Source organism: Epinephelus lanceolatus, chromosome 14 (assembly GCF_041903045.1).
Source record: "Epinephelus lanceolatus isolate andai-2023 chromosome 14, ASM4190304v1, whole genome shotgun sequence".
Classification (NCBI taxonomy): Eukaryota; Metazoa; Chordata; class Actinopteri; order Perciformes; family Serranidae; genus Epinephelus; species Epinephelus lanceolatus.
In genome coordinates, this window is record NC_135747.1 from 8,284,104 (window position 1) to 8,528,436 (window position 244,333).

At 39.6% G+C, this 244,333-nt stretch overlaps 12 protein-coding genes across 22 annotated transcripts; 7 read left to right on the plus strand and 5 right to left on the minus strand.

Moving 5' to 3' along the window:
* The first annotated feature begins 6,553 nt into the window (after positions 1-6,553).
* Positions 6,554-12,955, plus strand: slc40a1 (solute carrier family 40 member 1). The gene is made up of 8 exons (XM_033617633.2): positions 6,554-6,730; positions 6,867-6,934; positions 7,336-7,495; positions 7,861-7,976; positions 10,457-10,583; positions 10,981-11,226; positions 11,387-12,025; positions 12,490-12,955. The coding sequence occupies exons 1-8, from the start codon at positions 6,697-6,699 to the stop codon at positions 12,804-12,806; spliced, it is 1,707 nt and encodes a 568-aa protein (XP_033473524.1). The 5' UTR covers positions 6,554-6,696; the 3' UTR covers positions 12,807-12,955.
* Positions 12,956-22,046: 9,091 nt separating this feature from the next.
* Positions 22,047-47,883, minus strand: wdr75 (WD repeat domain 75). Of its 2 annotated transcripts, none has more exons than XM_033617727.2 (21): positions 47,758-47,883; positions 47,331-47,460; positions 45,390-45,455; positions 45,102-45,201; positions 44,174-44,298; positions 43,530-43,600; positions 43,107-43,223; positions 42,699-42,787; positions 41,664-41,822; positions 41,314-41,373; positions 39,810-39,925; positions 39,354-39,529; positions 38,999-39,156; positions 37,923-38,103; positions 30,793-30,887; positions 30,568-30,663; positions 27,543-27,712; positions 24,212-24,271; positions 23,552-23,692; positions 23,297-23,388; positions 22,047-22,963 (listed from the first exon to the last, which is right to left on the minus strand). In XM_033617727.2, the coding sequence occupies exons 1-21, from the start codon at positions 47,841-47,843 to the stop codon at positions 22,753-22,755; spliced, it is 2,499 nt and encodes an 832-aa protein (XP_033473618.2). In that variant the 5' UTR covers positions 47,844-47,883; the 3' UTR covers positions 22,047-22,752. The 2 variants fall into 2 exon arrangements, with proteins under 2 accessions (XP_033473618.2, XP_033473617.2); XM_033617726.2 differs by having other exon boundaries at positions 37,923-38,106.
* A 5,738-nt stretch (positions 47,884-53,621) lies between these two features.
* Positions 53,622-76,232, plus strand: stat4 (signal transducer and activator of transcription 4). Of its 2 annotated transcripts, none has more exons than XM_078174306.1 (24): positions 53,622-53,769; positions 53,957-54,090; positions 55,995-56,130; positions 60,039-60,137; positions 61,810-61,902; positions 62,005-62,083; positions 62,270-62,361; positions 62,524-62,675; positions 65,699-65,857; positions 67,401-67,493; positions 67,608-67,667; positions 67,854-67,874; positions 68,560-68,653; positions 70,118-70,162; positions 70,511-70,594; positions 70,681-70,779; positions 71,084-71,219; positions 71,374-71,426; positions 71,657-71,751; positions 73,056-73,192; positions 73,296-73,487; positions 74,067-74,112; positions 74,348-74,453; positions 74,849-76,232. In XM_078174306.1, the coding sequence occupies exons 2-24, from the start codon at positions 53,963-53,965 to the stop codon at positions 74,870-74,872; spliced, it is 2,223 nt and encodes a 740-aa protein (XP_078030432.1). In that variant the 5' UTR covers positions 53,622-53,769; positions 53,957-53,962; the 3' UTR covers positions 74,873-76,232. The 2 variants fall into 2 exon arrangements, with proteins under 2 accessions (XP_078030432.1, XP_078030433.1); XM_078174307.1 differs by having other exon boundaries at positions 68,563-68,653.
* A 2,702-nt stretch (positions 76,233-78,934) lies between these two features.
* Positions 78,935-99,882, plus strand: LOC117249488 (signal transducer and activator of transcription 1-alpha/beta-like). 2 transcript variants are annotated; one of them, XM_033615198.2, is made up of 25 exons: positions 78,935-79,089; positions 79,438-79,571; positions 81,920-82,064; positions 82,207-82,302; positions 82,800-82,877; positions 82,987-83,065; positions 83,156-83,244; positions 84,788-84,939; positions 85,047-85,199; positions 85,290-85,382; positions 86,337-86,396; positions 86,515-86,544; positions 86,659-86,749; positions 86,902-86,943; positions 87,541-87,636; positions 87,994-88,074; positions 88,242-88,343; positions 88,581-88,716; positions 94,411-94,451; positions 94,589-94,665; positions 94,874-95,013; positions 96,959-97,138; positions 97,300-97,363; positions 97,530-97,596; positions 99,334-99,882. In XM_033615198.2, the coding sequence occupies exons 2-25, from the start codon at positions 79,441-79,443 to the stop codon at positions 99,457-99,459; spliced, it is 2,349 nt and encodes a 782-aa protein (XP_033471089.1). In that variant the 5' UTR covers positions 78,935-79,089; positions 79,438-79,440; the 3' UTR covers positions 99,460-99,882. The 2 variants fall into 2 exon arrangements, with proteins under 2 accessions (XP_033471089.1, XP_033471097.1); XM_033615206.2 differs by lacking the exon at positions 87,541-87,636.
* A 2,184-nt stretch (positions 99,883-102,066) lies between these two features.
* On the minus strand, positions 102,067-158,614 carry glsb (glutaminase b). 4 transcript variants are annotated; one of them, XM_033615227.2, is made up of 18 exons: positions 158,202-158,614; positions 141,123-141,219; positions 140,851-140,972; positions 139,777-139,906; positions 136,131-136,210; positions 135,140-135,303; positions 133,316-133,374; positions 127,656-127,688; positions 126,512-126,570; positions 124,700-124,766; positions 124,257-124,307; positions 123,531-123,707; positions 120,616-120,747; positions 118,605-118,697; positions 107,858-107,919; positions 106,013-106,089; positions 105,451-105,514; positions 102,067-103,860 (listed from the first exon to the last, which is right to left on the minus strand). In XM_033615227.2, exons 1-18 carry the CDS (start codon positions 158,507-158,509, stop codon positions 103,713-103,715), a joined length of 1,923 nt encoding a protein of 640 aa, XP_033471118.1. In that variant the 5' UTR covers positions 158,510-158,614; the 3' UTR covers positions 102,067-103,712. The 4 variants fall into 4 exon arrangements, with proteins under 4 accessions (XP_033471118.1, XP_033471143.1, XP_033471134.1 ...); XM_033615243.2 differs by lacking the exons at positions 102,067-103,860; positions 105,451-105,514; positions 106,013-106,089; positions 107,858-107,919 and adding an exon at positions 111,987-117,888; XM_033615236.2 differs by lacking the exons at positions 102,067-103,860; positions 105,451-105,514; positions 106,013-106,089; positions 107,858-107,919 and adding an exon at positions 111,987-117,891.
* Positions 158,615-160,123: 1,509 nt separating this feature from the next.
* Positions 160,124-167,114, plus strand: fkbp7 (FKBP prolyl isomerase 7). The gene is made up of 4 exons (XM_033613948.2): positions 160,124-160,386; positions 161,981-162,132; positions 163,700-163,827; positions 164,794-167,114. The coding sequence occupies exons 1-4, from the start codon at positions 160,169-160,171 to the stop codon at positions 164,953-164,955; spliced, it is 660 nt and encodes a 219-aa protein (XP_033469839.1). The 5' UTR covers positions 160,124-160,168; the 3' UTR covers positions 164,956-167,114.
* A 2,788-nt stretch (positions 167,115-169,902) lies between these two features.
* On the minus strand, positions 169,903-173,904 carry osgepl1 (O-sialoglycoprotein endopeptidase-like 1). The gene is made up of 7 exons (XM_033617119.2): positions 173,476-173,904; positions 172,998-173,385; positions 172,696-172,900; positions 172,083-172,231; positions 170,470-170,600; positions 170,282-170,353; positions 169,903-170,192 (listed from the first exon to the last, which is right to left on the minus strand). The coding sequence occupies exons 1-7, from the start codon at positions 173,679-173,681 to the stop codon at positions 170,108-170,110; spliced, it is 1,236 nt and encodes a 411-aa protein (XP_033473010.2). The 5' UTR covers positions 173,682-173,904; the 3' UTR covers positions 169,903-170,107.
* A 148-nt stretch (positions 173,905-174,052) lies between these two features.
* Positions 174,053-183,381, plus strand: adat3 (adenosine deaminase tRNA specific 3). 2 transcript variants are annotated; one of them, XM_033617770.2, is made up of 3 exons: positions 174,134-174,188; positions 179,158-179,242; positions 181,079-183,378. In XM_033617770.2, exon 3 carries the CDS (start codon positions 181,094-181,096, stop codon positions 182,144-182,146), a length of 1,053 nt encoding a protein of 350 aa, XP_033473661.1. In that variant the 5' UTR covers positions 174,134-174,188; positions 179,158-179,242; positions 181,079-181,093; the 3' UTR covers positions 182,147-183,378. The 2 variants fall into 2 exon arrangements, with proteins under 2 accessions (XP_033473662.1, XP_033473661.1); XM_033617771.2 differs by lacking the exon at positions 179,158-179,242 and having other exon boundaries at positions 174,053-174,188; positions 181,079-183,381.
* alkbh6 (alkB homolog 6) lies at positions 174,104-179,765 on the plus strand. Its single transcript, XM_033617772.2, has 2 exons — positions 174,104-174,188; positions 177,864-179,765. Exons 1-2 carry the CDS (start codon positions 174,176-174,178, stop codon positions 178,571-178,573), a joined length of 723 nt encoding a protein of 240 aa, XP_033473663.2. The 5' UTR covers positions 174,104-174,175; the 3' UTR covers positions 178,574-179,765.
* Positions 183,382-183,475: 94 nt separating the features above from the next.
* On the minus strand, positions 183,476-188,999 carry ormdl1 (ORMDL sphingolipid biosynthesis regulator 1). Of its 2 annotated transcripts, none has more exons than XM_033617773.2 (4): positions 188,860-188,999; positions 187,502-187,681; positions 185,621-185,772; positions 183,476-184,427 (listed from the first exon to the last, which is right to left on the minus strand). In XM_033617773.2, the coding sequence occupies exons 2-4, from the start codon at positions 187,673-187,675 to the stop codon at positions 184,292-184,294; spliced, it is 462 nt and encodes a 153-aa protein (XP_033473664.1). In that variant the 5' UTR covers positions 187,676-187,681; positions 188,860-188,999; the 3' UTR covers positions 183,476-184,291. The 2 variants fall into 2 exon arrangements, with proteins under 2 accessions (XP_033473664.1, XP_033473665.1); XM_033617774.2 differs by lacking the exon at positions 188,860-188,999 and adding an exon at positions 188,685-188,838.
* Positions 189,000-190,382: 1,383 nt separating this feature from the next.
* Positions 190,383-214,304, plus strand: pms1 (PMS1 homolog 1, mismatch repair system component). Of its 3 annotated transcripts, none has more exons than XM_033618066.2 (13): positions 190,383-190,469; positions 191,482-191,625; positions 192,176-192,358; positions 192,578-192,680; positions 194,982-195,145; positions 201,627-201,743; positions 203,889-204,011; positions 204,128-204,274; positions 204,871-205,709; positions 211,282-211,749; positions 211,954-212,084; positions 213,690-213,850; positions 213,930-214,304. In XM_033618066.2, exons 2-13 carry the CDS (start codon positions 191,494-191,496, stop codon positions 214,128-214,130), a joined length of 2,769 nt encoding a protein of 922 aa, XP_033473957.2. In that variant the 5' UTR covers positions 190,383-190,469; positions 191,482-191,493; the 3' UTR covers positions 214,131-214,304. The 3 variants fall into 3 exon arrangements, with proteins under 3 accessions (XP_033473957.2, XP_033473960.2, XP_033473959.2); XM_033618068.2 differs by having other exon boundaries at positions 190,450-190,543; XM_033618069.2 differs by lacking the exons at positions 211,954-212,084; positions 213,690-213,850; positions 213,930-214,304 and adding an exon at positions 208,873-208,957 and having other exon boundaries at positions 211,282-211,419.
* A 20,163-nt stretch (positions 214,305-234,467) lies between these two features.
* Positions 234,468-238,236, minus strand: mstnb (myostatin b). Its single transcript, XM_033614507.2, has 3 exons — positions 237,770-238,236; positions 237,040-237,410; positions 234,468-236,242 (listed from the first exon to the last, which is right to left on the minus strand). Exons 1-3 carry the CDS (start codon positions 238,146-238,148, stop codon positions 235,862-235,864), a joined length of 1,131 nt encoding a protein of 376 aa, XP_033470398.1. The 5' UTR covers positions 238,149-238,236; the 3' UTR covers positions 234,468-235,861.
* Between the last annotated feature and the right edge of the window lie 6,097 nt (positions 238,237-244,333).

The following is a 244,333-nucleotide window of genomic DNA, read 5'->3' on the forward strand; positions in this document are numbered from 1 at the left end:
GAATTTTAACCCAGAAACTACCTAAAAGTAAAAATAACAATAAATGGTCTTATTAAATCTTCTCTTTCTTTCAAGAAAAAAAAAACCTAAGTTTATTTTTATTTGATTTTTTTAAATTGTTAACTCACATCAATAAATATTGCTTTAAAACACATCGCTCATGCATTCAGATCTACCATCCATTAACTACAGTGGATGGATATTTTTGAAAAAAAAATAAATACATTTTGAGTAAAAGCTATAAATCTTTCACACTAATTTTTGACCTAATATGACATCTCGTGTTTACTTAGACACCATTTAAACACAAATTATGTACTTTAACAATATGATAAATGGACTGAAATGTGCCCAACACTTCCTCCCTGCCTCATGGTCGGCCATGTTTGTTAAAAAAGGGGGCGTGTCTTTACTGCAGTCCACTTTACATGATGTGGAACACTGTGACTGGCTTAAAGACATCCCATCAAATAATTAAGTGCTCTTGGGTGGATTCAGATGACAGTTATTATAGATCCAAGCATCCTAGAAAGGCTATATCACTTGGAATGGATGGGGGATCTGAACTGATACAGCAAAATATCAATAGGTTAATAATGTTTGTGTTCTGCAAAGTTCAGCATCACCATACATCTACAGTCTACAGTCGTGTGGCTAAATATTCATATTGTTCTCCTGTCTTCTTCCGTTTTATGTAACTGTCCCTTTTCCTTTACAATCTTTCTGAAACTTGCATCGCAGTGTCATTAATCTTTTAGAGCATTTTAAAGGTCGTCCACGTTTGCTATAAGTCAATCAAAACAAACTGCACGCTCAATGAAAGACCAACATTTCCCCATACCTGCATGTCATTGGGCTGAGGCAGAAACAAACACAGTCACATTGAGAACATGCAAACTCTCAGGACTTTTCTACTGTGAGGCAATCGCAGTAGCCACGCGTGACCATGCTGCCATTCGTCAAGACCTTGGTAAATAAAACTTGGCTTGTGTCAGTCAGTCCCAGTCATATGAATTTAGTCCCCGTGTTACTGTTTCCACCAAGGTGGAAAAGTGACTCAGATGATGAGAGAGGAAGGAAATCAACCGTGTTGTTGTGACAGGAGTATCACAAGAGTGTGTAGGAACAAAAATTCTGGAATGAACTGCAGTGATCACTGATGTAAGTTCAAAAATTAATACACAAAGGTATATTTTAGCAAGTCTATAGACATGCTAGCCGGTTTTGAGGTTTTATTTAAACACAGCATCATTTTGAGTTAAATGCTAACATCAGCATGTCAACATGTTCACAATGATAATGTTAGCATGCTGATGCTAAGCAGATATAATGCTCACCATCTTACATAGTTTAGCGTGTGTTAGCCCACTGCCATTTGCTAATTAGTGCGAAACACAAAGCTGAGGCTGATGGGAATGCCGTCAGTTTTACAAATATTTCTTCATCAACCAAAGTGTTGGCCCAAATCTTTACCTGTTGGTGGCGCAAGAGAAAAAGTCAGAGGATCACCAAAGTCAGTAGGGACTATGATTGTCTGTTCAAAAATGTCACGCCAATTCATCCAATATTTGCTGAGTCTAAGTAGTGGACTGACCGACTGAGCGACATGGCCATCCCTAGAGCCTCACTAATAGTGAGGGGAGAGCATTAGTCATTCACTTGGCATGCAGGGATTGAAACCAGCATCCTTCCATTCACATGTGGTACAAACAGAGATATTTTTGAGGACCTGAGCTTCGCTGGCCTGGCAGCGGTCAATAACCAGCAAAGAGAAATTACCCTGGATGACACAAATGTTGATCTTTCTCCAGCTGTGGGTCAAGCACCCTTCAAACACACCTGTCTGAGGTCTCACGTTGGTTTGCTGCCCACTGTGCTGCAATGTTGTATCGATCTAAAACAGCTGTCAGCTGTTTACCACTTCATTCCCTGGAAACAAGGGCTGTCACTTTTGGTTAGGTGTCCAGGTCATCGCAGTCAGACAGTGACCTTTGATGTTTATTGTTCTTCAGTGGCGCTGTCAGGCATACATCAAAGTTTTAGGCCCTGTGCAGCGGTGGATATCCATAGAAACAATAAGACCACAACACTGTTATGTTCCAAATATGGGTTATGGTGATAATTATAATCACTGTGTCTGGTGTTCGTTGGTCACTGACATGGTTGGTAATCTTACTGTGTCCATTGTTAGGAGATTTTGGGAGACCTCAAAAGCCCAGTCCCAGTCATTCCAGCTAAATATCAATGAAGTTGCTGAACCAAGAGGGCTGTACTGTAATACCTCTTAGCTGTACTGCAACAAAGTCGAAGAGCTCAGCAGAAAAAAAGAACAGAATCCCTGCATGAAGAATAGATGAATAATCTGATCTAGCCTGACATACACCATCCTTCAGGTGAGATTTCACATCCTCCCTCCACCTCTATCCCTTCTTTAGCTGTGGCTTGTGAGTGTCAGACAACGTAAGGCCGCAGGAGGCAAGTCATTCTCATATTTTTGTCCTGAAAGTATAAATATAGCTGACGTAAACACAGCTTGTTGTTCCGCAGCTGGGCTGAAAAAGGATCCCATCAGGGGCAGACACATTGCAGGTCACATGGCCACAAAATGACACAGCAGCCGTCTGACCACTGATGACAGGTAACTGAGCCTGGCTGACACACTGGCCCACTAATAGTGTGGTAATCTGTTTGTACCAGCTCAATGTGTGCAGACTTTCAAACGACTGAGAGCTCTCTGTGATCCTTGAATAGATCACAAAGGGATAGAAGTGCCTATTGTCATCACTTGCCTCAAAATATGTGCTTATGTTCCTTGTTAGTGTCAATTTAGTTCCCTCACAGGATGAGATGGCACATAGTAGGTCTACGTGTTGCTGTGGGCCAAAGAGAAACTAGTGCTTTTCATATTTTTTTAACATCTACATGTACAAAAATAATAATAAGTAGATTTTAGTAGCCCAGCACATATATTTATAGTACTACATGCTAAAATATTGTGATTATATGTAGACCATGACTACATAACCACCTCGAGAGCTAGTAGGCTGGAAAAGGGTCACATATTAAAGGCTACATGCAGGGCCTGGTTAACTCTATTAGGGGCCCATTGGTGAAAATGAGCTGCAGGCCCCTACTGACACCTCATTTCTCCCACTCTCTGTGCATTGTGGGTGTATAAGTTCGTAATTACTAAGTAGTTTTTGCTAACGTAATTAAACTTAAATAGAAAAGGCCTTAAAGCAGTAATCTTAATTTTGGCAAAGGCTTAAGGTTCTGTATGTGACATTTACAGTACTGATATAGCAGAAAACAACTATTTGCTATGTAAGGGCCCATTCATTGTTTTCACATCTGCCAATCCATTTTGGTCTGTGTGATGTAAATGTCATCATTCATTTGTGTCCGCAGGGACTTAATTTTCTGTGATGGCACGGACTGTATTCATAGTAGGCACACTGACTCTGCATTTTCCAATCTCTTGTTCCACACCCCGGTCCAGTCCAAAACACTGCGGTCAAGCCAGCTGCAGACATTCACTCCAGATGTTGGCAGTAGGAGGAAGGTAAGCTTACCTCCCAGCCCTCCCGTTTACTGCCAGGGCTGACACAGACCCTCAGTTGTATTATGAATCGAACAGCGTGCACATCTGCCTGACTGTAGCTGTCCTTGGAACTATGTGTGAGCCTTAAAGATATAGTGGAGTAATGGCATCCTGTGTGTGTGTGTGTGTTGTAATCTAAGCTTCTCTGTTCTTTGTTATGGTAGACAGCGGTCCGGCAGCATATGCATGTTAGTGCATGCGAGCCCCGAGTGTATGTATCCCAGTGGCTAAGTAGTCGCTGCCAATGCACTGCGCACATATGCTGCTGATAAAGCAGTCCCAACCCACTGTGGCAGGATGCGTCTTTGTGGAAGCATAACACCCATTCTAAAATTCCCCATGTTTTAAAATCACAGTTGTTTTACCATTTGTTTTTGTGCTGATTAAAGAAATACAATATAACATGTTAATTAGTGAGCTTTAGAGGAGCTGGTAGGTGGATTTTGTTACTTTTGAGCAGAATGAGGTTAGCTTTTTCCCAGTTTCCTTTCTGTCCAGTTCAGTCTAATGAAATCCCGAAATACATCACTTGAGAATAGACAGGAGGTTTCTGTGGTGACACATGGGGGTCCCATTCAGCTGATAAAAGCCTTTTAAAGTCCACTGTGCATCCAGGTTTAGTGTACAGTTAAAAGAAACATACTAGTGTTTATGACTTTTTATGGATACAGGCCAAGGAGCCCTCATGCAAACAGCCTGTAATTATAACTGTGATACTGCTCTGTTGACAAAGGTGGACAAATGCAAGTCATCCAAATGTGTGATATGTACACATTTTGTCTGTGTTCACTGCCAAGCTCTATTGCAAAAGCCTTCTTGGTCAACAGGTCAAGGCAGTCTCTGTTATTGAAATGTTCAAAACTTTTAATTTGTGTTGTGTGGCAGCAAAAGCACAGGCAAGTTCAGTTAATTTTTAACTTCTGCAATCTCTTTGCTCTTTTGTTGTTTACTTTTACTTTTTTTTTTTTTTTTTTTACCATTTTAGTATTTCTCACTGTGAAAACACCTAAAACATTTTCTCCATTTAACTGCTTAATTGCTCTGAATTAATGAATAGAATCTCTCCTGACATTGGCCATAGTTTAATTAGTGACACAGTTGTGGCGTAAATCTGAATGTAGCCTGCATCCCACTGACTTGGAAGGACCATATCTTATAACTGGCAACATCTGTAGCCTGTACTCTGCTACAGTCAGTCTGTGATGGAAAGTCACTAAGTATAGACTACTTAGGCTACTTAAGTTCTGTATCTAAGTACAAATTTGTGCTGCTTGTACTTTACTGAGTATGCCCATTATATGCCACGTCACTTGAACTATTATTATTAGAACTATTACTCCACAACATTTCAGGGGCAAATATTGTACTTTTCACTTCACTACATATATCTAACAATTAATTAATTTAATTTTCACATTAAGATTTCACGTATAAATCATTTGATAGGTTTATAAGATGTGATCACCATTAAAGTACCTAACAGCATATAAAGTAGTTACTGTTCACTCTACCTTGACCAACTACAGCAGTAAAATGCTATGCTATCCATCCTATTAATATCAGTTTAAGTGTATACTCTATTGAGACCTTAATGTCAGACAGCAATATCCAACAGCAAAATTAAGCTGTTATAGCACTCTCTTCATATCCAGACTACATTGAGAAAAAAACTGTAGTTTACCACAGCTGAACACAGGAGTGGCTGTTCTACCGCTGCCTCGATCTGTCAGTTTGTTTGTGTAATTGTGTGACTTTGGCACTTTGGCAAGGGTTAGTTAGCGTTCACCAAAGTCACACAATAACACAAACTAACTGATTGATCAAAGCAGTGGTAGACTAGCAGCTCCCATGTTCAGCGAGCTAAAGTTACTGTTTTTGTCAGTGGAGTCTGGTGGCTTTGAAGAGAGCATGGATGGGGAACTGAAGCCATTAAAGGGTTCTCCGTCTAAATGGGCTGTCTGATGGCAAGGTAAAGCAGTGAAAATACTCTCAATATAGCGTACACTTAAACTGATATTGATTTTTTTCAGGTGGGAATTTTTGTAGGTAGCTGAAATGCCTTATGTTGCAGACCCCATCCACAGCAATACATTGCTTAGCTTCCGTGATGGACTCCAGCCTTCTTCTCCAAACTGGGACCATGCTTACTGACATCTAATGTACATAATACACTGACTGTGTACAAGTACTCCATAAAACCCCACTTCAAAAAATCCAAACTAACCCTTTACTGTATAAGTAATAATATTCAAATTACAAAATATATAAGACTCTGTTGCCAGTTTGTCTGCATAACAAGTAGTTGGTAGTCTCGTTGGTAGTGCACTTTCCCATCAAAACTTGTGTATTTCTGCAGTTAGCTTTTGAATGGACTTGTAATAGAGTATTTTTACATTGTGGATTTGCTTCAGAAAATGTGGATAGGGCGGACAATGTGTTGTGATAAAGTGATAGATTACATTTGTAGAGCACATCTTCGGTCAGGTGTTGATTGGAGTCAAACTGCTGCTCATGATTTCTGCTTAAAGAAACTCGCCACCACACCACACGCGAACAAAAGCTCACCTACCACTGTGTAAAGAGGGCGAGGTGGTTTATTGATGATCAACAATGACACTTTTTTTTGTGCAGATGTGATACAGTTTTTTTTTTTTTGGGGGGGGGGGGGGGGGGGGGGGGGGGGGGAACTTGTGGTAGGAGGACCACACTTGTTTTTGACACAGTGTAAATAATGGTACGTCACGTGACACCGTGAGTATATTCGAGGCGGGACGTAAACACAGAGCAGCAGAACAGAGCAGACCGTCAGGCGGAGCGGTGCTGGAGACGGCTCTAAGCTTTCTTTTCTTGCAACCAACCGGCCTTTCGGGCTATCAAATAATTTCTTTCCAACTTCAGCTACAGTGATAGCTAAGTTTGGAAAGGAGAAAGAGGGAGAAACGCCGTGTCTTTTGTTGTTTTTTAGTCGTTGTCGACAGTAGGATGCAGTGGTAGCCGGGGGTTGACCTCCTTTACAACATCACAAAAGAGGAGACAGCGTAAAGCAAAAAAGCAACATTCACTCTGTTATTTTTTGCCATTTGGACAGCTTTAAAATGGATAACTCTGAACCTAAGAGGACATGCTGCGGTAGGTTATTTTACATTGCATACGACATCACAAAATATTCCCCAAACGGAGCCTTCACATGAATGGAGGGGGACGCGAATGGACCACCAGCTGTATCGTCTTAATTTAATCTGACCATTAAATGTTTTCTTTACAGAATCAGTCCGAGACTTCTTCACTTCAGCCAAATTCCTTATTTACATGGGACATGCTCTGTCAACATGGGTAAGTGAGACTCTGACACTATTACACATTATTGTCTATTTTAATGACATTCCATCATATACTTGGACATGTCCATCATGATGATAGGCTACATATGTGGTTTCCCAGTGTCAAATTTAATGTAATAAAGCATTAATTTGTTATTGTTACTTTATGTGCTATTATAACTGTCATTACAATACAAAATGACATGTTTTCTCTGTGTAGCTCACCACAGAATACTGGTATTTACAGATAGCTCTAAAGGATAGATTAAACTGAAGAGGGTATTAGTTTTTTCGTCTATGAAAACAGAGAGGGCACTTATTATTTATGCATGGCACAGTTCCTCTCTGCCCTAACCTGAATGTCCTGAATCAAGTGTCAGCCTTACCTTTGAATAATGAAGATCTGATTCCCAGGGTGACCGAATGTGGAACTTTGCTGTGGCTGTGTTCTTGGTGGAGCTGTATGGGAACAGCCTGCTGCTCACGGCCGTGTACGGCCTGGTGGTGGCCGGCTCCGTGCTGCTGCTGGGGGCTATCATTGGGGACTGGGTGGACAAAAATCCCAGACTCAAAGGTAAGCCAACACTAATCAAAGTATAACTGTTCTTGAGGGATTGTCATAACACAAGTTTGTCAGGAATAAATGGTCAAAACTTATACAAAAAAAAAAAAAAAAAATAGATATGGGGCACTGTCATTATAGTGTTGTATACGGTGTGCACATGTGCTACTTTCCCCCCTCATTTTCACAGTTAAATGCACCTCTTGTGAAATGTTTATTCTGAGGAATTTGGCAAAGATACTATTAGATTAGTTCAGGGAGCAGGGAATGTATTGCATCGTCTTGTGGAAGCCCTCTAATGAACTAGTTATCAGACAAGAGATCTGTTGTCTTTGATCAGATTTCTGTCCCTAATGTTGGTCATGGTGTTTCCACAGTGGCCCAGACTTCGCTGCTCGTCCAGAACAGTTGCGTCATCGTGTGTGGGATCCTCCTGATGGTTGTTTTCCAGTTCAAAGAACAGCTTGTGGAGCTTTACAATGGATGGATTCTGGTAAGATCCCCCCTGTGCTGTCTCTTATACACTCGCTGTTTCAACATGATCAGATGGGGATTGTCGCTGAAAGCATTTGTACCTCTTTTACTCAAGTATAACCCTCTGACCCAGGGATTGAAAGTTACTTACTTTTACTGATATGGACTCCGGTGGCAATATCATTTATGACCTCTTTTACAGTTGAGCCTAATCATGTAGTTCACTTACTGAAGACCTTTGACTGTTCCACTAACTTAAATTGACACAGTACTTTGGTCTATATTCAATTTTTTGTTGTTAAAGATTGGTATATCAAATGACTTTATTTTTATTTCATGATTCTCTTGCTATTTAACAATCAGTTATTAGCTTGCAATATATTTTGTAATCACAAGAAAACAATGCTTACTGTGTCACGATCACAATTTCCTATGGGGGGAAACAATACATGAGAGGTAATTACATACACACACACACACACACACACACACACAAACAAACACACCTGAGTAGTCCTCTGAAGGAAAATAAGGTTTGTGTCAGTGTTTTGTACAGGGCTTGTTTACACTTGTTGAGCTATGTGGCTTCATGAGAGCTCACCCACCACAAAGATTTGGAACTGATTCTGCAGCTTGCTGAGATGCAGAGCTGCAGATGACAGGTTTCCATCTGTCATGAGAAACTGGTTGGGGTGTCGGGTTGAAGCACAAATGGCTTTCTGTTGGGGAGAATGTCTTCAGCGTTGCCCTCTGCATTTGTAGGACGTCTTTCGGTTTCCAAAGAATGGGGGGATTTTCGCCATGTGAGAGTGTTTAGAGGGACGGCCGGTGTGAGAGCGTGTGGAGGTGGAGAGAGAGGACGGTGGAACAGGAGATTGAGTGTCTTGTTGAAGGCTATGTAGTCAGCAGGTTCTTCAAGGCCTGTCACATGACTTAGAGAGAAATGTGGCCTGGTCTGTTGAAGCATTTCTGTTGCTTTTCTGACCGGAGCAGCTGCGTTACAGTGTACACACAGATCAGCAAACAGAGAAGCTTGTCAGTGTCTTTCACAAATTAGCCATTCCATTTTCCTTTTTTTGTCATCCAGTGCTCCTTTATTACTGCTGCAGTTGAGGTCTCGTGTTGAGTGTTATACGAGCTGTTGTGCTCTTTCTTTAAAGCAGCTATTTTTCACAGGATGTTATCAGCTTTTTGTCCATAGGAAGTTATTGATTTCTTCAGTTTACATAAGATGACATGTGATAGCAGCCCTTTGGCTTTGCCTTTGGTTAACAAAGTATATTGTTATCAGTATCAGGTGAAACCTGCACTTCCAAACTGACAATTATAGGAACTTAGTCTCATTTTACACTTGGATTTTTGATGTCACAGAGTCAGATAGAATTTCAGCTAATGAAGTAGCTTGTCACTCTTGAATTTAATTAATTAAAATAACCAGAAAAGGAGGCCTTTTCACAGTATATTGAGAAAAAAGAATATATATATATATATATATATATATATATATATATATATATTTTAATTGTTTTTATTTTTTTTAATATACTTTATTAATCCCCGAGGGGAAATTCAATGTATACTAGATAACATTATTATTTGTATTTCCACAATTAAACGATATGGTTGATAATTTACTTTTTTTGTGTAAACAAATCACACAAAAATATCAAAGCAATTTGTTCATATTACTCTAAATATTTAAGTTCCTTTTATGTGGCACTCCAGGCCAGTTTCCTCCTGAAGATGTAAAGTTTAAAAACAGGTCACAAATATGGAGTTTCTTCTTCTTCTTTTTCTTCTTTTTTTCAAAGGCTCAGTAATTTCCTATAACAACCACAGCACTGTAGGTTACTCAACCGAGAGTGAATACTGTCTTTGTTGGGGACTAGATTTAGTAGTGGATTAATACACATTTGCTTCAGTGCAGTGTTTCCCAGCCTAGTGAGATACATCAGATGTGTCCCAAATGATTGAAGGGGGAAAAAAAGAGAAAAACTATAGATTTCTGTTATTGTGCTTTTTTTTTTTTTTACCTGTGAAATGGGTGGCTGGATACGTTCACCTCTTCAACCTTCTTCAAGTACCTTCGAATGTTGTTGTTGAACTTCTTATAATTCACATTGAGAGTAACAACTGTGAGATTGATTTTTTTGGGGGGAGTCAGGAACTACAGCTTTAATGAGTATTTCGTGCAACAGGATGGAGTATGTGTAATTGAGTCAACATAAACTACAGTGTGTATTAGTGGTAATGAAGGAACATGTCAGCCAGTGCAACAGTGTGGCTCATTGATGTGTTGGTAATAATTGTCGGAAAATGATGGAGGAGTAAGCTACATCAGGCTTTAGCTGTACAGACAATAGTTTTTAATTATATCAACCCTTTGTTGTTTTTAGACTTACCAGCCTAATCAGTGGATATTCATAAAAGTGTAACGAAAGATACAAATGTAAAAAAAAAAAAAAAAAAAAAAAAAAAATACCTTATCTTGTTTTTCAGACCACCTGCTACATTCTGGTGATCACCATTGCCAACATTGCCAACCTAGCCAGTACGGCTACATCTATCACAATCCAGAGGGACTGGGTGGTGGTTGTGGCAGGTCAGGACAGCAGCACTTTGGCAGGTCAGTGTTTCTTTACCAGCTGCAAGCATATCATTGAATATAGGTGTCACGGGACCTGTTATCAGATCTCTGTAGTGAGGCAGACTTTGAACTCTAGATGCTGACTCACTCTCATTTTTCACCTTTATGCCCCCACAGTTTCCCCCTGATTGTTATAAACTATTCAAAAGAATTGCTCACATGATGGAAAACTTTCATGAACTTGATGACCTTTGTCATTCTGCTGTGCTAGTACCATCATTTTTTATCAAAACCTGCTATATGCATGTAGACTTACCAAAATAAAAGGTCTACAAGGGGCCACTATTTGATCACATAATTTGTTTGTCAGTATTTAATAAGGTGTTATGAAACAGTTAATATTGACTTACACATCCTTCCACTCTGGTATGAACAGACATGAATGCCACAGTGCGGATTATCGACCAGCTGACCAACATCCTGGCTCCCATGCTGGTGGGCCAGATAATGGCCTTTGGCTCCCATTTCATTGGCTGTGGCTTCATCTCTGGCTGGAACCTGTGCTCTATGTGTCTGGAGTATGCACTGCTATGGAAGGTCTACCAGAAGACACCAGCATTGGCCGTGAAAGCTGGCCAGAAGGAGCAGCAACATGAGCTCAAACAGCTCAGCCCCCCAAAAGGTAGTTGCAAGAACTTTGTGTTTCACCTGTACCATCTGAGACCATCTGGTATTTTATTTTTGGTAATAAGCATCTTACTCACTGGATGAGTGTGGAGAGTTTTGGCCTTTGTGATGATTTGAACTGAACTAAATCTCTCCATGCTCCTTCCCTCTCTCAGATTTGGAGGATGGCCAGAGTCCTGAAGAGTCATCTCAGCCGCTGATGAATGATACCTCAGTTGTGGGCAAACCAGACTCTCCCAAGCATCACGGCTGTTGCTACCAGATGATGGAACCCCTGCGTACCTTGAAGGCCGGCTGGGTGGCCTACTACAACCAGAACATTTTCTTTGCCGGCATGTCCCTGGCTTTTCTCTACATGACCGTGCTTGGCTTTGACTGCATCACCACGGGCTATGCCTACACTCAGGGCCTCAATGGCTCAGTGCTCAGTCTGCTGATGGGGGCCTCGGCTGTTTCGGGCATCTGTGGTACCGTGGCCTTCACTTGGGTTCGCAAGAAATGTGGCCTGATCCGCACAGGCTTCATTTCAGGCATGGCCCAGCTGTCCTGCCTCATGCTGTGTGTTATCTCGGTCTTTGCTCCTGGTAGCCCCTTCGACCTCAGTGTCTCGCCCTTCCAGGATCTGTACACCCACCTGATCGGAGAGAAGACACTGCCTGAGGCTGACCACAGCCTCACCAGCGTTCTTACCGATGGAAACTCCACTACTGTTGCACCAGCTGAAGAGCTGCCACCGCTGCAGTCCTACATGTCTGTTAGTCTGCTGTTTGCTGGCGTCATTGCTGCTAGAGTTGGTGAGTAAAATAGTCCCCCTTCAATTTTTTGTGGTGGTTATCTAAATACCAGGATATTGTATTTGATATTATGTTGTTATGGAGCAAAGTAGAAGCTCCAAAGTGCAGTTGATTGCCATTGAAGTAAATGGTGCAGAGTCTGAGTTGGTTTGTTTTATTGTTTTATTTGAAAGGAAATTAGAGTTTCCACGTGTTGTTGGCAAGTTCACTTCCGTTCATAAGATTGTAAAAGACTGTTTTCTAAATTATGACTTCCTGAAGGTGACTCAGGCACATCCACACAGGTTTAACTTTTTCATAAGTAACCAGAATTTGTGCCGCATGTGTCAGAGCAATATTTGCAACCTTTGATTCCAATAATATTGCCTGATAATTACCGCTTACAGCTACTGATGTCTACTGAAGTGTTTATAATGTGGCTGTAAAAATACCATTAGGACTGACTGTTGATCTCTGTCTTGCAGGCCTGTGGTCTTTTGACCTGACAGTGACCCAGCTCATCCAGGAGAATGTGATTGAATCAGAACGAGGTGTGATCAACGGCGTCCAGAACTCCATGAATTACCTCTTAGACCTACTGCACTTCATCATGGTGATTCTGGCTCCAAACCCAGAGGCCTTTGGCCTGCTGGTCATCATCTCCGTGTCCTTCGTGGCCATGGGTCACATCATGTACTTTGGATTTGCCTTCAGGAGCCTGGGCAGCCGCCTTTTCCTCTGCTGCTCGCCAGAGCAGAAGATGGAGACGGTGGACAGCCCCTCACTACCTACCACTGTCTAACCCCACTAAAGAGACTCTGTCCTGGGTACATATTTCTCAAGCCTTACCCTAACCTCCATTTTATCTTTCTAATATCTTTGCTTGTAGCTGGCCTGGTAACCTAACATGCTATGCATACTGTAGCCATGAATACAGCATTAATCATAAGTAGAAGGAAATGGGTAGAAAGCTTACAGTCATAGGAATCTAATCCACAGTTAACACTTGAGATATGGCAGGGTTTCTCTAACTGTTTCAGTCTGGGAGTTAGAGGAGAACCTCTTGTCTGTGGGTCCATGCTCTTTGAAACAAACATACATGTACTGTCAAACAAGGATCCATCACCTCTAGGCTTGTGACCCCGACGTGGGTCCTGTTAAAAAAATCAGGGGATAAGGCACTGTAAAATATTCCCCTCTTAATAGCCTGGATGTAGCTGTAAAGAATTTTAAAAGGTGCTTCAGCTAACTAAAAGGCAACATGAGGGAGAAATCTTGCAGGGAAGCAGGCACTGAGGCTTGGATTAAGGGGGACGACTGTCTGAGACCACAAAAGAGAGAACGTCTCCCGTTTTCTGACACTTGACTCTCTTCATCGGTGCTGTAGCTGTGTCTGCTAGCTGTTCTCTGATAGCCTAGCTTACATATACATGTATGATGAGCATGTTGTGGATGTCTTCCTCCACAGGGAGGGAAGATGCTTTTTATTTAACCAAACACAACTGGGATCTAGTCTCTTTAATACGTAGGTTGAAGGTTTATGCAGTTAACTGTATTTATTCAGGAAATGCAGACGGTGGTTCTTGTATTAACTGTATCATCAGTATTGTGCTGCGCGCTCGCGGTTGTGCCATAAATGAGAAATCCTATGCACCCTTGTCATTCGCTCTCTCAGTTACCAAAGTCAAAGTCCACATGTGGCATAAAAGGAAGTGAGGGAAACCAGTTATCTGTCCGAAGCATTCCAAATATATATTTTTACATCAGGTGACAGTAGTTGTGTAGGTTTACTAATGCCTTCATACAGTATATTTCTAACTCACTCTGAGATTGTACTTAAATTTTGTTTTTCTGATAGTTTACATTCATAATGTCAGCTTTTGATTTTTATGTTCTCTTGAGTAATTTTTCAATCATGATTGTTGTTACACAGGCACTTTAAGTGATTGACGTCTGTCATTACACCCAACGCGTGATCAGGCATTTGATCAATATTTTTGCACAAAGTTGACTGACTCGCACATTAACCCCTGCACAATCTCATTTCAATCACTTATAGTCTCTCTGTCAGTGTATTCAGACGCTGTTGGGATCAGGGGCCGTTGTGGTTAATAAAGGCACATAGTGTGACACTCATGGGGAAAAACTGTACTAGCTCCTTTTAAAGAGTTTACCTCAGTTATCCCTGTTTCCTCAAAAGTCCGCCGGGGAGCTTAGTCAGCACCCTTTCCCCGATCTCAGTTTACCACTTCAGATTGCCAACAGACTCTGGATCTGGGCTGAGTCAGCTTTAGTTGTAATTGTTCCAAACTTTAACAGAGGTGGACACATTTTACTCAAGTCAAAGTTGTGACACTTCTGTTGACATCTTTGGCTTTGCAGTATTTGTCTAGAAAATTTATTTCAATAGTATCTCATTAAAGTACTTTTCCTGTTAAGTGATTGTGTAATTAAGAGTGTTTTTCAAAAACAGTTAAAAAACACAGAAATTTGTAAAGTAGCTTTGTTACAAAGTGAGGCTACTGTATGTAACTTTCTAAATAGTGGCCACCGTAGATACAAGTGATAATTACAGGGTATTGATAAACGCTAAAATATAGTTTAACAAAGAAGTGTCCTAATGATAGCAGTATCTATGTAAAGTTTTCTGACATTAGCCACCATGACCTACTTGGTCAAACCAGACCAGATGAGGCTGTAGCAGCAAAACCCTCGAGTGCCAAGGGCATAGGTTTTGTGTCAACATCTGAGGGGAACACATATAAAACAGGGGTGTTCCTTCCTGCATCCATCTATGGTGTAAATGTCTACTTTAAGGTTTTTATTGGGGAGCACAAATACATGCTCTAAATATTGAGGGCGACTTGTCCCTCATGTCCCTCCTGAAATCTACACTTATGCTGAGTGCACCGAACTGCATATGAATTCAGTGTTTCATTTGTAAGAGGAATTATGTCTTATTTTATCTGTCACAGATCTGCCCAAATGCAGCAACTAATGTAGCTCTAAGTAATTCCTTTCTTCTGACCTTTAGTGATTTCTGTTGCCTTATTGTTAATTAGCCTTGACAGCTGTTAAACGCACATGTGGCTGCATGAAGACGTTTACTAGCCACACCCTACCCATGAAGAATCTAGCCAGTCTAACCAGGATTTTGGTAATGGGGGAAGGGGAAGGGGAGGGGGGTATATTTAGGTTGGAAACAGAGGTAGCCACACCAGATGTAGGAGAACAGAAGGCCACTTTTTAGCTGCACATGCTGAGTCAGGACATCTGCAGGTGTGCCATGAGGTGCAGGCTGACTGGGAATGGAGCTTAACTTTGTTCCAGCTGGGATTAATGTAACCTCAAACTCAGTCTGGGCACGAGAACAAAACCAGCTCTTACAACGCTTGGTCTGCTGATTCAGGAATATCTCACAAGGCCATAACTCTGTATTTTTAATGTAAATAACTTTAGCAGTCAGTCAATATAAACCTAAATATACAATTAGAAAATGCTAAAAAAAAAAAAAATAAAATAAAAAAATAAAATTTATTGTGTATATTGCTTTCATGCTGTTTGTCTGGAAATGCTGACTTTTTTTTACATGTTTTTTTACACCTAGTGTTAACATTTTGTGTCAAATTGGGGTTTCTTAAAGATTTTGAAATTTGTGTATAATGTAATTATTGCATTTCATTTGAATACATTTGTATCATACTGCTTTAATCTGGCAATATATATTTCTTTCTGTATATAGTATATATCAGTGTTATTGTAGTTCAATAGACAAATGCATTCAATCATGAAGAAATCACTTTTATGTAATAATCGCACTCCACTGAATATAAGGACGTTGGTACTGCTTGTATTGCATGAGGTCTCCTAAATAAAGAAAACCTTCACAATTGCTTGTCTGTATGGTCTACTGTATGCGTGTGCACGGTGTATTATTTGGCAGAGTTTCTTGGGCTTGGCTGCTGCTGTGTGAGGTCACATACCACAGCAGAGTTAGCTGCTAATTTCCTCCCCAGAATCCCTTTGTGTCAGGCAGCCAGCATTAAACTGACTGACTTTAAGCCAAGCTGGATGACCTGGACTTGCATGCCTGCTGAAAAGACAAAGAGTGACCTGGTTTTTGCTCGACACAAGCGTCAAGGGCTCAGCCTGGGACATGTTAGTGGGCTATGACTCAGCATTTTGTGGTCATTTCAACACAATGCATTTCTATATATATTTAAACTGTTTAAACTGTTAGTTTCGTGACTACATCTTACACAGTTGAGGACAGACATATAAGTACCTGCTAAAGTACCCAAAGCGGCTTCTGTGATAGTTCCCACTATAGTAGGTGTCACATGGACCACATTTTGCTGTGACTACACAAACACACAGACTCACAAGATGGAAACAATACCAGCTATCTTGACATTGTCATGGTTATGTCATTTCATCTCTTGTTTTATTTGAATATGCAGTGATGTTATAAATGATTCAGACAATTTTGGCCATAAATATCAAGAATTCATATGCTAATTATGAAACAATTTCACACAAATGTCTAATAGAATAAAATAAGTGATGACATAGTATATTCAAAAGGTCAGAGGTGAACTTCACTGTGACATCATAACATTCTGCAAGAAACGCTTCTCTGGCCATTGCTCACTGTTGTATGTCAGGAGCAGAAGGGGAGACATATGGTCAGATACTGAATTGGTGACACTAATCTTGGGTGCCCACCTTGAAACTATGCTGATTGTATAGATCTTCTGTGCTGCCAGGAGGAAGGTGTGTGTGTGTAGTATCCATGTTTTCACCTACATGAATGTAAACTATAAGTACAACTTGACTGGTTGGTGGAGGCGTACAACCGCAAGGTGGTAATTCTAGTTTTAGTGTAAGTTAAAATGCAAATGCAAATTTAGGCCCCTCCTCATACTTAGAAGAACCACATACTTGAGAGGGAAAGGGCAGCTGACTGCAGCGAAAGTCCAATGTCTATAGACAGGAACTGGAATTCGAGATAAGTGCCCACACTGCAGATATCTTACAGTTTTTGTGCAAGAGAGAAAAAATTGTAATTTCAAAGGTCATTAGAAATAATATTTTACTGATAGCACTGCTGATGGGGAAGGTCAGGTGTTAGAAGCTCACATACTTTAACATGTACTGTTTATCAAATTTGTTTGCCACAAGCAAATTGTCTCTATTAACAGATATCTGCATATGTATACAGGATCAATAGGCGACAGGACAAGATTTTGGTATCGAAAGCGTTCTGGTTTCTGTTTGTAGTCTGAATAGCATTGACTAATCATTTTTGAACGGCAGATAAACAGTCCATGTAGAGAGGTGTAACGCATTGACCAAGGTGCAGTCTTGGAACTCACTGGGTATCGTCTGACAACAAGTCAGCTTTATATTAGTTTTTTTTTTAATCTGCATTTTATGCATTTGTCTGTTTATAGAGATTAGCCAAAATGACTGATGCAGGAAGAGGAAGTTCTTGGCTTGGATATCTGCTGGCTACACCAGATCAACCCAAAAAAATGGCCCTCGCCCCCTGAGGCTTTATCATCATCAGACAATAGCCAATGGGTTCTGAGACTGCAAGCACGAAAAACCCTCCACATCTTATTTGTCACATGGAATTATACAACATACAACTCCAGCGAAATGTGATCCCATCAGCTCTGTTAACTTGTGCACTATAATGTAGTCCTCTTTTGCATCTTCATTGTTGGCTGCTGCTTTTAACTGTCCATGTTTCTAGATGGTTCTTGTAATCCATGGTTTTTGGTTGTATAATGATTTAACTGTTCACACGTCCTAACCTCAACATGACGGACACATAGTTAGTCTTCACAAACAGCGTATAGCAGTGATCCACAGCAGGATCAGGACAGCACCTCACATTCCCACCGTCAAACCAGTAAAGCACACACTTCCCCCACCTCTCTCGCCAGTCCTCTGCTCTAAGATCGGAAAAGAGCCTCCTTGTTGTATGGCTTTGTCCCAGATTTAGCCAGGTTCACTTGTCATATTATACGAAAGTGACCTGACTAGACCTTGGTAGCTCACCGCTCATCATCTCCGCTTGAAATTAGCATCTCTAGAAGACAATATATGGCATCAGCATAAGAATGAAAAAGAGTACTTCTTTAAGATATAAATAACAGAGAAATTCTAGATTTTACTTCCTCCCCTCATGCACAGATTGATTTTCAAACTTACATCGTCTTAGTTGTACTGGTTTTGTTTAAATGAACACCAGAGAATCCCTCTGAGTTTTATATATTTTACCTTTATATACATTACAGTATATTTCTATAAAGTTGCTCATTGTGGTGCTTTGCTCAGGGGTAAATGTAAAGGTAGTGGACAGAGAAGATGGGAAGGGAAGTCAACCTGTTGTAAAGTTCCTGGGTTTAAACTAAATATTGAAGTGAATTACTGCCCCCCCCCCCCCCCCCCAAAAGTACAAGACAGGGATTGTTTCTTTTTTTATTATTTTTTTATTCACTTGGTCCGCTTTACAATCCCAGCTGAAATCAAGTCATAAAAGTGAAAGATAAACATGTGACTCGATAATTTTGATCAATAAAGCTCAATGTCTGTCAAGCGCAGGGATCATGGTGGGGTATGATGGATCTGTGCTCTGCGGTGGGAGGCCTTGGCTCAGAGCACCTGATCGAGAAAGGAACTGAAAAATGCTGAGATGAAAGTGCACAGTCTTATCCAAGCCTGGGAACAAAACGTGACCCTCTGTTTCTGAGACAGCTTACTCAGGAATTTGAGATGTGTTACTCAAGAGTCTGCTGATTCCGAACTGACTTTACAGCACCAATAATATGACTTTTCAAGGTCAAAAAATACCATGGGTTACATTTCCTCAAACAACATGTAATCATTATGTATTTTGTAATATTCATTTTGCCTCATTTCTTAATCCTAACACATTTTGAAGGCAACAGTCCAACGGTGTGTCATAGTTCACCTGCTTATACAACAATTTGAGAAACGTCATCTACATATATAACTCACTACTATACTGAATTACATCACACAATACTGACACTGTAAAAAAAAAAACCTGAGTTTGGACTCTGGAAGACCGTAAGTGCTATATTGTAGACGCACTGCTGTTGGGTAAAAAGGTGAGGGATGACTCAAAATCAGTCAGACAGAAGGCTGACTGATTCCCCTCTTGGATTTTTCCTGGTTTTAACACTGAATTACAGTGAGTCTTCCTTCTTAAAGGGCCAGTGTGTAATATTTGGCATGGTTTATTGTCAATCTGAATCTGAATCTGAATATTCTATCCATTAATATGTTTATACAAGTGTATAATCGCTATAAAATAAAATTCGTTTGGTTTTCATAGCCTTATAATTATGCTTTTATATATATATGTATATATATGTGTATATATATATATATATATATATATATATATATATATATATATGTGTATATATATATATATATATATATATATATATATATATATATATATATATATATATATATATATATATATATATATATGTGTGTGTATATATATATATATATGTGTGTGTATATATATATATATATGTGTGTGTATATATATATATATATATATATATATATATATATATATATATATATATATATATATACATATACATACATATATATATATATATATATATATATATATATATATATATATATATATATATATATACATACATATATACATATACATATATATATATATATATATATATATATATATATATATATATATATATATATATATATATATATATATATAGCAAGGGCCTTGCTTTAGAGAGGTCGCCATCTTGCGCCGCCATGTATGTACGGCAGACCGAGCGGACAATCCAGCCAGCCAGAGAACGCATTTTGCGTGTATAAATAAACCAATGAAGACAGCGGAAGGAAGGAAGAAGGAGGAAACAGCAGAGAGTGTTAGTAGGTCGTCAATAGAGAGTAGTGAAAAGTTTTTTTTAGTTATAAAGTTTGCGAATGGACCACATTTACCACGCAACAGGAGAGAATGAACCCGAACCGTCATCTGCGAGGAAAAGAAGACGCAACTTCACTCCTTGTGATGCACTCTCTGCGGCGCTTTTCCTCCTGATGATATATCTCCCCAACGATGGTAGCACCGAATCCCATTCTGTGCATTCAGCCTCTCTTCTCGCCCGCTCAGCATCAAACACATGGAGTTCCTCATCTGTATACTCCGGCTCAAACAGGTATGGCTCTGGGTCTGTGTCCGCTACAAGAAACTTTTCAAAATCGCGTTCAGAGTCGTCCATTGCAGCTACTATAGTCCGGAGATATTGCTAGGCTAAATAAACAGCTGAGCTCTGTTTACCGGCTAAGCTGTCAGTCAGTGTGCGGGCTGGAGGTTGGCGGAGCATAGAGGGGAGGGGGTCCCCACTCGGTATGGTAAACGAGTAGGTGTGTATGAACTGTGTCTGTTACGCTAGAAGAGTCAGAGTTTGGGACGGAGTCTTTTACCCCCTGGAGTGTTACCGGAGTTTCTGGAGTGCTCAAATAAACTGGCCTTTTTCCTGAACACTCCTCTGGTCTCCTGCTCGTGAGGGATTCATTACAATATTGTAACATGGTTTAGATTTCTAAATAAATATTCACCTCGTCGCTAGATAGACCTACTCCTGAAAAACTTGTGTGCAAGGCTTTTTGTCCCTATGAGGCCACCGTCATTTACCCGACGGGAGGGGTGAGAGAGTGAGCCCTGCAATCTAGAATTTGACCACTGATGTCACTGTTTTCAACCCATTTTACACACTTGCCCTTTAACACTTAAACTCTTATCAACTAAAACACTTTCATGTGCAAGTAAAAAAGTAACTATACAAAGACACCAAACTAAATGATTGCATAACTATTCAATCCATTTACTGTGACATACAAAAATCAACACTGGTGCAGCCACTTGTTTTAAGTGAAATGATGATTGTGTTTAATGAAGGCACAGCAGTTAAATAAAGCTTTATGTTGCAGATCCAGGTGTTTTTAATTTAATATTTTGTCAAAAAGTATGTCATGAAGACCAGATTCCCAACCAGGGAGGGACTGAGTAAATAGTTCACATAATGTGAAAACGATAATATAAATCTCTGAAAATAAAAAAGAGTATAACCTAAACATCAACGATTATGTCAAACTAGAGACAGTCTTGCGATGGGATCACTCCAGCTGCAACAAAGTGATCAGAGACTTAAAACAAATTTGAGCCAGGGGTACAAAGTGGGGGGTTCAATGGCCCCTTCCCTACTTCCAATCAATAATTTATTTGTCACACAAGATCATACGAGGTACAACTCCAATGAACGGTGATCCCACCTCTGCCCCCTTGCATGGACCACTCCCATCTTCAAACGCCTCCGTTATGATCTCAACTTCACATCTGTAAAGTCTTGTGACTGCATCTGGCACAACTGCAATGTTGTCGCGGTAACAAAATCTGTCCACGGCCGACAGAAAAAAATACTCAAAACAACTTCTGTGGTAATTCTGCTACAATAGCTGTTAGACCACAGTTAGACCACAGTTAGACCACAGTTAGACCACAGTTTGCAATTATGACACACACACAGATTCACAATATGACAACAGCCATCGTGTTATCGCGGCTGGTAAAAAGGTCGGGAACCACTAATGAAGACAAAGAAGGATTTCAGACAATTAACTGAAAAGGCAGAAGAATCATAAAATTTAACAAATATTTCACGGCCATACATGTCCGTGAAATATTTAACAAATATTTCACGGACATACATGTCCTCAGCTAGTTATCATTAGCAGGCATGTGACACTGAAATGAAATGAGAAGGTTCTCTGTCTTTTGATTCAGTAAGTGTGCTTTTTGATCATCATAGTAAACTTTATGTTAGATGTAAACCGAAGACCGTACATCAGCAAAAACACATCTTCCCTTGCACGAAGTCTGGTAGTGGCACCATTTTTTTCTGCAGCAGGAACTAAGAGCCTTGTAAAGTTAGTGAGTAACAGGGAGTCATTTTACAAACTTTATTTGCAAGCACTAAAGATTCCAAATTGCTAATAAATATGGAGCTCTTGCATGCTTATGTATGGATCACAAATAAAGTGATAGTCCAAAAAGTGTCAAAAGAAGATAATGGGGAAAGCTTGCATGTTGCAGACTTAGTGTAAGCAGCCCCAGAACTGCAGTGAAACACAAAAACCCTTGAGGAAAACTTGCTGCAGTCTGCAAGAGAACTGTGACTTAGGAAAGGATTTATTTTCAGACAAGACAACAACAAACATTAAGTCAAAACTACACAATGGGACTACACACTAATGTTAATATTCTGGTGTGTCAATTCAGAATCCAGATCTCAGTGCAGTCCAGAGTTTGGGGTAAGACTTATAAACTGCAGTTCACATATTATCCCAGTCAAACAGAGCTTCAGCAGTTTGAAAGAGGAATAGGGGAGATTTTTTTTGTTCAAATGTTGAAACTGATACAAACCACATTGACTCAAGGCTGTAACTGCTGCAAAAAGAGTGAATACTTATGCAATCAAATATTTCTGTTTTGTAACTGCTTAGAGATTTATTCACACTTTGACATTGTTTTTTTTTCTTCCAGAGGAAATCCATTCTGACTTAATGGCATAAAACAAAACAACAAACACTGTTGTGTTAAAAACTTTCTATAGGCACTGTATCTGTGCGAGTGTCTCTGTAAAGAGCCATGTTCAAGAGTTCAGGAGGCCCGAAAGCCAGCTGTGGTCAAGTTTCTTCACCCTCCTCAGTTCTCTAACCTGTGCTTTTGTTAGAGCGGGGGCTGTCGCCAGGCCTCCCAGAGACGCCTGCTCTGGTCCTTGAACGCTGGATTCCATTTCGCCATCTGAATCCTCTTCCTCTTTCTCGCTCTCCATTTCCTCCTCTGCATGTTTATTTTTCTCCCTGAGGACACGAGAACACAAATGGGGAAAAAAAGTTAACATGACTGCATATTTTCAGAGATAAATAAGAGAGTTCACATTTTTCCATGTGCGTTGTTTTAGCCAGAATCTTAAGTTTCTGAATCACATGACACCTGAATTCCAGAATAGAGCTGGATTTCTCCCAGTTAATAAATATTACGTATTAAAAAGGCACAAATAACCACTATGACTGTGCCAATTTTCCAGCTGTTACTGGCTTATTAATAAAATACATGGATATTTATTCAGAAAATGTCTTGAATTTTGAAAGCCTGACAAAAGGTTTTCAGACCAGCCTTAGTGGATCACTGACCTGGTGTCTGTAACGGAGATGAGCAGAGACTGTACAAACATTGAACAGAGGAAAGAGGTTGAGGGCAAGACATGAGCCGGGGTCTGCAGAAGCTGTCAAGAAAGAAAGAAAAAAAAAACCTTTAATGCACTATAAACTGATATTAAAAAATGTGAAGATCTGAAAGTCTTAAAGTCAATGTCACAAATTTAAGATGCACAAACACAAACATACAACTCAAAGTGAACATAATCCATGCAGGGCTGGATTACCGACCTCTCTGATAGCAGCAGAGCCCTGTGGCAGAGGTGTTCTCTCAGCAGACAGACTGCTCAGCATGTCTTCACTCTCCTGTTGCCTGTGTTTCCCCAGCAACAGGTGGAACGGTGTCATGGCAACACTGTCATCGATTACAAGCTTAAAGGGAGGGATCACAATGTTAGGGAAAACAGGCACTGTTTCACATTAATAAAAAAACAGGTCAACAATTTAAGGAGGTGAAGGAAGACCGTACAGATGAGCGAAACAGAGCAGGCATATCTGGATACTTCGTGTTCTCATTTAATTAGGGAGAGAGAACACAGACTTGTCAACAAAGGCTACACTGATCTGCAGATGGCTCATTTATTGGACCGCTGTGGTAATCTCTTGCCAGTTCTTGCAATTTTAGCCAAGATAATGAACTGGCTCTTCACCATTACCCTGTGTTCATTCCAGAGGACAACATATGAAACAACACTTGATACAGGCATCAGTCCAGCTCACAGTTTTCATTGTATTAGTTTTGTTATGTTTAGAGTGCCAAGCATGAGGAACTGAGTTCAGAAAACCTGCTCTGAACTTGCTTGGTAAGTGACATCCTGAGGTTTTGGGCAGCAGGCCAAAAATGAGTGAAACTCATTGCTGACCGTCGGTTGGTGCTCAGGTGTGCCGTACCTGTTTGCTGGATGCCATCAGTCTGTCCTCCTCCGCCTTAGTGGTGAATGTCATGAGATCCTGCAGAGGAGAATCCATATCAGTCAACAGTATGAACACAATAGCAGCACACAGAATATGCAAAAGGTAATTAGGGACTCTTTTTTACTGCAATGTTACTTTTCTCAACGGCACACTGTAACTAAAATGACAGGATACTTGCCATGAGAGTAAGGACACATGAGGATATCACTGAGAAGATACAGAACAGAACCTGAAGATGTGGCTTGTGGTCATTTGGTTTCACTGATGTTACCCATTTCATCATAACAGTTTCAATCACTAACAAATATGCCAGCTTATAAAAATCTGTGAGTGTAGCACCCCCTTTAGGACCAATCACTGTAATTTTTATTGTGTGTGTGCAAGATGTAATTACCATCTTACTTTGTACATCTCCACACACCAGTCAAGTTGCACTTACAGTTTACATTCATGTTCATGAAAACATGGATGCGTCCCACACATATTCCTCTTGACAACACAGATGATCTATACAATCATTAAGTTTCAAGGTGGGCACCAAAGATTAGAGTCACTAATTCAGTATCTGACCAAATGTCTTCCCTTCTGTTCCTGAGATATGACACAGTATAATGGCCAGAAAAGTATTTTTTCAGAACATTATGATGTCAGTGAGGCTGACTTTTGAATATACTATGTCATCACTTCATTATTTTATCCTATTAGATGTTTGTGTGAAATTATGTCATATTTAGCATATGAATTCTTGAGTTATGGCCAAAAACATGTTTATCAAGGTCACAGTGATCTTGACCTTTGAACTTTCACCACCAAATTCCAACCACTGAGTCTGTGTGAACATCTGTGCTAAATTCAAGGAAATCCCTCCAAATTCCATACTGGAACCAGTACCGGTATCAGTTCAGATGTAAACCGTACCAAATCCTACCATATACAGTATGCTTATTACAGAGAAAAAAAAAAATCAATTTACTGTGAATTGCTTAGCAGGTAAAAAGGCCAAAAGGTAAAGATGACACATTTCTTCAATATTTTAAGCAAGATTACTTTTTAATTTCTATCTTTTCACAGTTTTAAAATAACAAAAAAGGAAAAGAGCATGAAGCAAAAGTTTGGGCACCCTGCATGGTCAGCACTTAGTAAGGCCCCTTTTGACAAGTATAGCAGCTTCTTAACACGTTTTATAAACAGCTAAGAGTCTTTTAGTTCTTGTCTGGAGGATTTTCCCCCATTCTTCCTACAAAAGGCTTCTAGCTTTGTGAGATTCTTGGGCCTTTTAACATGAACTGCTCTTTTCAGGTCTATCCACAGATTTTCAGTGATGTTTAGGTCAGGGGACTGAAAGGACCATGGCAAAACCTTCAGCTTGTGCCTCTGAAAGTAGTCCATTGTGGATTTTGAGGTGTGTTTAGGATCACTGTTCTGTTGTAGAAGCCATCCTCTCTTCATCTTTACCATTTTTTTACAGATGGTGTGATGTTTGCTTTTATGGTGAGGACACAGAAAAGGTTTTGTTCTGATGACTCTTCCATGATGGTCATATTTGTGCAGGTGTCGCTGCACAGTAGAACAGTGCACCACCACTCCAGAGTCTGATAAATCTTCCTGCAGGTCTTCTGCGGTCAATCAAGAGCTTTGATTTGTCTTTCTAGCAATCCCACAAGCAGCTCTCTCAGAAAGTTTTCTTGGTCTTCCAGACCTCAACTTGACCTTCACAGTTCCTGGTAAAGCCCCTACAAGGAACTTTCATTTTGAGTTGATTTTGGCAACCCTGTGGACAAAAGCGGTAGTGTTTAGCTGGAATGAAGCCTACATTTCCCATGAGCTCTAGCGCGTATTGTCGTAAAGACGCTTACCTGGCTCACGCATGCGTTTGTTTTGGGGATGAATGAAACAACAAGACGGGAAAACTTTGCCCCCGCTCCTATCGGGGATCCCAGCTCACCTCTGCCGCGCCCCAGCTCCACCTCTCCGGCGTAAGCGCCACTGCCGCCGGGGTAAATGCAGCAGAAGGCCTGTTTGGCCAGCACTTCCACGGCTTCTTGGACTGAGTATGGAGCGGTGCCTCGCCTCTTTATTTCTCGGCACTTGCTGGACCCTGTCGACGTCTGGCTGGTACCTGTCGTCGGCCCGGATGAGGTGTTCCAGCCCCGCGGCCCCTGCTCTCCTAGTCCCCGCTGGCACGGGGTGAATCTGCGCAACCTACGGCCTCTATGTGTGGCTCCCCGGACAGCTGAAGCCGTGGACCCGCCGGCTCCTGCCAGGATTGGGCTGGTAAATGCTAGATCGCTAGCGAACAAAACGTTTATCCTGAAGGATTTCCTGACTTCCCGAGGATTGGATTTTGTCTGCGTGACTGAGACGTGGCTGACTGTTGGTGAGTCCAGTGCTTTCACAGAACTTTTACCCGATGATTGCTGCTATTTTAACTCTCCGTGGACGTCGGGTCGAGGAGGAGGAATAGCAACTATTTATAAGAGTCACTATAAATGTAAGCAGCTAGGTAAGATGACGTGTGCCATCTGAGTGCCGTAAATTGTTTCGTCCTGAAGCGACCTGGGGCGGACCCGGAGACAGTTTCCTAAAGGTATGGATATACACTATATAGAAATAGCTTATCTTCACACTGATGGTCTCATTTGCTGTTGTAGGTCACGCACAGACATCAGCAGAAACGAGAGACTTTTGCATATCCAGTTAAAAGTTCCTTGTAGCGGATTTAACTGCCATTTCTTAATAACATTACAAAATGAGGAAACAGCTACCTGAAATCATTTTGCTCTCCTGCTTTGTGGGCATCAGTTATTTTAGTTTTCAGAGTGTTAGGCAGCTGTTTAGAGGAGCCCATGGTTGCTGGTTTCATTAGAGTATTTATAAAGCTTTGAAATTTGCATCACCTGGCCTCTCCTAACGATGACTGTGAACAAGCCATAGTCCTAACAAGCTAATTATGGTCTGAGACCCTGGTAAAAGCTGTCAGAGCCCAAATGTCTTAGGGTGCCCAAACTTTTGCATGGTGCTTCTTTCCTTTTCTTCACTTTAAAATTGTACAAAACAAAAATAATACACTAATGTTGCTTAAAATGTTGAAAAGCATGTTTCATCTTTAACTTCACGTCTTTTGGAGATCAGTTCGTCTTCTACTCACTTAACTACTCCTAGTAAAAGAAATTCTGACCAGGCGTGCCCAAACTTTTGCATGTCACTGTATCTTCTCTTGATGAACATAAGAGTATATTTCTAATGTTCTAACCTTTGCTGTAAATTGAGCAGGAAATACTTTTAATTGAGTGTTTTTCTGGTTTACCATGTGCTGAGTGAGGAAGTAGAGTTGGGAGCGGTTGAGCCATTGGCTGCTCTCTTCACAGCTCTCCAGCATCTCCTCCCTCGGGGCAAAAACAGCGTGAGTCACCTTCTCCGAGCACACGGCCTTGTGGGAAAACAGTGGCCGAGGCTCACTGGGCTTAAACACGAACACTGAAAATATATAAAAAAAAGAAAAGCAGCAAAAAACATTACAATTATAACAGATTTCTACATCTCCTACAGAATGTGATAAACAGAAACATAAGAGTCAAAGCCCTAGCACACTGACAATACGTGACAAACTGACAATAGAAAAACTGATATTACAACACACGATGCCAAAGAGCACCCTGAGTTATGTTTCTGGGTTTTTTTGGATGCATTCAGCAGCTGTATCTTGGATCGAAAAGTACTTTGGGAGAGTTTTTAATGTCTTGGTACAAAGTGTAGTATTTTTAGATATGCTAGCTGATTGCTACTGCGCAGACTCTGGCTCCAAATGACATCACCACTGCAAGATGGCAGTGGACCTACTCCAGATATTTTGGCTTTATTTCTGTACAGTGGGAGGAAGTGCAGATGCATTGTCAAGCTTTCTGTACAGTGTTTACGTCCAACCTTAAATATCCCCACAACGACTGAATGGATTGCTGCCAAATTTGATACATTCACGGTACCCAGAGGATGAATCCTACTAATGTTTTCTCTCATGTCACAGGTCAACAAATACCGCTTTAAGTGATATGTCACCAAAGTTATTGGATGGATTGACAGAATAAACTAATATAACTCTGAAATTTTCTCTAGTGCAATACTCAGGTTAAAAGTTCAGTATACAGAATACTTTGGTGTATGACCTGCAAATGAGACATGTATCGTTGCAGCCAAATTCCATTTGAGGCCTACAACACACACCCTACAAACTGCGCTCACCACCAGTACAAGACAAACAGACTAATGCGACAGTTATTTGAACTCTGCTAAAACGCGACTTGTAATGACTAAATATGAGGCCACTTGATAGTTAGCCAAACGTTAACTTTGCATTTTCTTTATGGCTTACACTTCAGGACCAAGGAGTGAAAGGGGCTGATTGTGGACTGACAGGGGGTGAGTTACGTAGCTGGTTGGTGGGTCATATAGCTGCTCCAGCCGCAGTGATACCGACTTGTGCAAAACTAATGACATTCACATCATGCCATGTCACAAATGGTAAATGCTGCAAGGATGGTGGGAGACTCCTAATATTGTTAAAATATTTAGCTCTAAAATATTTATCAGACTTCTTGCATTTAACCCACAGCTCAAAGGAAGTGCCTTGTACAGTTGAAGCACTGAATTCATGAGGCTCTTTGTTCTTAGGAAGTCTGTAAAAGTCAAAATACACCATTCAACCAGTCCACTTCAAGGGGACTTCCTGCAGACTTCCAGAAAGTCTAAAAAAACAAAACTTATGAATGTGTAAAAAAGTTGTTGATAGTTATTAAAACACTACTTGAATTGTATAGGTCAGAAATAATATTCAACCACATACAGATATATGTAGAAGTTTATGCTATGGGAGGTAATGAAAATGCATTTTATTATTGCAGCCTGTGTGCGCAGTGTAGTGCCAAATATATAGGCTAGAAAATTGGCCGAAAAATAATAAAAGAAGGTTTTCTAAATGTAAGTACTGCCCAATTTATTCAGTCATAGACTGGTCCTTATTTCCAAACATGTCTATATCTGAATATGTGTAGCCTATATGGGATACAGAGATGTATGATTATCATTTTCTTTAGTCACAAAAAAAACTATTAATAGGATGAGTACCTTGTTATCTGCACGGATAGATGAGCAGACACTATCCATCAACTTGCATGAGGAATATGACAGATGTGATCACCTTGTGCATAACTGTAGTTGTCCCTCGAACGTTTCCATGGCAATGAGTGAAATGGATTGGAGGCCTGTTTATCAGTGGCTTGCAGTCTCCGCCTTCACAGACTTTACGTGATGCCAGTGAACACATAGCAGTACACACAACTGAAGTCCGCAAGGGCTCAGTCCACAAGTCCAGAGGGTGGATATTTGGATTCAGCTACAGACTGAACGTACATTTGACTCTCTTCTCAGAGCAGGGGTTGTATTCACAGAGCTTTCTTGTATAAAGAGTTTCTCCTGGTGACAAATTTCTAAGAAAACTCTATGATGCTTTCTAAGAATTTTCCCTTACAGTTAAGATTAAGTCCTGGTAAAGATGAAAGATATTCACAAAGCATCTTAGCCCTTAAGATAAGTTTTTAAGTCCTTAAAACTGTTAGGAGTAGGGAGGAAAACTTATAAGAGGCTTAATAAGAGGAGAAAAAAATGAGATTACATCGTGCAGGCATCATGTTTGTGGTAGATCTCATTAGAAATGCACTCACATTCCCCACCCAATACAATAACGATACAACGCCAGGAATTAAGGAGATCACAACACTGAGATATTTGGCAACTAGGAAAATGCAACAGAGCCGCATGACTTGGGTCTGTCTCAAGCAGAGTGATCACACTAACAAAGGGTCTGACAACACTTTCATAGTCTTATATTGTGATGCAGTTCATTTCATTTCTACCGGATGTTAACACCTTGCAGGCTCACAAAGTACATGTCTGTAACTACTGATCAAACCTTTTAAAATATTACATCATATCTAGCAACAGATCAACCACACCTCCTCACTAAGGTAGATGTTTCTGTCCATTCCTTGCTAAGAGCTGCTCTGAGAATTTTCCTAAATCACTCCTAAACTAAACTCCTTGCTAAAAACTTTCAGGCTGAATTAGGAGCTCTCCGAGAACGTGAATACAGCCCCTGACCTTTAGGACTACCTGCGACTCTATTACTTGCCTATCATGTCAGATTTGTGTTCTATGTTGTGTCATATATTCAGGTATCAATAACCTGTTGTGAAATAGTTGCTGTGGGATTTAAAAGGTTTCCATGTGCTTTCAGATTATAACTGTGAAATTTTTTGACCACTCAGTTTAAAGCTTACAGTCGGTGCATCCAGCCTGACAGCAGAAGGCAGCCATGTTCTCAGTGAGGGGGTCAGCCAACAGCAGGCTGATGTCCATTGAGGTGCTCCACTCCACTGCCAGAGAGGACAGAGAAAGAGAAAGAGGTAACAGCAAGATTTAATTAGAAATGAAAAAAATTAAATAAAAATAAATAAATACAATTTTTAGAATTTTTGATATGAGCTCTATATATGGAGCCTTACATGAGCAGGTGAGGAGGTTCCAGCAGCAGAGCAAGTTGTTGGCGGTAGTACCCAGGAGATACTTGGAACAGCTTAGTCGCCCAAAACAAAGATTCCTGGTGAAAAAAAAATGTCACCTTTTTTTCCATGTGACTATAAAGAATCCCAAGTGCACCCCACAACCAGCCAGCTCCTCACACCACACATATTTCACAGGATTAGCTTTTGAGGAGTTTTCTGCATTGGGGGCTTCAAATAGAAACACGCAAGCAGGGTCTGAACACCCACCAGGACCCAAACACCCAGAAGATTTGTGTCTGGCAGATAAAGCCATTCAGATTTTAAAATGATGCCTTCTACATATTTAAAGTAAATCTGTGATATTCACATGTAAAATATAAATTACTTTTCTTGATCGAAAAATGCTTTTGTCAGGTGAACTGTTTCTGTTTCAGCCCCTTTGCAAGAAAGCCAAAAATGTATTCATTTTTCAAGTTGCATCAGAAGACTCTCGAGTTGGTGATGTTGGAAGTCAAATTATTGACCCAGTTCTACACATCCATAGGTGGTAGTTATGTAAGGGGTACAGGGCAGCTGTCAAAACAGCTGCCGACCATTACCGTTTTTTCTGATTCCTTCCCTCCAACTTTAAAGTCCTATCATGAACTATTTCCCTTCCAGCTCCCAAATTAGACAGGAAATGTCTTATTTGAAGAGGCATTCCGAGTATGACTACTTAGAACAGCTCATTGTTATGCATCATTAGTTCAGACAAGTTTACATTTGTGTAAAAGAGAACAGAAATAAATGTCTGTCTTTTGTGATTGTTACTGTGATTCCTCTAATAGTTTTTAAAAGTTTCCTGACACTAAAAATTTTCTCTAAGCTGGTTCCTTATTCCAAACATAAAAGGCAAGTCATCTCTCTTTGTTTGTCTTGCAAATATGCTGAGTCAGTGTTCTGAGCTTATTTCATAAAAGTGGTAGAGAAACTAGCAACAGTAGTTCTGTGTCCTCAGTGACCTAGGGGCCGCCTGAGCGGGGTGGAAATGGGGGAGAACACATGCCAACATTTTTGAGACTCAAGCAACGTTGCGCAACTACAGCCTGTAACCATGTTCCTCTGGCTGACAGGCAGTACTTTTTTTTTTCCAGGGGGTCACATCCCCTGTCAGCTGTGAGAAACAACACTCTGGACTTCTGCCAGTGTTGTAAAAAGGTACTTTAACTGTTCAAAGACATCCAAAGCTGAGGAGCCTCCATAGCGAACAACCAAACTCTAAAACAGCTGGTTGCTTAGTGAATCTGTGTGTGTGCAGTGTCATTTGTATGCCCCATTTTTCTGAATGCAAGCTCCAGTGTGTCCAGTCTGCACTTACTTAGGATACACACATTTTACAGTACCGCAGGTCTACAGCCAATATTAATTTAGTGAAGCTAGCATACAGACAACAAATGTACTCTATGATCATTCTGAAGCAAAAGCTAGGATCCTCAGTAAGCACATTTTCTTGCAGCAGACTTTAGCTCAGTGCTGCTGAAGGCTATCTTGTGGCAACTGGCCCTCTTTGTTAAAGCAGTTACTTCTGTGTTTGGCATGTCTTTTTAGATTTTTTTTCCCAATTTACAGATTTAATGTCGAATTTGTAACTGATGAGCTGCCAATTACAGCATGGGCTTGGGCAGTATCTATATTTTCTTACCTTCATATCCTCCTGACATTTCAGCGGGGTATACAGTACAAGAGGGTATAGAGTGTGCCAGTAAACCCGGAACTCCGTTAGCGCTTTTAGCACTTCGGGTTCTCTCGTCTAAAAGTCAATACGTTTTTTGAATGGGATTTTGGTAAAATGCCTCAAATAAGGTCTGTGGTTAACAAAAGCTTAAGCGAGTTTCAGGTTTTGTTCTACGACATAAAACACGTCAGTAAATACCCTACTTGTGAATTTTGAAGCTTTTACGTGTCGTAAAAAAGGCGGTTGCTAACAAGTTGCTCAATACGACTACAAACCCTGTCGGGGACATTAAACGTCATCACCCCCGAACAGGCGAGAGTGCTGGCAATCCGCCATTACAGCTTCTTATTTAGCTTAAACAGTCCGATTTCCCCATTATACAATGTTTTTAAAATAAAGCGGCCGAAATCAGTTGAAAGCTTAGTGGCAGTGACGTCAAGAGTCATGCGACCGTGGAGTAGTCATGTAGTCCGTTAAAGCCTAACGTTAGCTTTTGACTTCTGGCGATCGCATTTAAGCTTCAAATGCGGTATGAAAGGTGTTCATATGTGAAGATTATCTCGCTGAACAAAACCTGTAAGTATCTTAAACTTGTGTTAGCCACAGAGCTTATTTTCTGACATAATCCAAAACGCAATGTAAAAATCACATTGCCTGCGTTCCAAATCGCATACTTCTACTATATATTTTTAGTATGTACTGCAGCTGCCCTTAAAAAGTATGTAGTGCAGTATGCAGTATGCATACTATTGGGACACACTACATCCGCTCCCTGAACTCTGACCCTCTTGCTCACTTCCGCCGCCGTCTGTAGCGCCACATTTGAATATTTTGTTTTGTTGTGCTTCGGAGATGCAGCAAATCTCCTCTCGTCGAGCTCGCCAGAGTCGTGCATACCGTTGGAGGTGCCGGAGAGCTCTGTTGCTGTTATGTCGTAATGTATGTTGTTGTTTCTAATAAACTGACGTGTTCACATAAACAGTCCCAAGCCTATTATTAGTGACCTGTCCATTGAACTAGTCACCAGTAGGCATATTAACCCCCTTCACACATAGCTCTCTGTTGCTGGCAGATGTTTGTTGTTAAATATATTTACAGCTATGCAGCTGCTGGCACTATATTCTGTCTGCACATGAAGCAGCCTTACATTCACATTACTTTTATTTGTAGTGTAACATACTTGCACATTCTTACTACATTACTTAATATGTATTTGACTTTTACTATTTATATATTTACTGGTCTATACTGCTCATACCTGGGCCCTAGTGTATTCATATTTAGTCATATTCATTCATTATTTATACCACACTTACACCACTGCCTATACTGGTAGAATCTTCTATATTGTAGTCATAGTTGAACCCTAACATTGATTATACTATAAGCACAATAAAGTTGAATGTTGTAACCGTGTTCTTGCAAAACTGTATGATATGTGACAGTATATAATCAGATCATTGCAGTCCTAATATGTAGTGTCTTAGTATCTCAAATTAAATAGACCATGTATGAAAGGAAGTGTGGGCGTTGGTTGTACACACAGCTCAGTCAGTGCGACGTAACTTCCGCTGCGCAAAGGATTGTGGGTCAGAATGGCCAAAGAAGCATGCTGACATGCATACTGCGAAATATGACCGGATGTAGTAGAACATCCTGGTACTTTTGGCGTACTGCATCTGACATACTATGTATTGGGACTAGGGTTGGGTACCGTTCATAATTGAACCGATTCGGTACCGGTACCAAACGGTACCTTATTTCGGTACTTTTTAACCCTATGGGCCCTAGGCCTTTTTGGGGTATTTTTACTGCCTTTACTTTTAAGCTCATATCACAGTCATTATAAAGGCTACATACACATGCTATATCTTGTTTTTTTCAGGACAATCATTTCATGTTCATTTCATGTGCCTGTATTTTATATTAATTTTTATATCAATGAAAAAAACAAATCTGTGTGCCTACATTCTTTTTTTTTTTTTTACATGTATCTCAGCATAGCAAGTTGGAAAAAGACATATTCTGTCATATATGAAGAGGGGAGACTCTCTGGAATCTGGCAATATAAGAACCATGATGCTGGGACATTGTGTCACTTCACAGCTGTCCAAAACATGTGGTTTGTGCCAGGCGGACATGTTTGCCAGTATTTTTTCATTATTGCAAGAAATTCCATTGACTCATTCACAAGTCAAAAATGTGTTTTATCTGAAAGAAACATGCAATATTTACATCTGAGATCATAGAAAAATAGTCAACCAAGTGCAATGATGTCCTCCAAGATAATATTTGTTTTTCAGTTTCAGTTATATATTGGGGAGACATTTTGGGCATTGGTGGGGGGGCACGTGTTCCCTTCAATGTATATGGTGACTACGGCCCTGTCAGCATGCATTAGGCTGCAGTTGTCTGGGTGCGCAAAGGTGAAGTGGCTTGTCTTGTCATACAAAGTTTGATGGAGTGTCAAGTGGACAATATGGAGATATTTGCATCTTGAAAGCTGGACTACAAATGTGGATAGACAGGGAGAAACACACACAAGCCTAAGACGTGGTAAGATACGATATTCCTCACTATATGAAGTGACTGATAACAAGATCTGTATAATGGATTGTAAAGAAATTCGTCAAGTTTTTATTTTGTAGACAACTGATCTGTATTTAGAGCGTGATGGGATGACAGCACAATGTGTGTGTGGTCCTGCGCTTTCATGTGATATGCGTGGCATTTCTGTGCGAGCCTGCGTTCGCGAGTAATCCATCCAAGAGTAATGTGTGTGCAAAGCTGTATGAAAGCTCTGTTACACATCATTTTATTGTAATTTTTCGCTGTGAAAACATTGGATTACCGACGAGTGCTTGGCCTTGTCGGAAAGCTACAATTCTGCTGTTCCCGCTGATATGCGTGGCTTCTCGCTATGACACACGGTCGCGGAGAAAATCCACAGAGAAGAACGGGTGTGAATTTGGACGCACTATGCGTCGTTCGGGCCCATAGTCTAAACTTCTCAGTTTCAACATTTTATTGAGAACATTTAGGAACAGTGCTGCACGTTAACTTTTGTCTGCACATTGATTTTGTCGCCATTGTTGCTGAGTCTGAGGTGCGAGTCATGCGCTCTCGCTCCGCCTCCACCTCAGGTACCGAAATTTGGCACCGTTTCATTTTAAATGAATCGGTACTCGGTAGTACCGACGTGAATCGGTGCCAAGTACAAAAAGTACCGAGTTTCGGTACCCAGCCCTAATTGGGACACACTAATTCTTTTTCTGGCATACTAAATAGTATGGTAGTATGGGTATTCACGGATTCACTTTGTCTTCCAGGAACCAGCGCAATGCTAAACTTCTGGGTTTTGACGTCAGCCCTGGCACACTCTATTGGAGTTACATGTATACAGAGTTATGAGCAGGGGGCTTTCCTCTTCTTCTTTTATAAATCTGTCAAGCACAGCAGATGAAAACTATTCATTTAACTAGCCCAACACCCTACATCTCGTAACACTCTGAGCCTAAAAGGATAAGGCTGGCAATATTCTAGGTTTTTCGTGTTTGTCAGCATATTACACGAAAAGACCAAAACCAACAATGAATTGATTTGACTTAATCCCACATATATCGTCCTGTGCTGTAAAAACCCACTAAAACACCAAAATTGTGTAAATCCACAGCTGTGAATAGTCCCCAACAAATGCACTATTTATCCATGCTAAAACTGCTTAAGGAAATTGTGGGGTCCTTTCTTTTTTAATTAAACTTTGTAATTGTGGCCCATTTTTAAACATCTGTTTTCAGCAGGAACCAACAGGCTTAAAGCTGAGAGCCAGTAAGAAAGTATTGAGAGAGAGATTGTATTGTAAGGTGACCAACCCCATTAGTGTTTTTCATACTGCACAGGCTAAATGAGCCTTTAGCCTGGGCCTGAGAAAGCTTTCAAACTCGTTCTTCTGCTGTGTCTGCTGACCTTCTTCACAGCAGACATTTCAAGATATCTTAGTAGGAAAAGCACAGCTGTATTTCATAACATTGATGATGCTGCATTCCACTTAGTGGAAGCGACGATATTGTGCATGTGGGTTACTTGAATAGCTTACTGGGAGACTTGCAACTCACATGGAACTGAGCCATTGTTGAGGTTATCAGTTTCACATGTGCTTTTCCTACTATGACTCGTCAAAATGTCTGCGGTCGAAAAGGCCCATTCAGGCATTTTTTTGGCTAATAAACCCATCTTTATCCTAGGGCTTGCTGGCCCTGCTCTGCAGCAGGGTTTGCCCCGAGATTGAGCAGTTATCCCCTGAAAATTGATTAAACACAGGGCTAAAATTCACCAGTGTGAAATGGAGCTAATGGAATTTCATTGCATTTTTGTTCTCCAATAACACAACTCAAGTCATCAGTATGCACATGCTTTATGTTTATGCTGTCACCATGGTAACTACTACTAACCAAAACCAGAGATACCTAGCAAGCTTGCGAACTTAAAACTGAAAAGATTTGACTTAAAGATAAAACAACAGGTGTCTTCTTTTTAAGTCTTTCAGTTCCCCCTGTTATCGCTCTTTGTGATGTTTCAGCAACGCTCTTAAACAAGTTTCAACAATTAACCCCAGGCCAGCAGAAGCGCAGCCTAAATCATGTAGCCGTTGGCCTAGGTTAAGCCTGGTTTAACAATGTGTATGTGAAAAAGGGCTATGTTAGCCCAGGGCTATTGAAAAGCTGTGTTCACACTACAAGCAACACAGCAATAGGCTACAAGTCATTTTCAGAAGAAGGCGCTGACATGAAGCTACAAACTGGCGCCAGACACTCTTTGTGGACAATTGTGATGCACTACAAATCAAACTTGAGCTGACGTCAGCTTTTGTCATTGCTCCAATGACACAGTGAAGCGTCAATAAATCATAGGTTTTTGTGTCTAGCTGTGATACTGTGTTATTTAGCTTAATTAGCTGATGCTATGATAGCTTTCTATGCATTGCAATGCACACAGAGATACAATGGGGCAAGAGAAATGTGAGGTTAAAATGCAGGTCAGATACTGATATAAACCAGATTTTTTTTTTTTAACTAAATACTAAGTTTAGTCGATATTCAATTGAGGTTCTTTGTGGCAAGTAGCAGACACACACAAACCTGTGACAAAATAACTACATTAACAAGTACTTGAGCAACACTTCACCAGCGACTTTGCGATAACATTAGGCAGTTACACTGTCGCTCATAGCGTAAACACTGCATTAGATCATTTCACTGGAATAACATTGCTAGGCAAAATATTAGGTCCATGTGTACTTCCTGTCAGCTAATGTCATTCACATACACTTCAAAACATTTCACGAGAAAATGTATTGAAGTCCAAAACCCAGCCCTGGTGAAAGTGTGGGTGTTTAAGTTCATGTTTATGCTCTGACCTGATGGCTTTTGGCGGCTGTGACAGAGTTGTCAGGAGCTCCCAGGAAGCTGGGCTCCACACAGTCACTACCTCCTGAAAGCTGACGGCCAGCAGGGAGCCATCGGCTGAGAAACAGCAGCACTCAGGCGCCAGGCTGTGATAGGCTCCGACGAAATCACAGGACCAGGAAGGACCTTCATCTACTGGCATGTTCAAGAGGACAGAGAGAGGGAGACAGACACAGAGAGTGTTGAATTAGTGAGAAATTAAGTCTAATTTGGCTCAAATCTAACATTTAACCTGATGTGTTGTAAAGCCACAAAAAAAATCTTGGTAGTACAAAGCACTTTGGATAAAAGCCTTGCCTGCATGCAACTGAAGGCAGGGTGGACATCATGATATGGAGTTTAGATGTTTTAGGAAGAATCTCAACTAAAATGTTACACATTTGTCTGTTTGGCCTGATAGTTACATATGATTAAAGGTAATATATATATATATCCCTCCTACAGTTCCTTGCTCAAGTATACTTTAAGGATGAATTATACATTGACCTTGTGATGTTCAGTCATCGAGATCAAAGAAAAGTGATTGACAGAGCTAGAAATACTAAAACAATACAGTTACAGCCTGTATTTTGCTGTGTGGGCCCAACAATTTACCCAAAAATGTGGGTCAACCTCACACAAAGTTCAACAAAAACAGAAACAATCGATTTTGTGTCCTCAATATTTTCTGAATGAGAGAAAATGAATCCTAAGGATGATGTTTTAGTGATGTTTTCATGTTTTGCCATTTTGGTGCAAGAGCCTGAACTTTTGTGGTTAAAGGCAGATTTTGAAAACAGCTTTGATTACAGGTTAACTACTATGAATACTGACAAATCACACAGAGCTATGCAGGCACTTAAGTGAGAATTGACTCCGTTTTTGAACAAAAACTTGTTGATGCACACCAAGAAGAAGTCAGAGCCTAGTACAATAGAAAAGAACAGCAAGTTAAAAGAGCATGGTAAATATTACCACACATGAACAGATCAGCCAAACTCTGCCTTTAGGAAAAATGCAAGGTCAGAAACTGAGCTAGACTGCGTACCCTCTGTGTGGGCTGGTGCAGCCAGCTGCCAGGCTTTGAAGTGTCCGTCCTTGCTGGTGGAGACCAGCATGGTGGTCTGGCTGTCGATGGCGTGGCAAAAGCACATGGCTGTAATCCGCGCCTCATGGGGGGCCGAGATAGTTGTGTTCAGCACAAAACTGCAGGTGATACCGTGTTTTAGTAAGACAAAAAAAACTTTGCTAGTGCACTAATAAAAACACTAGGGGATAGGACAATGATTCACAAATCTGGATGACAATCTTGAAAACATTTTTAGACCATTTTACTACTGAATTATGTCTGTGTTCATGACTGACTGAAAGCATATAGAAATATTATAAATAAACATATGTACCTCTGTGTTTGTTCATCAAATGCCCACAGTTTCAAGTTCAGCTCCAGCTCAGTGACCTTCTGTTTTCTTTCTTCGACTGTTGCCAGCCAGTTGCCAGAGGCATCAAAGGCCATTTTGACCACCTCAAACTGCTCCAGGCCCGACTCATGAATGTACTCCTGCTGCACTATATCCAGCTGTAGGAAACACAGAAGATGACAGACCTCAGGATTTAGTTACTGAAGATAATTCACACCAAGGTGTAGCTGACAGTATTATTAAGCGAGACTGAAGATCAGAACAGATTTGTGTTTGAACCTCTGTTTGTAATTGAAATAAGTTGTCTTCAAGTACTCATGAACTTATGCAATATCAGGTACTGAAATATTACACTATGTCCAAGAATACCTTTAAAAGTAATCCACAAACCAACCTGGTGTACTATCGCTGGTTCAGTTTATAAAGCAGAGTGCTTACATTGTACAGCAGTTTGTCTCTTTGGAGGGAGTAAAACTGCAGGTGGCCGGGTCTCCCATTCAGCACCAAGGACTTGCTGCGTGGGTCCATCATTAGGTCTGTCCTGACACTTTCTCCTGCACCAGGGACAAGAAAAAAAGAGTGAAAATGAATTCCTTCTTTTATGTGCACAGAGTAACCTTTTTAATAGTTTTTAAGGATACATAATTTATTTCTGCATGCTGATACAGAATAAACTAAAAAGATTTTTTTTCAAGTCAATCTGCTGTGGCATCATTATAATATACAAGATATGATACATGACAGGTACAGGTACAAGTACAGCATTTTTGGTTAAATATGTCAATAAAGACTTGCCGATGAGGTCGAGGTGAGTTGAACTTTGTTTATTTCAGGATGCGTGGGAACAGGGATGGATTGGCCATCGGGAGTACCGGGAGAATTCCCGGTGGGCCGCTCTAGTGTGGGCCGGTTGAGCTTTTTTTTCTCTTTTTATTAAACTTATTTTGGTTTTTGGCTGATCGGCCCACAGAGCAGAGAGATGATGGGCCCACTGTTTTGTCTCTCATCTGAACACTGGCCAATCACGGCCCACCCCCATCCTACTAGTCGTCCACCGAGGACGACTAGCAGGATCCCACCAAGGCAGAGGGACAGGATGGCAGGGAAGAGGAGGAGGCTCACAGTGTAGGAGAGGGAGGCACGCCAGGCGATGAAGGTGAAGTGGTAAGCAGCACTACAGGGAATGCAGCTATTTGAACTTGACACAATAAATAACACATGACAAATAACAAATGCTGTTTTTTTCTGCTAGCTAGCTTGTTAGCTGTCTGCAAACTGAACTCTAGCTGACTGCATTTTAAGAGTTTCTAGTTCCTTGAAGACTCTCAAACCTCTACACACCACTGTGATCTTTATAAGAAAGTAGGATGGTCCTCCCTCAGTGTAAGGAGGGCCTAACATCACATATTGTTTGTATATAAGTCTATCTGCACTCTACTCCAATACCACTCAGCTAAGCAGTGGTATTTGGCTGGTGTGTTCATGTATTGAAGGGGAGTACCAGGATGGGGGATGTCCAGCTGATTGTGGTGGGCTGGTCTGGGCAAAAGTCCAGTTATATATGTCAGTCCAGCCCTGTGTGGAAATGTTTGCTGGCTGCGACAGTGTCGCACTTGCTTTTGATTTCCTGAAGTCTTCTGTCAGTGTCTTTGAACACGGCACTGTTGCTACCTACAGTCAAAATTTGCCATTTGCAGTTGAGATATTTGTTTTTTTTTCTGCACCTACCCTATCAAAAACGTGGGTAAGTGGTTTATTGATTCAGATGAAAATATCAGTGGATTAAACCTTCTTCAATTACAGGCAAGATCTTTCTTAGAAGTGAGATTGTTCTCCAAGAGCTGTGAAGGTTATTTATGATAGATACATTTATCATTTATGAGCCCATACAGCATGTTTATGATCCATTTAAGTGCTGTTGCCACATATAGTCTGTACTCACCTTTGACCAGGCCCTGAATGACAGCTGACACTTTAACACAGCTCTGGATTATTGTGATCTCTGAAACAAGAAGAAACAGAAATCATTTACTACAGCCTTCCTTTCAAACTGAAACAACTCTATCTACAAATTTTACAGCTGCAGTCACTGGGGCAGGCTGTGTTGCCTTTCTCAACTCTATCAGTCTCTAAAGCTTACAGGGTTTAAACCAGGCAACCATAGTGCATTGATGCTGTAGTACCACTACAGGCCAGTAGATGCTGGCAACAACAGCATGTCCAATATTACAAATATTTCCGAACAGCTTGCTGTTTTTGTCTGAGTGTGTGATGCAGGTTACAGCCTCTTACTGTTGTCACTGTGTGAAGTACAGAACAGTGCTCCATCAGGTGAGACAGCGATGTGTGTGATGGCAGAACCCAGGCGGGGCAGGAAGTCCCGCTGGCTCTCTTGGTTGTATCGCCACTGGACAAGCACCGACTCCATGCCTCCACTCAACAGGTTAGTGCCTGGTAAAACAGAGCCAAAATGGATACAGAGGCAGGAACATAGAGGCAGGAATATATATACATATATATATATATATATATATATATATATATATATATATATATATATACACACATATATACACATACATATATATATCAATCAATTAATGCTATCATCAGTAGCTTATGTATTCAGATCCAAATATTCAAATTTTGATCAAAGTAAGTATGTTTTGGCGTCAAAATTTTCTGAAGCCTTTCTGAAAACATTTCCCCATGTAATCTGATCGCGTAGTTTTCTGCGTGATGACGTTGCTTCATATGAACCCCCTGACCCACCTAATGTGCTTCTTCATGACTAAGCCAAGCCTCCTTTAAGAATGTGCGTTATCGATCTTCCTCGATAGCTATATTCTTCTAACCCCCTTACTGGCAGGGAATGATCCAAAAGTCACTCAGTAACACAAACAAACTAACCAATTCTGGCAGGACTAGACCAGTAACTCCTTGTGTTCTGTGAGGCAAAATTACTGTTTTTGTCAGTGGAGTCTAGCTTTGAAGAGTGCAATATAATGGCTTCAGTTCTCTGGCGGAGAGGGCTGTCTGACAGCATGGTAAAGCAGTAGAAATATTAGACTGACTATGGATAAGTACCTCATACAACCCCACTTAAAAAAATTGTCTCTCTAATGTTTGTCAGTGCTTTTTTCTAACAGCTGAGTGGGCATTTCAATTTGAAAAACCTGCTGAAGAAGGCAGATAGACCCGCCCTTATAAGCAAAACAAATCCTGACCTGATTTTGTTATTCTAGCACAAATTTAAATTTTGAAACAGGTTTGAGTGAGATTAATAATCTTGTCTGCAAGAAAGAAATAAAACAGGTAATGACATACCTTCTGGGGTAAAGCACAGTGAGCTAACAGCACTGTGGTGCCAATGCAGGGTCGAGTATGTGTACTCCTTCTTGTGGTTGAAGTTTCTCCTGAAAGGACAAACAGTAATGGTACACTCATACACTTTATAAACACACACTGGCTACAGAGACCTAATAAGTGCCTTACTGGTAAAAAGGGATTAATTAAGCAAATATTGTGTCAGGTATATTTGTTGTAGAGGAGGGGACAAAATAATGCAGTCTGTTTCCAGCCATGCTAAGGGAGTTCAGTTCACTGGATCAGCTATCAGGAAAACACATGCAACATAAGTGAGCAGCAGATGTTTTGACTAAAGAATTGTTCAAAATCATCAAAACGCTGGATGTGACTGTAAATGTTTCAAGGCCATGTTGTTGCTACACTCACCACAGGCGAATCTTGCCGTCTTCATGCCCAGTAGCAATGCAGTCATCTTTTGGGTGACAGGCGACACACGTGAATGTGTTCTTGCCTCCCTTCTTGTTGTCTTCTTTGAGGGAAAACCTATTAACACATGAGAACAGACAGGAGGTGTTAGTGAACATCCTCATTGCTTTGTAGGCAAATGTGGGTTTGCGATCGTCGTGGATTTTATGATTCATGACCTTTGTCACAATTTCACTTTACATCATTGTGTGTCTTCAGATACAAAAATAAACTGTTTTGTGATATTTGCAATAAAAAGCTGTGAATGCTTTGTGCTTTTATTTGACAATTTGAAACAAAATGTGCAAAGTGATCATATTTAATTTATTTTCCCTCTTCAATAAAATACTCCACACAACTGAAGCATCTCACACCATGGCTCACCTGTATGACTTCTGCTTCTTGAAGAAGTACACCTCCAGTTGCAAACCTTTAGCTGAGGCAATATATTCCCCCTGTGAGGAAGATAACATTTGGTTTTAACACAAACATGAAGGAAGGCAGACCAAGGATCAGTATTTGAAACCGGTTCTTAAGTAAATGCTCATGTCAATCTAAAGCAGTTTACAACAGGGAAGTGTACTCCAAAAAGAGTGAATTATTAAAATGCTATATGTCCAATTAAGGAGAAAACAACAACAAAAAATCTGAAGCCCATTTAAAAGTGACTCATTTTATGCCTCCAGCGGGCTCCACTGAAGTTTTTGAAGACAGACACAATTTGAATTAAAGCTGTAGTTAGCTCTCATGGCCAAAAAATGTTGTCTCTTATGGAACTTTATTTTGTAAATGTTCTTAATTGTATTTTATATAATGTCTTTATTTTTGCACTGTGTTTAATGTTATGCACCAAATCGCCGAGTCAATTTCCTTTTAAATGCAAAATTACTTGGCAATAAAACATTTCTGATTCTGATAAGTCCTCTAAAAACAGCAAGCTCTGATACACTGGCAATACCACTGGAGTATCACTTTTGGGAAAATAACTGTCTCAGATGTGTTGGTGACAGTAGTGGTGGTGTATGTACCCCTCTGCCGAAGGCAGTGGCTGCTGGATTGGAGCTGACATCACTGAGCACAGCAGAAAGCTCTCGGGCCTCCACCAGCTGATCTCCACTCTGTGGAAGACGTACTGCAACCAGCTGGAACAACTCTGCACAAACAAACGCACACAGGCGCCCACACACACAGTGATAAACATCAGCCTGCTACACATTCTTCCCCAGTGACCTCTTACCCAAATCCCACTTCACCATCATTGTTGAAGCCCCCGTCAGAATAATTTGACATGTTCTGTGACTAGTAACTCCTAGTGGACTTCTTTTATAATATATTCATACATGCTGGAGTGGACTGCTGACAAAAAATTGTTTTGTTTAATATGCAATGACAAAGTATCTGATCTTTAATATCAACTGTAAAACACAGCAGTGCACGTAAATACCTATGTGCACATCTTTGATTTAACTAGCAGACAGATTGGAATTAATGGACTGAAAGGAACACACGGACTGCACCAATTTTCACCCAGACTGTTTCGTATTTCTACAGACAAAAAAAACTTCTGCTACAAACCCATAAATATTCTACACATAAAAGCTTTAACACATCTCAGCAAGGCAAATTCAGGTGAGATTTAATCAGAAGCTTTCATTTATGTAGCTTTACATTTGAATAATAGGGTGCTGTACACAAAGGTGTGAAGCTTTATAAAGAGAGCAAGCATTGAAGCTAGTGTGGTTCTGCAGTTTGGTTCCATTTCAGCTTTATTATTGATCGCTCTCCTCTTTTGTTCTCATATAGCTAAGTGACTACGTGCATGGCACTCCTAGGTGCTAAGGTCTAGAGTTTTGATTACAGTCACGTATACAAGAGCACACTAGTTGGCTAATGAATGCTGAGACAGCTTATGCATCAACCCAAGCATGACCACAGTTGGAAATTTGTCAGACCTACCAGATCTTTTGTCACTTAGCATGGGAGTAACGATAAAGATGACTCCTTCATGGTTTGCAGATGCATGGATGGAGTATACCGGGTATCCAATGACGTAAGTCTGGAAGAGATCACACACCTGTCAAACATGGCTGCCAAGGCTCTCTCTAAAACTGATTTCAGCCCAGTGTCACTGTGCATCAAGTCATATTCATAGCTATGGGGGGGCTCTCCAATATCAATGTAAGTGAGATGAGCCATACTGACTGCAAAGACCAGAGCAAAAGCAATATAAGAATCAAACTGTACCTTAATAAGGATGCCATCTGTGAAGTCCCAAAGTCTGACAGTGCCATCTGCTGAGCAAGAGTAAACCTGCAACAGTAACAAGAACACATCATCACAGAAGAAGTGAAACAGAACAATGAAATCCTTTTATAAACAGCAACTGCCTAACTACTATTCAGTAAGGTAATACATGAAGCAACTCATAACACGGCTCCTGAAATTTGCCAAGAGCAATTAATTATCGCATCTGAACAGACATTAATCATACGGTACAACTGCTAAAAATTACAAATTGTGAAACAGTTTCATACTTGCAACAACAGGGATAATGTCAAAGGAAAAACAAAAACATTTTTCAATGCTTTTAAAAATGTTTTATTGATGAAATTGTTAACTCCAAACTCAGACAAAGAATATGTAGCTGATCCCAATAAAAATGGATCTTAAGGGAGCTTTATTTGTGGCTTTAAGAGTGCAAAAACACTTGCAGATAAAAACCCTGACAGCTACTTCTTCATACAGCTAGCATCTTCAAAGCTGGCACTGCAAACAAAGGCTTCTCCACCAATTAATTAATTCATTTCAGTTATTGTGTTCAATACTTTTTCCTGTGTCATTCCCCTTTACACACAACTTTTTTTATGGATTGAAATGTTAAGATTTTTTTATCTGTATAGTTTTAGTGTGTCAATACCAAAATCTGGAGTAAATTTCATGTGAATAGCTGCACTGGTAATGTGTTTCCACAGTCGGTCAAGTTGTTCTACAGTAGCCCAAAACGGACAACTGGCACTGGCTCTAATTAGGGCCATTCGCATTTTCACATCGACCACTATAGCTCTCCTACACACTTAGCCCACTGAAAAAGTTTCAGTTCTGTAACCTCACCCCTAGATGCCACTGGACCTTTATGGCAAACTAAATTGGTTAGTTCTGAAAAGATTAGTCAATTAATCAATTAAATGATCACAAGAGAATACTTAATTCATAAAATCACCATTTGTAAATCTGGCCAGTCACACTGCGTTACCTTAAATTTGTAAAGAAAGGTTTCTTTTCTGACATGCCTCCACAGAAAACAGCAAACATATTTATTTATCGATTGATTGGGGACCAGCCCAACAACAGCAGCAAATGATATCAAAACATCCATTTATGAACTCTCACACAATATATTCATGCAGTATAATAATCCAAGTCTCATTTATCCAGCTGTGTGCTCAGTATCTGCCAAACACTCTAAATTGCATTACCACTAAAACATTACTTTTTGAAACTGAACTGAACGTGAAACTTATTTATGCTCTCTTCAAAGTCAGACTCATATACTAAGGCTTTTAGCAAAATTGCATGTGTTTTCGAAGTACTGAACATAAAATTGAGACCTGGATGATATTCCACAAGTTGTTGAGTTTGTAAACGAATGTTTTGACATAGTTTGCTGTTGTTAAACGTGGTCCCCAATCAATTAATTAATCAATATGTTGGTCATTATTCATGGATGCATGCAAAAACCCCAAAGTTTTCTTTCACTAACTCAATGTAACACAACATGACTACATATGAGTGACGTATTCCTTTAATAGACCTTAGGATTAATTGTAAAAATTAACAGAAACAATGGAACAACTTTTTTTTTCCAAAAATAATGTGCTTGTTTGGAAATCTTCACTTAAATAGAGAGGAACTGGGTGGTAAGTTGTTGGCCTATTTATATTGAAAAGACAAAATTCAGGTGACTACCCTGGTACTTGGAAATTAAGTTGATGAAAATAAACATATAAAATGCATTCATCACTGTAAGCAGCCTTTAAGGCAATTACTTTTGTGGGACTTGCACTTGAGTAGCTTTCAACCCAAGTGAGAAGAAGTCTTCTGCAGGACAAGTTAACAGTACTTCTATCTGAGGTAGAGCTGTACTCTTCTTCCCCGTTAACAAACTGTGTGGTGAAATGACTGTACCTGCAGATGGTTGGAGGGTTTGAGCAGCACACCTGTCACCAGGTCGGTGTGTCCCCGTAGGTCGTGAACACACTCCTCTGTGGATGTGCTGAACACCTTGACACACTCTCCTGAGGCGCACAGTAGGAACCTTCAGCAACACAGAAATAAACAGCGTTTACACAAGAACTTAGTCTACAGACCAAACACTGCAATGGTAATGATGGCACGTGAGTCATCTAAGTTATCTTTAGAAAAAGATGCCACAGTGTCGATAAGACAAGCTCGTGATACTTCGTAAACAGCAGTAACAATATCAACAGTTACCTAGCAGCTAATGCTAACGACTAGCACCGGCTTCATCTCTCTGGGTTACAAAAACTTGTAGAACCGGGAGAATCTCTGCCACCAAAAATTAAAAATCAGTGGACTGAAAACACACACTCACCTTGAATCATTGGTTATGACAGGCTCCCGAAAGTTTATTTTACTGCCACCTCGGTGAACCACGCGGATATCCCCATGTTCTACCATGTTTTTGCTACGTTCAACTTTCAACTCTGACCCCGGTCTCTTCTTTGTGTTTATTCACCGGCTGGTGAGCCAGTTTATATGCACTTCACTGCCACCTGCTGGACTGGAGTTGAGCGGAACTGTAAAAATACCTTGACGCAGTTTCATTACCTCTGCAAAACATGCTTATCTTGAGAAGGAGTGAGTGGCTCCATCAGGGTGGAGGAGTGCTTGGTCTAGTGAGATGGAAAGGAAATGATAGAGGTTGGAGGCATGACAGTAGAGACATGCACCATGCCAAATTTTCCTGTGTATTGCAAGGGCAAATATGAGATAAGAGGAAGGTAAAATTATGTAGCTACAAAATAAAATTAAAGAGATTTCAAAGTTTTAAAAATGACACAACTGTTTTCATGAATTTGGTATATGAATACATTCACTTTTACAACACTGTGCTACACTATAGTAGCTTTTGTTTTCATACTTTCAATTTGACATTATTATTGCTGTAAGGTGCATAACAGCATAAAAACACAGAGTGACAGGGACAGATATAAACAAGGGCTCCTCGAGTATTGGCAAATTGAACGGAACTTTGTTTGAATCAGAATGAATTGCAGTGCCATGTTGTAATCGTGCAACCTTGTGAACTTTCATTTGCTGGTCACATGCAATGTGATGTAGGTTACTGTTTTCCATCCACACACCCAGTGTGAGCAGACAAAAATGGCACTGCTTCACTGCATTATTCTGTGTCTCATAAAAGAACATTTTGATAATGTTATAATTTCAGCCTCAAGCATCAGCTGGTCTTTCTGTACATACGATACTCCTAGTAAAACACATTTACAAAAACAAATGATCACATCTCAATCACACACACAGTGTAGCAGTGAGTAGTCTAGTTTATTCAGTTTGCCATCAGTTAACCTGCTGTGATTCTGTCCATGAATTCTCAAGATTCTGCTCCTCCACATCAGTGTTGGTTTGCCAGCTGCCATGCAGGCTTTGGGTGCTACTTTTGATTACAAAATCTTTATCTCTATGAATATCCATTTCTAACAAGATCTTATTGTAATTATGAAGTAATAATATTAAGAGGCAAAAGTCATAATTTTGAGATTTTTTTTTTTTTTCCTTTTGTGAATGCACTGTGCTTCCCTAGAAACTTAAGTCACCTTTTGGAGTTTCAATTGTTCTGCCAACAACAACAACAACAACAACAACAAAAAATTATGGGTTTCTTTTTCTTTTTTTTTTGTTCTTCAGATGGTTTGCTTTTATCCCCTACATTTTTATCCCCTACTTACATTTCTTAGACTGTTGTCAAACAGTGAAAAAGTAAATTAATTATTGGGAAATTAATGTACACTGTAAATGCTCAGTTGCTAAGTTAACTGAATGAGACAATAATTAAGACATCTTCAGTAATCAATACCTGCTAGTTTTATTGACTTGAGTGCTTAGTTAGGTGTTAGTCTTCAATTCCATTTATGTTCGTTTCTGCACTACAGGCAGTTACAATCAGATCTATCATGGTTTTTATTTAATTTTATCTGTATCTGCTAATATCTTAAGTTTGAAATCTGTAATAGGCTACACACAGCTTCAAATGGCATTTCAAAAGAAAAAAAAAATGAACGAACGAAAGGTCTGAAAACTTTTTCCACCATTGCCAATAATCAGCACTGGAATATATCAGACAGAACTGTCATACTGTATCCCAGTTAGGAGTGTAGCTAAGCTGATCTAAAAGAGATAAAAAAAAATTTGAATCTTCCCATCTGATTGACCAAACAGAATTTCCTGAAATGTCAGACTATTCCCTTAAAAACTGGGTTTTATTTGGGCACAGACTTGTTCTGATATGAGTGAATGGAAACCAGAGTTGAAAATGTTTGATTCATTGTGATTTTCTCTGCCTAAACAGTTACAAAACAGATCATATTTGTCACAGAGGGAGAAAAAAAGATCTCTCTGTAGTTTCAGTTAGATTAGATTCAACTTTATTGTCAACAGAGTACAAGTACTGAGAGAACAAAGTGCAGTTTAGCCTGTAATCATAAGTGCCAAAAGCAGAACAGTGCAGATTTGTATTTATAAAGGTAATAATAAACAGCGAGGGATAGATATGAATATGCTTAAATACAGTATGAGTGCAGCAGATCTGCATGGCAACATGAATAATATTATGACATCTGATGTACACTTGTTGACTAATTATCATTAATAATTAATTTAATTTAATTATAGTATGCTATCTGTATCAAATCTGTTTCTGTATCATGAGTCACCTCTCTTTAGCTTTGCCAGAACAATCTCCCAAGAATAAACACACATATATATATATATATATATATACACACACACACACACACACACACACACACGTAATGAAGCAGACTGGCAGCAACAGCTTGAATGATATCATCATAGATAATACGATGAGCCATCAATCAGTGATCAATTCATTAAGTAGATTTATTAAAGAGAGTTACAGTTATCGCCCATAAAATTTCAATATCCTCTAGTAATAAAACTTGTGGTCTCACATGTTAGGCAACATGGGAGATCCACTTTAAAACCTCTAATAGGATATGTCAAACTGCCTGGTTGAAAGTTGCCATTAAAAAGAAGAAGAAGATATAACTGCATGTTTAGACCTGTTATTTAGCGTTGTTAAAGTTCAGCAATTAACAACTTATGCAATGAAATAAACAGGCCTCACGCAATCACAAAATGATTTAACTGAAATTTTAAAAGCCACATTATCCCTTTGTCTCATTAACTATTGATCTCAAGTTAGACTCATATACTGTTTGTGTGCCATTAAACAATCATCCACATAGTACCTGGCTAGTGATCCTAAATCTCTTAAACAAAGTGTACACATCATTTTGAGTAAACTCAATACAACACATGCCTTAAGTACTTTTATTCTGAGAGTGTCAGATTGGTTATTAGTGTTTCTCCCTTAATTGCTTTCTGAGCCCTAATGAGGAAAAGTACATTAAAGCCTAAAGAAATTAAGAATTACTTTATAAAACCTTCATATGCACTCAGGCTAAGCAAGTATAACTCAAGCATTAAATGTTAGATACAAAAAGCCAATAAAAGTCATAATAAGACATAAAAAAAAAGTCATCCTACTACTATAATTGGAGAGCAATTTGTGTGTGTGTGTGTGTGTGTGTGTCCATTTACTTCTAACTTGCCCCCTAAAAAAAGGTTCAGAGGGCCTGCCTTTGCATAGTTTGTTATCTGTGTATATTTTTTTATCTACAGTTTTACTTTCAAATCCTTTATTTTGAAATCTAGAAATACTGTCACCTGGAATCTATCGGAAATATAACAGTAAAAAGAAAATCGTTTTTAGAGAAACTTGTCTTATTGACACTGGCATTTTCTCTAAAGATGAATTAAATGACTCACATGCCATCAAAACCATTGCAGTGTTTGGTCTGTAGACTGTAAGTTCTTCTTTCTTCTAATTTTTCTTCTTAGTTTCCCACTGAACTACTCCTCCATCTGGCCATGACAAAACATAATTCATTATCAACTCTTGATAGCTTTCTTTGTCAGAAACTAAAGTATTTGCCACAGAAAAACTGAGTAATTCTAAATACATCTGGAAAACAATCCACCCCAAAACCTGAAAATTATGACATTACTCAATTAAATCAATTCTTTCCAAATTGCACAAGCCTCTGCAATTAGACATAAACTGAAACTAGTGATATGAAGTTAATATCTGCTAGAAGAGACCTCCAGTACCACTGTATAAACTCAGTGTTAATCAGGCTGAGGGTCTTAAGCTGATCCTGCTTGAGGAACTGGCAGGTGAAGCCAGTCTTGCCTATTTCATGGTTTATCTGGAGCCAGCGTTCCTGGGGGAAGATGGTGCTCAGATCTCTGAGGAAGCTCTCCATGCCCTACTGACCCTCCCTAAACTCCACAAGCCTAGCATGGACAGCTCCACCCCACTCTGGGCCTGCATCTTGGTGAAAAAGATGGAGGAGTGTGTTTAGGGAGGAGGAGAAACTAATTAAGTTAATTTAACTTTTGTACATTTATGAGGCAATTTTGGTTCGTGTTGTACGAATTAAAGGAAAAGACATGTCACCCCCAGCTATCCTCTTGGATAAGGAAAAATTGTTGCAACTTAGGAAACATGTTAAAAACAGGTTTTATTGTGCAGTGGATTTGTTAAACAACCAAGTATTTATCTTTTGGAAAATCTGTTGCTTGGCTTTGTGACTAAAATTTCTTATCAGTAGCCTACAGCCTCCAGCAGCTCTAATGAGCTGAGAAAGAGCAAGGGGAAAAAAAACAAGTCAGGTGACTTTTGACTATGCTGCACAGAATGGGCTGGCAGCTAGTGCTATTCAGTACTGATATTATTTTCCAAAAAAGCCATTAAAGACCAAAACCAATGACGTTTAAGTCATCTCTCGATACTTCCTGATTTTGCTACCCTGTCTGTGGCTCTCAGCTCAAAGCCCATTGGTCCCTATGAGACATAAATCTTTCATATATAAATATATAGTTTCATATATATATATATATATATATATATATATATCTATATATATATATATATATATATTTTCCCAGAGGTTCCAAGAGGTTTAGAGGAAATAAACTGAAAAAGGTCAAATTGTGTGCTATAACAAAAATGCTGGTATAAAGCTGATCCTCCTGGAAAAGAGCAATGGCTTCAGAGTGTCCAGTGAATTTAATTCCCCTATCTTTTGAAAGTCAAAGGAGGTATTTGATATTTGATATTGTTGATATCAACATGAAACAAGATGTCAAACAAGTGACTTGTCTGTTTAGATATTGAATAGCTGGAAATGAGAATGCCTGTACATATCTGAGTAACCTTTGAAAACAACTTATACTATTGTATGTTGTATTTGTGCTTAGTGGTAAAAAGTAACTGAGCACACTCAGTTTTGAGATACTTGCACTTAACTTGAGTATCTCCATTTTCTGCTATTCTATGCTTGTACTCCACTACATCTCAGAGGGACATATTGTTTCCACTATACTATTTGATAGCTTTAATTACGAGTTACATTGCAGATTCTTCTTAATAATACAAACATAATTAGCATACACTTAATTCTAATGTTTTTTAATAAAGACAGAATTGCTACTTCCCGACAGAGTATATGGTAAAAAACAAGCCCCACCTTTACCAGCTTTAACATTTAAGTAAAGTTCATATGCATCAGTAATTATAATCCATTACAGTATTCTAAAATAGAACATTTTGCAAAATTAGTATTTTTTTTTCCTGAAAACATACAGGACAATAGCTAAGGTATCTTATCATTTGAAAGAAACACAATTAATTTAAAGCTCTGAAATGTCTTTTCCCCTCCGATTTTGGTAAACAAACGCAAAAAAACTTGAAGTACATATAAAATGGAATTGTAACAAAATACTTATACCTTATTATTCATAAAGGATATTCCTGTTCAAAGAGGATTTTTTAAGGAATGAACAAAAGCAGACAGCATATTAAATGTCCTGATTTTTGTTTGGAGTTTCGTACAAACGGAACTAACGGGATTCAAGGGGGTTTACTTTCTTTGCCCTTAAAATATGGAGTTTCTAGCTTGATGTACAGTCTCACATTTCTTGTGACGTATGATCGTATTACCGGTAAAGGGTTATCTTATTCCTCTATCACCACACACAAAAATGGTGTGTGTGTGTGTGTGTGTGTGTGTGTGTGTGCGTGTGTGTGTGTGTGCGTGTGTGTGTGTGTGTGTGTGTTCGTGCGTGCAGTGATTGGGTGGGCGGGTTTCCTACCTACCTGTGTACTGCCCCTGACGGTAAATGATGTCGCTTCCTGAACATTAAAAAACGAAAGTCAAAGAGGGAAACAAGTGCACATGGTGAGCAACACTGACGGAGAAGCATCGCACAAACAGCACAGGTAACAAATATGAGAAAACTAGCACTGAACTACCAGACAAATTATTACAATAATATATGTGTCATAAATTCTAGAATAAAAGTAAAATAATTGACCTACTGTGTGTTTTTTTTTTTTTTTTTTTTTTACTTTAAGGGCATGTTGATAACGGGCTGATTTCTGTATGTATTGTGTTGTCTCTATGCAGGGCAGCATGAGCCAGTGGAAACAGATTCAGCAGTTGGAGATCAGACTCCTGGAACATGTGGATTATCTGTATGATGATAACTTCCCCATGGACATCCGACAAGGTCTGTCCAGCTGGATCGAGTCTCAAGATTGGTGAGTCCTGCTCTGTGTGAATGTGTGTGGGAGGTTGCCCTTTCTTCGTATTTTTAACACACAAAAGCAAGTACCGTTTAATCTGTAAAGACTTATCACCGAAATTACAGAAAAAACACATATTACATTTATTGCATTGGGGTTGAAGCAGGTAGCCCTATATCAGAGACAGACAGCTCACAAGATGAAAAAAAAAATGAGAATAAGTGAGAAACCTGACCCTTTAAATTACAACTTGTTTTTAGTATCTCTCAGCTTATTGTTTTGGTTTTGCAGGACTCAACTTTACTGTCATCAAGCTTGCTGCTCCTCTAAGTGACAAAAAACAGTGATAAAACACATTATACCTTACCTGCCTAACACAAATCATCAAATGCAGTTAACAAACTACTACTACTGCATTCAGAGAGAGCAAAACTGTGCCAAGGTCAACAACCCAGTCTTCTGTGATATGCAAATCTGCCTGTGCAACCACCGCAGCCACGTAACTGGAAATATTTCCAAAACTATAAAAATGATATTAAATTGTGGTTGTGCCTAACTGAAGCCCTGTCATCTCAGCTGTGTTTTTATTAGCCTATGTACTACTGAAATGTCAATATTTACTTTAAACATACATTTGCGAAAGCCAGAAAACATTTTGTTATCATGCAGGCTACATATGAAATAACGAATAAATGCTCAACGTAAAATAACAGCATGAACAGGGCAGCTTGTTATAAAAACAACAGCTGTTGTGAAAAACTGTAGCCTATGTATGTTCACAAAGAAGACATTTTTACTAGAGTCAAATTTAAATTAACATATAGTCAAAAAAACCTTTTTACACAAACCAGTATATAAAGGTTGCCTACCTCAGAAACACTGCCAGTGGAGCACCAATGAGGATCCTTTGTCGTGGTGGACACATGAATTCCTTGGTTCATTAACCACCGCACTCGAAACTCCATGTAGGGAGGAGGATGGCACTGTGTACAGCTCAAACAAACACCGGACTTTCAACTGGGAGACTGTGGTTTCTTTTATCTCAATGTTCTTACGTCCAGTATGTAGTTACATCACGTCACTTGGCGTACTTAGGTCACCTCATGACGTCTTTACATTCTATATATAACACACATAGATATTTTAACCTAAAACATGATCTTTTTTCAAACCTAACCAAGTAGTTTTGGTGCCTAAACCTAACTGTGCCACCACCATGTGATTCAGAGGTTGTGGTTATTTCGCATATTTCAAGAGGATCATGTTGCTAACTAAGTGTTGAAATCAGCACTTGCTAGAGAACAAAGCAAAGCTAAAAGAAACTGAATATTGGACTTACAGTCATTAGATCACATGACCACAAATGAATGCTAATGTCGTGTCTGCTGCTTATAAATTGATAATACACCCAATGATATGTTTTCAGTTGGTTTTGCTGCTCCAAGTGGTAAAAAAATCAATTAATGCAGCTTCAAAAGTTTTTCTGATTTTTGAGTACCAAATTGGTAAATGCAACATTGCTCTCTACATACTAACATTATGTATGCATGTATATTAACAGCTACCTATACGCAAGCTTCCATGCCAAACAGCCCGTTCACAGGCTCATAGAAACACTTAAGACTTCATTACAAATCAGAGTAACCAACTGGGTTCAGTTTACTATTACCAGCTTTCATGATCTCCATGATCTCTAGGTACTGAAGCTGTACATTTCTATAATTAACTTTGAAGCAGCTATGTTACCACTGATTGTTAAGTTTCACTTCAAAAGTTTAACTAAAAACTGATAGCACTCATACAGAATTACTTAATCAGAGTGTATTTTTTTAAAAAATGTTATTAATATTATCAGCTATCTTCTTATTCCAGGGTTTTACTGGGAATCTCCTAAACGTCACACACTGTCTGTTTTTCAGGGACACAGCAGCTAGCGACGAGTCAATGGCAGCGGTGCTGTTCACCAACCTGCTGGCCCAGTTGGATAGGGTGCGCTCACAGGAGCAGAACTTCCTACAGAGACACAACATGAAAATCATACAACAGCAACTACAGGTGTGCCACACTCCCTTCATCCTTCCATGTCCTAGTTATGTCATAATCACCATTTACTCCATTTTTGATATTCTAACCAACATTTTTAAAGTTGATGTCCTGCAGTAATACTTGAACAATGCAGTCCTTTGTTCCTAGTTTTTTACATCACATTGCAGTTTACTCTATACTCTTCTAACATCTGAAATTAATTTTGTAGTCTGACATACACATACAGTATTTCATATACAACTTTCACCATATGTGCAATATGAGAAAGCAATATATTCAGACAGACAGTAGCATCAACAAGTAAACACAGGAAGTGCTAGAGCACTTCCAAAGGTAGCATCAAAAGTCTGTGAAAAGATATGACTGTGCACTAGATCCTTTGACTTGGATGTTTTTGTTGACATACATCATTACAAAGAAAGTAAGAGGGAAGAACGTGTTACTGAACAACTGGTGGGACTTTGGCCCAACTGTTCAACGTGGGGTAGAGGGATCCAAATGGCTCAAGGCTAAAGGTGTGAGGTTACAAAATGGGAAGCAGGTCTCCAAAAGCAGGGAAAGGGAACATTCTTAATAGGATAGAAGACAGATTTCTGCAGATCCATGGTATTTGCAATACTTTGGGGAAGGAAAGGCAAAAGCTGTAGGGCAATATACTGTCCATCTAGTTTCTAGTCTTATCTGTATGTCCAAGTCTACTCGCAGCACTTTGCCCATATGCCTGTATAGAAATCTGATTTCATTACAGTACTCTTCAGGCTGGTCATTTTCTTCATCATCATAACAAGATGAGACACTTTCCTTCCTAGTGACTTGTTCACTTGTATGAAAAAAATCTTATGAAAATTGTTTGCTCCATAACTCCCCCTACACTATTATCACTCCCCGTAAACATAAAAGTTGCACGCTTCATTGTGGCATTAGTTCAACCATGATGTTGATCATTTGTAGCCGTCAAATTTTATGCATCTGTAAAAAGGAGAAGTAGATTTTTGGTCTATGGCGGATGTGTGCTGTAGGTGAATGGGAAGTCAAATGTGTTACTGGTTTCTATCTCTGTGTTGTTTTTCTGTGTTACCTGAGAGCGGCAGAGACTTTTTTACTGTTAAGAGACTCAAATGTCAAAGGAAGAGAGGAAAGGCTATGCAAGTACTGATATGATGTTTTGGCATTTCATGCAAATTTTAAGAAAATCTATTTTTTAACAAACATTGCATTCTGTTGTTGCTTGCTAAAATACTTGCACATAGTACAATAATGATGTGTTGAGGGAAAAAAGACTTCCACTGTCACTTTCTTTCATGTTATCATGTTTTGGTGGTATTCTCTCTGTGAGTTCATGAGCGTGCAGAGTGTGGTCCAGGGGCTTTACAGGATGTTGTGGTAAGAGCTCAAAAACGTCATGTGCCTCAGTACACATTTCATTCTGGAAAAGACACATACCTTTGCAGAACAAACCCATGAGGCTCATACCACTGTTTCCTGTGTGTTTGAACATGTGCTTGTATGTGTCAAAGTCAACACTTCTCTGAGGAAGTAGTTACTCCTGTGCGGTAGTCAAGGGCGCTTGAGGGTTGTTGTTGTTGTTGTCGACGACGAGTGAGTGGAGTTTGTTTTATTGATTCAAACTGTAGCAATTTGTTTGTTTGAATCTTTCTTCCATTTGATTTTCTTATCGGCCACATTCAAGCAGAATCTTCCTTAGGAAAACCCTTCTGCCACACATAAAAGGATGCATTTAACATTTTTGTTTGATCACTGATGTTTATCAGAAATGTAAGAAAATGCCAGCACACTGGTTTGACTGACAAGTGATCTCTAAGATGTTTCCATAATACTGTTTTGTTAAATAATGCTGGTCAACTAAAAAGAGAAGTGAGTTTGTGATTGCTAGAAACACTAAACCAAACTAATGTGCTGCTTTCCAATGCTAAATGTTATTGTTACTGTAATGAAAGTGAGTGTGTGGGTGTACAATGATGCTGATGCATGAAAACTTAGTCACACCAGGAGGCGAGAGAAAAAGTTCCCTCTTCCCACAGCAAAAATTTTCGTACTTTTCTAAGCGAGTTTTTGAAAAGGTTGATGAGCAAAACAACACCACACTCTTCATGTAAATCTCAAGCAAACCACTCGCCTGCACAGTGGGGAACATGCTGTCTGCCATCTGCCTGGTACAGTGTAAACCAGGATTTATCTGTTACAATGACAAGCTGCTGCCAGGTTAAGGCCCTATTGATGATGACAAGCATGCAGTTTTGCTCCCCTGCGATCGTTTCCCATGGTTTGTGCAGAAATTTGTTCGGGTGGCAGGTATCAGATGATCTTGCAGGTGATGCTGAATGTGGAGATCCTGAGCTGTGTGGTCACACGTGGTCTGTTGTTGTGAGGCCAGTTGAATGGACTGCCAAATTCATGTAAATGACAATGGAGACAGCTTATGGCAGTCTTTCCCACTGGACAAAAAACACTGACACCCACTAATATTTGGCTTTTGGGTTTAATGGGAATGGTAACAATTGGCATTCATTCCAGGTCACTGGTGCTTACCGGCCCCACCCCTTGAGGCGGTGATGGAAATACCACACCTGGGTGGATGTGCTCATTTTTGCCCATTTGCCACAGCCCATCTAGAATTTCCATTCATCTCCATCCTAGCAATACTCAGACATTGTTTAAAATTAGTCTGCACGGGTTTTGAAAGAGAGACTGAATAAGTAACATATATAAAAATGAAGTAACCGCTGTCACATTTTTACTGACCGCTGTGCTGCGTTCTACTCTTTACCAGTGTCTTTTATGGCCTGTCTATGATGTGAAACATGACACACCAGCACAAAAAAAAAAAAAAAAAAAATCAGAAAGACATACGCATCTGCTACAGAGCCATGTACACGGCTCTGGTCTACTGGCAATTGGAGAAGAGTCTATTGCCCATTTTAGTGGGGTTTCTCATGTTTAAAAAAACCTGCATGCATGTGCTAGTTTTGGCTATTTTGACTATGTTTTTTTTATGATTCTTTATGACTTTGTGACAGTCTCATGCAAGTCCCTTAACTTTATGGAAGTGCTATAGGAAGTTGCTGATGTAGCACTTAAAAATGATCTGCTCCATAATAAATAATCTTAACACTTTCATTGAAAAAAGGGCTTCAAGCTCTGATTAATTTCAAAGAAATTAGTCCTTGAAATTGTCTTGGTTATTAGGCTGATGTTTGGCTAATTACCAATCATTAACAAGGTACTGAACGCTCTTTAAAACAGTACTAGTTTACAAACACAACCAACACAAACAAGCACATATCAACAACACAATGTTAAACTCTATACGTGTTAGATGCTGAAAATCAAAAAATTAACAACTAATTCTTTCCAGGAATGATGTCTTTTAAAAGCATCTTTCTTAAATCTAATAGTTGCAAAGCACTCATTCCTGTTTTTGTTTACGCAGTTTGTTTCCGTTATAAATGAGGATCACACCCTCAAAATGTTCTCCCTGAGATTCTAATGAACGTTACGGTTAGAGGCTAGAACGCCCTCGGGAAAAAAACTGGTTGTACTCCAGGTATCTGTGCACACCTTTGGCTACATGCCTCCCATTTATACTTTCATTAATGACTGAAGTATGGTCTTTTGATTTCTTGAGTCAGGTTGAGCCTCATTCCTTTTCTGACGAAATACGTTAAAGTACTTCCAGTAAAAACCTCATGTGTATGAGACCAATGACGACAAATCAATGTGAAAACTAATCATCCTCCTCACGGGACTGGTTATTCTGGATGGAAAGATAAATAGATACTGTCGACTAACTAAGTCAAAAATATAAACTAATTATGCTGTTTTCTATGCTAACATTGATGAAATCCAAGCGCATGTGCTCTTTTGTAACCTGGAATATTCTGTGTGTGTGTCCACAGGTGAAATACACGACAACCCCAGTTGTCATGGCCAGGGTTATCTCTACCTGCCTCAGGGAAGAGCGTCGTATCCTCTCCAGTGCCTGCATGCAGGAACAGGTTTGTCTCATTGTCTTGCCCAAAGGGAAAGTCCCTCTGGTTCCTTAATAACAGCTGCTGCTGGTAAATCAGAGCTGCTACCAGGAAAACAGTGCTGTATTAATACACCCCCACAGTCCTAACCGCTTCACTTGATTCCCAAGAAATGGCATTAAATTTACATTGCTTATGTAATTATATTGCTGCAATAACCTAACAAAATGGACAATTAAAGATAATACATGATGATTTTAGGTAGAAAACAAAAAACATTCCTAAAAAATACTGGACTTGCAGAAATCAGACTTAGAAAACAGCAATAGTTACTGAAATTATAAATGTTTTGAAAAACCTTCAGTTAATACTTGTTGGTATGAAGCGAAACAGAAGGGTTAAGATACAATCTGTTTCTATAGGCAGTAATATTTTCTCATTGGTTTAGATCAAAGAACAACAGCATAATCCAGCCAGACAATCTCAGAGCGCATCGTTTATCTGTCTGACAGAGATAAAACGAGGGCCAATACTTCAGGCTGATCCGGGGAAGCCTGCAGATATCCAGGTCAAGACTTCCTCTTCCATGCACCAGTCATTTGATCTTATTTCTATATACAGATGTCTACATATAAATGCAGACAAATTAACAAAAAAAGCAAGTATAGCACTAACTCCTTGTCAGACAATAGCTGATGGGTTGTGGGACTGCATTTCAGCCAATGCGTTCTGTGCGGACTGTTTACCTGCCCCTCAAACCAGGTTGATCAACACTACTCAAACAAACTATACAGACAGACTACTAACAGAATTCAAAATGCTACCAATACCAAAATCTTATCCTGTCGCCCACAGAGCATATGCAGATACCTGTTTGTAGAGATTACTTGTCAGCTAACAGAGAATCTTTGAAGGCAAAGGTGGATCTCTGATATTAAAGATATAAATGAGAAAATAGAGCTGTGGAGAAGCGAGGGGTGGATCTTACTGAGAGCCTGAGGACACTATTGCCAGACAACCTTTCACTCAAAATGGCCATACCTTTAATTATGCATAACTTTAAGCCTTAATAAAATGTAAATGGTTGAGTTATATAAAAACAAGCTCTGTACAGTTGTTATGGATGTTACAATTATCTACAGAGGTCAAACCTTTTAGCTTTAGCTTTTGGCGAGCCTCAGAGGCTGCCACTTGAAAGAGACAGACTAGACTCAAGACTCTGTCCACTGGTGTTACTCAACCACTAACAATTTTCTGCCCCTAAGAAATGTTTTATGTGCCCCAGTCTTCTAAGTCGTGTAACTGTGGCACAGCATTAATGCACAAGGTGGATTTTGTTGACAGAAGTTTACTGGAAATTATCTGTTTTTAGCATTGCTGCCAATGCTGATCTAGGGATGGCGATGTTGGTTGGTCCATCACTTTGTTCTAGATAACTGTAAAGTTATTAGACGGATTGCCATGTACATTGTTACAGATATGGTCCCCAGAAGATGAATCCTTGTAACTTTGGTGATGGTACATCCTGGTGGCCTAGAGGTAAAGGTGTTGATCACGTACAGTGGTGAATACCTTTCCTCCTCTGTACAGCCTCACACAGCTCCTAGCATGGCTGTAGACTATTGTTTCATATTTTCGTATTTTTGCACAGTGGTTGAAGCACTCAGTGCAGACTTAAAGACAGAATATTTGCCCACAGGGTCCACTGGAGAAATCATTGCAGAACTCTGTGGCCTTTGAGAGGCAGAAGAACATGGATAACAGAGTTGGGATAATCAGGGGCAGTGTACAGGTACCTGAAGCACACAAACATTTCAGGGAAGATATAAAACAAAGAAATTACTGCATTTCATCTTATGAAATTAACTTAAAAACTATGTCTGTTTGTGTGTAGTTGATGGACCAGGCTGTAAAATACATCGAGGACATGCAGGATGACTTTGATTTCCGCTACAAGACGCTACAGTCTCGAGGTGGGTCCTGTTATACCATGTGCACACGAGTTGTGAAAAAAAGGGTGTTATTTCTTACTGCTGTGTAAAAAAAAAAAAATGCACAGCCTGCAACAAACAAGAATGTACCCAAAACTATTTCTGGTGTGCGTGTGTGTACGTGTGCATGTGTGTGTGTGTGTGTGTGTGTGTGTGTGTGTGTTTCAGAATCAACAGATACTCGACAGAAGTCTGAGATGATGAAACAGGAAGTAACAAGACTGCAAGAAATGCTGAACAGGCTCGACTTTAAAAGGAAGGTACGCATTCATGCAAAGGTCTAACATATGAGGGATGAGGGAAGGGATGAGGGAATCTCTCCAAAATGTCTCCAAATATAAAAATGCAGACACCTCGTCTGTTTAATAATGACAAGTTTGCAGTTCATAAACCAATGCAGCTGTTTTACCTATCTTTGTTAGGAGATCTTGTCAAAGATGGATGTTGTGATCAAAGAGATTGATGACCTCATGACCTCTCAGCTAAACCCTGAGCTGCAAGACTGGAAGCGCAGACAACAGATTGCTGCCATTGGTGGTCCGCTGCTCACTGGCCTGGACCAGCTGCAGAGTTGGTAATGAGCTTAATGTTCACTAAAATCATGACTCTTATGCCAGTGTTTACTTTAGTAAAGTTCCATGATTAACAACAACAACACACACTCGGGTGTGTGACAATCAGTGGAACTTTAATCTTAATCTATTGTAGATTGTAGGAACATTTCAGCCCTACATGATTGTAATATACTTTTGGCACAAGCTTTGAGAGTTTTACTGGATTGAATGGGCATTATGGGTAGTTATCATCCTCATAGACAGCCCCTTAAGGTTGTTGCAACATCGGGATCACAACAATTAACGCAAATGTAACCAATCCCAGTGAATTTTGTGTGAACTTGCAGTTGTCTCCAATCAATGTAATTTTTACACAAATTTGACCAATAACCACTGTTTCCTGTGACTTTCACCAATCATAGCAGTCCCCCATGTAACCTTACCAAACTCACTTCATTGTTTTTGGTTGTGAAGATGCAGACACATGCAACACAATGGCTCATATTTACTAAAAAATATTACTGCAAAAGACCATGCAAGGTAAATCTCTGACGTTCTTTATGAAAGCGGGGGTAAACTGTTTTGCATCACATGCAACGTTGAGGTGAAACACAAACAAAAGTCATCCCTTGACAGCAAAACACACCCGGAGAATGAAACACATTGACAACAGACAAGTCACCATGACCGAGGCTGTTGCCTCCATATTGTATGTGCTGAAAGATCAATGTGAGGTAGACTAAATATGCAGGTTAGTGGTAACTTTAGTGTAGTGTACATCACAGACTCAGAACGGTGTGGATTCATTCTCACTAAAACAAGTTACCTTTGATTTTTAATGAATTATACAAGAAGAATTTTGCAACTGTTTTTACAATTTTAAATTGCTCCTGTGATTTAATTGCAAAAAAACGTCTCAATGTGCATCACAACTACATGCATCACAATTTTTTAGTAAAAGCTGCTGTAAAATTGGCCATTTTAGACTGCAACAATCCCTAGCCTTGCAACAATCCCTAGCCTATCCTTCAGACCGACTGTGATGATATGTCTAGTTTTTTCATAGATATATTTCTAAAAAACCCTCCAAAAGACAGATGACACAGGGCAAATGCAGAATAAATGTGCAATTGTCTCTGACTCAGTCCCACAAAAAGTGCATTTATCATCCAAGTCTGTGAACCTGGAAATTGTGTTGTTACAAGGATAAATGTTGTGTAGTATTTTGAACTGAAGTTCTCTTATTTTATTTGAAATACAGAATTTAAAGGGGCACAACCATGTTTTACGCCAATTAATATCGAATAATTGTGAATTCCAGAAGAACTTTCCTCTGGGGGAGATCTTATTATAGCTATGAAGTGTATTCCTAACATGCTTATTGGTATATCAATCCCTCTAATTGTGAGAGAAGGTGTCTGAACCTCAATCTTTTGATAAGTTAAGTGACACTTCATTAACCCGAGCATATTCTGAGGAATGGTCTTTACAACAGAAGCAAATTCTTTGAATTTGACTGGAAAGGATTTTGTTTATACTATAAAGATTGCCATTATCTTCAAATAAATCCGCAACAAAAATTATACCCCTTTCAATCCAGCCTTCCTTATATAAAGTTTTGTTTTTGACGGGAGGGGCTGTTGATGACTTGTGGGAGAAGCTGTTGATGACGCAGCACGTGCCCACTGGCTGTGGACTGACAGGAAACAGCTGATAGCAGGAATGAGCAGCTAGTAGCAAGAGGGAAATGCAAACCTGAAAGACAATGTAAAGGTGAGCAACTGGGGAGACAAGGAACTGCGCACCCTCCTTGCCCTCACAAACGAAGAGGCCATTAACCGTCAAAAGATGGGAATGGTGAAGGATGGGCCAACTTATGAGAGAATCACCAAAGGACTGACCAGCCGCGGCTTCCCTCGGAGTACGTCACTGTTTACGTCACACGCTGAGCTCCACGTTTTGTTACTTCCTCACGCCCCCCATTGCCCTGAAAAAGGCACATTCTGTATGAACAAAAGTAGGCAGGCAGTATTTTGTTGCACTCCCCGGTTTTGTTTTTATACTGCCAATGCTGAACGAAGACTGATTGGGCTTTCCTGCAAATTTGCACAATTCCTATTCAAAAAGGGCTCCTGACTGCTATACATACCTGTTGGTGCAGACCTTTGGTGGTGGTAGTTATTATGACAGGAGCATGTCTGCTTTCCACCAGCTGGACTTGCAAGAGACCGGTGTTCCTGTCCCATACTGATGTGCATAAGGTCCTAACGTTATGTTAAGTTGAGTAACATAACTATCGCGCCTATTTTAACACAAACCATGACGTTTCTTCTGAACTTAACCACTTACTACTCGGGCCTAAAGCTAACAATACTGCTCCTGGCAATGGCAGATAATGGGCTGACAACAGCCTTCTGAACCTACTAGTAGGCCCCTTCTAACCTGTATCTGTTCAGCTGAGGCTGAGGAACTCTGCTTCAATTGTTGTTACGTCCATTTGTTTCCAGTGTTAATTCTCAACAACAATGGCTAAACCCAGATCAGCATAACATAATATTTGAAGGCCAGTGATGTAGAAAATATTGTACCCTTGGTCAATCTTCATTTAATAAACCCCATGAGCCACATTTATTCTTACTTGAATATATGTTTAAAAAATCTGATCAGAGAGGCTTTTGGCACAGCACATGTGCATGGACAGAGACATACAAAAAACATAGTCAAAGAACAATGATTCAGCCTTACAAAGTGTATTTCACACTTCACGCAGATGTGTCTAACATTGGAATCTAATGATCTAAAAGGTCTTAATCTTACAGTATCTTAACCTTCAGACACACTGGAGCCTCTTCACATGCCTGCATGTAGACACTGAATGACTCTGAGGCCTCCGAAAATACCTAACCATGACCACAGATGAATCAGACATTCATACAGTTAATATTAGTATACATGGTGACATTCAAATACTTTTATATTGCATAATTTGCCATGACAGTCATGTAAATGAATAAGCACTGTTCCTTACCCTCTCATTTTCCAGGTTTACTCTGACAGCCCAGAGTCTCTTCCAGATCAAGCGTCAGCTGGACAAACTGGGGGAACTGGTCCTGAAGGTCACCTATGAAAGTGATCCAATCCCCTTGCAGAAACCTCAGATGGAAGAGCGAGTCAAATACCTCATCTATCACCTCATCAAGAGGTACTCTAAACACCACACAACACAACATTAGACACAAACAAAAGTATTACAGGTTATTGAAAAACACAATACAGTGTAACATAATGCAGAAATAGTTACTCTCCATTTGTTTTCCTACACCTTTTTATAATTAATATAATTATATGCTTTGATGATGACACTGCACTCTGATATACAAAACTTTTATTTTGCATTTTGGTGAGGTGTCTCTGGTTTTACATGTTTCCATTTCCAAGACAACACAGATTAGAAACAGAGATCTGAATAGCAGCACCTGAGGGAAGTCAACTTTTAACGGTTCAGATCAGATCAGTGTGTAAGCATGATGGGAATTTTGGGGAATTAAAAAAAAATAGGTCATTAGTTTTAGTCGTAAGTGATTATTAATAACTTATTAATGACATCTTATAATCCCTGTATTTTGAATTGTTAAGTTCCACCAAAGTATATTTTAATTATACATTTATTACCTTACATTATTTTGAAACCAGTTTTCACAATTTATTCCTCTGGGCAAGCATCAGCCTTAGCCGTCTGTCCATCCATATATATGTACGTCCATCCATCTAATTCTTGTGAACATGAACGGTGAAAGGGAAATTTGGCACAAACATCCACCTGGATTCACCAATGGACTGATCAGACTTTAGTTGTCAAAGGTCAAGGTCATTATGACCTTGCTTGGTGTCATTCTTGTTAACGTGAAAACCTAAAGAACGCTGTGAGGGAATGTCTTTGAATTTGGCACAAACGTTCACTTGGAGTCCTGATCTGATAAGATTTTGGTGGTCAAAGGTCACTGTGGCCTTGCATCAGACTCATTCTTGTTAATGTGCTATATCAAGAACACTTAGAGGGAGTTTCCTTAAATTTGGCACAAACGTCCTCTTGGACTTAAGAATGAACTGATTAGAATTTGGAGGTCAATGTCAACGCCATTGTGACTTCACAAAATAGGTTTTGGGCCATAATGCAAGACTTTATTCATTCATGACAACATTTTACAATAATGTCTCACAGAACAAAATGGTATTTTATATTCAGAAGTTCAAAGGTCAGCTTCACTGTAATATCATAACATTCTGCAAAAACACCTTTCTAGCTATTACTCATAACAGCAGAGAAGACATTTGGTCAGATATTGAATTGGTGACACTAATCTTGAGTGTCCACCTTGAAACTGTGCTGATTGTATACATCTGCTGCGCTGCCAGGGGAAAGATGTGCGTAAAGCTTCAATGTTTTCACAGACATGGATGTAAACTGTAAGTGCAACAACAAGGTGCTAATTCTAGCCTTTAAAAGTTTAAAGTTTTCATGTCTGTCAACATATACAAACTGCACATGGAAGACTGAGAACTCTGACATGCATGAATGACTTCCTTCTGTAGTTGCAGCACTAACAACACATTGCACAATGTAGTAAGGTGCAAAATACAGAACCTAAACAACCAACTGGTGACTTGAATGCTCTACAGGCACAATCTCTCAAGTGAACATGGTGATAACAGTGTAAATCATATGAGGTGTGGTTTGTTTTCAGTTCATTTGTGGTGGAGAAGCAGCCATGCATGCCCACACACCCACAGAAACCCCTCATCATCAAGACCGGAGTACAATTCACCACCAAAGTCAGGTATTTATATATATATATATATATATATATATTTATATATTTACTTCAATAATAAGTAGTAATATTGGTTGGGAGTTTAATTAATTTTCTTTTTCTTTTCCCGATTTTTCCCAGACTCCTGGTTAAACTTCCAGAAGTGGATTATCAGCTGAAAGTGAAAACAACATTTGATAAGTGAGAAATTGTTTAATTTTTGCAACTGATTTTCACTTTTAGGTCAATAAAAATACTTAAATATACATAAGTGTAAATAACTATAAAGTATTCCATCTGTTTATCTGCACTGTAAAGTCATATTCTTCAGATGAATTTTCGTCTGAGTGCTAATCTTTATGTTTGTGTGTATGTGTGTGTCTCTAGGGACCTCCCCCCTGGCAGAGTGTGAGTACAAACATCCTTATAATAGGACATACTGCTGATGTTTGATTTTAACACAGATAACAGCGGTAGCAGCAAGTTAGAAGGTTTGAGGAGCCGTGGTTTTCATACTGCATTCAGTACTGCAAACATTATACAAATTCACTTTACTGCTTCAAGAAATGGTTTCATTCCTAAATGCCTCAGATCTGTTTGGAGAAAAGTGTTCATCTGAATTTTGTTGCCCACTTCAGAAGCAAGTATCAAAATAAATGTGTCTTTTTATATATGAATTTCTTTTGTTACCTGTGACATAAACATTACACAAAACCTCTCTTTCTTTCAGCTCATTTTTGTTACAGTTTCTTTCAAAATACTTAAAAACCCTGACTATTTTCTGCATTTACTGGCAGACAAAAGGTATTAAGATAGTTGTTCCAGTAATCTGAAAACAAGTTGTCCTTCATACTGTAGTTAAAGATGGTTCTGAGATTGGAGTTTTTATTTTGAAGCCATACACAAAACTCTGTTTTAAACCGCATGTATTCAGAAAACAAACTGTACATTTCAGCAGCTACAGCTGCATTCTTATAGTGGTAAGGGTTAAAGAGAATTGCAGAAAGGGAGTTATTAGGAGAGAATTACAAAAAAAAAGTAGAAATTGACAAATCCATGAGGCTTCTTTGTTTTACCTTCTTTTTCTCCTCAGAAGTCGTCAGTTTTTCATCCTCACCAACAACACTAAAGTTATGGACATTGAGGACTACTCAAATGGCTGCCTCTCAGTGGAGTTTAGACACCTGGTAAGACAAACTATTCACTGTCTGATATTGTTTATGCTAAAGTGCCATTTATTGTTAGTATTATCACTTTATGAAAAAGTCATTATGTAACCTCTCAGTGGCTATCATACAGTATTAGTCGACTTAATAAAGTTTCACCTGCACCTAGATTTGGAAGTCTGTGAACTGTAAAATCAGTAGTTTCTTTCTAAGCACATTCATGTTAGACAATACTTGTTGAGAGAAAAGACTGGGAACTGTGTCGCACTGAATTATGGAGTTAGATTGCGGAACTGTTTTTTAACCATTTTCATGTCCAGGAATTTTTGGGTGGGTCTTAAATCATAGCTCGATGACAAAATGCAACCATCCCTAATGTAACCCCTCACTCACTTAAGAAAAACTAGCTCGTAGCATCAGTGTGCTACATTTCTCAAGCGCTCTTAGCTTTTTCAGTCTAATACATGAATAAAAAGCTCTGTTAAATGCCACAATTATGTAAAAACACTTTCAGTACTTAAGCCTGAATCGGCTACCCAGCCCACCAGCAGTTATGGCTTACCACTGTGGTTGTGTGCTTTGTTAACATAAGCTACTGAACGAGAGACTGTTGCTGCACCACAGCTCTTTTGTTCTTCGGTTCAGGGTGTATCAAGGAGGATAAAAAGAGAAGTCAGGGAATCATATAACGTCATATCATTGGGGTACAACAAATTCGCAATGAAATCTGGTGTGCAGTTGCCACAAGGCTCAATAGCTTGTGTACTACCGTAGAACATGGGGGATGATTGATTCATTTCACTGAGGCATCTGTAGTCAGCCTTAGGTCAGAATATTTTTGTATGATAAATAAAGATAGCAGTGGGAATTACAATTCTGTAGTTGTTGGAAAAATTCAGTAATAAAAGGCCATAAACAAATGCCTGTTATATGCAAACATTCAGCTGCATATTGGCTGCCATCCAATTGTGTGTACCCAAAAGTTCTGTCAGGCTGTGCACACCCAAAGAGCACCTGAGTGGGCACTGTCCCTTTATTTCTAGCACCGTCTGATGTAACCCTCCAACATCGCAGCTATATTTTGCATGTCATACGCCATAGCTCCCATGGGGTCAAAGACTGTGTCCCAGCCTTTTTTGAGTGACCTTGGGGTGTGTGTGCTGTGCTATTGGGTTAGCTGCTAACGAGAGTCTGTCACTTCGCAGCAGCTCCCCCTTCAGCTCAGCTCCTTCAGCGGACACGCCTCCAGCATTTCAGAGCAGAGAATAGGCCTACTGCTTTTTCTTTCATGATTTTGAAACCAAATTTTATATACTTGCAAATTACTTTAAATATTCAAATTTGGCTCAGTGATTAATAATATATTTTTCTGTAATGTGACAAACTCTCTATTTATTTTTGCTATTTATTTGTCAAAGTGGAGAACTGTTGAATTTTTCAATCAGTTTTTGATCATTCTTTTGACATTAAGCTTGTGTCTTACAGCAGCTGAAAGAAAAGAAATATATCAATGGCACAAAGGGGAATGAGGTAAGAAATGCAGATGAGTTAATGACCTTGGCTTGGTAGTAGCACCTAACTATCAGCCTATAACGTCTGTATTTGACGACCTAGGAATGAGACTCAACAACCAACTATTGTTCTCCAGAGTTACATAAAGCACCTTTAATGTATGCTGAATACCTATGTTACTGTTACTGTGTATGTATGTTTGTGCATTGTATTCTGAATTAAATAAGCAATTTCAACTATGTCATTACTATTATTGTCTAAAGATACTAATATTTTTCTAAAATTGTTCCACTGAATTAATTTCAAGTTATAATGCAGTGCTAGAGGCATAGACTCTGAAACAGACGTGTTTTTTGTGTCTTACAGGGTCTCCTCTCTGTGACCGAGGAACTTCACTCTCTCAGTTTTGAGGCTTGCTTCACAATGCAGGGCCTTACCATTGATCTAGAGGTCAGAAATAGTCTAGATTTGTCTTGATGTGGGGCTCTCTGTTGTTGATGCTGCAGTTTGCTTATTCTGTATGTGAATTGTTTCAGACGTGTTCTCTGCCTCTGGTGGTCATTTCCAACGTGAGCCAGCTGCCTGGAGGCTGGGCGTCTGTCATGTGGTATAACCTTTTGACTGATGAGCCAAGGGTGAGTTAACACGCTGTGACAAAAGCATATATTGAAAAGTGCTACTTACACTAGCCAGTTTATTAGGTACACCTATCTTAAACCAGTGCAGTCTAATAAAACAGTCCTGCAATAATTTCTACCTTCATGAAGGTTTTACAGACAGCAGTTAATTAAATTTTACGGTCATTTTAGAGAGTGTAGTTTTTGTGGTGCAGTTTAATTGTATTGCATTATATTATTTTAAGAGATGTTTTCAGAAATTACTTCCATATACGCACTTCCCTTCTCTTACCCTTTTCCTCTTGTTTCCCATAATCCACAGAATTTGGCGTTCTTTGGGAACCCACCTCGGGCCACCTGGAGCCAGCTCTCTGAGGTCCTCAGTTGGCAGTTCTCCACCTTTGCAGGTCAAGGCCTCAACAAGGAGCAGCTCACCATGCTGGGAGAGAAGCTTCTCGGTATGTTTGCCCTCCATTTTTTAAAATCAAATCATCATAGTCGAGTTTTGGATGACTGAAACAAAAGAAAACTTGTATCTAGATCACATGGGTGTATGTTGGCATGATAGCTGATACTGGCCTTATTTATGTTATTTACTGTATATTATTGTAGGTCAGCATGCCTCCTGTAGTGACTATCAAGTGTCCTGGTCTAAGTTTTCAAAGGTAAGTGTTTATTAATAAGGTAAAATTACCACAAAGTACCATGTGGTCTCATGTTCAATCTACTTGTGCCATCTGGTGGTCAATAGGAAAGCACATTCTGTGCCCCATACTGTAATGTTTAGCCTGGACATATTTTGTAATTCCATTTCATGTCTATCTTAGATAATGTGATGTTTAAATGTCAGAAAACTACTCATTGTACCTCTTTTATGTGTCCTGCATTCTTCAAGGAGAATATTCCAGGAAAGCCATTCAGTTTCTGGATGTGGCTGGACTCCATCCTGGAGCTTATCAAGAAGCACTTGCTGCCAGTCTGGAATGAGAAGTAAACCACTGGCTAACTTGCTGTGTCTCACCCCACCTCACTGTCCCAATAAATCTCTGCTATGCATTAGGACTGCTTTTCTTATGATGTTTATATAATTCACTGGATAAGAATAGTCTATTGCATTTTAAGCCATTGTTATGCCTTCACATTGGTGATATCCGTGGCCGGAGACGATATGTTTTAGGGTTGTCTGTCCCTCTGTACGTCTGTCTGTCCATCCACTTGTCCCATTCTCATGAACGCAATATCACAAGAACACCTTTAGGGAGTGCTCAAAGACACATACTTGGACTCAACAATGAACTGATTAGATTTTGGTGGGCAAAGATTGAGATCACTGTGCCACAAGAAATATTTTTTGGCCATAGCTCAGGAACTCATACGCTAAGTATGACAAAATTTCACACAAATGTCTAATAGGATAAAATGATGAAGTGATGACATTTTATATTCAAAGGGTCAAAGGTCAGCTTCACTGTTACGTCATAACGTTCTGCAAAAACCTGTTTCCAGCCATTACTCAGTGTCATAAGTTAGGAGTTAAAGAGAAGACATTTGGTCAGATACAGAATTGGAGACACTAATCTTGGGTGTCCACCTTGAAACTGTGCTGATTGTATAGATCCTCTGTGCTGTAGGAGGGAAGATGTGTGTGAAGCATCATGATTTAACAGACATGGATGTAAACTGTAAGTGCAACTTGACAGGTTCTCAGAGGCATACAAGTAATTCTAGTTTCTGGTTAGGGTCAAACAAAGAAACTCAACCCGTAATACTTTTAATTAGTTCAACATTTATTGCACATTAGGTGTTGTAGTGACACAATTTTATATGTGAAGCTGCTTGCAAATGTTGTTCAGTTAGTGACTGACTTACAGGAAAAGAAAGTAGCAGCATGTCAGACCTGCAGTTTACAAGACAATTAATAAAAGCTAAATAATAATCAGAAACTACTAGTATCCAGTTCCTCTTTTTGCAAGTTTAAAATGGAAAAGCTCAAAACACAATCACGAAAAGCAGCTACTTAAAAAAAAATTGCTTTAACATTCTAAGGTAAAGGGGGTACAAGTTTTAAAACTGCAATAGTTGTAACATTTTTTGCCTTTTTCCCTACTTAATTTTCTTGTTATCTATATTTTATAAGCTTCAGTTGTATGAAATAGGTAGTACAAAAGACAAAGTTACACAACACAACTGATGAATGTCACTGTAAGAAATGGAAGTGCAATATTTAAAGTGTTAGAAGAAGCAGGAAAAAGTGATTGTTTTCTTTTTATCTTTTACCAACACCATCCATGCAGCTACATCATGGGCTTTGTGAGTAAAGAGATGGAGCGCACTCTGCTAAAGGACAGAGAGCCGGGCACATTCCTCTTACGCTTCAGTGAGAGCCATCTTGGAGGGATTACTTTCACCTGGGTGGACCACAGCGAAAATGGTGAGGAAAACCCTGTACATTTGGCTCATAAACTTGTATTTTTAGCCTATTGTCTTTACTTGATCTACTGCTCTGCTTTGCTAACACTGCCTTTTTACAACAGGAGAGGTGAAGTTCAACTCTGTTGAGCCATACACTAAAAACAGGCTTAGCGCTCTCCCATTTGCCGACATCATACGAGACTACAAAGTGATCTCAGACGGAGTTGTCCCAGAGAACCCACTCAAATTCCTCTACCCCGACATCCCCAAAGATGAGGCCTTTGGACGGCTGTACAACAGTCAGCCAAGCAAAGGCAAGAGTGCAAAACCATTTCTTCATTCATGCAGCATTTCAACTGCGTGGTATGGCACGGCTCTACTCAACTCGACTCATTCTTTTTTGTATAAGCTGTGGATAGTACCCACTGCATCCCCTTATTGGTCAAAGAGAATCATCACTAATCATCACTTGCATGACACGAGACATCCTGCAAAAATCTGCAAAAAAGAAGATTTCTAAATAGCCAAACTACCATCAATAGCAACCACAAGTTCGTATTTACTCGACCAAGATTTTAAAGAATGGTAGCCTGGAAAATTATGCAGATGTTCCTTTGTTTGGTTGCCAATGAAGGGTTCATCAAGTGTAGGGCAATCAGCTGAAATCCTGTCTACACCTAAGGGGCACTATCTGCAGTGGAAAATAAAATACAGAAAAGGACCTGGTAACAGGAGTGAGTTGAGTTGATCTGAGCCAAGCTGAGCCATGCAGTGTCAATTAGGCATCAGAGTTCATGTTTTTTAGGGCTTGTTTTGAATCTTTGCTGGCTGACTAGATTGCAGGCAACACTACAACAACACTAATCTCTCCCATATCTCTGTTAAAATTCCAGCCTATCCATACATACCATCTACCCTGATCCCCATCTCAGAACTGCGGTGAGTTCATTTTAAGACTACATGAGACCCCAAGTTACTTTGTACTGTAGTTAATTTTTTTGGAAAAATTTCATCATATATCTTACCCTGACACTGAATTATTGGACCAAAGTTGGTGAATAGATGTCGATTATTTTTTGTGCTGTCAATGCAACCTACAAATTATCCAGAAAATACTACATAACACAGATGCAGTCCCATCACTTGTATAATCTTCTTTGTGCTGTTACTACAGCTCTCAAGCAAGCACCACACCACCTCCTTGTCAGTCTCCTGAACCACCAATGACTCCTGGGGAGTTTGACATGCTCAGCGAGAGTCTATGCTTCAACATTGACACCGTAAGTTTGCATGCTTTGTCTTTTATAGGCTACCAATTCTGTTGTAAAAGAAAGACTGGCAATATTCTGTGTTCTTTCTTATTGTCAGTAAACTCACGAAAAGACCAAACCAACAGTGAATTGATTCTACAGGTACAAGTATTCTGTGTGTATCCAAAACCTGATGTATATTTTATTCCTCTGAGCTATGAGCTCCATTGTTGTCCAGAAACTGTTAAAAACAAATTAGTTGGCCACACTGTTGCAATGGGTGACATGCTCCTTCATTACCATGAACACCCACACTGTAGTTTCTTTTCACTTATTATTTTTACTTTGATTTTTTTTGTTTTTTTGTTTTTTTACATGAGTCCTCTATACATTCTGCTAATGTTGTTCTCATTTTTGTTTTACAGATGAGTTCTCCATATTCAGAGTAAAGTGAGGTGAAGCACTCCAATCTCCAATCAGTGTCTACATCTTTGTTATCATGAAGCATTTGCTGTGTTTAAACAGGTCTGTGTGGTTGAATGGGATTCATTGCTTGAGCTTTTTTTTCTTCAGTATTTTTGTTGAATATTAACTTAGCATTCACAAACACAAACATACAGAAACTTTAAACAAGGATGGTAAACCAAGTGGATATGTTGAAAAAGATCAAATGAAATTTTAGTTCAATAAGAGAGAAAATATATGAAGGCAATATATGACGGGACTCCACACTCCCCAAAAAAACCTATACTCATCCCACACCATATTAGTCATCTTTTCCACTGACTAATTTCTTGTCATTTCTTTTAAACTAACTATTAATACTTGGCACACTGTTGTTCTCCCATTGTAAAGCAGAGGATGTTTTACCTGTTAGATTCAAAAGTCTGTGAATGTATACTCTTTTCTTTTCAGTCAGGCATCTTGAGGTTATAAATGTGATTTAAATCATTGCTGGTAGAGATAAACTGATATTCTGGATTTCATCTGTCATACTGTTCACATATTCCTAAAATGTCTTTATGTGTTCACACTCCCATATGCAGTGGAATAGAATACCTTTTTGATGTTTTATTGAGTTTCACAAAAACAGAGTACCTTTAAACTCATTGCATTTCACACATCAGGAATATTTTCATTGTATTTTTGTAATGTAACTGGGGTTATATAATTGCACATTAAACACTCTTATTTGTAGGTAATGTTTCTAGAAATATTATCTGTCAAAACATTTTCCCAAAAGACATAAATGTATTGGTATTGTATAAATCTGCTTAGATCTTAATCCCTTCATCAACCCAAACTGGAAAAAGCTGCATCCAGTTGCCCTGGTGTAATCCCAGTATTGGCCCAGATGAGTCAACAACAACGTAAGGAGTTGGGGATATCTTAATATCTATTAACTTCAAACCATATATTTATCATATTCAAATATTATTATATAGAATTCTTTCTTCATTTAAGATGGCAATTATGAGATGAAAATGAAAACATAATGGTTCTTAGTTGGGCAGCCCAGTAATAGCACTGCCATTTAGGACATTGAAGTCCTCCATTATTGTTAAGCAGATACAAACATGTAAAATAATCATTTCAGAGGTGGCAAAGGAACATTTTGGACAGATATACAACTTTGAGCAATGAATTCATTTTAAAAAAATATGGCTTGAGGTGCTGTTTATTGTATTTATATATATTCATAATTGTTCTTAGATTAATTTGTTTTTATTCTTAGTCTGTGACGACTTGGTTTTGAATTATATTGACTGATTGTAAGGCCTCTATTGTATATAAAACAATTTAAACATGTTTATGTTGTCTGTAGTGTACCGTGCTGACGTTAACTAACGCACTCATCCACATCATCGTCACTTAAATTATTCAAGGTTTGTTCATCTGCCCCCCGCAGCCCTTGATGAGGCATTGCAAGGTCTACAGACATACAGCAGAAGTTTATGGAGCTTTTATTTTGGAATCCATCGGAAGTAAAGCGTCTGCGCCTGACTGCTTCTTGCTTGATACCTTGATACGTGCTTCTGCAGCATTTGTCGAGAACCACGTGATTCCCGGAGAGTGAAGAGTGGGTGGACATATTTATTTACTTTGAATAGGTCAACCGGATGAGGTGTGTGGGATGTGTAAGTCGATCCAGGACCAGGCATGCCTCACCGTTTGTCGTTATGTCATCGTGAGAGACCTGCACAGATTTAATATTTGCAAAGCAGCATAAAACTGATCTAGTTTATATTAGTCAGTTCCTTACTCTCATCAAGATACAGTGTCATAAAATCCAAACAACAGAATCCAAATGTACTCTACCGTTGTGAGAAACAAGTTCTAAATTATTATTAATTATTTATTAGTTGTAACAGGATAATTCGTTACTCTTTATACAGTATGTGAACCACTGCCTCCACCCAGAGTAGGCTATTGCATAAAGCCCCCTATTTTCATACATTTGGTAACAGTGTGCAGAACCTGACAATAAGATGCATTTCACAACCAGTGTTGGGTGAGTTACTTTTGAAATGTAATAGGTTACAAAAGTAGTTAGTTATGCTTTTGAAAATGTAATAAGCAATGTAACTATTTCAAGTAGTGTAACATAAGAAAATGAATTATGTTTTCATTACTTCACCAACAAATGTTTTGAAGCTGGAACACGTCCGCAAATAGTCTATGCCAAAAGAAGGTATTCCTGCATGGTTAAAAGATGCAAAGCAATAGAGTAAAGTATGTATTCTACATAACAATGTGTTGGGCAGAGAATGGGTCCTTATGAGAGAATGTCACTGTGGAAATATGCCTGTGTTACAAGATTAACTATAGAAGGAAATTCATCTTTATGCTTATGTACCTCCTTGGGATTCTGTTTGTGTATAGGTTTTTAGATAGATTTTAAACTTTAGACAAGGCCAGGCTTGCTGCCCCCAGTCTTTATGCTAAGCTAAAGTAACTGGCTCTAGCTTCAGCATATAGACATTAAAGTGACTGACCTTCTCATCTGACTTTCTGTGAAGAAAGTTCCCAAAACATTAATTTCTGTAAAAAGTAGTTAAAGTCAGGTATCAGTTCCATGGCACAAAATAAATGACTTAATTATATCCTTTCCATGTTTAGTTTGGAGTCTAGCTAGTAGCCTATGGGCCAGAGCTCTAATTTTCTATCATCATTTTAGGGCATCAGAACAAGCAGAAAAGACAACATTATCACAATCTTATAAAGTCATTGTTGTGAATGTGTTAACAAACACTTGGATCTTTACACATCCAGCAGACACAGAGCAACATTATCAGTCATTTGGAGACATAGTTCTTTCCCCCTGATAAATATATGTCAAATATTTACTGTACTTTAAACCTCTGTTTTGGTCTCCACCAACTCCTGAGGTTTTTATCTAAAAAGAAAAAAAACAAAACCAGCACTGTGCATGTTCCTTATCTGAATTTAGATCAGCACATTTCTTAGGTCATGTGGCTGGCTGCCCACATTTTTTTCCACAACAATTGCATACAAAGGAAAAAATGACTCATACCATTTTCAGGAGAGGGTTTATTGTTATGAAAACACACTTCATTTTACTAAAGCCAAAATAAATATGTTTATATTTGTTGTTTTAATGAGTAACAGGGCATATTTTGGTTCAAAATCAAATGTGGTTATCATATATTGAAGATAATTAGGATTAATGCTGGCCTCCATGCCCCCCACAGAGGCTGGGCCCCAGAAAGCTTATCCCTGTACCTGTCGTCTGGGTGGAGCAGACCACCAGACCAAAGCCATGAGCAAAAAGAAGCTAAAAATTTCAGTAGAGCTGAGACACTACAGAACTGGTTGTAATTTTCTGTGGGTTTGTGAGCTAATTTTTCATGTTAAATATTTCCTAAATATTGACTGGTGCTTTTTCAAAGCTCTATTGAGGACATTTTGACTTGTCACAACAGTAAAACAGTAAAAGCACAGATGTTGCTAATGATATTAAGATAAAAACTGGCTCTGTTGCATTCAGAAGTCCCAGTAAACCATGACGATGAGTCAGCATACAGGATATTAGAGCCCTGAAACTTAAACACTGCAATTAAATGCAGCCACCATTAATGCTATTATTACACCTGTGCTTTTCCTGGTTTGACAGATTAAAATGTTTCCAGACAGTGAAAAATGTCTATAGTTCAGCTCTCTGGTAATCTGGACCAATGACATACAGACAGTGAAAACGTGTGCCTTTTTTTTAAAAGGATAAACCTTTCGCTAAACTGTTTTTTGCCACTGAGTTTGGGTCTTAGAGTCATCCGTTGAAATATAATATCCAACACCACCCGGAGAGGAAGACGCTTAAACGAATGTAGCCCGCCCTGCAAGCTGTTGTTAAATCAAGGAAACTCCCCAGTGTATAGTGAAAAAAAAAAACTCTTAGAAGCGGAAGCTCAATCTGTGTTGATACTGGTTAACTTGACATCGCTCAGCGAGACCACTTTTTACCGAGAATCACATGGGGTGTGTGGGAGGGACCGGTGAATAAAAGCAACGCTTTATTCTTCCTGTTACTCATAAACTCATAACCGGACTATAATGTTACACTGTGTTTCTGCTCTAACACATTATCCTGCACACCATAGCGACAAACAACAGCAAGGACAAACAAGGACAGCTTCAAGGCAAGTCGGTAAGTCCCTGTAGGAATAAGCAGAAAATTGTTGCGGTATGTTTTATTAGGGCATAGTTTTAAATTGTAGGTTACAGGTAACAAGTTTAAAGGCTAAAGTTAAGCGGTAGGCTATTTAGGTAGTCGTGAGTTTGATGTCGTACTTTAGTATAAGCTATTATTTTTAACTTTCATCAGATAAATAACATAATTATACAGAATATACAGTGTGGCATAATAATAAAAAACGATATACCCTCAGCTGTGGGAAACTTACAATTAACAGAGAACCCAGTCGTGTACTTACTACAGTAGCATTACGTTGGTGACTTTTTCTTCACGCTGGTTACTGTTTTTGGCGACTAACAGCAGATGGCCCAGTGGCAGGATCTGCTGAGGCTGGACTCAGCCCTCCAGGGCCGGGTGAGCCAGCTGTACGATGAGAGGAAATTCCCCAGAGAGATCCGCCACTATCTGTGCGTCTTCATAGAGAGCCAGAACTGGTAAGAAACACTCTTTGAAAATATAGTTGCATGGCATTTGAGGGCCCTGAGCCTCCAGGTTCACAATGTAGCAGCTTGTGTGAAGTAATTTCAGTGCACATTTGTGCGCCAATAAAATATTTACAACATTACGACATTCTCAACTTTGACAGCTTCATTAAATTTTGTTTTCTGAAATTAGTTTTGAAATGTATTAACAGTCTAGCTCCAGAGCCTCTTTCAAGATGAATGGCAACTGTAAAATTCCATATTGTAAATCTAAATTTGGACAATGAGCTTTTTCCATAAAGGACTGTCAACTCTGGAACACATAACCAACTGAGATCCAAGTGATTTCAGATATGAAACCCTTCACAACAAAGGTCAAGTGCTGGCTAAAAGCAAATCAGAGCTGTGCCCACTCTTAGCTAATTGCACTCAACATTTCTAAGGGGTATCAGTGTAAGTGTAATGGTGTATTGTGGTATGTATATTTCAGTATATGTATTGTAGTATGTGCCTTGTAGTGTATGTTTTGTGGTACATGTTGTGATGTATGTATTGTAGTTAAGTAGAATTGTTATGTACTGTGGTGTGTGTATTGTCGTATGTGAATTTATTGTGGTAAAAGTATTCTATTGTGCCTTCCATGTTTATAGTGTCTTGTGGTTTTATAATATTTGAAACTGTATATTTTAATAACACTCTAGGCCTCCAGGTAAAAGCCCAACTAGGGACAAGAGTTGAAAATTAGCAATAGCTATAAACACAACACATCAGTTCTGGAACTATGTTGAACTGCATCGTCCCTATCAAATAAAGAATAAAATAAATAAATACAATTAATAATACTGTATATGCTGCAATTAAAATACTGTAATGAGAAAGGTCTCAAAGCAACACTTGCATTATTTACCATTTGATGCACTCTGTCATAGTGGGGCCCTAAATTAAAACCTAGTTTTGAGGTCTTGAATATGCCATTTGTTTATTGTCCCTACATATGTGTTTCACTAAGTGTTATTTTTCTTAATCTAGTTATTACAAACTAATCTGTACTCAGTGCTCAGAGTGGTGCCCCTTGCTGGGTTAACTGGCCCTTGTGCTTAATGATGGTATTTTTTTAAATCTTGTGCATGCCAGTTATTAACTTGTTAACCTTTTTTCATTACTTTGAGAAAACACACTAATCTATTACGATATAATGATAATGATGATGATGATAGGAGGAAGAAGAAGAAAGAAGACTGTGTTTTGTGACACAGACGGTTGCAAATACACTCAGTGTTGCCAGATCTTGTGAGACAAATAAGCAACCGGGCCTGTGAAAACAAGCCCAAAACAAGCGACTTTTTCTACAGAGCCCCCCTAGGTTCCGGTGAGAGAAAATTAAATAAACTGTCTGCACGGTTTTACAGTCCATGGGGACAGATTTTAAACTGTGGGTACAGATTGTCAATTTACATCCATGTGGACAGATAAGTAAACTGTGTGCAGTTTTGCAAAACTGTACCCACGGTACACAGTTTATTTATTTTTCTCCCCCCTGAGCTTCAGGACAATGACTACAAGAGGGAGTTAAACCACCTTTTAACATTATTTAACTTTAGAAAACAGATGGGATATCAAATATAGACTGATGTGCCAAGTACATTATATACACAGTAAACCTCTGATAATTAAAATTTGCGCACACACAAATAAATATCATCCTGAATTCACAAATTCTTTATTTATTATTGCTTTTTATGCCCTCAACTTCCTTTTTTCTTTTAGTTACAGGACTGACGTTCTCCTAACCAGAAAAAAACACATTACTCTGCTCTGCCTCTTTTTTTCTTTGATTGGCTAGTACTCCTTGCCATCAGGGTCAGAGCCAATTAGAAGCAGGATGCGGGTGGGGAAAAAACTCTGCTGTCTCCTGTGTGTAGGGGAAAGGGGAGGGACAGAGGGAACAGGCAAGACAAACTATCCTACGTTTAAATAACATATCGAAAATATCTGCTTGACAACTTATTATGGAGCTGGGAACAAGCCCAAATAAGCAACTACGCTTTAGAAACAAGCCCAAAAAAAAACGCGACCCACGACTACCAATATTTGTAAGCGACTTTACAGAAAAACAAGCCCAAAGTCGCTTATAATAAGCGGACTTGGCAACACTGAATACACTGACTTAAATGGGTAGTTCAGCTGTCCAAATGTGCATTTCTAATTGGCTGACTCAAAATGAAATTCATTTGAGGGAGTGGTTAGGTAGTACCTGTATTAACTATTGAGAGACGTCCCCACAAAGTATGCCCTCATTCAGCACATGTAGACAGACTTAATCCCTACATGACTGTAAATATTCTGTTGTTCTGTTGTAGGGATTTGGCAGCTGTGGATGAAAATACAGCAAGTACTTGTTTCTATGCACTCCTGCTGTGTTTGGATGAACAGTGGAACCGTTCTGTCCAGGAGAACAACATTTTGCAGGGACCTGATTTTCCAGGAATGAAAGACTACTTGCTGGTAGGACAGACATGCGTTTTTTTTTACGTTAAACATTTAACATTTCATTTAGATTCACCTCTGTTCTTTAAGCAGACTAGATAGGAACTCATTGCTTTTCTGCATATTTGCTTTTTTTTCTCCTTTTGTTCTTTTTACTTAGAAACACTTTGGAGGTGAGCCACTGAAACTGGCTGTAGTCCTCTCTGAATGTCTTAAAGAGGAAAAGAAAATTCTGGCTTCAGCCTCTGAAGCACAGGTAAGATGACTGATGATATCAGATGGATGAACAATACAGTGCAGTCCAGGCTGCAGAAACATGGTAAACGTAAAACTCAAAAAAAAAAAAAAAAGATCTAGGAACTAATTATGTGCCACAAGCTTATTCAAATTTGTCTTGTTTGTTTATACTTTTCTATTCCTGCTCTGAAGGGGTACATTTAAAATCTTTTTTTGGCACAATGAACTTCATATTTCAGTTTATTTAAGGGCTATGCAGACGAATATGATGGTTCTAGTTTCCACACATTTTTTTTCTCCAAGTGAAGTTTTTTTGTTCTATTCTGTCAAAAAAAGAGGAAGAGATCTGCATCATGCCTTTTCCTTTGTCACTTGTAATGATTCATTTTGTTTTGCAGTGCATCCTTTAATGTAACTAAGAGGCACACACTGTCAGCATGAGTATCTGTTTTGTAAGAATTACCACCATCTCCAATAACAGCAAATGAGTGAAACAGATGTGTTTGTTTTTGTCAGGGTTGGAACAGCCCAGCTGTGGATCAGAAATGGAGAGAGTTGGACAACAAAGTCAATGAACTGAAACAGAAGACTGCGGTATTGATTGATTACACACTTGTTCGCTGGTTTGTTTTCCAACTGACAGCCACCCTGTGAAAAAAATACTTTATCATTTCTAATTTTGGGAACTTTAACTCGATTGCAGGAGGTGAAGAAGGAAATGAAGTCACTGGAGTTCCTAAATGAAAACATAGACTTCATACAGAAGACGTGGCAAAGCCAAGGTATGGGGAGGGGGGGGGGGGGGCATAAAGAAACAGCTGATAGGTTTGGTGTGAGCTCATGCTTCATTGTGTCTCATTTTTCATTTTCAGTGGAGCAGAATATCGGATTGGCCCAGTCCCAAGCTGTTGTGGAAGGGGAATGTCTTAAGCGGACCAACCGTATCACACAAACAAAGCAGGTAGTGTAGATGCATCTCTGGTCAGTTGTTGTTGACACAGCATAAACTGATGAGCATTTTATGTTTGAAGCAGTTTAAAGGAAAATTCCTGCCCTGGAAACAGCGAACCAATGTGAAAGGGAAACTTGGACTCCCTTTTCCATATATTTGTGTCTAAGTGACTAATAGGGACAACATTTTTAAAAAATTGGTCCAGTATTGAGCAAGAGCGCTTCAGACGCGAAATGGGTTACAATCTAATCCTACAGGGCCATAGCAAGCCTTCACCGTACATCGACTAAAAGTGCTAGTTTTTGCCTCTGACAGGCTCAGATTGTTATTGTAAGTGTCAGTTTACAGAAAGGATCCATACAGACAAGTAAAAGGCTTTGTTTTCTCCATTAGTCACTTAGACACAAAAACTTGGAAAAATAGGCTCCAGGTTGAAAAATAGCAAAGGTTCCCTTTAAGACTCACATGAGAGACTCAAATCCGTTCTTTTTTTCATGTAGTTCAATGCAAAAAAAAAAAATCTCAAGAACACCTTGGGGAATTTCTTCAAATTTGGAACAACTGTCCACTTGGACTCCACAATGAACTGATTTTTGGTGGTCAAAAATCATCACCAAAAACCACCATTTGACCACCAAACCACCATTTAGGTGGTCAAAGGTCAAGGTCACTGTGACCTCGTCTGTCTTATTCCTGCGAAGGACTCTCAACACCTTGAAGGAATTTTTTCAGATTTGGTACAAACATCCACTTGGACTCAAGAATGAACTAATTAGAATTTGGTGGTTGCGGGTTAAAGATCAAGGTCACTGTGACCTCACAAATCACATTTTTTGCCATAACTCAAGAATTAATTTGCTAATAGACCTTATTTTCACAGCAGACGTTTTGAGATGTCATAGTAGTGAAAGGCTAAGCACAGGTGTATTCAATTACATTAATCATAACTGCATTCCATTTAGGGGAGCTTACTGGGACACTTAATGGAACTGAGCCATTGTTAATGTTATGAGTTTCACCTGTGCTTTTCCTACTGTGACCCAGTTCAACTGCTGTGAAAGAAGTCCATCAAAACAATTCACACAATGTGTAATAGGATAAAACGATAAAGTGATGACATTTTATATCCAAAGGTCAGCTCCACAGTGACCTCATAATGTTCTGCAAAAACACTCTATTGGCCATTACTCAACATTGTAACTCAGGAACAGAAGGGAAAACATTTGGTCAGATACTGAATTGGTGACACTAATCTTGAAACTGTGTGGATTGTATAGATCTTCTGTGCTGTTGGTTGAAGATGTATGTGAAGCATCCCTGTTTTTACAGACATGTATCTAAACTGTAAGTGCAACTTCACTTGTGTCTGGAGGCATACAGCCGCGAAGTGGTAATTCTAGTTTTACATTATGAATCAACCAATTTATTGTCACATGATATCATAATATACAGTTCCAGCTATTGTTAGTAAGGTTATTGTTTAAACAGGTTAATTAGACCTCCCCACATACTTAATGCTTGTTTTTTTTTCTTCTTCTTTTTTGTCTTGCAGATGGTGCTGCAGCAGATAGTGAACATTTTAAAATTGGCACAGGAGGTTGTGTTGACTCTCACTGATGTGGAGCTTCCTGAGTGGAAGCGCAGGCAGCAGATGGCCTGCATTGGAAGTCCAGTTGACACGTGTCTGGACCATCTCCAGAAGTGGTAAGACCAACCCATGCTTTTCATGTTTCCTTTTAAGGAAGGAACTTTGCATATTTGACAAAACTTGGTGTTATGTGTGTCTATGTTCACTCATGTTGTATGTGCAGGTTCACGACTGTGGCAGAGGTGCTGCTACAAGTACGTGAACAGCTGCAGAAACTGCAAGACCAGAACAAGAAGTACAACAGCACTGACGACTCTGGTCCAATGGCAGAAATTGAGAATTTCACCTTGTCCCTGTTCAAAAACCTTCTTCTAAAGTGAGAATTCAGGAGCTTTCTGTGTTAAATACACACAAAGTATTACACACTTATATTGTTGACATGTTTTCTTGTGGTTTTGTTTTGCAGCGCTCTAGTGGTTGAGAAACAACCGATCATGTCGAGTTTACCTCACCGACCTCTTATACTGAAGACGAGGGTGCGGTTCACAGTGTCAGTAAGGTGAGATTGCACCTATCACAGTGTTCTCTGCATGCATGTGATGCTAAAGTGCTTATTCCTTTGTTGAGGATGGCAGCTGCAGTCAGTCTATATTCACAACAATAACAACGGATGCCATTGGCTACACAGATTTATAGCAAACAAAACATTTTGAAAAGTAGCAATATACATTTTTAAGCTATTTGACCAGACATAGACATATCGTAATTAACTTAGTATTTTGTCTGTACGAATGAATTGCAAAATATGAGCCTCAAAGCTTTGAGGAGTTTAAGGGAAACACCACCTATATTAAAAATTCCAATGTGATATTTCAATGGTCTAGGAAAGTTTAATCAATATTTGTGAACATGAGATTCTCTCCCACAAAGCCAGAAATCAGCAAAGTAAGTCTCAAACTTGTGATGTCATTAAGTACTATAAAGTCTGGAGCTGCTCCTTAGACAATTAATGGGAACCTGATTTTGTAGAGCATCCTTTTTATTTTATGTTTTTTTATTCTATTGTGGTATTCTCAGTTGTGAAACACAAAATCTATCAATATACTCAGAACTCCCCCCTGTGCTCTCAGTGTCATCTAGAACATCTTTCAAAATGTGTTGTGTATGGAGCAGCTCAGGACGTGATACCCTATGACATCACAAATTTGTGTTTTAAGCACTCTAGTTTTTGGAATTGGGGGAGAGTTGTTCGTCTTCACTTATATGTGTTTTACCATCTTAGATCATGAGAATACATGTAGAATTTTGAAAATGGACATAGTTGCCCTTTAAGAGCATAGGAGACATAGGAGAACAATAAATAAACATTAATCTTAAGATAGTTTGGTTGGGTATTTTATGGAGAGATGACAAGACATGATGGGAAGGAGATGAAGGATTAGGGACATTCTGGTTTATTCTACTCTATGTATTTTTATGCTCATCCTCTAAGTATTTGTTTTTCACTTCTCAGGTTCTTAGCAAACCTCCCAGAGTTCAAGTGCCTGCTCAAAGTCAAACCTGTATTTGACATGTAAGTAAAACAAAAAACTTTGATCTGTGCCCATGATGTAGTACATTATTGATTTTATTTTTACTCTTTTACTTTTGTTTTTGTTTTTTTATAATTTTGTTTTTCCACTAAAAATAAGGGATGTTGAAGAGGCCAAGACAGTTAAAGGGTAAGTTAAACAATTTGAAAATCTGAAATGCAAAGTGATGTATTGTGTATATTGTCAAATTCTTGTAAATTACTGATATTCATAATAGACACACTCTGGTTGCTATCTTTGTAGGTTCCGTCACTTTGATTTCAACAGCGATGATGGTAAGGTGTTGGATGTGGACACGCCCCATGGAGGCTTGGTGGCAGAATTTGGTCACATGGTATGAAACTCCTCAAACTGCTGAACATGGATATTTAAGAAGCACTCAAACTTTGAAACGTGAACATGAGTTAAAGCTCTAAAGATATATAATAACTGTCATTTAAAGTATATATTGAGTGCATTTCCTTAAAACATTTTATTTTTTTTCAGTCACTCAAGGAAAGCAAAGCAAAAAGCAAAGGATCAAATGAGGTAAGATGAGACATTCAAATGAACTGCTATTTGTGGGTATAAGCACCACTTGATACTCTGTGTTGATTGTCACCTGCTGGCTGTGGACGTTTAACACCACTTACCGATCTAATGTCTCGTTTATTTGCATGAAAGTTGAGCCAGTTATCCAGCCAGATGTGTTATCAGCTTGTTGTGCTGCTCACAAGTGGCTAAACCAAACTGAGCCATGCACACACCTCTGAGACTATACTTTGGCACAGTGGTGCTTTGAGCTAAAAGCTAACATTGGAATCCTAACATGCTTACAATGGCAAAGCTATTTCGCTGATGTTTCGCCACAGACTGTACAAAATAATGGAAGTAGCCACCATGACATCACACATTAGTTTGTGGGCTACCCTTTTAAAACCTCAAGTTTCACATTTTGTCGACATTGCCATCTTGTTTATTTGCACTTACAGTTTTGTCCTGTCTTGTCTTGACAGTGACAATGAAACATACATTACATCATAGTTTTTAGCATCAAGATCTTTTTTTAAGCTCAACAACGTCGTTGTTGACGAACATTTTTCTTCATAGTTTTTGTCAACAAAATTAATTACTGTTTTCTTGAAGCCAGAAGTGACCATATTTGGACAGAAGGGTGGATTTGTGGAGGATATGCATTGCTACACCTCTATCTTGATGGACAGGTCACCTTGTAGCCACAAGGTAGCCACGCCCATAGCATACCCTGCTTTATCATCGATTTTACAGGTGCAAAACCTAGCAGTTTCGGCACCTTAGGCAAGCTTCACCTTTGGAAATCTCGTCAGGTGGAATTTAATAGTTCTTGAAGCTTTTCTTGTACAGCAAATTGATTTGGATTTGCATGTTGAATTTCAAGCCAATCTGACTTACAGTGTGAGGGATGGGGTCTTTCTAATATTAAATTTTTGGGCTGTAATTCTTGGGCAGCATTTGCGCACAACTTCTAGTCCTTGGTGAAATTTTCACTTGTCTATGAATACCATCTCACTGGAATTTGCATTTGTGTGAATGTAATCCCGCCCTTTCTTTCTTCATCAGAGTCTGACAGTCACTGAGGAACTCCACATCATTAAGTTTGTGACAGTGTTTCAGCATGCTGGACTGGAATTTGACATTGAGGTGAGTAAACAAACATGACATCAAATTAAAGTCAGAAGTCAGAGGCTTTTCAATCTCTTTGTGCTCTTTGCCACTGAATTGTAAGTATTATTGGTTGTTGGACAAAAAGGTCTTTTAGAGCAGAAACATTTATTGAATGGTCTCCTCCTCCTCCTTTGTTGGTCCAGGCCAGCTCTCTGCCTGTGGTTGTCATCTCCAGTACCAATCAGGTCGTCAGTGCCTGGGCCTCTGTCATGTGGTGCAACATGCTGTCCACCAGTGAACCAAGGGTAAAGCCATCACGCCTCCACACACAAAATAAACAATATTAGGATCTGTTCAGCTTCATGATAACTCACATCAAAACTACACCAAACAGTCATACACATGCATATTGGGTTGATGCTTTAATTTCTCATGTACAGATTGTGCTGTTTTCTTGTTGTGTTGCTCAAGTGCATATTTGTAAATGAAACCATCTAGTCTGACATCAAACTTTAACACTTTAACGTGATTTTGCTCTGTAGAACCTGTCGCTTTTCATCGACCCTCCTCCACTTGCCTGGCAGCAGCTGTCACAGGTTCTGAGCTGGCAGTTTTTGTCTGTTGGCCAACGGGAGCTTGACGAATACCAGCTCTCTATGCTCAGTGACAGAATTGTGGGTGAGTGTTTGACCGCTCCTTTCACAGAACTGAGACATGTCACTTTTTTCTTTTTTTTAAAGATATTTTTTGGGGCATTTTAGCCTTTAATCGATAGGACAGACAAGCGTGAAAGGGGGAGAGAGAGAGGGACACAGGCTAGAGTCAAACCTAGGCCGCTGCGGTAGCAGCCTTGTACATGGGCCGCCTGCTTGATCCACTAAGCCACTGATGCCCCAACATGTCACTTTCTGCAAAAAAGAAAACTTCCACATAGAATTTTTGTGAACTTCAGTGTGAAAATAATAGTTGTGCATTTTGGGAAATATGCTTATTCACTTCCTTGCTGAGAGCTAGATGAGAGGGTTGATACCACTCTCTTGTCTGTGTGATAAACATGAAACTACAGCTACGAGGTGGTTAACTTAGCTTAGTACAAAGACACTTCGTCTATCTCTCTCTGTGAAAAAATGAATGAGTAAAAACCACATGTGGTGTTAGCAACGTTTATGTATTGGACCAATTTTTCTTGGCTGGGCATACTGACTTTTTATTTGTACAAATTATACAAAGGAGATATAACATGTTAATTAGTGAGCTTCAGGGGTGTTGGTAAGTGGATTTTTTTTTACCTTTGGACATTGCCAGGCTAACAGTTTCCCTGTATTTCCAGTCTTTACGAAGCTAAGGTCAGCCTCTGTAGCTTCATACTGTACAGACACGAGAGTGGCATCGATCTTCTCTTCTACCTGAAGAAAGCCTAATTTGCAAAATTTCTGACTACTTTTTAACTACTACTGTTAGTGTCATCTCAAATGATAAAAGAGAAAAAAGCAAGTGTTTCCATTTTTGGGGGGAAACTGTCAATTTAAAAAAATATACACGTTAATGTACATCAGTAGGATTTAGGATTGTGTTTTTACTGCAGTCTATATAATATAAGCCTGATATCACTAAACTAAATCACAAATGTAAATAAGTCTGGAATCTCTCTCTCGCTCCTTACCAAAGAAATTGGTAATGTGACACAAAATATTGATTTAAAAATATTTTTTTTCCTTCTACCAGAATCTATTATCAGAACTGCCTCTATGGCGGTGGCCTGTTATTCAGAAATAAACAACTCCAAAATACCATAATTGACCAATCAGAATCAGGTATTCAACAAAGCTGTGTAATTACAACAGGTTAGTGCAGTAGTGACCAGGTCCACCCTGATAAATGGCCAGTCACAGCACAGTAGGGTGGGACTTGGCAAAAAGGAAAAAACTTAGTGCCTGAGTGATGGTTAAATGAAAACACTTTGCAGCATGCAGAGCTTAGCGGGTATATTATGAGTTGGTAACACTTTACAATAAGGTACACAAAATTAGAGTAGTTACTGAGGAACTAATGAGGAACTAATGAGTAGTTACTGAGGAACTAATGAGGAACTAACTATTAGTTAATGGTCAGTTCCTCAGTAACTCATGATCAAATTTCAGAGGAGTAGTTACTGAGGAACTTAAGAGGAACTATTGAGTAGTTACTGAGGAACTAAGGTACACAAAATTAGAGTAGTTACTGAGGAACGAATGAGGAACTAATGAGGAACGAATGAGGAACTAATGATGAACTATTAGTTAATGGTCAGTTCTTCATTAACTCATGATCAAATTTCATAGAGGGGCTAATCACGACTTAATAATTAGTGAACTAGTTACTTCATCAGTGCAGAATCATTACTCAATAACCCATCCATTAGTTAACCTTTTTATGTCCTAAAGTAAAGTGACACATTATGAGTAGTCTTTCGTTACATTATCATCATCTTTACAATTAGTTCATTAACAAAAATAATCAGACAGCAGGATTCTTGAGAAGAGTTTTATTCATTATTTTCAGACCACATACACATTAATATGACCATCCATGTTATTCTGTACGATGATGCCTTAGAAATAAATATGATAGTGTGTCACATTTTAGGTAGGCTAAGCTTAAAGAATTTATCATGGGGGATGCGTGTAAAGTACTGTATACTGATCACACCGTTGTTCACAGTACAGTTGTTTGAGGTGCACAAAATTTAAACTAGTTACTATGAAACAAATTTGGAACTAATGAGGAACTAACTATTAGTTAATGGTCAGTTCTTCAGTAACTCCTGATCAAATTTCAGTAGTTACTGAGGAACTAATGAGGAACTAACTATTACTTAATCATTACCTACCCTTTTTGTGTACCCTAAAGTAAAGTGAGACGGTAATGATAATGGTAATGATTACTGAATCATTACCTAATCATTAGTTACTCTTTTTGTGTACTCTAAAGTAAAGTGAGACATCAAAATGAGTAGGTAATGATTTAGTACTCATTACCTACTCATTAGTTACTCTTTTTGTGTACCCTAAAGTAAAGTGAGACATCAAAATGAGTAGGTAATGATTTAGTACTCATTACCTACTCATTTTGATGTCTCACTTTAAAATGAGTAGGTAATGAGTACTGAATCATTACCTACTCATTAGTTACTCTTTTTGTGTACCCTAAAGTAAAGTGAGACATCAAAATGAGTAGGTAATGAGTACTGAATCATTACCTACTCATTAGTTACTCTTTTTGTGTAGCCTACCCTAAAGTAAAGTGAGACATCAAAATGAGTAGGTAGTGATTCAGTACTCATTACCTACTCATTTTGATGTCTCACTTTACTTTAGGGTACACAAAAAAGGTAGGTAATGATTAAGTAACAGTTAGTTCCTCAATAGTTCCTCAGTAACTACTCCTCTGAAATTTGATCAGGACTTACTGAAGAACTGACCATTAACTAATAGTTAGTTCATCATTCATTCCAAATTTTCGGCTGATTGAGCACGTTCAGTCGGCGGCGGAGCTTGTCGATGAGAGAGATCCCTCTGACTGGCTGTTCAGGTGTTATATCCTCTTCCCTGTAGCAAGCGAATCTGCCTGTAGTGAAACCGGGGCTAACCGGTGCTTCCTCCTCAGGCTCCACTTCACTCAGCTGCCCGACAGATCCGCTGCTTCTTCCCACTTTAACCTCAATAACAAACCGGAGCTGGCTGGGAGCGGCTAGCGGAGCGTTAGCCGCAGCATGACCGGAGGGAAGCAGCCAGTTAGCCTCCGCTAGCTTCCCAGCTAACGTTAGCCCCGGCTCTCCGTTTGGATCCAACCGAGCCCTGGTTTGTTATTCAGGTTAAAGTGGGAAGAAGCAGCGGGTTTGTCGGGCAGCTGAGTGAAGTTGAGTGAAGTGGAGCCTGTGGAGGAAACACGGGGAGCGTCTGGATGTAATAGTCCGTGGAAGTGCTGCGGTGCTCGGCTGCACAGATAGGAAACCCCTCGGCTGACAAGATGTATTACTCTGTCACTCCACGCTACTTTGTTGATCTCATGCATTCAACGGACTTCCGGTTTCCCTTTTTGCGTTATTTCCTTTCACGCAGGCGCAGAACGTATGTGCTACTTGGCCGTCGGATGTAGTCTTCTTTTTTCCCCCCACAACTTTATTTAAGACAGGAAGTTTACAGAATGCAGATCTTCAACATTACACATATATGTCATATAACAGGGGCCAGGGGGGATAAGAGTTTACAAGAAAATATTAAAAATATAAAATGTTTTCTATGTGTAAACTTACATTTGTGAATGTGAAATCTTGCCAAAAGTAAGATGAGATTAATAATAAATCTTTCAGTGGGTTTTGCTGTATTTCTGTTAAAGTCAAAAAGTCCAAACAGCACATCCCTCCAAAACTGCTTAAATTATTTTTTAATATTGTCCGCAATAAAATTACAAATATCACTCCAGAGTCTTTTGACAATGGGGCAGTGCCAAAATAAATGAGTAACAGTTTCAAGCGTTGGGTGTAGTCTTTGTGGTGCGTTCAAATGCAACTGACACAGGGTGACGTGAGGCGACGTAGACGATGCAACAGTTGGCTTTCGTTGCCGCTAGTTCTTTGATGTGGGTTTGGTGTGTCAGCACCTTGTGCAGAATAACATGGATGGTCATATTAATGTGTATGTGGTCTGAAAATAATTAATTAAACTCTTCTCAAGAATCTTGCTGTCTGTGATTTTATTTGTTAATGAACTAATTGTAAAGATGATGATAATGTAATGAAAGACTACTTATTATGTGTCACTTTACTTTAGGCCATAAAAAGGTTAACTAATGGACGGGTTATTGAGTAATGATTCTGTACTGATGAAGTAACTAGTTCACTAATTATTAAGTCGTGATTAACCCCTCTGTGAAATTTGATCATGAGTTAATGAAGAATTGACCATTAACCAATAGTTAGTTCCTCATTAGTTCCTCAGTAGCTACTCCTCTGAAATTTGATCAGGGGTTACTGAAGAACTGACCATTAACTAATAGTTAGTTCCTCATTAACTACTCCTCTGAAATTTGATCATGAGTTAATGAAGAACTGACCATTAACTAATAGTTAGTTCATCATTCGTTCCTTATTCGTTCCTCAGTAACTACTCTTATTTTGTGTAGCTTAGTTCCTCAGTAACTACTCTTTCGTTCCTCATTAGTTCCTCATTCGTTCCTCATTAGTTTCCCAGTAACTACTCTAATTTTATGTAGCTTAGTTCCTCAGTAACTACTCATTTGTTCCTCATTAGTTCCTCATTAGTTACTCATTCGTTCCTCATTAGTTCCTCAATAGTTCATCAGTAACTACTCTAATTTTGTGTACCGTAGTTCCTCAGTAACTACTCATTAGTTCCTCATTAGTTCCTCATTAGTTCATCAGTAATTATTCTAATTTTGTGTACCGTAGTTCCTCAGTAACTACTCATTAGTTCCTCATTAGTTTCCCAGTAACTACTCTAATTTTGTGTAGCTTAGTTCCTCAGTAACTACTCATTTGTTCCTCATTAGTTCCTCATTAGTTACTCATTCGTTCCTCATTAGTTACTCATTAGTTCCTCATTAGTTCATCAGTAACTACTCTAATTTTGTGTACCGTAGTTCCTCAGTAACTACTTATTAGTTCCTCATTAGTTCCTCATTAGCTCCCCAGTAACTACTCTAATTTTGTGTAGCTTAGTTCCTCAGTAACTACTCATTTGTTCCTCATTAGTTCCTCATTAGTTACTCATTCGTTCCTCATTAGTTACTCATTAGTTCATCAGTAACTACTCTAATTTTATGTAGCTTAGTTCCTCAGTAACTACTCATTTGTTCCTCATTAGTTCCTCATTAGTTACTCATTCGTTCCTCAGTAACTACTTTAATTTTGTGTACCTTATTGTAAAGTGTTACCGAGTTTTTGAATAAAACTGTTTCCAAATCCTGTTGTGCACATTTTTCTTCTAAAAGCTTTAAATGCAGTTAACTGTTCTTCTTTTAGCGCAAATATACCATGTGGTTCGATCAATAGTGTCACAATTGGGGATTCAACAGTAAGCTTCACATCAGCTGCAGCCATCTTGGTTGTTTTCCAAGATGCCTCAATGGCACCCCTTTTTACGGTCTCTCTCTCTCAAACAGAAAAACTGTTTTGATTGACCCTGCAGATTTTAGACTGTTTGAAATATATCCAAAGCAAAGGGGGATCAGACATATCTCCAAAGTAAACTAAAAATGGCTCTTGAATTTAACCTTGCCATCATTGCTTGGATAAACCTGAGATGTAAAGGATGATGTAATTATTTCTCTACTTCAGAGTTAGTTATTTTCATGACATTGGCTTCTTTACAGATGATCCTGATGGTCTCGTTTACTGGAGCAAGTTCTCCAAGGTGAGTGTTTAGGACGATTTTTGTCATACTGTACAGTAGTTTACACAGTTGATACAATTTGTAGGACATCCGTGTGTGTGTGTGCGTGTGTGTGTGTGTGTGTTTATTTGTGGACTTTTGCTTCCATGTGTGAACAGAATGAAAATGCGTGGATTTGGATCGATGGAATCCTGGATTTGATCAAAAAACACCTGGTGGATCTTTGGCGGGATGGGTAAGATGCATCCTGAGCCATCTCAGCAGTGTTTTACTGTGTGGTTAATTGTATAATTCACAAAAAACAATCTTTTTAATTATGAGACAGCGGTCCACACACCAGTAACAGAGGAGACCAAAGAAACAATAACACAGCCATCAGAGAATTATTTCACTGTAATTCCGAGTTACCTTAACTCTTGTCATATTCTGTGTGTTGGTTTCAGGTTCATCATGGGGTTTGTGAGCAGGGAGAGAACACGGCTTCTATTGCAGGAAAAACAGGCCGGGACCTTTCTGCTGCGCTTTAGTGAGAGCAGCAAAGACGGAGCCATCACCTTCAGCTGGGTTGAGCACTCCAAGGGTGGTATGTTTCTGTCCATGTATGTGTGTTTGGACAATGTTCAAAACTTGTTTAGATTAGTCTGTCTGTGAGTGAGTGAGTGAGTAATGAAGGTAAACCATTGGTCAGAGGGAGTGATGAGATGAGTGTTGGTGTTTCCCTATTGGGAATTAGCAGCATCTAGCTGTGATGTTGCAGAACTGAAACTTTCCCCTTGGGCCAAGCATGTAGGAGAATTACGGTGGCCGATGCAAAAACAGTGTTTGATTTGTCCATTCTGGGCTACTATAAAACAACATGGCGGAATCTATAGAGGAGGACCTGCTCTGTGTGTAGATATAAACAGCTTATTCTAAGGTAATGAAAACACAACAATTGTTAGTTTCAGGTGATTATAAACTAATAAAAACATAGTTATGAATATTATATACCAGAAGATTGGACTCCAGTCATATGACTTGGACTCAAGTCACAAAGTTGATGACTCAACAAAATAAAAAATGAATTGCAACTTGACTTGGACTTAAAAACCAATGGCTTGTGACTTCATTTAGACTTCAGCCTTTTGACTTTTGACACCTGACCCCAAGCCCAAAGATAAAAATAATTATTTAAAAAGTGTGCCATGCTCCGCTGCTGCCAAATGATTGGTGCCGCTGCTACAGTCAAGAGCAGATCAAATGACACAAAACACGTGACACAGTTTCTCTTAACACTGTTAAAATAGCTTCAGTGGTCTGGTGGTTCTTAAAAACTGTAGCTTACACTGAACGTTAACTGTTACATTCATGGTAACTGCTAACCTGACGTCCAGCTAACCCTCCTGTGCCAAGTGCAGACCACCCCCTCTCCTCGCTCTCCTCACACACAGCTCAGTGAACGTTTCTTAAGAGGCTGCAACAAGCCAAAAAAAAAACTCAGTTGTTTGTAGTTTTACCCTCCAACAACTTTATCCTCCACTCCATTAATCCACCAGCAAACTGGGACTTGCCTCGGGACTTTCCTATCTTGACTTGGGACTTGACTCGGAACTTTGGTGCAAAGATTTGAGACTTACTTGTGACTTGCAAAACAATGACTTGGTCCCACCTCTGTCACACACCATTTGTGCAAGTAGATGCTCCAAAATCATATTCACTGGACCTTTAAAACATTTTCCACACACTCCTGTCACAGCATAGAAAAGCACATTCATAAGATAAATGACAACTTTGTTTGGTTCATTTTCTGTGACCACTGTAATAAAGCTTAATTAGCCTGATGGAATTAGCAAGTTAGCAAGCTAACAAGCCAGCCGTCGTCACTTAGTCAGTTTGTTTGAGGATCAGCAGTGTCTATTTGACGCAAGCCTTAAAATTTATGTTATTGAATATGACGTCACAATGTCGGAACAGGTGCCACCACCTTATTAACAACCAGTCATGTAAGCAGAAAGGATGTTTTACAAACTATAGTTATTGGCGGAAGTTAGCTCCAGTAGTGGCTAATGGCTGTACGGCCTCCACCAGTCATGTGGGGACATACATCACTGCCCGGAGCTGAAGATGTGAGGGCTGTGTCAAAAGATCAGTGTGTACAGCTCCGTAAAAAAGCAGGTCCTTTCTACTGGTTGAGTGTGTTGTGTATTGTTCTTCATTTTAAGATGTATTTACCTTAGTTTTTTGGCTGGACCACAAAAGTGTAGCCAGTTCTTTTTAGACTGATTATATCTATTTGGTGCTTTAGTGCTTATTTGGCCCTCGGAAACCCCTTTTGAATAATCAGTGAACCAAGTAACAACAACAGCCCAAACCAACCCTCATGAACTGAGAATACACAATGTCCAAATGTTAATTTCTTTTCTGTGCTTGTGCCACTGCTGCCTCCAGTCTTTTGTCCTGTCTTGAATGAAATTATTTCAACACCTGACTTTCAGATATTTGTCAGCTGTGCTTGCTCACTTTTCTCTCTGTATGTGGTTCCCCCGTAGACACCCATGTGCATGCAGTAGAGCCCTACACCAAGATGGAGCTGTTAAACATGTCTCTGCCAAACATTATTTACAACTACAGTCTGAGAGCCCAGAAGAGCATGCACAGTCCTCTGCTCTATCTTTACCCAGACATTCCCAAGGACACTGCCTTTGGACGCTACTACAACATCAATCATGGTATTGTCTCTTGTCCCCCTGAAAACAAAATTACTCTATTTACCAACAACAACAATAACTGAACAAGAATTTGTTTTATGATGTGATTGGTCTTTTTGTACCTCAGGACCTTAAATTCATAACTAATGAAATTAAAGATCTAATCATCTCTGTTCATGCAGAAACGTCGGCACCTAAAAAGGTCGTACATCCGTACGTTCACAGAACATTGGTGCCTGTCTCAGAGTAAGTAAGAGAATAATAATTACACAAAAAATACATCAGGATTGAACACTGCATCACATCATGATCACCATCTACGAATGTTTTATCATTAAGAAAATGGGGATGCTTTCAAAAATGCTAAATAACAATATAATACTTACCTTAAACTTTGATATTTTTTCTACAGAAATCCCACACCACCTCCATCTCCACCTGGGGAGATGGTCATCATGGACGTGGATGTAGATACGAGAGTGGGTTTGAAATTTTACAGCTCATTTCCTTACAGTGGCACTTATTTGTATTTTTGGCCACATGGGGGCAGTGGAACAAGCAGCTAGCATAACATTGACACATTGGGCTCTAGTTTCCCGGCACGGCGCAGGGTGGCGCAGGGTGGCAAACCCCGCGCAGAGCTAGTTTTGAGCAGCGCAACCCGAGGCACGCTCAGTTTGGTAGTTTGGCAGACTGAGGTGCGCTGAGATGGGTGTGGCGGCGCAGCAGGGGGAGATGTCGACAGATCCAGCTTGGCGCAGTGACAGTTTCGTGCCAAAAGGCTTCGCCGAAGGTGCGCTAAAAGCTTGCCAGCTGAAACCAGGTCTACTGTCAGCGCAGGTGGAGCACAGCTGGTGTAAGCCGAAGTTTGGCTGACCGGCGGACAGTGCACACACGTCACCAAAACCTCACAGGCAGGTTTCCAGAATGTCAGGCACATTAACGATGCAATAAATACCCAAAAAACCACTATTCAATGCAACTATCTGCAATCAGCACATAAATGTATCTCTATATCGACTGTCCCGTCATATCTGATGTCAGATCAAAGGGGATTGGCACCGTTTGGCACGCGTAACGGAAACCCAACCTGATTTGATTAACACAGCTGCAAACTAATGAGTTCACATCCCTCTCAGCCAACCACAAACAGCCAGCATCAGACAGGGAGTATATATTCAGCATCTGTCATCTTAACGCAACATTGATTTACAATTGTGGTGACCTCCTCCCAGGAAAGCTTTGCATCATCAGCCCGTGGAGGTCTGCTCACAGTTCCGTATATTCGGAAACTGCGAGCTTGGACCTCCCGGACCAAAACATCAGTTTCCTCCTGGGAGAAGTTTGGCTGTCTGCCACTGCTGCTCTCTTCTGCCATGGCGAATTGAGTAAACTCTCATTACGCCTTCACGCGGCGCATTTAAGGGCGAGGAGAGGGGCTCATTTGATTGGTGTGATGTGTGTAAAACCCACTCCACGCCTTCTCTCCTCCCTCTTTCCGACTTGTGCAGATAGGAGGGACGGAGGTGGGAAAGAGGAGTAGCTGCGCCAGCACACACGGTGTGCCAAACTTGCAAAATCTGCCTGGCCACACCCAGTTGCGCTTCGCCTCCGCCTCGCCCAGTCTGCGAAACTAGAGCCCATTATCACCCTTTATCTACACATCCAGCAGCACACATTTGGAGTCATGTTTGGTCACCTACAAATTTTGAGTCCAATATTCACTCTTCTTTCATGTCTGTTTTGGTCTGCACCAACCCCTAAAAGAAATATCTGTCTATTTAGCCACTAAATGCTCCACTATGTTCACCAGCTGTTTACTAACACACATCTGTTCGTGGTGGATGGATGGTGAGCATTTGGTTTATCTGAGCTTTTTAATGGAAACAGCTGCCTGTTGTTGCTGGAAGTGACATAGATGAGAGCAGTGAGACTAAATCAAAAAGAAGGGTTGCGAGCTATATAAAAAAACAAATAAATAAAACTTAATAGAGAGAGCTGAAAGGTACGGCAGAGTTGAGTGGTGATCCTCTGTGGATTCGACACCTCTCACATTAATGTTAAAATGAAAATATTAATTATTGCAGCTTTTACAATATCATAATTTCAGTAATTCCAGGTTTTTCTAAGATACATATAGTTTGATTTCCCTTCACTGTATGAAACACTTTTTGTCTGCAGTTATTTTAAAACAAACTCTTTTTGTTTCCTTGTAGCTGGAGGAGCATCATCAAGAACTCTTCTCTGATTTACTCAACTTACCTGAACTCCCCGACTTAATGACTTACCAAGATATGGCATCATCTCAGACCAACTTTGTTGATCTATATAACACCTTTTGAAAATGCTGGCTTATTGTGTCAGAACCAGAAAGTTATCAGAATGGGGACTCTCACTCACCAAGTACAGGGAATGTTTTCAGTACAAGTAATACAATGAAAAATAAGAAAACAGAACAAAGTCACTTACTGTAAAAATTAAGAATACCATAAAAACAATGATCAACATGTATGAGTATAATTGTTTAAGATTCTGCCATATGGATATATTGTGCAAAGATAAAAGCAATTTTAAGATAATTAGGTGATGTAAGAGGTGGTTCTAACAAATGTGCTTTTCTACTGTACTGTTTAAATGTATACTGAGGAAATTTCTATTTGCACATTACTTTTTCAATGAAAATGCCTGTGCTGTGTGTAAAAACACCATGATGTATTGTAGTTGTTCTTTAATTTTGTTTATTAAAATAAACATATCTGAATGCATTCCCGTGCTGAGAGAAATAACATTTGCTTTATCAAGTACTGAACCTTTAATAACAATTTCATTTATACAGAGAAAAGGACAAATACATTCAGGGTCCTCCTGTCTTCTTGACTCCTTGTTTTCAGTTTTTTTGTGGGGAATCTGCTCTGACCTCCACATCACCTGGTCAAAGCACAAACTTGTAGTTCTAAAAAAAAATACCAACCTTCAGAAATCAGTTCAACAGGAGGAAAGACATTTCATTAGAAAGTCTAAGAGCAGCACAGTATATTACACTTCCTAAAATTTTTATCCTTTTGCATTGTGTTATTGTAGTGACCAAATTTTCAGCACTTAAAACAGAGTCCCATAAGCAGCAAGTGTCACTAATGTGTTGCCTGGTGAGTCAAGTTATGCCAAGTATAACTGACTACATATATAACGTAAGAGTAAGTTGAATCATTTGAAATTCTTGTAAATATTGAACAGTTAATATTTTCCTCTAACTAAAAACAGTGGATGAAATGAGCTACTGGAGTAACCCCACCATCAGATTTTTTTGGAATGGAGCCTAAAATCACTGACACCTCATCTACACTTTAAGTTACTGTTTTCTGACATTATTACACGCTTGTTTCCGTCAAAACATAATGGATAAAATGAGTTAAACAAGCCTATACACTACATATGATTATATAAGAAGTTCATCTAAAACACAGTCTGTTTAACATATACGTTAACTTTGTTGTATTGTTTGTTGTTCTGGAAGGAGAACAGTGACATTGCCTCTGTTTCTTTTTCTGAAATATCTCAACTACTAATCAATGGTGTGCCATGAACTTTGCTAACATGAGGTTGTATTTAAGACCATATACCTGTATAACTGAGGACATTCCCATGATCCTCAGCTGTGCTTCATGTTTAGTGCTAATATGCATTTTCTACGGAAACCAAGAACAGATAAGTAGATAATTTATCACAGGAATACATACATACTTTCTTGAGATTACAGGATAATTCGGAGAACTCTAAAACAAAAGTTTATTTGATCACATTTGATACCAGCCTTTAACATCACTGAGAAAGAAACTGCAATGTCTGTCTGTGTTAGACTTTGACTGAAGTTCAGTCTCATGCTGATCAGTTATGGGAAGCTCTCTGCTTATTCTGACATACTTTAGCTTACAACAAAATCACAGTTGACAGGACACTATGCGGGCTGAGCCGGCACTCTTGATGTAAGAGGAAACAACCTTTGGTTTTCTTGTGATAATGAGTTAATTATCTTGTTATGTCAAGATAACAAAATTGGTTTTCTTGAGACAACAGAATAATTTACTGAAATAACTGCATTAACAAAATTGCAAGCACAACTTTTCTTGGCTTCCATAGTTTGCAAACACTACCATGCTAAGCTAAAATGGTGAACATGGAAAGTACATCAGCATGTTGTCATGTCATGGTCTAAACTAATTATGAGCTGCTAAGTGGGAAAAACTATTTTCTAAACGATATTTCCAACTTGGTGACACACAGACACACCACCGCTGTCAGTAAGGCCATCACAGCGAGAAGGGTGTTTATGGTCCAGGGCCACGATTTGTCTAGAGTGTGTGTGAGAAAGAATAAGCCCTCCATAGTTAATAACAGTGGGTGGTATTAATACACTTACATGCTACCAACCACCTGATTACAAGACAATGGCAAGGGTTATGGATGTATGAAGAGACCATTACTGCACATATAGAATGTTTCAGATACCAGCAAACCCTTCTCATGTCTGCAAATACACCAAATAAATAAATAATTTAACATCTACTAAGGGTAATAAAAACAGGAGGGACAGAGGTAGAACCATATATATAAATACATTTTCTACCTCATTGGAGTTCATGGATATAACTTTTACACACATTTACAGTAGTTTTAAAAATATAGACTACTTTTGACTCATCAGGTAGTTCATTATGGACATTTGTCACTTCTGGGGCTCCACAGTGTTTCCCAACCTGTATGGACTTTTTATCCGTCACTATTGTGAAATTTAAGCCATCAAGCAAATTTTAAATGAGATCAAATACTGTATGTGAAATATATAGCCTCTCTATAAAGACTTAAATTCCAGTGTTCAGGAAATGCAGCAACTACAGTCAGACCATGAGAAAAAAACTTACTTGTAATGTTACAACATAATTTGAATCCTGTGTGTTGACACAATTTGTTTAATTCAAGTCAAGGTCATTGCACAGTATGCATTATTCATATTTATATACTTTTTCAAAATAAATGTCATTGGGGAAAATCTGGTACATTCTTACAGTAAAGCCATAGACTTTGATTTGGATTAGATGTATGTGAAAGAGCATTTGGAAATAACTTTCTAGTGCATAGGTAATATGAGAATACTGAAGAGTTATTGCAAGAAGTCCATTCAGACTGATAGCTGTCAAAGTTTTAGAAATTGTCCTTGTGCTGATGAAATTGTTCTGTGCAGGAAAACCCAACAGCATGATGGTTAGAGCTGCAACAATTAACTGATTAGTCGATTGACAGAAAATTAATTGGCAACCATTGTGATTATTGAATAATAAATTTTTAAGCCAAAATGCCAATCATTTGCTGGTTTTCTGCTTCTTTGACACTTTTCTTTGCCATACATAATAATAAACTACATATCTTCTGATTTTTAGTCAGATAAAACATAACAGACATCACCAAGGGCAGTGGAAAATTACACAGGGCATGTTTCACTACTTCTGACATGTTATTGACATAATGATTAACTGATTAATCGAGGAAATAATTAGCATCATAATCTTTAGTCACAGCCCTGGTGCAGTCCAAGACGCCAATATAATGAAGCCAATTTGCAAAAATAGGTATTCTTCATCTAGATTCAGAGAATTTTAAAATTTGGGCAGGTCTTTGGTTGCTGGCATTGTTGACAGGAATGGGTGGAGGATGTGGGAGAAAAGCAGATAAACTGCCTTCTTATTAACATTATGTGTTTAAAAATGAGCAACATACACAGAAAAATGTAACTATGACTACAAAAATAAAGAACCAACTTCCCTTTATCTCAGATGCAACAAATTACACAATCTTACATCTTTAGATGAATTTTACTCTTTAAAAAGTCTCTCTGTGAAATAAATACATAGTGCTTCTATTGCAAATGTTGCCACTGAAAAAATACATTTGGAGTACAGTCTTTCAATGACCTCAAAGGAGACGAAGCTTCATAAAACCTGCTGATGACCTCCCAACAGTCAGGAGAACAATAGATGCAGCTATATGGAGATCAAACAGGCACATAACTGCAGAGTCAGCATGATGCCTGTGAGCAGTTACACATTTACACAATCATAGACACATTATAAAGTTTATATCATAACTTCCACACACCTCACTGACTCACAAAACTAATACAATCAGAGTATAACCCAAATATTTCCAGGTAGAGAGTAGTATAACATTAACTATACAGTAACTAAACTAATACACTTTAGTACCACAAATGTGATTTAGAGTACCGACACTTTACATGAGTAATATTCTGTAAACACTGCATTACAGATATCCAGATATTGTATCATTTGTTTAAACAGTATTGATGAAGTGCTCACTCACACATACAACACACATTGCATTATGATGGAGGTGAGGGAGAGATATGAAGAGCAGTGATGCACAGCCAGAAGCAAAGCAAACCAGATGAGACATAACAACGATAACTAATTCATAACACATTTCAAAAATATGGTCACTAATGTACAAAGTGATTCCAGGTAAGTACAATGCTTCACTGTGTGCATATAAACCTAAAGTATTGTAGATGTGTGCAGCAGGTCTACAGCAAGCTGTCCAGGCTCTTCTCTGCGCTCTCCTTGTCGTTAGCGCTGGCAGGCGGGCTGTATTTGTCCTGGTAGTTCTGCAAGATGGTGACCACATCGTGGTGGCCAAAATGCATAGCTTCTTCCAGTGGTGTGTTCCCCCACCTGTACATGGAAAATATTGGTGTATCAAAAAACACACTGGGACAAAAACATGGCATTTATGGAGGTGTAATTCTGAAAAAGAGTTTTCATGGGGGAAAAAAAGCTTGTTTTTCTGAATTAAATTTTTTCTTTTGCTCTTTGTTTCTTGAATTGACAAGATAATAATGCTATTCATTCTCAGTTTTCGGAATAAGCGAGATAATGTCATTATTTCTCATTTTTTAAATGAACAAAAGCATAATATGAGAGTTCTAAGAGAGTTTTTATGGGAAAAATATTTGCTTTCGTTTTTCTGAATTGACGGGATAATAATGTCATTGTGCCTCTGCGCTGGTGATAGCCGTGGCTGGAGACATTATGTTTTTGGGTTGTCTGCAGGTCAAAGGTCAAGGTCACTGTGAACTTGCCTGTGTCCTTTTCGTGAATGCAATATTCTAAGAAATTTGGCACAAAGGTTGACTTGGACTCAAGGATGAACTGATTAGATTAGAGTTTTGTGAATGCGGTATCTCAAGAACACCTTGAGGAAAATTTTAAATTTTGGATATTAAATGCCATCATTTCATCATTATAATATATATACATCTGTGTAAAAAGTTTTGTCAGAATTTGTGTATGAATTCCTGAGTTATGGCCAAAAACGTGTTGTTAGGTCACAGTGACCTTGACCTTTGACTACCAAATTCTAAACATTTCATTCTTGAGTCCACATAGATAATTTGTGCCAAATTTTAGGACATTCCCTATGGTCTTTTTGAGATATCGTTTCACAAAATGAGATGGGCACAAGGTCCCAGTGACCTTGACCTTTAACCACCAAATTCTAATCACTTCATCATTGCGTGACCAAACTGATACACTTATCACAACTGTTTTTTTATTTCTACAACAGAAGAAACCCTGCCCTGTGTTTAACTAATCAAGTCTTAATAATAGACATACATTTAGGTGACTAAATCCCTGTGATTAACCATTCAACCATTAATTAGGGTGGCTGTGGCTCAGGGGGTAGAGCAATTGTCTCCCAATTGGAAGGTTGGTGGTTCTCCCTGGGCAAGACAATGGGTCCCAAAAGCTCCCGGTGGGTGTGATATCAGTGTGTTAGTGTGTTAGTGTGTGCATGTGTGTGTGTGAATGTTTATTTGATGAGTAGGTGGCACCTTGTAAATGAGCCTCGGCCACCAGTGCATGAATATGTGTGTGAATAAGTGAATGGTGCCTGTAGTGTAAAGCATTTTAAGTGGTCGCTAACACTCATAAAGCACTACATAACTTTAGCCCATTTACCTTTTTCTTTTTTTTTTTCACATTTACCGAACCAAATCGAGTTAAAAAAAGATTTAGAATTATGTTGTTGCTATGCTGCTTTGGAAAAGATCAGCAGAAATATTTATGTAAGTGTTCACCCTGAATTGGACCCCAGAATGTACACAGGAGGAATACACAGCAAACAATCCTGCAGCTCATCATTTAAAGAGACAGCCCTGAGATGGAGAGGCTGACATAATGTTAAAGTTCTGCAACATAAAAAGAACAAATAGGTACAGATGGTGAGAAAGACCACAGTGATCATGAAGAGTCTGCTCTCACCTGTCTCTGGGCACTGGGTTCACCTTGCAAGCCTCCAGGAGGAAGCGCACCACCTCCGTGTGTCCTGAAAGCAGAGTACATGTTAGAAATACAAAGCATACATGTAACAGCTAAAAGTGTGAAGAGAGTGTGTGCTTGATTCTAATGTAATATTAAAGAAGTATGAGAACAGCCAATAATGACTTCCATGTGTGACAGCTGAACATCTCACTCTAAAACAATGAACATCACAGTAATGGACTGCTATCACAGCTTCTTCTCTTTGGGAAAGGCTTTGCCCATATGGGGGCATTTCATTTGTCACGTAAAAAAAGTAAGGGCCTCAAAATTGTTGCCACAAAGTTATAAAGTTAGAAGCACCTTATTGTCTAAAATATAAATATGAAAATGCCTTATGTTTGCATACAAGGCCCCAGACCAAAACAAAATATGTGGGCAGGCTTGAACGTGCTTTTGTATATTCTTATTATGCTCTTAATATCATCAGAATTCGATGCACACTGAATGTCCACAACTGCAAAGTCAATAAAGATAAACAGGTTGACTTTAAACTGCATATTACCTTCAGCTGCTGCCACATGGAGAGCCGTTCTAGAGTCGTAGTCCCTCTGCTCCATGTCTATGGATGACAGTGCAAACCTACACACACAAAGTACATTAACTAACATTGTAAGCACCTTCAGTTATACTACTCTTTACAGAAAACTCATGTCTTATCAGCAAATATAACAGTTTAGGGTTTAAAACTAATTACTTTGCTCCACAGACTGAAGCACTCAAGCGTTGCCCTTCCACAAAATATACGCTACTTTACAAAATTATATTATATAAAAAGCTGGACTCCCTAACTTTATTTCCTTCTACTCAAGGTTTCCAGTTGAGTTGAACAGCTGCTGTGGAGCTGTTTGTTTTATCTCTTGCACACTCAGGATGATGCGTGCATTTATTGCATGTAGCCTTTCCATGAGAAGTGAACGTGAAAAAATGCTTTTTTTAAAATAATTAAGGAAGTTCATGCATGACCTTGAGGATACACATGAGTTTTGTTCACAGCAATTGTTCACCTAACTTTTGTTTGTTTACAGTAGAACTCCACCTATCAGTTTGACCTCTTTCAGAGGTTCCTCTGCCACTTGAGGTCAACAAAGTGCAAAGCTGCCTCAAGCAACTATGACAGGAGACACAAAATGTCTTCTCTTAGGAGGACATTCCCCACGTCTTTGTGAGCATCAGTAAAAAAAAAAAATTACAAGGCAGATGCTATCTGCACCCAGAGGACTCTAGCCAACAAAGCTATTTATACACTGGTGTATGCAGAGAGCTCAAGGGATGATGTTTTTCTGTAGACCAACGTGGAAGTTGGTGTTGCCCTGCTTCCCTTGACTGAAAGCCTGTGGGATTTTTGCATTGGATTTTGGATTATTGCAGAAAATAACCTCTGTGGCAAAGAAACATTTATGATACTTGCATATTTTGTTTAGCAAGATAATGTTCACAAATGGACACCTCTTACATGATTTTTGAAGCCTAAACTCAATCGCCAAAAGTAAAAGGCTAACATTAAGCTATAGACGACCTACACCATGGTCACATGACTTTACATCCCTACCACAACATGGAGTATTTACTGACATATTTTGTGTCGTAGAACAAAACGTGAAAACCTCTCAAGCGTGTGTTAACCACAGAACTTATTTCAGGCATCTAACCAAAAACAAATCAAAAAACTCACTGACTTTGAGACAAGGGAACCGGGAGTGCTAATATGCTAACTTATTTCTGGGTTTTAGGACGCATTTCTGGAGCACTGGCGTCCAAGCCACGTTTAAATATGACGTTAACATAAAAAGGTCTATTTAGCTCATCAGCTGAAGTTTATGTTCACAGTATGCATTCAGCAGGTTTTTTCATCCTACAAACTGAAAATAATAAGTCAACTAAGACTAAAAATAATGAGCCAATACTGACTAACACAGGACTCAAACCCCAGTCTTCTGTATGGAAGTCTATGCTTAACTAATTCATCCACCACATACTTACTCCCTACATGGACTTTGTTGCTCTGTACTACGTCACCTGACTTTTTGGCAGTACATTAGTGAGTTTTTTCCTTATAATCTTATCACTTCAATCTCAGAGAATATCCCAGATAAATTGGTACTAGCCCTAACCATGACCTTTTTGCCCTTATCCTCAGAACTTCTGCCCTCAATGCATCAACATGAGTACTAGACAGTCATAGCATGCAGGGGAATCCACATTAACTCGCTGAAAGCGAAAGAATAACACACAGTTTATGTTTTAGGAAGGGATTCCACTAGGTGACAAAAGTGAAATAAGCCTAAACATTTCTTCTGTGGCTGATATTACAAATTAGTAAATAAAAAAAAGAGTGTGCGCTGTTCACCTCCTCAGTGCGGAGACATCTCCTGTGTAGGCAGCAAACAGCAGGTTGATGACAGACTTGACCTGTGGACAGAGACGGACAAAGAGAAAGAACATTTGCAGAAGGACCACAAACACATCCTATTTTTACTACTTCTACTCCAACTCCAGCAACTATAAAGAAATACTACCAAATGTTATCACTATTTTGCTGAGGAACTAGTGGGTATAAAACATTAATGGCTGCATATATGACTGGTGTCACACATTTAGTTTCTAAGCAGCACTGAGTGGAATTCAGTTTCAGTGTAATGTATTCCCATATTAAACGTAAAGCATGAGGTTGGTGTTATTCAATAGTTTAATAGTTTCTTGCTGTCAACAGATCCAATGAAAAAACCATAAACAACAATGTTGATGTCCATCCCCACCCTGTCTGTGGTACTCAGTCCTGAACACATTTGATCCTACTCAGGAGTAAAAGGGACTATTTTCAGCAGTGGATTAATACACATCTGGTATCGAGTGAGTAGTTGGGGAAGCAGGATGGTGTGTGTGTGGGATTGAGTTAAAATAATCTACAGTGTGTGTGTGTGCTCATGTTAAGGAACATGTCACTCAGTGAAACAGTGTGACTCACTGGTATGTTTTTAAAAGTTTCTGGACAACGGAGCTCTATGGATACACAGCCATTACTTGTTAGTAAGATCAATTCATTGATGATTCTGGTCTTTTCATGGGATTCAATCAGAAAAATGTATACTTCATCTTTAAGATGGATATTACTAACCAATGACAATCTCTAAGCTTTGAAAAGAATGATGGCTACTTATGAAAGAGAATTCACCTCAGTTGACTACTACTGCAGACAAAGCTACATCTACTCAAATATAACAACAACATACAGTACCATGGCTCTGACAGATCCCTGCATCAATTGAGACTTACCATCAAACAGGAATCAATCATTTCCTATAAACAAAACTTCAGGAGTTGAAACATATTAAGAAACATTGACAATGTGAATAAGAATACATAGTAGCCATACAGGCTAGTATCCAAACAAATAAATTACATTGTTACGGTGCGATGGTCTGAAAATTTGAGAATTTGTATTAAAAAGAGATTTCTATTCACTAAAATGGGATTTGTCAAAATTTTTATATATATACATACATATATATATATATTTAAGAAATGCAAGCAGGAGTAAGTGTTTTTTGTAACAACGGGTCAAAGGTTCAAGCTTCACCACCGCAAGGACCACAACACTAACAACACAGATAGCCAATATTTCAACTCATGCAGGAAATGTAACACCCAATAATGTATCCAGAATTCACCACTTACAACTCTCAAAAGCCAAGCTGAAACTAAAACAGCACAGTAGTTAAGAAAAGCACCTCAAATCTCACAGAAGATGATGACAAGCTTAAGCATGCATGAGAGACAGAGGGAACCACAGATATTGGGCCTCATTTCACTGCGATCCAGTAAGGCTCATGAAGACGCCCTCGCTGCTTTAGAAACAAATTCAGACAGTGAAAACATGTCAGGAAGCTTAAGAGACACAGACACACACAGCGTCAGAAGCATGAGACTTCATTCTCACATACCTCTATTTTAGAATTTTGGTTCAACTGAGGGTGAGGTTATAGTTAATTAATTGTGCCTGGTTTTTTCTCTATAAATAATTTTATAATTTTGCTCAGGAATGCACAAAAGCTTTGATTATGTCAGATTTAGGAAAGTTTTTTTGTCCTCTCCACAGAATGTTGGACCAAGACACTTATAAGGAAGTGGAGTGCTGACCTACTTTTTACCAGCCACGTTGCAACAGCTGGGCGCAGTTTGTCATCATGGCAAAATGTGGTCCTGAAGACATCAATTGTAGCAGGAACTACCACAGAAGCTGTGAGTACTTTGCCACCTATGTCTGTCTGTCTTTGGACAAATTTGTTCAATGTGACAACATTACAACCGTACAAGATGCAGTCACGAAAACGTGTAGTTGAGATCAAAATATAGGCAAAGTTTAAAGATGCCATGGTCCAAGCAGGGGGGCTGGACGTAGTGGGACAGGAAGTTACGAAGTGGCCACTGGCCCCCCTATTTTTTGCCTTTAAATGGCAGATCGCTGTATCCCAGTTGAAGTGATCCCATCAAGAGTGGAACTTTTGGATTGCGGGCCACTCTTTAAGTTAACTCTTTAGTTAACCTTCAAATGTGCTCAGACCACTTGAATCTAAATCTTTACATATCAGGCAATTACAGTTTATAATATTCCATTTCTTAGATTGGGTTGTGGTTTCCCATCATGTTAAAACTCTCAGTAATTGTTCAGACTGTCTGCAGCCACTGATAAATAACAGCCAGTATTTGCATCCAAACTCATGATGTTTAATTTGAATAGGGTCATTACCACGACTCTTAAGGTGACCATAATGTAGGTGACGTGGTGAAACCTCTCAGGGGTTGTGGCTCACTTAAGTCAGATTTCATCTACATTATACATTTATTAGGAATTACAAGGTGCCCTTTCAAGAAAAGCCTTTTCTGTTCAGGGAACAAATGTATTCAAATTGAAAAAAAAAAGAAAAAAAAAAGTGATCAGGCACATAATCAATGGTGTCTGTTCTTGACATGACCACTACAAGTCATGTTAGTTGGAAATATTAAAACCCTTTAAAGGAATACTTAATCTGCAAAATGACCATTTTTATATTAATTACTCACTGCATGTCACCTTGAATTTGTTTGCCGCATGCCTCCACAGTAAATGGAGAATCCAAAAAAGATGAACATTATTCATGAATTAAAGTAAACGGTGACCATGTCTAACAACAGCAAAACTATATATCAAAACATCTGTTCCAAAAACATGCATTTTCACTAAAATAATACCATTTAAAACACATCAGTATAAAAAGTCTTACTCAAGGCCGAGTAATGTGCCTGAGCACACACATGTACTTGAACCCCGCACAAATGGAGATCATAGGCACGCTCAAGTCAAGTATTAAGTTTTAGCAAAAACGCATGTGTTTGAAGTACAGATCAGATGACTGGACAATTGAGACTTCAATTCTACAGGAGTGGTGTAAGAGTTTATAAAATGATGTCTTGATATAGTTCTGCTCTAAACGTAGCCCCTGATGACTTCAATTCATTTTCACCTTTTCTGGATTCTCTGTTCAATATGAGGGCATGTAAGAAACATTTTCTTCATAATTCAACTTAATATGTGGTGAGTAATTGATTTACACATGGTTATTTTGAAAAAGTTTCGGCTGTATATGACATAATACCTGTGGTACATACATGGCATGTATGTAGAGCCTGTTTTTGCACCAAAAGTGAAAAATACATTCCAAATGATAACTTGTCAGCAACAAAACATGTTGACATTGGATTGTTTGAACAGTAAAATGCTGTAAAACTGGAAAAGTATGACTTTGATCGTGACTGCGTTACACGACATGACAGAAATGAGCAATGTAGCACTTTAGTCACCTGTTGGTAACAGTTTGTGGGAGGGCGGTTTAGTACATAAACAACCTGAGTGAAAACATGTCCTACTTTCACCTTTACTTCACTTGTATTCAAGAATAACACCACCTGTTTACATGTGACACGCAGCCACCTTTGAATTTAATGGCTTGAGTTTGTTTCACAGATAGTGGTGACCATATCCACTGCTCATGATTAGTCTTGAATTCGGAAGTTGACCTTTGACCTTTTGGACAAACAATATCATCACATCATCATTTTATCCTATTAGAAACACCTAAGTACAGTGAAATTTTGTCATATTTTGTGCATAAAATCAAAAGTTATGGCCAGAAACTTGTTATGTGAGGTCATCGTGACCTTTTAATACCCTCAAAATTCCCTAAAGGTCTTTCTGGGATACTGCACTTATGAGAATGGGACGCAGGGATGGATGTACATAAATAAGGACATATGGAAACCTGAAAGCATAATGCACCCGGCCATTGCTGTTGCCGGCGCCGAAATGGGAACTTGGAATCTGGAGTGGTCCTTTAGGTATGCAGAAGGATGCCTCTTTAAAAGTTTCTGTCCAACTACTGAAGTGACAGTGACTGTGGTTGTTATTGTTAAAGAACAGTTATGGGCGCAGAGAAATAAGATGATATTTTACATTGCTTTATTAGATTTTATACAAGGGACACAAAAGCTAAAAAAAAAATCATAACATTGCTTTCACTGTCATGTCTGCAAGTCCATCACAGCCTAAGACACTGTATTTGCTAAGAATACTGAAGGAGGACAAGCAGACAGGACAGTTAATGAAGTTTATGGAGACTTTACATACAGAATTACAACCATATGAACTGAGAAAAAAAAATCAAAACACAGAGAAGTTTGACAGTCATGATCTTGGAACTGTTTGGCTTCATCAACTGTATGCTTGGGGATGTTTTTGGTTATAAATTTTACAACCATGTAACAACTTTCTAATCTTTTAAATTTGCATTTTCAGAAACTTATTCAGGAATTCATCTTTGGCCATAATATCCTCTTGCAAAACAGTGTATAATAAATATTACCCGACTCAAACATTAGAAAACCTTACAATTCCAAGGTCACCAAATCGCAATGGTAGTGATATACATTTATATGCAATTTCCATGTCACAAGTAAAATTTATGTCCAAGACACAAATCAACATGAATAAAGACATATGGAAGGTAGTCAAATCAAATTATTACATGGGATTAAAAATACATTTTTCAAATCATACAAAATATGCATGCAAGAGGGAGGATGATAATTCACAGAGGGAAAGAAAAAAGAACAGCAGGAAACATTACATATGTGACATGAACCATAAAAATTTGATGATTTCACATAAATACTGGTAACTGCATTCAAAAGCCTCATGTCATGAGTTAGACTGTAAGGAGTAATAATCACAGTTTGAGGAGAGAGGGAGGGGTTGCAAATTACAAACTTCAAGTAATACAGGTCATTTTCCCTCAACAGCAACATCAGGCTTGTTTGTCATTCAGATTTACCAAAGCAAAGATCAGATTATCAGCTCCGGTTGGTTGCAATAAAATTAAATCCATCTCGTCAGTGCTGGTCTGGTCCAGTTTTGTAGACATATAGGCACTGTATTTTAGATTTTGTGCCAGTGCCCTTCTACTTAAGCAACAAAGAAAAAAGGCTCACACACTGCTTACCTTCACTTTCAAACCAAATCCTCTATTTTTGCAGCACCTGACCACATATACAGCATCATGGTATACTGTATTTGAACATAATCCTAATCCACCTGTGGTTACCAGTGGTAACATTAAGGTCTTAGAGTTTGATTCTTAGTGATGTGATGGAAATGCTGAAAATTTGATGTCTTAATTATAACTAAAATTACATGAAATCAAATTATATGCAATGTGCACCTGTGCTAGCTCAGTTTCTAAATGTCATCCAGTACATACATGCATCATTTTCTGAATATCTTTTGTGCATGTGTAGCCTACAAAATTTTAAATCAAGCACAGGGATGGTAATGTGAACCACTATACAGAGAGGCAGCTAACAAGTTAGAGTGTATTTCATGGTTATAGTACAATTAATGACAGCCATGAATAAGCCCTTCCAAAGTTCTGCCCATTTCCACTCTGTGCTCCACTAACAGTTAAAAAGGCTTGGACAACAGCAAAACCTTGGTCACTTTTTCCCTTTTTTGTAATACTTAGATATGCTATGTGCTAGGCTCATCTATGTTGAAAAGAACCAACCAAATTTTGAAGCTGGTTAAAAGATGGGGCTGAGAGACTGTCACAATCTTCACGGACACATTACAATAAATATAGTCACATCTTGAGTTAGCTAAAGTTAGCAAAACATTAGCAAACTAGCTAGCTTATGTATAGCTACATCAAGAGGAGTTAGCTTGTGGTGTGGTACCGCCTTATTTCTGAGGTAACATTTAAGAGATTTGGAAAAAAAGACAGATTCATTGCTGAGATATTTTTAAGATGACTTGAATTACTGTTCAATCAAAGCTCATGTTTCATTTCTCTGTAAGGCTACCTGCCACCATGAAGTAACTAACACAACTGCATACAGTAAAGAGAGACTAAGGTTAGATCAGCACCATGGTCTATTAATACATACAGCACACAGAGTACTGTAGTGATCCCTAGAGAGGGGAAACGGGACACATATCCAGCATTGCGGGTATGTTGACTGATAGTCTCATCATCCTCTGTCTACGTCTAACTTTTTAGTTGAGACCGGAAGCCTCAAGTAAGGTTGCAACTTGTTCAAAACAGTTAACAACATGAATATATCCTTTCGTTGCATATTGTCTGCTTCTTGAAGCTATAGGGCCTGAAGCCCAGACGCTATCTGATAAAAACTGCGCCACCTGACTAATTGGAACCAATGTCCTCATGTTTCTTTTTTCAAATTGTCCAACATAGCACAAAACAGGAGCACTGTCCAACTGATACTCATTTCACTCATTCTTAAGACAGTCCACTGCAAAATAATAAGCAGAAAACGACAAGATCCATGTATGAAATCATCTCAAGTCGCCAACAGACCCAACGCAACTTCTTGCTTACAGTAAAAAACACTGTTCTTATATCGACCAGCATTTCTGAGAAGCATTACTCATGACAGAGGCTTTTGAATACTTTTTACCTGAAAACAGAAAAACTCTGACAGAAGCCTGTAACATTAAAAAAAAAGAAGAAAAAACACAAAAGAAAAATCTTCATACACCATGACAATGTAATAACATGGTATCATTAGCTCCAGCAGCCATCACTTTGAGCTCAAATCCAACACCACACCACGTGTACAGTTTTAACAATGACTGATGAACAAACAGATAAGACCCCTCACTAAAGTCACAGTAGAGAGACATCTAAGGCATCTGCTGACATGACATTCATGTGCAAGTATCTCTATTTCCTGGAGGAGGCAATATTATAAAGTCGGAACGTCTTAAGTGTATTTTCAACACACATTCTGGTCTGCTGCTGAGAATTAATATTCAAGTGCAGACGCACACCTAAGAGCTATATACACCTGCCACTATGTACATTCAGAAGTACAGTAAATTGTGTTTATGGAAAGACGTTTTAATAATGTACGAGCTTATTAGAACTGCAATACTTTACAAACAATACTGGATGCGTGTTTTGTTTGCATACTGACACTCAAAACAAACGTTCTGAGTATGTGGATGAACATTTCTGGATCAGTGGACTTGAGGCATTAAACTCAATTTGATAACATCCATTTGTAATGGCAGTTCTAACTTGTCTCCCCTTCTAAAGACATATTATCAAAAAACAACAAAAAAACGAAACAATATTGCTGCAAGATGGTAGTTGATAAATTCACCTTCTTGTGCTGCTGTTTTTTCCCTATTAAAGCCTTAAAGCATTCATCATATCAATTATTGATGTAATGTAAATTTACAATGCTTTATTTCTGTAGAAAGCAGCTTAATTTCTAGACTAAGGCATCTTGTTTCAATATATTTTTATGCGCAGTGAAAAAACACAGTGAATTTTTTGTAATGCAGCCCAGATAATCCTGCAGTCATCTGCTGGCAGCAGAGAAGTTAAAGGCAGAATGAGTAAGTTTTCTCTTTGAAAAAACAAACAAACCTTACATGTCTAGTCTCATACAAAAGTAATCCCTCTCAATCATCACTTACGACTCTTAGATGTGTGTGTTAGTGTCTCTATCTACAGAGACCCTGCTCTTTGCCTGTATTTTCTCATGTTGCTGAGTTCAGGACGTTTCAGGGCAGCAACCTGTGGGCAATGGTAAGTAGCCACCAACCAATAACTGCTTGCAGGGTGTTAGGGCAAGACTGTGAAAACAAAGCGAACAGGTGCCAGATCATAAGCATGACGTTGAGCCAGGGAGGAAGGGCCAACTTTGAATGTTGTGTTTATAAACTTCAACAGACAAATCCTACTCATTCTGCCTTCACAGGCTTTATTAGGACAGGTCAGACACAAGCAGACTCCAAGGGGCTTCAACTGGAGGTCGCAGTATTGAACACACACCTTCCCTCTGCCTGCGTCATACTGAGTACACTCACAACATGGCAGCCACATACGCGTGCGCACACACACACACACACACACACACACACACACACACACACACACACGCACAAACGCACACACAAACACAAACACACACCATCTAAACTCAACAGCAGCTAAGAAGGATGCAGCCAGTCCAGCGAGAGCGCTGGCAGGTGAATGAGGACAATCAAGTTGAGTGAGTCTCCACAAAGAGCCTTGAAAACAGGCTGTTGTTTTAGTCATCTCACCTCTCTCCTGAGCACACCTCTTTCCCCACACCCACATCACTATCAGAAAAATCAGCCCCAACTGTGGTCCAGGCACTAATACAGACAGGTTACGGTCAAGTAATGGGGGGGAAAAATTCCTACTTTAGCAATAAACTTCTAAAGAGGATCAGAGGCTATCTGTTTGTAACCAGCTCCTTGGTTCTTTGTCTGTGTCTTGACCAGAAGGCTGAGAAACTGCACTACTGTGATAGTGACTCAGATAAGCTTTAAGCTTTGGGGTTGATTTTTCCTTTCAAGGTCAAGCATGTGGATATTGGAAAAGCATAATAGTTGTATATTTAAAAACTCTTCAGAATTCACATCTTTTTTTTTTTTTTTAATGACAAACTACATCATGTTAGCTACAACACTGCTGCATGCCAGCCCAGGCATTTACAGCTAACTTTTATGACTTCTTCCACCCAAAACTTTCCTTCAATAATCTTTTAATGCATCCCGTTATACTGATATGCTCATCATATTACAACACATCTAGCATCTGTATTGATGTACTAATACCAGAGTCTAAGGCCTCAGCATGAGCTACGGAAAGCAATCATCACTACAAAGTACTGAATGTAGATTTTAAGACTGTTGGTCTGAAAGCTGGCTGTGCTGAAGCTCCACACATGCAAACACACTCACACATTTTTCCTGATGATTAAAATATAACTGAATTTCAAATCAACCCTTATCTTACATTTTTCAAGAGGATTCTGTCAAAAAAGAAAACATATTGCAATACAGGTAGTGAGATGACAGAGGAGCACAACCTGTATACTGTCCACCAGATCCTGCACACACACACTGAGGCAAGAAGCAGGAGGAAGCTTAAGCTGAAAACACACTGCCGCTCCAGCACTGCATCATATGAAGGGCATCAAGTGGCACCCGTAGCACCAATAGGAAGCATCGCTCTGTAGCATGTCAACACCAACCACAGTTATTACTACTTTCAGTAAAAGATCTGTAGTGTTTACCTTTAAGTCATGTGTGCACACCCACTGATTAAACTTGATCTTTCACCTGAAGAGCCACTCTCCAGACCTGTGGCCTATCAGGCAATATCATTTTTGCTGCTGTCTTTATAAAGATGGGATGTACAAGCAGGAAGTGAGCGTATTTTTTTATGGGCAGCAAGGCTGGAAGTGGGACAGAGTTGTGAAGTGTCACAGGGCGATGCATCCATAAGCGCTGACCTACGCCTAGCCACCGGTGTGGGGCTTTACATAGAAAATAATTGGGGTAGCTTCTTTGACGTGCACCATTTGACAGCGGTGTGTTTTGGCCTTTAGAGTTCATTTGGAATTCAGAGCAAAATTAACAGGCAGTAACTGATCTCATTTTTCCATAACAAATAAAAACAAGAGGCTTCCAAGTCCGTCCACACAGTAACTGCTTCACAAGCAATAAATAATCCTCTACATAATTTATGTATAAATATTCAAGGGTGAGGAAAGGTGGTGGTGTCGTTGTGAGTGGTGGGGAGACAGATCAGTTGAGATGGGGGTTGGTGGGGGATAAGTACTTTTTTTTTTTTTTTTTTTCAATTTTCACTCGGCGACATTGTCCATCCTATAGACTACAGTGGTGGAGCTGTCCTGGTGCGACTCAGTAGGAGACACCTTTTTCCATAGAGGGGCTTTCAGAGCTAGCTCTTGCTGGAGGCTCTCGTAATCCATTGGTCCGAAGGAGAGCTGCTGTTTCAATTGACACGAATAACAAATTAGTCTCCTTCTTGTGTTTTTGTGTGTGTGTGTGTGTGTGTGTGTATGTATGTGTACTGTGTAAGTGGCATGTGGTTCACTGAAACATCTTTTGAAATACCAGAGCCAAAAACAGCTAATTTCATTATTTTAAGGTGACACTGGGCAGGTGTCTGCCCTAGGCAGATTTTCAAAGCAAACAGACTCTGGATCTAGTTTTTCATTTTATGGGCCTCCATGCATTTTTGCCATACTTTTGTTAAGGTTAGCTGAGATACCACAGTCTGAGGTATAAAATATGTGTATCATTTGGCTGCTTATATACATTGTGGAACCAAACTTAACATATCCAGTGACCAAACTAGAAAGAAATGCTCAGTATGCCTGAAATGCTCTGCAGCGATCCCAACAAGAATGCAAAGAGAAATAGATCATCCAAAGAAGAAAGGGGACGTGTTATCCTGTTTTGCTCGTTTTTTTTTTTTTTTTTTTTGTTTTAAATTAAGTGTGCCTTTTCTCTGAAAGGCTCAATGGCAACAAAACAGCTGATGCAGAACGATAACAGCTGTGAAATCTGAACAACAGTAACCTCAGCAGCACCCGCATTCTTGGTGAGAAGGTGTTCTGGCCAGTGTGTTTGATGGAGGAAATGGTTGCTGTTTTACAGATGGTTTTTTTCCTCATAACATGATGCTGTGTGTCCTTACCCGCTGGTCCCCTCCTTCTCTGCGAGGGTCGTGCTTCTTGGCAAAGTGCCTCAGGTTGTCGTAGTTGTGGAAGTTGAAAAGCTCCACGAGGTCCTGGAAGGAAAAGAGAGATAGATAAAAACAGAAGGGTAAATAACTCTATTTACTTGACACTGTTCAATAAGACATTTCATTCTGATGACTGGAAGTTAAAAAGTCAATGATTTCAGTGTTATATACATTCACAAAGCACATGAGATTGTTTCCTAGAGAGGCGGATTCTTGCGTGCAGCGCTTACTGAGCTCTGTGTCTGGGCCTGTCCCCTTGGTGATCATTAATGAGGTATCACTTACTTATTAAACAGGTTCGGTCACTGTAAGTATGCCTGCCAAGTTAAATTAGTACCCCAAGGACACTGTTGCACAATTTCCCATTCTTTTAAGGGGCATTTTTGTGTCTGTGACTGTTTGTTGACAATTATTTCCTTAAAGCACCATGAATATATAATAAAAAGTATAAAAATAAATTTAGGTAAAATTACTCAAGTAATTCATATTCCAAAGGACATTTATTCAAATTAACAATAACTAAAAACAGTAAAACAGGTCTACATGTTTGTTTGGTTTAGAGAAACCTAAAATGCTGATTTTTGACTGATTAGACAATATGTATCTACTATGCTATTCACTAATAATCTTAAATCTATATTACCAAAATCAAAATTGTAACTGAACCTTTAAATACTGCATGTCTAAAATTAAATTTTGTTTAATGTTAATATGTGTGTATATGTGTTATGCAATAACAACATGGTACTGTCAAATGACTTAGTCACTCGGTGCAGTCAAAAGGCCCGTTTCCACCGCAGGAACTTCGGGGTAATTTTACGGGGCCGGGGCCGTTGGTGCGTGTCTCCACCGCAGGAACCACCCCCGAAGGACAGAGTTCCGGAACTTTTACAGGGGCTAAACAAGACCCTCCTCGGGGTAGGTACTCAGAACGGCCCCGAAAGACTCCTGGCTGGGGCTTGGGGATTACTTGGTGCTGACTGGATATACTCAAGGAGGGATGTGACGACAACAGAAAGCAACAAAATAGCCGGCATTTTTAAAACTCAGCAGATGAGGGTTAGCTCGTTCATATAGCTTCTGCCACCATCTAAAAAAAACTCACTAAATGGCCTGTGAAAAAAATATTTTTTCCAGCGGATATCTTAGTTACAACATGATTGAGCTAGCAAAGCAGTTTTGTGTTGATATGTGTGGTATTTATTCAGTTATGGGAAGTCACGATGTCTAGAAGGCATCAGCTAACAGCAGCAGCAAAGCTAACATCAGGACGTCATCTGTTAAAAGCCTCCCGTTGTCGGATACGACATGAAACTACTCCAGTTAGCTCAATCATGTTGTAACTAAGACATCTACTGGAAAAAAATATTTTCTTCACGGGCCATTTAGTGAGTTATTACAGACACCGCTATCGGCTAACGGCGTCCCTAAGTCCCCCGGCCAAAATGGTCGCGCAACGATTACGTCACATCCAGAGCCCGTAACTTTACAGGAACCTTCCTCGTACTCCGCTCTCTCAGTGGAGACACGGCGGTTGAGAGGGCCGAGCGAGAGGACGTTCCTGTAGTAGTTCCTGCCCCTCAAATAGTACCAGGAACTTCTTCAGTGGAAACGGGCCTAAATGTACTTAATACATGTTATGTTTGTGCTCAATACCATGTCATCATGGCCTTGAGTAACATAAATAAATGAAATAAAATGAAATGAAATGTTTTTGGCACTAAATAGCGCCTGCCTCATGTCAAGCTATTTCTCATCTCTGGTCAAGAATGGATACAAACAATACATTTCCTGCTCTTAAAACATTAATGCTGCTGAAATTTTTAGCCCTGGTCTGTAAAAAACACCCAAAGGCCTAAGAGATGCTGGTGAAGTTATTTCTTGCTCTGGCTATGAATATGTATTCTTAGTAAACACTGCAGGCATGCAGTGATCTGTTCCTCCACCGCCAGACATTACATACCGTGCAGAACTGTATTCCTCTGACTGAGTTGCCCAGCTTGTCTAGAGGAGGTGACCAGCACATAATACCCATCACGTTTGGTACAACCAGCAGGATCCCTCCCGATACTCCAGACTTGGCTGGCAGGCCGACCTACAACAGGGAGAACAGTTACATAACAGATGATCATCTGTGTGTATCTACAGTTACAACAGCATGATGCTGAAAATGGAAAGTCAGCAAAGAACAAGTCAACACAGCTACGATAAATCATCAGTTAGAGAAATCTATCCACTCTTCTGTCTTATTACACTGAAGAATCTTTAGATATTTCTTTCTATGAGTATTCATTTGTTTGTTCCTTTCCTTTATTTGTTTTTAAAATTAAGGATGTGGATAAATCATTTCCAAAACTCACATTAACTGAAACAGAATATGCTATAAGAAATGATCAGTGAAGAGGAGATTTCCACTTTGATGCTGTAAATACTTATAAATCATGAAAAGCTGAAGAATATTTTCACACATTGCTTCTTCTCTCTACATTTTTCTGCCACCAGGACGTGTCTCATTAAAATGTGCCATCCTTTCAGCACAAACACCTCAGCTCAGGGAGACCATGTGATATGACAGCTATGCTAAGCTGAGGCTTAGGTGTTTTGTCTCTTAATACAAGCATATATGCCTGTACCAAAATGTAACAGTTTTATAATATGGATACATCTTTCTCCAGCATTTCAGATTGTTTCAGTGTTGGTCAAAGAGGAAGACTTACAGTATGCAGCATTTTCACTGCATGGTACAGCACGGCTCCACACAACTTTTTTTTGGTTTTCCAGTGGCAAAAGCTACGGATAGTACAGTCCATCAAACATCCTTACCGATACATAACTCATATGGATATGTACCTTAACTCTAGATCTGTTTTGTATTTCTTCTGCAGACAGCACTCTTAAATGTAGGCTGGGTTATACATTGTTGATCGTCCATGGAACACGGTTGCATATCGACATTTTAGGAAGAAAAAAGAATAGGTCAAAGTGGTAAGATTCTCTGTTGCTACTGATGGGATATTAAAAAAATAGCCGGCTTGTGCATTCAGTCCCTCTAGAGCAAGACTGACAATTGCAGTGTTTCTAGCTCCCGTTTTACAGATCCAATTTTAGTATCAGATTTGTGTGTTAGGTACCTTGACAGAGGGCGAACAAAAACAGGATGGAATGGAGTGGTTTTGTTGGTGCCATCATTTGACAATGGAAACACAAAAATAACCGCTCTGATGTTGAACAAACTGAACTGGACTGCTGGGAACAAGGTTCAAGTGAGCGAGTGTAGCCTTGAAGATGATGTCATGGCAGATTCACATGGCGTCGCATTAGGCATAAGCTGAGAAGCCAGGCCTATACTGAGGGGTTACTGTCTGCAGTAGAAAATAAAATAAAGACAAGGACCTGGTACCGATAGTAAGTTTAGTCAAGCCGAATTATGCAGTGGAAATGAGGCAAGAGTAGATGTACCAAATGACACTACATACAGTGTGTGGCCTGAGCCTCATACACACACTGACAATGTTATGGGTACGGGGTAATCCTCAGTGAAAGCCCTGGTTTGGCTGCTGTCGTCATTACATTTTGTCCTGAGGTCATTCAAGCTACAAGTCAACTGCAAATAGTAACCAGCACATATATAGAAGACAGCCATTGGACCAGCTATTTGAAAATCTATTGCTAAACATATGTGTAAAGTCCTGATGTTCAATTGTACTTTTTAATGGATTCGTTACAAACTAATGATTACAGTGGATTGTCTAAAAAGAATGTCTTTGTCCAAAGTAAATGGTTTACACAACTGTGTAAATATAGGAACCAGTGCAGTAAGAAACAGAAGCAACTGACAGGATCAAACGTCACCAAAGTTGTACCTTGTATGACTTCATATGACAAATGAATGATTGATTGAGTTATAGATGCTTTATTCCACTTGACCTCAAAGAGCATCACCTGGAGGGTGTGACACGTGCACAAGTTAAACGTATTCCACACTTACAATAATTAGTAGTTATAGTTTCTAATGCCTGGGCCACACTGCCTGTGTGAGCAATGTATGACGGCTACCTCATTGAGTTGCTGTGGCTTGCATATTTGTGGTGTTCACACAGACAGTGTTGCTGCTGTGGTGCTGCTAGAGAGCCGCCTGCTGCTGTGGGTACTGTATTTCTATGATTACACACTGGTACTTCAACCATTTAAGGAGCCGTGCAAGCCACAGCATTTACAAAAACACAGTCATGCAAATATTTCAAACTAAAATATCTTGTATTAAGAAACAAAGGGAGGTTGTCAACTGAATTGTTGTCAGAGCGCGTTTATTTTGGTATGGAAACAGGAAAGATTGAGTTAAGAACATTTATATTTTCTCATGTCCATGACAGAAAGACATTGAAACCATAGTGAAAGGTGGTATAATGTCAATATGTTGATAAAAAGACCAATTTCCCTGTGTTTTTTTTTTTGCTGAAACCACGTAGTCCCACGGAAAAAAAACAGGCAAGACTCCTATTCTCTAGAATAATCCGAGCTTTGGCTAAGCAGCGCGGCTCATGTGGGCAGTGTGACTGCTCTAACCTGTTAAAAGGTGCTGGAAAAATAAAAATAAAAAATACAAGAGGTTTCGCGATGCACATGCCCTGCTCATGCAGTCAGTATGGCCCAAGTATAGTCTGGAATGAAGATTGTGACCACATAACTGTTGGGATGGTGTACTTTTTAGTTTCTAATTCAGGCAAGTTTATTTCATCGTCAGGAACAACTACCAGCCACTCTAAGATGGTGACAAAAGTGCATGCTGCTGACAAGTATAAATACGCAAAGATTAATACATCAAAGGTATCACAGTAACCAAAATTATTTAGGTGCTCATCTGTGCCTTTTACTTACATGGAAAGCAAACTGTCCTGAGAAGTCGTACATGCCGCAGGAGTGCATCAGACTCAAAGTGTTCCTCACTGCCTCGGGGCTTAACACACGTTCGCCTGTGATTGGGCAGATGCCACCGTTAGCCAGGGTGGCTGCCATGACACTGGCGCTCTCACAGGTCACTTCAATGGAACACAGCTGGAGGTCCACAAAAAGGACAACTTGTATCATTTCTCTATCACAATTTTTCTTCCAATTCATACAGCACGTTCTTGTGTCACAGCAAATGTGATCGTGGCGGTCAAGGAACAGGAGAGCAAAAATGTGAAGGTCAATCAATCAATTGTGACATAGGGAAGGTAAAAATGACAGTACAGTGATGGTAGAGGTGACTAAACAGTAATAAAAACACACAGACAAATAAGAGGAGTGGTATTCATCCCTTCTTTAGAGTTTCAGACACTTGGAGAATCAATGACAAGGAGCAGTGTAGCTGTTCTGGGGGTTCATGGTGGGACAACACCTTAATAGAGACATTTCATGTTGTTTTTTTCCTTTCATTGCCCCCCCCCATCTGTACATAGTGAAGAAGCTATCTGTAGCATACAGGGAAGTAAACATGATGAAAGACAGAGGGAGAAGCAGAAATTTGATCTATCAAGGATCTCTGACCCTCAGGGGTGGAAGCAGTAGTGTTGTAAGGTAAGTTGTAAAACTGATACAGAAAAAAAAAACAGCCAAACTTACTTGAAAGTAGAAGTCCAGTACAGATGTCATGTCTGTTCCCTCTGGGAAACACTGCAGAGAAACACAGAGTTTAAAACAATTGGAGCACGAAGATAAACATTCATCAACTACAGTACATTTCCATGTTGCTGCACTTCCACTTAAGAAAGAGACAGCCACACTTCTGCTTTGGTGAAAGTAGGTCTAATAACTGTTTATTAGAGGTCAGATTATTCCAAATGGGCAGGTGCTGACTAAAAGGACAAGTATGATCAACTGAGGAATACAAAAAGGCATTTTTTTTTCTATTGGGCCTCTGGCAGTAAATTACTCCACCTCTTCCTCTTTCATTCTGTTTGATCCTTACAGTTACTACTTTTCAGCTTTGCAGGACAGAGAAAAATCTATAGAGAAACAACAGAAAACCACAGCAGCAGAAAGTTATGACTCATCCAAGGTCAAACCTTTTTTTCTTTCAGGTAGTAGCCAATGGCAAAGTTCCTGTCTCCTGACTCACGCTCTGACTGGAATCTGTCACAGAAAGAGCAGAGCACTCCCATTACATAGAGGAAGGAAATAGTTGCACTGTGTGTGTGTGTGTGTGTGTGGGTATGTTTGCACTTGTGTGTTGGAATTCCACCCGCCCTCCCCTCATGTGTATAGTACAACCAGAGCTCTCATGCAATCATGTGATGCTACTGCAACACAAGCCCCAGCACTTGGTCTTTTTCCTGACACATTGTTAGTGTGTGGTGTCATCATAAATCACGCACATGCATGTGACCTTGACACAGATGTCAAGAATCCAAACGTGATCCATAAGTCCATCCCAATTAATTCCCTAAACTAACTCCATCTATATGAGTAATAAGGTCAAAAGTTTAATTCTTTTCTTCTTAATTTCAGTTAAACTGAGGTAAAGCTCCTGAGCATTTAAGGCTTCATTGTCACTCACATTTTAGCTTCTTATCTAGAAACAAGTAAACATCAAATATGGCATCATGTTAAACAAGTTAAACTGCTTTCTGTTAGGGTGTATACACACACACACACACACACACACACACACACACACTGAATTTTCCTGTTAAAACTTTTTCTCAGGAATGTGTGGGTGTGTACAGTCTTTGATTGACTATGTTTACCAGCACAAAATATTTAATTTTTGCCCTTATGGTGAAAAAGACGATAGTCTTACTAGGCTGTTCACATGGCCAATGAAAATGAATATTTTACTACAGTAATATTCCTGTTTCCATGCAGCCCTGCATACTCCGATTAACGTGACATTTATCATGTCAGAAATGCGAGCTTTTCTTTTGGGCAAGCCTCTTTACCACAGCCTTGCAAACTGTTGCCTAGATGGTTGGCATCCCTGACAATGCACAGAGACAACTGTAAACAGATAAGAGGCTGTGTGCTGCACACTGCTGTAAAACTCTAGCTGAGATGCCTTTTCTGAATTCACTGTATACATGTCAAAAAGTTCCTAAAACCCATACATTACAGGCATATCCGGCATGTCTTAATCATAAAATGCTACATTTGGAAAAAAGGCGTGAGACAGGCGTGATATCCGATCTAATATCCAAACAGAACATGCTGTTAAAATGACCCATATCAAATTTGGAATGTTGTTATGTTCGGAATAATAGTGGAATATTAGTGTGAATGTAAATATACTCACCTATATCTCCCTGTCTCTCCTGACTTTGTTGCATGTGTGAGGGTGGGTCAACTAACACCTTTATTATATTCCAATAGGTACATGGAGTTTGGTGACATTTTGTAATTCATAGTACAGCTCTGCCCCACATCAAACTAGGTGAAGTCTAATCAGCCACCCATAAACACCCATGTGGGTGTGCATAGCCTTTAGTTTCACATTTGGACAGTTTACAAGTGTTGGCAGTAAAAATACAACACTTTGGACTGGATTCAACCACGAGCGTGTGAGAATTGGTTTGCCAGTCATTATTGTTCATGATGCTGATGATACATGTGGCAATTTGTTTTCTTGCTGTACAAGCCACAGATTCAGCTTCTAGATTTAGGCTTTTAAACCATCACTGACCCAATTGGGTTTAGAGCACATTATCTAAGAGCTGATTAAAGACACCTGCTGTGATGTGACTGATTGTGAAATGGTTAGAGGTTCAACATGCTTCTAAGTTTGAATCCAAAGAGTGTAGCAGCTGAGTGTGCTATATGTGGTCCCCTGGCGAGTGAAAGACAAGAACCTTGATAATGTAAACTCATGATTTAGAGGGACTCACGTGGCATTGCTAAAACCCACGTACTCGTTTCCCGCCATATTTTTCAGAAAGTTCATGACCTGGAGGGAAAGCAGAATGACAAACTGATCAACAGGGGTTCATGCCATGAGGTTAAATTCTACCATTGGTTGATGGCCTTCCCATCATAAAAATAGCTGTGTCCCAATTCCATACAACATAACAATTGTAAACAGAATGTACAATACACACAGTATCACAGTATCCTGATTTTGCGGTTAGTGGTTTTATACTAACAGGAAATGATACATCACATGTACCAACAAACATCAATTAAACTGTGACATCAGGGTGCAAAGATTTAATACTTGTATTGTATTCAGGGATCTTCCTTGAGCATAATCTTTAAACCAGCATTCACTGACATGTTGGCAACTTGTTGGTAGCAGAAATACATTGTGAACACAACACCAACATCTCATCATCTTTTAAGTTGATATGGTGAGCCTGTTAACAAACAGTTGCTTGTTCACATATCCAGTCGTTACAGAGGAACATTAGCATTCAGAGTCATGTTTGAGTCCACCTGATGAATATAAGACAATCACTCTCTTTTAGCTCTGTTTTTGGTCTCTTCAAGCTCCAGAGGGAAATATCTGCCTCTTAAGCTGCTAATGCTCCATTATGTTCACCAGTTAGTCTCTAACTGTGTCTGTCTGCTGTTTGGGGCTTTTACTTTTACATTTACTTTATATTGACACACCAACTTATTTACCTCTACCAAACTTGTGAGATTTTGAGACTTTCTGGATTTTTTGGCGTTTTCACTCAGGCTTTCTTTATGCGCAAATTTACAATGTGCATGAAAAGTGGTGGATGGAAACTCACTTTGTGTGAGCAGTGAGAGTGGACTAAAACAGTAAAGTTGCGGGCAGGACAGCTAAACAATGAGCTAAAACTCACTATAAAGCTCTGTAAAGCCAAGTGGAGCTGCAGATTTCAGAAATAATTGTAAGTTCATCACTAGTTTTAACTAATGACTTTTATTGGACTCTCTAAAGAGATCAATCAAATAAACAATAATAAAGATAAAGTTTCTAATTATCTAGACGTATATCCCCTCACAAGGCTACTCTTCACAAAGTACATGAAAGTTAGCTGAATACTTTTGACTTCTCATACTTACATAATCAAATCTTTCTGCATTGCTTGCACCTTGCTGTGGAGAGAACAAAAGAATAAGCAGTTAGTACAATACATTCATCAAGGGATGTTGCAGAGGACAAGCACAGCATCATAAAAGATTATACTACAATGATAATGCTGACAAATTATCTCTACGGAATAAGAAAAGATGTGAACAGAATTTATTACAAACAAAATGTAAAAATCACATGAGCTTTGGCAAGAATTATACAAGTACATACAAGATATTAATAAGATTGGTTTGCAAATAGGTTACAAAGGGGGAAGTCTTTTTGAGTTAAAAAGGGAGATTTAGTAGACATGTGCATAACCAGAGCTTAGCCAGTTAAATAAAAACATGTCTCACCATTACATCTTACTATGCTGGCTCACTGATTCCTGATGAGGAATTCAATATTATTTCAAGTCTAAAGAGTAGAAGACACAATTTTTCTAAATCTGAAGCAGCCGTGACTGTGTATGTGTTTGTACATTAAGTACATGTGGGTGTATACAGGCAAGTTGGTATTATGGGTTACCATAATGCAGGTGTGTGTGTGTATGTGAGGATGTATGTCTACTGTAGGTCAACATGTGTCATGTGCAATGAGACTGTCAGCCAAAACAGAGGGCAGGGAAGGAAAAGAAGGGAGGAGTGGTGTTCCTCTCAGAATAAAATTCACTGCTTGTAGCTCAGTGTACATTTATCGAGCTCATTGATGCTGCCTATTCCACCAAAGAAAACACAGCAAAAGAAAAATGGACACGCATGCACATTTAAAGTGCTATAGCATTAATTACAAATGTAAAAAATACTGAACTGTTTATGACTTGGATGGGGTGAAAAGGATTTTAACTTTACATTTAAAAAGGCGAATGCTTTATGTGTGACTGACAGTACGTTTTAAATTCTACACTTTACTGTGCAGAAGAAAAAGTAAGTGACATTGATGGAGGTGTTAAAGAGTCTCTAAATGGGGATTCTACTGAGCTGATTGGAGAAGAAAGAGAGAAGAGGGGAGGGGGGATCAGGGGATTGGGAGAGTGCGAGGAGATAGATATGGAAAAGGAAGAAAAAATTACCAACGTCATTTGACCTGCAGCAGCAGTCATTATTTCCCACAGTTCCTAAGTCTGGAAAATATGCAACAACATACAAAAACAGCAACAACATGTAGCCTTCAAGCACCATGTAACAACAGTTTGGGGCATTCTGCTGCGGCAACCATCCCATAGTTTTCCCACCAGGGTAAAAGCTAACTGGGCAACCTGACCAAAGGCTTGACATTTGTGGTTCAGTATAGAAAAAGAAAAACAACACATTGAGACACTAATGACCGTGGTGAGCCGATGGACACAGACACAAATGATCATCTCAGCAAATGTGAGGGGTTGTCTTTGAATCAGTTCTGCGATGAGATTTGTGCAGTTTAGTAACAGGTTAACAGGTTTGCTGTGTGATGGAAGAGTAACCTGCACATATAACCATTCACACACTATAGTTTTATACACTCTGCATCAAAAATCAATAGGAAACTGGTGGGAACTTATTTGACTTGACAACTGCAAGCACATAAGTACAGCTACTGTAAGGCTTCTGAGTATGTAGGGGTACCTCACAGGACTACGTGGTATTTAAAAGAATAGAGCGAGTATATTTCCTGAAATAGACAATTTAAAAGTAGTGGATGTTCTTCTGCTTCTTCTTAGCCTGCTCATATCACTGCCAGCAATGTTTAAGAATCAGTTCAACATTTTTTTGTGCTTTACTTCCAAGGGTGAGATGAGAAGATCAACATTTATCTCATGACAGACGTGTTTAGCTAGCTTAGCATAAAGACTGAAGCAGGGGGAAACGGCTAGCTTGGACTCCATCCTACATTCAAAAACACACCACTGATTAATGCATTAAAATGCATTTCTTTAAATTCTCTAGAAGGAGGAGCATGTTTTAACTTTTTCTTGATGAACAAAGGCTTGGCACAGTGATTGTGGGCTGCCTCTCGTAGTCTTGTCATCAGGGTGAGGGAGTCAGGTTTGGTGCCATTATGTCTGTAACCTCTGCTCACTGCTAAGAACGACAACATAAAAAACAGCAGCAACCCCTAATACCTCAAATTTGGCATTAATACATTCCTGGTTAGTCCTTTCCCCCAGGCCCTCAGGGCCCCGAGCCCCCAGAAATGCAGCTCAGCCTTGCTTTCAATTCTTCCCCTGTGGCCACTTGTGGTATTGCACCAAAAAAAAAATCCCCTGTGGCCAAAAAAGCATTTTCCCCGTAGACCACCACTGTGAAAAGGTGTCTGTAAAACTGTTGACAGGTTTAGTTATTTTTATACATCTATGCTTTCCCCCCGCTTCCATTTTTTTAGCCAGCTAAACATGTCTGGACTCTGGCTCTGTTCTTAAGGCAGCATTAATTATTTTTTAGCCACTTGGTTCCAGTGAAACGAGCTATAGACACAAAACTGACACATTATAAAACTTCTGTGTCCAATGAGTAAGCAGCATGTAAACAGTGGCCTATGTAGCAACATTAGCATTTATTTGGAGATTTGATTCTGGCCACATGAGAAATATTAGCTTCATATTCACCCTTATTTTTGCTCTGTTTCGCTCTCCATCAGCTCCTCAGCGAAATATCGGGCTCTTCAGCTGCTAAATGCCCCATGACATTCACTAGCTAGTCGCTAACTTAATCTGTCTGCTGTTTGGTGCTTAGAATGCAACAACAACAACAAAACTCTTCCTGCTGCAGCTAAAAGTGATGTTGACAAGAGCGGAAAACAGTAAACAGTAAAGCTCTGGGCCATAAAATCAAAGCAATGTGCTACAAAAAGGTAAACTGCTATGTCCAGCTGAGGAAAATTGCAGAGACGGGATAATTCTACAAGGGTTTATCACTAACACCCGATCCTTTAACATTACTGGCAGTGATTAGGTACTTGCTGACATAAGAATATTGATCAGTACAACTTAAAAGCAGTAGCATGACACTGATATCAATCTTCTCATCTTGCTGTCTTCTTTCTAAGCAAAGTGTATTTCCCAAAACATTGAACTATTCTTTTAATCTCCGCTGTCTTGATCACTTAAGTGTATTTTAGAATACAATGTAATGCATTTTATTCTTACTTTGCTGTCTTTTTACTTCTGTTTGACAACTGTGAGGTCACAAAACTCTAACTGGCTTTACAAATGTAATGCCTGGAAGTGTTTTGTGACATCAGCCCATTTATAACTGAGCAGTTGTGTGACGACACAACGGAAACAAAGCTTACTCGATGACAGAGCCTGCTTTGTCTTGTACAATATGTTAAGAATAAAATCACAGCAAGAAGTGGCTGTTAGCATCTAAACATCACTGGTTACTGATCAGATCTAAACACTGCAAAGACAGACTAGATGTTTGTGTTTTATACAAATGTAGGCAGCTTTTAATAGTGGTAGCAAAAGTTTGGAATAAAGGTCCAATGTTTCCTCAAACTACCTCAGTAGTCAATTATAGTACAGTATTTGCACTATCGTACTTGCATTTCCCATCTGGGGATCAATTAAGTATATCTTATCTTAAAACTATACTCTTGAGTGTCCCAAAAACTTAAGTAGAAAATGGTTTCAGTGTCTCAGTGGATACATAGATTTGAGCTGCTTATTGACACATAATGGCATTCGCTTTTTTCCTGTCCTGCACATTTTTCATTAGTTTTATTAGAAAGAAAACAAAAAGATGTCTATACTATTCTAACAGTTCTTCAATGGAATATTAATTACTCTCTTTTCCTACAAGCATAAATGACGCTGAGCAGCATTACAGAAAGGGAATGCGTAGTACTTTGCTTAAAAATGAACTTTATGGAACCAACTTTGTAAACATGCCATTTTAACCTTTATTTTCAAATGCACAACAAAAGGCATGATTTATAGATCTGGGCAGTTGCTGGTATTTAAACAGTTCAACTACTTTCTTCCCTTGTTTTTATCAACCTTCATCCACTCCAGTTCAAGTGACTGCATATTGGTTTGCTGTCATGGTATAACAACAGCAAAATCTTTAATCCTAAAAGGCAGCAATTGCAGATAAATGAAAATTTAAGTGAATTATTACTGTCAGCAGAAGCTATTGTATAACATCTAAATTAAATAGAGTTATAGTTGCACGGTGATAAAGCACAACAAGCACAGGTGAACAAACTTAATTTAAAAAAAAAAAAGGGAATGGGATTTTAAAGACATGTGGACAGTGAAAACACACAGGTCCCAGATCCTGAGACTGGTAACAGAGCTACTTTTAAGTACAGGAGGTCCAAAATCAAATCAGGATCAAACAGGCCACATGCTTCAGCGTACATGGAGGATGTTTTGGCATCATCTACAGTTGAATTACTTTATGAAGGATTTCCTTACATTGCCTCTCTAGATTGCTTCCTCTCAAGCAAAACAATAAATAAAATCTGATAGTCACAACTCCAAGCTTTGGTAACACATTTTTTTCTTACAACATCAATAAGAATGCAACAAGGATGATTCATATCATTAGTCATAAAAATTCAGTTCAAAGTCTAAGTGCTAAGGACAAAAACTTGGCATAACATAAGGTCATCTCCAGAAAAAGCTACAGCCCAATCACAGTCCTGGATGGTGAGAATTTATAGCAATTAACAGAGAATGTGCCAAAAATCCATAATTCAATAAAGCAAAAAGAAGCTCATTTCAAGATATTAAAAAGCCTCTGCAATACAGTCTTGCAGCTTTAAAAAGTATTTATAGACAGCTCTTGTGCAGGTAACTGTCTGTGTGAGTGCTAAAAGACAGCCTGGTAGGGTTAAAGCATTAAAAATCAAACCTGAGAGTGATCATTACCAGCTGTAAGAAGATTTAAAATCTAACACTACCAGTGTGACAAAGCTGGTATTCAAGCCAGGTTTAATCTCTCCTTTGTTATGAGTGACCTTGTGAGCTGCATTTTATTTAACAGATGACGAGCGATTCATTTCTGAACTCTGTCCATCTGTCTTCACACTGAGTTACCAGAGAGAAAAACACTGTGACACCATGCTCTGGTGACAAGATGGAGGAGCTGTGAGGTATTATCTGACTTCCTATCTCTCTTAATGTGCAGACTGGGGCTGGTGTGCGTGCACCTGCATTTGACTGGCTCTCCGTCTGGGTTATTTTGAGCGGGGACGTTAACAATGTGTGTGCTGCGACTGCTAAGTGCCTTCAGGAAGGATTAGCACAAGTCTTAATCACCACAACAAGACACAGGACAGTGGACTGAGGGAGTGACCTAGAAATGATTCCAGCTGAGTCAAGAGTCACAAATACTTGAACACACTGGGAAGTCTAAAGTCCAGGTAACAATACCACACAGAAGTGGTCTGATACGTGTGAACAGGTTGTTAATCAGCAAAATACTGCATTGTTGTGAGTCTTTTTGTAGAGGGTTTAATTGTGTTTAAACAGATTTAGGTTAATAAGGCCACTGTTAAAACAGTCATATCTTATCTGCTATCAATACTTATGTTAACCTTCATTTATTTACTTGATAAAGCAGCTCACTGATATGAGGAATTGTATGGCTAAGGTTTCAGTGGATATGACACAAACTGGACACAAAAACACACATGAACAGAGGGAAAAAAGTGTTGCTACTTTTACCTTTATCAGTGAGGTACAAACTATAGCGCCAGCATTCACCATGGGGTTGTGGGGCTTATCTGCAAAAAGAGCAAGTGCTCAGTTAGCATGCTGTAAAGGATCAAAGTGTAAACATTAAGTCATGTTTGATTAAAGTTCTGTATATAGACAGATCAAACATTAAGAATCAACTACATGTAGAGCACACACTGACTCGCAGATACTACACATTAATATATTTACATACAAAACAGCAACAGAATGTATTTAATCAATAGTTTTGTTCTGAATAGATACATGGCACAGCGAAGTATTTATGTTCATAAGATTGTAGATTTTGGCAGGTAAATTCCTTGGCAAGCTGACAAAGTATGTGTGGAAACTTGTCCTGGCAGTATCTCTGTGAGATACTGTTATGATATGAACTAAGTCGAGCTTTGTACCACACACCTACAAGACCTACAAATTCTGGTGGGAACAATGTACTCCAATGAATTAGAGTAGAAAAACTTTTCAAGCCCCCCACCCCCTAGCGTCTGTGAGTAGTATCACTGTTGGCACTGCTGTTGCGAAGAAACCGGATCTCTTTCCATTTTCCTCACAACTAGCAACAACACAAGACACACTGCATTTTGCTTTCCATAGTAACTTCAGTTGTTCAACTGTCTGCCACTTCTGAGACTGGGGACAGTAACAGTAACTGCAAAGAAGTTTGATTTACACTCTTTGTCAACTGGGGATAGCAACCATGGAAAGCAAAAGCTCTATGCTCTTCCTGTTTTGGTTGCACAGTGGTTGATGCACTTCCTTCGTGCTGTTAATCCAGCCTTCGTTTTCCCAGGTGATTGTACCCAGTGGCAGACAGAACTGCACAATGACAGTGAGGCTTGTAGGGAGCCAATCTAAACCCCAGTGGTGACATTATTCCACAGCCATTACATTGTTTAACCAACATTAACTCCATAATGATAATTTAAAGCAAAAAGCCACCTTAGAATGAGCTGTTTATATCTACACATGGAAAAGGTCCTCTTCCACAGAGTCCGCCATGTTGTTCCTACAGTAGCCCAGAACGTACAAACAAACCACTGGCTCTAGATAGGGCCACTCATGTTTTTTTGTCAGCCACTGTAGTTCTCCTACACACTTGGCACACGGGAGAAGTTTCAGACGGTGGCAATCTGCAACCTCCCTGCCAGATGCAACAAAATGCTACACACTAGACCTTTACACCAAGGGATAGTGGTCAACATCCATTTCCATAAGTTGCCCTGTGAAGTGAGCTCTCTTCCTCTTAAGTTCCAGTAACACTGAGCCAATTTAACAGCCAGATGAGAGGAAGCCTTCCTCCCTCAGAGCTTAAGAGTTCAAATGCAGCACTTACATCACCTACATGTTCTCACTGGTGTGTGATCCCCTTACACAACACAACAACCACATGGCTGTCCTGGCAGAACAGAAGCTAAATTCCCACATGCAATGATGACGACAAGATGGCTGATGGCAGTTTAAGCGCCAGCGTGGGGATTGAGACATTTCCTCTAACAAACTAACCACAACTCTGCCTATAAAATTTAACAATCTCACAATAAATATCATTTATCCCATAAACAGTATTATCCAAATACTTAAACCTTTACTTAAACCGTTTAGTTTCACACAGCTGTTGAAATAGGAAACATTAACTTCCTAAACACAGTTAAAGCCCTCAGCAGGACACTCTTCATTATCAAACTAGCATCAGGTCTCCACTGCAATATTTCAAGGAGGAATAATAGTGTGCCAGAGACAGAAGAATCCCCCTTTAATGGAAGAAAGGAGAAAAAGAAAAGTCTAAAGGCTCACCATCGTCATTCAGGAAGAGTTTATTAAAGCGCAGGCCACTGGGCTCCTTCCCAATGAAACTGTGCACATACTCTGTGCTGTGGTCATGAACAGCCACAGCATACTTCAGAGGCTTGACACAGGACTGCAGACAGAAGGGGACCTTGGTGTCTCCTACTGTGTGTCTACAAAAGACAAAAGATAAATAGTTATCTATGCACGCAAAACAGCTGCACCACCAGTGATTAGAAACAAACGTTCAGAATGAGAAACATGAACAGACTAAAACATGAAAGAGATAGGAAAAAGTATACTTATTAAGAAGATGCCATTTCATGGAATAATGTGAGTTCAGGGGAAACCATAAACTTCAACAACAGAGCATGATAACACAGTCCAGCACCATGTTATCTTTATGGCTTCCTCTGTTACACAAACATAACAAATATACACACTTATGGAATTTTACAACTGCCTATCAGAGAACAAGCTGCTGGCACCATTATACAACACCTTAAAATGTCTCATTGTACTAGTTCTGTCTTTACTGGCAAATACAACACTTCTTTGAGCATTGTAAGCGTTATAAACAGTGTTAATTAGACTACATGTTCCTTTTATTCTGTCCACCCGAGGATTTGTGGTAAAGCACAATCTATGGATCAATAATAATTAAATAGCCCTCCAGATTAAACAGACTCCAGGGAATTTCAATTATCAGTTACAAACTGAATATTTGATTAATAAACCTGATGAATGGTTTCTCAAACTGCAGTTAAATAAATCAGACCTGGTTTGTTAGCATTCCTCACTGAAACCACTGGATGCCACTTGGTAATTATTTACCTGACAGGAATCTGGACTCAGGTGATTTCACAAAGGAATGTACACAGCGCAAAGCTGCCATTATAATGTGAACTGAAAGACTGCATACGAACATTAAAGTGTGCTAAGAATTAAAAACATCACAATGTGCCTTTAATACTTGGCCCTGCTCAAGACTCTGTCTCACCTCTGTCCGTCCACTGTGCACAGGGAGACAGCCCACATGTCGGGGCTGAATTTGGCAAGCTGAGGAATGTAGTCTGCGACCTGAAAGAAAGGTGAGGCAGCTGAAAGAGTGTCGGCACAGCAGCGGTTCATCTTACAATGCTGACGTCTGCTGAGGCTCAGGATTCAATGGAAAGCTAACACCACTGGAAACACACAGTAACAACTGGCAGGTGAAGTCCTCATCTGTTGACCGGAGAGGAAAAATCCACCCTCAGATACTCTTATCAGAAGGAGTTACTTTAGGACAAAGTGGTTTGTTTACTTTGAGCCTTTTAACTCCTTCTAGGAAGACTGTTACAGCAGGTCATTTCCAGAATTTTCCAGGATGCCTTTCAACAACACCAAGAGGTGTGATTCTTTGCTTCAGAAGATCCACACTAGGGAGGGCTTAATTTGAAAATGTGTCTTTTCCATGTTGGACTTTTCTCCACACAAAGCTGTTATTTTATGCTTGAAAACAGAGATTTCGTAATAAATAATAATAATTTACCTGATTAACAAGTGGCATATATGAACCATGGTCACAATACAATTTTACACTCATTCAGTTATTTGACAACTGAAATAAGAAAAACTATGTAAAACAAATTTTCTCTTTGGATGTGATGTACAGTTGAGCTCCTGGCTGGTTGGAAGAGGACAAGGATGAAGAGATTTGAGGCTCATATATACTCCCTTTATGAATGAAAATAGGTATGTTAATTTCAAACGTTGTGACCATGGCTGCACACATGCTACCATGTTTCTTTTATGTTGACATAGACACTGCCAATAAATGGCGCTGGAAAAGTTTCAAAAGTTTCTGACAACGAACAAGGCGACAGTGGAGGAGGTCATAATAATATATCTTGTATACCTTGTTGTAGGCAGCATTGGTCTGTGAGGCCATTAACTACATCACGACATGTGGACGAAGAATTCTTCTCATTATTCACTTTTACTTTTTGTCATTACCAATTTGTGCTGTTGAACTACTTCTTGAACTGCGCTATGCTGACCCCACAGTCTCCTGCTGTACTGCTGCATTTTGTCTGTATCTGTAAGCTTTCAGCAAACGTGTACAAATGCAAACAAAATTAGTGCAGAATATGGACAGAAGGCTCTATATTCATGTATAACACTGAGGATAAATAAGCCATTACTTTTATTGTTTGGTCATTTCAGTGTGGATGGAGATCTTAAAGGGATAGTTCAACATTTTGGCAAATTTGCCTATTGCCGTAATCCCTATAGTCATACGAGTAGGTACATTACCTTTAATTGTCAGTGCGTGCTGTTCTGAGATTGGTGGGACAGAGCTCCCTGCTGAAATGGAGGTGAACGGTACAGGTCCCTCTCTCCCTCAAAACTAATCAAATACACCATCAAATGACTCCAAAACGCTCTAGTGGACAACACATGGCTTGCACATTCCCCACGCCATGAAATAATAATGTATAATTAAGTAACATTACGACACATGAAGCAAATACTCAGAAATACTTTCTTGAGTAAACCACTGGGCGGAGTGACACAGTGTGCAGGTGAGACAGTGCCATTGTTATTGCTTGTAGCCATTTGCAGTATCGTCAGCTGGACACACCAGAAGGTTTGAGGAAAGTTTACAAGTGTTTTTGTAAATCATGGTTTACACATGTATTGTAAAAGGTTGCAGTAACAAGCCGAAGACATGGAGCAAAGTGAAGTTTCACGTAGTTCCAACCAGTAATACGGACAGGATGAAACAATGGCTATTTGTGCTGGACATCGACCCCCACGCGACTGTGGAAATGGTCCGGAAAATGTTTGTGTGCTCCTGCCATTTTTTACCGGAGGACTACACTGAAAGGATGGAGCACAGAAGCTCAGGAATGGTTCAAATGCTTTTCTTGAAAGATACTGTCGTACCATCTGTTGGGATCACTAAACGAGCAGACGTGGTAAGTAATCGTTGTGTATTTTGCTCAGCTAAAATGCAAATGTTGTTGTGGTTATGTTATGGATAAGTGCATGCCCAGAGCATATAGTGAAGTGACTGGCATTACTTCTCATTGTTGGGAATGAACAGACTGCTAGGGAACATTTTATGTTGTTGTTCCTTCAGGAGTTGTGGTGATTTATGAGTGTGGAGTTAGCATGTTCTCCCTGTGTTCCGGTGATTATTTTGAGGCATACTCTATATTTATATTGCACAGGTGTACCTAATAAAGTGGCCAGTAAGCCCCACATTTACACCACCGGCTCTGGGTCTCCCCTCAGCCCCTGGTTGCTTGGCAGCCTCAGCCTCTCTTCTTGCTCTCTCTTCTTCCAAAACCTGTAACTCTTCCTCTGTATATTCTGGCTTCTTCTCAACAAACTTGTTGTTTTGATGACGGGAGTAACAGCACTAAACATATGCTGTTTGAAATCACTCCACCCACCAAGTACTGTATGTCTGGAATGTAGTTCCGGCTCTGCATTTGGCTTCAAAACAACTATGTCTCGTAATATTACATTATTATTTCATAGCGTGGTGAATGTGTAAGCTACAAGTTGTCCACTAGAGCGTTTTGGAGTCATTTGATGGTGTATTTGATTAGTTTTGAGGGAGAGAGGGACCTGTACCGTTCACCTCCATTTCAGCAGGCAGCTCTGCTCCACCAATCTCAGAACAGCAGGCACTGACAATTAAAGGTAATGTACCTACTCATATGACTATAGGGATTACGGCAATAGGCGAATTTGCCAAAATGTCGAACTATCCCTTTAAAGAAAATAAACTGAAAACACTAGTGTCAACAGCTGACATTTTCACAGTTTTCTAAATTAGCCAGCTTCGTGTGGATGTAGGCTCAGTTTAGTTATGTGCTAACAAAACCTTTTCACAGCAGACATTTGTTAAAGCAGGAAAAGCACACACATATTTAATAACATTAACAATGGTTCCATACAATTATTGTGAGAGTAAGCCATGTCACTGAGTGAGCATGCCCTGGTACTGGCTCATCTAATGGGAAGCAGCCATGGGAAGTAATGTTATTAAGTCCACCTGTGCTTTTCCTGCTTTGAAGAGTCAAAATGTCTGCCGTGAAAAGGCTCTCCTCCTCTGTGGATACAAATTCCTCTATTGGCTTCAGGAGGACCATGTGCTGCCTCCTTTTCACATAGAGTCACCAGATGCTTTTCAGCTGAGAGCTGAGTTTCACTGTGGGAGGTTCTTGTGATCTGAGAATCATCACCATGATTTCTCATTTTCATAACTGTGCTGCACTGCTTTTTTTAGGTCTTAACATTTTTGTAGCCAGAAGCTAAAATGACTTGACACAAGACAGAATCCTGCACCAAAGTGTGAATATAGCAGCTTGCCAACCACCACTGGAAACACCACTACTGTATCATCCTTGTAACATGTTCTGGGGTGGATTTTTCCTTCAAGTGTAAGATGTGCTGATACAGTGGTTTTCAATCAGATCAGATCAGAGTGCTGCTGGTTCCATTCTGGAAGTGTAATCAAGGACTGATGTACACTTTTGATACCAGCTGACTGCAGACTGAAACCAGACTGTTGGTAATGAATCTGTATGGGCTAAATCATTATGATGATGCACTGGAAGAAACAAAAAAGAGTCATGGATCCAAGGGCACACCTGTCCTCCAGAGAGATCTTTGGCACTCTCATACAGCTCATCAATATGGGAGGTGAAGGACTGGAAGTCTGGGATGACGAACTTCTTGCGGAAGGCCTGAGTGAGCAGGACAATGTTGCTCTGGACACACCTGACGAATAAACCACAAATAGCATGCTAAAACACTGTGACTGCATGCAACTGGAGGAAAAGTTTGCCAACCAAGTTTGCAAACCTGAAGTGTGACAAACTTCTATGAATGTTAATAAAAGTGGCTGATGAAGAAGCTTCATCATAAACATATTGATCAGCTGCTTCTTATCCATACAGTGTGATCCAACATGAGTCCATATAGTGATGAGCGATCACTATATCGATGATCAAACCACAGACTGTAGCAAACAATGGTCATAGGTCATCCACTGCTAGCTAACCTAGCATATCTAAGCTTTCTAACATTATAGTTATGTTTACATCTCACTCTGCCTTGAGCACAAGCCTGATAGTGCTGATACATGCTCACAACATCTGTGAATTATCGTGAGTAACCTGGTCATGATTTCTGGAAAGAGACATTGCTGCTGATTTTTTAATTTTTATTTTTATTTATTTATTTTTTGGCACTTTGAGCACCACAAGCCGAGTGCCATCTAGTTCCATTACATTGGAGAGAAGACGGATATCACTATGGCCGATATCGCCAACACTCAGCAAACCAAAACAATCTAGACTGATAAACAGCACCACAGGTAAGACGAAAAATAATTATTTTTGAATTTGTGGTGAACTGTCCCTTTAAGAAGAGAAGGATCTCATGCATTAAATGTATTGCAATAGAGGTGCACAAGTCACACAAAAGAGAATTGCTTCCTAAATGCTTTTTGATGAATACATTTTTGCATTTATGCAATCTGCAAATTTAAACAATCAAGCGTGTTTGAATTTGCTCATTAAAGAAATATGGTTATCAAATGTATAAAATGCTTTTTTAAGCTGAAGAATAGAAGATTTCATGGGAAACATGATACAAATTGCCACTATGGTTGGTGTACATGATGGAGATAAAGCACCCAGACAAGATACGACATGCCTTACTTCTTGAATAGGTGCCTGTCTAGTGTGACTCCATCAGCTGTGTTCTTCAGAGTCTCTTTGAGGGTGTCCATGCATTCCTTTAGTCTTGGATCTCCACTGCGAAGCCCAGTGGCTTTAAGTGCCTAAAATTAAGAGTATTCAGAAACACCTCAGAATAGAAACCATGTAAAAGAAAACAATAAAAAGTGAGGAGACAGCATGATGTTAATGCACTAATCAATGCTGTGACATTAGCATCAAACATCAAACTGAGCTGAGTTTGTAGGACTTACTGTAAGAAATTTATGAGCAGGAATCGTCTCTTGACCTTCTGCGACTGTGTAGAAGAGCAAGTCCTCCAAACTGGGCAGAATGCCTGCATTTCTTCTCCTAGGTTAAAAAGTGGTAGATAGACACAAACAAATGTATAAGACACAGTACTTCTAGTAATGTAAAGTGATAAAAACATTAATAAATAAAATTTTAAAAAATCTTTGTTTTTTCTTCTCTATGGCATGGGGGTCAAATTTGGAGTAAAATATATGTAATAAGCAACTAAGCAGACACAAGAAAAACATACACATCTGTTGTTATGTAAATGTAAGTAAATAAAGTGCCACTGCACTGAAGGCACGGTTGATATTCAAACAGGCTTATGCACTTTAGCACGAGCCACAATAAAGCCTATTTCCACTTGCCTTGTCAATGTTAACACAAAGCTTATCAGTGGCTGTTGACAAAGTCTTATCACATAAGTGAGGGATTCAAGTGACACACACTGAAAATACGCAATCCAAGTGTAAGCACAGGGTTCCACGCTAAGGTTTTTTTTCACTTGCCTGGTCGGGCAAGTTGGTCAGAGATCTACTTGCCCGAAGTCAGTTTTTACTTGCCCTATAAAAATTGTTTAATTTAAGTAGCTATCAAATAACAAAGACTGCAGTTATTTTTATGTTATGTAATCTTTATTCACACTGTATTTATTAATTAAAACAACATATGTCATGTATTGTAGCTTAATTCCTACACAAAAATGACAGTGTCAGGACTTAAAGTGAAAAAATTTGTCAATCGTTCTCCGTCTATAATTTTGCACCCTACTTGAGCCATGCCCACCTTTATTTATTTTTCACCCCTCTCTCCAGTTCTGCTGTATTAACACCGGGTTTAATATATTTTGCTTCCATCTCTCTGCCCTGCTCTACTGTACTTCAACGCTACTTAGCTCTCTCTCTACTCTACCAGTAGACTACCACATCCACCTGTTGCACAAAACGCACACAGCAGTGTTTCCCCTAGGATGGAGTTGTAGCAGCGGAGGCGAAGCACACACATGAAAAATAATTTTCACATGCGTGAAACTTTTTTGTATGCTTGCAAAGCACAGCCTGCTGGGATGTTTCTATGTATCTACTGGCACCAGAAGGGCTCTTTAGGACTATGTACAGTACAAGCCAAAAGTTTGGACACACCTTCTCATTCAATGCGTTTTCTTTATTTTCATGACTATTTACATTGTAGATTCTCACTGAAGGCATCAAAACTATGAATGAACACATGTGGAGTTATGTACTTAACAAAAAAAGGTGAAATAACTGAAAACATGTTTTATATTCTAGTTTCTTCAAAATAGCCACCCTTTGCTCTGATTACTGCTTTGCACACTCTTGGCATTCTCTCCATGAGCTTCAAGAGGTAGTCACCTGAAATGGTTTTCCAAACAGTCTTGAAGGAGTTCCCAGAGGTGTTTAGCACTTGTTGGCCCCTTTGCCTTCACTCTGCGGTCCAGCTCACCCCAAACCATCTGGATTGGGTTCAGGTCCGGTGACTGTGGAGGCCAGGTCATCTGCCGCAGCACTCCATCACTCTCCTTCTTGGTCAAATAGCCCTTACGCAGCCTGGAGGTGTGTTTGGGGTCATTGTCCTGTTGAAAAATAAATGATGGTCCAACTAAACGCAAACCGGATGGGATGGCATGTCGCTGCAGGATGCTGTGGTAGCCATGCTGGTTCAGTGTGCCTTCAATTTTGAATAAATCCCCAACAGTGTCACCAGCAAAACACCCCCACACCATCACACCTCCTCCTCCATGCTTCACAGTGGGAACCAGGCATGTGGAATCCATCCGTTCACCTTTTCTGCGTCTCACAAAGACACGGCGGTTGGAACCAAAGATCTCAAATTTGGACTCATCAGACCAAAGCACAGATTTCCACTGGTCTAATGTCCATTCCTTGTGTTTCTTGGCCCAAACAAATCTCTTCTGCTTGTTGCCTCTCCTTAGCAGTGGTTTCCTAGCAGCTATTTGACCATGAAGGCCTGATTGGCGCAGTCTCCTCTTAACAGTTGTTCTAGAGATGGGTCTGCTGCTAGAACTCTGTGTGGCATTCATCTGGTCTCTGATCTGAGCTGCTGTTAACTTGCCATTTCTGAGGCTGGTGACTCGGATGAACTTATCCTCAGAAGCAGAGGTGACTCTTGGTCTTCCTTTCCTGGGTCGGTCCTCATGTGTGCCAGTTTCGTTGTAGCGCTTGATGGTTTTTGCGACTCCACTTGGGGACACATTTAAAGTTTTTGCAATTTTCCGGACTGACTGACCTTCATTTCTTAAAGTAATGATGGCCACTCGTTTTTCTTTAGTTAGCTGATTGGTTCTTGCCATAATATGAATTTTAACAGTTGTCCAATAGGGCTGTCGGCTGTGTATTAACCTGACTTCTGCACAACACAACTGATGGTCCCAACCCCATTGATAAAGCAAGAAATTCCACTAATTAACCCTGATAAGGGCACACCTGTGAAGTGGAAACCATTTCAGGTGACTACCTCTTGAAGCTCATGGAGAGAATGCCAAGAGTGTGCAAAGCAGTAATCAGAGCAAAGGGTGGCTATTTTGAAGAAACTAGAATATAAAACATGTTTTCAGTTATTTCACCTTTTTTTGTTAAGTACATAACTCCACATGTGTTCATTCAGTTTTGATGCCTTCAGTGAGAATCTACAATGTAAATAGTCATGAAAATAAAGAAAACGCATTGAATGAGAAGGTGTGTCCAAACTTTTGGCCTGTACTGTACATACAGTACATGTGTGCACAGTAATGAGCAGGTGAAATGTCTGTCTAGCTTACATATGAGGCGTCTCAAGATTTAGGAACATACAATTTTATTGAATATAATAAAGGAAAAAGTCACTTGACATGCTGCTGTTTTGTGCTATGACCTATTTAAGTGTCGGAAGTTGTTATTTACGTGACAACGCCTGAACGCAACACAAGCTCAGCATGAGTGCCGTGCTGAGCTGCTGTGCGAGCAGCGTGTTTGTCTGTGCGTAACAGCAGTCTGTTGGTTATTTACACACTGTCCATTTCAATAACTTTGTCAGCTGACAAACTGCGCCTCGCTCGGGGTCAGGTTTGGTCAGGAAAATGCGGCCCGAGCCACTCTAGCGTGATCACCTGTGTGTGTGGCGGAACTCCGCCATGCACGATACAGAGAGCAGAGGAGAATTGTTAACGCGTGACCATGTAGAGACAGAAATGACACGATGGCATAACACCATAAATAGTATATTGTTATGTTATTATATGAAGCGTCCGTCGCGCAAAATAATATCAATGGGGGCTGTGGGCAGGACATTGTTACACAGCTGTGCCTGTGACTTCAGGCAGAGAGACTGCTGCATCAGAGCAGAAGAGCATGTTTTAAAATACATTTATTTTATCAATTAGTTATTAACTTTTACTATTTTTAGCAACTTGCCCGATCGGGCAAGTGAGTTGTTAGTTTACATGCCCGACCGTGAGTTTTACTTGCCCCGGGCAATCGGGCAATCCTTATTGCTGAGCTCTGAAGCATTAGTCTCAGAGGAGTGTGTGTCCCTTTGTGGAGCATGTGAGCCTTCATTATGCAGGAAAATATTACTGAATATTTACTGTTGGTAGTGCTCCCTGATGGGTAACATTATGTTTTAAAGCTGGAGATGATGGATCTAAAACCAGACTGGCACAAAAATGGGGAAAATTCATAAAAGGAGCCTTATTTAAAGTTATTTAATGTTAATTTAAGTAAATATCAAGTACCAAACTGATTTATATCTTCCTCTGTGATATAGCTGCACAATATTTAAAATAAAACAGGTCCACACTGAGACTGTTAACAAAATACAGTTTGCATGGTGGCTAGAGAGCTCTGTATTAAAGGTAGGGTCTGGAGGATTTTACAGTTGCTGTTTGTAAACACACATTCAAATTTGGCCCCTCCTATCAGGCTCAACTCCCCCGGGTGTACGGAGCCCGGAGGTACGGAAGAAGGCTTCACAGAAGAGGTTCAGGCAAGGCTCGTGCTGGTGCACGCTCGGACACGCTTGGGCACGGCACCTGCGCTCTCTCATTGGCTGGGGAAATCTCCGCCCAGAAGCGGTCCGAGCTCACAAAAACATCAAAATACAGTTAAAGGGCAGGAACTCTGCAAACAGAGTCACCACCACACATGAGTAGAAGCCCATGGGTGATGATTAAGCAGGATTTCATTTGTATATGTCTATATTTTGTTTTATTTGAAAATCCTCCAGATCCTACCTTTAAGATAATACAGCCTGTTTCACAGCTTTCCTTTAATGGTTTCCAGGACTGTTTTACAGTGCTCTTTAAGTGTTTTGCATAATTTCCATGGGGAGATGAGTGTCAGTGTAGATCTGTTGTGGCAGCAAGGACTGAACATGATGTGGACTGCAGCAGCTCCAGCCTGAGCAAAACACTCCAGTAACAGCTTCACTTTAGAGGTGTGTCCACAAAATGTCACTGAGAGGAGGCAAGGTAACCTTCCCCAAAGCACCTATTTACTCGACACACACCATCAGTGAGGGCATAGTTACAGTCATCATCTGTTAAAAAATGTGTTTTTATGTTTATGTCCCCTTAAATGTCTGAGTCGTATCTGTAGAAAGTTTGTCACTGAGAGTAGGGTTTGGCACTAAACACAACTCATTTAAGGGTATGGTGGAATTACGTCAATGTTTCGTCAGTCACGGAGCAATAGCGAGCTGAAAAAAAGAGTAGCCTTTATTTATGCTTCAAGTCTTTTCTTCATCACGCGTGAATGTGAGGTTGATGTCCAATAAAACATTACTGCAATCAACTGTATTCGCTCGAAGACACACACACAAGCGTACCAAATTCCAGGTACTGGTACCAGTCCAAATGTTAACGGTACCTGACCCTACTGGAGAGGTGCTTTTATATTCATCTACTGAAAGGGGTGATGTCTGTGCATTCCCCTAAAATCTAAAAATCAAATGTACCCCTGAAAAAATTAGATAAGGTATGTCACAAAATCAAAAGCTGATTGCTGTCTGATACTGGAAATACAGGGACAGGAGAACAGACTTTGACACAACACTGGCAAAAAAACCCTTAATACTTCAACACAGAGCAAACATGTCAGTACAAAAGGCAGAGTAAGCATTAGCATACTGAAGGTTTTGACAGCAAACATCGGAGAGTGTCTAGTTTTTAGATGTAAACCAATGTGAACACAATGGCCTCTAGGTTCCTGGGGCGGCACAGGGTGGCACAGGGTGGCAAACCCTGCGCAGAGCTAGTTTCGAGCAGCGCAACCCGAGGCGCGCTCAGTTTGGTAGTTTGGTGTGGTGGCGCAGCAGGGGGAGGTGTCTACAGATCCAGGTTGGCGCAGTGACAGTTTCGTGCCAAAAGGCTTCGCCGAAGGTGCGCTAAAAGCTTGTCAGCTGAAACCAGGTCTACTGTCAGCGCAGGCGGAGCGCAGCCGGTGTAAGTGGTAGTTTGGCTGACTGGCGGACAGCGCACACACGTCACCAAAACCTCACAGGCAGGTTTCCAGAATGTCAGGCACATTAAAAATGCAATAAATATCCACAAAAAACACTATTCAATGCAACTATCTGCAATCAGCACATAAATGTATCTCTATATCGACTGTCCCATCACATCTGATGTCAGATCAAAGGGGATTGGCACCGTTTGGCACATTTGGCACGTGTAATGGAATCCCAACCTGATTTGATTAACACAGCTGCAAACTAGTGAGTTCACATCCCTCTCAGCCAACCACAAACAGCCACAGCATCAGATAGGGAGTATATATTCAGCATCTGTCATCTTAGAAAAGTCAAAAGAAAAGAAACAGAGTGAGACTGCGAGAGAGAAAGAGAGAGCGTGCGCACGAGAGAGAGCCCGTGGAGGTCTGCTCGCAGTTCCGTATATTTGGAAACTGCGACTTGGACCTCCCGGACCAAAACATCAGTTTCCTCCTGGGAGAAGTTTGGCCGTCTGACGCTGCTGCTGCTCTCTTCTGCCATGGCAAATTGAGTAAACTCTCATTACGCCTTTGCGCGGCGCATTTAAGGGCGAGGAGAGGGGCTCATTTGATTGGTGTGATGTGAATCGGATGTGTAAAACCCACTCCACGCCTTCTCTCCTCCCTCTTTCCGACTTGCGCAGGTAGGAGGGACAGAGGTGGGAAAGAGGAGTAGCTGCGCCAGTGTGCACGGTGTGCCAAACTTGCAAAATCCGCCTGGCCACACCCAGTTGGCTGCACCTCCGCCTCGCCCGGTCTGCGAAACTAGAGGCCAATGTATCATCATAGTAGATATTATTCTATGTTTCACAGCCACTAACACTGTGTCAGCCACTGCCAGTTACAAGCTAACAAACAACATAATTGTTGCCGATTTCGGTGTAAAACAGCTTATCTGAGTCTGGGTCTAAATAAGGCTAAAACACCTTGGTATGAATCTCTTTGTTGTCTCCTTTAACACTTATTCTATTCATCTTAATGCACAGTGCTCTTTCACTAGATTATCTAGCACAAGAAGCACTGAAGAATGCAGACAGCAAAACCAAGCACAAGCAGCGGTGGTAGTTGGGGCAAAGGCAGGATCGGTAATTGGTAAGTGGTAAGTGATCTGCTTCCAGACTCTTTCCAGAGTTTTTTTTAAATTTATCTTATGTTGGAATACTATGTTAAACAAAATATTAATACAGCTAAGTAGTTTTACATATTTTAAAAAAAGTGTCTGAAAGGGGACTTTTATGAAAACTATTGATTTCTATACATTTGTTCATGCTACTACATGGTTCACTCACTCACAACACTGTGTGTTGGGAAAAACTATTCGAACAGCATTTGCACCTGAATAGCTATGATAAGAAAAAGATAGAAAAAAGTGTTGTGTAGACAGTAGGGGTGTGCCCGACTAAGAATTTTCATAGTCGAATCTGATTTGACAGATTTTTTCCTTTAGCCGACTAATCGTCGAATCATGTTGTTTTCCCCCTCATTGATTAATGAGCTCATTTGCGTCAGTTTCCGCTCCAGAGAAAAGAGCTTAAACACCCAAATAAACAAATTTAATTCTTCAGGTGGCATAATAAGATAATAATAACTAGTCCATACCCGGGGATGTGTTATGTATAGAGGAATAAGAAATAGGTCAAAGCAGTGAGGAGGAAAACGGATGATGACAGACGGACGGAGGGACAGAGGTTTCTCCATTTAATAGTAGGATAAACATCCAAAAACATCATCATAAGGTTTAGAAACAGTTTTATCATATCATGAATTACTAGAAAACAAATACATTCTATGTCAAATCAAGATATTTAGCAGCAGTGAGCACCCTCATATAGTCAGAATGGTACAGCCTTGTTTCATAACCACATTTTGCGACGATTCGACGGTGAGACTGGCAGTCGAATCAGACTTCTCCGAATCGAATTACCGAATCATCAACTATTCGGGGTCACCCCTAGTAGACAGCACCAATTGGTTTTGGAAACCCTTTCAATCTAGACAATAGTTGACTACAAATACCACAATCAGCACATGCATTTAGATAGGCTTCTTGGTGCTGGTTCTGAATGTCTGATATTTTGATTACACAAACATAATCCCCCACTACTGCATGTCAGCTAACACGTTGGTTTGGCATGTCTGGAGCAGTATCAGACTAGGCCTAAATTCCAGGAATTCTCATGTCTTTAGCAATGCCCAGCCCTCTGTGGGTCTTGGATTAATAAAGCCAACATTGTGGCCTGTTCACACGCTGGTCATGACACAGCTGCACGGTCTGCAGTGGGGCAAACTCTGCTCAATATACAATCCGTCTTCAAATTTGGTTGTCCAATCAAACCAAAGTTCTTTTCTCTGATAACAAGTAGTAACTGTGTAATTTACTAATGATCTTGGATCACATTAAAGAAGTCATAATGCTGTTGCAAGCTTTAATGTTAAAGAAGATTTCAACAAAAAGCCCAACTTGCCCTCATAAGTACCCTACTAAAGTGAAGTTTTACAAGGTACAGATTAGATGCTTCTGATCTGACAGGGTAGCTGTGCAGCACATCGGCCACATCAGCATTTTCAATTTCAGGACTCAGATTGCGACTCTTCCCTGTCTTCATCTCTTCTCTTTTTGGCACATCCTATGCTCTCCACAGAGTAAACACTCCGCATACAGCCAAGGTAACTGTGCCTGAACATGTGCAAACAAACCAAGATGACTAAAATGCTGTCTGTCAGGCATGCCTAATTCAAAACGAGTGTTACTGACCCGACATCTGTCACTACAACAGCCCTTCCATAGAGCAGTCAACAGGTGCACTGCATAGTCACAAGGCAAATGGCAAACTAATGTGCACGAGTGCAAAGATGATAGACCTGACAGCTACATTTAGACGAGTAATGTCAGCCTTGTACCACAAAACTTTTAAAGCAATTTCATTGTGACAGACTAAAAAATAGAGTAAAATAGAGGAGTTTTACCTCAGTTGGTGCGTGCTCCCATGATCTCAATTGTCTGGTGTAAAGTGGTCATAAAACTCAGTGGAGCTGTCATACGTCAGTCTTTTTGTAGTCTTGATGTTCCAACAAAATCAACCATGTTTAAGATCATAGTAAGATTTTCTTGTTTTGTCTTGCTTGGTCATGTATTTGTCAATATTATTATAAGTAAGAAATCTTCATTTTTGAGACAGTCCACCTCTCACTCCCAGAATCTCCTCCCACTAAAACAGCACAGCTAACCAACGAAGGCTGGTAGTGAGTTGAGGCAACAAAATCAGAAATGTAAAGTTTGAATGCAAATATAGTTTCTTTATGGATCATACTGATGTCAGTTGACAGGAATAGTGTTGACACATGATGCCTTTTATCTTGTTTTTCGACTTCCATGTTTTTGTAGACACATTAGGTATTGCTAATATGTCATATTTCTTAAAGGGGGTTTTGTGTAACATTTTCCACCAGAAGCAGGATGGGAAATAATCTCAAAGGAATCTATTTGTAGTCTTGCAAATAGTGACTATGCAAGATCTCCAGTATTTGCTAATTCTTCTAGTATGTGACTAAAAATTCACGTTGTCTTTAGATGTGAGATGGTGTCAGATTTTCAAATTCTCTTCAAAGTCTTTTTTGTTAGGCATACATTAAATTAAAGATAGAACAACAGATGAGTGAAGCGTCAATCATAATTTGAATATCTGTGCACAGATTTTTGGGTTGCCAGTGGTGCCCCTCCCCTGCAACTTCAGCATGGCTGACATGATAGCTTTCTCAACACTTGCACCAAAGCAAAGAATACTCCCAACCTGGAAAACATCTACTCTTTCAACAACTTCTGTCTGGCTGAAAGATATGATGTTTTCACCTCCATAAAAAAATAAAGTTTATGCTTAAAGGATCTCACAAGCATTTTCTAAACAAGTGGCAACCCTTTGTCTCCTATTTTAATGGCTGTTTTCACCAATAAAAACTATTTCAAAAAATAAAGAGTATTTTTTTCTGCAAACAGGACTGAAAAATAGTCAAGGTTGTGAAAGCTCATTAACCACCAACACACTCTTCAGCAGTGGAAGAGTGCGTGCACTTTCTGCTGTGAGGCGTGACAGGGCCCACACAGCAGCACTTTGTGCCACGACTGCAGAAAACATGAGGGCAAATTAGGAGGTATTTGGGCAATTAAAGGGGCACTTATTAGTCATGCAGCCTTCTCCAAAGGCTGTGAGGACTCTTGTATATTGACTCTTGTGACTCTGCACAAGTTTTGTTGATGATGCCATCGTTGTCAGCGGAGTTTCTCAGTTACAAACGATGATCACTTATAGTACCAAGCATAGGAAGGTCTGATTAAAATGCTGCCTGCATCATGGGGAATGTAGGATCCAATGTTTTGTAGACTGACTCATACAAGGGGCTAACAGTCAGGAGCCTCATCTGCATCGACTTTGACAATTGTTTGTTACAATCAGTCTCCTGCAGGTCGTCTAACTTCATTGAAGTGTGATATTAAATCACTGGAATGTCCCTTTAAGGCTCATGATGCATTTGCTTTGTATCTGTCAATAAGTGACTACAGCATGAGCTTCACTGTCAACTACTTGCTTGAGATTTTTTTTTTAAAGTGTATCAACTAGGCGGCAGATAAGAGCTGAATGATCCCTTGCAGGCACTCACTATCTTCCTTAAGAACTTTGTCACAATACCATAAACATAATAGCAATACTTGACAAGGTTACCATACTGGTGAGGTTAGATCATGTGATCAGTGACATATTCATACATAATAGTTAATAATAATAATAATAATAATAATAATAATAATAATAATAGGTGTATAATTGGCGTTTGTTCAGATCTGCCTCTGACCCTACACTGACATCCTACCATTCATACAACTTGCGGTTGGGTAGCTTTATTTCAGTATTATTAGTGCCACAGTATGGCTGCCATCATACATGTAGTCAGGTTCTTTTCCAGGCCAAACAAAGATACTGACCCACTGCTGCCTTTTAGTTCTATTCACTGTTGTAGTCAAAGTCACCAAAGTCGAGACAAGTCATCATAACCAAAACCAGAGTATTGATACCAAAACAAAACTTTTTGGGGTTGAGACCAAGTCAAGACTAAGACCAGACCAGTGTCCCACACTGCATGACACACTTATGATAACGTGGAAAGTGCAAACCACAGGCTACCCACAATTGATTGGAAAGATCAACATTCCATTAAAAAAGACACAGAAAATAAATAAGGATTCGTCTTCATTAACCTCTTTTACAGCTGTATGTGTGTATGTGTAAGTGCACCGTGAGAAATATCTAGATAAATTAATCAAATGGAATTGGAGAGGTGAATTTTAAATGGAGGAATTTTTTTCTTTGTTTTTTTATGAGCAAACAAATTCAAGCAAACACTAAGGGGCTGAAATCAACTAAACTTCATCGCTCTTTGGTCTGGTCTTGAAATAAGGTTTTTGAGACCAAACCGAATAAAAATAGAATCGATTCCGAGACGAGACTTTCAAAAAGTGGTCTTTAGACTGAGACATAAATTACTATAAACCTGGTTCTCGTCTTTTCAGGTAACTTGATGCATTTTTGGATTGGAGGAACCTTTTATAGTAGTTTTATGAACATAGTTCTAAGGACCCCCCTTTTTTTCCTGTCTATACTGTAAGAACGAAGAACAGTTGTAGTTCTTAGAACACCGTTTTGAGAGACTTTTTAGCCCCCTTTTTCAGAGTTCTCCAAGCACAGGAGAAACCATGAGTTACGTAAGGGTAGTTATACAACAGTTAGTTCCGACTGAGTAATTTGATTGGATGAGAGGCATTCCGTGAGTGCTGATATAGAGTATAACATCGCTGGGACTTGTAACAGTACAAATATAGAAATACAACCATTAATTAACCAACTCTCACACTCGCTACATTGACGCAAACTGACACTATAGCGTTACACCAAGAAGATGGATATTTTCCCCCAAATTACATTTGAATTAAATTATGAGTGGTCGTCAGGAGAGTACGAGGAAAAGGAAAGCCAGGACTCTTCTGTGCAGACCTCCAGGTGTGTTTGTGTAACATCAGCCGAGCTCGACAAACTGGAGAGAAGCAAAAATTAGGCGAACACGGTCAGGAATTATCAATGATCATCTGATGAGGTACTACTGATGTGGATGAGGGAGAGTGCAAGCTGAATCCGGCCGTGCCAACATCCAGGTTTGCCAACATTTCATTAGCCGAACTGGACGAAGTTACACAGTTGCAGATCAATGTAAATACAAAGTAGGCTAGCTTGTGAGTTCCTGGCGTGTGTGCCGCGTTGCCTGGCAACAGACCGGGGGAACTGTTTTTTTTCCGCGGAGCTACATAACATACTTAAATAATTTATTTCATCGCCTTTTGTTAACCTACTCAGCATTGCTGTTTAAGCTGTTGAACAGCTTAAACAGCAATGCCTGCAGCGTCGTGCCTACAACCGAATCACACCCGTGACAATATACAGTACATCACTCCCTCTCGTGTGATATTGCTTAATTAATGCAGCACCAGCAACCACAATTATTAAAAACCTGTTAGTTGTGTAAACAACAGCTAAAAAACCCCCACAAACAACAACTCGTAACAAAAGAAATGGATGAAAAACAAACAAATTGACCGACAGTGATGTCCAGGCTTTACTGACCGTATAGGGGATGCTAACTGAGAAAAAAAAAAACCCTCAAAGGTATGTGCCTTTCGGGGGAGCACCCCAGTATACGGTTCCTCTCAGGGAGTCCCCACAACTGTTTGATCTGAAAACGCCTTTGTTTAACTCCAGTAACTCTTTTACTGGACAGTTTCTGTGGCTCCTCTTGTATGGTCAGTGCACTTCATAGAATCTCAGGGGAAACAAACAAACAATTTAAGCAGCAACAGGAAAGTTTGTTCTGTGATTAACAGCAAGTCAGTCTGCACTACAATCGTGAAGAGTTTACTCAAAGATGCTTGTTTGTAATGAACATGTTGCAACTAAACTTTACGTCATACATACTGACAGCTTAATGCAACTTGTTAGAGCAGATGGCAGAATTACCATGTGCCACACATCCATATCACACGCTCTTGTGGATGGTGCGTTTGATATTCTCAGTTGTCACCAGCCGACAAGAACTGACCTAAATGAGCAAACGAGCCAGGGGCTGTTTAAACTGTGCAAACAAATCAGATGTGAATACAGCCTAAAACACCTCGACTCTCTAGTGTACATTGGTACATTTAAAAATCCTCTTCCTCTTCACAGGCAGATGGCTCGGTCCATTTGCTTCTGGATGACTGCTCACTGGTGTAAGCAGAACACTCAGAGTTTCCTGGATACGTGATAAAAACGGAGTTGTGATTTGCTCTGAAGGAGTTATAGTTCTGTGGGGTTGCGGTGTGAAGTATTAAGGGCAAGTATTTTATTATTCATACAGGACTTTATCTTTCAACTCACCTCATATAAGGGCTGTAACCATCTTAACATGCTTGATTACATTAACAACGTTACATTACATCCTCTGCAGCTTTCTGAGCTGGCTTTTTTTTTTTTTTTTTTTTTTTAAAGTGCATAAAAATCATCTTTTAGGAGACACAGGGGCCAGGAGTAATAGTGGATAGTGCAGATATTTTGCAGGCCCAAGAAATGCTAACTATAGATTGAATGATGTGAAAAAGAGACAGTATGGACCCAAACTTTGAGATGGAGAAAAGAGTCTAGAAAAGCTGCAGTGTGTGGCGATATCTTTGGCAGGGTCACATCAGTGACAACACACTTCACTAGTAGGCAGTGTGCTAGAGCTTAACATCAAGTATGTATTTCACTTTCTGTCTCTGTCATGTTTATCACAACAGTCATTTGTCAGTGTTTGATATCTTTATCCTGTCCTCCTCCACTCACTAAAACTATAACTGATCCCATAAACATCTCAGGGCAGACGGCTGTGAGCCAAGGGTGCTTTTACTGTTCAACATGTCTGTGAGGCCTTCATAAAAAAAAGGCAATTTAGCAGTGTATTTTCCTGTCAGTTCTACCAAGCAGCAGCGTCAATGGTTAGGCCTTTGCTCCTTAATTCACTATTATCTTACAGCTCAGACTACAGCTTTAAAACTAAACCCTGCTGTTTAAAAAACTAATATGCTCAATTTCAAAATAGAGGAATCAGAGACAGAGATTATACTGAGTGTTGCACAATGTACAGAATGGAATGTGAGTCATGGATTGTATTTCCTTCTTAGATTTATCTTGAGTCATCATCAGAAATCTGATGTTAACAACATCCCCATCACGTGCATCAACACTTCTTTTTGTGCTGCTGACCCATAAAATATATATCTCAAAACTGATCCTGAATATTGACAACAGTAAGTTTCCAAGGATAGTATCATCCTGAGCATATGCACAGTCAAATACTCCACTTTAGGCTCTGCTGAGGACACATGGTTTGTTCACCCCTTAAGGTAAAGAAGAAAAATGCAATTTTCAACATACCACAAGCTTAGTGCAAAGATGACTGTTCTGCGATGACTCAGAGGCCACGTGACAGCAGGATGAGACACAAGCAGCATTCCTACTCATAACCATTTTCTATTTGACTTCACTTGGGACTTTCCCTAAAGCCAGGCTCAAACTGCAGGAGTTTTTATTTCAGACTCACCCCTCCCAACAACTGGTGTAGAAATCTGATCTGGGACCTTGGTCAGTACCGATATTTGGCTCAAATTATCTGGTGATAAAAGAGGTTTACAGATCCAGTCTTAAACCTCCTGAATTGCTATCAGGCTCACTAAGGCCAACCCAATAATTTCAAACATGTTTGATATTTAGGATTCAAAATCTGGATATTACAATTATGATTTCATCAGTGGGGAGCAGCTGACGGCGTTCTAGCCCTTGAGGCTAACGTTACCCAAGGAAACTATAAAAGAAGGCAAGGTCATGACGTCAGTGACCGTATTCAAATTTTGCATCCAGAGCTTGATGCCACTTTTGTTTAAGTCAATGGGGAAGGCAGGGCAAATCACACTATATCCCATAATATCTTTGTTGTGTCTACTTTGACTGAAAAATCCTTCCACGGCTCTGTCCTTCATTACAGGAGAAGAGTGGGATCAACACCAAACTCTGGCTCCAATGCAAAATTTGATTGCTGTTACTGACGTCATGATCTTTCCTTCTGTTTCCTTGACATTAGCTAGCATAATGTTGTTGACAGATATCAAAACTGACGGTTAAATCTCCATCTCCAGTTGATGCTGAATAATAGACAACCTATGTGGACCGTGTCTCCCCAACTATTTTCTCATCCAGACTCCATTGTTAACATTACAGCAAGTTGTTACACCACGTCAGTCTGTTTTGTACATCTACTGCTTCCCCATGAGACCATGTGAGGTGGTGCATTCATTCAGCATCACCTTCTGAGAAATTTGGAAATAAATTTAGTTTCACAACATCGTCCTCAAAGTGTGAGGAAAAGTAGAAAACTGGAACTACACACTGTCTAAAGTCTCGCTATGTTACTTCGGTGGAAAAGAGTCATTATAGACTGGAAACCTACTGACCCAGGGAGGACTCTGGGTATGTGAAAGCAGACTTGGGAGCACAGCATTTACATTGGCAGAGCAAATCCAACACCCCAGTTCATATCTTACTGATGGAACTGCCCTATTCTTGCGTAGCCTCATTTCTAGGTCAGAAAATATCCCAATAATTTTTGGCTACACTGAGCTGGCTCATAAAACTGCCTAGCTTCAAAGGGATCCCGCCATGGACTGCAGTTACTGTACAGAGAGCCAGCTGGCTGCAAGGACTAGGATGTGAAATGTGAAATGTACTTTCCAAAACCACCATTCATTTTATGCCTGACCCAAGAGTAGTGAACAATGGAGCAATTTGAGAAAGCCAACAAAACAGAAAAGTAATGTAAAGTTATCCTATGAATCCTAATCAATAGTTTTGCCAAACTACCATACGGTTACAAGAATTCTTAATAACATACATTCACTTAGATATCTAAGCAGCTGACTTCAATATGTAATGGGCTTTGGGCTAAAAACATGCTTTACAGTATGTCATGGGATAGGAGACTGCCTACGGTCTTTTAGACCGTACAGCTCTATAATACCATTTGAACTGAGTAGAAAAAATACCTTGTTACTGAATTTCCAAATTCTGTATTCTGAAAGGTGTTGTTAACAATATTCGTAGTTGTACAATCCTTATACATTGCTTTGACCTTAATTTGTTTATCTTCAACCCTGCGGATTTCCGTTATTCTGTAATTACATATGCCAAATGCAATTTAGACAGAAATTTCAGCTAAATAGTGAGAGATGACTGCAAAGACTTGGACAAATAGTACAATTTGGACAAGGAGCATTCACTTGCATAGCAAGGCAGCTTAAATTTCATGTCTACAGCACCATACAGACATGGCAGTGCTTCTCAAGTCCTTATAAAAACTAAAAATATACCAGGGAATGATAATAAGAGCAAATATGCAAGAAATAGTAGGCATGCAATTAAGAGGAAAACTACATGGAAACTACAATGGATTAACATAACACATTTAAACAATACATTTTATTACTATGTGTTCCGTGTGTCACATGAAGCAGTTGAAGCCACACACAGGCTTAACTAGTTTTAGTTGTTTTTCCACTTTCTGCAGCTCTTCTGTACAGTGCTGTAGTCAGTAGTCTAGAGCAGCACTCCATCTGTGGCCACTTCATTAACCAGCAGAAGGCACAAAACCAGTCACACAGACTGGTATCCAGCCAGGCAGCAGACATTATTATAACCAACCATCAAAGTTAAAGTAAAGATAAAGATACGTTTATATGTTTGGTGTCATTCAATGACATTTATGAGGCCATAGTTTGAATCAAGGTCTTTTTTGTATTGTGGTCATCAGCTGCCTCATTAACTCTGTAAGTGGAAAAACTCCCTGATAAAACTTGAATGTGGATCTTTTTATACTCCACTTCATCCCTGACCCTGTAACGAGGCCACTGCTGTTTCACTTTCTAACCTACTGCACCATGCTGCGTGTCATCTCCACAGGAACCCATAGCCAACCTAACGTTACATTCACCCGGTCAAGACCAACTAAATTCCTAATTAGCTTCTGGTTAAGTTGCTGTGTCGGTATTTGAAGGTGGCGTATTTATATGTCTACTTGGCACAAAGCCACCGGAGGCTGCACCCGGTATGAGCAAGTCACACATGCTCTAGTAGCTGCTGCTATGAGGCCATTACAGTGAGCTAGCTATATGCTTATATATCACACGTCTTTTGGTGACGTTATTTTGTCTGTAAGCAATACCTCTATCTGACATGTAAGAATGTTAGTTATATAGTTATTAAGTGCTATTCAATGCGGTTTTAATACTGCGTTTGTGACGGTTGGGGAATAACGTTACATCCGCTTGCGCCTGTCTGCGTCATTACTCGCACAAGCGCCAGCCATACCATTATACCGTGGCAAAAAATGGTGTCAGACAGTTTATTCCACAAGACAGAACTTGAGACGTACTTGTCACTGGCTGCTTCGCTGTCGAGACCGTCCTTTTTCAGCTGTTCGTCCAGCTCCACAGCGCCTTCGGTCTTCGTGCAGTAGGAGCGGAACGGGGCGGCACAGGGCGCGGCGCGGAGCGCCGGGCGGTGAGGAGCGGCATGGAGGACCTTCAGTTGAGGAGAGACAGCTCTGGCATCAACGGAGGCGGTGCTGAAGCAGCAGTGGCGGGTCGGTAACCAGGTCTTCTGTCTAGAGCCGGACAAGGGACGCTTGAGGGTGGCTTCAAACAACTCCTTCAGCACTATCGAAAACCTAAATTGTAACATCTCAATCCTGTCAGGCAATAAGAGAGAAAGTCGTAGTTCCAAATATAACTGGTAGCTAGTGTATGGTCGGTAAAGACAATCTCCAACCACGTTGACTGTCTGAGCGGCGATGACTCAGATACGCAGGCGTCCAAAAATAAATAGAAGCTAATGTTTCCGCCCCCGCGGCTGCTATTGGTGAAGATGAGATGACGTCCGCGTCTAAACATAATTCATGATGCTCTCAAGTTTGCCATTGGAGCGTCTTAGTGTCAATCAATTATTTCTTTTTGGACGGCAGGGTGAGTGAATTATGCATTGAATCGTTAATATAGACTTTTCCAGGCTCTGGCTATAAACGTCATGGATATGACAAAGCTTTTACAAACTGTGTTCAGTAATCTATCCTTTGTTGAACATGATGAGATCTTGCATTAGCTTTTGTTTAAATTATCATTTGTAAACTATTATTCATGTAGTGGTATGTCAGGTACATCCTGAAGAGGTAAATTGAAATTATTTGTTTTTAAAAATCTGCCTAGGCCCACCGTCAAGGGGGGTCAAAAGGTACAGATGACCCCAGCCCAAGGTCAGGGGGCATGAATGGGATCAAGTACAACTATTTACTTACAGACATTTATCTTCTCAATAAGGTATTGTGAAATGGTGCGTTCCATCTGACAAAGGAAAATAAGGTCTTAACACAGAGTAGAAGCAAAATACATATGGAAATATGATTAACTGGATTATATATATTATATTTGCAGGAATAAGGGGCCCATTTTTCAAAATATGGTCCCCCTGCCCATATTTCCTAACCCACCTAACCCACCTAACCTAACCTTTTGTTACATTTTGATTAACAGACATGTTTGATGAAGTCAGTTTCCTCTGACACCTACCAAATGTTCCGCATTTTATATTTTTGCTCTGTTTAAATGGGTAATCTACCAAACTGGAGACAATTTTATCTCATCACACCATTAGTGAAGTTCAAAGTGGCAGTACCAATACTGGGACTATAAATCCAGGCATACACAGCTCACTACATTTGTGTCTGTACTGTATTTATGTATGTATTATTTATTATTCATTTTAATGTTTTTTTTTTTATCCAAAGTACTTCTCTATCCCCTTGGCATTATGCTGTGCTGTTGTAATTTTATAAAAATATAACTAACCTTACGTGGGGTAAGCAAAAAAACAAAAGCAGATGAAATACATTGTAGGCTGGATGATTTATATACTGGTATGAAATGATAAAAATGAATCTCAAGACTTAAGATGCAGAATTATTTTGCAGATTTAGTTTTACAGCAGTCACATGTATGCAGTAATCTTCACATTTTGACATATTTTCCATTTCCAGTTACTCATTTACAGTATCTACAGTATCACGGCAGATGTTGGAAGTTTTTCCTTAGTTTAGTCTGTCAGGCAGACTCAGGCGGTCTACCGCCCCCAGTAGGCTTCTCCAGTCCAATGAGCGATGTTTGAAGGAGGGCCGGAGCTAGTTTTACGGCACTGGTTTTAGTGAAGGAGGCGGGACGCACCGGAGGCAGAAACCCCTGACAGTCAGAATTTAGGGCAGTAAGGTCCCTGACTGTCTGCAGCAGCTCTCCACGTCCTCCGGTGTATTCAAACGTCACTTTTCAGAAGTTGCCACGCATACACAGCGGCATGATGTGGAGGTTAGTGAGCTGCACACTGTGCCTCTTTGTCTCTTCACAGCTCAGTTTATGGTGTGTTTGGGCGACAGCAGCCGAGCTGGACGGCGAGGTCAAGATTGAAGTTTTGTTCAAGCCCGAGGAGTGCACTCCAAAGAGTAAAAGAGGAGATCTGATGAACGCACATTACGATGGGTTCCTCGCCAAAGATGGTTCTCAGTTCTACTGCAGGTTGGTGGTATGAGAATAAACTCAGAAATTATCATTACAAGCCAATTTAATGCTTCGAAAATCCACATGCAAATTGCAGTCACTTTATTACTGTATTATGATGTAGCTTCGTGTTGTCTGAGAGGAGTGCTGAGTGATCTCTACAGGTTTTCACATTGCATGCTATGCAAAGGTCTCCTCGGTGTGTGTTGTAAAATTGGTGGCCTCTACCTTTTATTTCAGTGTGACATGAACAAAGTTTATTATGAAGTGGGTTGAGATATTAATTACAAGGAACTGTAGCAAATCATGCTTTTAGGCCTTCAGTATTCCTCACCTGGATCTATGGAGTATTAAAGGGGAACTACGCCCATTTTTTAAAATTCATACATGTTTTTCCTATGGTTTAGGGTAGTCCAAAAAATATAGGCAAACACAAACAACCCTTTCCCAAATCCATGATGACACTGAGAGCACCCAGGGGAATGTTCTGAGTATATGTGTATGTTTTCTGTTTCAGAACTGAAACCACTGCAATAGAATAAAGCTCATTTGGGTATAAAAAGTAAACAAACATTTTGTGCTTCCACAAAACTAGGCTCCCATCAATTGGGGAGCAGTGCTAGACTTTATACCCTGTGACATCACAAGTTTGAGACTTACTTCTCTGATTTCTGACTTTGAGAGAGAGTAGCTCATGTTCACAAATACTGATTGAACTTTACTCAGCCATGGAATTGACATATTGGAATTCTCTTTAAGGGAGAGTACATAAATTATTGGGGTGGGGAAGGGGACTGAATCAGAGATATTGGATAAAGCGAGATACCCCACTCAGCTCACTTCCTGATTCAGTGACGTCAGCGCCACGCCCCCGTAGGAGACTTGCGGCAGCTCTGAATGTATTGTCGTCAATGAGGAAAATGAACGTGATTACAATTTATGGTCAATTCTTTCGCCTTATAGTCACTAAAGTAAATATTAGGTTCGTTTTACACAAGCCACACATCTTACCAACATTCTGACACTAAAGCTGCATTTTTCATCCGCACAGATCAAGAGAAAGTTAACTTTGTTTGAGCCCTGTCTGTCTCAGAAAACAAGTTCTCGCGAGATCTTGTGATCTTGATAAACAGGCGGTAAAATCACAGTTAGCTTACAAACAGTTATTTACTGCTAGTAATAAATAAAAAATGCCCAAGCTTTGTGCAACAATAGGCTGCAATAATAGGAAGAATGTATTTTCATTCCACCTGCTTCTCGATCCGCATACACAGACATCCACAGAGCCTCTGTTCAACACTTTGGGGGGGGGGGGGGGGGGGGGTTGAGGGAGAACAGGCTCTGATTGGAGGGAGAGCTAACCACACCCACTTAGGAGACAGGAAGAGTAACCGTTTTCTTAACATTGGATAAGCCTACGGTGGGGTATCTCCCTTCATCCAATATCTCTGATTGAATCTTAAATCTTTAATTTTTTGAAAATGTGAGACCACCTCCTCCTGTCTAATGGTACAGTCCTTAACCAAAATGAAAATCAGTACTTATATGCCATGCAAATCCTACTGATGTGAATTGACAAGATGTTGTTTCTTTTGTACTGTTTCTGTTTTAGTCGGTCAGACAAAGCTGGGCACCCTCAGTGGTTTGTGCTGGGCGTCGGACAAGTCATTAAGGGCCTTGATATAGGAATGGAAGATATGTGTCCTGGAGAGAAACGAAAAATAACTGTTCCACCTGCCCTGGCCTTTGGAGAGAAAGGCAAAGGTAAGTAAATATAACACGAAGGGATTTTTATCAGCAGAGGGTTTAATATTGATCACTACCGAACTGTCCAATTACACCAAATGACATTACTTTAACACTGGTTTTATTCCCTAGTATTGTTCAGGCTCTAAAAACATTGGATCCTACACTTCCCATAACACAACTTGCCGCACTGCCTGGTGAACATCCACGTCTTTCAAATTCGACAGCCCCAGTTTGTAACGCAAGCTCTTCATTATAAATTTGTAGTCTCCAAAGCCGAGCCAATATAACCCTGATGACATCACTATCACATTACCGGGGTTATTTTCTCAGATTTGAGAAAGCTCCTGCAGAACCACAGAGAACATTAAACAACTGTTTTCACTGGCCAAGCAGTACTCCGCATGATGAGTAAACTGATGTGTTTCTGGTTGAGTGCCTCTTATAATAGGTACCAGTAATATTTCAGTTGTATCACAAGGGAATTTAAACTTGTTACAAAAGTGTTCTTGTCCACCTGTTTCAAGCAAGTTTTATGTCTGCAAATGAAATTGATATATGTCTCCAGCTGGAGGAAACAGGAAATCAATGAGAATGGTCAGCAGTAGTATACGTATGTTGTAATTAATGAGTAAAAAAATCATCAATCCTCCTTATACAGTCTTTTAAACTGATTATTGTGTAATATTGTGTCTGTGCTGGAAGCGCTGCCTTCATGCTGTCTTGTCTTCTTTTACAGCACTTTAGTTGAAAGGGCATCCCTCGCAGTGTTTGCTACTCATCCTCCCATGGCATGTACTGTAAGCATGCACAAAGGTTTAAAGGTCTCTACTTCATGTCACTCTTTCTTGCATGCTTTGGAGCACTTGCAGAAAACTAACAGCTGATGAGTGTTTTACTGTTTACTACTATTTCCTGCAAACCTCCTCATGTTGGTTTTCATGAATGCATGATGGTATAATCTGATGGTGGTGTTGATCACCCTCGGAGTCTGCATGTCAGGTTTCATCACTTGATTCCAGTCTCCGGCTATGGAGGAAAGGGTTTTGCTGAGTGAGCATGCTGTTGTTGTCCCTGCATCAGTTTGAGTTAGAATTACACACATGTAAACCTATCCGGGGCTGAGCACCGCTAAGTGAAAACCCACTGTTCAACAGCTGCAATCCATGTTAATGCTTTTTTTCCTCTCAGTAAAAATTAACAGCTTTAGTTGCATTTTGCTGTAGTTACAATGTTTTCTTTTCTTGCTAGATTACCACACCTCTCATGTGCTCTTTACATCTTGTAGACTTTTGCTCTACAGGCTAAATAGGTACTACATTATTCTATGATTCATTAATTTATGCAATTTGTAGCTGTTTTGTTGAGGTCATCATAAAGTCTGAAAATGTAACCGAGCCACAAACACGATACACTCAGTAAAATTAAACTCCCATCCTTCCTGAGATGTTATTAAACCAACTTTACAAGTCCATCCTACATGGTAAAGCATGATGCAAATCATCAGTAATTATGAGTCACAGTTTTAACATTATGATTGCTTATGGTCGTCTAAAATCTTGATGTGTTGCTCCTGATGAAATAGATCCAGTGCCGCCCAATGCTACTGTGGTCTTTGAGGTGGAGGTCTACTCTGTGTCAAGGGGACCACGCAGCATGGAGGCTTTCAAAGACATGGACCTTGATAAAGACAGAAGTCTCACAAAGGCTGAGGTAACTATAATTTAAAAGTTGGTAATTATCAGAGAAGTAGCTCAGACAGAAAGGTAATAACCGTGGTTGGATTAAAATGCTAGGGCTTCCCCATTTAAACAGCTGTTACTCTTCCTGTGCAGAGTGTACTGTTCTTCCATCCAGGATGATACCTGGTCACAGATGGTTATTTGATTCAACACAATAATTATACCTCCACGCCGGAGATAGCCAAGGCCGGAAGCATTATGTTTTTGGGTTGTCTGTCCCATTCTCGTGAATGCAATATCTCAAGAATGCTTTGAAGGAAATAACTCAAATTTGGCACCAGTGTTCACTTGGATGCAACAATTAACCGATGAGAATTTGGTAGTCAAAGGTCAAGGTCACTGTGACCTCAGAAATACCTAGAAAAAAACCCAGAGTTTATGGAACTAGTTAACAACCAGCTTCATGATACCGGTGATCCAGACAGCCAATGTTAGGGTTAGTGGTGTGAGATAACCAACACATTTCCTGGGTATGTTGATTGAGCGTCATATTGCAGACTTCTGGAAAAAAAATCCATCCTGAAGTAACCTCACCTAGTTGCTCATAAAGAATCAGGCCACATTTGTTTGTGTTCTGATTATTTCACATCATAAACATCCATGGATTGTACTAGAAAATTATCAGGCTATAAATAACTTAACCTTTTATTAATTTACTTCATTTGCCAGCTGTAGTTCCTTAGAATTAAGTTAATAACAGCATACTTGCCAGCAGGCTTATAATTATACGTTATCTGGATTGTTGATAGCACATTGAAAGAAGAAGAAGTGAATGACCTGCTATCAATACCATTTATAGTTTTATTTATCACCAATGTGATGTGTTGCCTGTAGAGCACAACAGGTGCTTGTTATATAAAAGCAGTGTTATCGCAGTGCAATACATGTCTGTCATTTATTCTGAGGTGTGAACAATAAAGTGTTCCTCTATTTCCAGGTAAAAGAATACCTGAAACTGGAGTATGAAAAAGGTGGGAAGCCACGCGACGATCCTTTCTATGAGAAGATTATGGATGATATATTCCGCAAGAATGACCGTGACAAAGACGGACAGATCAGTGCTAAGGAGTATAATATTTATGAACATGATGAGCTGTAATGTTGGAAGTTGTAGAGCTTGGTCTTTGTTTTAGTTTATGTACCTTTATCAGTTACAGAGAAGACTTGAATAAGTAAAGGAAAAATCCACCCTCGCATACTTTTACACTGTTGACTTTCTTTTTGCTATGAAAATATTGTAGCAGTGAATATTACAATGAGACACCACGTCTTCCATGTTTGACCAGTTATCCTCAAGAATGATATGAACATCAAACATCTAAATAGGATCTGCAGTGCAGGGGAAAGTGTTGAATAGTTTGGGGTGGATTTTTCCTTAAAAAGCAGACTGTAAGAAACTGTGTTGATGTATTTGGAGCACCCAAGACATCTTTCCAAGCCAGCAAGCTAGCCTCTCAATTTAATACCAAGTATTAAACTATGCAAGAACATCAAGACCTGTGAAACCCTTTGTGCAAATACCACTAAATTTTAGCATCTGAAATGTTATATTCCTGTTTTCAAGTTTTGTCTTTTGTTAAATGTTGATTCAATTTGCAGCTCAACAAAAAAATCAGACCATTTCATACTGTTGAATCATTGGCTTTGAAACTGTCATGTGAGATCTGAGAGGATGGTTTAACCACACAGAAGAGAATGGATCTTAAATTTGTCCCCACTTCCTGTGAATTTCCTGCCCTCTAATCTGCAGCATCACAACAGTGTACAGATCTATAGATAGAAGTGAATCCATTGAGAAGGGCTGGGTATCCGCACTGGACACCTTTAAAGGGATAGTTTGGATTTTTCAAGTGGGGTTAAATAAAGTGCTTATCCTTAGTGTATTACCTGTAGTAGATGTCAGTCGGCACACCTCCAGTTTGGAGTAGCAGGCTGGAGTCCGACATGGAAGCTAAGCAATGAACTGCTGTGGATTGGGGTCAGCAACAAAACGTGCCACCTGAAATAAGTCCTACATCAGTTTTAGTGTACGCTATATTGAAAGTATTTTCACACCTTTACATTTCTTTCAGACAGCCTCTGACAGGGACACTTTAAATGTCTTCAGTTCCCCATCTATGTTCTTGTCAAGCGCTGCTGACCTATTGCTACTCTGATCAGTCAGTTTGTGTCATTGTGTTTGGTAAATCCGAACTAACCCTTTAAAACACCAAAGTCACACAATAACACAAACTAATCAACTGATCAAGGCAGCGGTAGAACAGCAGCTCCTGTGTGAGTCTGGCTTTAAAGAGTGCAGTGTGACAGCTTCATTGTAAATTCAGGTACAGCAATGAAAATACTCTCAATATAGCACATTAAACTAATACTGATTGTTTTTAGGTGAGACTTTTTTAGTTGACTAAAATACACTTTGTTGCTGACCCCTCTACAACAGAAAGATGCTTAGCCTCCATGTCGGACTCCAGCCAAACTGGGGATGTGCCGACTGACATCTACAGCCAGTAATATACTGACTATGAATAAGTACCCTGTACAACCCCACTTTAAAAAATCTGAACTATCTCTTTAAGGCATTAACCAAAATAACCCAGTACCAGTTATTATTACTGAAAGTTCTCCAGTGAATTTCATACCTGCATTGGTTCCAATTTGTACCCAGATCTAGAAAAAAAAGACCATTTGCTCGCAGTATATTAATGCAAAGGTTCTTGGATTCAGTACTACATGTGATTAGCCCACTATGGTAGCAGCTACAACCTATACAGTCTGTGGTGTGCATGGTGAGCATGGTGTAAGTTAAAAGTTCAGTATGCTGAAAGGCCACCAAAACATTTAAAAGTTCGGCTACACACCTGTGGTGGGTTTACTGAATGCTTCCATTCACATACTGGGTAATTATAAAGTAGAAAACAAAAGGTATCAAATGAAAAACTCTGTTGGTATCACTTTAAAGGTATTGGTATTGGTATTTGTACTGGTATCATAATTTTTCAAAAGAAACCCAGCCCTGCCAGATGGTGTGTCTATTATAAACAAGCCTCAAAGGAATGACAGCAAATGTGGCTGTGACTGAGAGGTTTGGATATAATTGACGATAAATGCACATGAATGCATGTTGTGGTTTGTTAGACATGTTTAAAAGTTTTGTGTACATCTTAATGTCAAAATCATTATTTTCATTGTATCCAGTCAAACAGTTTTTGTAGCCCATTTAGTATCACAATAAATAAACCACAGTGTATGTGGAAAACATCAGTATGTCATGTGTAATTCTGATTTTCCTTCGTGGTTGAAACCATGAATTTACAGGCATTCAGAAGATAAAGGATCTAAAGAGATTTTGCAGTTAATTTCCAGCTCAGGTAGATGTGTCTAGTCTGAAGACAGACCAGATAATTGTGTTTTAGTGTGAAGTGTATTTCTGATCACAATTTGTCTACAGGTAAGATTTTCTGACCTGAAATGATTATTCACTGACTACTTGGCTAACTCTTTCACATGACATGCACATTCTTATGTCAGTGTTTTCTCTGTATGCTCTTAATAAAAGCATTTTTATTTTCCCATTGGGTCAATTACTGTAGCCATTGCTTTGACTTTGTGTTGAAGTGCACATACAAAAACTAACCACTAGAGGGTAGTGCTTAGTCAATAACAGCAAGTATTTGCACCTGCTGTACAGGGGTTGGACACAATTAAATGGGATATACTCAATATCCTTAACAATTGTGTATCTTAATCCGTTTTGTTTTTAACAGGTTCTACAGTTCTCCTTTAACACAGAAGACGGGTAATCTTTGGTTTCATTTCTTTAGTGATGTTAGAATAAGAGAGGACAGATTGGATTTATGAAGGCACAGCAAACACCTGTTTTCTTCTTCAAAGTAAGTTCATCTCTGCTTTCAGGTGGAGAAACCAGCTCTCTGTACAACACATACAATCAAATAGAAGTGCATGTCGATTCCAGACGGAGCAACTAAACTTATGACAAACTTTATGTTTAAAATGTGAACACTCCCATGCTGTTTATGACCCTCAGATTGTTCAGTCATTCAGTTCGATTCTGTTTTATTTATATACAGTACAGGCCAAAAGTTTGGACACACCTTCTCATTCAATGCGTTTTCTTTATTTTCATGACTATTTACATTGTAGATTCTCACTGAAGGCATCAAAACTATGAATGAACACATGTGGAGTTATGTACTTAACAAAAAAAGGTGAAATAACTGAAAACATGTTTTATATTCTAGTTTCTTCAAAATAGCCACCCTTTGCTCTGATTACTGCTTTGCACACTCTTGGCATTCTCTCCATGAGCTTCAAGAGGTAGTCACCTGAAATGGTTTCCACTTCACAGGTGTGCCTTATCAGGGTTAATTAGTGGAATTTCTTGCTTTGTCAATGGGGTTGGGACCATCAGTTGTGTTGTGCAGAAGTCAGGTTAATACACAGCCGACAGCCCTATTGGACAACTGTTAAAATTCATATTATGGCAAGAACCAATCAGCTAACTAAAGAAAAACGAGTGGCCATCATTACTTTAAGAAATGAAGGTCAGTCAGTCCGGAAAATTGCAAAAACTTTAAATGTGTCCCCAAGTGGAGTTGCAAAAACCATCAAGCGCTACAACGAAACTGGCACACATGAGGACCAACCCAGGAAAGGAAGACCAAGAGTCACCTCTGCTTCTGAGGATAAGTTCATCCGAGTCACCAGCCTCAGAAATGGCAAGTTAACAGCAGCTCAGATCAGAGACCAGATGAATGCCACACAGAGTTCTAGCAGCAGACCCATCTCTAGAACAACTGTTAAGAGGAGACTGCGCCAATCAGGCCTTCATGGTCAAATAGCTGCTAGGAAACCACTGCTAAGGAGAGGCAACAAGCAGAAGAGATTTGTTTGGGCCAAGAAACACAAGGAATGGACATTAGACCAGTGGAAATCTGTGCTTTGGTCTGATGAGTCCAAATTTGAGATCTTTGGTTCCAACCGCCGTGTCTTTGTGAGACGCAGAAAAGGTGAACGGATGGATTCCACATGCCTGGTTCCCACTGTGAAGCGTGGAGGAGGAGGTGTGATGGTGTGGGGGTATTTTGCTGGTGACACTGTTGGGGATTTATTCAAAATTGAAGGCACACTGAACCAGCATGGCTACCACAGCATCCTGCAGCGACATGCCATCCCATCCGGTTTGCGTTTAGTTGGACGATCATTTATTTTTCAACAGGACAATGACCCCAAACACACCTCCAGGCTGTGTAAGGGCTATTTGACCAAGAAGGAGAGTGATGGAGTGCTGCGGCAGATGACCTGGCCTCCACAGTCACCGGACCTGAACCCAATCCAGATGGTTTGGGGTGAGCTGGACCGCAGAGTGAAGGCAAAGGGGCCAACAAGTGCTAAACACCTCTGGGAACTCCTTCAAGACTGTTGGAAAACCATTTCAGGTGACTACCTCTTGAAGCTCATGGAGAGAATGCCAAGAGTGTGCAAAGCAGTAATCAGAGCAAAGGGTGGCTATTTTGAAGAAACTAGAATATAAAACATGTTTTCAGTTATTTCACCTTTTTTTGTAAAGTATATAACTCCACGTGTTCATTCATAGTTTTGATGCCTTCAGTGAGAATCTACAATGTAAATAGTCATGAAAATAAAGAAAACGCATTGAATGAGAAGGTGTGTCCAAACTTTTGGCTTGTACTGTATATTCCAGTATCACATATCATAATTTGTCTAAGAAGGTTTTACAACATATGACACCCACTGTCACTGGACTCTCACAGCGGATAAGGAAAAACTTTCCCCAAAAAAACCTTTAACTGAGAAAAATAAATGGAAGAAACCTTAAGAGGAGCAACTGAGGAGGGATCCCTCTCCCTGGATGGACAGATTAACAAAATGAAATTACACTAATCCATATGACAAAATAATACATAGAGGGAGAGGCAGAGAGATGTCCTCAAGGTGTTCAAATACTGTACGTGTTGTTGAATGATGGCTTTAATGTTTAAAAATCAGGTCACTGAAAAGTAAAAACTGTCACTTTGATGGAATTTATATTTTCAGTTAGTAATGTAGGGGATTTTTTTTTTGTTGTTAAATCAACTGACATTTTTAAAAGTTTATTAATAAATAGCTGTTTAATGTGCTTATACATACACAGTATATACACAGTATGTATCTGAACTGGGAAAATGTAGGAGTGACAAAATACTTTTTTTGCTCAGAACAAAGCCAACAGTGTGTCAGCTGGGGATCTTCAGGTTGACTGACGGCAACCTGATCGCTGCTGCCTTTACCTCTGCTGTCATATCAACACCCAGCTGTGCCCTGGAATACAACATTTATGTGAGCCAATGGTAAAATTGGTATTTTCAGTTGAAATTGTAAATGATATCTTTGGTTCAGGTTTGACTTACCTTGGTTCATAGCGGATATCCACATCTGGAGACAGAATCCCTTTCCCTTCTCTCAGCCGTTCAACACCGTTCCTGGTTTAAAAAGAAAATGGTAAGTTTGTCTCAGATTGACTGAACTCTACCTACAGAGGGAGAAATCATCCAATCGGATTCACTGTCAAAGCTTTACTGAATGTCACTATACACACCATGCAATCATCACTCCATTGTCAGTGCAGAATTTGGCTGGCGGACAGATCAGGCGTAGTCCTGTCGTGTCAGTGATGATGGTCAAAACCTTGCGGATGTACTGATTGCTTGCAACTCCCCCAGACAGCACCTGTTACAGGAGAGTTAATGATGAAGTCCTCAAATCTATATTCACAGAGTTCTCTAATTGTTATTCTGAACTTTTCTTGTTGTCATCAAATCCCATGACAAGACCGAAACTAACAATGTGCGTCCATCTTTCAGTACTTTCCAACACCTCTACCCTGTGTGTGGCTCTCAATTCCAACACCACTATAAGACCTAAATCTGCATCTAAAATATTATTTTATTTTCAAAAAAGGGTTTTTGATTTTCACTTAAGTTTTAAGCAAACATTACTATAACAGGATAAACAGTGCATTTGTTGCTAGCCTTAAAGGTAAACTATGCAGGATTGACGGTAACTGCAAAAATGATTGTCAGCAAAAGCTAAAATAAAAGCCAACCCCAGATTTCCTCTCGTTTGGTGTTTCACCTTGATATGTTTGTCTTTTTTAGCACTGTTGTCTCTTGAATACTGCTGCTTACAGTCTGGCACCTGGTCGCTACCTTTAATCATAAAGCCTGACCTCATCTGAGTGCTGTGGAGGTACACACCCATAAACGTCCCTGAACACAGAAAATAAAAAAATCTGTCAGAGGGCAAAGTCTCTGCAGGTAAATACACCATCATACACTGTGAGTGGGTCATCAGCGAGGATTGAGAGGGATTACTTCAGTATGAGTCTATACATTGTTTTTTAAGGAAAATCCTGCATGGTTTCTCTTTAATTTGAATTACAAGCATGTATTAGTAAGTTGTAAGGCTCCTTCAGCATTTCTGTACACACATGTAAGTTCAGTTTGCTGAGTAGAAATGGGATGATATACGATTTATCGTGGATTGCGACAAAAAAACATTCACAATAAATTGATCATGGTGAATTTCGATTGTGGGGATAATCTGGAATATCGCGCCCAGCAGCATCCAAAGAGACTGCTGGGCAACCAACAACAAAAGAGACTGTAATAACATGCTGCATGCACACCATCCTCAAAAAAGGCAAAAGATCCTTACCGATTATTGGCATATTTCACATCAACATATATGATGCCATTTCAAATAGTTGAAAGACCTAGCTTTTTCAGGTTGTTTTTCACCAAAAAGGATGTTTATGAGAGAAAAGATGTGTATCCTCTGAGATACTATAAAAATATTTGTTTCTTAACAAATATAAGGCAAAGTGATTCCAGTATGTTTTAGTGCCATTTTAAGAGTTTTAAGGATATTTTAATGATAACTGGGATAATACTGTAAATTGCAATTATTTTAGCCAGGATAATTGTGACATGAAATTTTCATATTGTCCCATGTCTAACAGTGGGAGCACATGTAAAATAAGATCCAAGGCCAGTAACAGTGTTGGTGTTTCTACTATCAATCTTCTAATTAAGGAAGAAGGTTAGAAGGTTAACATGTAATTTACAATCGCCTGTTCTCCAATGACCAATCAGTAATTGCAATGTTATTTTCATTAATTAAATAAAATAAAAGGGGAAGTAATGCACTCACCAAGGTGGGACTGCTTGACGGCAGCAGATTGTTTGCCTTACAGAACAAGATGGCACGATGGGTGCGCTTTGCAAGGTGGGAGGCAACTGTGTGCTGTGTAGCTGCTGCAATGTCATTCACACATGACAACAGCGTTCCCTGTTGTATACCTGCAGAGAAAGAAAAAAAATTCCAGTAAGTATAATTTATTGATATGTTACGTTCCCACCATACAGTCTATGGTTCCCACACAGTTTCTGTAAAGCTGTAACAACTAGTAATAGGAACTAGTAACAATGTCGCAAACCACAGAGTTTCTCTTTATGAATGTTTCTCATTTGTTTCTGGTGTGCAAATGAAAATTAAAAAAATAATTTTCCCACACTGCCAGTTTTACACATAAACCTGTCAAACCTCTATTTATTTTGTATTTTTCATCAATGTACTTTTTCTTGCTTTGTTTCATTTTTTACATTTTCAAAAAGAATACAATTCTTAGATGTGTTTTACAGCAGACATTTAACTCGTCATAACATTAATGATCGCACAAATACACCTGTGTTGGACAAGTCAAATTTCTGTAAAGAGAGGTCTATGAATCTGATCGGGCGATGGACCTTGTGGGTCCTCATACCTTCCTCTGCCTCTTTTTTCTTTATCACCATGGTAACCTGATTCTGTATCCCAGCAAAAGAAAAGCAGCAGTCATTTGTTTGTCCCATAGGTGTCCTGAGAGGGAATTTCGTCCTGTCGCCAGTCTTTGCCAGAAGCTCTATAGCTTGCCCTCCACTTAGTGTGGAGCACTGTGGGTGTTTTATGAGGGACAAACGTCTTGCCACCTGTGAATCCAAAAAAGACAATATTTTATTTGTTTACGATCACAAATGGAATAGCATGACCACTAACAGCAGACATACATCACTATTAAGACCTTACTTTATCCAGTGTATCCCCTGGAGCTTCATCCAGACTGTGACCCAAAAGCAGAAAATCGTCGACTCCTCGAGCTACAGCAAGAAGTGAGTGACCACCAGAAATTAGCAGGACCAGGAAGGGGAAGGCAACAGGTTGGATCATCCTGACGGTCAGGGCATGAGCCTCCATGTGGTGGATGGGAATGAAGGGCTTGTTGTGCTGCCTCACAAACCTCTTACTGAAGTCAAGACCTATACCCAAGCTTAGGGCCAAGCCTGGCTTCACAGTGGTTGCCACAGCTGTGAGGAGGCTTGGGTCCACGTTGCTCCTCCCTAAAGCCTCCTGGACCACACGCTCTATGTTTTCTTTGTGGAGCTGCTGTGCCACTGTGGGGATGATGCCACCTGTCCTGCAGCATTCAAGGGGGGGGAAGGAGATATGTCAAAGCAAAAGCCCTGAAGCAATGACCCTGCTAACTGAATACAGCTCTGACACCCACCTCAGGTGAACTTCTTTCTGTGAATGTAGAGACTCTCCCAGTATTTCACCTGTCTCGTCCAGCACAGCAGCTCCAGTGTCATCACAGCTCGTCTCAATGCCCAAAACCAGTCTGGAGCAAGGTGCTTTTCCAAATGAGGGAGAGCACCAAAATGTGTGTCTAAACTGTAGCAGCCTGTGCAGAATTTTTACTTTTGTAGGGAACATGGTCGTGACCCTTAATGCTAACTAACTATGAGTTAGAATAACTGTTTAATAACTGAGGGTGACCACACCTCGTTTCCCATTGAATTTTAAACTCGTAAATGAAAAAAGAATGAAGACAGCATCACATTCGGCTTTAGGGTAACGAACCAAAGCAGTAGACACACGTACTTCTCCTTTACCGCCCTACAGCCGTGTGCCTGCGTCACATGTAAATAATTCCGTGCACCGGCAAGTTTGTGAATTTAGATTAAGCACACACATCAAAGTTAGACACCAACAAAAATATTGGGGAAAAATCATAATTTACCTGTCGTTTTTATACTTTCGAATACCTTACAATTTGACAAAATCATTCAGAGAATGAAGCATCGGTTCAAAACTGATACGCTTCCATTTAGGGGACATTTTAGTCAGCTGCACAATACTGTAAGCATGGAGTCGAGCGGTTGACTGAGCTTTCTGACCAAACAGTGTTTTTTTTAATCAAACTTTGGATGTCGCAAAAAGGTAAATTTGATGTTGTGTCACTTCAAATGTAAAACGTGTCCGTTTTTATGTTTCTGTGGGTAGCGGGCTGTGCTGTGTGTTACAAAAATGGCGCTGTTTAACATTTTAAGAGCCTGTCCCACCGTCTTTGCCTGTCCCACATAGTGGGTTGTGTTGCCTTCACGAGCACCAGAAATGCGGAACTTGTGATAAAAACCGCACGACAAGGGACTGTTCGTTACTCATGGGGAGAGGGGGTGGTGCAAAAAAAGGGCAGGAATGTTAAGTAACTTTGTAAACGTTGGTGAGGTTCAGAGCAGGCGCACACAGATTTGAATGGTTGTATTTTGTGTTTATTTTACAGTTGATTTTTAAAGAAAATATGCCTTCCACACCTACAGCATTTATCATAGCCAGAAACTGTAAAATCAGAAAAAATAACAATATAATAATTACTTTATTAAGGACACAGAGAAAGTGTACCACACAAAAAAACAGACAATCGTCTATGTACAAAAATACGATATAAGACATTATAGACGGAATCGCCTTGTTGTTTACATTTACTTCCGGGTAGAAAACCGGCGCGTCAGTTGAATGAAGATGAACGAGACGAACGAGAGGTAAGCTATATATATCATCGTTTAGAATAAAATCAATGATTGAACAAACATTACTACTTCTGTGTGCGTGTTTTTGTAATTAGTCATGGTTATCGTAGATTAGCTGAGCTAACGGTTAGCTGTCAAAGTTAGCTACACAGTAGTGCCAGTAGCCTCGCAAACCAGCCTCTAGCCAGCAATGTAACAAGTGGTGTGTTGATGTTGACGATCTGCTTTAATAAACAAAATGTTGGAAATGGCGATTGTTGAACAGTTTTTCATTCATGATTTTCACGTTATTCACCTCTACAGAAAAAGTATTGAACCAGGGTAAGACAGGCAGAGAGGAGGAAGATGAGAAGAAGCTTGAGTAAATAAGAGGCAGGAGTAAGAAGATGAGAGGAAGAAGGGATAAATAAGAATTATAAGAAGAGACAATATTTAAATAAGAGGCAGGAGTAAATAAGAAGAGGCAGAGATGAGGAGGGTGAGAAGAAGCAGGAGTAAATAACAAGATGCACAAGACAGGCAGGACCATCAAGAGCAAAGGAAAGATGAGTCAGTTGTCCACCTATGCTGTTGGTTTAGACACATCAGATTATAATCTTTATAAAGAGAAATTGCAGCTCCATGTTGGAGATGCCATCATGCCACTTCCAGATCCCTATAATATCAGTGATGGGTGGTTTACTGACCCTGCTAAGCTTCCTCCTGTCCAATAAATGGATATTTATAACTACCTCATAAATACGAGTTAACCGTTAGCTCAGCTAATCTACGATAACCATGACTAATTACAAAAACATGCACACAGAAGTAGTAATGTTTGTTCAATCATTTGTTTTATAGACTTTACAAACATCAAATTATTCTAAACAATGATATATATAGCTTACCTCTCGCTCGTCTTCATTAAACTGACGCGTTGGTTTTCTACCCGGAAGTAAATGCCAACAACAAGGCGATTCCGTCTATAGACAAAGGGCCTGCACATATATCGATATATAAGATTTTGTATGAAACCAGGGCAGGTAGGCACATCAACATTTACAAACATTTGGCTGGCATTGCACCATTGTGGAAGCTTAAGAAGCAGTCCTCCATTAAGGCCTCATTAAGTCTTTGCATGTTGGTCTTCCGATAGGAGGGCCACAAGTGGGCAGTTTACAACGGGGTACAATATGCTCCAAAAAGAGCAATCTTCACATTTGCAAATTATCATTGAATTTTTAAATTTCCAACAGTCCTTGGAAACCTCAGGTGCAACAAATGCTTCCATCATAAAAAAACATAACCAGATCTGATCTTAAAGTAGTGATTGTTCATCAAAATCGCTTTATTCTACATTTCAATTAAAATTTGGCCACTAATAAACCTTTTGTACTAACTAACCAACATGCACGACAAGAGGGAAAAACCGAGGCTTTTTTCAACTCCAGGATTTTGACTTCACCTTTAACTTTCAGTCATCAAAGACTAGGTTTAAAACGATCTAATATCTAATTTATGGTGGAGGCAAGGTCATGAATTTTCCTCCAGTCACTCAGGGAGGCTCAAGGAAAAATGTTTGTTTGTTCAGGGGGGCTCAAGATTAAATAAAATAAAATAAAATAAAGTCACACCCAATACCTCTGACAAGTCCCTAACTCAGGAACAAAGTAGTGTATTGTTGACAAAGCTGGCAGAGTTGCTGAGACATTTGCTAAAACAATCAGTGTTGTATAAAGGCAAAATAATATAATCTTAGGTACAGTTGAAATACAGCGTAGCATGTTGACATTTTTCTTGTAACGTTATGTCGAGGCATCATTGGGCAATGGTTATTTAAAGGATTAACAGAAAGACTCACCATTCAATCCATCTGTTTAACGCTTATTTTTGGTATTGTTTTAGACTAGGAGCAGAGTCAAAACCATTTCTACCACCAGAAAGTTCCTAAGTAACACAACATTTAAGGCAACATTACATACATTTGTATGTGATGTAACCATTTGTGAATTTTCTCTTGCAGACTGGAGTGTTTACAGGGACAGTTCAGATTTTCAAAGATAGTATATTACAAACAGTCCATGTCAGTCAGCACGCCCCCAGTTTGGAGAAGCAGGCTGGAGTTCAACATAGAAGCTTAGCAATCAACTGCTGTGGAGGAGTCAGCGACAAAAAGAATTCTAGCCACCTTAAATCAGTCCCACCTAAAAATATACTTATTAGTTTATTTCCAAAGGTAAAAATATGTCATTGTAATGCTGTCTTTAAAGCCAGACTCCATCAAGAAAAACAGTGATTTAACATTGCCGAACACAGGCGCTGCTGCTCTGTTACTAGCAGTTAGTTTGTTTGTGTTATTGTGTGACTTTGGTGAATCTGAACAAACCCTTTTAATCGCCAAAGTCACAAACTGTTCAAAGCCACATTAGACCATCAGTCTGGTGGCTTTGATAGAGCAAAGATGGGGAAATGAAGCCACTAATGGCTTCCTGTTGGAACAGGCTTGTCCTGTGAAAATACTCTCAATATAGCATACATTTATATATTAATTTTTTCAGGTGGGACTTTTTTACGTGGCTAAAATATGTTGCGTTGCTAGCCCTTATCCTCAGCAGTATATTGCTTAGCCTCTGTGTTGAACTTAAGCCTCCAAAGTGGGGGTGTATGTAATACACTGGCCATAAGTACCTCATACAACCCCACTTCAAAAATAGCTATCCCTTTTATGACAAAGGAACAAACCAGTACCCTTTTCATATGTGTCAGTGAACTTGTAATAGATCATACAATCTGTTTGACCTATTTTTTGGTTTGTTGGCATACAGTATACACAAGGGGTTGGAAGGAGCAGAAAGTTGTTAATGCTCCCAGCATGATAAGGGACGTCCTGCTGCTAGCAGATAACACTAGCAGATTTTTTATTATTAACTTGTTAATTAGATTACCTAACCTGTATGTTTAACAGTTAATTGTTTAGATGTAGAGTCAGTCAGTTTTACAGTTGTTATCAAACATGGTTGTCGTACACCTAACTCTCTGTGGAGGTTAGCTTTAGCACTTTTTTGAGTTGGGTTTTAACAAGCATTTCATGTTGACTTTTCTAAAGGAGGCATGGAACACCCAGCTTGTATTTTGGAAGAATTGAAGCAGTTTGTCGTAAATGATGCCCCTCCAACAGTGTATTACATCCCAGATTTCATATCGGAAAATGAAGAGTCCTACCTTCTGCAACAGGTGTACAAGTCTCCCAAAACTAAATGGACCCAGCTGTCAGGCAGAAGGCTTCAGAACTGGGGAGGGTTACCGTGTCCCAAAGGCATGCTAGCAGAAAAGATTCCTGACTGGCTCCAGACATACTGTGAGAAAATTTCCTCTCTAGGTGCATTCAGTGGAAAAACAGCCAATCATGTGTTGGTGAATGAGTATAAACAAGGGGAAGGGATTATGCCTCATGAAGACGGCCCCCTGTACCACCCTACTGTCACCACCATCAGCCTGGGCTCTCACACCCTCCTGGACTTCTACACGCCTGTCAGCAGCCAGGAAGATGATGTGCCACAGACAGAGGAAAACCGCTTTCTCTTTTCCCTGCTGGTGAAGCCGCGCAGTCTTCTGATCCTGCAGGATGAAATGTACCAGCGTCTCCTTCATGGCATCCTGCCCCGTGGCCAGGACATGCTAACCGACAAGGTGGTGAACCTGTCTGCCGCTGGGGCCTTGCCAGGAGAGACATTGACCCGAGGCACCAGAGTGTCACTGACCATACGACATGTGCCCAAAGTTTTGAAGACAAAGCTTATGCTGGGGAGGAAATGAAGACAGAATGCATGTTGACCTATTGTTTGATATGGCAATACATGCTGTATTTGCCACTGACAACATCCAGCATAATAACAAAATGGTATTCAGGCTGCTTTATAAAGTATATTTCGCATGTGTCTATAAAGGATCACCTCCTGCTTTGTGAAATATCTGTGCTGCCTCAAGTGATCTCACTGCTGGACATTATCAAATTTGACAATACTCAGAGGGTTCCAACTAGAAATTGTTTTTAGGTCCACTGTGTAGGATTTAGGGGGATATATCGGCAGAAATTGAATGTAATATAATAAGTATGTTTTTCCTAGTGTATTCATCACCTTAGAATGAGCCGTTTAAACCTACATAGAGAGCGGGTCCTTGTCCATGGAGTCTGTCATGTTGCACTGCAGTGTTTCTACAGTAGCCCAGAATAGATAAACCAAACACTGGCTTTAGATAGGACCATTTGTATTTTGTTGTTTTCTGGTCCATCACCGTAATTAGCAGCACCTCAGCAACATGCAGTATTGGAAAAACTTTTCTTTTTTTTTAATCACAAAACTACTTTATTCAGTGTTTTTACTGGTTTAAATCACCAGGTCTGTTTGTTTTGGAGTGGAAGAGACCTCTGCGGATAATTCAGCTTGCAGTAAAAACTTCCTGAACATCTGGATCAGAAATAAGGTGAGCACATGTAAAATCAACAGGGAAAACAAGTGAGCACACATTAGCAGGTGCTGTGCTAGTAGCATGTCTGTGATGTGCCAAACAGTGTAGAAGCAACACTGATTTGTAACAAGAAACTGCATCATTTGGTGTTTTAGCAGTATAAATCACCTGGTCTGTTTGTTTTGGAGAGGAAGAGACCTCTGCGGATAATTTGGCACACGCTAAAAACCTCCTGAACAAAGAACATTGAAAGAATTCTAACCATGATAAGTGTAGGCTGGTTGCCATCTGCAGTCTTCACCACTAGATGCCACTAACTCCCCCCTAAATGTTACACACTGGACCCTTAAGTTATGGATTCATAGGCCTATATTAAGTATTTGAAGGTGTCTTAAATTTGTTTATAATTTTTCAGAGGAATGATTGTAGTCATTATTTGATAATTAAATTGGAATGAGTTTTTGTTGATTCATCAGCTTCATGTCTGAGCACTATATACATAGAGTGGATATAAAGTTATTATTGGTCTTGTTTTGTGTATGCATTGTTTATTTATGAATTTATTTAACAGCTCCAAACAAGTCCAACCAATTAGGACTATGGCTTGTTCACAGTCATCATTAGAAAAGGCCAGGTGATGCAAATTTCAAAGCTTTATAAATATTCTGACTCCCAAAACCTTGTCCCAACAATCAACAGCCATGGGCTCCTCTAAACAGCTGCCTAGCACTCTGAAAACTAAAATAATTGATGCCCACGAAGCAGGAGAAGGCTATAAGAAAATAGCAAAGTGTTTTCAGGTAGCTGTTTCCTCACTTCATAATGTAATTAAGAAATGGCAGTTAACAGGAACTGTGGAGGTCAAGTTGAGGTCTAGAAGAACAAGAAAACTTTCTGACAGAGCTGCTCATAGAATTGTTAGGAAAGGCAAATCAAAACCCCTGTTTGACTGCAAAAGACCTGCAGGAAGATTTATCAGACTCTGGTATGGTGGTGCACTGTTCTACTGTGCAGTGACACCTCTACAATTATGACCTTCATGGAAGAGTCATCAGAAGAAAACCTTTCCTGTGTCCTCACTGCCAAATTCATGCTTTTTGGAAATCAGTTCATTTTCTACTCACTTAACTAGTCACAGTAAACAAAATTTTGACCAGGGGTGCCCAAAAGTTATGGTGTACAGAAATGCCAAAGACAATTATGTTTTTCAACTCTCAGTTGCCTTGCTGAATACATATGTTGGTCACAACTCTTTAATAACCAAATTTAGGGTTTCTTAATGGCCAGTATATTATAAGATTTATTTTTTAAAACTCTTGGGCATAAATGTCAATATTGGCCACAAAAATCCAGTATCGATTGGGCTCTTCTATAAATCTACTTTACTTTAACACTAAGCATGCAGGTACTGTAATTCAAATCCACATTTCACCTCACATGGATACAAAATGTTGCATTTTATTGTAGAGGTCAGAAAAACATGTTCAAAAAACTCGTGCTATACTTCATGCCTGAATAATATACTATCAGAAACTAAAAATGTATTAAATACTAAATCTTGTGTGTCACTTTAAACAGAGTATATAGTTAATTACAAGTTCACTGTTATCTTTGAAGTTGGATCTCAATGTTTTGAAATAGAAAATCTACCTATACATCTCCTGACAGCTTGACTTTGCTAAAAATATATACATTTCTATAATAATGCAAAGCAGCAGGTATTTTGGGCTGTTGCATCATATAGACTGAGCTTAGTTTCTGTCCTGCACAACTGAAAGTCTTTGCCTCATGTGCTCTGTCCTGAAAATACACTGACATCGTTTCACTCTGGTGTGAAATCATATTTCACAGGGGAACACGAAAACAATGGAACCACAGACGAAACGCTGGAAAGGCTCTGTATGTGACACTGACTCCTGGGTTGCTTATCCTGTACTGTCAGATGAGCAGTCACAAGACGTCAAGCTGATAGAGGCATTCGCTGCACCCATTGTCAACAAGAAAGAGACATCTCGACTTATCCGCGAGCTGAGCAGCCTCTACCCACTGAATGGCCTCCAGCACATCAAGAGGGTGCGGGCAGTGAAGGAGAAAGGCAGCCCTCATCCTCTGGAAGTCCTCGTGTGCCTCGTCAGTGAGGCACCAGATGTGAAGGTGGTCAGCATTGACTCTCTGCTCCCCTCAGGTGGAGTCAGATGTGATGGATTAGGTGAGCCTTTTGTAGTAAAGGTCCCTGCACATCCCCCCTTGACTCGACCCCAGTTTGAGCTCGCGAGCAAACACTGGCCCACCTCCTTTCATGAGGACAAACAGGTGACTGTCGCCCTGCGAGGAGAGCTATTCAGTCCGCCTCAGAAAGCCAGTATGCAAATGTACATGATGTCTGCTTTGACTGCTGCTACTGCAGGGAATGAGTTAGGAATGGAGGCAGTGGGGGCTGTGGTGGTCGACCCAGCAACGGAAAAAATCATTGCAGTAGGCCATGACTGCAGAGGTGACCATCCTCTTCATCACGCAGTCATGGTCTGCATTGACCTCGTGGCTCGGAGCCAAGGGGGAGGATGTTATTCTTTTGACAGATACTCTGCATGCCGATTTACTTCACCAAACTCAGACACCCTTCAAAGCATTCCTGATGCAGAGGTGGGCTCTCAACCGTACATATGCACTGGGTATGACCTTTACGTGACCCGAGAACCTTGTGTTATGTGTGCCATGGCACTTGTACACTCCCGGATAGGTCGTGTCTTCTATGGGACTGCCTCTGCAGACGGGGCCTTAGGGACCAAATATAAAATCCACTCACAGAAAGATTTGAACCATCACTTTGAGGTTTATAAAGGAGTGTTGGATAAGCAGTGTTACGATCTCAACGGTCTGGAAAGCCACATCAAAAGAGAGAGTTTACCGAAAAAATAGTTAAAAATTATGTTTTAGGTGAGCATTTTTTTAAATAAAGTTTTTAATCCATTGGTCATTGTATCGAGAGCATGTGTGTTGATGAAAGCCAATAAAGAGGTTCCCACCATAGTGCTGACTTTCCCACAGCTGTTTGACAGTGACCTTTAATTCACAGGTTTACTGGAAGAATTAAAAAAAAAAAAGTGTTTTGTAAGAGTTTTAGTTCATAGGTTCAGATGAGGGAGCATTTTTTACATATAAATATAAAATCTTTTGCAAATAGCTTAATGAACTGAACTGTTATTCCTTTACATTTGGTATTTAGCTGCATTATCCCCCTTCTTTAATAGCTGCTGCTTCTTTGTGTTGAAGTTTTCACATTTACAGTTGTTACCACCTACCAGCTCAAACAAAAACTAAGCATTGTTCTGTCACATTAACCTGCAGGGGATGTCAGTCACACCAGAGTTTTTTCAAACACACTCAACTGTTAAAAAATCATCAGTAAGATGGCTGCTTAATTACAAAACAAAACCCATAACTGTATTTTCTTTAAGATTTAATATTCCAATAAACACTATTATATTAGTTTAATATAATTTCAATGTAGGCTCTGGCTATTGTGGTCCTTCTTTCAGCAAAACATCATGCAAAAAATGCTAGTAGTATGCTGATGTCTCGGTAGCTAGCCATCATTACCTTGTTATAGCTGATTTGTGCATGACACTTGTTTTTATTACATCACTACCCCCTTGTAACTGTACGGCAAAAAGGCAGAAATGCAAAGGCGCACTCGCAACGGGGGTAAAAATAAGGAATGGAATTGGGCCAAAGTGTTGGTATTTGATGACCTGGGAATTAATCTAAAATCTTTCTCCAGAATCTCATACTGCACCTTCAAAGATTATGTGAAATCTGACACTAACCAGCAACTTACAAAGCATGTCAAATTTTTCATTCTACATTGTGTACAACTTAAGTTACATGGCATTGTTATGCATTTATGTGATTGTTTCAAAGCTTTGTGTTATTCCTGTGCAATTTGTTGTAGTACTCTATCATTACATATATTTTACTGTATGTCAAACTCCCAGGTCAGGCGGGTGTGATGCCTTTTCTTATACAGCAAGGACTGTCAGTCTTACTTCTCAGGTTAAAATTGGCTGTAAAATATGTTTTGTATTCAACTTTAAAGAACACCATGTGTAAAATGACTTAATAATCTGATAAAATCCTCAAATTATGTAACTTTTCCTTTGTGGAACGTACCCAAAAAGTCTCATTACATTCCTGATACTCCCTTATCATTGGGAACTATGCAATGCACTGCCACAACAGATGAAGCACTTTGAGGGCACAAACATTTTAATAAGATTAAGAACAAGAAATATCAAGGGCTATGGCCAAACAAAGCAGGACTAGCTGCTTTGATGGTAGCAAAAGTCATCATCTAAAGAGAGCAGCTACATGAATGTAAGTTGATCACAGAGACAGGATAGACCTCCCTCAGTAAACACTTAATCAGACAACAGTATTTTGTCTCATTTCTACACACATGACTTGTTCTTTAACACACAGGGCATAACATTCACCAAAAAAAACTGTACAATGAAAAAAAGCCTGCCCTGTTTTGATTGAGTTACAAACAAGAAATGATTCACATACCAAGGAAATCGTGCAAATAAAGAGTATGATTCCATTCTTCGCTCAGCACGAAGAGGATTGACACCCAATACAAAATGAGAGTGTACCAATAAACAGTGAGCCACAAGGCCCTACCCTTAGGAAGTAAACATCTTTGAAAAATACATTTGGGACATCTTTGTGGCTAGAAACAGACCCATACACAATTTGTGTTGCCATGTGAATTAAGGGCAAAGAAAAGAAATTAACCAAAAGCCTCACTGATGCCTGGGCCAGCCCAGGTCTATGCAGGCCAAAAATACATCATTAAATATTCACATAAGTTAGTTATGCATATGGCATCCTGTCATCTACAGACCTAAACCTGCTTTTTTTTGTTTTAAACATTTCATCTTAAACCTGATATCTAAATGAAGACTGTGACGTTTACACAAACTGTATGACTTAGTACACACATCAGCGGTACAGACTACACAGGAATTAACTTCTGTTGCTATGAGGCACAGCATTTACAATAACTTAATACTTGTTGATGCCGAAAATCCTCACTCCGTGTAGTTGTGGCAGCTTGGGGATCAGGACGCTCAAAAGTGAGGCAGTGTTTATGACAAAGTGTGCTGTGTCATACTTTGTGTAGAAACTTGCCAAGAAGTATCTGTGGAAGCAAAACAGATGGGTTCGTTACAAAAAAAATCCCTCTTGATACAAGAAACAGGCAATGAGAGGATTCATATAAATTTAAGTTTCACTGACAGTTACACAACAGTTAAAGGGTAACTTAGGTATTTTTTAACCTGGGCCCAATTTTCTCATGTTTTTGTGTCTAAGTGACTAATGGCAACAACAGTTCTTGAAACTGGTCCAATTTTGAGTGAGATGACTGCAGCTGGCAGCAGCAATGCATGCTGCAATGTAACCACTTGGGGCAACTGTGCATTGTAGATTTACTTCCACTTAAATTGTTTGTTTTTGTCAGTGACAGGCTCCGATTGTTTTTGTAAGTTTCTGACAACATCATGGAAAGGATCCCTACTGAGATAGACCTGTTTGTTTAAAAAAAAAAAACAGATCCTTTTTGTTTAACCAGAAACAGCCTCGAAATCGCCATTGCCAAACCCACCAGACTCCATTTAAATAAACAGTGATTTTATCATCGAAAAACACACTTTATTAGAAGTCCGCAAAAACAAAAATCACAAAAGCCATCTTGGTTTGTCTTTCCACTGTTCTGACAATCTCAAACTCTGGTTTGGTTGGAATAAAACCTTATTCATCCAGTTAGATGTGAGAATATGCTGGCTTTATTCATACTAAAATTACTGTTTATTTAAATGGAGTCTGGTGTATTTGCCCATAGCAACTTGAGGGTTGTTTCAAGTCACACAAAAATTAGTTTACTCTTTAACACAAAAGTCTGTCACTGTAAAGATCCTTTCCACAATGTTATCGGACACTTACAATAATAATCTAAGGCTGTCAGTGGCAAAAACAAAGACTTTTATTGGATGTAAATTATTGATGCACAATTGCCCCAAGTGGTTACATTGCAGCCTGTTTCGTTGCTGCAGACTGCTGCCCTCTCGCTCAATACTGGACCAGTATCAAAAGCTGTTGTTCCCATTAGTCACTTAGACACAAACATATGGGAAAACAGAGTCCAGGTTGAGTTACCCTTAAATGCTGCTGTCACAATCACCATATCTAATGATGATGATGATAAAATGCTTTCCTTTCTGTCTGGTAGTCTGTGGGAATGACCCAGGATTGGATAAAACTATTAAGTTTTACTTCTCCATATCCATGTCTAAATCACTGCAAAGACAGAATTACATGATATCTAATACATACAGAATGATTGGGGAGATGGTGAAAAACTTTCTAGATGAAGTGAACTGCACGCCGTAGTCAAGCTGTTCCCAATGTGTAAGAAGTCTGGCTTTTCCTTGGTCAGGTGTCTCGAAAGGTGTGCCTTTCACTGCATGCATAAAGACATACATTCCCTGTGGAGACAAAAACATAGCCAGTAAAGCAGTGATTGCAGTTTGTAAATAACAACACCATAGCAGACTGATTAAATGGAGTTTCTGTTTCCATCTTTTATCATTTTCTCCATGATAACTTAGATAATACTGTAGGTTATGACTGATGTTCACAATATATGGGAATAAAAGTGTGAAAAAGGAGTTAGACCATTTCTTCTAAAACAGGTTTAGGGATTTTTTTGCAAATACATTGTGTTGAGCTTCTGGCTGTAGTATAAAACTCTGCGTTTACTTTTCCTCTTGTTTGACAAACTAGCAAGAAGAAAGAGAACAATGACTTTTGGTATCTGAGCTGCACAGCGTTTAAAGAAGAATAAGAATAAGAATAACTTTATTCATCCCCTAGGGGAAATTCAATTATCTGTCAGTGGGGAACACCACCTACATTAAGAATTCAAATGTGTTTTTTCCATGATCTAGGAAAGTTCAGTCAATATATTAACATGATCTACCACCATGCTGACCTATATATCCTAAAACACTGCAGTTATGGCTGAAAATGACAACAGAAATGCAGATTTTACATATCTCGGCAACAGAAATCAATCTCCAGTTGACTACTCGGAAGTGATTGTTGCTGTTAGGGTGACATCACTGTGATTTGTCTATACCCAAGTGAGCTTTATTCAACTGTAGGGTTCTCAAGGTTCTCTCTTACAACAGAAAATGGACCAATAAATACAGAACATTCCCCTTAGTGCTCTCAGTATCAATAATAACAATTTTCCCAATTTACTATCTGTGGAGCAGCTCCAGATGTTATACCATATGACATCACAAATTTGAGGTTTAGCACCCTAGTTTTTGGATTTGGGAAAGAGTTGTTCATCTTTACTGATAGTTTTTGACTGTCTAAGACCACAGGAATAACTGGAATAATTTTGAAAAAGGGGGGAATTTTCCTAAAAGGCAGAAAGTGCAGGCAGAAGAATCTCAATAGAAACAACACAGCTGCAGTCTGGTGCTGTGGCTCTTGATAAATACACGTTCCAGAGCCAAAAAAGGATGGGATGATGCAGATTTATTGAGAAGTCAGTTATCTTGGGAATGACACCAATTACATGCCTCTATGTCAAAACACAAGAATGCAGCTTTAAATGGAAAACCTGCATTAAAGATGGAAGAGAAAGAGAACTAAAATGCTGACATACAGCCAAAGCATAATCAGCACATTGCAGTTGTATTGTGTAGAAAACAATAGGCTATAGTTGACCTTAGCCCTTACTGTTAATAGCCTTCCATATTGGCTGTGATACACAATCCTCGTAAACTGCTTGCACTTCGAGCTTGCACTGCTTGATGATGTCACACAGATCGACTTTGTGTCTACTATTTGAGGCCAGCCACGTAACAATGAAAGGTCAGTTTTGTCTACAGACCTAATGTGGAGTGGGGAAATTATCATAATAGGTCATGCGTCAGGCTGCCACAAAAACAGCCTCCCCAAAATAGAGCATATTTTAACAAGCACACACAAGCACAGGGCCAGGCAGAACATACCAGACACTGGCCTGTTAAGCAATTCATTTGGCTTGTGAGGCTACAACTGACTTTGTGGTATTCAAAATATCTTCTTTCACACCCTTAAATCAAACATATTGACTATTCCGAAGAACAATAATCTGAATGGCCTAGTTATTATGTTTGGCATGGTGGGAAGCAGTGACAGTTTTACAATGTAACTTACAAAGTTGTGTATAACGTTAGTTAGAGTCCACACCACTGGCACGCTGAAGAAGGGTATGCTCAAGAGCACAATGTGAAGTATTCCAACACCAAGGGCATAGGTCAACCAGATCCCTCGACTGTTCATAACCCGAGTATTTGGGTTCACCTCACTGTGTGCCACACCCACATTCATTCTGGTCTGTGAACACAAAACAATACAGATATTCACAAATCAGTATGTATTTCTGTGCCACAGTTGTACCCCCATGGTAATAACACTAACACTTTCATGGAGCCCTGAACATGTCAGATATACTCTGCAAATACATTCTGTGCAGAGGAGAGCAGACCTTCATCATTTACAATTTTCTGGATGGTGAAGATTTATTGAAGAAACAAATCTTGTTGCCTAAATGCCCTTGTAGCACTTTGATCTCCCTGCAGGTCTAAATGTGATAACAAAAAAAAAACGACACCTTGTGTAATCTTACTGAACTTTACCCTCTTGCACATTTCTAGCTGTACAGTGGATTAAAGACAACGAAATGAGCTTAAAGTGCAGTCACTAAAGGAATTGATGACTTTGCTCCACATTCCCAAAAAGGCCCAATGCAACATTAAGCTGTCAATGTCATTATTTACCAGCCAGATTACATTTTGACAACTGACAATTGTTTAAAACCTTGCTGTGGATGAGAAGACTGTATCTTATGATGACTTTCGACCAAGTCTTAGTCCAACATCGCAGAAGCCAAATGACTGTCTTCAATCACCCCAGTGTAACATGAAGCTATCTGCTACATTTGGGATACTAGTGCTCACATCAGTCGAAAAGATTCAAAGTTGATACATAAAGTGATGAATACATACAGTCTGATAATATAACTGATGACGAGACGATTTCTTGTAGAAAGCCTAAATCTGCAACGACAGGAAGGACTGACAACTGGTTGCAATCATTAGACAATATTTGACTTAAGTTACATGACGTTAACGTTACAGATAATATGTGCTTTGGTGCTCAGCCACTGTCACTGATTTAGACTATTCGCGGATTTCTTTTCGTAGCAATAGCAAACTGCATGACTGTTAAAACAACGTTACCTTTACTTTAACAATTACATTAAATCAAGCGGATAACACCTCTTGGTGACTAAATGTAAACTGATTTTATCTATACCTGAAAGTCTATCTCGCCTTACCAAGATGATGGGTACACACGAGACGTCCCTTGGACATGTTTTCGTCTCCAGTACATAGCCCGGACCAAACCACCACTAGTCTCAACGTTGTTCAGCGTCATTACGTGATTAACAAATGTTATATGGTTAAAAGTGTAACAACAGACTCCCACACACCAAGCGATGTAAAACTTACAGGTAGTAGCGAGCAGTGGAGGTATTTATGGAAACAAACTGCTATGGAGAGAAATGGTTTATCTCCTTGTTGTTGTGTGCAATTCACGAGCGCAGTCTGCACGTCGTAGACTGACCTGAGCGGAAGTAGACGTGGTTTCAAGCCATATCTTCGGGGCATTTTATGCCCCGAATTCATCTGTCAGGCTGCATTGGATTATTAAATTTTAGATGACCCTTGAGCACATGATGTGGAGCAAACACGTCCATCAGAAAAAAAACATAACCAAATCTAAGCTGAAAATAGTTGTATTTTCTCAAAACCCCTTTACTGTACATGCTTCATTTAGATTTTTGCCAAAAGTAAACTAACCAGCATGCACAACAAGAGTTAAATGCCAAGGCTTTTTTTCAACTCCAGGATTTTCCTTAAACTTTCAAACATCAAAGAAGACGTTTTTAAGATCTCACAACTAATTCACAGTGGAGGGAGAGACATGCATATCCCTCAGTCACTCAGGGAGGCTCAAGAAAATCTTCTGTAGCTTCAGGGAGGGTCAATAAATAAATAAAATAAAGTCAAACCCCAGCCCCCTCCTCTGATAAAAAGAGAACTGTCCCTAATAGATGTATATTCGTTGAGGAAGTTGATGTTATCAAAAATGAATATCCAAATAAACACATCAGGAATCACATACAAACTGTAACTCAGTAAGATTATCTAAGGCTTCACTTCATGATGAAATTAATTGGCAGAATGTTTGGCTTGTGGGTGACAAATTCTGTCTTAATAGTAAAGTTATAGAGGTTTCCTTTAAAATCGTGCATCAAATATATCCAGCAAAAAAGGAATTGAAGAGATTCACACTTTATATTGAATTTTCGTGTACCTTCTGTGAATTAGAAGAAGAACAATCTGTCATTTATCACTGTATGTATACCAGAATATTTTGGGTGGATGTTTGACTTTATATGAGAAGAAAAACTGAGCAAGCAACTTGATTGCAGGATAAAGACATTTTTATGTGTTTTGAAAGTAATGAAGTGCAAAAAGATTGTTTACTTATTAGTTTTTTTTTATACCATTGATTTTATTAATGGGAAATATCCACATAACAACAAGAGGTGGGTGAACACTAAAACAGATTTTTAATTTTTCTATCAAGCACTATTACAATATGGCACAGCAATAAGGCGCCACAAGAATAAAAACGCAATAAAAAGAACTATATGTTTGATAAACTATATGTTTGATAAATTACATATAAACTCATGAGACAGTATTTTAAATTTATATTACTTTATATTATTTATTTAATTTTTCCTTCTTTTTTTTATTATTATTTTTTCTCTGTATATATGTACCCCTGGTATGGTTTGCACTGTGTGTATATGTTAATGTATTCACTACGCTTGTTCAATAAAGAATAAAAAAAAAAAAAATAGTAGTACCTGTTAGTCTGAACTCAGGGTGGAAATTTTTTACAGAGTGTTATGAACCCGCCCTTGTGTCACTCCTAACCAATCAACGTGTAATAATGGGGGCGGGAATTAGGTCATTTCCGCTGTGTTGCTCGTGCCAGTTGTTTATGAAAGATTGAACGGCGGCTTCAGTCAAAAGGACTCGTCTAAGTCAGTATTCAGCCATTTAATTTAGCTATTTTTAACGTTCGTATTAGGATTATCATGGGTTGTAATGTCGCCAAGTAAGTTTTGGCGAAATACGGTTTTTAATGGTCAGCTAATGAGTATGAGCAGCTCAAATAATTTGCATAGCGGTTAGGTTAGCTAACGTTATTGATAAATGCTTTCCAACTATTTTATTAAGGTGTTCAGCGTCACATCACGTTTTTGTATTAAAACTGTTTCTGCCTAAATCATGTTATGACTGAAAGAAGGTATCTGGAGTGTTTCGTTTAACAGTAAACTGGCATTTGTAGGTATCTGTCACTCAAATTCTAATATAACGTAAAACTTAAAGGAAAACACCGCCTAAATTAAGAATGGCAAAGTGTTATTTCCATGGCATAGGAATGTGCAATCAGTATTTTTGAGCATGAGCTACTCTCTCTTAAAGCCAGAAACCAGAGAAATAAGTTTCTAACTTGTGGTGTCACCACAGGGTATGTAGTCTGGCGCAGCTCCACAAACAGTGAATGGGAGACTGATTTTGTGCAACCGCAAAATATTTGTTTTCTTTTTTTATACCCAGTTGAGCTTTATTTTGTTGTAGCGTCCTCATTTCTGAATCAGAAAACGCATCTTTATGATCAGAGCATTTCCCTGGGTGCTCTCTGTGTCATCTAGAACATCTATAGTAAGTAATTGTTTATGGAGCAGCTCCAGACTTTACACCTGTAGGCGTCACAAATTTGAGTTTTAGCACTCTAGTTTTTGGAGTTTGATTTGGGAGGGAGTTGTTCATGTTTACTTATACTACTAATACTAATTGCAGTTGAAAGTGGGCAATTGATAATCTGTAATGAATGACTCTGGTTTTGCATTTCTTTGGTGTTAGGTTAAGGCCAGCAAGGCATCTGGCTCAGGGAGACTTTTGGACCTATCTGAAAACATGAATAATAACAACTGTGTGTACTGGTAATTGCTTGTTCTCACCAATGTATGGGGGACTTTTCTTCAACAGACACCCGAAATCATGAAGCAGCTGCCTCCAGATACTGTGCGGCTGCTGTCCAGCTCCCAGGTCATAACCTCTGTGGTGAACGTTGTGAAAGAATTGATGGAAAATTCCCTGGACGCTGGGGCCTCAAGCATTGACGTTAAAATGGTACAGTGTCTAAATGACAGACTTAAGAATAAGGAGAAATGTAAAATATAATTGAGTGGAATTGTTTATAGCATGATTTGTCTCAATAGAGCTGAAAACAATATGTATAGCAAAGGTAGGCTTTAGTTATAAAGATGTTGTTGCCTACTAGATGCATGAGTCTATTTTTTGTTCATTTTATTAAATATTTCTTGTAACTCATCTGAGTGCAGCAAGTTAACCCTCAGAATTTGAAATCTGTGTTTCTTTGATACTGCAGAGGTAGACCTCTAAAGTCACCAGATTTGCTTTTTTAAAGTATAACTGCCCTTGTCAATTAGTGTTTCCTTCCCTATTTACAGCAAGATTGTTGTTGTGATGGATAATGCAATAAGTAAAATATCTAAGTAAAGCATAGTGTGAAACAACACATTGCTATAAACATCCTGGAGAATAGCTCTATTTTTCCATGCAGGTAAAAGTGTGCCTTTACATCTTCACAACTCACAGTACTGATTCCTTCCTCCACTTGCACATGCAGTCTACAGTATTATTCAATTTCATATTGCAGGAGAACTATGGTTTGGATCGAATAGAAGTGCGTGATAACGGCCATGGAATCAAAGCTGAAGATACTCCTGTGATGGCCGTGGCACATTTTACTTCAAAGATTGGTAGCCACGAAGACTTGGAGCAACTTGAGACGTATGGCTTCAGAGGGGAGGCACTGGGCTCCATCTGTGCCGTGGCTGAGGTGAGAAGTGTTTAACAATTGTAGTCACTGAATTATAGTCAGATGAAAAGAAAACAAGACAGATGGGAAGAAAAGTATGGGAAGAAAACGACTTTCATACATGCATTAATGTATAATATTTCACAGATGACTCTGTGATCAGTATATATGAGGAATGACACAAACATCCAGGTTTTAAAACTATACTTGTATAAAGTGTCTTAATGTCTTTTCTTTTAGGTGGCTGTTATCACAAAGACAGAGGAGGATGACATCAGCACCCACTACACACTTAACTTCACAGGGGAGATTGTTTCTAAGAAGCCTTCCCACTTAGGTCAAGGCAAGTCACCAATAATTGAATCAGTCTTGTAGTGGACAACTAAACCAAAGTCCTATTTTAGATAATGAAATAGTAAAGTGGAACTATACACACATCAAGTTTGTTTACATGCACGGTAATATTCCACTATTATTGTGAATATGAAAATATTCTGAATTTGATGCAGGTCATGTAAACAGCATATTCCATTTAGATATTCTGAATTTAGCATTTTAGCAAGAACATAGCCTTAGTACATGAAGCGTCAGTTCTACCAGGTGAGCTACTGGAGGCCCCAGCAAACTGACTTTGTAAAAGAAAAATTAAAATGCTGTGTTAGAGAGACATGGATCAAGAGAGGAAGGGCAGGGAGCTTCAGAGAAAGCTTCTGCGTAGGGCCCAGAATTTGGTGCTATGCTCCTAGCTCCAGCCATTTCACTCTTCCATATTTTGATGTGATAAATGTCATGTTAGGGCATGTTAATCACAGTATGTACGGCTGTTGTAAACAGGAATTTTAGTGGAATATTTATTTTCTTTAGCCATGTAAACAGCTTAGTAGGAATATTGTCTTTATCAGAATAAGGTAAAAAAATGGAATATTTTGTGCATGTACATGTAGTCATTGTGAACACTGCTGAACTGGAAATGCAACACAATGTCACACTGACAGATTTAGACACCAACTTGCATAATGGTGGCTCTAGCAGCAGTCACATTTTCTCTTGTACTGTAAATATGAAGTTACTAATTTCCATGAGTGGGTTAAGTGAAGTAAACATCAAAGATGCTACAAGCAGTTCCTTTTCTTGGCAGTATTCTTTTGTTTAAGGGTGGTCAGAGCATTCATGTATTCATGTTGTTACACTTCTGCATCTTCAGCATGTATCTCAGAGACACAAGCGTTTCACTCCTCAGCATGCCCTGTACATTGTTGCTGAGTGGGGCAGTAAATTAGTCTTCGCCTGCAGAAGGGTTCCACCTGCAGGTTCTCATCAACTACAACCATCTTGAGCTGGTCTCAACCACCATGGCTATCTCTGTAGTGGCTCTCTTAAGTTATTTGGGTTCCAAGTTGACCTTTTGTAAGAAATAGAGCACTGACGTTGCTGGGAACCGTGGCAGCCAGCTTCAGTAGGGAATAAGGTTGCGTGACATCCTTTGACAAGAGCCTCATCAATCAAATCCTGATACTCTGCTTTCTTCAGTTGGAGAGAGATGGCTAGCTTTTCTTCCCAGGGCACTGTGACTTCTTTTTCTAAAATTGTTTTTTGTCTTTCTTGATAAGAGAACAAAGTCTGGTCAGATTGAGGTTACTGCCACCTCTTCTGGAAAGACACGTTTTTTTCTTCAGGTTCACTTGCATCCCTCAAGCAGAGGCCTGATGCAAAATAGAGGCTGCTTTCTTGGCACTCCCTCTTGCCCTAGGGGCCTTATCTCCTTGCCTTTGGAAATTGACAACTTTGAGTGGTGTTGCCTGGTGTTTGTTGTCTTTGTCCTTCTGCACGTCCATCCATTTGGCATTTTTTTTTCCACCTGTATCAGCCTTCTCCCAGTGCTAAGGGACATCCAGTCAACATTTTAATCATAGTGCAAAGTGGCTCCACACTGCTTGCAGGATGGGTCTTATTCTTTGTCTATTAATATCTTGGGGGGAAAACAGTAGAAAGATATTCTATGATTGATGTATTTGAAAATGTTGTCATTAGGAAAAAAGAGAGGCAATGCGTCCTTCATGTGTGTGAAAAATTGTTTTTTTAGCCCAAAAGTAGGGATGCACAGTCAGTTGAAATATAACTGAAATTGCAGTATGTCCAAATGTTATATCCAAATCGCAGGAGCTTCAGTTTTTTTTGATAAAGTTAAAATATGTCACAACATACATAAACAATACATTGTGGTGCTACAGAGATGCCCCAACCTACATATCATATGCCAGATGTAAGGGAACATGCTTGTTTGGTACGGACCTCAGCAAAAATAACATCGTTATCATTTTTATACTTTTTTTCAGTGAAAATGAAGTGCAAAAATGACCATTCTCACAATTGCAATACCTGTTAAATTAATTGCAATATGAATAATCATAAGTTAAACAACTGGGCTGAAACATACAAACTATTTGCTGGCGCACAACTCTTAAAGGAGTTGCGTGAAATAATGGAGGCAAAATTGGTGTTTATTGTGACAAGTTTCAGAATAACACAGACTGTGTCCATTGTCCAGTCAGATTTAGTCTACCTGAGTCCTTTAGCCTTGTTACAGGAAAAGTCCATTTTATGTGTTAAGTTGTTGCACACCTCTGTTCTTTGTGTTTTACAGGTACAACAGTGAGCGTACTGAAGCTTTTCAAGAATCTTCCAGTGAGACGGCAGTACTATTCCTCCACCAAGAAGTGCAAGGAGGAATTGAAGAAGGTGCAGGACCTGCTGATGGCCTATGCCATTATTAAACCTGACTTGAGGGTCACGCTCGTTCACAATAAGGTCAGTAACTCCTCTCTGTTCAGATTTATGTTAGTAAAGAAAAACTTTCCTGACAGCTTTCCCTGGTGACTAATCTGAAGGTAATGCTAGATGTAACTGGCAGCTGTGCATCAGCAGCATGCAATTATATTATATATTATGTACAGTCAACAGTGGTGACTGATGAGAATTTAAATGGAGGTAAAGTTAAATTTATTATAGAATCTATTTAATTTTCCAGCAGCCACTCACAAATGAGCTAAAACGAATCCTTTAAAATGATATGCAATCAAACACTTATCTTGTGGTCTTAAATGTTGTAAAAGGTTTGTAGTTTGGTATATTTTAAAAAGTGACTGAGTACACTGCTGTATCATTTCCCCTTCAATAGCTACGTTGGTAGCTGTGCCTATGATCTTAGCATAGATATGGACAGCAGTAGTGGATTATGCTTCAGGAGTGGTGAGAGAAGTGTCTGTGGGCTATGTTGCTTCAGACATAATTCAAGATGATAAATAAGTTGGCAGGATGAAATTACAAGCTTTTAATAGTCACCTATAAAGTCTGCAGTGAAGTGTACGATACTAAGGCAATGGGAAAAAGAACACGTTGAGGTTTTAATGGGATTGAAGTCTGTCCTGAAAAGTAACCCAGTGTGTAGTCCTCCACACACAGCAACCACTAGGTGTCCTCATTAGTCTTCATATGACTATTCTGACATCACTGGCTCAGGATCGCCATCAGTTTTTTATTTGACAGTATATTGTTATATGTGGCAAACTTAACCAAGAACATTGACAACATGTAAATCCATGAGAGCTTGTGTAAGATCACATGCTACATGTGATAACGCATACATACAGAAATGTCAGTCGGATCTCAGAGAGTAAAAATTGAATTGATTCCATGAAGTCCACTGTTCCTCAACATTTTCACACAATACTAATAATACATGATATTTATAAAGCAGTTTCCAAAAAATGTTGTTTCCAGCAAAATAATGCACAACATCAATGAAACACAACATCAATAATAAAGTGCCAGGAGGAACTATTAACTGTCCATGAAATAAAAATTATATGCGATGATAGAGGTTAGTGCTGCGGAGGGAAAATTGAGACTTAGTGAAATTTATTTGATCAGAATATATTTGTATTGATCAGCTTATTTAACATATAACTCAGTTTAATAATTATTTGTAACCAAAGGACAGTTTGTATTTATTGACAATAATTAAATAAGTGAAAAAAACATACCAACAGTAATAACAGCAAGACAAATGAGAGGAAGGAAACAAATACAAAAAGCCTAGATAATAAAGAGCTTTCCCTGTGTACATTTCACTCATTTGATAATTTGGAATATTTCGTACCTCACAGCTGTAAGGTGTGCACATCTCCCTTTGACAGTTGAGCTTGGTGTTTGTGCCTGTCTAAAGATTTTGTGTCCAATGTGTAAAAGCCAGTTACGTTACACACACACAAAAAAAAAACAAATCAGGAGCTTATCAGTTAAATTATGAGTCAAACACCTTCTTGAAGACAGTAAATGTCTCCAGCCTCCTGTTGTTTTGTTGGCAGTGCCAATGTAAGTCAGTGAGCTATGACATCGTTACGTGTGATGGAAAATATTAATTTGGTTTGCAGAGGCACTTGAGAAACACACAGACTAAACCTTTAATTGAGCCAAGCGAGGACAGGTTGACTAACCTGATAGAAAGAGGTGTGTGTGTGCTGGTTAATAAGTCTGTGCTGGCTCGATAAAAGTTCAAGTCATTTGTAAGAAAGAAAAATTCTGGAAATTACATGCATACAACAGAATGTACCTGCAGCTATTAAGCTATTAAGCAGTTATAAGTCGGTGGACTCTTAATTCCCTTTCAAAACAAAATTACAACCCTTAGTACATGTATTTATTATGGCTCCAACTAACACTTATTTTTATTACTGATTAATCCAATCTCCAATCTTTTCTTTCATCAGGTAATACAGTGTCAGAAAATTGTGCAAAATTCACATCACAATTTCCTAGAGCTCAGCCTGACATCTACAAATAGCTTTTGTCAGTGCTTATTACAAAACAAGGACATGTTCAAATAACTGTGATATAAAACGTTTTTTTGGTGACAAATGATTAATTGATTATCAAAATTGACCAAATTGTCATTGCTGCACTAATATTTATTAAGGACACTTAGGGTTTAACTATGTTAATATCCTCTAGGGTAATGACAAATCAGTGAGACCTGCTGAGGTAAAACTTAGTTTCATCAAAAAATGTTTGCATAGATACAATTTGAATATGAAGTGGTGGTTTTGTATTTGTATATACGTAAATATATATATATATATATATATATATATATATATTTATGGAAAGTACTGCAAACACAAAATGTCAGATAATGCTTAAATGGAAGCAATTAACCAAACAAGAAAGACATTGCAACCACTGTCAGAAACCTGCAGGGCAAGTAAAACAGTCCGTGTGGACAGGCAGAATGCACTGGCAGAAATGCTATCTTGGAACCCATAGGCTGATTTTTGAAAAATATATATATTTTTAAGTGCATTCATTTGCTGATAATTGTTTGTAGAGATTAACCGAAATGACCGGCGCACAGAGGAGGAAGTATTGGCTTGGATATCCAATGAATACACTGGACTAGCCTGAAATATTAGCCATTGCCCCTGAGGCCTAACATTGTTAGACCGATAGCTGACAGGTTTCGAGATTGATCAAATATAAACTAAGGTTCTGTCTGATTTTATTAAAACTACTCATGGGTGCAGGAAGGTGGGTCCTGTAGCACCCCTATTGACAAGGGATGGAACAACACAGTTTGTAGATAGTTGACTATCTCTTGGGCTACCTGAACATTTGTTTTAAAGTTTGAACAGCGTATGATAAGGTACCTGTCAGAAAATATATGAAAAAAAAAATGCTGAAAATGTGCAGATCTAATTAATTCGTCCGAACTGACGTTACAACCTCATCACATCAGCTCAAAGTGCAAGGGTCGGGCTCAGCTCATGGGGCAGCTAGCAGTAGATAAAGAGTGCCCCAGGAATGAGTCCCTAAAACCTGGAAATAAGTTAGTTGGGCCCCTCGTCTCAAAGTCAACGGGTTTTTTCGAATGGGTTTTCGATTAGACACCTGAAATAAGGTCTATGGTTAACACAGAGACTTTAATGTTTGTTCTATGTGGCTACATGGCTTTATAGCCTCACTGTGGTGGTGACGTTAAGTCATGCGACAATGGTGTAGTTTAATTATTGCCTATTGTTTGCTTTTTACTTATAGTGATTGCATTTACATTTCAAATATCATAAAAGTAGTGTTCATTTATGAAGGTTATCTTGTTGAACAAAACGTGTGAGTATCATAAACATTTGTTTGCCACTGAGCTTATTTTCTGCAGTAATCTAAAATCCAATGTAAAAAATTCCATAGGCTTTTTGAAAAGGGAACCAGGACATTGCTAACATCTGTGTTGGCCAACAGAAAAGTGTCATCCCTGGAGCACTCTATTTGTTGTAGCAGGAGCTAATCAATAGTGCAGACAGGCTGAGAAAGAACAGAAATTTGTCAGGACAGTTTTTGAGCTGCTTTTTAGACACTGCGGGGGCATATCCATTGGGATGGAGTTTGATAGCAGCTAATGATGAAGTTGACGAAGAGTGGCTTCAGCAAACAGATAACTGGATGTCCGCCACCATTCAAAAGGAAATACTAGAGTGCCAACAGTAATGTTTACAATGTTTCCAGGGTGGTAGTAGCTCAGTCCATAGGGACTTGGGTTGGGAACCGGAGGGTTGCCTGTTCAAGTCCCCGTCCGGACCAAAATATGGAGCGTGGACTGGTAGCTGGAGAGGTGCCAGTTCACCTCCTGGGCACTGCCGAGGTGCCCCTGAGCAAGGCACCGAACCCCCCAACCGCCAGCCCACTCTGACATCTCTCCACTTAGTGCATGTATAGGTCCAGTTTGTGCATGTGTGTGTTCGGACCTGTGTGTAATTGACAACAGAGTGAAAAATTGAATTTCCCCTCGGGGATTAATAAAGTATATTAAAAAAAAAAAATCACTATATAAATAATATTCCTGACATCACAGCACTGACTGAAGTTTAATTGTCATCACTCAGTATCAGGTCTTCTCCCTGCACTTTGTCCTCCTCTCTCTGCTGTGATTCACTGCCTGCAGGTAGCGCTGGTAGATGGAGGAGGGGCTGGTTTATCACAGCCAGCAGCTAAGTTTACAAGAATTAGCCAAATTTTAAGATAACTGAAGACTAAGCTAAGCAGTTATTTAGTGTAAGCTTTTGTTTTAGCTTGTTTGTAACAATTTGCTATTAGCTGAGCCAGTGCATTGTGCTTATGTGAAACCGTGACGGTAGTGGCAGGTGAATGAGAGACAACAGACTAATATATCGCTTTCTACATGTTTATGCTTGTTGAGCTGGTTATTGATAAAGTATTGCCTTTTTAATCGCAAATGATTCATTGCACTTACAGTAAAGAGCGTAGTCAACATCAACTTGATTAATCTTCACTATACCATGTCCACCATGGCCTGTCAGCTCTTTTTGCTTGTTGAACCCTTGTATTAATAAAGTATTGGCTGTTTATGAGCAAAAGTTTTATTGCACTTACATTACTTACAGTAATGTAAATAATGCTCACAAAGTGGAGTAATTTTCAAGTTATCTTGCCTTCTTCTCTATCGCAGCCTCTCAGTTCTGCTGTTCGCTGACTTCACCCTATGTTGTATATGTGTGTGTGTGTGCGTGCGTTCATGTAGAGGTCCGCCCTTACATAGAGAGCAGGGGAGAGGCTACAGTATGATCAAACATCAAAAAGTACCGATAAAAGAACCAATAATGTTGGAGCTTATTAATACTACGATCTTTAAGAATTTGTCCCTGGGCCTGTTCAATACCAGGTTTTGGTACCCATCCCTGTTACTGTTGCCTATTTCTTGCCAAAAATGATGTCAGAAACATGTTTTAGTGCACTATGTAGCTGTAATATGAGAGTTTGTAATCAGGAAGTGGGTGCCATACTGTTTTCTCTATTGTGATATTGGACACACATACCGAAGCAATGCATCATATTCCATAATGTCCAATTTTATTGACATAATTTATTATTGACTTAAACATCAGTTTTAATTGTCATACAAGTTATGTTGAGGTTGCATGTTTTTGCATTAATAACAAAATAATTTCTGTAAGTTTGGTTTTTAGCATCTTTTTAGACAGTTGTGTTTGGTTACTTTTTATCACCTGTCCCCTGGGTTCACAGGCTTGCAGAATGTTGATGTGCACAAGTAAAAAAAAAAAAAAAGCCAGTTATTTTGGGTTGTTCCATTATGTAACATTAGATTAATCAGCAATGGAGTTACTTAGCAATTAAATATTTCTATCCCGTATACATTTTACCACCACAGCTAAGCGTCACTGTCAGGTGTTCCAAACACAAGTATGGCTGACTGTGAACTGATTTGGCTGATTATGATGCCTGAGTAAGTTGCTGAACACAGCTGCAGACTTAAACCCAGATTCTGTTTCAGGCTGCAGCCAGTTTGTACACTTAAGTGTATAGGTGGTGCAGGTCACAGAGAGACTACATGACCATCATATAACTCTTAGAAATCAGTTTCGAGGTGGTCAGAGGAAGGTAGTGAACCCATTTCGTACAATCAGCACTCAGTTACCCCTATCCTTTATCTCCAACTCTGCTATTCGGCCTGTGTCGTGTTTCACAGCTTCTTCAAGAACTGTTTACAGGAGTGATCCGTTTACATGTGCCAAATTGCGTATTTAATAACCGAGACATGCCCTGTAACAGAGCGCATGCTTTTAGAAATCAACACCCAGGAGATATATTCACTGGTGGACACAAACTACAAGCACACTCATTGGTGTCAACATATTTTCTACCTGAATTATTTTCTGATCTCATATAATTTCAAAATGATCTAAGTCAATTTTTAGGAAAATTATCATGACCTTTAAATATACATTCATCTGTTGACATTTTGTGTCTCTTCCCCCTTAATAGAATAATAAACTAAATGTTTTGAATCAGTGATATAATTACAGAGTCCCTAAGATTTAATGTTGAATGTGTCAACCCGGCTGTTTTCACAGCAATGTATCTCTGAGTATTTGTCACGTGTGGCATTTTCAAATAGTTCTTGTTAATTTGGAGTAATATGGTTTATTTTTGAATGTTAATTCAAAAACCCATTATTTTTTTTACTTTTGCAACGACAACTCTTTCATATTCCTCATGTTCCCTGTCCTAAATTTTGATGTCGACTGATATGAACATGCTTGGTTTTGTCCATGTCTTATCGAATCTCTTGACAGAAATAAAATGTATGAATTCCAGATATGTTGGCTGCTTCATGGCCCAGTTACTATCTTGACAGGTGTTTATGCAGTGTGATTTGCCTGATATGGACTTATGGAAGTTGACTGGTGTCATATTGTTGCAGGTGGTGGTTTGGCAGAAGGCCAAGGTGGCCGATCACAGAAGTGCCCTCGTCGCTACACTGGGGGCCGGCGCCGTTGCCAACCTGCTCCCTTGCCACCATCACCAAGAGCAACCAGAGGTTAGTTAAGGGGAAATATGCAGAGAGGGGAGAGTTTTCTTTTGTTTTTCATAACATTGCTGGCAGAGCTCCATGCATGTGCACTAGTTAAAAAAACACGGTTGATAAGTCAGTTTGATACAGTTAAGTCTTTTTGATTGTCACATGGACCATTGCTCAGCTAGACAAAGTCACCCTTGAACAGTGTAACAAAGGATGCCATAAATGTGAAGAGACGAGATGGAGTGCATTGCACTCCGATGGATGAGTGTCACAGGCACATAGCACGGCTGAGCTGGCACAGAGCCGCATGCTACCCCTCCCACCTTGTGTCCACAACTTGCACTCTTTGCTCTCATACTGTGACTCCCATGCCCCTTTGCCCTTCATTGTGGGGTCATTATGGAAGTTCATCCTCACAAGACACACACTTTCTTAGAAAATGTCATTGTCAACAAGTCCATCCTAAATTGACGTGTCATTTAGTTTTAGTCAAATTCAATGAAAAATATGGTGATGTGGTTGAAATAATGTCATTTTATGTGTTTCAGAAATTTTCTTTGACATTGTGTGACATAATTACTAATAATCTTAAAAAAAAAAATTTAAAAACAAGTTTGAAACGAGTTGATTTCCATTGGAAATAAATGATGATTCAATGTCTTATTTGTTTTGCTTACTTTAGAATGGCCTAATTGGTCTAAGGCCTAGTTAAGATGGATGCTTTTTGCAGACCAAATGAGAGCATGCACGTTATACTTGACCGTGAGCTAATAACCTCATCCTGAAGGCCTGGGCTGAAGCCAGCAAATGTGGTCAGTTGGTGGCAGGCCAGCTATTCCCTTGCCCTTTTCTTGAGTTCTTTCCTGATGAAGAGTGAGTGATTTTTGTTAGCTAAGCTTTGCTGTGCTGATTGTAATCAAATTATTGTCGAGCGGTGACTTTCTGCTTGGTCACGATAGGTGTCATGTGGCTCGTACCTGCTGCGAGGCTCCCAAGTAATCCAGTCTGACAGATATGGAGCAGCCCTTTTCACCCTGTTTCTCTCTCATTTTCCGTCTTTGTTGTTGTTATTTTGCTGCTGCACTTTGGTGCCCAGTTATGAGAACGACCTTTCACCTTTTCCTCTTACTCCCTGTAGCAATGAAAGAGAACTTTTCTCCTCTTTGTCCCCAACACCCAAAGCTTAGTGATCAAGGGAACCAGGTTGACAATTTCATCAGGGCCTCGCTCCAGGAGAGTTGTAAGAGCTGTTCCTCTGCAGAACAAAATGTGACACTCGTTTTTGGCAGCATGACTACGCATAGCCGCGGCCCTCTGGGGCCAGAGGTGCCATTCGTGCTCTCATAAAGTGACCCTAATGAGCAGAAATAGAGAGAAGCATATGTGCCCCGACCTGAAACAGCAGTTCATTTATTAACTTCATTGGTGTGCGTTGCTGCTAATAATGAGCCCGAGGCTATGTGGAAAAAAAAGCATAGTTATGCTGCTTGCAATCTGTAGCACATTAATAGCTTTCCATAATTTCTTACTAGCTTACATTCATAATGGAGTTGTGCAATTGTTCAGCTTTATGTCGAGTCATCAATTTTAGCTCATGAGAACTGCCTCTGGCATGAGTCTGGGTGAAAGGTGATCATGTACGACATGCTATGGACAAGTTCACAGTGGAGCCTGCATGTTGATAAAACAAACTCAGGCATCTCACTGCCTGTCTTTCTCCATCAATCCAAATTTGTGTGAAAAGAAGTTTGGTATTTATATACATCGAATATGTAAAGAAGTTGATGAGATGAACGTAGTGAACCTCTAAGGGAATGTAGCTTTACTACTCGTCCTCATTATGCCAGGACAGTGTATGTGTGGTATGCTAAGACAGATGCTGAGTGCCTGTTTCCTTGCACACAGCCAGAATTAATGGCATCATTACAAGCTGTGCAGTTGTGCTGTCAGCGGAATGGATCATCTGTGCCGTCCTAATTGAAAATGTAATGATGATAACGCTCATGTAATTTCAAGTCTTCAGAACTAGTAGTTACACTGTTATTTGTTAAGTAGTGTGATATTTTCCTCACTGTATTTTTTTCTGGCATGTTTATGTATGACACCTATTTTGTGGTTATCTGTTGGATCATTAATATTATCTTTTTTTTTTTTTTTATTCAGATTGTTTTAGATGGCTTTTTTCCAAAGCCTGGAGCAGATTACTCTTCTACAAGCTCATCTAACCCTGACAAAACATTTATATTTGTCAACAACCGGCCTGTCCACCAAAAAGATATAATGAAGGTAGAGTCGTTCTGGATAACTCAGCACAACACAATTCATACTTTTAATAATTTTTTTGGTATCTGATGCAATTCTTATATTTCATGTTTACATGGACACCTGTGATGGATCATCAGTTGGTGCGTCAACACTACACCGCTCAGTATCCAGATGACCAGGCCAGAAACCGCTACCCCACCCTCATGCTTAAAATTATGGTCCCACCATCCTCAGTCGACATCAATCTGACACCAGACAAGACCCAGGTTCTTCTTCATAACAAGGTAGCTATGATACTTATTATATTTGGATAGAATTTGGTCAGATGTAATTTTAGTCATGGTCCAGCCGTTAGAGGAATAAACCCAAAACCCCTCATCTGCCAGGTGTGATTGGTAATTCAATTCTGTGTACCATCAATATTAGGGATGCACCAATTGTGAATTTCTGGGCCGATTGCAATGTTTAAAATTCAGCCGATAGCCAAAACTGATGGGTTTTTTAATTTATTTTTTTGAGTTTGTTTCTTTTTATTTATCACAGTTCCCTCTCTAGTATCTCTATTCTATACTGCTGTAAAAATAACAAATTTCTCATTCAAACAACAATATTTATTTAAGTTTGAGAGTAAGATCTCTGTTTGTCCCAAACATGTTTTCTGTTGTCCACAAGACGATGGGACGCTGTTAGTATCAAGCCCTGCTTTTTATCCTGCGTAAAATTGATGTGACGCAGCAGAAAAACATCAGCCACTTCCAGCTTTGAATGTCATCTTGTTTGTGGATAGGCTAATACCAGTCAACAGAGCGAATATTGGTAGATAAATCGGTGCATCCTTGGTTGTTGTTTTTTTACCATTTATGATCTGTCTGAAATTTAGGAGGCTGTGCTGATGGCAGTAGAGATATTTCTGGTTTCTGTCTATGGCCATCGGCCCAGTGGTGACCCACCAGCTGAGAAGCACCTCAGTCATGAGACGTCCCCGTCACTATCTAGTCCTTCGCAGACTGATGCTTCACAATCATACAATGAACAAAGTAAAGACATGGACGACAGTCTCACCAACCACCATGGTAACATGCTTGGAGATGTACCTGAACACAGTGAAACAGCTCTGTCAACAGCAGTAAGCACAGCTGCTTCACTGGACTGCCAGACCTCAAACGGCAGCTCTTCATCCTCTGTAACAGAGGACTGGATCATCAACCAAATCCCAGCTGGACTTGAGTCTAATTTTTCTCTCTGTGACGACGAAATGGCTCAAAGCTGCACCCCGACAGCAGACAGAGGTTCAGCAAGCAAGTCCCCTGAGAGACTTGAGGACAATGCTGCATCAGGTGCAGATGCGAGCAAAGACCACATATCAGCTGAAGACTGGAGCAGGGGGACGGCTTTGACTGACCCTGTATCACGAGAACCCTTACTGCCCGTCAAAATCCACCAGCCCTCAAAGAACAATAATTCCGACTCAGATGAGATCAAGTGTCCAGACAGCTCTAACAAAAAGATGTTCAATGCTATAACAGAGAAGCGGGCTGCTCTAACAGCCTACGACCTGATCAGCAACCGTGCCATGAGGGCACCACTGTCTCCTGCCGCCCTGTTCGAGAAGGAGGCCAGAACAGAGATCCTCAGGGAGAAGCCTACAGCCAGCCTGCAGGATATCAGCATCGCCGTTCATGAGAGGTGGAAAAATCTGAGGGAGGAAGACCGTAAGAAGTGAGTTTCCAGACCTTCACCTTTCCAAGCAGTTGTTTCCATTTCTTATTTGCAAGGCAGAGAGAGGGGGGAAAGTCTGACCTGTCGTTTGCATGTGTAAAGCCTAGTCTGGAAATTTTGTTGATATGAGCTGTGTTTCTAATTTCCAGACAACTATGTCTAATAGGGGCTGAGGTAGATGACATTTTCCGCAGTGCAGCAGGTGTCACTCATGGTTAAATGTCCTCTATTGCCAGAGTATACCATCGACCACGTGGCAGACTTTATTGAACCTTAAGGGAATATCAAATCAACTGAAATTGTCTTTATTTCCCATACCTACAATAGTTCCTAAACATTGATTCATAGAGACACTGACTGATATATGAACTCACTCTTCCCTTTATACACAGTCTCTGATATTTCCTGATTTCCAATTCCAATACCACAACATGAATTTAATATCTAAACGTACTGTTTCCAGGTTCAGGTTCCAGTCTCTTGTCCTTTAAAATCTCACCTACACTTACTTCACGAGTGGTATGAAGAGTGACACATAGTTGGCTAGTCAAGAACAGATTTGGCACAGAACAGATGGAGGTAATGAGTTTTTGTGTTTGACCCTTGCTCCTTCTGGGTCAAAGGATTTACATTAATGAAGGTAAGACAGGGATGGAGTTAGTTGAAAAACAAACAAAATATAAACATATGGTGATCAGAGATATGTGCATTTTTGGTAGAATAGTGTGCCATTGTCCAGGCTAAAGATGTGCATTTGCTTCTCACTCAAGTTTGAGATCTCAGTACACAAAAAGAAATTGAAAATGGTGCTATTAGCAGGTCAGAGAGCACAGCACAGTGCACAAACCACTGGCAACTCCTAAGTTTGGTCAACTGATAGTGTTAAAATCAATTATGAAATAGGAGAAGAGGTGAATCTTGTCACTATTAATAATGGTCCAGATGGATGGACACGTCAGCAAAAAGTACAAACTGTGCTACCTACTGATCTCTAGCCACTGAGCTACTCAGCAAGTAGCATTGTGGAATAACACCAGTACACTGTGCTGAAGGCACTTCAACCCAATTATGTTAAATTACTGCATACCAATTTAAAGTAATTGCAAAGTTGGAAAATGTGTATCAGCAGTAGTTGGGGCCTTATGTAAGGTATGGAAGAGTGTATGGAAAAAGACATCTGTTTAGAATCCCGCCTTGCTGTACTGCTGTCTTAAACATGAAATAGGATGTGGCAAGGACTTGGCTCCTTTCACCTCCACTGTTAAGTGGCATACCACTTCTAGGAATTACACTAGAACAAGTTCAAGAAACAGGTTCTTTGAATAATGGGGTGCTGAAGTGTGAGCCCTAATGCTTAACATGTGAAGATCTATGGAAACATGAGTTGGCAAACTGTTTTGCTGAGGAAAGTACCCTATAGATTTATCAAATTTTCAACATGTTGTTTACATGTGCACTGAGAACAAGATAGTACTTCGTATCTGAAGTCTTATTTTAGAACATACTGTAGTTTATTCTAGGTAGATGACAACAGATGGCAGCTAAGCAGCAGTGTATCACTCATTTAGTGATGAAGGCATGTAGATGTTAGGTGGACTTAGATGCAGAGGTTACATGTTACTGCTGTTTCTACAGCATAATTTGTGTGTGAAGCAGGTCTTAACTACATTTTGAAATGTAGTCATTTAAATGCTGTTGACACAAATACCATGCATAACGTAGACATTTTAGTGATAATCCTTCCATAAAGTTGGGGGACTGACAAGAGACAGGTTAAATGAAGATTGGTCAAAACTGAAGCAACAGAGACAGAGATATCCTGACTTGTAGTTCCTAGTACTGTATGTGTCAAGCCCCCAAAACACCGGCTTTTTGGCTGGACCACAGCAAAGCAGGGGGCAGCCCTACAGAACCGAAAAATCTTCCACTGAGTCCCTGAAAGTTAATAAAAGAATGATGAAGTTGCACCACTGGCCAGTGAAGTTTGAGTCACCCTATTGGCTGTTACTCTTTCGAAATGAATAGGCACAACAGTGTTTCCGCTGGTAACGCCATTGCCTCCTCCATTAAATATTAGAGATGTTCCAATATCATTTTTTCCTCCTGATTCTGATTCCTGAATTTGTGTATCAGCCAGCACTGAGTACCAGTCCGATACCATTGCGTTGAAAACAAAAAAAGAACAGCTGTATATTACTATCCCTGTATGGGTGTGAAATCATTGCTGTTATTGTATGGCATGGCTCAGGTTAAAAACCTTTGTAAAACATGGACAAGTATGCCATAGAACTTTATTTTATTATCTAGTTTGACATTTTGCTAATGGCTAACATGACACTTTTTACTGCAAATCATTTTGTCTTTGCCTCTCAAACAGTAGCTGTCAGTGGCCGCACGGCGAAATCTTCTGTGTAGGCTACTGTAAAGTTTAGCAGTATTGGTGCATAGACTTGTGTACCAGCCGTAACCCGATCACATATTTTAGGCAGTATCAGAGGCATTTCTGATACTAATATTGGTATCAGTACAGATCTATCAATCATCTGATCCACTTTCTCTATCCATACATGGTTGTTATTTCTGCCAAAAGCCTTTGCTGCTCTATCCACAAAGCTCGACCCATAAAGCTTCATTTAAATAGATGGATAAATAGAGATGCACCGATTGCAATTTTCTTTCTTGTAAGAACTATAAGCGACAGCAAACACAAACATTTATCAACTTTCATTTCATGGAAAATTAATTGTATGTTTGTAATAAAACAGGGGCTATTATAACATTTTTTTAAAAACTGCACCAAGTTACAGGACCTGTTCTCACTCAAACTCAAAATAGAAAAGGGCTCCAGGTTACTGGGCAAAGCTTATTTATACTAATAAAATTTCAGTGTATTCCTTTTTATCTAACATGTTTCACTTTCTCACAACAAAACCGGTGCAACAGATCTATATATGCTCAATTGAATTATTTTCATATCAGAGAAGAATCAAAGAAAATATTAGTCTATACTGTGCACATAGGCCTATTATAGAGTCAAATCTGTCTTAAACTGTGTATTTATTTATATATCTATTTCTTTATACAAAACTATTAATGAATCAGTGTCTATTTACAAAAATGTAAAGATGTGTATATTTTATTATATTAACTTCCACTCCTGCAGTGAGCAGCATCTCCCTGCCCACCCAACACTGTGTGCAAGATCCAAGAAGAGAGGGGGAGAACTGGCACTGTTGGCAAAAGAGCTGGTAACTGCAGTTACTCTGAGCAGCATACATGGGAATGAATCATAATATAGTATATATAGCATTTTATCCTGATAGTTTGAGTAAGTTGCTAAATTAGTCACTAGTCTTTTTTTTTTTTTTAGAAATAAAGTCGCTAAGCTGTCGCTAAATCTATCGAGAAAGTCAGCAAATTGGCAACACTGCGTGTCTTTGCCGCTGTGTGCCCGATGTAAACAATCGCAAAGCTCACGTTTATTTGAGTGGCACAGAATGGGACTGATCGGCTGGTCGCAGGTCATGGCCGATCAATTGTTGCATCTCTACTGAGAAATTTAGGTGGAGCTCAAAAATATTGCACCTTCGGTGCCACTGATTTTTCTTTGTAAATTTATATTTTCCTGTATATGTGTTTCAAACGTGGTGTTTTAATCCTGGGTTTGTAGGGTGTTGACACAGTTTGATCCGTATGTGTCAGAATAACAGTATGTGGTCGAATGACAGAGGGAGATTGAGAGAGTGACGGTGGATGCGCCCAAAGCCGATAGGTGTTGGCAGTAAGAGCTCAGGAGAAATGAGCAGTTACGTTGTCAAGTGGTAGTAGATGCACATCGTAGGTTTCAGCTTGTCCATGAATAAACACTGCAGCTCCTCAAGATTCAAGTAAAGTTCCCGAATCTTGTTTCCCAACTGCTGGCTACTGTTCATAATTGTCATGGGATGCAACCTAGCTCTGTTTAACAAAGTAACACAAACCATTGCCTGTCCATGGTGTGATGGCATGTGACTGAAATAGGGAAATAACAGAAAAAACAATTGTCCACAGTTATTATAGACACTACCACTGACTATCCCTGTAACTTTTTGGTCATAACTTAACTTACTGATACCATATACAAGGTTTTGACCTTGTCTTGTTGTTAAAAAAATGTAAGTGTCAAGCCCTATCAGGATAACCCTGATGAGAGTATTAGGATTTTCTCTCAGACTTTGGAGAGCTCCCTTCAGAGCAACAGAATACATTTTACCACTGTTTACACAGAATGAGCAGTACTCCTCATTAGGGCTGGGTTAAAATCCTTGATTCATCTGTTTCAAATCAATCTTCATTTGAATGATCCAATATTGATTCATAAAATCTCAGATCGATCTTTTACAATCCGCCTTTTTCCACAGATGCACTACACTTTAATCCCTTTAATCTCACCGGCATTAAATGGGCCCCGACTTAAATTATCAAAGACTGTCATATTAATAGGATCAGACATTATCAGTTATTTTATCTGTACTTTTTAATGTTTTGGTGTAATTTACTTTCATGTGCTGCAGCACTGCCTCCTGCTGTCTGTGCATTATGGCTGATTCTCCACATACTCACACAAAGACAGCAGAGCTGACAAGCCGCTGTGGGGATGGTTGAGTGAAGATGACACTAACTACGTTTGTTACTTAAAGTGTAATAAATCATTCGCAAGTGAAAAGGCAATATTTTATCAATAAATTTGCTCAACAAGCATAAACATGTAAACATGTAGAAAGCGATATTTGAATCTGCTCTGTCTGCACTCTCTCATCCACAGCTGCTTGTGTTATGTTTTACACAAGCTAAGCACATTAGCTCAGCTAATAGCAAATTGTTAAAAACAAACTCAAACAACAACAGCTGTTAATGTCTAACTGTGTAGCTTAGTTTGCCAAATTTACCAGCGGTAATGTTACCTGCAGGCGGTGATTCCATCAGCAGCAGAGGGAGGAAGACAGAGGACAGGAGGACTAATACTGACTGACTGTCTGTGTTCTTCATTCTTTCTAAATTTCACTCAGTACCCTATTTTAATGTCAGGAAAATGATTTACTGTATGTTGCCAGTGAGATCTTATTGAGTTATGTAGTGACTTTGCTGTTGTAATGTTACTGTTGCTGCTCTATACATTTTGTTCAATTTAAAAAATTTCAATTCTGACCCTGCTCTGAATTTATTCTTTTTTAAAATCATTCCTTGTACAATCTACAACATTATTCTCTGAGAATTGGTATTGTAATGGAAATATCCCAATTGAATAGATATTGCATCAATCAATGAATTGAATCAGAAATCAAATCAGAACCTTGTGAATCGAAATTGAATCGATATAGGGAGGCAGTGGCGATAGCCAGCCCTGCTCCTCATGATGAGTAAACTGAATTTAAAATTTGACTTTGGTGGAGTGCCAAGTGCCAGGTTTTTAACCTAGGTGCTTGAGCATGTTTTTGTTCTACAAATCTCCAAGTCAATGCATGTATGAATAGATTTCTAGGAGTGTTTTTGCTACTGTTGTGGCTCTAAAAGACTTGGTTGAACTCTGCAGGTATGAGGAGAAGGCAAGAAAACACCTGGAACACCACGACCAAAGGACCAAGTTGGCCTCTGCTGAAGGCCCCAGAGAGACGAGCGTTAGCACCCCAAGGGGACATGCACAGGGCCAGAAACGCAAGGCCCCACTGTCCAACCAGCAGCTGCTGGACCAGCTCTTCTCTGCACAGCCCCAAAAGAAGACAAGGAGCCCTGCACCTAAGCCCTCGCAGCCCCTCCCCTGCAGTGTAGCTGCCCTTCGGCTGCAGCTTCAGCGCCTTTCATCCCAGAGCAGCACAGTGCCACAGGGCCTCCGTCTTGTAAACCGGCTGGCCTCTCTGAGCGCCTGGGTCATTTTATGTGGTCAGAGGCTCATGTTGTTAAACCCATTTCGAGTGGAGGAGGCCTTGCTGTTTAAGAGACTCCTAGAGAATAATATACTTCCAGCAGTGAGTCTGCAGAACCCTATACAGTTAACAGATGGGTAACGTATCACTCACTTCTTAACAGCACAATGCCAATCCTGACAGCACACTCATCCTATTTCTTTACATACATATACAGTATGTTTGAGACAGTTTTTAAGACAAATAAATCCTAATCCTTGGTTTCTGTTAAAGCTTTTCTAATGTATGATATAATCACTGTTGTTGTATGTTAAACATGTCCGTGTCTCTCTTTTTAATAGAAATCTAGGGGGAGCTGAATATACTGAAGCTTTGTGCAACATGGAGAAACAAAGCCCTGAGCTAAATGGAGGGGCCCTCTTCTCTGATCCCAGGCTTGTGGCTAATGGGTTTAAAATCCAACTCACTCCAGGTATAAAAATTCAGACTGTATGAGGTAGTCTTATATGATTGAACATTAATTTGCCAATTGTGTTCCTCTGAACCTGATTACAAGCTTCTCTTTCTTTGAGTTTAGCTGTTTAAAGGTCTCATGGATCATCCAGTTTTATTCAACAAATGTTAGAGCCATTTGCCCTCATTGAATGTCATAGTTCACCAGTCACCTAGAAATGTCAAACGTACAGTCCCAAGTAACTGGATTACAGGCAATTATTTCTGACAGAGTTTCTGTTTATCGGATTAGTTGTGGTACGACTCAACAATATTCCCATTCCCTCAACAAATTAGTCCATCATGAACAACAATGAATGATGAAATAGTGAATGTGATATAACCTTAACATGTTTTGTTTTTTCGTAATTAAAGCATGGTCTTTTATAATTGATCATGACACGTGTAATAACAACTTTGACACATTATAACAACATAGTCATACAGTATGTACATGACCTTCTTTATTTGCACACATGTACAAGGAGTAAAGTTTTGTGACAAGTTATCTCTGAAATAAGCACACGTTTACAATTAACATACTATGAAATGAGACATACTAACAAATAATCTGGTAATGTTGAACAGCTAGTTTGTTTAATGCAGCTGGTACAAGATATTAAAGTAACTGATAAGAAAAGATAATTGATGCATCTAGACTGACAGATTGCTCTGATAATTACAGTATACATTATTGTAGTTTAATCATTTATATACTATACTTATATACTAATAAATTAGGGAAAAAGTAAAGGTTGTGTAAATTATAATGTAAAATAAATCAGAATAACTCCAATTAAACTTGTTTTTGTCGGCTTCATCATCATTATTGTGACAATATTTCTCAGCTGGCTTGCAGAGCGGTATACAGTGTCCTGTGAGTGTTGGTTGTTTTGGTTGCTGGAATGGTTCACCTCAGTTGACATTGGCTCTCTGCCTGACAGAGTGGTCTCACAGTGGGGTTTGTACCCCAGCGTGCAGGTGATGAGAATGGTTGCCCTTTAAGAAATTCAAGGAATTTTCATTTGGCACTGCCAGCCTCGGTGGGTGTGCATGGGACTGAAGGTAGCGGCATATATAAGATGGTTTCATTGCACAATCTCTGCTGCATACCTTATCCTTTTCCTAGGATTGGTTTGCGTGTCATGTTTATTTTGCAAAAACCTTTAAGGAAGTTTGTTACTGTCAGTTATTGCTCTCTACATATATTTTAAACAACAAATTTATTGCAACACAACCTGCACAGAAATATTTAAGAAATATAACTGCCTCTGCACCTCCAGGTTTTTTTGTACCTCTGTGAGTTGATTTTGAATCCAAAGTCGTGTATCAGAAATATGAATTGTGCATGATTTGCAGTATTTCCTCATGAAATGAGAAGCTATCATTCTTCCACCCTACAAGACAACTTCCTTCCAGTCTGCTGGGGCTTCTATTAGTCATTTAACACTCCATTTGGCCCTTTGCTTGTTTGACTTGGTCATCAGTCCGGCCGTAAACCACAATATTTATTTATTATTCTTTCCTGGAGATAGTAGTAGCGTCTGGAGTATATTAATCCTTGTTTTCTGCTTGTTTTGGCAAGGCCTCACGTCAGCCGAGAGACATCTGGAAGTGACAGCAATGGCAGACTGCGTGCCTTTCCTCGGTGTGGAGGACCTTAGGGAGATCCTGACTGCAGTTCTTCACAGAAAGGCCAGGACCGTGCAAGAGTGCCGGCCACTTAAAGTCACAAACTACCTACAAGTGAGATATTAACAATGGCATTACTGCAGTTTTTTGTGTGTGTTTTATTAAATATCTAAATTGCGACTTTGCCCCACAGGGTGAAGCAGTACGACTTGCCCGTCAGTTACCTACAAAGTTATCCAGGGAAGATGTGGAGGAAACCCTTCTACGGATGGATAAGCAGCTCGCTGAGAGCAACCGGACCTGCATCCATGGACGACCATTTCTCCAACACCTATCTGACATCCCTACTACAGACCAGGAAGCTAAAGCTCTGCTGAAGCCTTTAGAGCTGTGAGAAGTAGACGCCTCAATAAAAATAATCACAGCAATAAATTATTAATGGAGCAGCTGTCTCATTTTAATGCAGCTGATTATTCCCAAAGTAAATTAACTCATTTGTTTTCATTCAGCTCAAATGATGTCCAACTTTGTTACAAGCAGAACATAAAAATAAAAGTATTTTTCCACATTTGTGCTTTGATGAAGCATGTTTCTTGTGAACCTCAAATTGCTCATTTTCATTTTGATCATTCACATCACAATATATTACATAACATTTAATTTAATACATAATTACTGATGACTGTATGTGTGATGTCTGTTTTTCACATAGCTTCAAAAAAGGGGGGGGGCTAGTTGCTGTGAAAGGACGTAAGTTAGAATCCTTCGACTGGCTCAGAAAGTCTTGATGACGAGTGTGAACAGGAAATGTTCCCTTAGCATCTACTGTTGTCTGGCTGCTTAAGCAATTAACTTAATACGTTGTAAATTTCTGTAATGGTTGAGGACGAAAATTAAAGTGCCAGTGTGTACAATTTATCTATTGGCAGAAATGGTGTATTATATTCAGTACTATGTTTTCATTAGTGTATAATCGACAAGCGGCAACCTCCAGGCCTGAAAAATGAAGCAACACTGAAGTGCCAAAAAATGCAGTTCCTTGAATGGCCACTTGAGGCGGGTTCCAGAAGTCAGTCAATCTCCATGTTAAAACACCCAACTTTAAAGCAGAAATAAATATGTTTACAGCCTGTTACACAAAAACTGTTTTGGTCCCTATGGCAAATTCCAATGGTAATTAAGGCTCAAAGTTCTGCGCATTTAACGGCACACTGCTTTGAGTGACAGGCTGTCTGCAGATAGTGCCCTTGGCTATTTCGTCAGATCCACCCTTCGCTCCTTCACAGTTCAAGCCTCTCACCCAAATATGGTCACTTCTGTGTCCAAAAAAACACTTAGGCTTCAAAACAGGAGTCCACAAACCAATTGGTAACATCATGGTAGCTAGGTCCATTAATTTTTTCGTAATCACCTGACTGGAATACCTTACCTTAGAAAGGGCTGTTTATATCTTTATATGGAGCGGGTCCTCTCCCACGGAGTCTGCCGTGCTGTTCTACAGTAAGCTGGAACAGACAAATCAAAAACTGGCTCCAGATAGGGCCATTTGAGTTTTTTGAGCATTTTCGTGCCAGCCTCTATAGTTCTCTTTCATGCTTGGCATATGAAAGAAGATTCAGTCCTGCAACCTCACCGTTTAAAGTCATTATATCTTACATACTGTACTAGACCTTTAAGTGTGTCTTACTCACAGTATGAATGTGTCATGGTGTGGAAATAGCTAATTCTTTCCATAGATTTTTTCCAAGAACTGGTAAAACAAACCCTAGAAGCAGTGGGGATTTGCATGTTTAAAGAAAAGACAATGCTCTGGTGAAACTACAGTAAATCCAATGACATTGGATCCCTGTAACAAAGAATTCATATTTTAACCTAGATACAGCCACTCAATAAAGATGAGCCAGGATGTGCAACAAAATAGAGACACTGACAGGTGAAAAATGTTTGCGCAGCACCAGGAATAGCTGGTTGGTTAGTTAGTAGTACAGGGTTCTCATGGTCATGAAATTCCTGGAAAAGTTATGAAATTAGAGAAACTGTTTTCCAGGCCTGTTTCGACTATTGTTAAAATATTTTTGATAAAAATCCCAAAAAAGTCTAATATTACATGAAACATGTTCCTCGTATTACTAATTTACAATCCAGTTCTTCACTGCCTGACCGTTGAAACATTAGTATCATGTGATACACATAGACCAGAATGGCCTTGGGTCATTGCCAAGGCCCTATCCCCATTCGGAGGAAAGAAATTCGCTGTAGAGGAAAGAAACACGAAAATGCCATAAAGCTGTTTCGTAGCGGGTTAATTGAGGTTTTCACACTGAGATCTGAAGCACATGAGATACATGAATATTCATGGTAAATGTGGTAAATGTCTAAATGAGGCAAATGATGGATAGCTAACATGAGCTTGAGGGAAACAAGCATTTGTTTACAAAGAAATAAATGCATACTTAGACTTAGTTCCTCCCGTTCCTATTGGAACATTGGGCAACAAGTCCCTTCCACTTGCTCCAGTCCCTGGCGACCCTCCTTAAACCATGCAAGCTGACAGCCATCTTGCTTAGGTCTTCCTTAAACATCAGTCTCCACATCTTCTTTGGCCTCCCTCTTTTCCTCTTGCTGCCCTCAGGCACCCAGTCCATTGCCACAATCGCTGGTCTCTCTCTTGGCAGTCGGAGTACGTGTCCAGCCATTCTTCTTCTCCTGTCAGAGACCATGTCAGACCAGGGGCGATTCTAGGATCAGAGGTTTAGGGGTGCTTAGCACCCAGAGAGCTGCCCGGCCAGGCAAGATAAATTTTACTGTTTTGTACATTTTAACTCAATTTCATTCCCACATTTGTGAAAGTAAAGCACAACACTATTTGGGAAAGTCTGTGACTAAACCATCAAATGTGATAAAGGTTATTTAAATGTTGAGCCACAGCAAAAGAGGAATGGATTGGAATCATAAAAGAAACATATCGTAACCCTAATTTCTGGGGGAAGACAACTCATTTTGATACAGCAGCTCTTCAACATTCACATAAACAGTATGTATGTTTCTGGAGTAAACCAGCCCCCTATAGTGAGTACCAAAAATACCAAAAATGGACCTTGGACTTAGTTTTTGGACTTTTGTTTGAAATAAAATGCACAACATGTAACATTAACACATTAACAGTAATTGACTTTTCTTTTCCTTTTTCCTTCTTGTCTGTATTATATAATACAAATACATAAATAAAAATACACTTCAAAAAAGAAAAGTGCTTGAAATCTACAAAATAATAATAATAAATACACACAATAGGAGTTATAATGTTAATGGGCATCCAGTCAGTTAGCTGGTCAGTAGCACCTTGGCTTTAATCGAGGGCGTAGGTTTGATTTTCACATTGGTAGGGACATAAAAGTGCTCCATGGCGGCGACCTGTACGTTGATGATTTTTTAATGCAATTTCACGTCATGTGAAACTGATCACTGCTTTATAATGCATATTTAGATATCTACACTAAATACAAGAATGTCTTGGTTAATGTATTCTCTAATGTTATCAGTTACATGAATATACACTGATAACTTCACCACATCTGTCCGTATGTGCTTCCCAGGGTAAACTATAATAATAACATTAACAGTATACTCTGAAGGGGCTTAACTTCAGTACCAGCCTGCGGTCTGCAGTTGGGATGGTAATAGTGATCCGAATTGATATTGGTATCGGGTAAAAATATATATTATGCATGAATCAATATTTTTACTTACCCCTAGTCACAATGCTGAATCTCACTATCAACATATATCCTTCATGATTCAATCTCACCTGAGGCTCCTGTCTCTCCTCTATCTCCCCCTGTCTCTCTTCCATTTCCTTCTGTCTCTCTTCCTGCCTCTCCTCCTTCATCTCCTCCAGTCTGTCTACTACTTATCATCTGACAAAAAATATATTGATGCAAGACGTGAACAGTGGAACAATTTGAGGCAGTCATTTGTAGCCTGAGGGAAACATACTGTATGTTTTACAATTGTGTAATTCATTAAACATCTGAATGTATATAGGCTAAAGAACAGCCATAATGTCAACACAAGTTAGTCAGCTTCATCATGTTAAACATAAATACAATAAATCAACAAAAATGTAAATGCTCCAAAACTATTATAATACAACTGTGTGCAAAATGTTGCACTTACACCCAATATCTATTACATGAATATGACTCAGTGTTGGTGTTTTTACTGGGAGCACTGGATCTCTCTTCTCCTAAAGCTGCGTTCACACCAGGCGCGAGTGAAGCGAATTACTCGCGCGTAACGCGAGAGTTTGGACGCTGGACCATTTTGTTAATTCCCGTTATTGTATCATTCGCGCAAGTAGCGAGGAAGCTGGCTGTGCTACCTGGAGCTAAGCAAGTGCTAACGTTCATAGTGCAACCATTCTGCAAACTAATTAAAGACACATATTTGCAGAACTTACCAAGTAGACCAGTCTCCTCGGCGACTTTCACCCAAGCCTGCTCCTTTTTTACGGTGACACGCCTGTATGTGTCGTTCCCTCATAAACTGCCGTAAACTGTAAGGTGACGCGCACCCACAAAGTCAGTGGAGAGAGCGGCGCTGGGGAGGACCAATCACACGTTACCAAAATAACAGTAGAGCCAATCGATGAGCAATACGAGGTTAGAGGCGGGACATATGGTAGACACCAACAATTGTTAACCCTTTGTGTACCATATTGAGCGGACGCCGACAGCCAGTGTTTATATTGGTAGGGACAATACAGAAGGGGCTGAATATTGGTAGGGACGTGTCCCTACCGTCCCTACCCAATCCTATGGCTTTAATATTAACACATGCACATGACACAACAGTTAGCTTCTCTCATTCCAATTCAAACAGAGGACAGTGGTACTGACCACCTGTAGCTAGAAAAAACGTCAGCTAACTCCTACCTGACAACATCAACAGTGACCTACGATTAAATGCAGCAAAAATGAAGACTGGTAATGATAATAATGTGTTGGTATCGAGTGGTAGAAGTTAGGAAATGTGCCACATATCCTGGTTTAAGCCAGGTACTTAGACCACTACTGCATATCACCCACTCTGGAAGGCAGTGCATTGCTCTGTGCAGATAGAGTGCTCAGAGCCCGAGTCGGGGTAAGGTGGGAGGGATGGGGTGGGCTGTATTTTTGTTGTTAAAATATTACGTTGCAACCAAGTACTGTATGGTTTTGACGCTTTTGTAGCATGTTCAAAAGGGACATACAGTAAAAAAAAATTTTTTAAAAATCTCTCAAATTTTAGGGGTGCTGGGATTCAATTTAGGGGTTCTGAGGCATCGTCGGTGGAAGACATCCAACATGTTGGTAATGCTGGCAGTCCTCATCTACGTCTTGCAGGCATAGGTCGCTGTTGGAATGACCACTGACATATACAGGTGTAGCTTGATGGCTGTAGTGATGACTTTGGACGACCATATGCTGTGGAGCCTTGGCACAGCCTTGCAGTTTTGCCGATTCTCGTTCGTACGTCTTTCTCCACATCTCCTTCATATAAATGCATACAAACTTGTTAAAATTATAATCACACACATAAAATTGCATTGATACCAGTCTAGTGCATATGCAGATTTGTTTTGTTGTCTTTTTGCAACTGTTTGTATTATATTTTTTATGTTTTGGTTTTGTATATTGATTTCTTGCATCATTTGCATTTTGTTGGATTAACAACAGCAGTCTTCAACCCACAGAGTGATATCTGACTCCCTAATTTGATTTCTGTCTCAAAGCCAGAGTATCTCACTACCCCTAAGCCTCATTGTGGTACCATTGGAATGGGTATTGGCAAGCTCCAAGTCAGGGATGAACACTGTGCCAGCTACTACCCATAATTCTTTTCCCTCAATTAGTGCCAGCTGCTCGGCCTTTAGTATTGACAGATAGTTGTGTATTATCCCTGGCTGCATTAAATGCTTCAGAGATTTGCACTGTAATTTCAACCACAAAGTTTAGCAAATCCTTGACACTGCGCTAACTTGTGGCGGTGCCACTTCCTAAAGACATTAGTCTGTTACGCCACCATTCTGGTGTTCAGTGTTGCTTGAGGTTTCCTGTGGGGAAACAAATTGAATTAGACTTTGCTCTACAACTTAAAAAAAAAAGCAAGGAGTGGAGGAGGTTTAAATCTAAAAGCGTATGATGATTTTAATAATTAATATAATGTTTAATCACTTTCAATAGTAATGAGAAGGTGTGTGTTTAATTGGAGAACATTTGGTTTTCTTTTTACTGTGATTTGAAAGCACTTGGATAACATGGATGCATATAGCCACACGAGGTTTTCACTCATCACCTTTTCATATGGACATTGAATCCCACCACAGGGAAAAGTGCAATCGGATCGCACGTCTTATGATAATATTATAGTTAGGACCGTGAAAGGTCAGACCACAGCACACGTCTTGTTTTACGTGGCCTCTGCTGAGAACCCACAGATGGCTTCAGCATTGCAGCAGGGCCAGCACTCTGCAAAGTGCCTCTGGGAAGGGGATAAATGCCAGTGATGACCCCTGTCCCTCCTTCCACCCTTCTCCCCTCAGCATTTTGCCCCTCACTCCTGCATGGACTCTTGTTTGAGACTTCTCACTGTGGGATATGTGCTCCTCAGTTGCTTGTGTCCAGAAATGTGTGTGGCAGCAGAATTTACTCTGTACGTGCTGCCTTTGGCACCCAAGGGGCATATCAGAGTAATTGGGGAGGATTAACTGATGATCATCTTTTGACCATGTGACTACACTGTTTAAAAGGTCAGCAGCGGTCCGTTTTGCCAGCTGTCTGTTAAACCACCTGTTTTACTGTTTTTGACATTTTCTGCAACCAAATTGAGGTATTTGTTAATGATTATCCAAACTTGAAGAATGGAAAAAACCAACAGTAATGGAATCACTGCAAAATGCTGGATATCCAAACCTCGATACAAGAATACTCACTTCACGTATAGCGTCATCTAGATATTTTTCTGTTCTCCTATTACTGCCCTAATGTGCAGAGCCACTGCTTCTCAAGTTGTATTCAGCAGCCAGAGCAACTGTACACCACTCTCACAACCCAGAAGTAACAGCGCACTTTAACAGAGTCATCAAATCCAAAATAAAATGACATGAACTATATTTAACCCCTTTCCCGCTCTATTTTTGGAACTGTTATGAGAACAAGTCACGTAAAGTACCTTGCCCAGCACTGGGTACAAGCACCACCTGTTTCTGTTTAGAAATGTGAAACTAGGTGGAGAGAAGGATGTAAATGTAGTAATCAAATGACAAAAGAACATAGATTAAAAACATTACATCTTAATAGCATGGTGTAAAATGAATGATCATCACTAAATGAGCTGTTTTGTTTTTTTTTAATTTAGACTCAAAGCGTGCCTCAAATAAAGAGTTTGACATATTGTCACACATCATCCGAACCCCAACCCTCACACGCTTCAATGTCCAGAATTTTGAGGAATTGTGTCCAGCAATTTTTGTTACTTTCTGAAACGTCAACTGGACAAGTAAACTCAGTCCACGTAGCAATTAGCAAAGTGTGCTGGGTGAGAAGTGGTGAGAAGCTGATCACATCTTGCCTCAGTGACAGCAGACTTTGAACCCTTTGGACCAATGTGGCCATTTGGAAAAGCTATAAACATGTTTACCCTCAGACGTGGTCAGAACACACTTCGTACAAATTACTTCGTGTGCTTGCCCTGGTCTTAAACCCAGCAGTGTATCTCTATAGCTACATCTGTCTCTTGCATGAGAAGAGCCCCTTTAAAATAAAAAAATAAAGAAATGTACTTCATAAAATTGCTCGCACAATACTACTACCTTTGATCATATTATGAGTGTTGTCAGAGCGAGGTTTGCATAGAAAGAATGCATAATCGAGGGTCCAGTCCAGCCCACTGGATGACTTTGAACACCTATTATTGATGCACCTAAGAAGGCTCAGAAGTGCCAGGTTTCTGGGGCAATTTAAACAGTGAGTAGCCTATTTCATGTAAAACACTGCTTCAGAGGTTTTTCCTCTCTGACCAGAATACAGTTCTCTGAAAAAAATCAATGAATATTCATTTTTAAAGATACTGAACATTGTACAAAATACTTTAAAACAGCAGCTTCGGTACAAGAGTCTGTACCAGACTTATATCTTAAAGCAGTATTGGTGGAACTCTTTTACTAAGGTATTGCACCTTAGATCTGTAAATTGTTTGTAAGGCTTCCTCAGTAGCTTCTACTGTAGTGTGATGATGCCAGTATTACTACACAGGAGTGTAAATGTAGGAAAATGCATATATAACAGTGACATTTTCTTGAAATTGCCCTTATTTTTCTTAAGACATCTCAGGCTGTTCTTCATCTGTTTTGTAAATGGATTTACATTTTCAGAATTTACTTTCTCATACTAAAAGAAAGGGGATTTTTTTTAAAGTTTTTATTTATGAATTATTATGCAGGGGTTTTACTGGTCCAGCTTACTTGACATCAAATTGGGCCATATGTAGCCCTTGAACTGCTGGCACCAAGCCAGTTATTTGACTTGCATTTAAACAGGTCAAGAACACATCTCCAGGAACAGCATTGTAAAGCTGCAGTGATGCTATAAGCTAAATGCTAATGCCAGCATGCGCACATACTCAGAGTGACAATGCTAATGATCTTGTTTACAGTGATCACAATAATTTAACATATAAGAATGAAAATTCCTATTGTTGCAGTTGTTTGTGACATAAACCAAAGTTTTGGACGAGGCAGGGAGGGGTGGTGGATGGGGTCAAACAAACAGACTTTCACCCAGGTCTAGAAATTTTGACCTGATGGTGGCGCAAGAGGAAATGTCAGGGGATAACCAAAGGTATTTTGATTCATAGTGAGGGTGGGGGTTAGCATATTAAAATGCTAACCTAATCAACCAGTCACTGAAACACCTGTGCTGGTGGCCTTCAAAGCTCTGCTGAACAACTTTGCAGCCTTAAAGGAATACTTCACCCACAAAATGTTCATTTGTTTATCAATTATTTACCCTTGTTATGTCAAATTTGTGAAAAAATCTTTTTCTTGCATACCTCCACAGAGGACAGAGAATCCAAAAATGGAGAGAATTCTTGTTGAATTGAAGTAAAAGGTGGTCTCGTGATAAAAGCAAAACGATAACAAAACGTCCAAACTCTCACTCAGCTGCTGCCATATAAAGTCTGATTTATCCAGTCTGCTCACTACTTATTTTAAGTCCACGCTGTTGTGTAGCCATGCCAATATACTTGTTTTGCAGGGCTTTTACGAGTGGAGCAGAGCTAAGTAAAAACAAACTATGATGTTGGGCAATTTTGAGAAGACATGTCGATTTAGAACGCCTGGATAGCAGCATCTGTCTCATCTCAGGGCACTTGCAATTGTTGTTATTACTCCTTATTGGTTGTTGTGCACTGCCTGACGATGCTTGACAACAGCTTGACAATAACCTTAGTCCCTCCCGTGTTGCTAATTGGCCAACTAAGTTGCTTATTTTTTAACTGAGAAACTTTTATGTCATGATGCCAAACTAATCAGTCAACTTACTCTTAAAGGATAAATAACATTTTACAATGAATTATTTGCAATGTTGTGTTTCAAGTCAAACTTAATTTATTGCAAGAACTCACTGGTGGTATATGCTGCAACACAAGTTCCCATCCCAGGTCTTCAAATACTGACACTTTCTCACAGCCCTTGGCATGACACCAATGCCAAAGGCACCCTTTGGCATTTTTATGGGACTAACCCTTTAGCGTCTTAAAGTGAAACTGGTTCTAATACGTGGTTAATGTTGTCGAACAGTTGCTGTTAAGTTTAGGCATCTAACATTTAGATAAAACATCATGTTTGACGGACGTAAGTTATGTATCGTTACATTAAAACAGCATTGACCGTGGGTTTCACACAGGACATGAACAGGGGTCAGTGTGAATGAACCTTACAGTCACATTGTGAGCTTTCAAACAAAAACAATATGCAAAAACAGGCTTAAAACTTGCAAAGACTTTCACAGATTGGCGATTATTCTATATGGGTTTGTCACAACAAGTGACCGCATCATGCTAGATGTAGACATTTGAATTATTGTTATTATAATGGCTCACAGAGCTTTAAAACATGTCTCTGAAATACAAAAGCAATTAAAGAATCTTTGAATCAGACGCCAACAAAGGCCTTTTAATCTGTCACCAAACCCCAACACTCACCATCAACACCAAAGTTTCCCAGAAGGACTTAATCAAGCATCTTAAGCCGTTAACCATACCATGGTCCATATGGGACCAACTATAAAATCTTTGCTGCATCTAAGTTTGTGTTTTTCAGGAGGTAATTGGTGGTGGTGCCGTGCTGTGACTGTGCACTTTTCTGCCAACCACTGAAGAGCCACTTACTTCTTTTAATGGGCTTCAGGCGCACACTAATGTGATGGGTGTTAAAAAGCCACAGGTTCTCAACTGTTGGAGAATTTACAGCCACACCACATTCAATTTCATGGGTCAAGGGCATCCACAGTGGGGCCATCAAGTCTACTCCCTTTAATTTTTAATCACTTGTCAACAATTCCCACAGCAAGTTTTGAAGTTATATTCCAACACATGCTACTTGGACAGATACATCTTAGGTAATGTAAGAAAAGAGGAAAACATTACAGTTTAAATTGTGACATTCACAGGGCAAATAGCTCAGGATGCCTAGCTCAAGGAATATCTGCTTTCAAGGAATATCTGCTTCAGATACAAGCCTGTAGGTCATGTGATGTTTTCAGACTTAGAGAGAATCAAACCTAGAAATAAACACCGATTTTTCAAATAAATATGCCATAAACATATTGAAACTTTTTTGAAAGTTGGATTTCCCTTCATATCAATAAATTTGAAGCCTGTGTTCAGACAGTCTCCTGGATTTATCCACCGAGGCCTAATTCTGGAAAGTCCTGCTTGGCGCATGAATGTCACTCAACTGAGCTTCTTGTAAAATTAATTGTGCGCAGTAATCTGTAAAAATGTACCATAAATGTTATTTCTGAGATGTCAAAGTTTATCCAGGCCTCTTGACACATACCTGATACTACTCTACATCCGTCTGTGTTAAGAGCATAGGCATATCATCGGGAGACAGGAGGTTTCCATAATCTGCCCTCCCTTAGTCTCCTCAGAGGAACATCTATTCTTCATCACTGTCAACCCTCTGTCCCCCGAGAGACGATGCTTCGCTGCCTTGGACCTTGAATGGCTTAGGGCCACATTTTTTGCTCGTCACCTAACCCCTCCTCACAAACAAACACTGACATTGATGAACTTTGTAAACATATCTGGAGTGGACACCAAATTTGTCCTGTCTCCAAACTTCCAGTAGCTTTACAAAGTCATTAATCATATGATAGCTTCCCAGAGGTGACTGTCAGTTTTGAGGTAGGAATAGTGATTCCTCATCCCTAAGTGAAAAAGCAAGCGGAGTGCAGACGGAAAGGATAAATCACTCGAGAAGTGAAGACAGGTAGCATTCAGCAGCTGGCCATCTGGCCCTTATCGTGTCCCAGACTGGCTGATTTTATTGCTTTTCATTGCTTTCCGTAGACCCAAGAGGGATTTTCACAAACAACCTGTCAGTCTGGCCTGAGGTGATCATCCTCTGCCGGTTGTGTACGTGATTACAATGTGCATCTTGGACATCATGCCCTCATAAGTGGCTTCCCAGGGGCACGTTGTTTAAGTCAGATAGACACTGGACACTGTGTACTATTACACTGATCAATGTCTTTTACATGGACTAAGACATGCACTTAGTGTACTGCAATTTCAGTTACTAATTACTTAACTGTTTTTTTCCAAGTTGTCAAATAAAACTGTTTTTTAACAAAAATAATTAACAAATATATGGTTTTACCTCCCCTTCTAACAAATATGAAAACTCTGGCATTGGTCTGAATGGCTGTTTTTTAGGGTGTTTTCACACCTGCTGTGTTTAGTTCAGCTGAATTTGATCGTGGAACCCTTTACTCCCTTGATGTGGTTCGTTCACTCGTTTCTTTAGGTTTGAAGACAGTAATCACACCCGGGTGCGGACCACAGCAACTGGATCATGACCTACGAGGTTTCAGTCTTGGTACAAACAAGCTCTGTTAAGGCTCAGTCCAGTTCGCTTGAATAGTGTTGAGAACATGACCTGACCTTGCCTAGACCCAAATGTAGAAAGGATAATTGATTAATGCACGCCACCTCACAAAATGTCTTGATGTGCGCCTTTGGTGTCCATTGCATTGACACATTGTCCAGCTGCAGCCACACCTCATTTTCAAAATTTATCATTTGCCTAAAGTGATAAATACAAACAATGTAATAAACAACCAGGGCAGGGATCAACCTGTGTAGTTATCCCTCCATTATAAAACTGGCAAGTGGCAGTTTTCTGGAACAGAACATGAGTCTGCTCTTCTGTTACACTTTGTATACCTCCAGGAGTTTTCCCACATGAAAAAATTGACACTAAGAGAGTAGTTTCCTTACGCATCACAAATTTTGATCTACAAACAAAACTAGAGGTCATATGCAACATTGAAACAAATTGGTCCCTGATTCAGACCAGAGAGAATTAATTTTAGTTCTGAAAACCCCCATCTATAATTCTGAATCTAAGACAGACTGCAGAGATGCAGGGGACACATCTTTCTCAATATTTAGAATGTAGCAAAGGTTTTTTTTTGTTTGTTTGTTTAGAGAAATATACACCATAAATGAATGCAGAAAAGGCACATATTGGTGCATAAAAAATTATCAGAATGCAGGAAATTATGTATTTGATGGTGAAAATCTTCTGGCGGAGAACCCCTAAACCCCGTTTCATATGCACCCCTCATGAAACCTACATCCTCGGTCTATAATGTAGTGATCTAAAAAGCCAGGTTTAAGAAAAATGTATCAATTTAGACCAAAAATGATTATTTTTTTAATAAGTGATATGTAAATGCCATCTGTTATCTTTAAAACATAATGGCTACCCCCACCACAGAAACTCCCCCCCCCCCCCAGATATATTTTTGGGCATTTTTTGCCTTTAATGGACAGGACAGTTAAGTGTGAAAGGGGGAGAGAGAGAGAGGGGATGACATGCAGCAAAGGGCCACAGGCTGGACTCGAACCCGGGCCGCTGCAGCAACAGCCTTGTACATGGGGCGCCTGTTCTACCACTAAGCCACTGATGCCCCCCCACCATAGAAACATGTTGTGTTACTGACCCAACAGGGGTGAAGTCAAAACGTACCATTTAAAGATTGAAAGGGGAAAATAACATGATCAAATGATACTGTGCCCCATGTTATCTGTAAAATATCATACGTTACCATTACAGGAGCTTCTGGCATTGTTGAGTGAACCTTGAACCCGACTGCATTTGCATTTTATTTCACTTGCACTGTCATGTCACTTTCATGTTGCTGTCTGAACCCGCCCCGAGCCTGTCACACATTCTGTTTTTTATGTCCGAACCATAGACTATAATGGTCCGAACCTGACAGAGTAATGAACTTAAGCACTGCGGTAATCCCTGTCAGGCTATTGTTGTTACTATGGTTTCAGCTTGCCTGTATACTGTGATTACACACGCAGCCCCTTATAAATGACAATCAAAGGGCATAGTTTTATATAGACTTATATAGGTAGATTGTTTTAACACACATCACTATTCAGAGATATCAGCAGAGTTCTGGGATGTGGAAATCTCCAGGTTTGTTGTTGTTCTATTTACTCACATCACAGGTGAATCCAGTACAAGGTGATGCCGCATAACTCAAAATCAAAATTAAATCTTCCCATTAGCGTCTCTCAATTGTGACAAGTGTTGCTCTGCTGGAGGATCACTCACACACTTTTCAGGTTTTGCCTGACATTATCCAACTTTTAGGCTGCAATTTTTGAGTGGCTCTCAAAAGCCTATTCCAGAGATATTCAGCCCAACCAGAATGTGGCCACCTTTGTTTACTCTGCACAGACTTTTGAGCTGCCGTACGACATACAGATTGCTCTGCACTGAGGAATGGTAGTTGTTAAGAAATGTATCTTCCTCACCTGGAAGTCTACCACTCCACCCTGTTTTGCACATTGACTAAAGGACATGTAATCTATTATACAAATGGAAAGACCACGCCTGCACAGATCTAATTCACAGAATAGATTTGAGAGAAATTGGGGACTTTTCTTGACACAGTCATATTACCCTGCAAACATAGGGAGTCTGATCTGTAATTCTGAAATTTTTGAAAAACTATTTAGGTAAAGTTGTAAATTGTCTGGCAACCTTTTTGTATTGTTTTCTTTTGGTTTCTTTTGTTCTGTAACTCATTTTTCTTTTAAGTGCAGCCTCCACTATGGTTTTCTTTAGTGCAGCCCTCCTATGTTCAGTGGTTTTTCCAGCAACACTAAAGTCCTGTTCGCTGCTGCTGCTAGTTGGAAAGGCCAGAACGCCCCAAGCAAGTACACCAAGCTTCAGGTATCATTAGGAAATGACGTGTTCGACGCCCTACATTGTTAGCTAGCTTACATTTACTTAGATGAATGTTTACCACCTAAAATAGTCTGTGTTGTGTTCATGTGTTGACACATAATTAACAAACCCCTGCATAGCCTGAACCAATGCATTTTCATTCCAATTCATCAAATACGGCTGCTTTGTTAGTGGACCTACATGTCTGTGACACAGGAGGTAGCCTTCTGCATTGGTTTTGGATGTTAATGGACAGCATGACAATTTTCGCTCATTTTATGCATTGTGTCTTTTCAGAATAGATTTTTGTTTTCTCAGGAAATGTACAATTTCTGCTCATTACAGCTGCTGCCCAGTTATAGGTACCTCTGTATGTTTGTATCTGTCAGCATAATCTTTGACAAAGTGACAGTATTTGATGAGTTGGGGCTTGCTGAACCAGAACTAAACCCGGATTTTATTCTCTGCAATAATTCAAAGTTGAGGGAACAAGGGCAATGCTAACTCACGGGTTGGCCTACAAAAAAATATGTCAACCCTGCAGCACTATAATTTTGAGTCCCTGGTAGTGGACCACATAATAACTGGAAACAGGTGGCAGTTTTCTTTTGTCTTCTATCTTTGTGGAGGTCAGTGCATTAATGCTGTAAGAATTGTTAAGTTATATTTCATGATATAATCTAACCTTGCAGACAGGTTTGCTTCAGTGTCTTGATCTGTCATCACTTCTGAACCATGCTGTTGTCAAGAAAGATTTTTGCCACTGAGCGATCTGTCAGCAGACACACTTCTCCAGATGGTATGGTTTGCACATCTGTTAAAGGCTCCAGATGTTTTTGGATGCACCTGGCAAGCCCCCTCTTTCTCTTAACCTGTTGTCCATGGCCCTGCACCACAGCCAGAGCAGGGCATCCCTTCCTTCCAGATGTGGGGGAAATCTGAAGGCCTTGCCTCAGAACTGAGAGAAATACAGATGTTGCTCTTTAAAGCCAAATTACATATCTGCGATGGCCTCTATAGAATATTGGAAACATAGTGAGGAAAACAATTATTGTTTTAGTCTCTGGTCAGCTTAAAGGACATGGGGTAGAATATTAATTCAAATGTTTGTCTTAGATGACACATTAGCAGTGAAGCCTTAATTCATGCATACCACAAAATTGTGATTTTGACAATATTCAAACCCTCATGAGCTGTATGAAACCAGTTGTACCAAGGCTTGCAATGATGCTGCCAAATAAATTAACACAGTGGATATAATCATTGTATGCACAGTACATGTATAGAAATTAAATAGGAGAATACATATTAACAATATTAAGAGCAGAATATTATAGAGATGGGCAAAAATGGATAAACAAATCTTTTTGAATGACTTGTTTTAGTGTCCGGGATGCACCAGGTCAGCCTTTCGAACATCTGAGTGCAATAAATGCAACTTCTCCCACTCACTCACTCACTCACTCACTCACTTGCTGTTATTGTAGGCTACTGCCTGCTACCATGGATGGAAGAGAAGTGGTTAAATCAGACTCGAGTTGAGACCTCCGCCAGCCAAGGCCAATGATGCATTCATATGCTCCTCAGATGGTCATTCTTCTGACTTTAGTGTGTTCATGAGCTTTAGATTGATGTGGAATTGGATGCTACAAGGAAGATGTGTTGTATTTTATTGCTCAGAGCAAACATCATAATGACAAAGAAGAAAAAGAAACAGATCAGGTGAGCCATGAAATATGATCGGGAATTAATTTTTCAGGTTATTCTGACACCACATATTCTGACACCACATAAATGTAGCACAAGGCTGCAGAGGTAAATGGGATGTCTGCTGCCTTCCCCTCAAAGAACAAGAGATCGTTTGTCAGTGACATTCCTGAAACATCCTAATGAGCTTACATAGCCTACTTACATACAAGTGGGATGCTGAATCAATCCATCAAAATAAACACTTAATCTTTATTTATGTTTACATATACAGGTCCCTGATGATGATGATAATACATGATTGGTTATGCACTGAAAATAAATTTTGTGGGGTGGGCAGAAATAGCTGTCGAATGTGCATGTACTATAAGGGACTGTTATGGAGAAACACAAAAAGTATCAAAACCAAAAGATTCCATACATTTCCATCAACTTGAAGGAACCAATACTGTGTGAAGAATTGGTCTATCCATCACTAGAATACAATGGTCCATAACTCAGTAATAATAATAGTTTAATGGACTTTCAGGGAACACTTCACTGTAGCAGATAACCACATCACTATAGACTTTACAGCCTCTTAATATATCCAATAAAATAAGCACACTTCAACAACTCTAACTTTATTTTATTTAATTTATTGCATTTTTCACCCAGCTAAGTGTTCTGATCTGGTCCTTGGTCTTTGACCATGGCCTCTAGTGTCAAGTTCAACTCGTCTCCATCCATACTTCCCATATTCCTGGAAAGGCCTCTGACAGTGTTGCTCTCTTGAATAGCTGCTATCATCTGTCTGGTGTCTTGACCTGTGGACACGGACCTTCTCTGGAGACCTATTAGACCCTCCTAAAATAAACCTGGGTCTCGTCTCTTGTATTCTGCTTACTCACAGATATATGTAGATTAACATGCATTAGATAGCGAGGCATGTCGGCACGGTCAAGGCTGAACTAGATAATATGGATTGCTGAGAAATCTTCAACAGACATTCCTGTTCCCCACAGGATAAATACTGGTGACTCTCATGCTCCTCTAACTTTTTAGCTAGTGCCACCATGATGTTTAAAGTGTTGGGTAAAATGTTTAATTGACTTGATGGATTGCCATGAGGTTTGGTACAGATATCTGTGTTTCCTAGAGGATAAAATCTAATGACTTTAGTGATCCACTGAGGTAAGATTATGACAGCCCTCTATATTGTATGCATATTGGTATTGTGCTTTTTTTTGTATTAATTTCAGCCATGGCAGCAGCATGGCTCTGAGGATGCTGGTCATTCAGTTGACTATTGGACTATTGGATGGATTTGGTACAGATAAACATGGTTCCTAGAGGATGAATCCTTGTGACTTTTTTGATCCTCTAACTTTTTATCAAATGGCTCCCAGTAGATCAGAATTTTACTCACCTAAATTAACCCTTTGCGACCCCCCAGATATTCCAAAGGACATAATAGTAAATTTCTGGAAACATAGTTCTAGACAGAAAGGACTATAATATGCATAAGCTCATTGGTCTCAATGCAAGCATCAGACATACCACATCTTACTTATCTCTTAAACCCCTTTTCTACCAACATGAAACCAGTTGCTTTCCCGTTCCCGCACCTAATTTTGAACCATTCAGAGCATTTTGACCAAAAACACATTGGTTGAGAACCCGAAAAGTTGATTCTCAGTTGGAACCAAAAAATAGCAGATTTCTTGCCCTTAAGTATAAACCATGATGACATCAGTGGGTGTGTCATACTCTACAGGTTGGAGAGAGAGGATGGAGAAGGCAACAACGGAGAAGTCAAGTGAGAAATCGTCAGAAAAAAAGAGTGCACAATGGTTTCATTAATAGTTGGTCCATGCTGTTTTTTGTTTTTTTTTTAACAAATATACAAATTTCAAGAACCAGATCTAATTTGGTGGAAAGGAAGTGTTTCCTTTATGTGGTATGTTTGCTCAGACTCAAGTGGTATACCACTACCTAACTTAAAGTTAAAACATAGAAAAATTATGACTAACAATGAACCTTCTTTGTTTGCTAACATGTTAAGCGAGCTAATATTAGTGAGCGTCTTACCCCGGAGCAAACAAAGGAGTTTTGGTTGATCTTGGATGGATTCAGCTGTGAGTGAGGTCTTCCACACTGAGTAATCCATTACAGGACATCTCTCTTCCTGTGTTTTTGGCTTTGAGAAAGCAAAAAATACGACACTCTACACTAAACTTTCTGCATATCTGCTGTTGGACTTGAAGGTTCCATATACGCACCATTTCGGAATTTTTCCTTGTTCTGAAAGCTTGTCAGGCCTCCTACTTAGGGTTGCTAACGTAGGTTTGAACAGTGGCTGTCCTAGGGAGGGGCTTAGCAAAGGGTCAATTGGATTGCCATGAAATTTGGTCCAGACATACACCAAAGGATGATAGTAATAACTGCTTAAAATTACATTTCGTCCAGTATTTTGGTTTATGACCAAATAGCATACAAATGCCACTCCCATCAGTCTCATCTCTGTTTAGTGCTAATTATCAGTGTTAGCATGCAAAGATGCTGCACTAAGATGGTGACCATGGTAAACATGCCATTATTATCAAACATTATTAAGCAGTTATATCACGCATCATTTAATCTCCATTCATGAAGAGGAATACTGGTTCTATCCATTCAAATTCTATTAACTTTACACAACAGGAATCCTGTCCAATAACGGGGTCTCCAGCTGCCTTGGACTACTCCTTTACCCCCTAACATCCTTCTTCCCGTTCTCTCACTCTCACTTCCTCACCTGTCAGAGGTGGAATGTCGCTGGCGGACACAGTCCTCTAGGGTATGACTCTTGACAGATGTAGCGATGCTCAGTCAAAACATTTCCCAGCTCCTGTTCACCAAATAGCTTGAAACAAGCAGACAGCAGCAATTACTGCAGGACAGAACTGAATGAAATGATGCACCTGGGCACAATAAACACTGGAGAATAAGAGCAGCTCATACTGGTGCATGCTGTTCGCAGCTGTACTGTTAACTGAAGTAAAAAGAACAATGCTGATAAGCTGATCATATTCAACCTGTTTTATTCTAGCTCGGCTTTTATTCCAGCTACCTTTTCATGATGGTGAATTGCCTCAAACCCTAACTGGGGACTTATTTAAACACATAGCTGTAACATTTAAACGTTAGGTCACAAAGTTGTGTAAAATTGAAACTTAAGTGCTGGAAACCAGTGAAAACAAGCTCAACTGACTTTTATACATGGGACGTGAGAGCAATGATATTTTCACACCCTTCAATTGCTGATTTTTAAGACATGCGTCGTAAGTAATGTGAAAGTAAAGAATTGGAAATTGGAGAGTATTAGACTCAGAAAGAGCATGCCCATGTCAAACTGCAGATGGAGACAGCACAGTTGCAGGAGCACATATGAGGATGGAGATTACAGATCATGAATTGGTTCTGTCCTGTGCTGTTAAATCTGCAAGAATTAATACAGCTCATATTGAATTTGGTATTTAACCTTTACTTTTCTCTTGTTTACAGGTCTTTTCAGATACATTTCCCCCTGTGACCAGCAAACAAGGAAGGGTAGAAACTAAAAACCTTCCCCTGTGGAAAAGAAGTTCTGTGGATCCACTCTACCCGGAGTCTGCTCTCTGCTGTGGCCGATCGTCATGGCAGTTTTCCAGCTCTCAGCAGGAAAGGAAGTGGCTCTGAGGGGCAGTGCTCAATTCGCCCTCTACTGGGCGGAAGTCAAGCCTCAATGAGGCCGTCAGTCGAATAGGTCATGCTGTCAGAGCGCACCAGAGTTCACATCCTCTCATTAGACAGCAACACTTTCAACATCCCTTCACTGGAAAAAAGCGAAGTCAGGGAAATTGGGCTGAATTACGCTTACGATAAAACAGGCTTATGGTGATGGGATTGTGCAAGTGTAGTCAGGTAGACAGTGTGTGTGTGTGTGTGTGTGTGTGTGTTGTCATTACTTTTTTCCGCACACACACCAATGTGCCCACTGCATGCACTCCCATGTTGCCTGTGTAACCTATCAGTTTACACCATTTGTTGAAGTCATAAAGATTCTCAGCTGCTGCAGTGTGAAATGGTGCTGCGATGTTCAGGTTCAGGTTGTTGTATTGTGATACTGAAACATCGAGTTTGGATATGATCTGAGTCAGCAGAAAGACACTCGGCAGCCACTTGAGAAACAAAGGCATGTCCAGTCTTACTCTTGTGAAAACTGCAGTTAAATTATGTTCTATGGTTGCAATGACCTCCTTGAGTGGGTGATAATTTCATATTGTGTATGATTTGGAATTTCAATACAAGAAGTTCTTGTGTCCTTCAACTATTCCAGGAATTAACATGAGTCTGAATTGCTACTAAATATACCTTAAATGCAACAGTATAGCCTCAAAGCTCAGATGCATAGAAAAAAGGGCATACTTGCTTCTTGTGAAGCGCAGTTGGCAAGACATACTGTCTGAATGTAACGCAGGGACAAAATACTCAAAGAAACAGAACTCAACAAACAAGCTAGAAACTTTATTTGTTAAAACAAGATTATAGAGTTGCTGTATTACATCTTTTATCTTGCTAGATTGTAGTTTTATACATTTACCAACAGTGGTTTAGAAAGGCAACTCCTAATGGAAACAATGGCATATGTATACAATACAAATTAGCAAACATATCAAAATCAGTTTTTACAACTTTTGTAGCAACCAATTCTTTCTATTGGTGTGCCATAGTGCAAACTGTGTTGTTCTTAAGACAGAGTTTAAGCATGATCTCAACATTCATACATCTCGACAATCCATTTTCTCTGTCTTAAACACATTTTATTCTCTTGTAGGCTGCATTCATTGTGCCTTCAGTTCAAGTCCTTCTGTCCAGTAATGTGAATTTACAATCAGAATAATTCAAGTGTATCGGGCAGGTCAGGCTGTTTGGTTGGATAGTGAAGATTATGACTGAGGAAGAACGCTCCTCGGTCGGGTATGTTGCTGTATGTATGGCAGAGCACATGAAGACGTGTCAAGACCTAAAGTGGTACTTCACCCTGGTGGAACATTTTTGTGTCAGTAGGATCGCAGGAATGATCAACCACCATGTCACCAGCTGCACTTAAGATTTTAGTCCCAAATTCTCCCAAATTAGAATTTACAGTTTGATCCAATACAGGAAAAATAATGACATCTGTCTAATTTTCCACATTAGTAATGTTGCAGTTTTTGGCCTGATTTTAATAAATGGCAGTAATAATGTGAATGTGACGAATGCTTTACATTTTTTACCAACTCCTATGAACCTATTTGTGCTACAACATGTTCTACCAGTGTGAAATATGACTCTAAATAGTCTCCGGCTGTGTTTTTCCAAGCCCTTTCAAAAAGTCCATGAGGATTCCTGGTTTCACTCTGAAAACATAACTTGAAAAATGATTATCACAAACACATAGCTTAGCAAAAAGTGTAATAGCTTGTATGTTGGCTACGAGTGGAGTGGAGTAGATGGCGTACGAGTATAATCTGTCGGCACATGTTTATAAATGGACAGCAAAGAACACAGAGACAGGAAAAACAAGTTTTTGGATAACTTTGATCACTTCTGTCTACAGTCACTTCAAGGTCCAGCATGTGTGTGGATGTGTTTATTTCTGCATCCAGCTTACTTCAAGCCTCTATGGCTAAGATTTCACTGGAGGAAAGAAAAGAAAGCTATGCCGGTTGTGAAAGCGCTGCCCTGTGAGAAGATCGGGCTGTTTGTGGCCTCTACTCTGGTTCTGTTGCACCGTGTTCTGCAGGAAAGCATCGGAACTGGTGGATTGGTTGTGTCAAAAAGTCTGAAGTTGGAGGCCGGATGAAGCCACAGCCCCTCTGTCCTCCCCTCCCTCTCACCAGGATCTCCGTCCCAACTCAAGAGCATCCACAACGGTCCACCACCATGGAGGGGATCTTGCCATAGATGATCTGCTCTTTTCGGTTAAAGTAGAGCATGTTGATGGGTGACATCTTGGTGGGGGTGCAGCAGGGACCTGCGGTCCCTCTGGGATTGGCTTTGTTCACCAGGTGGGTGTGCGGGTACTTCTGCAAGTGCATGTACTCACACTCCCCGGAGCAATAGTTGGCCTTGTAGCGCTTTGGGGCAATAATCCAGTCCCAGCCAAAGTCTTCAAAGTCCACTGTGAGCGGATAGCGGCAGCACCGGGACTCTGGAGAGTTCTCATCACAGTCCAGGCCTGAGTCTCTTCTGACACGCCTGGGGCCCTCTGAGATCTTCACCTCCATGAATGGTTGCTGAAACAACAGAGCGTGTGTGAATACTTTGAAAACAGCCGGTTTGCAAAAAGGAGGCAACATTCAGTGTACATCTTTAAATCTGATGCCCTCGACCTTTGGCAGCTGGTTTTCAAACATGCCACAATAATATTATGAAACTTTGAGTTTTAAAGAAATTAAATCATCTGACGGTTGGTTAACCACAGCCAGTCTAGGTATTCTAATTGCCTCAGAGCCCAGTGCCAGTACTTGAGCCGTATGATAAGTGTTTGTCATTGATAGCAGCAGTGTGTGTGTGTGTGTGTGTGTGTGTGTGTGCAGGCAATTACTTTGATTTGCACAGTCACAGAATACTTTAAGGAATGTGGGGCAGGTGAACTTTTATGTAATCAAGCAATAAGATTTGAGGTTATTGTGGACCGGGCGTTTGTCCAAATGCAGGTGTGCGCCTGCATGGAGTCTGTGTTGATTAACAGCTTTCAAAAGTCTTAATTCTTGATTTAACCACCTGCTGACTCTGCAAAGCCTCTCTGGAAGCCCAAAGTTAAAACCTTTGGACAGTACAATAGAGAATTCAAAATGCTTTTATGAACCAAACTAGAAACTGCACCACTGGACATTATATTTGTTTCATACAGGATGGTCCAATTATTGTAATCTATTGTAAAAATGATCATATTGATTAGGACAGGCTGCCGCAGCAGTAAATGCTACCAATAGTATTCACTCCTGTATGTTTAGCCTACTAGTTATGACTTAAATTAAAAACTTGATCATAAGGTTTTAGTTTAATGTAAAATAAGGGTTCAGCTCACCAGTCCGTCCTCTCCAGGCTCTGCGGAGGTCACGGCCAAGTCATTTCCCCTTGAATCGAAGGCGTTAATCTCGATGCCCCAGTTGGTCTCCGGCTGCCGCAGCCACACAGTCAACACTTGTTTGACGTCTATACTTTGCCAAGAGCTGACCCCGGCATTCACGTCGATCTTCAGGGAGCGGATGCGTATGTGCCTGCTCCCGTCTGTGACCGGCATCAGGCGGGAGATTTGCAGGAACACAGTGGTCGCCTCGTCCGCCGGTCGCAGATGCACCCAGAGCTGAGCTCGGACTATTCGATTTGCTTGAAACTTTTGAGTGAAAGAGAAAAGGCAGCACTTTGGTTCCCCATCCGCTTGGACGACGGACTCGGCTGGAGACAGACACAGAGAGAAAAAGTTTAATGACCATGTGCGATCTAAATTTACAGACAAATACACTGGTGTAAATCAACTTCCCTGGCAGATTTGAACTTTGGAAGTGGGCTAATAACGCTTTAATGACCACGCGCCCTGTCAAATGCACCACCCCATAGACAGTTTTAAATCTTGATAATGTTATTATATCCACATTTCCAATAGGCCTATAAAAGCCTGGCAAAGAAGCTACATGTTTTCAAAATAGAGCCCATCCATAGCGTCTCACGTGCGCCCTGTTCCGTGCGTAAAAACCTATCTTGGAGACATTTGAGCGTGCTGTTTTCATCATGAACAAAGCGAAATAAAAACTTACGTTCAGTGGCCATCATCATTATCGTCTCTGTGGTAGCATGCTCATCGTCCTCCTCCATAACCACATCCTTGTTGTCATCTCCCAGCACGTCGTACTGGTCGAGAAGCTGCTGCAGCGGTGGCGCTTTGGGCAGGAGCTGCTTCACTATATCTCGGCTGATATTAGGAGCTTCTTTCATCCGCAGTTTACTCAAAATCTGAGATTTAATCGCGTTTAATCGCATGGTTTTGATCTGCTGCCGGACCTCGCAGGTTGCGCACTGCTCCGTGTCTTCTGGGCTGGTAGCGGAGGGCTGCTGGTGCGTCTCTTGGTCACTCAAAACTACTGGACCCAAAGCAATCAGCAAGCCAAGATACAGCACAATCTGAGAGAGATGCATTGTCTCTAAAGTGTGCAGTTTGGTTTAAAAAGATCCCTCGGTGTGTGCTGGACCTAATGCGCGACTGGACTGAGTTTGGATTAATGTCCCACACTGATAGGCATCATACTTTATTAGCGCACACCTTTTTATACTCCAACTTTAGCCTCTTTTGTGTCGTCAAAAACTATGATTGGCTGGACAGGCAACAATGAATTTTAACCGACTGACATGAAAACTTTTTTTCGTTGTCAAACCATAAAGGGATGGAGACTGTGAGCATGTGCTCAACGTGTCCACAGATGGATAAATTCACTTTTCTTACAGTGATTGCGCAATGAGCGCAGGGGCGCAGACTGGATTCTCACTTATAGGCTGTGTAAAGTTGTGATGAATGTGATGGCGTTCACCACCACATAAAAATATCAAAATAACAAAACAGACTACTAATATCTACTGCATGTTACGAAAGAAAGCAAGATAGGTGGATTTGTGAATGGAACAGGACGCTCGCTCCAAAAGAATACACCTTTAAATCAACTGTTTTTATCAAATTTGCGTTTTTAACTGCGAATATCTTTGATAGCAGGTACACGGGCGCTGCTGTTTCTGCCTGGTTGTGGAAATACATTTCATCCTTGAGAAGAAAAAAAACAGTTACAGTTTGAGCCAGAAGAAATCAAGTCCTTCTCGTCTGTTTAGATCAAGTTCTCATTAAAGAAACTGATTATCAGCCCATGTTAAGTCAAAACTGACAAAGATTTAAAAAAATCAGCAAATATAAAGAAAACCCTCAGTCCAGTATTTGTCCAAATCCTTACTGGGGAAACCTGGTTGTAGCACATGAATAGATAGTGCCATCGTGTGGCAAGTTAACATCATTCACATCAGAAATGCCATCATCTCCAACAGTCACATGGAGACCTGAATGTTTCTGATGATTTGAACAGGAAAATGAATTGAAAAATAGGTTGAAAAACGCATTTTTTTATTCTCCAGGTACATTCAGATTCAACTCATCAGTCTTTTTAAGTGTTTGACATTCATGCATTGCAGCATGAAGACAGCGGTGAGAGAATTGAACACGTTACCCACCAAAGACCAAATGATCCACATACAGGGCGATTAAACACTCATTATTAGCTTTCTCTGGACGACTCTAATCAAATCTGAATTGATAAAGTCCACACTATTCATCTTATAAAACCTCGCACTAACAGCATGGCTCTTTAGGAATAAGAGAATGCGTTAGAAATGAATAAAGGCAACATAGATATTCAGCTAGATAAAAGGCAGTTTCATAAGTTGGTAGATCTTACACTGACATACATTACAGGGGCATAAATATAGACGGTGCAGGCAGTGCCGGTTGCACTGGGGCCCATGGGGTGGGGGGTCCCATAGAGAGAGTGGTTGGAGGGCCCTTGCAAGTGATTCAACTTGCCACCTCAGAAATACGCCTGTGTTCAAATAAGAACTCACCTGAAAAAACAAAAGCTGATTTCTGTTGTATGTTGCCCACCAGAAGGCAAACCCATCTCCAGCAGTGTGTCTTTTTTTCTTTTGCGAAATAGTCAGTAGAAATCTATAACAAAATTATATGTACATTTGACATAAACTCTATACACAATAAATCAACTGTTTTAAAATCCATTGAATGAATACTTTTGTATTTGATTTGTTTTGTTTTTTGTCATGCACAGATTTGCAGTGATGATTGGTAACATGTATGTTCATGTTGTCCAACGTTAAGTCTGTATTTGATCATGTGATGATACTATTAAATATGGTAGCTGTTTCATCACAAAATCTGGCATAAGGGCCCATCATAATAGTGTGCACTGGGGCCCATCCTAACTACTGTATGCCACTGATACATAAGCTACTTATAAATTAGCTTAATGTTTATGTGCACTGTGACAAATTCCTGAATTGCTTATTATTAAGATAACTTACACATTTTCATCATAATATAAGTATTATTAAAGAATGCATAGTAATATAAGACAAACAAAAAAAGATTAGTAATTTATGCATTCATTCATTTTCTGTGACTGCTTACCCTGTTAGGGGTTGCGGGGCTGCTGGGCAAGAGGCGGGGTACACCCTGGACAGTCACTACTGAAACAGTGTAGTTAAGTGGTTTTATGAAGTATGTATAGGTTTAAAATTTCATTTAAATACAGTCACTCTACTGCTACAACCATTCCAGTGTACAGGGACAGATGTAAAATGTCTAAAATATAAATATTTAGTTAATAAAATACTCAAAACAATTTCTTATCATTCATGTTATTGTGACTATTCATTTCTTTAAAAAAAAAATCACCTATAAGCTACTTGGCAAAAGATAAGGGAAGTCATCAAGTTATAATGTGGTAGTCCAGAATTGATGGAATCATTCCAAGTCACAGTTGTGGAAAGTTCAAAGGTCACTTCCATCTGTGTCGTCTACAGGGCTCTTTTCCCACTGACTGTTAGCACACAACTGATAATCATTAACGTAGCATGTAATCTAATTAATAGATTTTTTGAATATAAATGAAAGGACTTGGTAACTGTTGTTACATGTGTCCCATGTGTTGGTCACATATGTTATTCACAGTAGTATATTAATTTGAAGTCAAACAAATTTTTACGTGCCAACTTCTGATTGAGTCCCAAATGAGATACTGTGAAAAACCTGTAGGAAATAGTTCTGATTGGTAGTTTAACTGATTGTCATTTTGTTCCACTAATCATGATACAGTGCAGCTGTAATTTTGTTTTTAATAATGTAAATAGCAACTGCTGTGTGCAGGTAAAAAAAGTAGTGAGATATTTTGGCTCAGGGAACTTCAGTGATCTTATTTAATTCTGCTGTCCATTGTGTGAGTATACAACAAAATTTAAGTGATAGATATTCCACCTGTTCTTCCTTTTAGTGACCAGTTTATGTCAGAAGAGGCCACTGTAAACATTTCATTGCGACTGTGCATGCATTAACCAATTAAGGCTCGGCATGCACTTGCCCTTTACATTAAATAGACTACCATATTCTTGTAAGAGTAGCCGAAACAGTGGGAATAACTGGTTATACACCTTAGTAATGGTAGTTGTCCTTATAGGCTGTATTTCTATATCTTTACAGTCAATATACTACATGCTGTGTGTGTATTTCTGTTATCCTGTGCAACTATCAATTATGGACATACAGTATCTGTATAAGTGAAAGATGTGTTTAGTGTATATAGATTTTATTTTACTTTATTTTTTATTTTATCTCATTTTTATTTTTGTAATATTTTTATCCTTCTTTAGCACTAAATCATCTTTGTTTGTTTGTTTGTTTGTTTGTTTTTTTGCTTTTTTGTATCTTGCTTCTGACTCTTGAGCTGCTGTAATATGTGCATTTCCCCAGTGTGGGATTAATAAAGTCTTATCCTATCTAGATAATTTGGTTTATAGCCTAACTGTGGTTAGTTAGCCAGTGTGTTAGACGAGCCTAGTCTTAGTCATTTTTACTTCACCAATGAGTTAATTTAGTGATAATATGACATAATTTCTTCCATAGCACATGTAGGGTAGGATATAATCATTTGCCTTTTGACTTAGTTAAGCCAGTGGTGGAATGATCATTTGTAAGGGAGACTGGGGATGGTTGCAACAAGTTGTATTCCTCCAATCCAAAACATGCTAGTGTGATAAGACCCATACTGCACATACAAAGAATAAAATCTGGTGACTGTGGAGGCCACTGGAGTACAGTGAACTCGTTGTCATGTTCAGGAAACCAGTTTGAGATGATTTGAGCTTTGTGACATGGCGTGTTGTCCTGCTGGAAGTAGCCTTCAGAAGATGGGTACACTGTGATCATAAAGGGATGGACATGGTCAGCAACAATACAATGCTCAATTGGTACTAAGGAAATATCCCCCAACACATTTCACCACCACCAGCAGCCTGAACCGTTGATACAAGGCAGGATGGATCCATGCTTTCATGTTGTTTATGACAAATTCTGACCCTACCATCTGAATGTCATAGCAGAAATAGAGACTCATCAGACCAGGAGACATTTTTCCAATCTTTCAGTGTCCAATTTTGGTGAGCCTGTGCGTATTGTAGCCTCAGTTTCCTGTTCTTAGCTGACAGTAGCGGCACCTGGCGTGGTTTTCTGCTGCTGTAGCCCATTTGCTTTAAAGTTCGATGTGTTGTTCGCTCAGAGATGGTCTTCTGCATACCTTGGCTGTAACCAGTGGTTAGTTGAGTTACTGTTGCCTTTCTATCATCTTGAACCAGTGTGGCCATTCTCCTCTGACCTCTGGCATCAACAAGGCATTTTCACCCAGAAAACTGCTGCTCACTGGATACTTTCTCTTTTTGGACCATCCTCTGTAAACCCTAGAGATGGTTGTGTGTGAAAATCCCAGTAGATCAGCAGTTTCTGAAAAACTCAGACCAGCCCGTATTGCACCAACAACCATGTCATGTTCAAAGTCACTTAAATCAACTTTCTTCCCCATTCTGATGCTTGGTTTGAACTTCAGCAGGTTGTCTTGAGCATGTCTACATGCCTTAATGCACTGAGTTGCTGCCACATGATTGGCTGATTAGCTATTTGTGTTAACAAGCAGAACCGGCATACCTAATAAAGTGGCTGGTGAGTGTATATGAAAATGGGCTCATTCCTTTGTCTGTTTACCAAAAGTAACACTTTTCACAGTTTTATAATACAGGTAGTCTAAAGACCACTAAATGTCACCCTCATCAAAAAAGTTAGTGGCTCTCAGAAGTTTTAACACAGATGTTTGCAGGTGAAGAGAGCAAACATTTTGAAGTTGCATTGATGTTTGTGACCTTCTAGGGACCAGAAAAAAGCTGTGTGCCAGCCAACCCCAATCTCCCCTACTTTTAACTTCACTACATTTATGTTTGTTTCTTTTTCTTAATCGTTCATTATTTTATTTTATTTTATTTTATTTCAATTTATTTTATTTTATTTTATTTTATTTTCAGTTTTATTGTGCAGTTCTTCTCAGTGTGGCCTCCAGGTGTCAGTGTTGCACCAGCCCGGTGCAGAGCCGCTGTCAGTGCGCAGCGTCTGGACTCTCTCTCCTCTTGAGCACCGCTGCAGCTCGGTAGCTGCCGCGGAGTGTCGGAAGTCAGTCCAGACATCTGATTTCCTCTGTGCTGAGGAGATGCACTCGGGGTTGACCAGCGTGAAGGCAACAGGGAAACCGTCTGGCTCACTAGCCTGGGATTTTCCCCACTCAGAGATTATTTTGAAATCTGGTGCGGAGCGCTTCATCATACAGAAACCAAAAGCAGCGGGCAGCTGTAACAACTTAGGAGATAATTTTGTTTCCTTCCACGCTGCACACAATCAATAAGGTTCAAGTGGGAGTCGCTCGGATGCTGTTAGAAGAGCTGGGGAGAGGGCAGAAGCACCGGCGCGCCACCAGATGATGTCCGGATTATTATTTACTTGAACGACCTTGGGTTATTTCTTCTGTCGCCGGATTATTATTTTTGTTTTGTTGGAATGGAGCAAACCCAGACGCATTTGCCACACTCTGTTAAAAGTATGTACAGCTCTACAGGATCACTGCATACACTGTTGACATATTCATTTTAATCTCATGTTTACAGAGGTATTTCCATTGAGGCTCAGAGCAGGTTTGCACAGTGCTGTTCAAACAAATCAGTCATCAGGTTTAAAACAAAACCCAATGTGTTTGTCTGACAGCTAATGGATGCTCCCACACTTATTGCATATTAACATTAAGCCACGTTTACCACTATTGAAATACACTGGCATAATATCAGATCTGGCAGAGGATTTTGTGACAGTTCAGATTCCTGTTTTGACGTACTGCACCTCCAAATGTTTTACTCACAGGGAGACTCCCCGCTCTGCATAAATCATTCATGGCCTGCATGTTGTGTAGACTACAGCATGCAGCTTTCTGAATGAAGCACATGTTTGCTGTGCGCCAAGGCCTGTAGTCCTAGAAAAGAAGCTGTCACTGTGAATCAGGCTGCGAGGCTCGGTTAGTGGAACAGATGGGAAACACAGGCTTACAACAAAACAGCATCAGTGCACTCAAGCTAGAGACAGACGTCCCTGTGTCATGCAATACAAAATAGGCCGAGGGATTGAATCATAAAACACTGTGAGGTAGAGGAGGGGGTGGGGGGGGGTGGATGAGTAACACTTGATGTGC

Bases quoted from the DNA above. Each gene is read 5' to 3' on its own strand.
- slc40a1 (XM_033617633.2), top strand. From the start codon at position 6,697: ATGGATAACTCTGAACCTAAGAGGACATGCTGCG. The intron at 6,935-7,335 runs GTAAGTGAGACT...TCTGATTCCCAG, and splicing joins GACATGCTCTGTCAACATGG to GGTGACCGAATGTGGAACTT. The intron at 7,496-7,860 runs GTAAGCCAACAC...GTGTTTCCACAG, and splicing joins CAAAAATCCCAGACTCAAAG to TGGCCCAGACTTCGCTGCTC.
- wdr75 (XM_033617726.2), bottom strand. From the start codon at position 47,843: ATGGTAGAACATGGGGATATCCGCGTGGTTCACCGAGGTGGCAGTAAA. The intron at 43,601-44,173 runs GTACATACACCA...TCTTCCTCACAG, and splicing joins CCACTGCCTTCGGCAGAGGG to GGGGAATATATTGCCTCAGC. The intron at 41,823-42,698 runs GTATGTCATTAC...CTGTTTTACCAG, and splicing joins ACTGTGCTTTACCCCAGAAG to GCACTAACCTGTTGAGTGGA.
- stat4 (XM_078174306.1), top strand. From the start codon at position 53,963: ATGAGCCAGTGGAAACAGATTCAGCAGTTGGAGATCAGACTCCTGGAA. The intron at 60,138-61,809 runs GTTTGTCTCATT...ATTTGCCCACAG, and splicing joins GTGCCTGCATGCAGGAACAG to GGTCCACTGGAGAAATCATT. The intron at 73,488-74,066 runs GCAAGAGTGCAA...TTAAAATTCCAG, and splicing joins CAACAGTCAGCCAAGCAAAG to CCTATCCATACATACCATCT.
- LOC117249488 (XM_033615198.2), top strand. From the start codon at position 79,441: ATGGCCCAGTGGCAGGATCTGCTGAGGCTGGACTCAGCCCTCCAGGGC. The intron at 85,200-85,289 runs GTGAGAATTCAG...TTTGTTTTGCAG, and splicing joins TTCAAAAACCTTCTTCTAAA to CGCTCTAGTGGTTGAGAAAC. The intron at 97,139-97,299 runs GTATTGTCTCTT...CTGTTCATGCAG, and splicing joins CTACTACAACATCAATCATG to AAACGTCGGCACCTAAAAAG.
- glsb (XM_033615227.2), bottom strand. From the start codon at position 158,509: ATGTTACAATTTAGGTTTTCGATAGTGCTGAAGGAGTTGTTTGAAGCC. The intron at 141,220-158,201 runs GTACGTCTCAAG...TTTTTAACCTAG, and splicing joins AGCGAAGCAGCCAGTGACAA to GAGAAGAAATGCAGGCATTC. The intron at 107,920-118,604 runs GTAAGGACACAC...CTCTGTCCACAG, and splicing joins GAGAAGGAGGGGACCAGCGG to GTCAAGTCTGTCATCAACCT.
- fkbp7 (XM_033613948.2), top strand. From the start codon at position 160,169: ATGATGTGGAGGTTAGTGAGCTGCACACTGTGCCTCTTTGTCTCTTCA. The intron at 160,387-161,980 runs GTTGGTGGTATG...TTTCTGTTTTAG, and splicing joins GGTTCTCAGTTCTACTGCAG to TCGGTCAGACAAAGCTGGGC. The intron at 163,828-164,793 runs GTAACTATAATT...CTCTATTTCCAG, and splicing joins GAAGTCTCACAAAGGCTGAG to GTAAAAGAATACCTGAAACT.
- osgepl1 (XM_033617119.2), bottom strand. From the start codon at position 173,681: ATGTTCCCTACAAAAGTAAAAATTCTGCACAGGCTGCTACAGTTTAGA. The intron at 172,232-172,695 runs GTATGAGGACCC...CTTTCTCTGCAG, and splicing joins GAAAAAAGAGGCAGAGGAAG to GTATACAACAGGGAACGCTG. The intron at 170,601-172,082 runs GTGAGTGCATTA...CTCCTGTAACAG, and splicing joins CGTCAAGCAGTCCCACCTTG to GTGCTGTCTGGGGGAGTTGC.
- adat3 (XM_033617771.2), top strand. From the start codon at position 181,094: ATGGAACCACAGACGAAACGCTGGAAAGGCTCTGTATGTGACACTGAC.
- ormdl1 (XM_033617773.2), bottom strand. From the start codon at position 187,675: ATGAATGTGGGTGTGGCACACAGTGAGGTGAACCCAAATACTCGGGTT. The intron at 185,773-187,501 runs GTAAGTTACATT...TTGTCTCCACAG, and splicing joins CTAACGTTATACACAACTTT to GGAATGTATGTCTTTATGCA. The intron at 184,428-185,620 runs GTATGTATTAGA...TTGCTTCCACAG, and splicing joins ACCATCTCCCCAATCATTCT to ATACTTCTTGGCAAGTTTCT.
- pms1 (XM_033618066.2), top strand. From the start codon at position 191,494: ATGAAGCAGCTGCCTCCAGATACTGTGCGGCTGCTGTCCAGCTCCCAG. The intron at 192,359-192,577 runs GTGAGAAGTGTT...CTTTTCTTTTAG, and splicing joins CCATCTGTGCCGTGGCTGAG to GTGGCTGTTATCACAAAGAC. The intron at 201,744-203,888 runs GTTAGTTAAGGG...TTTTTTATTCAG, and splicing joins ATCACCAAGAGCAACCAGAG to ATTGTTTTAGATGGCTTTTT.
- mstnb (XM_033614507.2), bottom strand. From the start codon at position 238,148: ATGCATCTCTCTCAGATTGTGCTGTATCTTGGCTTGCTGATTGCTTTG. The intron at 237,411-237,769 runs GTAAGTTTTTAT...GTCTGTCTCCAG, and splicing joins AATGATGATGGCCACTGAAC to CCGAGTCCGTCGTCCAAGCG. The intron at 236,243-237,039 runs GTGAGCTGAACC...CTGTTGTTTCAG, and splicing joins AGCCTGGAGAGGACGGACTG to CAACCATTCATGGAGGTGAA.